At 51.0% G+C, this 284,833-nt stretch overlaps 5 protein-coding genes and 3 long non-coding RNA genes across 17 annotated transcripts; 3 read left to right on the top strand and 5 right to left on the bottom strand.

Annotated features, from left to right (window-relative positions):
- Positions 1-37,621: 37,621 nt before the first annotated feature.
- PLPP7 (phospholipid phosphatase 7 (inactive)) lies at positions 37,622-52,595 on the bottom strand. Its single transcript, XM_008535417.2, has 2 exons — positions 51,314-52,595; positions 37,622-38,949 (listed from the first exon to the last, which is right to left on the bottom strand). Exons 1-2 carry the CDS (start codon positions 51,762-51,764, stop codon positions 38,585-38,587), a joined length of 816 nt encoding a protein of 271 aa, XP_008533639.2. The 5' UTR covers positions 51,765-52,595; the 3' UTR covers positions 37,622-38,584.
- Positions 52,596-59,102: 6,507 nt separating this feature from the next.
- Positions 59,103-61,855, top strand: LOC139079607 (uncharacterized). The gene is made up of 3 exons (XR_011533354.1): positions 59,103-59,215; positions 59,301-60,172; positions 60,426-61,855. It is a non-coding gene; the product is annotated as an uncharacterized lncRNA (long non-coding RNA).
- A 728-nt stretch (positions 61,856-62,583) lies between these two features.
- On the top strand, positions 62,584-80,278 carry FAM78A (family with sequence similarity 78 member A). Its single transcript, XM_070595252.1, has 3 exons — positions 62,584-62,718; positions 63,310-64,372; positions 77,091-80,278. Exons 2-3 carry the CDS (start codon positions 64,050-64,052, stop codon positions 77,617-77,619), a joined length of 852 nt encoding a protein of 283 aa, XP_070451353.1. The 5' UTR covers positions 62,584-62,718; positions 63,310-64,049; the 3' UTR covers positions 77,620-80,278.
- A 20,884-nt stretch (positions 80,279-101,162) lies between these two features.
- On the bottom strand, positions 101,163-198,440 carry NUP214 (nucleoporin 214). 8 transcript variants are annotated; one of them, XM_008535421.2, is made up of 36 exons: positions 198,225-198,440; positions 195,770-195,965; positions 194,981-195,132; positions 193,944-194,142; positions 193,209-193,279; positions 191,898-191,961; positions 191,345-191,448; positions 190,478-190,584; positions 189,593-189,659; positions 187,172-187,298; positions 185,651-185,812; positions 181,092-181,566; positions 178,222-178,397; positions 175,566-175,660; positions 172,864-172,950; positions 172,515-172,664; positions 171,268-171,426; positions 168,728-168,831; positions 166,260-166,442; positions 165,445-165,530; positions 165,259-165,342; positions 156,302-156,562; positions 155,302-155,463; positions 153,092-153,191; positions 140,829-140,904; positions 138,902-138,980; positions 135,963-136,056; positions 134,074-134,135; positions 130,076-131,902; positions 127,994-128,064; positions 116,340-116,496; positions 109,828-109,980; positions 104,969-105,140; positions 102,814-102,953; positions 101,945-101,969; positions 101,163-101,427 (listed from the first exon to the last, which is right to left on the bottom strand). In XM_008535421.2, exons 1-36 carry the CDS (start codon positions 198,390-198,392, stop codon positions 101,394-101,396), a joined length of 6,429 nt encoding a protein of 2,142 aa, XP_008533643.2. In that variant the 5' UTR covers positions 198,393-198,440; the 3' UTR covers positions 101,163-101,393. The 8 variants fall into 8 exon arrangements, with proteins under 8 accessions (XP_008533643.2, XP_070451349.1, XP_070451350.1 ...); XM_070595248.1 differs by having other exon boundaries at positions 116,340-116,493; XM_070595249.1 differs by having other exon boundaries at positions 130,076-131,896.
- A 98-nt stretch (positions 198,441-198,538) lies between these two features.
- LOC139079598 (uncharacterized) lies at positions 198,539-206,720 on the top strand. The gene is made up of 3 exons (XR_011533341.1): positions 198,539-198,647; positions 204,409-204,680; positions 206,551-206,720. It is a non-coding gene; the product is annotated as an uncharacterized lncRNA (long non-coding RNA).
- Positions 199,408-221,055, bottom strand: AIF1L (allograft inflammatory factor 1 like). Of its 3 annotated transcripts, none has more exons than XM_070595254.1 (7): positions 220,778-220,988; positions 220,517-220,578; positions 216,496-216,609; positions 209,802-209,868; positions 207,346-207,387; positions 204,873-205,035; positions 199,408-202,296 (listed from the first exon to the last, which is right to left on the bottom strand). In XM_070595254.1, exons 1-7 carry the CDS (start codon positions 220,806-220,808, stop codon positions 202,209-202,211), a joined length of 567 nt encoding a protein of 188 aa, XP_070451355.1. In that variant the 5' UTR covers positions 220,809-220,988; the 3' UTR covers positions 199,408-202,208. The 3 variants fall into 3 exon arrangements, with proteins under 3 accessions (XP_070451355.1, XP_070451357.1, XP_070451356.1); XM_070595256.1 differs by having other exon boundaries at positions 210,597-216,609; positions 220,778-220,799; XM_070595255.1 differs by lacking the exon at positions 216,496-216,609 and having other exon boundaries at positions 220,778-221,055.
- A 3,039-nt stretch (positions 221,056-224,094) lies between these two features.
- On the bottom strand, positions 224,095-284,271 carry LAMC3 (laminin subunit gamma 3). The gene is made up of 28 exons (XM_070595246.1): positions 283,850-284,271; positions 270,253-270,557; positions 265,826-265,956; positions 262,016-262,182; positions 259,626-259,814; positions 259,432-259,549; positions 257,637-257,735; positions 254,999-255,135; positions 252,339-252,449; positions 250,197-250,389; positions 249,899-250,017; positions 246,853-247,071; positions 245,029-245,217; positions 241,982-242,227; positions 240,999-241,152; positions 240,190-240,332; positions 239,514-239,692; positions 238,070-238,211; positions 236,854-237,059; positions 236,396-236,472; positions 235,048-235,182; positions 233,655-233,802; positions 232,465-232,614; positions 232,193-232,295; positions 229,640-229,839; positions 228,904-229,050; positions 228,714-228,813; positions 224,095-225,605 (listed from the first exon to the last, which is right to left on the bottom strand). The coding sequence occupies exons 1-28, from the start codon at positions 284,226-284,228 to the stop codon at positions 225,355-225,357; spliced, it is 4,737 nt and encodes a 1,578-aa protein (XP_070451347.1). The 5' UTR covers positions 284,229-284,271; the 3' UTR covers positions 224,095-225,354.
- On the bottom strand, positions 278,199-281,313 carry LOC139079597 (uncharacterized). The gene is made up of 2 exons (XR_011533340.1): positions 281,179-281,313; positions 278,199-278,690 (listed from the first exon to the last, which is right to left on the bottom strand). It is a non-coding gene; the product is annotated as an uncharacterized lncRNA (long non-coding RNA).
- Positions 284,272-284,833: the final 562 nt, after the last annotated feature.

The following is a 284,833-nucleotide window of genomic DNA, read 5'->3' as shown; positions in this document are numbered from 1 at the left end:
AGATTGGTAACAGATGTTAGCTTAGGGTGAATCTTCCCCTAAAAAAAAAAAAAAAGAATGATCGACAGTGATCACAGCGAGCCCCTTCTCACAAGGGCTGGATGTCAAGTCTTCACCATCCCAGTGGAGGACCAGACACAAACGATAGCCAGAGGGGGAATGACGCACCAGTGGGGCCCAGGTGTAGAATCTAAAATGCAGCAAGAATAATGAGACAATTGAGCTTCCCTGAGCTGTGTCCCCACAGGTCATGGTCCACATCTGCAAAAGTTCTTCCAGAGCAGCAAGCAGCAGCTTTTCCCAAGTGCCCACCCCCTGCCTCAGCCCTGAGAGGCTGAGCTGAATCACTCCTGTGGTTATTCCTATTTTTTTCAGGGGAGAAATTAACCAGTGAAATACCAGCTTCCAGTCTTACCAGGTCTTCATTAATGCTCAGGCCAAGCTCCTTGGCATTGCAGAATATGATCTGGCCCCTACTGACCTCTCCAGCCTCATCTCTCACCTCCTCTCTTTCCAGAGTCATAGCTTTATCTCACCCCCAGACTTGGTACCAACTGTTTCTTTTGCGTGGAATAAACTCCCCCCATCCCCATACAACCTCCTGTCCCTGGAGGAATCCTACTCAACCCTCAGGACTCGGCTTGGACATCATCTCCTTTAATGACTCTTCCCTGTTGGTACCCACCTTCAAACTGGCTATAGCACCAGGCTGCTTCTTACCTCCATCACTTGTTCAGGACCAGGACCACGATGCCATGGCTTACAAGACAGATACGATGCTCATGGAGCTTACGGGCCAGTGTTTCACATTGAAAATACTGTTTGCTTGTCTTACTTGTCTACTAGGCTGAGAGCCTCTGGAGTGGGATGGTGTTTGCAAGTTCACCGCTATATCCCTGTGTCTCACACAGTAGCTGGCTCAGAGTAGGAGCTCGATAAACATTTGCCAAATCAATGAGTGAACGAATAAACAAAGGAATCCATAAAAAAGGAGAGGAGAGGAGAAAAACAGGTGGGATAAGAATGCAATCAAGCAGGAAACAAGCTTTGCACCCACCTATGGATACTTAACCCTCTTGTCATTCCACAGGCATTGCTGGAGGCCCTGGGCTCTGTGGATGTGGGGCACCGGGCTGTGGTGAGGGCACATAAAAGAAACAGCGCAAAGAGGAGTTTCCAATTCTGTTGAGGAGCAGTGTGCATACATTTAAAATGCTATCACAAAACAACACAGCCTCAAAATGTACAATTAATCTTGTGCCAACTGAGGCCAGAAGTGTTGAGGGATAAAAAAAAAATAATAGTACAATAATAATAGAAATGGCTGTCTATCAGGTTAGCTAATGGCTATGACAAAGAACTCCAGCATTTTAGTGGTGCATCACAATAAAAGTTTATTTTTTATTTTTCTCAAGTGGTTTTTCCTGATTGAGCCGCTCTGTTCCAAGTAGTGCTGCTGGGATTCCAGAACCTTCCATCGTCTGGTTCCACTATCACTTCCAGCTGTGCAGACAAGGAAACAGAGAGGAAGGCAGGCCTGGAAGCGTGCACATCACTTCTGCCCATATTTCATTGGCCAGAGCTCAGTCTTGTGGCCCCACCCAATTGCACAGGAGGCTGGAAACTGCAGTCTAGTGGTGTGCCCTGGAGCAAAAAGCAAGTGGGGATTGCTGACCACATGTTAGTCTCTGTCAGGGCTCTTACTTACTGAGAATCCACTAAAAGTCAGGCACTGGGCTGAATAAGTTACATATATGTTGTCAATTATCCTTACATCAGCTCTCATTTATAGAGGAGGAAACCGAGGCTAAGAAAAAGTACGTAAGTTTTATGAGTGGAAAGGCTCAAGCTTGGAGAATCAACGTGGAACCAGATCTTCCCGACTCCAAAGACTGTTAAGTGAAAAGAATTAAAGACAGATTAACGCCAGCCAGCCCCTACCTGCTCTGCAGCTGCACCCACTCGCTCAGCATCAGCACCATCTATTCAGAGCTTATTGTGAGTTGGTTAGGCATTGTTCTAAGCACTGTCATATTAACACACTTGATCCTCACAAATACCCTATGAGATGCGGTTAATACCCTTACTTTAAAGATAAGGAAACAGCACAGAGAGATTAAGTGACTTGCCTGAGATCATTTCAGGCAGTCTGTCTCCAGAGTCTACACACACCTTCGCCCCCTCCCGCCTCTACAGACAACAAAAGGAATTGTTGTAGGACAGAGCCTCCCAAGGGAGGCGGGAGTACCCTGGGGAGGATTCAAGCTGGTCCAGTGGGGTGCGAGGGGGAAATACGATCCTTCTATCTGTTTACCTGTATTATTTTTAAAAAATCAGAGCGATATTAAACTTGACTAATGTGTATTATACAGATTGACCCTGGCGCCCTCACTCAGCTGAGGATCAATCTGTGTAACACATATTAGTAAAATTTAACATCATGGATTCTTTTTAGAATAAACATAAAAAGGTGTCACCTGCGGTGCTTGGATAAATGGATCAGGGTGGTATGTTTAACTTTAATTAGCTATCTCCCACAGCGTGGACAGGCGGTTTTAACAGACACACGAAAAGAATAAACGATGACCGGACAGCCACGGCAGGCACCTCCTCCGCCTCCGCCCTAAATACCCCAGGCTCCCTCACGCATGCCCAGAACCTCTGCGTCGCAGAGTGGTAGGCGGGGCCTCATGGCCACACCCCTTCTTTTTTCCCCGCCTTCCTCGTCTCTTCCGGAGGCGTCATTGGCTGCTTCACTTTGCGATTGGGCGAGCCGCTGATCGTCGGAGGAATGCGATTGGGCAAGAGTCACCGCCTCTCACCCGGCGGCCAGCCTCGATTGGCCGAGGTGCTGCGCGGGGGTTGGTCAGACTGTTTGTCAACCAGGCTGCGAAGCGAGGAGCGGGCGTGCGCCGGGCCGGGCTCCGCCCGCGGAAGAACCGGCGAAATAGGGGCGGGGATTCTGGCGGAGGAGGTTGCAGACAGACGCCGTCGGGAGCGGTTACAAAGAAATTGAGTCTGACCCAGCAGGTGGAGCTTCTGCCGCAGAGGAATGACCGCGTGCAGAGGTTTATGAGCAAGGGATCTGGAAGAAAGAAATCCAAAAGCCGATTGCTGACAGCGAGGCTTCTCAGCCTACAAACCCATCTCCAGAGGCAGGTGGGGGAACTGAAGACATGGACCAAGGGAGAAGGATCCAGGGAAGATGTGATCGACAGAAATCTGTGCACAGCTTCTCCTGTCTGCAGCTCTGTGACATGGGGGCAAATACACCCTGTCCCGACATAATTCTCTTGCAGAAGAAGAAAGAACATCTGTGGGGATGAGCTTCTCTCTGCAAAGATCGTCAAGAAGTTGTGGGAGAAGTTGAAGCCTTGCAAGAAATCCATCGCTACAAAAAGCCAGAGGTTTTTCTGGATCAAGATTTTTATCTGTGAGATGCCTGAGGCCCGGGACAGATCCGATTCACTTTCTGAGAGAAGGTTTTCTGTCGGCTTACTCCAAGTTCTCAGTGACTCACGCTGAACTTGCCAGCGTGATCAAGACAGGCGGTGGCAAGGATGTCAACAGCAACAGCCTGAAAATTGGGCACAGTTTCCATGTTATCAGAGACAGAGCCGCAGAAAAGGACAATGGTAGATCCTACTCGTGGTGCCACTTAATTATATTTAATAAACTGAAGCTGGCTATCCTGTCTAGTGAAAATCCCAGCGAAGAGTGCACCCTGGCCTTGTTGAGCAGGGCACCATACTATCAAAAGGACATAATGATCCTGAAAGGTGGAGTCCACTAAACCAGTCACTTACGGATAGTTTCTCCCAGGGACTCATGGAAACAGTAAGGCTGATGCATATAGAGAGGCGCCATGTAAGATAGAAATAAGACAACTTGAACAGCATCCTCCCTTAGAGTTATTTTGAAAATACTCCCAAGTCAGGTCATTAAGAGCATTCCAGATCATCAAAATTATCTAGGGAGATAAAAACACATGAGATCATTCTATCAGTATAGGACTACCCGAATTTTTGCTTTTGTCAAGTAACCAAAGCTGGCAAATAGAAAGTTCATTGTGTTCTTCAGAACCAGCAGAGGGCACACATGCTGAAACGTTAATGACGGTAACTAATACTGCACAAACAGCCAATGCTCTCTGTTTGCGTCCAGGCAGGATGCACGTGGTTTACACGCATTAGCTCATTAGATCGCACAGCCACCACGTGAAGCAGGTACTGTTATTACGTCCACTTTAGAAACAAGGAAACTGAGGGCGAGAGAAGTTAAGCAATTTGCCCAGCTAGCAAATGAGAGAGGCAGGGTTTAAACCTGGGCAACTGACCGCAGATCTTCTACTTTCAATTATTATGCTACACCACCTCCCAAAGATGCCACGGGGGGACACGCTCTGGCGAAGAAGGATGGTACATTTATGCTGTGGCACGGTTTGTACAATTCCACTAGAATTTACTATTTGCCTTCTTAAAGTGGATCCAATAAGTAGGTTATTGACAGTAATAAATGAGAAATACTAAGTGTAAAGATTTTTAATACCATGAACTCTTTCCATCCTGACTAGTTAACTGGTAATAAGTTGCAATACAGTTTGTGAAGATGAGAAGTCTTTTCAAAACAATGTCTTGAGTAATGCTAATTACTCCCCATAAGTTAGCTTTCCAGATACCCAAAGCAAACCCTTTAGAATATTAAATTCTAAAGTTTTTGTGTGTTCTAAATAGGAATCTGATTTTATTTTTCCTGAGGAAGCTGCACCCTGAGCTAGCATCTGTGCCAATCTTCCTCTATGCTTCAGTGTGTGGGCTGCCAGCACAGCGTGGCCACTAACAGAATCGTGTAGCTCTGTGTCTGGGAGCCGAACCCAGGCTGCTGAAGCAGAGCATGCTGAACTTGACCACTAGGCCACCAGGGCTGGCCCAGCAATCTGATTTTTTAAAAACTATCTTTAAATAGAAGATCTTGGACAGGGTTAACCTTTTCTTGATAGCTTAGCACTATTATTAATATTTACTATCATCCTGTGCTTTAATAGAATTCTGTCTTATTCTTTGCATTACTATTGCCTTAATATCAGGCTGCCAGACCTGTGGCCATGGTCTGTCTCAAATAATACCTTCCTCCAATCCTGCTCTCCCCACCACCACCCGCAACATGTGGCTGATGAAATGCTTTGGGCTCAGAAACCAAATGAGTTTATTGTGAATTATATTTTTTAAAGATATTATAATTTAACATAATGTCTTTGTGACAGTAATTTCTTGTCCCCAGAGATCTTTTCCCCTTTGTTTCCAGTTTAAGAGTATAATCTGAAGGTTGATATGGCTGGAAGATTGACCAGCGTTTAAGTAGTTTACACGTGTACTTACCTACCGGTCACCTGGCAGGTATTCCTCACAATATAAGTTGCAGATTCCTTTCTACAAAAGGCTAAAAGCCTTTAGGGGTTAGCAAAAAAGGGCCAGATAGTAAAGATTTTAGACTTCGAGGGGCATATGGTCTCTGTTGCAACTACTAAGCTCTGCTATTACAGTGTGAAAAGAGCTATAGATAATAAATAATAAACAAATGAATGTTCCTATGTTCCAAAAAACTTCATTTGTGGAGAAAACAAGCAGTGGGCCAAATTTGGACCCAAGGTTGTAGTTTGCCCACTCCTGCTCTAGCATTTAATCATCTGAAATCTTTTGCAATCAGAGGTTTGCAAGTTACTTCACATAGTGTATAATAAACGCCTTTCCTAGTTTACTGAGAATTGTTTTTGTTTTTTTAAGTTACCAACTCGTGGCAAAGAACCAACTCGTGGGCAAATCTCGTTAATACTCTGCCAGGAGGAAGAAATAACTCTGTCCCAGGTCAGACAATGATAAGGCCCCATCTCACCTGGGCTTGGTGAAAGGTCATTTCTGAAATCCACTCGTGATGTAAAAAGCTTTAGTAGAAAGTAAAGTCGAAGGTCAGCATTTCAGCCCCTAATGTTGTCATAGAAAATGCCAAGGCACTGAGCTTGATTTTTCTTTTTCTTCTTCTCCCCAAAGCCCTACAGTACATAGTTGTATATTCTAGCTGTGGGTCCTTCTAGTTGTGGCATGTGGGACGCTGCCTTAGCATGGCTTGGTGAGCGGTGCCATGTCCGCGCCCAGGATCCGAACCGGTGAAACCCTGGGCTGCGGAAGCGGAGCGAGCGAACTCAACCACTCAGCCACGGGGCGGGCCCCTGAGGTTGATTCTTAAAAGTTTCATTTTCTATGCAGAGGAATTCTTCCTTTTGTTAAAAAAAGTAAAAAATTTAAAAAAATGCGCCCTTGGCATGCAATATAGCTGAGAAGTGGCAAAATTCCCCTGCGTATCTGTATGTTTATTTTGTTCGTTTATACATCGGGGCTTCATGTTTTGGGGTGCTGTTGTACACAGTACTTTTTAAAATGTCAGTGTCCATTGCTCAGTGCTAGTGTAGCAGCAAGCCTCTCTGATGGCCTTCAGTAACTCTCTCCTCCTCGTATTCCTTCGCTTTGCAGTTTCCTTACATATCGAATAGGACTGAACTGTGCAGCCAATAGGCTATTAGAGAAATGACAGATTGTGACTTCCGAGGTTAGATCAGAAAACATAAAACATTTCAGTTCCACCTTGCTCTCTCTTGGTTGTGAGGACACTCAAGCTGCCTCCTGGAGAGGTCCATATGGCAGAGCACTGAGGCCTCCTGCCAACGGCCGGCACCGGCTTGCCACCTACAGAGGTGTGCCATCTCAGAAGCAGGTCCTCCAGCCCCGTCAAGCTGTCAGGTGACTGCAGCCTCAGCCAACCTCTCGACTGCCATCTCTCCAGAGGACCTGAGCCCCACTTCAGCCACTTCCAAGTTCCTGACCCCTAGAAAGTGTGAGATAATAAAAGTTTGTTATTTTAGGAAGCTAAATTTTGGGGTAACCTGTGATGCGGCAGTAGATAACTAGTATAGCTAGGATATAGAAATGCAGTGGACTTTTGTGTTTTGACCTTATATTTTGTGACCTTGCTAAGCTCACTTATCAGTTCTAGTAACTTCGTTGTAGATTCTTTGGGATTTTTTTGTAGAAAATCATGCAGTCGGCCAAGAGAGAGCGTTTCATTTCTTCCTTTCCAGTCTGTAGGACTTTTATATATTTGTTTACATTATTGCATTGGTGAGAGCAGACATCCTTGCCTTGTTTTTGGCCTCAGGGGAAAAATGTTCATGTTTCAACATTAAGTATGATGTTAGCTGAAGGATATTTGTGGATGCTCTTTTTTTTTTTTTTTTTAAAGATTTTATTTTTCCTTTTTTCTCCCCAAAGCCCCCCAGTACACAGCTGTATATTTTTTAGTTGTGGGTCCTTCTAGTTGTGCTGTGTGGGACGCCGCCTCAGCATGGCTTGATGAGCGGTGTCATGTCTGCTCCCAGGATCCGAACCGGGGAAACCCTGGGCTGCTGAAACAGAGCGCGTGAACTCAACCACTCAGCCATGGGGCCGGCCCCTGTAGATGCTCTTTATCCAGGCTGAGGAGGTTCCCTTCTTTCCTAGTTTACTGAGAATTGTTTTTGTTTTTTTAAGTTGCGAATGGATGTCGAATTCTGTCAAATGAGAAAGCAAGCCACAGACTGAGTCATAGAAAATGCCAAGGCACTGAGCTTGATTTTTCTTTTTCTTCTTCTCAAAGTGTATATTTCTTCTTCTTCTGCAAAATGTATATCCAACAAAGAACTTGTACGTAGAATATATAAAGAACATCTACAATTCAATAATAAGATAATTCAATTTTTAAAAAGGGCAAAAGGTTTGGATAGACACTTCATCAAAAAAGATGTATGGCTGGCAAATAAGCCCCTGAACAGATGCTCAGCGTTATTAGTCACTAGGGAAATGCAAATTAAACCCCAGGGAGTTACTACTTCACACTCACTAAAATGGCTAAAATTATAAAATAAAACAAATAGGCCGTTCCAAGGACGCAGAGCACCTGGAAGTCTCGTTCACTGCTGGTGGGAAAGACTCAACCACTGTGGAAATGAGGTCAGCATTTCTGAAAATGTTAAACATACACTTACTTATGGCCCAACGATTGTACTCCTAGATAAATGCAAGCATATGTCCACACAGATACTTGTACACAGATGTTCATAGCAGCTGTGACAGACAGAATAATGGCCCCCTAAAGATGTCCGTGTCATAAAGCCCAGAATCTGTGAATATGTTAGCGTACAGGACAGAGGAGACTTCGCAGATGGGATTAAATTAAGGATCTAGAGGTGGGGGGGTCATCTTGGATTATCCCAGTGGGCCAAAGTGGTCACAAGGCTCCTTAGAAGATGGAGGTGGAAGGGCGTGGGGCAGAGAGCTGTGACAATGGAAGCAGAGGTTGGAGTGACACTCTTCGAAGATAGAGGAAGGGGCCTCAAGACAAGGAACTTCAGATACACTCAACATTTCTGAATCTCAGAGCAAGGAGGCTGGTGAAAGAAAGCAGACAGAGCACATACTGTATGATTCAATTGATACAAAGTTCTAGAAAATGCAAACTGATCGATAGCGACAGTTCCGTGGTTGCTTGGGGGGAGGGGAGGTGGGGAGGAGCGAAGGATGGATTACAAAGGGACACAAGGAAACTCGTGAGGGTGTTGGAAATATTCTATTGATGTGGTGATAGCTTCATGGATATACATATATATCAAAACTCATCAGGGGCCGGCCCAGTGGCATAGCGTTTAAGTGTACACGTTCGGCTTTGGTGGCTTCGGGTTCGCCGGTCAGGATCCCGGGTGGGGTGCAGACACGTCAGCGCTTGGCAAGTCATGCTGTTGCAGGCGTCCCACATATAAAGGAGAGGAAGATGGGCACGGATGTTAGCTCAGGGCCAGTCTTCCTCAGCAAAAAGAGGAGAATTGGCAGCAGATGTTAGCTCAGGGCTAATCTTCCTCAAAAAAACAAAAAAAACTCATCAAATTGTACACTTTAAATATATGCAGGTTATTGTACATCAGTTATGCTTCAGTAAAGCCATAAAAGAATTATGAAGCCATCTAGGAAAAAGAAAGGAATAGATGAGGGCAGTGATGACGGTGCGAGCAGGAGATACATGAGAGAATGTCAGAGCTGACGCTTCTCCCAGTCCCAAGGTTTGAATTAACCCAGAAGACTGTTTGAAATGTGCATTTACAGCCAGTCTCTTTAAATGAAGAAGCTTGCCCTGGGAGTAAATCTGCTTTGAGATATGAGCTTATATAATATGAAGCCGTCCCAACTTACGAAACATGTGAAAATCAAACTTTCAGACAGAACTCTACAGTTTCCCCAGTGATGTTCAAAGTTGCGTCATACTCAATCCAGTACTTTCCAAAATTTTCTTTAAACTTAATGAGAAATGTCGTGAAGCCTTTTTTGAGATTTCTTAATAGCAAAAGCAGAAACTTAAGTACCATTGGGGATCATGCGTTCTTCCTGCTCGGGGGAAAAATGTCCGGAGTAAAAACTAACAAAAATGAAAAACAATCTGGCAAAGAACTAATATGTATTTCTTCATCAGCAAATATTATTGGAAGGCCAGCAGAAAGTACGGTGGAAGGAACATGGATCGGGACAAAGTATGCAGTGTCCCTTAGAGTCGGATGGGTGCTACAAATGTGTTAGCGTGTCTCTGCTCATGGCATTTGCTGGCTTCTGCTTCAATAAGGAAACACCAAAGCACTGCTTCTTAATTTTTGTGAGTCCCCAAAGCAAAGATGAACTAGAGAAGATATAGCCTAGCAGCGACTCATGTAATAAAAACAATTCATGAGAAAAATAATAAAACAACTGTGTGAGTATAATTATTGCTGGAGCAGCTGCTTTGAACCGGAGTCAAACAAGGACGCTGGCGTGTGATTACTGAGAGAGGAGCAGTGTGAAAGTCACCCAGTAGAGCCTCCTGGGGTAGAAGTGGAGCTGGGAGCACACAGAGTACACGCAGAATCTTCCGATCCTTTTCAGTGACGAGGGGACTGACCATAAACATTTTTGCACCACAGAAGAGTTCATTGGTTATCTCCAGGCAAAGAATCTACAAGACTTTCTAATTTAAACATGAGTTTTACATTTTTGTTTTATGAAAAGTTGCATTTTCCCTAGCAGATTAATACAGGAGGGGGAGAGAGAGAGAGACAGACAGAGACATGAAGGGGGAGCATATTGACTAAGAGACACAACCATATCAATCATTTATGTATATTTTACCACAATAAAGAAACAGTAAAGGGTCAGCCCTGATGGTCTATTGGTTAAAGTTTGGCACGCTCTGCTTGGCGGCCTGGGTTCTGTTCCCAGGTGTGGAACCACACCACTCGTCTGTCAGTGGCCATGCTGTGGTGGTGTCTCACATAGAAGAACTAGAAGGACGTACAACTAGGATATACGACTATGTACTGGGGCTTTGGGGAGGGAAAAAAAAAGAAAGAGAGGAAGATTTGCAACAGATGTTAGTTCAGGGCAAATCTTTCCCAGCAAAAAAAAAAAAAAAAAAAGAGAGAGAAAAGAAAAGTAAAACAAAAATCATACCAAGCACATTGTGACTTTATTTAGATCCTGATTAATGATAATAATAATAATCTTGTACAATTATGGTATTTATGAGACAACAGAGAATTTGAACAGATTGGCTATTGGATGATACTAAGGAATTGTTATTTTTAGGTTTGATATTGGCAGTGGTGTGTTTTTTTTTTTTAAAGATTTTATTTTTCCTTTTTCTCCCCAAAGCCCCCCAGTACATAGTTGTGTATTTTAGTTGTGGGTCCTTCTAGTTGTGGCATGTGGGACGCCTCTTCAGCATGGCCTGATGAGTGGTGCTAGGTCGGCGCCCAGGATTTGAACTGGCAAAACCCTAGGCTGCTGAAGCAGAGTGCGCGAACTTAACCACTCACCCACCCCAGGGCTGGCCCCGGTGTTGGCCCTGGTGGTTTTTTTTAAAGCGTTCTTATCTTTGAGAGCTACATATAGAACTATTTGTGGATGAAATGATACAATGTTTGGGTGTGGGTTTGTTTTAAAACAATGTGACTGGGGCCAGCCCCATGGCCTAGTGGGTAAGTTCAGCACATTGAGGTTTGCGATTTTGGATCCTGGGCATGGATCAACACCACTTGTCAAGCCACGGGCAGGGACCCATGTATAAAGTAGAGGAAGGGTGGCACAGATGTTAGCTCGGGGCTACTCCTCCTCAGCAAAAAATGAGAATAATAATGTGAAGCCAGAAGTGGGTGGGACAGGCTTGGTTGGTGGTGGACGGGGCTGGATGTTGGGTTAGAGGGGATTCATTGCGCTGCTCTGTCTACTTTTGAAGGCACTCACAATTCCGCACAATGCAGAGTTCAAAAAAAAGAGTTAACAATCCAAACGTAACCAAGAACTTTTATGTAGTTGGAAGATGGAATTGAAAAAAATAGTGCATGATTTGCTGGCCATAGGAAAGATGCTCGTCTTCCTTTCAGACCCCTGTGTCTTTTTTTTTCAAATTTATTTTTTGTTTGTTCTTTTTCCTGAGGAAGACTGGCCCTGAGCTAACATCCATGCCCATCTTCCTCTACTTTATATGTGGGACACCTACCACAGCATAGCGTGCCCAGAGGTGCCATGTCTGCACCCAAGATCCAAACCGGCAAACCCCGGGCCACCGAGGCAGAACGTGCACACTTAACCGCTGCACCACCAGGCCGGCCCCTGACCCCTGCATCTTGATAAAGTGCTTTTCCCAGCTGTCGTGGACACTGGGCCAAGTGTTGAAATGAACTGAACTTTTTGGACTAGCTCTATGAAAGTATTACGCCAAAATTTTAAGAAAATGAAGTATATTATCATATTTGTCTTATTACAATATTATTAATACCATTTAAAAGTGAGAGCAAAAATGTTTTTTTATGAGCCATAAGGAAAAGAAAATGCAAATTATTTTTTAAAACTACTATTTCTTTTACCCCATCCTTTAAACTCAATTTTCTTGTGGGTTCAATATATTACATTAATATGGTAAAGGGGTTCCTCCAAGACATGCCCCAGGAAGGGCAGGAGCCCACGCTGCCACTGCTCCTTAATAGCTCCCCCGGGCTGGTCAGGCTGCCTGGCCATCCGCCATCAGGGACTCCAGGCTTTCAAGTGTGAAGGCTTTGGGGTGCTTGCCCAAAGTCCAGCTTCATCACAGCCAGGACTAATGCTGCCTCTCACCCCTCCATCGGGCAGCTGGGTGTGGACAAACATAACCACAAGCCCACATGGCTGGCCAACGGACTCGTTCCTCCTGCCCCGCCCCTTCCACCTCCTTGTTTGGCGTAGAAGCATGTGCCTCAATCTCCTGCCCTGAGCCGAGAATCAGGTTGAAGCAGCAGAGAGAGTCCAGAGCGGGTGAATGATCAGGCCAGCATGCACACGGCAAGGATGCTGCTTTAGCCGCTTCTCTTCAACATCCTACTGGAAGTTCGAGCCAGAGCAATCAGGCAAGAACGGGAAGTAAAAGGCTTCCCAACTGGAGGGGAAGAAGTAAAATTGTCTCCGTTTGCAGATGACGTGACCTTCTATGTAGAAAACTCTAAAGAATCCACAAAAAACCTTTTAGAACTAATAAATGAATTCAGCAAAGTTGTAGGATACAAAGTCAACATTCAGACGTCAGTTGTATTTCTATATGCTAGCAATTACCAATCCAAGAAGAGATAAAGAACGAATATTTACTTATAATAGCATAAAAAGGAACAAAACACTTAGGAATAAATTTAGCCAAGGCAGTGCGATACTTGCACACTGAAAATTCTAAAACATTGCTGAAAGAAATGACAGGAGACCTAAATAAGTGGAAAGACATATTGTGTTCATGGATTGAAGATTTACTATGGTCAAGATGACAATACTACCCAAAGCAGTATACAGATTCAATGCAGTCCCTATCAACACTTCAGTGGTGTTTTTGCAGAAATGGAAAAATCCATCCTCAAATTCATATTGAACTTCAAGGGTCTGAGAATAGCCAAAACAATCTTGAAAGAGAACAAAGTTGGAGGACTCACACTTCCTGATTTCAAAACTTACTACAAAGCTACGGAAATCAAAACAGGGAGGACTGGTATGAGACTAGACGCGCAGACCAATGAAACAGAACGGAAAGCCCAGAAATAAACTCACATCTATGGTCAACTTATTGTCGCCAAGCATGCCAAGACCATTTGATGGGGAAGGAACAGTCTCTTCAATAAATGGTGAGGGGAAAACCAGACATCCACATGCAAAAGAATGAAATTGGACCATTACTTCACACCATAGACAAAAATTAACTCAAAATGGATCAAAGACCTAAATTCAACAGCCAAAACTATGAAACTCAGAAGAAAACACAGGGAAAATCTGTATGACCTTAGGTTTGGCAATAATTTCTTAAGTGATGCCAAGAACACAGGCAACGAAAGAAAAAATAGATAAATCGGACTTCATTAAAATTAAAGTTTCATGCATCAAAGCATACGATCAAGAAAGTGAAAAGACAACCCGCAGAATATATTTGCAAATCATATGTCTGATGAGCGTTTTATACCCAAATATATAAAAAACTCTTACCACTCAGCAACAAAAAGACAAGCAATCCGAAGAAAAAGTGGGCAAAGGACTTGAACAGACATTTTTCCAAAGAAGATACGCAAATGGCCAGTAAGCACATGAAAAGATGCTAACATGTAGCCATCAGGGAAACACAAATCAGAGCCACAATGAGACACTACTTCACACCCACTAGGATGGCTATAATTTAAAAAATGGAAAATCACAAGTGTTGGTGAGGATGGAGAGAAATGAGAATTCTTGGTGCATTGCTGCTGGGAACGTAAAATGGCGCGGCTGCTGTGGAAAACAATTTGGCAGTTTCTCAAAAAGTTAAACTCACCATATGACCTATGACCAGTCCACTCCTAGGCATACACCCCAAGGAATTGAAAGCAGGGACTCAAACAGATACTTCTATGGCAATATTCATAGAAATATTATTTGCAGTAACCAGAAGTGGAAACAACCCAAGTGTCCATCAACAGATGAATGGATTTAAGATATGTGAGCTATATCATTCACACACACACAATGGAATATTATTCAGTCATAAAAAGAAATGGAGCTGTGATATGTGTTACAACATGGATGTGTCTTGAAAACATTATGCTGAGTGAAATAAGCCAGACACGAAAGGGCTGCTAACGTTGTCTGATTTCACTTACATGCAGTCTCGACAACAGGCAAATTCACGGAGCTAGAAAGTAGATTAGAGGCTATTAGGTGCTGAGGGTAAAGGGAATGAGGAGTGATTGCTTAATGGGTACAGAGTTTCTGTTTGGGGTGAAATAGTGGTGATGGTTGCACAACATGGGGAATATACTTAAAGTCATTGTACACTGAAAAATGGTGAAAATGGCAAATTTTATGTTTTGTATATTTTCATGCACACGCACATGCACACATGTGCACACACACAAGCCCAGGCTCTGAGGTCAGAAAGACTTGGGTCCTAATGATGGCTGTATGACCTTGGCCAAGTGACTTGCCTTCTCTGAGTCCCACAGTCTCATACATAAAATCAGGACATTGAGGGGCTGGCCTTGTGGCGTAGAGGTTAAGTCTGGCATGCTCCACTTTAGTGGCCCCAGTTTTGCAGGTTTGGATCCCAGATATGTGGGATGCCTACCACAGCATGGCTTGACAAGCGGTGCCATGTCCTCACCTAGGATCCGAACCGGCAAATCCCAGGCCACCGAAGCAGAACACGTGTACTTCACTGCTGCACCACCGGGCTGGCCCCCAAATTTCTCCTTTTTATGAGGACACCAGGCATATTGGATGAGGGCCCACCAGGACCTCATCTTAACTTGCTTACCTCTGTGAAGACCCTACCTCCAAATAAGGTCACATTCTCAGCTACTGGGGTTACTTCACTATCTTTTTTTAGGGGGGCACAGTTCATCCCATAACAGCTGTAAGCAAAGACCACCCAGTAGCAATGGCACACCAAGCCCTCAGATCCTGGGGCTCTGTCTTTGCTGCGTGTTTTCCTCGGGGCAAACGACCAGAGGCCACACCCAGTTAAACACCTGCGTGAGGCTGAGGTGGCTGCAAAAAGCCGGGCTGGAGGGTGTGAGAGCCTTTGCCTGAGCTCCTGGCCTGGGCTAGCTGAGGGTCTCTGTGCGTCATACATCAGGTGTCCGATAGAGAAAGATGGGCTGCAGGGAGACCAGCTGCCTCCCATTACAGATGGGGAAACTGAGGCCCAAGGGTTGTGGCTGGCCTCAGACCACAGAGGCATTAGGATCAGGGCTGGGCTAGGATCAGATCTTCTGACATCTGGGCCTGAGCTCTCCTACCCCTCTGCCCTCCTGAGGGCTTCACTCAAATGAGGCTTCCTTGGCAGCCTGGGCTAAACGTGCGTCCTCCTCTTGGCTGTTCTGAGCCCCTCTCCACAGCATTTACTGTCGCAGAGTGGGGGTCAGCTGCGAGGACGGAGGGCAGCGCAGGAACAGCGGGCTGGGGCGGGGGGTGGGGGTGGGGAGGTGTCCACGGGAGAAACGGACTGAGTGTGGAAATTCTCCCAAGAGACCTGTGACAGCGATGTCAGAGCACTGGGGACAGGCTCATGTCATCAGAGATATTTAGAACTAAAGAAAAAAAAGAGAATTAAGAAACTCAAGGCAAAGCCAAGTGAAATGTTAAACAGGATCGAACCCTCTTCATCTGCCCTCAAATAGTATCTGTCACTTTCCTAGCCTCTTAGCCTCCTTCACTTTTCTCCATGGAACTTATCACATAAAATGTCATGTATTTACTTGTTTACTTATTTACTGCCCGTCAGCCTCTCCCCACTTGTGATGGAAGCCCATGGAGGCAGGATCTTGGTTTTGCTCACTGCTGAGCCCCCAATGCTGAGAACATACGTGCTCCACAAAAGTCTGTGGACTGAAGATCAGATCTTAGTGAAATACCTGGTCCAGCGCGGAACGATATTTGCATAATCGTGATAAACTCTGGTTATTTTACCAAACTTATGATGTAACCATTTGGGGGAGGTGGGTGTAAGCATTTTGGGGGGATGCAGGGAAGGTCAGCCACGGGGGTAGCGGTGAGGCAAGAAAGTTATGTCGTTACGAACCGTGACAAAAGTTAATGGTGATGTTTGAAAGGGATAAATCGAGGCGAGCTGGATAGGGGCCTGCCCCAGGGCCGAGCGGTTAAGTTCGAGAGCTCTGCTTTGTCCGCCCAGGGTTTCCCTGGTTTGGATCCTGGGTGCGGACCTGGCACCGCTCATCAGGCCATGCTGAGAGGGCGTCCCACATGCCACAACCAGAAGGACCCACGACTAAAAATACACAACCATGTACCAAGCAGCTCTGGGGAGGAAAAAGGAAAAAAATAAAATCTTTAAAAAAAGAAGAGCTGGATAAACACCTTATTAGGAAAGACGAGGGAAATGCTCCGGGAAACAGCTGGAAGCCTGAGGGGTCTGCCTCTGGGCAATTGGGGAAGTAGAGAGAGGAGGGGCAGCTGGTTTCCATTATAAGGTTTTTATGCACTTTTTTCCTTTTAAAACTCTATACTTTTATTACTTTGGTAAAAATAAGTTAAATGGAAATTAGCTTTGAAGAAACAGGGACCATCCGGGTTGGAACAGGCCCTTGAGTTCAGTTAATACGGCTTTCCATCCAGTGGGCTCACCTCTCTGAGACGCTGGCCGAGTGGTTCGCTGCTCTGCAGACGTGTTCAGCCGTGGGGACTCCCTCCCTGCCCCGTGGGGTCCCCAGGACACGCTCTGCTGCACCAGCTCTGTTCCCTTGTTGCTGTGCTCACTGGTCCTGATCCTGCCTCCACAGCTCCAGAGGCGGGAAGGGTTTTCCTGCGTCGGGGGAATGGAAGAGGCGTAGAAGGCGGGTACTTTCCAGGAGAGGCAGGCCGAGAGGGTTCCCCTGGGGACCCCTCAGCAAATGGACATCTGTTTGAGGATGCAGGGTGCTCAAGCTGGGGGAGCAGGAGGCACTGGGAGGCAAGGGGAAGACACGCTGGGTCTGCCATTGGCAAACGTTCCGCTTTGGCTGCCTTGGAAAGGGCCCCCGGGGCCCAGGCCTCCGTCTCTCTGAATCCAGCACTGTCAGGGCATCTGGCTGGGGTGAATTAAGTGGCCCTGAAGTGGCAGTCTGCAGGCCCCTGGTCCCTGCTGCTTTCTGAGTGCTTGCCTCCTGGGCTTGGCCTTCAAGGCCTCGTGTTCCCATTTACAGATGAAGTCTCAGAAGATGGGGAGGTGGTGGCTTGTCCAGGCTGGAGGGGGCAGGAGCCAGGACAGACTTGACGTAGGTCATCGACGCCACACCAGGCTGCCCTGTCTTTTGAGCTTCAAAGGGAAGGGAGTGGCTTTCCCTCCTCGTCGTCTACCCTGCCAGGGCACAATAGGGGCTGTGAACTTAAGTCCATCAGAAAGGGCGCATCTTGGACCCTTTGGGGCTCAAAAGCAGTGAAGTCCCCACCGTCTGGGTAGGGAGCCCCTGCAATAACCCCTTTTGTCCACTAGAGAGCACTGTGGGACAGAAACCCAGTCCAGAAGGGACCAACCAGCCTGCCGGCCGAGGCCAGCGCCCCATGCCGTGATGACAGGTGAGAAGGAGCTCCCGAGACTTGCCCTTTGTGACAGCTTCCTGAGTGGTCCTCACAGCAAATCCCCGTCTAGGTACTGTTAGGACCCCTGCTTTATAGATTAAGAAACCAAGACTCCGCATTGTTAAATGATTTGTCCCATCACAGAGTTAGAAAGTGGGAGACTTAGAGCATGAATTCACTCTGACCCCAGAGCCCAAACTGTTGACCACATGACCCCCCTCCCCTCACCCATTACGTCTAGCTCTCCTCCTGGGTCCCTTCTGCAAGTTTCCCTTAGGCTCAGTGAGATTTGCCCAGGTTTGCTCAGTGGGGGGGGGGGGGGGGGTCTCCCCTCCATGAATTACTGCAAGGAGAGGCTGGGCTGTGGGGTCCCTGGGGAGCCTGGGGAAGGAGCTGGGCTGTTGGACCAGCCATGGACGTGCGGAGGGAGATCCTGGGCCACAGGGCCGGGAGTCCTTCTGCTCCGGCCCTTGGCAGAGCCGGCCCCCTGGGAGCCCGCCAGGCTTATTAATATCCTGCTGAGTCAGGGGGCTCTTGACTTTCAGCATCACAAGACTTGGAGGCTGAGCACGGCAGGAATATTCCTGACTCCTCAGTGCCCTCTCTCTCTCCCCTGCGCTGCCCACCTCGGGCTGGCGGCCCCCTGCAGGTCTGAGTTGCCATGTGGCCTGGGGGCAAGTCACTTCACCTGACTATGAAGTGGAGACAAGACCCCATTTAGAGGCTGGAGTGAGACAGTGCTCCTAAGTGGCCTGGCACACAGGAGGAGCTAAGAAGCAAGAGCTGTTCTTCCAGAAAATGCTTTTTCAAGGGTCTGCTGCCTCCCAGCCCTGCCTGGAGGCTGGGGTTCCTGTAGTGGGGGCAGTGCAGAGCACCCGGCTCTCACAGAGCTCACCATCTGCCCACACGGCTCCCACCACCCCCCCAGCAGCACAGCTGACTGGCCCGGCTGCCGAGCTCTCCTGGACATCTGGAATTGGGTTTCAGGGACCCTGGTTCCACGGAGTGGGCAGTGGCTAGAGGGAAGCCCACCAGGACGCAGGGAGGGAGTCGTGAGGGATCCATGTGGTGGCGGCTCTGACAGCAGAGGGGGCCAGACTGCAGAGGATGGAATGAGGCAGATGCGCCAAGACAAGAGCCCAGGGGAGAGGCTCCCGGATCCTGGCTCCCAGCCCTCTGCCTCGCTTCCTGCCCGGGCTCCAGGAGGCTGCCCTGCATGCCCCAGGCAACACCCTCATAGCTGCTGCAGGCCGCCAGGCAGCCCTGCAAAGGCAGGTGGAGGGACAGTCATTTCTTGACCGTCCAGCCCTCAAAATTCCCTCAGGGTTTAAAAAACATTTACCGAGGACTTCCCTGGTGCCAGGGCCCAGCCTGAGCAAGATACACACCTCCCCTCAGCAAAGCCTCACAGGATGCCTGCTTTCTCCATTTCAGAGATGTGGAAACTGAGGCCCACAAGGCAAAGGTGCCTGCCCCTGAGTGACAGAGCCAGGCCTCCAGCCTGCGTCTCGCTGATTCCAGAGCCCTGACTCGGAACGTAGAGTCTAAACTCATTCAATGAGCATGGCATCTAGCGTTTGTTGAACGAATTAATGACAGATGAAGAAAAGAATTTCCTCCCGAGCGAATTCCTCTTTTCACATCTCCATCCCTCCCCCCGCCCCCGCCCCCCGCTGCCCAGGGATGTGCTCCCTGTACAACCGACGGATGGCTGGAATCCCGCACACACCGGCCTCTCCTCGACCCTGCCCACAGCTTGTCCCAGGGGACTTTGGCTCTGAAGTCTCTCTAGAGCCCTTATCAGTCAGCCCCACACACCCCAGAGGGCCCATGATAGGCAGCAGGCCCCGGCCCCTCACGAGTGCCTTATCAGGGAGCCAGTCCAAGCCAGGCCTCTCCTCATAAGGAAGGGCAGATAACGCCTGCCACTTTCCGGCCCCTCCTCCAAGTTTTGCCAGGTGGGGAGGGGCGCTCCCAGGGCAGGAAGGGGCTCATGGCCACAGGAAGACCGAGAACTCTGCTTGAGAAAACACCAGGGCCGGCCTGTGGGCCCTGGGGCCTGGAGTGTGACCTTCTCAGGGGGTGTGACCTCCCTGTTGGGGTCGTGGTCTGGGGGGGGGGGACCATGGCTCCTTTGGAAGCCAGGAGGCCTAGTGCTTGCTCCCAGGAGCTGGGGTGTGGCTGGTGAAGAGGCCAGGGTTGCAGCCAGACCTTCCCCTGGGGACAGTCTCAAAGGGCCACCTTCCTCCTGTGGCCACCCAGCTGCCCAGCACCTGTCTGTGCGCCTCACAAAGGCTCAATTTTCTCAACCTTAAATTATAGATAACGGGAGTTCTGACCTCTCAGGGCTATGAGGTAAACTTATGGCAATGTGGGTAAAGGGCTTGGTGTGGAGCCGGGCGCCTGGTAGGTGCGCTGAAAGTCTCTCTCTGGGTCTCTCTCTCTCTCTCACGCACGCACACACACACGTATTCAGCACTAAGTGTCAGGCACACGCCAACCTCTGTACATGGACAAGCACACTTGATGCTCACCAGCATTCTAGGAAGAAGCCACGATTGTTATTCCCATTGTGTGGATGAAGAAATGGAGGCTTGGGCGGATGAGACCACGTGCCCTGGGCCAACCAGCTCTAAGTGGAGGCAGCATGGCCAGATCCTGGTCCGACTGACCTCTACGCGTAGGCTCTTCATTGCCACGGTCCCGAGCCCGCAAATGAACCCACTCATCACCTTGCCTTCGTAGCTGACGTTTCATCCTCCAGAGGTCTTTGCCTAACTGTGGCCAAGAAAATATGCAAAAATAAGTCTGTGCTGGGCACTGTCAAATCAGCGGCATGAGGTGTGTGCTTTGACACAGGAGAGGCTGCCAGACCCAGCCCAGACTTCACTTTCCTTTGCACAAACCCTAGTGAGCCTGGCCCTGCCTCCGTGGGGAGAGCAGAAGCAGCAGAGCCGAGGGGGAGCGGGTTCGGCCGCAGCGCCAAGTGCCCGCTGAGTGCCCGGCAGCAAGGTGGGGGCGGCAGAGCTTTCGAAAAGAGGCACAAGAACTCGAAAAGCAAAGCAGCCTGGCCATTTGGTGTGGGGGCAAATAGCTCGTGACACGTGGCCAGCCCTCGAGGGGATCACAGCAGAGTCACCAACAGCGAGAAGCCCGGGACACAGCGCCTGTCTGTGGGCTCAAACTGCAGCGCTGGAGGGGCCTCAGCTTTTGAATCCTGACCATGGAAGCTCAAAGGGACACCCCTGACCCATGACAACTCACCTTGGATGGAGAATGTTCTGTGAAGCATTGGAGTGCTCATAAAAAGGAAGAGAAGATTCCATGGAACCTCCCAAACAAAAGACACACAAGCAAATATGATCTGGGTCCTCAGCGGCTGGAGAATGACGCATGGGCAGCCAGTGCTGGGGCCACAGTGGAGCCGGGGATAGGCCAGGGGGCAGCTTCAGGTCCGGAGAGCTGGAAACCGGTCCAGCCCAGGAGGCGGCCAGGCAGGCAGGGGTGCCCGGAGGCCGGGATCCCACGGCAACACTGCTGTGGGGATACCTAAGCCAGGAGCAACCTCGAGGAATGTGGGCGGCAGGGGGCTAGCATGGGGCCCCAGCTCTGCGTCTGGAGTGGACATTCTGGCTACGAGCAGAAGCAAACCAAATCCTCTCTGAAGGAAAACACCACAGCCAAAGTAGGGCCCCGGGACCCTCACAGAGTACGATCAAGACGTGAGCTCACTAACGGAGATTAATGGCACATGAAGGTAAGACAACAGAAACAAGAACACTCAAGGACGTGGATGTTGGAATGGTCAGATCTAGAATGGAGGACGGCAGATGTGTTACTTAGGGAAAGAGATCGAGGGTGCAAAGTGATAAAGTGACACAAAGGAACTCTTGGGGATGGAGAGACATCTAGAAAACAAGCAGAAATGCTACTCTAGAAGTGAAAAATAGATTTGAAATAAAATACCTGTAAACTGACGAAATAGATTAGACATAATTGAAACCAAAGTGAAGCACGAGATATATCTGAATTTTTTCTCAGAATGCAATAAAAAATGGAGAAGGATAAGGAAACGATGAAAGAGAGACGGGAGACATGGAGGCCAGAGTGGGAAATAAGGGTCCTTTACGTCTGCAGATGAGCACAAACTGTGGACGTTTACTGCCACCTGCTCGAAAGGAACCGCTGCAGGATACCCTCAGGAAGAAGGCAAATGGGCCGGGGGAGCGGAGGCCTGAGGAGAAGGAGTAAATAAATGCAAAACGTGTAGGTGGAACAGACAGACATTGCGAGAAACTACGAGTGTTTCCTGTGGGTTTAGCAACAGGACACACCTGAACTATCCACAGTGCGTTTCTGTGTCTAGACCAGATGGAGTGGTTTGAAGCTGAAGACCTTGCATCGTTCTGGAGGGAGACTGACATCTGTAAGGTTTAGACTTTGTAAGCTGCATACACATGCTGGCATTCGACAGTGACAAGTAAGGCAATAGGGATAGTATGTATTCAAAGTCAGTAGAAAGAGAAAAGTGAAAAGAAAAAACAAACTAAAAGCTCCATTCATAAAAGGGCAAGAAAGGAGAAAAAAAGAAACAGGGAAGATAGAACAAATAGAAAATGAAAAAAATAAGATGGTAGAAATAGGTTCATAATATATATTCGTATCTATTCATAATATATTCATATATTCATAATATATTATATCATAATATATTCATCATCATAATAATAGATATAAATAGACTCAACTCACCGGTTAGAAACTTCTCAAGCTAGGTAGGAAAACAAACATCCAGACTGATGAAGTTTAGGAGCGATCCACCAAAAGCATAAGGATCCAGAAAGGTTAAAATAAAAGGATGGAGATACATACACATACACACGTACATATGGAAAGATATATTTTGATAATAAGCAAATTTACCTTATGCTTTCAATGTGTCAAGAATAGAGAGGGTCACTACATAACAAAAAAGTTCAAAATTATCCAAATTTGTAATAAATCTAAATATCTATATTTATATATAGATATATATAAATCTGAAATATATATATATAGCCTCAAAATACCTAAGGCAAAGAACACCAAGGAGAAACAGACAAGTCCAGCATCGTGGTCAGAGATCTCAACACACCTCTCTCATTTACAAGCTGGCCAAGCAGACCAAAAAAGCAAAATAAAAATAAAATAACTCAACAAGTCCATAGAGGATTTGAACAGCTCAAATAATAGGGTGGATCTAGTTGACATATATAGAATTCTGTATGTAAGTATTAGAGAAATTATTTCCTTTACATGTGGAACATTTACAAACATCAATCCAAATTAGGCCATAAACATGTAAAATAATATTCTTAAAAAGTTTTTTTTCACCAGAACATAATTCAGATACATGTTAAAAAAAGACGTCTTACAAAACCTGCTTATATTTGGAAATTGAATAGAAAACCTCTAAATAACTCATGGATAAAATAAGAAGTCATAATGAAAGTATAAAAATATGTAGAACTGAAAAAAAGGTGGAAAATATTTCCTATTGAAATGTGTGGGATGCGTGAAAATGATCCCTCAAGGAGACTTTAATGTTGAAATGCTTATATTACAAAGAAAGGCTGAAAAGTAAGAAAGCGCTAACTTAAGAGCTAAACAGAGAATAATAGATTAGTCCTGAGAAAGGAGAGGGAGGAAGATACTAAAGATAGAGTGGAATTTAAAAAAAACACTCTAGAGGGATCAGCAAGGGGGGAGGGGGAGACAACACGAGGACTTCAGGAGGCGCAACGACAAGGAGCAGAGAATAAAAAGAGGGTAAGAGAACACTACCAACAATTTTATGTTAATAAATTTGAAAACTTAGATGAAACGGTCGAAAACTTAGAAAAATAGAACTTACCAAAATGGACCCAGGAAGGAGAACATTTGAATAAAGCTATTAAAGAGTATTAGAGAATTACATATTCTTTTAAGAATCATGTTAAAGAAAACAACAATGAAATAAAACACCAGGATCAGATGATTTACAGGTGAAGTCTGTCAAATTTTTAAGGAACAGATCCTTCTAATATTGCACAACCTGTTCCAGAGAACAGATAGAAATTCACTCTATGAGGCTAATATCACCCAGAGAACTGGAGCGGACAAGAAGAGTACAAGAAAGGAAGATTCTAGACACATTTCACGCATGAAAATAAGGGTCAAAATACTAACTAAAACGTTAGCGAGCCGAATATAACAGTGTATAAAAAACTATAACATACGTGATAGAATTAGCTTTATCCCAAGATTGCTAGAAATGGTTTAATATTAGAAATATCTATCAATGTCATTTAATACACTGATTAAAGGAGGAAAAACTACAGGATTATCTTAATAGAAGTACTTTAAAAAGTGTCTATAAATTCATAATATAAACTTCTTTTTAAATTATTTTTATTTATTTTTTTGTTCTGGTAACATTGGTTTATGACATTATATAAGTTTCCGCAGTACATCATTACATATTTTTCGATTCCTGTGTAGATTACATCATGGTCACCACCCCAAGACTAATTACCATCCATCACCAGATGCACGTGCCCAGTCACCCCTTTCACTCTCCTCCCTCCCGCTCTGCTAACCACCAACCCAATCTCTGTCTCTATGTGTGTGTTTGTTGTTGTTCATGATATAAACTTCTCAGTAACTCAGAATAGAAGGGAACATCCTTGGCCTCATAAATGGGAAAATATTAGCAGTATTCTCTCTCAGATTAGAAATAAGAAATGTTATGTTTACTATTATTGCTTCTGTTTAACAGTGAGTACTGGAGATCACACCCTAGCAATAAGATTAGAAAAAATAAATTTAAAAGCAAAGGATTGGGAAAGAGAAAATCAAACACACTATTTTTTAAATATGATCAATTATATAGGAAAACAAAAAGGAGAGTTTAGCAAGATACCTAGATATAAGAACAATATACAAAGGTCAATTGCATCTCTATACACCAGGAACAAAAGATTGGAAAATCTACTTTAAAAAAAAGGATGGGACACCATTCACAAGAGCATGAAAATGTTAAGTATCTAGGATAAGTCTAATGAAATACAGGGGGCCAGCCCCGTGCCCTAGTGGGTAAGTTCAGCACACTCTGCTCTGGTGGCCCAGCTTTGGATTCCAGATGTGAACCTACACCACTCGCCAGCGGCCATGCTGTGGTGGGAACCCATATACAAAATATAGGAAGACCAGCACAGATGTTAGCTCAGGGAGAATCTTCCTTAGCGGAAAAAAAAAAAAAAAAGAGGAAGAAGAAAAGAAAGAAAAAAGTATAAGTCTAATGAAATATAGGTAAGAATTAGGCAGACAATTATACCATTTCATGAAAAGAAGTTAAAGATGAGGATATGATCATATCTAAAAAATAATGTGTTTGATTTTCTCTTTCCCAATCCTTATCCAATTCTGGGCCTCTGAGCTCCATTAACAAGAATTGAAGCTCAGCCACCTCATGATTCTGGAAACTTCCCTCTGGGAGCCCAGCAAATCAGGCAATAGCAGCCAGCTGAGGGGGTCTGGGTGGCGTCAGCAGGAGTGTGCTTGCTGGGCCGCTATCAGTGGAAGCTGTTGTTACGTTCGTCCCTGATAACCCAGACTTGGGACAGTGCAGAGGGAACCCGGCTCCCTGCTGTCCCGGGTGAGGGGTGAGGGGTGGGGGTTGGGAGGTGGGCAGCCGCCTGGCCTCCCGTGAGCCACTCAGCCCACCCCAGTTACAGCGCCCTTCAATCCCAGGTCTATTTCCTGACAGCATCCTGCCTGCTGGTGGCAGGTCACAGACGCCCAGCTCAGAGCAGCTCCGGCCGAAACGGGGCTCGATCCACTCACCCAGCTGCAACGTCCAAGGGCTGAGTCTGGGGATTGAGACTCCTGCACAGCTGATCCTCAAAACCACCCCGGTCCCCCCCTTTTAGAGATGCCGCAACGGAGGCTCAGAGCAGTCAAGAGACTCGCCCAAAGTCGCACAGGCTGCGATGGGACTTGGTGCGGCCGCCTGGTTCTGCTGCCTTCACAGCCTGTGTTTGGGGGTCGTTTGCGGGAGAAAACACGGCTGAATGTAAAGCCCAGTGACTTGGGCAGCCGCTCATCTTGCACCAACTAGTTCTGGGGGCGAGCCTTCCCTCCTCCTCACCTACAGCGGGAGAGTCGAGTTAGGCACCCAGACCTTCCGGACCTACCTGCACGGTGAATCCTGGGGGTCTTGCTAAGGGCTCAGAGGCTCGGGCCGGACCTCAGGGGGACCCCAGTGGCTCCTCCAGCCTCCTGGAGGTCAGGGTTGATGGTTCCCAACTGCGGCTACAGTTGAATCACCTGGGGCGCTGGAAACAAATCATCCTGTGCAGACCGCACCCCAGACCGATTACACCCAAACCTCGGCAGGTGGGACCCGGGCTGCCTTATTTTTAATAACTGGAAAGCCCTGCTCTGCCCTCTTCCCCACACCCTGAGGAAGGCCACTCGCTTCCAGGGACCGTTGACTTTCTTTCACCCTGCAGCAGGGTCTCGCTCTCAACGTGGCAGGCTGCTGACCCGCACAGGCGAGGGCCTCTCAGCACACCTCAGATTCCCTAACTAGGGAGGGGCAGGTGACGGGTAACCCACAAGGAAGAAGTACAAATGGTTGACGAGCTTACGAGAAAACGTTTAGTCTTCTATGAGTTTGCCAGGCCACCCCAAAATGCCACAGACTGAGCAGCTTGCACAACAGAAATTCTATTTTCTTGTAGTCCCGGAGGCCAGAAGTGCAAGATCGAGGTGCTGGCAGGTCTGTTTCTCCTGAGGCCTCTCTCCTCGGCTTGCACATGGCCTCTTCTCTGTGTGTCCAGATTTCCTCTTGACCAGTCCTGTCGGGTGAGCGCCCGCCCTGACGGCCTCGTTTGAACGGAATGGCCTCTCTAGAGGCCTGTCTCCAAGCGCAGGCGTCTTCGGAGCCCCTGGGGGTTAGGGCTTCACCACGTGAGTCTGAGTGGGGAACACGCTTCAGCCTGTAAGAATCTTCTTAGCTAAGTCTTCTGATCACTTAGCCTGCTTGTAAGAGGCAAAATCAAAGAAGGGGCTATAAATTTTTACAATCAGATTAACAACGGTTATAAAGGTGAAAAAATTGTTGTTTTTTAAGATCACTCTTATTCTGGAGAAAGGGTTAAGTTGGGGCAACTTCTCTGGGATCCGTTTGGTAATATTCACCAAAAACCTTTCTAAAAAATGTCTACATACACACTCACTCCTGGGTCTAACAATTCCACTGCCAGGAATTAACACGATAAAATAAGGCAACTGTGCAAAGAGGCAGAGACGAGGGTTATCATTTCATTACTGACATTTATAGAAAGACAGGGAGTCCAGTTCAACACTCATTAGGATGGCTATAAATTAAGACAGATAAATGTCGGTGAGGATGCGGAGAAATTCGAAGGCCACACGCCGCTGGCAGGAGTGTAAACTGGGGCAGCTGCTGGAGAAAACAGTTTGGTGCTTCCTTGAAAAGTTAAGCTAGGAGTTACCAATAATCCAGCAATTCCTCTCCTAGGTACGTACCCGAAAGGACCGAAAATGGAGACCCAACAAATACTTGAATACACACATTCATAACAGCACTATTCACAACAGCCAAAAGGTGCAGACAGCCCAAATGTCCATCAACGGATGATGGATAAACAAAATGTGGTCCATCCATACAACGGAATATTACTCAGCCATCGAAAGGAATGAAGCACTGACCCATGCTGCCACGTGGATGAACCTTGAAAACAGGATGCTACGTGAAAGAAGCCAGACACAAATACTCACATATTGTGTGATTCCATCTATATGAAAAGCCCAGAATAGGCAAATACGTAGAGACAGAAAGTAGATTAGGTTTCCAGGAGCTAGAGCAGGGCTGGGGAGAGAGACAGCGACTGACTGCTTAACGGGTACGGGGTTTTATTTTGGGGTGATGAAAATGTTTTGGAACTAGACAGACATGGTGGTTGTGTAATCTTGTGAATGTGCTAAACACCACTGAACTGCACAATTTAAATTGATTAATTTTGTTATGTGAATTTCACTGCAATTAAAAAAGCAAACAAACTGGTCCCTCCATACAAGGGATCACCATGAGGCTGCTGTCAGTCAGGATGTGGATGTTTAGTCATTGACGCAGCGATGCAGAAAGATGTTCACAATACGTTAGAAAATGAAAAAAGCAAGTCACAAACCTATGGCATATAATTGCTTTTTTGTCAAAATCCATCTACATGTATTTTTTTAACTTTTTATTAAGATTATGATAGTTTACAACCTTGTGAAATTTCAGTTGTACATTATTGTCTGTCAGTCGTGTTGTAGGTGCATCACTTCACCCTTTGTGCCCACCCCCCACACCCCCTTTTCCTGGTAGCCACTAATCTGTTCTCTTTGTCCACATATTTAACTTCCACCTGTGAGTGGAGTCACACAGAGATTGTCTTTCTCTATCTGGCTTATTTCACTTAGCATAATACCCTCAAGGTCCATCCATGTTGTTGTGAGTGGGATGATTTTATCCTTTTTTATGACTGAGTAGTATTCCATTGTATATATATACCACATCTTCTTTATCCAATCTTAACTTGATGGGCACTTAGGTTGCTTCCACGTCTTGGCTATTGTGAATAATGCTGCGATGAACATAGAGGTGCATGGGACTTTTGGAATTGCTGATTTCAAGTTCTTAGGATAGATACCCGGTATACGGCTGGGTCATATGGTATTTCTATTTTTAATTTTTTGAGAAATCTCCATGCTGTTTTCCATAGTGGCTGCAGCAGTTTGCATTCCCACCAGCAGTGGATGAGGGTTCCTTTTTCTCCACAACCGAAATCCATCTATATTTTTATGAATGTGTAGAATATCGTCTGAAAAGAACAACCAAAGATTTTGCTTTTGGCTTTCCTGCAGGTACTAAAATTTTAATAATGAAAATGCGCTTATGTAACCAAAAAACATGATAATCCGGGAAATGATACATCCTTGAAGAAATTCACGCTGTTCTTTGCGAGGCCCTCAGGAGACTCATCACACATCTGCTGGCCCACAGCTCAGGATTGGAATGTCTCTCTTCTAAGCGGGGCGGGAGGAGGTGGCCCAGGTCACATGGGGAGGGGCAGGTCTGTGTCTTCCCCGGGACCCCCTCTCTCTGAGTCAAGGTCCTCCTAGGACCCTGCTGGCCACTGTCCCTCTACAAACCCTTCTGGATGAAGGATTCAAGATGAGGAATCAGGATTTCAAGACACCCTTGTCCTGAATTGTCTCCCACCAGCAGAAACAGCACCGGATGCCGAAGAGGCCAAGCTGGCCTTGGGGGGCTCCCATCGCATCTCTGACCCAGCTGGACGTCCCTCCCCGAGGCCAGCTCATGGGTGGGGTTCCCAGGGCTCGGCCGCTGCTGCTGGACCTCGCAGCTGGGCTGTTGGCGAGAGGAGCCTTCTCAGCCTCCCAGCAAGCCCCGTGCTCCGGCTGGAAGCCCTTCCCTTTCCCACCAGAGAGCCGAGCCTGGGCCAGGCTAAGTGCCGTAACTGGGGGCCAGGAGCTGCCCCGTGGCCAGCAGTGCAGCTGTGGGTCCAATTACCAGGCAGAGACATGGTCTTGGGAATTCTCCCAGGGAGACGGTATGTCCTGGGCTGGGCCCTGGGAGCCTGATGGTTTCATGAGGGATGTGCGTGTGTGTGTGTGTGTGTGTGTGTGTGTGAGCACATGCATATGCATACACATTAGAGTTGCCAGAAAAAATCCATGACACACGTAAGTTTGAATTTCAGATAAATAAATAGTTTAGTGTAAGTATGTCCAAATATTGCATCCTGTATTTTTATTTGCTAAATCTGGCAAGCCTGATACATGTAAAATGTGCAATCAAAACAACACACAAGTATATGAGTGTGTACACTTGTGCAAGAGCACACAAATCTATGTGTGTGTCTAAACGTAGGCAAGGCCAGGTGTGTACACATACACGTGGGTGCGGGGGCACCAGAATGCAATGCTGTGGAGGTTTCACCGTGTGTGTGAGCCAGTGCGTGTTTGCGTGCCATTTTACATGTAGGTGTGTGAATAGACGTACCTGTGTGTGAATGCAACCGTGCATGTGTTTCCATGTCTGCCTCAACATGCTCATGTGCCAAAGCGCAGGAAGTGTTGGATGTGGAAGTGTGTGTGTGTGCATGTTACAGAAGATTAAAGTTGGAGGGAAGCTTGGCGATCTCCTGTGCATAATTTTACACATGAGAAAGCTGAGGCTGACCATCCAGGCGAGACTGCATGTGTGCACCCCCTGCGGGTGTGCACGAGCTCTTTGGGGGCAAGGGGAGGACTCTCGGAGCTCTTGCCTCATGCCAGGCCCTGTGGTCCAGGAGCATCGTGTCCCCACAACAGCCCTCTTACCATGAGGCCCACTTCACACATGGTGGGAGTCGGGCGGAGCACGGCCAGGGCACCAGCCTCGCAGGGTCTGCCCTCGCTGAGCCACGTGTGCCGACACGTGGGTTACATAAACGCTGTGGGCCGAAGCAGCCGCCAGATGTTCCATTTCTTCCTGGAGCCAGATGGTGGCTGATCCCGGAGTTCCTGCATTTTTCTAGCTCCTGCTGTCCACTGCTCTTGCCCCTTCCGGAGTTTCCCCAGGCCAGGAAGGGCTGGGGACATGGGGACTTTGCAGAGCACCAGTTGGCCCAGCTGGGAAGTCGCTCCCAGATGGTGTCTATGGAAGTGCCAGTGCCTCCCGGATGGCTCCTTGCACAGTGCTCTTCCCACACTGCCCAGAAGCAGCGTGGCTGGTCCAGCAGCGTGATGCAGGCCTGGTCCCAGCGCAGTGCCCTCCACTCCAGACCTGCCCCGAGACTCACCTGGCATGTGTCCCAATCTCCCCCAGCCTTGCTCTTCCTGTGGTGACAGGTGACAGCCAGCGGACCTGATAAACCCACGGCTGCCGTAACAAAGTCCCACAGACGGAGGAGCTTAAACAACAGAAACGTATTTTCTAACCTTTCCGGAGGCCAGAAGTCCGAGGTCAAGGCCTCGCTCCCTGCTTGCAGATGGCCGTCTCCTCCCTGTGTCCTCACATGGGCTTCCCTTTACGTGTGTCTCTGACCAGCTTCCTCTTCTTGTTAGGAGACCTGTCCTATTGGATTAGGGCCACCCTAATGACCTCATTCTAACTTAATCCCTCTTTAAAGGCTCTATCTTCCAGGCCATAGCTGTCGGGGGTCTTCAGAACCCCAACTTCCTGCTCTTTATTTTGACAAATGAGAAATCTACTGGAGGCCAAGTGGAGACATTGCAAAGATCCTGGTCAGGGGGGACCCCTCAGTCCCGGCCGCCTGCTCTGTTGGAAAGAGGGTTTGGACAGTGTGGAGGGGAAACATGACAGTTGAGGGCGCTCATGAGGAGAGGCATCGGTTCACGCCCCCTGCTGCTCTGCCCTTTGCCCACCCACGGCCTATAGCCAGGGAGCCTGTGTGGGGCAGGGGTGGTTCAGGGGCAGGCTCCATAGCGCCTGGGCACTTGGTGTGGCCCTGACACCCTCTCTGGGCCTCAGGGTCCCAGTTTGTGTAGAGAGGCTACTGGGCTGGATGGTTCCAGAGACCTCTGGCTTGCTGGTTGGCGTTGATTCTGGGCGGGGGCAGGGAGGCCAGTGGCCACAGCAGTGGGTGGGGTGGGGGTGGGGGTGGGGCTGAATGAGGCCCCTGTGTCAGTTTCTTGTCGCTGCTGGAACAAATCGCCATAAGCTTAATGGCTTAAAACAACACCAATTTATCATCCTACCGTCTGGGGGTCAGAAGTCCACAGCAGTCTCACGCGGCTAAGATCTAGGTGCAGCGGGGCTGGCTCCTTCTGGAGGCTCCGGGGACAATGCGGTTCCTTGCTTCTAGAGGCACCTATATTCCTCGGATCATGGCCCCTTCCTCTTCTTCAAAGCCGGCATCGCAGGCCGAGCCCTTCTCCCCTTGCCTCCCTCTGGCCTCTCCTCCCTATCCCTCTTCCACTTTTAAAGACCCTTGTGATTGCACAGTGCCCACCTGCATGATCCAGGTCATTCTCCCCAGTTTGAGGTCAGCTGCTTAGCAACCTCATTTCCCATTGTCACCTACCATAACACGTTCACAGGTTCTGTCGTGAGGATGCAGACATCTCCGGGGGGGGGTCATTATTCTGTCCACCACAGCACCCACGTCCGTCATCAGTTCCTCCCCAACCCTTGGGCAGTGGGGACTGTCATGGTCACGCTCGATTTACCTGCAGCTCTGCCAGGTTGATAGCACCTGGTCCCAGGGCTGTGCTAAAGACATCCTTGACCTTGGGACAGGCCGGATAAGACCATGAGTGAGACCCAAGATTCCCAGCTAGGATTCGGCCTCAGGAAACAGCAGCAGCTGGGGAAGGACTCCCCATCTGAATTCCCACGCTGGCAGAGGGGTGGGAAGCCAGCCCTCTCCTGCTCACTGGGGTGCCTCGGGGGCCCACCTTCCTGGAGGGCAGTTTGCAAACGGGCATAGAACACCTTAAAAACGTGCATCCCCTTTGACCTGCAATCCCACTCCTGGGAAGTTACCGTAGGGAAACAATCACAGATGTGCTCAAAGATAAAGCAAGTCTGCACCACGGTGTGGCCGTGGAAAACCGCGAGGAGCCTAAGTGTCCATTCGTAGGGGCCTGGCTAAGAAAGTGGACGAGTCCGTGTGCAACGGGCTGCGTGTGAGGCGATGAGACCACGACAGGGACACACGCCCAACGCAGAGATGTGCATGACCTCTCATGAAATCAAAGAGGGAGTTGTAAAACGATATGTGTAATTCCTCTGTGTTTAAAATGTGTGTGTCAGAGTCTGTGTCATGTGCGAGCACTGGAGGACCATGGGACACGTCCCCAGGGTCACCTCTTTCCATGGTGGGGTTGCAGCCTTTGGGGGCCTGAGTTGCTCCTTTGCCCAAGTCCTCATGTGACCGTGCTGAGGCGGGTGCTCTGGCCTTCCCCAGGGGTCCACCCCCCAGTATCTGTCCCCAGGAGGCCGACCCGCAGCAGCTTCCTTCACCCATGAGCTCGCACTTGGAGGTGCAGGCCCTCCCCCAGAGCCACCCCCACCCCCACCCCGGCTTCGCCCCCTGCAGTGCAGCAGGGCGGTAGCAGCATCACACTTTCCAGATGAGGGAAGAGCCCCAGAGCCATCAAGGTCTCAGCCACAGGCCCCTACCCTCATCCCGCCGCCTCCCAGCTCCTTTGGGGATGGGGAGGGTGGGTGAGCGCTCAGCCACAGGCCGGGGGCAGCCCTGGCCCTCCCAGCCAGAGCCAAGCCTCCGTCCCTCCTTCCCCTCCCGGAACGCTCCCCACGAGGAAGACCAGCTGTTTTGTCCCTTTTCCGGGCCTGGAGTGGGGACCAACCCCAAGGCCCTCCCTCTCATGGGACTTGAACCCCAGTGACCAGAGCAAAGGATCTGAAGCCCCGTGGTTCCTCACCTCCCTGAGAGGGGCTTCCTGCCCTGGACGTTCCTGTGAGGGTTTCCCAGAAAAGCTGGTCTCAGTGAGGGAGCCCTGCCCAGCCCCGCCCCCAACCAGGGTCCAGACAGACCCTGGCCAGAGGCCAGCCCACACTGGTCCCACCATGACGTCGCCAGGCCCGCCTCCAGGTTCCACTCCCCACTGACACTTGCCCACCAAAGCCCAGAAGCGTCCTGCCCTGTCCCCGAGCGCCTGGGGGAGACGCGTGGTCCTTTGGAGAGGGGGGAGGGGCGGTAGCACAGGCAGCTCATCTTCCTGTCACAGCCCCTCTGTGGCCTGGCTGGCTGGGCACTCCCCATGGCCTTGCTCTGATCCTCACCCCCAGACAAGGTGAGCATTATCTCTGTGTTATGGAGGGGAAACCGAGGCTCAGAGGGCTCAGCAACTTGCCAGGCCAGAATGTGAACCCAGGTCTGCCTGACTTCCGCTTGCACTCTTTCCTCCACGCCACCCTGCCCAGCCCACCGCCAGCCTGGCTCCCGCAGCCCCCGCAGCCCTCCCACCAAGCGGCCTTTACAAAGGAAACCCAGGTGGGTGGAGCTCTGTGGCCCACACCTTTGGGACCCTGCCACCTGGAGGGGACATGTCCTTTGGTCCCTGACTTGCCTTTCCCTGATGGCTGAGGTGGCCACCTGCTCCTTGAAAGAGACTCCACACAGATCCCTCCCAATCTGCTATGGCCCTGGTGTCCACACCAGGTGTCCTGGTGTCCCTTGGTCACAGCAGAATCAAGGACAAGCCACTCGTTCCTGCTTTTTGTCAGTGCAGCCTGGACCTTCATGAATCCTGCTTGGTGAAGTGGATGAAATGACACGTTGAAAAATCACCTTTTCGTTTCCACGGTCGGGATTCTTGGAGGTGGTCTCCGAGTTCCCGTTCTTCTGTATTCTGGAAAGCGGTCACATTGGCTGTGGCAGCTGAGGGTGGCGAGGGGGTGATGCAGAGTGGGTGGGATGGGCGAGGAGAAACCAGGAGACAGGAGGTCACTGGGCAAATTCAGGACCAGCTGCAGGCTCAGCGGGTGGGGAATCAGAGCCCATGGGGCCGGATCCAGCTGACGGTGGGTGAGGGCGTGGGTCAGAGCAATGAAGGGCAGAGGAGGGGTCGCATTGACAGGGAGCTCCTGAGGCTGCACAGGGACCAAGCGGGCCTTGTTCCTGCCAGACCCAGCATCCCGGCCAGGTGGAGCCCTCGGTGTGGCCCAGGCTGACCCTGGACAACACAGGCAGTCGTCTGCACAGTGGGATTTGGTGCTTTGCAAAAAAACCAAAAGGGCCCACCAGTCCCCTGTGCCTGCCTTTCACCAGGCCAGCCTCACCCCAAGCATGGCGGGTGTCCTGCGTTTCCATTTTCCAGAGGGCTTCTCTGCGCCAAGGTTGCTCAGGGTCTGAAGGATTTAGGAAGCCATAACCCCCCTCACCTCCCCTCACCCCAAGTTGTGAGGTGAATGTCAGCTCCATGGAGAGGCTGATTTCTCAGAGATTAGGAAGGAAAAAGAGATCTGAGATCCGAGGGATAAAAAAGGAAATAATACCATGTCTATACAAACTCTCTCAGAAAAACAGAAGAGGCCAGCATTACCCTGATAAGCGAAGCAGACATGACAAAGCCATAATGGCAGCATCTCTCACGTTGTAGACGCAGGAACCGGTAACCACATCTCCGTGCAGTCCCGTCCAGTGACATTTAGGGTGGGTACTGAATCTCGACCTCGTGGGGTCTATCCCAGGCATGTAGAGTCGGTTTGCCATTTTGAACCCAACTATTATAACTCACTATTCAGGAAAGTGGGTGCCGTGATTGGCTTTGAGCACCAAAGTGTATTCACTATGCCCGCGGGAGCAGACATGCACACTGCCTCTCTCACAGATGCCACACACCCTCCCGCCGCCCGCCACCTCCCCTCCCCGGCTCTCTCCAGGAACCCGTGAGGCCACGGCAGGTTCCTGAAGGAGTCACAGCCTCCGTCCCTCCCAGGCTCTGCTCTTGCAGGGTCTCCCAGACTGGTTCGTCTGAAATGCCAGGCTGGCACTGTTGAGCATGGACCCTGTACCAGGCGTCGCCCAGGCTCCCACATGGAGGGCACCCCTGCATCACACATGACCCCATGGAGACCATGGCCAGTGTTATGTGACAGATTAAGGCACCAGGGGTCAGCAGGGGCAAGTCATCGTCACCAGGAAGTGCTGGCATTGGCCTGAGCCCGGGTCTCCAGCACCCCATGTTCCTGACACCCCACAGGATGTGCCCAGATGCCCACTGCCTTCCCAGGAGACTTTCCTTTTCCTGTTTGTCAGCCCCCTAAGCTTTGGGCGTCTGCCGAGAGCCCTCCAGTCTTCAGAAGCCCCCTCCTCATCCTAAAGACTGCAGAGACCACCCCCCACCCCCTGCAGAGGCAGAGCCCCCGGAGGACCCGTGTCCTGCTGGCAATGCGGGTCTCCAAGGGCAGCAGCCCGTCCCCGGCCCAAAGCTGGAGCTGCATTCTCAGGGGATGACAGATTCCAGGGGATGACAGATTCCGGAGGGCGGGGGCAAGGAGAGAAGGAAACCCCCTCAGCCCTTCTGCTCAGCATCTCGTAAGTGCGGCGCCCGGGAGCATCTGCGGGAACGTGCAGAATGTATTTTAAAGACTCCAGAGGCAGCCAACGTCCGAGATTGGAAGTCGGGGGTTTTAACTGCAGTGGCCGGCTGGGCTCAGCACCCAAAGTCTCCTTCAGGGCACAGACGAGGCGCAGAATCCTGCACCCCCTGCGGAGCTGGGCGTGGGGGTCTCAGAGGGAAGCCTTGGGAGAGCAGGGGAGGGGCTTGGGTCCTGTGTGCAGGGGCATTGGCCCTGGGGGCACCACGGCCACTGAGGGTGTGCTATCTCTGCAGCAGGAGGGGAAGGTAGTCAAGCCTGAGGGCTGGGCCTGCAGAGAGCTCTGTGCCCGGGAGCCCCCGACACCCCTCCTGTCACAGCTGGGCCCTCAGACGGGAACGTGCGGCACCCTTGCCCTGTCCCAGAGGCGCCGGCCGGGAGAGGAGGTTGTTTTCCTCCCCAAAGGATCCCGTGTGTTATGGGTTGAATTGTGTTCCCCCAAAAGCCATGTTGAAATCCTAAGTCCCAGGACCTACAAATGTGACCTTATTTGGAAGCAGGGTCTTTGCAGATGTGACTAAGATGTACGTTAAGATGAGGTCATACTGGAGTGGGGTGGGCCCTGGTCCAATGGGCCTGCTGTCCTTATAAGAAGAGGAGAGACACAGACACAGGGAGAAGGCCCCGTGACGACAGGCAGAGACTGGAGTGACGCCCCGCAGCCGGGAAACGCCCAGATGCCAGCCACCTCCAGGAGCTGGACGAGGCGAGGCAGGGTTCCACCCAGGGTCTCGGTGGCAGCGAGGCCCTGCTGACGCCTTGATTTGGGACTTCTAACCTGCAGAACTGTGAGAGAATAAATTTGTTGTTTTAAACCATTGGGCTGCGGTTGCTCGTTAGGGGACGAATGCACTGTCGGCAGCAATGGCCAGCTCATCCCTGTCTCCCCTCCTGTGGGCCGCACAAAGCCCCATGCAGGAGGCTGGAGTTGGGGGACTACGGGCCGTGGGCTGTGACGGACAGACCGATTCCCACCCTGCGGGGCTGCCGCCTGGCTGGGCAACCTTGGGCAAGTCCCCTCCCCCCTCAGGCCTCAGTTTTCTCATCCATACGATGGGCACGTTCGTCACCCCACGTCATGAGGTTGTTAAGAGGCATCGGTGAGTCTACACACAAAGCACCTGCTCCAGGTATCTGGAGCCTCAGCCTCAGCCTCAGCCCGACACATCTTTACCCCGACCCTGCACTCTGGGTGCAGCCACTTGGAGCGTCCCACTCGTCTGTGACAGGCACGGCTCCTTTTGCCTCCTGGCCCTCGCCCGTCCATTCTCTCTGCCCAGAACACTCCTCCCCGCCTTCCTGGCTCACTCCACTCATCTCCACCATCTCGCCTGCCCCGGGGCCCGGGCCCTGGGACCTGATCGCAGCACTGAGGGCCCTGCATGTCCCTCATTGCAGCTCCCCTCCGGCTCGACTGTGTCTGCCTGGTCCCTTGTCCGCTTCCTCGGGGGCAGGGACGAGGCCAGCAGGGAGGGAACGAGCTTCCTCAGACTGGAGTGAGAGAGGGTCTTGGCCCCCAGGGGAGATCTCAGCGGGGCCTTCAACTGTCCACGACCCAGGCCCTGGGCAGAGCGACCCGTGTGGGGCCTAGGGGAATGGAGGGGCCCCTGACGGTGACCTCAGGGAGAGGACCAAGCAGCCTAGAAAAGTCTAGGAGTCCACTGCCCCTGACCACCTGACACCATGGCCCGACTGGGGCCGAAGAAATCAGCCGCCACGTTCACAGACTCCTGCTGGACACTCCCCCGAGGATAAAACCACGCGGGACAGGGTCTGATCGCATGTCATCTGTATTGTCACAGGAAACGCACATCCATAACGGTTGACTTGGAAACGACCTATTAGGTCACACGGAGTCCGGCCCCTGGGGGCCAAAGTGGCACCGATGCCCATGGCCATGGGCTTTCCGTAGGCGGTGACCTGGACACCTGGTCTCCCCAGGCTGAGGGCCTGGCACCGGGAGAGGCCAGCTCGCGCCTCAGGCCCTTCGGCTCCTGGGCAGCGTCTCCCAACACATGCTTGAGGACATGGTGGTTCCTTGGGGGGTTAATGGCTGTTCCATGAGAAAAGGGTTCTGTGGTCAAATCAGTTTAGGAAGCATGGGTTAAACAAGGTTCCACACAAAGCTTTTCTGCAGGACTTGTCAGAGCCTTTCTGACAATAACAGCCCTTGTGCATGTTCAATATGGGGCAGAGTTTGCAGCATTTCCCAAATTTATTTGACCACAAAACCCTTTTTCTTCCTAAAGCATCTTGCAGACTAGTGTCCGGTGGCTAGTGTCCATGGGGTGCCCTTTGGAAAGTGCTGCCCTAAGCTATCGATGACCGTTAATGGCAACGGCACCTGTGTTGGGTGGTGGGTGGGGGTATTTGGCCAAGCATCGTGCTGTGGCGTGGTGGGCATGGCCAGGAACTCAACAGTCATGACGAGGAAAGGACAAGACAGGCTCGGCCTCTGCCCGCCATCTTGGTTCTCGCCTTTTGTCTCCAGAGCAGAAGCTAAGCAGGGCTGTCCCCACGGCTGGGCCGAGGCCTGCCCAGGGCGACTGGGAGTCCGAGGAAAGCACCGGGTGCTACTGGATAAGCCAGTCCGCGGGTGGGCCCACCTGAGTTCACCAGCCTCCAACAAGATGAGGAAGATGAGCTGAGGGCGTCTGGTCCACCCCTCCCCTGTGGGCCCTGCCTCCTCCTGCCACCTCTCTCCAGCCACCCCAGCCCCGGAGCCGCAGGTGGCGGCTCACCAGGCGGAGATGAGCATCTGGCAGGTGTTGGAGGACATCCAGACCAGCTCCACCAGGCGGAACTGGAAGTAGCCGATGATGAAGCCCGAGATGACGTCCGTGATGTGATGGCGTCCGATCATCACGCGGGACAGGCCCACGCAGAAGGCCCAGAGCACCAGCAGGATGCGCAGGGGCACGGCCAGCACCAGGTGGCTGAGGAAGAACTTGGATACCATGGCCGCGCGGCTGGCGTGCCCGGCGGGGAAGGCGTAGACGTCCATGGTGAGGTAGTCCAGGAGGCTGGGGCTCGTCTCGAACGGGCCTCGCCGCTTGATGAGCTTCTGCACGCTGGCCACCGTCATGATGTCCAGGAGCAAGGCTGTGGGCAGGAGAGGGGCCCGAGGGACTGTCAGTAATGCCTCCCACCTCGTCTCCCCTCCCTCCTCCCTCGCTGTCTCCCCTCCAGCCGCACTGGCTTCAGGCACATTCCCACCTCAGGGCCTTTGCCCGTGCTGTTCCCTCTACTTGTCCTTCCCTGGGAACATTCACGCGCCCTCGCTCCCTTGGCAGAGAGGCCTTCCTGCCCACCTGTTCTCAAAAGCCCATCGCTCTCTACCCCTCCTCCTTGCTTTCTTCTCCTTTACAGCCTTTCTCACCACCTGCCACGTCACGCACTCTCTCCCCCACTGTGGCGTGCGCTCCATGAGGGCCAGGGCCCTGTCTGCTCACGGCTGGGAGGCGTTTGCTAAAGGCACTGAGAGAGAGAGAGTGGTGACCAGGGCTCTGGTGGGCCACTACGGGCCCCTTGGAGGATCTGTAGGGTCCCTGGGCCGGTGATCTTTCTCAAAGGACCTCACTGAGGACTCCGCCTGCCCTGAGAGCGAGATGTTACCACCCGCCATCTTTTTAAAGTTGACGTGACATTCATGTGACACACAGTGAACCGTTTTCAAGTGTACATTTCGGTAGTATTTAGCATACTCACAAGGTTGTGCAACCACCACCTCTATCTAGTTCCGAAACATTTTCATCACCCCAGAAAGAAACTCCATACTCGTTAAGCAGGCTGTCCCCGTCCTCCCCCGGCCACTGGCCATCACCGTCTACTGTCTGTCTCTATGGATTTGCCTCTTCTGGACGTTTCATATAAATGGAATCAGACAGTGTGTGGCCTTGCGTCTGGCTTCTTGCACGTGGCGTTGTGTTTTTGAGGGCCATCCTGTTGTAGCGTGTGTCAGTGCTCCTTTCCTTTTCAGGGCTGAGTAATATTCCACCGTCTGGACCTACCAGCATTTGCTTATCCATCATCCATTGATGGGCAGTTGGGTTGCTTAGGCCTTTTGCTTTTGTGAATGGTGCTGCGATGAACAAGCGTGTGTGAGTGTTTGCTGACGACCTGCTTTCCGTTCTTGTGGCTACAAACCCAGGAGCGGTCTGGCTGCATCAAATGGTGACTCTATGTGTAACTTCTCGGGGAACCACGAAACCATTTTCCACAGCAGCTGCGGCGTGTCGTCCCCATTTTACAGAGGACGCGACGGAGCCTTGGAGCTTGGAGACTTCATACCTGCTGCTCTTTCTTTCTGGAATGTTCCACCCTTTCCCTTGCTGCTGACTTATTCCCCCTCATCCTTCAGGCCTGAACCTAAATGTCACCTCCTCCAGGAGGCCTTCCCTGACCTCCAGGCAGGCCAGGCCCTGAATAGTACATTCCCAACACGTCACATTTCTCCTCCTGGCACTTACTCAGCTGCGACTAAGGAGGTCGCTGGGTGGAGAGGTGCTCAGTGTCAGCTTCTCGCCCCGCCCTCACCACTGCTTCTTGGAGGCCAGGGCTATCTCTTGGTTCATAGGTTTATCCCCAGGACCAGACAGAGTGGCAGACTCCAAGTATCACTTGAGTCACTGGCCTGGGGCACAGAGCCAGAGGGCGGGTCTCTTTCCCCGTTGTGGGAACATGAGGGAGACCTGGGTCTCCATCCATCCTGCCTCCACCATCACCCTGCTGTGTGGCCTTGGAAAGGCTGCTCTGCCTCTCTGTGCCATTAGATGAATACATGACGCCAAGGCCCCAGTTTCACCCAGCTGATCACGGTGGCACCGGGGACAGCCAATGTAGGGGTTCTGGGCAAGCCTCGCCCACCCTTAGAAAGGCCCTTGGAGGCTGCAATGAGGTCACAGCACGTGGAAACCCTTCTTCAGGGGACACATAAGGGGAAACCAGCATTGTGGTACAGTGGCGAAACTCACGAGTGTCAGTCAGAGCCCTGGGTTCAAGTCCCGGGCCTGGAGCCTCCCTGCGGTCTGACCTTGGACAAGTCACCCAACCTTCCTCATCTGTAAGATAAGATCATGGTACCTACCTCCTGGAGGGGACGTGGCATGGCGCCTGCAGGGTGACCAACCGTCCCAGGTTTGCCTGGGACAGAGGGGTTTCCAGGACACAAGACATTCAGTGCTAAAACAGTGATGTCCCAGCACGCAGGGACAAGTGGGTCCCCCCACGTGCCTGGCGCACAGGAAGAGCCGGAGAATTATTGGTGGAGGATTATCATCAAAAGAGCTCGCCCAGGAACTTTGCAGCCCATGTCAAAATTGTTGGCCTGCAACCGCTCTTGCTCAGAAACCAACACAAAAAACTTTGGGGAAAAATGACACCATAAATGCTCACTGCAGAAGATTTACAAAGCAGAAAACAAAAGTGAGATATTTTTTTTTTTGCAGAGAAAGATTCGCCCTGAGCTAACATCTGTTGCCAATCTTCCACTTTTTTTTCCTCCCCAAAGCCCCACTACATGGTCGTATATCCTAGTTGTAAGTAAAAGTGAGATTTTAAGTCACCTGTAATCCTGCCACCCAGAGTAGCCACTGTTCTGGAACCTTCTATCCATCTATAGAGCGTAGATTTAATAAAAGCTGTAACATGCTCTACACATGCTGCTCTGTAACCTGCTTTTGAAAGTCTTGGCCCACTCCCCGAGCTGTAAGCATGAGGCACCTGGTGTGTTCATTTAACAGCTACAGCCCTGGGCATTCAGACTGCTCCCAGATGGCACTGCGCTCCCCTGTTCATGCAGAACTTCCCGGCCTTCCTCATTTCCTGCCCTCCGCAGGCTTGCTCCTTGCAGTCTGGGCTCTTGGTTTGGGATTTGAACCCCTGGCCTCTCCTGGGCCTGCCCCTCTCATTAGCCACAGTCTGGCTGATGTCTGCCCACCCTGCGACGTGCCCGGCCAGCTAGGGAGGGGGCAGGAGAAGGAGGCGGTGGATGGAGAGGCTGCCCAGCCATGAGGGGAGGAGCCTGTGGGAGGGAGGGAGGGAATCTTGTCCTATATGCCCCCACAGACAGGCATTTCCATGGCAGCTTCTTCCCAGGAGCCCAGGCCTCCCAGGAGGCGGCTGGCCGGGGAGGTATGTGGCCAGCCAGCCTGCATGCTGCTGAGCCACAAGGAGGCCAAGCCCAGGCTGGGAGCCATCTGGAGCCTGCAGGAGGTCACAGTCCTGGGGGGAGAGAGGGACCAGGGACTGCCAGATCCCCAGGGTAGGTGGGTGCTGGAGACAGGCGGCTGCATCTGACTCCTGGGATTCTGGCCTAACCGAGGAGCTGAGGCAGGAGGCCAGGCCAAGGCTGCTCCCTCACCTGGCTGACAGGCTCTCTCTGCCTGGGGAGGGGACAACTCGAGGGGTGGGGGTTAAAAGTGCAGGTTCCAGAGTCACAGGTGGGGCTCGAGTCCCAGATGCTCTGCTAATGAAGAACCAGTCCCCTCACTTGTCAGAGCCTCGGTCTCCCCACCTGTAAGAGGGGCTGTGGCAGGACGAAAGGAGCTCGTTCACGCCTGGGAAGCATTCAGCGCAGCCAGGCGCGTGGTGTGGGGGGCACAGCTGGTGCTATGGGTCCTCAGCCCCAGCCTGGCCTGACCCCGGGAAGCACTTGAAGGTTTTCCGACCCCGCAGGCTGGGTGGCAGCGAGCAGGTGTGTCGGTGAAAGGGTGTCCTTCTCGGAGTTTCCGAGTCAAAGTTACCTGGCCCGGGTTCTGACACCTCCACCACCTGAAGGAAAGTCAGAGATTTGGGGCCCAGGGGCTGGTGGGCAGTGGCTGGCCAGGGTCTGGGTGCCAGGAGGGCTGCTGGGGTCTGGGGGCGGGGGGGGCGTCAATGAGGACCAGGACCACCCAAGGGAGATCAAAACGTGACCCTGAGATGTGGGTCATCTGTGCAATTGGTGACCAAGTTTCTCAGCCAAAACGCAAGGCTCAGCAACTCGGCGAGTCCCTGCGGGTTTAAATCTGCCTTCCCAGACAAGCGTCAATCCTCCTGCAGGCGCCCGGAGAGAGCTGGGGCTGCAAGGAGGAGGCAGGAGGGAGGGGCAGCAGCCGCACCTCTCTGGGCTGCCTGCTGGATGCAGCAGGCTCAGGGCTCACTCTGATGCGGTGGCTGAAGGCAGGAGGGCTGTGCCTCGACCTCCCCAGGTGCCCCAGCTCTCCTCATGGGCCGTCAGGATCCACAGGCCAAGAACACGTTTCCAATTTTTTAGCAGCAAACATTTTTCTCCCAATGAAAGCACACACAAAGACTCAGTATATGAAGCAGATGGAAGAGGCAGCCCTGTGGGGAAGCTGGGGGGGTGGGGGAAGCTCCCCTGGTCCCCAGGGAGGCCTCTGAGGCTGCCCGGTCCCATGATTAGAAAACCTCGTATCTGGGCCTCTGGGAATCTGCTGCTGTTTCTGTCTGCTTCTGCCTCTTGAGGCCATAATGAGGTGGATACTGCCCCTTTGCCCCGTGCCCTTTGGGGACCATCAGCTAGCCTGGCCCGTCCCATCCGTGCCTGGTTCGTTCATTCTCTTGACCTCCAGTTCTTGGGCATTGCCGGTTCTTGAGTACATCAGGCATGGGCCAGGCCAGGGGCTGCCATCTGGCCACGGGGGGAGACTGGCAGTAGGGAATGGCGACACAGATAATTCCTTTACACATATGATGGGCCCCTGCTCTTGTCCCCTCATCACACTGCAGCCGTCTGACCGTCTGTCCGTCTGTCTGGTGCTGAGGGTTGGAGGTAGAAGAGGCAGTGGGACCACACGCTGAAACCCAGGCTGGCTCTCCAGCAGAGCCGATGGCCTCTGCCAGGCCTCCCACCACCATGCCCCTTCCTGCTGCCATGCAGGCCGCTCTCCCCTCCTCCAGCGCCACAGCCGGCCCTTGGTGTGACTGTGCTCCTGACACCGTCAGCAAGTTATCTGGGGCCCAGAAATAGAAGCAAATGGCACCATCACTCAAGGCTCCGTCAATTCCACTCACATGGCCCTGTCGGGTTCCTTGACCTACATTCCTTCCCGGACCCCATGGGGAAGGTCCGTCCGTCAGGAAGATCGGGGGTTAGGAGAGTGGCCAAAGCTGTGTGCCGCCTGACTTGCTGTGTGACCGGGGCAGGTCACCTAACCTCCCCCAGCCTCCACTCACTGCAGTCAACTAGGGCGGCAGCCATACACCTGGGCTCCAGAATCAGAGACCAGCTTCAAGGTCGGCTGCTTGCAAATTGCATGCCCTTGGCGCGGCCACCCCTCCGAGCCTCCCTCCCCTCCTTGATGACGGGGGATCTTCCTGGAAGCTGCTCTGAGGGCCTCGTGCAGCAAGTGTTCCATCAATGGTGCCTGGGGGGCAGGGCTCGGCCCCAGCACCTCTCATGCCGTCCCCGCAGCAATCTCCACCCTCAGCCCCACTCACGAGGTGGCGTCTGAGATGACTGAGCCCCCCATGCAGCAAGCACAGTTATTCTGAAGCCCTGCTGTCCTGGCGGCCTCCCTGTCCTCAGAGGGTGCCCTCTCTCCTCCCCCATCCCAGACACCCTGGGGTCCAGTGCTGGCCAAGGAACCAGGGTGCTGGAGTTGGGGAGAGGGGTCACCAGGGAGAGACAGGAATCGGAGCTTTCTTAGAAAAGACCTGCTCTCGTGGGGGACTCGGAATCAGCTCCTCCTGAGGCTGCCTGTCTCTGCGTGGCTGTGTGTGGCGGGGTGGGGCTGCCCGGAGGCAGAGGGGTGCCTGGGATGACTCTCATGACCCTTTCAAGCTTGTGCTCCTTTCACTGTAGGACCAGCTGCTGAGATGGGGGTCGGAAGGAGGGGGCTGTGGGCTCAGCAAGGGGCCCCTTGCTGGCTGGTGAGGGACAGGTTTGTAGGCGGCGTCTCTCAGGGCCTGGAGGAGGGGTCCTAGCCCTTCTGCCCTGGGCAGCGATCCCGCCTCTATGCCCTCATTCCGGCTTTTCCAGGAGGTGGGGAACCAGCCTGCTAGTGTTGTCGGGGCAGTCTCAACCAGCCTAAACTTTCTGAAGGGTGTTTGGCTTCAGACTCAGCGTCTTTTCATGTGTCCCGTGCCTCAGCTCTCCCCTTTGTAGGAACATCTCGGTGGGAAATCGTTAGGGATGTCCACCACGATTCACGGTCAAGGATGTCCACTGCAGCATTCTTCATCACGCTGGAATACGCACACCAACCCAATGCCCTTGAGCAGGAGACAGAGGGGACAAACTGTGGCCAAGTCTAGACAATGGCGCGCGCCGGGGTTACTGCGAATGACGAGGCAGGTGTGTATTTATAGCTGCCGAAGGAGAGTTATGAGGTTTGTTAAGTGGAAAAGGCCAATTACCAAACAGGATTTACAGCAGGATGCCATTTTTGTAAAATAAGATGTAAATGCATTTTTATGCAGAGGAAAAAGTCTGGACGGCACCACAGTAAATGTTAACAGTGCTTCTCGCTGGGTGGGAGGATCAGGGTGACTTTCATTGTCTTTCTGAAATTCTGCACTTAAAATTTTTCTTAACCACAAACACGCATTACTTTTGTACATTTTTTTAAAAGTTATTTTTTACAAAAGGACAAATCTTGCATGACTGCACTTTTGTGAGGTCCCTGGAATGGACAGATTCATAGAGGCAGAGAGTGGAAAAGCGGTTACGGGGAGCCGAGGGCCGGAGGGACCCCGAAGACACTATGCCAAGTGAATTATGCGAATGGGGGCTTTCTGCTTAAAGGGGACAGCGTTCTAGTTTGGGAAGATGAAAAAGTTCTGGAAATGGATGGTGGTGATGGTTACACAACAGCATGAATATACTTAATGTCACTGAATTTTAACATTTAAAAATGGTTGAAATGGTAAATTTTACGTTACGTGTATTTTAGCACACACATGCAAAAGCTGTTTTAAAAACCAGTGCACTGGTCCAGAAGGACACAGCCCCTGGGGAGGCGGCAGTGAGCAGAGTGGTTGGGTTGAAGGAAATCCCGAGGGGAGGCAGGAACACTCCAGTCTTTTAGCATTGGGACCTCCGCTCTGTTGGTGTGAGCAGTGTGTGTGTGTTTGTGTGCGCGTGCACACGTACACATGTGCACAAGCCCAGCATCTCTCCTGACCAGGGCAGCCCCTGCCGCCAGCCAGAGCCAGTGCCCCACCCTCAGCACTCAGGGGGCTGACACAAGGGGCTTGGCTGGTCCCTGTCTCCCGTGGCCTGAGTGATTCCAAGCGAGGTCTGTAACGTGGCAGATTTCCATTTCCCACCTGAAGAATCTCGACACTAATGCCGCCTCTATCTATCTCCAAAGACTGTCAGGGTACAAGGAAATCAAGATAGTCAGCACAGAAGTCTGAGGACACCATGCCATCCCTCCGCTGACTGCCAGGCTCTGCTGGGACCGGGTCTGAGGCAGGGGCAGTGCAGAGCCAGACTCCTCGCTCTTTCATTTCTTGTGTTAGCTGCAAGGGCGGCTGCCATGACAGTGCATGAGGGGGCCCTGACCCGGGCGGGGGGCAGCCAAGGGCCCCCGGAGGGGCCGCTGGTAGCACTGAGCCCCACTGAGATGATGAGAAGTGAAGCTGGGAGAAGGGTACGGGGAAGGGGAGGGACGTTCTGCCTCTGCGGAGCGGGCGTCTGCAGCAGGAGGGTTCCTGACAGTGAAGGCTGGGGTCAGTCTAAATATCCATCAATTAGGGACAGGCTATGCCTGCCTAGTGGACGGATTGTCGCCTAGGCTGTCCCAGGGAACAGGAGCCAGTGGACCGGGGTGGGAGAGCTGACAGAATAGATTATATGCAGGGGTGGGGGGGGTGGGGGGGTGGGGGGGGAGGGGAAGCGAGCCATTGCAGGGAGGGTGGGTCGGTGGTTGTGGGGGGCGCGGCGTTGCCGCAAGATTGAGGAGGCTGGTTCTGGCGTCTGAACCCCTCACGCTTGATGTGAATGGACGTGTGGGGCCGAGACCAGGATTCCAACCGGAAGTGCACAGCCCAGCAGGTCCATCACGGCCTGTGAGAACCAGGTGGCGCTGGGTGAAACCCTGCAGGTCATTTTAGAAGCACGTGATAATGTAGTCTGTGCACAGAGAAAAATCCAGAGGCCAGTGACCCAGACTGCAACAGAGATTACTCCTTGGGAGGGGTCAAAGGGAGATGCTCACTTTTCCATGATCTGTCCTTGTAACGTTTGAGATTTTCTTTCCTATAAGAACGTAATGACAAGGTGCTCAACACCGCTGACCACTAGGGAAATGCAAATGAAAACCACAACAAGGTACCACTTTCACACCCATTAGAATAGCTATGATCAAAAACTCAGACAATAACAGGTGTTGGCGAGGATGTGGAGAAATGGGAACCCTTGTGCCCTGCTGGTGGAGATGTAAAATGGGGTGGCTGCTGTGGAAAACAGTACGGAGCTTCCTCAAACAGTTAAACATAAAGTTACCGTTTGACCCACTCATTCCACTTCTGGGTATATATCCAAAAGAAGTGAAAGCAGGGACTCCAACAGGTGTTTCTGCCCCCGTGTTCATAGCGGCATCATTCACAATAGCCAAACAGTGCAAGCAACCCAAGTGTCCACGGAGGGATGACGGATAAAAAAAAATGTGGTGTATCCACACCATAGAACATTATTCAGCCTTAAAAAGGAAGGACATTCTGACACCTGCTGCAACATGGATGAAGCTTGAGAACATTGTGCCACCAATTGAAATAAGCCAGACACGAAAGGACAAACGCTGGATGATTCCACTTATGTGAGGTCCCTAGAGTAGTCAGATTCATAGACACAGAAAGGAGGATGGCGGGGGCCAGGGGGGTGGGAGATGGGGAGTGAGTGTTTGATGGGGACAGAGATTCAGTCTGGGAAGATGGGAAAGTTCTGGAGACGCATGGTGGTGATGGCTGCACAACAATGTGAATGTGCTTAATGCCCCTGAACTGTGTGCTTAAAAACGGTTAAAATGATGTTTTATGTTACGTATAGTTTACCACAATAAACAAAGTGACATAGAAAAAGAAGAGTGTCTAGTTTTCATAAGCAGGAAAATCTCCATAAAGAGACTTTTATAGATCATGGCAAGAAGACCCGGAGGCCGTTTCCACCAAGGACATGCTCGTGAGGAAGCCAGGATGGGCTTGGTGAACAGGCATGGGCCTGCGTCACCTGCCACCTGGCTCCCTTTGGAATCATCCAGCCGGGGGCTGCAGGGGAGGGGCGGAGGAGGGGACCAGGTCATCTCACAGGTGTCTAAAGCTTGGAGGGGATCCGGAGGGAGGCTGGACCTGGCACTTCTTTCGATAATGGTGACGGCAGTGACGGTGACGATCACGGCCACACGAGCGCTACCTGGCATGAGTGTCTGTCCAGCAGTGTGTATAACTCTGCAATGAAGCATCCCAGCAACTCATTTGACAGATGAGGAAAATGAGGCTCAGAGAGGCACAGTCACTTGCCCGAGTTCCCACAGCAGGGCTGGGACTGCACCCAGGTCTGGCCCACTCTGGAGCCCAAGCTTTTGCCAGCTGCTTAGACCCCTCCTGGCATTAAGGTTTCCAGAGGCTGGGCAGCATGCCCTGGGGGAGGGGACCCAGGGAGCAGTGCAGACAGCTTCCTCCTGGCCCAGCTGGGACTCTTTCCAGGCTCAGGGGCTGGAGCTCCCATTGCCCAAGGCTCCTGATTTTGCCCCTTTTGGGCCAACGGGAGCCCTGGCCCCAACTGGACAGGTGGAGGCCTCTACTTCCGGCCCAGAGACTGCCCCCAGGAATTGCTGGGTGCCCTGGTGCTTGAAGTGGCTGGGCCGGGCAGGGCTCCCTCACCGCCCCCCTACCCAGGTCCTACAGTTCCCACCACAGTGGTGTCGGCCATCCCCCGGGGCATGTCCACATGCCACCCACTGTGCCATGTGCTTCCCCGGCTCCCTGTGAGTCCCCACCAGAGCCCTGAGGCCCCAGGTACAGATCAGGCAGCTGACTGAACCTCAGAGATGGGAAGTGTCTTGACTAAGCTCACACAGCAAGTAAGGGTCAGAGCAAGGATCTGGACAAAGCCCACTCGGACTGCAGAGCCTGCACTCTAGGGTTGCAAGGCCCCCAGGTCCCCCCAAGACTAAAGGACAGACAGGACCCTGCAGTTGGTGCTCAGCGGATGGTCTGTTTTCTGCAGGTGGAGAACGGCTCCGGGAGCCCGGCCTGGGGGGTCGGGCCGGAGCTGTGGGCTCAGAGCCCGCCTGGGCTATTGGCGCAGCTTTCTCCCATGAAGCGGAGGGGCTGGGGCCACATCCCCACGAAGTGACCACCCTGCCTGCTCTGAGCGGCCTCATGCCAGGCCCTCATCTCTCCGTGGTCTCTCTGTGAAATGGGCCGTCCACCTGGCCGGCAGATGGCGGCGAGCCGAAGGCGAGGGGTTTGCAGCCCGAGGACTTGGATTTGGCTCCTGGACTGGCCACCTACAGCTGTGTGGGACGGGCAAGTCCCTCTGCGCCTCAGTTAACTCATCTGTAAAATGGGTGTATTAATACTAACCTCATAGGGTCATTAAAAAGATTTTAAAATCATGCAATATGGGACATTCATGGCATCGTATCTGGTACATAATAAAGCCCAATAAATGATGTTTTTAGAAACATGCAGTGACTGTCATTCTCACTCAGGAAGGGAGGTACTTGAATCTGGTTCTTTGTCCCACGGAGCAAACACTTTGTGCCACAGCAGCTGGTGGCTGGAACGGGCCAGAAACCTCATCTCAACAAGGTACAATTCTCCCAGTTCTGATCCCAGCCCCACCGCCCAGTAGCTGGAGGACGGGGGCAAGTCATCTCTCCATGCCTCAGTTTCCCCTCTTTAAGTGGGGCAGGATAGCAGCTTCTCTCTTGTGGGGAGGCTTGAAGTGATGATGTGGTTTATACAGAACCGGTCACATCGTAAAGACTGGACGAGGGACGAGTCCCGCCTCACCACCTCCGTCACACAGGAGGGACGTGCAGACGGGGTCTAGGAAGCGGGACGAGAGGGACAACCTTTGACATCAGGCCACCTAACCTGCAGCAGGCTATTCTTGAGCCACTGCTGTGTGTGGAGCTACAGCGGGGAAACCTCAGATAATAGAGCAGGTTCTGCCCCCAGAAGCCGCTGGCCCAGGGCCTCAGCCACTTCGCTCTGTCTCCCTCCCAAGCCCACGGCACAGCCTCTGGAAAGAGCACAGGCCTGGATGTGAGGCGGACCTGGTACAAACCTCCAGCTCCGAAGCCCGGGCCAGGTGGCTTTATTTCCCGGAGCCTCAGTCTCCTAACCTGTAAAGTGGGAATGTCAACAGCCCTCGTCATGTGGGACCATTGATTTGGGCTAAATAACAAGTCACGTGATGTGAATAATTGAGTAGTAAGAACGAGAACACATCGACGGTGCCAGACCCCGCCGTCTCCTCCTCCCCCGGCCTACCCGCGGAGCGTCCAGCCCCACTCTCCCTGAGACCCGAGTGGGGAGACACATGTCCTCGTAACTTCCTCTGGGACCGCAGTTCTCAGTGGTCCCACCCACAGCCCTTGAGGAACCAGGACCCTTGCCAGTGTTTGCTGTGTCTGAGACCCCTGCCCACCTGCACCCCAAATGGTGGCCATGCCAGGAAGGGCGAGGGGATCAACGTGGGCCCAGCATGGAGGGTGAGGCAGAGGTTCCCTGAGCACCTGGGGGATCTGGAGGTGCTGGAGGGTGGACCGGCCGGGGGCCAGGGGGAGGTGAGGGCCCGCCTTCCACATGGGTCCCACGTGGCACCTGGCACAGGGCAGTGCTCAACTAAAAGACACTGGTGGCAAAGACTTTGGAAAAACAAACCAAAGGACCAGCTCACTGGGCCCTCTCCGCTGGAGACTCACCTGGGGAAACAGCAGATAAGTCCTCCAGGAGGCCACGAGTGGGTGGGAGCCCCAGATCGGACCCCCTGCACCCCCAGGCCCTATGGGAGAATCCTGGGCAGTTTGCAGGGTCCTTGAACTGAGCAGGAGGGCATGGGGGCAGCACACCTGCACTGCCTGCAAGTGGCCGATGACCTCGAGGACCCCAGACCATGGGGTGGGAGTTACACAGTGAGATACCCCGCTCCAGGAACCCCACCAGACCCCAGGCCATCTCCCTCCAGGCCACTGCCTCCAGCCCCCAGCCTTCCTCCAAGCTGCCTCTGGGGCCATGGTGCACTTTGCCAAGAGCAAGGCCCTTTCTCGGGGGTTCCCACAGCGTCTCCCCATTCTCAAGGCCCCCATTTTACAGGGGGCCCTTGTCTGTGCATCCCTGGTTCTCTCTTCCCCAAGCCAGAGGCTTGCCTATTTCTGGAGCACCCTTCCTGCCTAACCTCATTAGATCATTCCAGTCAGCTTCTGAGGGCCCCACTGGTCCTCGCCAGGGCGGGGCGGGCTCCCTCCCAGAGCCTGGCGGGTAGGTGGCGGGCGGCGGGCGCACTCACCCAGAAGCAGGTTCATGAGTACCTCCTGGCCAGCCAGCGTGCTGCTCTTCACCAGGCAGAGGATGGTGCCACCAATCCAGGGGATCCCATGGCCCGTGATGCCAATGAGCTTGACCATGGAGCGGGCGCTGGCCCAGGACGCGGCCCGGCCGGCGCACACCCCCAGCCGCTTGGACATGCAGATGTCGATGGCCAGCAGGGAGTTGAAGGCGATGCCCTTGAAGGAGGGGTTCAGCTGCATGCAGTCCTCCTCCGGCAGCTGCTGCGACTGGCGCCGCTCACGGGCCCCGTCCCCAGGGCCTGGGGGCTGTACCGAGGGGCCTGAGGCCTTCCTGCCCGAGCTGCGGGGCTCCGGGGCGCCCTTGGGGGGCTGGTTCAGGGACAGGAACTCGGCCCGGTTGAGGACGTTGTTGCGGTCCCGGGCGCGGGCCCGGCTCTGGGAGGCTGGCATGGTGACGCTCACAGTGTGAGGGCCGGTGCCAAGCCGGCAGCAGGGCCTTCTCCCCGAAGACGAGCTATCCCAGAGCTGCCACGGCTCCCTGCCTCCCTGTCTTCTCTGCGGCCGCTGTTAAATATAGAGCGGAGGATTGCACATGGCTGTTTACCTCCGGCTGCCACCAGGCTCCAAGGGGACGTCAGTGCCAGCTGGGCAGCCAATCGAGCCCACCAGTGTGGGCCAGCACCAATGGAGCCACCGGGGAGGCGGACGAGTCCACAGCTGCGGCCTGGCTGCCTCGGGCCTGGGCTATTTAAATCTTCCAATGGCTCACTCCCGGGCTTTGAAGGACTCTGGGAAATGTAGTCCAGCTGCTGCCCCGGCCTCACTGTGCCCCCAGCCAGAGCCCCAGACGTGGGCCCCAGACTGACTCCTGCTGTTACCAGCTTCCTCTGACCAGTCCAGACCCCTGAGAGCCAGGCCTGCCTGCCCCACTGGCCTGGGCAGCTTGGACCCGGCCCCACGGACTGGACAGTGGAGTGCAGGGCAAAGGCCTCTCCAGACAGCAGACGGAGTGAACGACGTCACTGACAGCATCATCTTGGGTCCGCTGGGGCCAGGCCCAGCTCCTCCCCTCTGTGACAGCATTTCATTAAGCTGGCAAGCTGGGTTTTTTCTTTTTTTTAATCAGTCCTGAATTTGTCTCCAAGGCACCACAGTCCCATCCCGCGGCCATCTGTAAGATTTGATTTCTGGGAGAGGGAGGGGTAATGAATCAGTGTCTGTGTATCTGTCCCCTGGAGGTTGCCTCCATCGCCCGGAGTTTGTGAAGGACAGGAGCACAACAGCAGCTTCAGGCAACCCAGAAATAGTTCCCGCGAGCCTGGCGCCGGGCTGGGTGCCTGTGCTACTGCAGCGAACGAGACACTCCCTCCCTGTCCCTGGAAACCCACAGTGCAGTGGGGAGTAAACAAATGACACACGTCAATGATTGCAAATGTGCAGGCGTGTGGCGGGATTGCAGAACCAGGGCCCTGGGGCCAGCCTGGGAGGCGTGGAGGGCTTCCCCCAGGAAGGAGGAACAGGTGGGAGGCCCCAGGTGGGGGAGAACCTGCTCCACGTGAGGCCTGAGAGGCCCGTGTGGCGGGTGCACGTAGTGAAGGGGGCCAGAGAGGCTGCAAACCCAGAGAGGGCAGACCAGGAGGGCCAGGTGAGGACTCGGGCTTTGAGTCCAGCCTCGCTGCACCCACCTGGGCGACTGCAGGCACCCTAAGTCCCTACGCTCCTTCTAGGGCTGCCTGGCCTGGGCTTGAGGATGAGGCCACTGGTTGATAGTGACCAGAAGAGTTAGGAGTGAATGCCCTGGTCTCACCATTCGGGTCAGCCGAGGCCGTCTGCCCAGCCGGGATGGAGGCAGGAGGACGCAGCTGCCCTACCAATCATGGAGCCCACCAGTGAAGACCCAGGCCCACGCCACAGCCTCCCAAGAACAGGAAGCTCCCTGTGGTGGGGGTTAGTGCTCTCTGGCCACAGGGGACCGGCCATGGGCTCCAGGGTCAGAGAGATGGGGGATGACCTGGGGCTCCACCAGCAACTAGCTGTGGGAGCTTAGGCAAGTCACTTGGCCTCTCTGGGCCTTGGTTTTTCCACCTGTAATATGAGAATAATAGGGTCCACTTTCCAAGCGTTGTGGTGAGGTCACCGAGATGATGTTTGTAAAGTGCTGAGCAGGGTTCCTGCCACATGGTGAGCCTTCCACCCTACTGGTTAGGAATTGATTCCATTTAACGAATGAGGGCCAGTCCTCTCTCCTTTCTGAGTGCCCCCTTCAGAAGGGCCCACCCCCATGGTTGACCCCCACCCCATACCTGGCTGGAGTGAAGCCAGACTCCAGGAGCCCTCAGTCCTATTTCCTTGCAGATCCCCTGGCATGCCTCTTCCAGAGTATTCCATTCAGACCACACAGCCACAGAGGAGGATGTCCCAGACTGTCACATGCACATCCTGCCTCTTGGGTGTAGCCATGATGGCCTGTGCTCCCTCATCCCGGACCCTGGACAGATGTGCGTGAAGATGTGCACAGAAGGCCCGGATAGCGGACAGTGTACTGAGCTCTCCATGGGCTTTAGCTCCTTGACCCCATAGAACCAACCTTCTTGTGAAGTCGTGCTGTCATCCTCATTGTACAGAGGAGGAAGCTAAGGCTCAGAGTATCAAAGGCTTCCAGCTGGGAGGCCCAAAGGAGGGGAGATCAAGCAGTCCCTGGGGTGGGACATGAGGGCCTCCAGACTTGTATTCCTTGGGTCACAGGGCCCTAGACATTCTTGCTCACCTCTCCACCAGGGTATCACCCCACTCTCCCTAGGTGGGGCCCATGACCCGGGATGACCTCAGGAGGGGCACAAGAGCCCAGCCTAGATAGGGGCTATTAATACCCAGACGGCTGTGTCAGCATCTTGGTCTGGCCAGAGCTGCCAGCATGTTCTGAGGGCCACAGTGGGCTCCACACTGGGGAAGGCCATGGAGTCGGATTGGCCTCTGGCCCAGGAGTGGTTAAGAATGGGCTCTGGAGTGGGACAGCCCCACGTTCAAACTCTGGCTCAGCCACCTCTAGCTGAGTGACTGCAGGCAAGTCCTGCCTGCCCTCTGACCTCTGTTTCCCCCCAGAGGGCTGGTGAGAAGACAGTGTGAAGGGCTCAGACCGAGACCTGCTCTTCCCCCTGTAAGGGGGGTTACCGTGTTCACATTCTCAGGCAGCGGAAAAGCAAGCCCCGTCCCTTTAGGAGCACCTACCACAGGCCACACGGTCTCCCTTCTCAAGAGCCTGAGAGTGCATTCATTCATTGAATCAATGCTTTCGTTGATCTCTTCCTGCAGCCTAGTTGGAGAGATAGGATACACACCCACGAAATAACTAGCCAGTTTATGAAACAGTATAATTTTACCAATAGCTTTATTTTTTCTTACTGCCAAAGTGTTACATGCTTACTGCAATAAATTCAATAAATATGGATGATATAGGTCTAATGCTACTGCCCAGAGACCACCACTGTCAACCCGCGAGCTGTCAGGGTGCAAAGGGATGCTCAGTTGTTTCAGTTCCACTTATCAAAATATTTTACAACAACCCAGTATTAAATAATCAGGAACAATATATATTAAACAAACTATATCTATATGTATTGTATAAATATACAAATATGCATTTAAAAATATGGTCACATTATACACGCTTTAAAAAAACAACCAATCCTGGGGTCCAGCCCCGTGGCCGAGTGGTTAAGTTCACGCACTCTGCTTCGGCAGCCCAGGGTTTCACTGGTTTGGATCCTGGGCGTGGACATGGCACCACTTGACAGGCCATGCTGAGGCGGCATCCCACATAGCAGAACTAGCAGGACCTACTATGTACTGGGGGGCTTTGGAGAGAAGAAGAAAAAAGAAAGATTGGCAACAGATATAAGCTCGGGGCCAACCTTAAAAAAAAAATAACCCATGCTTCTCACTTATTATAAACCTGGCCATGTTTCCATGACAACCCATCATTTTTTGATGGTTCCTTGGCACTTTGTCATGTGGATGGGCCATGCTTTATATAAGCCATTCCCCATTGCTGGATATGTAGATTGTTCCTCTTCTGTGACTATTCAAAACTATTCTGCCATGGCCATCCTTGCATATACACCCCATGCACTAAAGCACAATATAAATAAGTGGTTAAAGTGGCAAGTGCCGAATAAAACAGTGTGCTCGGGGGCACCCCCATGAGATCTGATGGGCCAACCTGAGCGGCTTACTGCAGCACCCAGGCCTGGGGGAGCCTGATGGGATCAAAGATACTTCAGGGCAAGTCCACCCACCCTTTTCCCACGTTAGAGATGAGGAAGAGCAGGCCCAGAGTGTGACATCACCTGTGAGGCCACGCAGCTGGTCAGGGCCAGATCTGGGACATGGGCCGGCTGGTCCCTGTAACTCTGAGCCTGTGGGCTGTCTTCCTGGCCATGTGTCCCACAGCTTCTCTGTTCCCTGCCTGGTTGGCCTCCTATGTCACTCACTCACTCACCTGCCCATTCCTGGAACACTTCTTGAGGCCTGCTGTGTGCTAGGCCCCATGCAAGGACCAGTGGGAAGGGCAAGGATGACTCTGAGGTGGCCCCATGCCCGCAGACCACCTGGCCGCCCCTGCACCATTGCCCCACCTGGCCTTATCCACGTAACCTTCCTGTTCCAGCTCTGTCCATCGCTGAGAGAGGGGCGGGGTGCCAAGTGAGGTCACTTGCCGGGACCCACAGCTGCTAAGAGGCAGACCAGGATTCAGATTGCAGTCTCAGCCAGAAGTCCTTGGCCCTAAACACTTGCGTACTCGGCCTCCCTCTTATTGAGATCAAGAGAGGTTTTCTGGCAGCTTCGTGGGATCTAGAGCAGTCTGTGCACGTAGACACTTGCTATTTGTTGTCTTTAAGTCTTTAAGATAGATTTACTACTAATATTAATAAGCATATTTCTCATTAACTTGTTCTTAACACTTGCTCTGCCAGACTCAGAGCAAAGCGCACGTCCCTACGTCTCCATGTTAACTGGTCACAGCAGCTTCATAGGCAGGCTTTCCGTCTACACACACATGAGAACACTGAAGTCAAGGTGAAGGAATTCCATCCGGGCCGTCGAGGGAGCCAGCGGGGCCCCTGGATTGAAACAACAGCCCGATACTCCTTTCCTCTTCTGCTCTTTTCCTTTTTTCCTTCAGCCTGTATCCTTTCTAACACGCCACACTGTGTATGTGTTCCTGGCCTGTGTCCTTCTAGCAGTGTCAGCCCACAGGGCCGGGACTCTTGTCTATTCGCTGGCTTATGGGACCAGGTGCCTCGGCCGTGCCTGGCACATAGAAGGCACTCAATAAATAGCTATTGAATGAATAAATGACTGATTCCTGAGCCTGGCCTCTAATCTACCGCAAACCTCGCTATCAAAGACCAGGCCAAGAGGAGGCCGGTTATTCGAGATAATGACCCCAGAAGGGAAGGGGAGGAGAGTGTGTGCGGAGCTCCGCTCTGGGGCGGCAGCTGCGGATACGCACAGCTGGAGGGGAGAGGAGGGAGGGGGAGGGGCGGGGTCCCCCGCCAGGAGTGGGAGGGAGCCCCGAGGAAAGTGTCTTCCATCCCCGCCTCCCCCCGCAGGCGCTCCCGCCCCTGACGGCTTTCTCGGTTCGCACGTCCAAGGCCGCTCCCGGGTTATTTAGGTCGGGAAACCTGATCCGCCGCCGGGTTTATTTTAGCACCTTGGAGAACTCCCAGTGCCGCACCCGATCCCCGGCCGCGCCCGGCCTGCGACGCCGCCTCGGTGCTCCCCGGGCGGCGGGCGGCGGGGCGCGGGCCTGGCCGGAGCAGCCTCCGGGGGCGGCGGCGCGTCCCCCCGCGTCGGAGGGATCCTCAGCCCCGCCGGTGCCCGGGCCGGGTCTGTGGGCGCTGCAGCTCCCGCCGCCTGGCCTCGGGGCGCCGCCGAGCTCAGCTCCTGCTCTGGGGGGACAGCTGTGCGTTGGAGAGGCCGTCCGGGGAGGAGAAGGCGTTTTGCGCTCAGAACTGGAGCTCTGGAGGCTCCGATGGGGCGGCCGGGCCAGGGGGGCAGAGAGAGCAGGCGGCGGGAGGCGACGGGGCCCAGTAGGGACCGCCCTTGTGGGAGGCTGGGAGAAGCAGCCCGTCCCCCGTCCTTAGGGACCTCGATTCCGCCATCGGAATCTGCATCCCGCGGGGACCTTAGATACCATACCCCGCCCCTCCCTGAAAGAACACCCAACACACCCACAGGCACAGACACAGACATGCACACACTCAAATATACCCACTCACACCCACAAATGTGTTCATGCACACTCACCACCACACATGCACCCTCAGATCCACATCCTCTCACCCTCACCCATAGACACACACGCTCATAGAGATCTTCACAGACATACATTCAGACACACACCATCACGCACACTCACACCGACACACACTCACAGTACCGGAACACGCTCTGACACATCCTTATGCATTCACACACTCTCACAGAGACCCTCACACAAAGCACACACTGTCATACACAATATGCACACACTCATCTACACCCACATCTCTTACGGTCACTCACACCATCACCCACCTCATACATGTACCCCCATGGACACATGTACACATGCCCTCACAGACACACAGCATACACTCATGGGCATATACACTTACTTTTGGACCGACCTCACACATAGTTACACACAACTGTCACATATACCCTCACACACAGAGACACACAAACTCACACCGTCGCACATTCACTCACACACTCTAACCTGTGATATGCTCACTCACACACACCATCACACTCCCCCCCGGAACACGCCTCCTCTGCCCTCTCCTCCCCAAGCTCGATACTGGACACGCACACACCAAAGGGACTTCCTTGTACGCGCCCTGATTTATAGCAATCGATACATACTCGTAACCGTTCTGAGTATGAATTGTACCTATTTATTATTTATATTAATTAATACCTCCACCGATCATTCCTGGAGTTATCCCCTGACATCGCTCTGGCGCACGGGGATGTAAGGGCTGCAGGGACCACACCTGTCTGTCGCAGCCCTGGCTGCATTCTCCAGTGTTTCCTGAGTACTCAGCCCAGCACAGCTGCCCAGTCAATACTGGGGAAGGAACACATGCATGTGTGGGTGATGGGGAGGCCAGCTGAGAAGTCCCAAGCCCTGCACAGCCTGGGAGAAACATGGTTCTGACCCTGTGGCCAGGGTCACAAGAAGACCTGAGCTTCCAGATTTGTGGCCGCCCCAGTGCCCTGAGCCACACAGCCATTCCCAACAACAGGCCACTACCCCTCAATGGAGAGTGACGTCGTCACTCATCTGGGGGTTATGAGACCTGGGTGCCAGTCCCAGAGTCCTCCTTGGATGACCTCGCTAGGCCTGTGTTCCCCATCTGCAGGGGAGGCTGTGGGGCCAGCCCTCTCCAAGGTCCCGTCTGCGCTAACCTGGCCGGGCTGAGCCTGCTCCCTGCAGAAGCGAGGCGCATCAGTGACGCCAGGGGGGCCCTGCAGCCTCCTTGCCTCTTGCTGCCCGCCCCCCGCCCCCACCCCCAAGCCACCGCCTAGCCCTCCGGCCCTGCCCACCCAACTCCCAGGTGGACATTCCAAGCCTCACCCATTGGCTTCCAGTCTGGTCCCAAACAGTTTCGGAGAGAACCCCGTCTCCCGGGGCAACAGAATTCCAGCATTAACATTTCCATCTGCAGAACAAGGCTTCTCCCTTCGGTGAAATGCCTTTGCGGTCTCATGATAAACACACCCGTGGAGGCCGAGAGCTCTTGGAGGACCAGCTGCAGCCTTGAGATGCAGGTTGGTCCATGAGGGGGAAGAAGCCTGAATACTGTCTCCACTGGCCTCTGAAAACAAGGTCCCTTCAACTGCAGGGAATGCTGGTGAGAGCACTTGCTGCCACAAACCACCAGCCTCCGGGGCTCAGAGCCAGGCTGCCGGGTTCAACCCACGCTCCCTCTTCCCCAGGCCTCAGTGTCATCTGTAGAATGGGGTCGTCATAGGATCCAGCACAGGGGTCACTGTGGAGGGCCGAGAAGATGACGTGTGCGAAGGCCCTGCCTCACAGGGATGCTCAGTGAGGAGAAGCTGCATCCGCTCTTTCCGCAGACCTGGGAGGGCTCTCGACTCGTTTGGGGCTGCGTGTTAAAACCCTGGTGCATGGGGTCATGTTGTTTCTACTCTGATTTGTTGTGTGTCTGTGTTTTCAGGACCTCTCTGGGCCATGTGCGGGGAGTTGAGGGACCTTGTTCTCCCACTGACAACACTTTGAGCTTCCAAGTTGTCATACTGAGGATTCACCGTCTCCAGGCGGGGGTTGGGGCTGACCCTTCCACTGTCCCCGTCACTGGTGACGTCACAGCAGAGGAGTCTGCGGAGACCGAGTTCTGGGGGAGGGGAGGGGTCTGGGGGGCAGTGTGTGTCCCTGTGGTGTTGGGCATGTCAAACAGCCGCCCCTTTCCTCTGTTTGGCAGATGCCAGCACTTCACACTCATGTGGACGCATCGTGGGCCTTCTACATATGCTGAGACAGCTGTGGGTCTGTGCCCAACACCCACAGGGCTCCAGAAAATGCTGAGCAGGAAGAAGGGCTGCGTGGGGAGGCAGGAGGACAGAGGGGCCTGAGAGCTGGGCAGGCAGCCAGAGCCCTGAAGACTCATCAGGAGCTGGGACGGAATGCACGCGTGAGCCGAGCCCAAGCAGACCCTCCATCGGTCAGGGCTGGCCCTGGGGGAGCCAGTTCCCAGCTCAGGGGCCGGCAAGCAGGCCCACGGACGCTGCCTGGGCCTCCTCCTGCAGACCAGCCCTCCAACTAGCCCGAGACAAAACACTGGAGAGGGGTGAGGCAGAAGGGGAGGCAGCTCTGGGGCTGAGGTTAGGGAGGGGCGTCTTCCCACCCTGCAGGCACCTGAGCACAGCTTCTGCTAGGACTTACCAGAGACAGGGCTTTCTAGTGTCAGGTCCGTCCCGGCTCTGAGGGGCTGGCCCAGCTAGCCAGGGTGGCGGCCTGGAGGAGGAGCCGAGTGTGGGCTTTGGGTTTGCCTGATCTCTCCCACCCCTCTCTCTCCCTGACCCCTGGGTCTCTCTGTACAGCCCACCTCCCGCGGTCAAGGTGAAGGGTAAAGGAGACAGCGTTCGCTCAGGCAGCGCCAGACACACAGCAGGTGCTTCAGCATTACTGTCACAAACCCAGGCAAAGCCCAGGGCTGAGGCGAGTAACATCACTTCCAACGGACACGGAGGCGATCCATCCCCAGCAACTTGGCCACTGAGTGAGGCAGGTTAGGGCCCTGGCTCCTGTTCTTTTCACATCAAATGAGAAAGATGTGCAGCTTGGCACATGTTTGTGGCACACCCACATCCTTGTTGCCAGGATGGCATCCCTGCCCTTCAGGAGCATCCTGGTCAATGGGGTCTGCTCTGTTCCAGGCAGTGGAGGTGACAGGGGTTGGGAGATGAGATGGATACCCTAAAAGTTAATATCTTACCTATATATAAACTGAATAGCCTAATAATTACCTGATGGCAAAGGAGGTGTGGAAGGCCATAGTGAATCCCAGGAGGGCACAATACTTTGGGGGGGCCATGAGTTCACGCCAGGGAGAGGCTACAGTGGGTTAAGAGGCCAGGGAAGCCTTCTTCCTGGAAATGGAAATTCACATGGGGTGGGTAGGAGACCTGTGCTGTCTAGGGTTGTACCATGGGGCAGTAAACAGGTCATGGGGGCCACCCCGCCTTGGTCTCAGTCAGTGGGACTAGAAATAAGCTGCCTACTAGCTGGACTCGAAAGGGACGAGTCCTTGCTAGGCTGGGTGCAGGGCCATGGCAGCGAGCGGGGTGAGGGCAGGGCTGTGGCTGGGGACAAGGCAGTGACCACTTCCTGCCTGTGGCCTGAGCTGATGCTGGTATGAGATGGCTCACTTGGCCAGGCTGATCATCGCTCAGAGACCTCCAAGTGGCCAGTCCCTCCCCCTCCAGCCCTTGTCCTCACTGGCTCACAGGATGCTCTGGCTTGGGGGTGGCCAGAACCACCTGTCCTGTGCGGGGCTGTGGGCACCTTTGGAAGTCAGAGTTAAGGAGGGAGGGCATGGCTGTCCTGTGGCTGCCAGGTTTTCTCATGTCACAAACCACTCAGGCTTTCCCTGGGGTGTAGTTGCAAGGTGGGGGTGGGGCCACTGGCTGCTTAGAGAGGTTCCCAGCCATCACCCTGCAGTCAGGGTCAAACCCCTTTTGAATCTCTGAACTCAGACCACCAGGGTCCCAGTCTCAGCTGCGACACCTGCCAGGCTGGGGCCTTGGGGCAAGTCTTTGAGTCTCCCAGCTTTGGATTCCTGCTCTGTGAAATACACATAACAGACCTCCTACACAAGGTGGCTGATGGTGGATGAAACGATGAGCTTGTATCTCGCTGGTCACATTCGGGGCCCAACAGGCCTGACCACTTATCGGGGTACCCAGAGGCCCAGTTCGGAGGGAGCAACACAGGGACCTGTCCCCCCAAACTTCTCTCCCCCACCCCCACCTTCCCAGTCCTGGTACCTCCCAGCGCCCCTGCCCTGTTTCCACCAAGCCACCACCCCACCGCGGACAGAAGTACCATGGCAGAGCGTGCTCTGAGCTCGGGAAAGCCTGCTGAGTTCAAAGGGCACGAGGAGCAGCCCACCTGGACCCGAGACAGAAGCCGAACTACACTACCCAGAATTCCCGAGGCTAGCTACAAAGGAAATGTCGTTTGTGCAAGGAGAGGCTCAGCTCCCCAGCAGCTGCAGAGAGAGGGGACAGAGAGGGGGGAGAGGGGGAGAGGATTACCAGGGGGAGGGCGGGCTGTGTGCGGGGAGCGAGGGTGGAGAGCAGGGCCGGCTGCGAGGAGGAGGCGGCGCCCGCCCGCCCGCCGCCGCCGCCTGCAGACCTGCAGCCCCGCGGGGCCGGCGAGCGGGCGGCGGTCCCTGCGCGCTGCGCTCCGGCTGGCGGCTGCGGGCGGACGCGGGGCCAGGCCGGCGCAGGGGCTGAGTTTCTGCAAAGTTTGACCTGGTTGCCTTTCCGATGCCGCAGCAGAGCGAGGAGGCGCGGGGCGCGCCAGGCGGCTGCGGCGCGGCGGCGGGGCTGAGGGCGACAGCACGATCACAATGATCATAAAATAAAGGAGACGCGCGGGGTGGGGGCGAGAGAGCCCCGAGCCTCACCCCTTCGCCCCCAGCCACCCCCCAGCAGTCCTGAGCTAGGAGGAGGTGGGGGCTGGGGGCGCCCGCGCCGGCCTCAGACCCTTGTAGAGCCAAAGGACACTACCCGGGGAAGGGAGTGGGGGCGCCCCGAGGACGTGCCCGCGGCAGGGTCAGGGACGTCCGGAGGGCGGCGGCCGGGGCACGCAGAGCGGCCCGAGGGGCAGGTGAGTCGGTGGCGCCGCCCGGGTGGGGGCGTGCGCGCCAAAGTTGCCCGGCCGCGGCGAGCGCGCCCGACGCGCGGGGACCTGGGGGCCGCTAGGGACTGGCGGAGGGGGGACCGAGGCGCCCGACGCGGCGGGGCTGGGGTCGGGGGATCCCGGCCCCGGAACGGGCGCGAGCCCGATCACACCGGCCTGCGGGGTGGCACTGCGCCCCCAGGGGGCCGGAGGGACCCGGCTGGGGAAGGGGCGCCGGCGCCGGCGGTGAGGCGGTGGGGGCAGTGCTAGGGCCGGCAAGTCCACGTGGCCCACTGCAGTGCCAGCCGGTCGCCCCCCCACCCCGCCCCAGGGCCGGGAGGGTGTCAGCGGAGATGTCACGGGCGGCGATTATTCGCTGGTGCGCGCGGTCGTGCGGCCGCCACTGACGGGGCGGGCGGGGGGACCCGCCGCCTCCGGGGAGACGGCCCAGAGCTGCGCCGTCAGCTCCGCAGCCCGCGCTGGGCGCACACGCGTCGCCGCCCCGCGCGCCCCCCGCAGCAAAGTTCGGCTCAACTTTGCGGCGGGCCTTGACGCTCTGTCTCTTCCACCTCCCACCAGGTCCTCGGCGGCCGCTCCGGGGCCCCGCGCGGCGGCGGGCGGCGACAGCGACAGCGGCGAGGGGACGCGGCGCGTCCACGTGGGGGCGTTAGCCCGCGCCCGCGAGTGGACGCCGACGGGGACCCGCGCTGCGCCGCGCGCCTCGGGGACACAGCGGGCGGCCCGAGCCCGGCGCTCGCCTCCTGGAAGCCGCGGGTCGGCGCTCGCCCCCCAGGGCGCCGGGACCTCCGCGCTCGAACAGAAACTGCTCTTCCATTGATTCGCCCGGACGGGCAGCGGCCGGTGCGCGTGTCCCGAGCGCGTGCGGAAGGCAGAGGGGCAGGAAGTCGGTCTTCTGCGGCGAGCGGGGCGGCACCGCGCAGGGGACGGAGCCTCCCTCACTTATGTGTCTGCCGCCCTGCGCCGCCGACACCCGAAGACTTCAGGGAGCGTCTCGGAACCGCGTTCCCCGCGTGTGAGGCACGGAGGGGCTGGATGTCCAGCAACATGATTATCCATTAACCTCCGAACTTTTCTTTTTAACCCAAAGAATATCGGTGATTTTTGTCCACTGCCAGCAGCAGAAGAGAGAACCCAGGGCTCTTGAAATGCAGCAAAATCCTTATTTATAAACAGGCCGAGGTCGTGATATGCACGGCCGCTCTGCTCGCTGAATTTTCTATCCTATGGATATCGGTCTTGAGCTTTGAGATTGCAGAGCGGTCCTGTCTGCACTGGGTCCCGCGGCCTCCATCCTTTCAATGCCCAGTTTTCTCTGGGACTGCTGGCCTTCTCTGGAGATCAGAGCGGTACTGTGTGCCATGGGCTGTATTCAGAGCATCGGGGGCAAAGGCAGAGTCTTCCGGGAAGGTATCACGGTGATGGACGTGAAGGCGTCCATTGACCCCATCCCCACCAGCATCGACGAGTCCTCCAGCGTGGTGCTGCGCTACCGGACACCCCACTTCCGCGCCTCGGCTCAGGTGGTCTTGCCCCCGATCCCCAAGAAGGAGACCTGGGTGGTCGGCTGGATCCAGGCGTGCAGTCATATGGAGTTCTACAACCAGTATGGGGACCAGGGCATGTGAGTACTGCTCCGGGGCAAGCTCTGGGGGGCTGCTGGAGGTGGGGAGCTTGGAGGCCTGGGGCTGGAGGTTGGGGGGGTTAGAGAGGGGCCTCCCCAGGGCCAGAGGGAAGCTTTATGGGTGTATGGAAGTGGCCTCTGAGTCTTCTTTGGCCGGGTAACCTCCTAGAGGGTTTGCCTATTGGTTCAGATTGGGGTCCCAGTTCTAGGGCCTTCCCTGCCACTCTCCCTGGCCCCTGGGCTTCCTGTGTCCTTCCCTGTAAGATGCCGAGAAAGCAGAGGAACTGTCCACTGGGTGCCTCTTTGTCAAAGCAAGTGTGCCATCCTGGGTCACCAGAGCGGCCCGGCTGGGCCCCCCAGGCCTGGGCCTCCGTGAGCACACGTGGTGGATCCTCAGGGAAGGGGAACACAGCCCCGGCAGCCTCCGGCGTAATTCGTATGGTGCTTTGCGTGGGGCCTGAGTGTGTCTCTCCTTGGGGGAACGCTTTGCTGTTCCGAACAGTGTTTTGTTTGGGAGCACGGCTAGGTTTGCTTTTCCGTGTACAGTTTTTTCTCTGGGGCAGAAGGCCACTCTATGTAGACAGCAAGTGTCAGTGTCCAGGAGGCTCCGGTGGGGCCCTAACAGCTGAGAGGAGCCCGCTGGCCTCTGCTCTCCAGCCTGGTCTCCAGAATGTTCCCAGGATAACGTAGGTCTCGGTAAGGGACACGGGGATCCTGGGTCTTCTTTTCCAGCGTGTTCCCTGATCCCTGAGATGGTCATCCCATGTGTGGAAAGCAGCGTGGACAGAAGGGAGAGGGCCTTCACTGGAAGGGCCACCCTGAGATGGGGCGATGAACATAACTGCGTCCGAGCATGAGACCCTTCTGAGAGAGCGAGGCAGGCCCTGAGAGCAGCACCCCCCGGGCCCCGTGACTGGCCGTGGACACTGTCCCCGAGGCCGTCTCTCAGTGTCCACCATGTGCAGCGTCACTTGCGGGGTCTACGAGTGTGGGACAGGGAGGGGAATGTCCCCAGAAGGAGGTGGGACTTTTCACCAATTTTAGAACATCCCAGGCCACCTGAAATTAGAGAAGTGGTGAGGAGATGGATGGTGGCGGGACACCAAATCTCGTGGCGTCTCCACTGAACGACTCTAAAGTCAGAAGGGAAACAGGAGGATCCTGGTAAAACTTACAGCTAACCCGGATGGGCCCAGAGAGGTGCACGTGGGGCCTGTCTGGACACTGGTCGGCTCCCTTCCGTCAACCTGATTTCTGTGCTCAAGCCCTTTAATTCTCAAACGTGGGGCTATTAATCCAGGCCGCAGGCTGAATTTCCATTCCAAGAAGGGAAACGTGATTCGTAGTTATTTGGTGTGGACCTTTCCTAAGAAGCCTTAAGCCCGAAACCTTCTCGAGCTTTGCAAGGCATCCGAGATGACTGGCAAGACACGTGGGTTTCTCTAGGGCTTTTAGGCTAAGCCTGTTTTCTTCCCTAGGTGGGTAGGAAACAGAAGGTCCTTCTGAACTTGGAAAGACACGAGCGCCAGGGGCAAGGAAGTTGGGGAGAATGAAAGGGACCGAGTTCTGATGCGGTGGTCGTGCTGTGCAGGCAGGAGGGAACAGGCCTGGCTCGGGGCCTCAGCTTCCCCATCTGTACACAGGGCTCTGCAGAGTCTTCAAGGCCTTGTGCTCCCTTAAGGCTCTGAGAACGTTCAGGCACTATTGTTGGAGGCGGGCCTGAGTCAGAGACCCCAGCTGACCTTTCTCTTTCTGTGCCAGTCCTTGGTTCCTGGTTCGAGGAACCCAGTGCACATCTAGACTGTGGTCAAGCAGACCTGGGCAGGAGTCCAGCCACTGCTGCTTTCCAGGGTGTGACCTTAGCCACTCTGACCGTCGGTCTCCTCATCTGCAAATTAGGGCCAGTCATAGTCCTTGCCCCATGGCTTACTGCAAGAATTACAGAGATGGCATTTGCCAGCAGTTGGCCCACGGTAAATGCTCAATGCAAGCAGCTATCACCTTAACGTTGTTTCCGTGACTGTGACCCTCAGATGGGGAGTGAGTGATGGTCTCTGTAATGAGTTGAGAATTGTGGCTGAAACTACAGAATTGGGACAGATGTAAATTACTCCTTGTATTGAATTTTCTCCCCAGCCCAGGTCTTCCTCTTTTACATGGGGCCCGCTCCTTGACTTTTAAAAATTTTAAATTGTGTAAGTCCTAAATGATTTGAGTTTTCAAGGGTTGAAGGCCGTTTTCCGTGCTGCTCATTCACTTCCCCCCTCCTGGGGAACCTCTTTCAGGGTGGGGCCCTCTGTGTCCCGCACGGCTCATTCTCCTGTGTCCACTGGGTCCGTAATCCCAGCTGGGACAGGACCCGCCCCAGACAAAGGGCAGAGTTTGAGGCCCCCTGGGAGGGGCAGTGTGGGGTCGTCGTCAATGGGCTCAGGTCCCGGGGTCAGAATGCCCAGCCAGCGGTGGCTCTGGGGCCTTGGCAAGTCACCCCTCGGAGGTTCGCTTTTGTCATCTGTCAACGGGGATAAGGATGGAACTCCCCGTAGGCTGCTGTGAGGATGCGGTGAGAGGACAGGTGGAGGTGACAGCCCTGTGGCTGAAACGTTGAGCTGGAAGCTGCTTGACTTCTTGTTAATCAACAAATCGTGTTGAGAAACTGACTTAGCGACTAGCACGGCTCCTCCGGCCTGCAGGGAGGGCTCTGTGCTCAGCCGTGCCCCTTGAGAGAAAGCCCGGACGGCTGCTCCTTCGTGAATGTAAATGGAAGCATTTAGATGTGAGGGAAAAGGCTCTTTCCATCCTCCCTACCCTAAACTCCCCTTTTTCATATTTTTAAGCCCCATGACATGAAAGAAGGTGGGGAGTGGGCTGGTGGGACTGACCAGAGACCTCAAGCTGCCCAGAACTGTCCCCCAGCTTCGCCCCGACGGGGGGGCTGTAGGCTCCTGTGCATTGTAGGATGTTGGCGGCATCCCTGGTCTCTCCTCGCTCAATGCAGTAGCCCCCACTCTGTTGTGACAACCACAAATGTCCCCAGTCCTTGCCCGATGTCCCTGCGAGGGGTGCCAAGTCACCCCTGGTTGAGAACCACTGGACTGGACCCAGACAATTCGAATCATTAAAAGGAAACCCACACACTGGGCTTTAGTGGCCAGGGGAGGGGGACAGCCAGGTGACAAAGTTAGGTCAGGGCTTCCTTTCTTTCCAAACGGGCTTGTATTAAAAATATTAATTCCAAATACTCAACTGAAACCCGTAATACCCCCAAACATTATCCCCGCTTGGAATTAATCTCTAATCCAGAACTTTCTAGAATGACATTCTGGCTTTGAAATATTTGAAGTGGAGCAATAACACGCCACTCCAGGAACCCCCGCCTTTCTCAGGCGAGAGCTGGAAAATGCCGAGCTTCTCGGTGCCAGCTCAAGAGGATTCTATATGGTTTTGGGCCCAACCCACATTGCCTTAAGAGCCATCCCCCCCGAAACTGTTGGAGACACCTGCCTCCACAGCCCCGTCCCCCGCAATCCCTCAACCGCCACCTGTCAGCTGGCACAGTCTGCTAAGTGACAAGTCCCAATTTCTCGCCTGTGTGGGAGCCGCTTCACATCGTCCCTGGGTTGCCCTTCTCTGGAGCCCCCAGGGAGCCTGGCCCACGGCCAAGGCCAGTTTCTGGCTCAGGGTTCCACCAAGGGGAGATTTGGGGGTCAGGAGGACAGCAGCCTGGGAGAGAGGGTCTCTGGGTGGATGGCGCCATCTCCCTGCACCCTGTCCAGCAGGGTGTGGACACCGGCTCCGCCACACCCTAGTGCTGCGACCTGGGGCCGATCCAGTCTCTTAGCCTTTCTGGGTCTCACTGTTCCCATCTCTGCAGTGGGGAGCACAGCCCTGCCCTCCCAGGGTGGTTGTGAGGATTAAATGAGATAATGCAGCGCCCGGTGCCTCCTGTGCCCTCGATATCGGGTAGCTGGCAATGTCGTAACTACTGCCCGTTCCGTTAGTAATTCCGCAAGGCCGGCAGCGGCCCCGCATGAAGACCGCTGTACTGGAGGTGTCCTCCTGGGTCGCCTTGCACTTGCCCGCCGACAGCACGAGAGCCATGGGCCGTGAGCCCAGGGAGGGTTCCAGCCAGAACGCGCGGTGACGTCTGTCGCAGGATTACGAGGCTGGCGGGAAGGGGCTGGCAGGGGTGGGGAAGCTGAGGCCCCGGCCAAGACACACTGGGGCTGTGCGGGTGCTCCTGAGCTCCCCGGCTCCCTGTCCGTTCTCCACTGCCCGTCTCCCTGGGACCTCACGAGGTCCTCACTTTATGAGGAGGAAACCTCCTCAGGGACTGAAGCCACCTGCCCAAGGAAGCTTGCTCTGCTTCAGCGGGTCTGGGGACGGGCAGGGAGGAGCGGCCCTGGGGACCACGTGGCCTCTTCCTGCAGCCGGGCCTGAGCCGAGGGCCCTACGCAGAACAATTGAGGACGATGCTTCCTCTCTGGACCGGAAGGCGTCCTCCCCCATCTGCTGGGCTCTGGCGGAGGGGAGGGCAGCGTGGGTGGGAGAGGGAAGTCCTTGTTTCCAGGCTTTGGGGTGGGAGGAAGTTGGCGGGGGGGCTGCCCGGCCCCAAAGAACTCCCCCTGGACCAGCCCCGGCCAAGTCATCGTCCCAACCCTCACCTTCCCAGTGCCAGAAACAAAAGCTGGCTGCTCGAGGAGACGTGCGAGGTGGCACCGACAGCTGTGGCCATCCGGGAAATAACGAGTTAAACGGAGATGCTTGTATTTTGGCTGATCGGCTCTGTGTAAAAATGAGAAAGATCAGTAATGCCCAGTGTTGGGGAGGGGGGACGTGGACAGCCTCACATGCTGTTGGCAGGGGTACGATTTAAGCAGCTTCTGGAAGGCGAGTTCGGCTCTGTTACAAATACAGGCGCCCTTCCCCTCCATCATTCTACCTGAGAGTCCCTCTTAGAGACTTGGCACCGGCCCGGGGCCTGGCACACAGTAGGCACACAAAAGGGAATCTGCTGAATCAGTGAGTTGACACGCACGTGCCCAGAAGCAGCAGGACGGGAGGGTACGTGCGTGAGGACAGTCACTCTGCCCCGCTCATAAGTGCGAAGAGCCAAGCACAGCTCAGGTGCCCGCCTGCTGGGGGCGGGGGAGCGGGGGTGAACCGCGGTCAACAGCGCAGAACACGTGCGGCTGCTCCAGCCCGTTTCTCGAGCCAGCCCGTGCCTCGAGCCGGAGATGCTCCCACCTGGTAACACGATCAGAGATGTTACTTTCAAAACAAGTTGTAAAATATGTAGGGTAGGAACCCATTTTTGTTGAAAACACTGAAAATGGGAACACGCCGTCTGTGTACGTGCAGAGAGAAAGGTCTAGAAGGATGTTTACCAAAGTGTAATGTGGTGAGTCCCTCGGCGAGGTAGGGGGAGGCACAGAAGAGACGGTTTTCGTTTCTCACTTTATACTTCTCCATGGCTTCCTTTTTTTGAAAAAAAAAAAAAAAAACAACAACAGAAAGCACAGCTTTTATAACTAAAAACTAAAATTAGCCAGGCACTGTCAGCCCCTTGCCCGGGTGTTAGGCCCCAGGGCTGTGGGCTGGGTGAGGAGGAAGCAGCAGTGGGGGGCACCACCGGCCCCGGAAGGAGTGGGTGTGTTGTCTGGGGGAACAGCGGCAGCAGCTGGCAGGGAGGGGCACCTCCAGCCTGTCCCTTGAGAGAGCGCACCTGCTGACCCATCTGATGGGCAGGGGCTGGCCTGGTGGGCGGCCGCACCGGGCGGGGTCAGGAAACCAGGATCCTAGTCTGGTTTGGGAGGGGGCACTTGGGCTTCAGTTTCTGTAAAATTGCAAAATTTTACAGAATTTAAACTTCTTGCAAATTGTACAAAACGGTAAAATCTGGGAGCTTGGGGCCCAGGTGAGAGAATTCCTTGGGACCTTGGGACCAGCGCCGGGCAGAGGAGCCCCGGCCCCAGCCCTCTTGCCCTCGAGCCTCAAATTCTGGTCTGTAAATGTGTTTCTCCGAGGGCCTGAGGGCGCCACTTGTGGGACACGAAATAATATTTAGGTGAATTCATTTCAGCTTAAGGGTAATTTTAATTTAAAGCAACATATTTATTCTAAAGCATATTAGAAAAAAGTTTGTATACCTAGTACTTCCAACTTGTTATTTCAAAGGTGTTTCTTAGGAAAAACTAAACACAGTAGAGGTTTGAAAAAAGTGATTAATTTTAAGGAATAAAATGAAGTGAATAATAATATAGCAGCTGTGTAGACAGGACCCAACGAAGACAGAGACTTCAGTTTAGGAACTTTGTTCTGAGACCAGGTGACGGGGGCCGTCGGCTCTGGGGTCCAGGACTCCAGTGCAGCCAGAGCGCCGACTCTCACCCCTCCGGGAGGGAGCCCGGGCCCAGCCTCGCCACCCCTGCCCAGCACGGACCAGGGCTCTTCCTGAAGTGGCGAGAAGGGTGTCTCCCGGGGGGTGTCCAGGTCACAGAAGGGGCAGGTCCCACCCCTCCCCTCCCGGGCACATTCCAGAGCTCTGAGCGTCCCTGGGTCCTTCACCCTCCACCGTGGGGCCTCCACGCTGGGCCAGCTCCTGGCTGGTGGCTGGGCCTGGAGCCACAGGGCGACCCTCCCCAACCCCCGTGGGTGCCCCTCAGGGCAGCCTCAACCCCTTCTCCGACCTCCAGGGGAGGCCTTCCTGGAACCCCATCCCACTCCCACTCTCTGTCAGTTGTGCTGCTTGGAGCCTGTGTGCATGTGTGTGTATATGGGGGTATGTGTGTATGTGTGCATGTGTGTGTGTTGTGTATGCGCATGTGTGTATACGTGTATGCGGGGGTATGTGTATATGCCTGTGTGTGTGTGTGTGGGTTGGGTGAGGGTTTGTTGGAGGCTGGTGGATAAGAACCTGTGTGTGTGCATATACATGTATATGTGTGTGTGTATGTGTATACGTGCGTGTGTGTGTTGGGTGAGGGTCTCTTGGGGGCCAGTATTAAGAGCTCACTTAGGCCACAGGTCCTGGCCCAGTGGCTTCCCGTCGTGTGACCTTGGGCCAGGCCTCTGTGGTCTCCAAGTGCCCTCTGTAACACGTGCCCCCGGGCCCCGGACCCCGGACCCCGGGTAGCTGAGGAGAGCCCTGGGCAGATGGACGGACCGATGGTGCCTGGCATGTCCAGTGTGCTCAGGGAACGTGACTGCTGTTGCCGGCGTTGCTGTGGGGACGACCCCAGCTGGGAGTGGCTGTTCCAGCTGCCGCTGCTCCAGGTGAGAGCGCACGTGAGCAGAGGTGGCTTTGGGCGCCTGGAACTCATTCCTCAGACCCCGTGTGAGGCTCAGGCCCCGAGGGGAGACTGGCAGTGCCCACAGTCGCTGATCCAGGCCACCACCGTTTATCGTGCCTGATTCTAGGCCAGGCACCGGGGTGAATCCTGCAGGTCTGGCCCCTGCCCTTTCGAGATCGTCAGCAAATGATGGCAGGATTATTTAATCACCCCTGGGCGTGTGCCAGGAAGCAGCAGGACAAGGACTGGGTGGCATCGAACACGGGGAGCACCTGGCCTTGTGTGACGGGTCAGGGCAGCTTCCCTGGGGGCTCCAGAGCTGAGCCGTGAGGACCACGGGCTAGGACAGGGGGAGGGGGACTGCTCCTGGCAGAAGGCCCTGAGACGGGAGGAGCACGGCCTGTTAGAGGAACTGAGAATGGCTGATGGGCCTGGAGCCTGGGGAGGGCGTGTGTGTGTGCAGGCAGGGTCCTGGCTTCATCTGCATCCGGCTTTAAGTGCCCTGGGGAGTCATGGCAGGTTTAACAGAATTGGAGGGAGGAACAGCATAATCAGATTTGTGTTTTTTAAAATACCACTCAGGCTTCTGGGAGGAGAACATTGCAGGAGGCAGGAGTGGAGGCTGGGAGACCTGGGAGAGGTGAGGGGTTCTGGCCAGGAGGAAAGCAAAGAAGGGGGGACAGTCTTGAGGTGAGAGGGGGAGTCAGGGATGGTGCTGGGTGCCTGGAGGACACAGGGCCCTCTGCCATCTCTGCTGACCAGGGCAGTACCTCTGTCCATCTCTTTCACAGCTTTGTGGCCAGTGTTAATGGCAGGTGCTCTGCAAACACCTGTTGAGTGGACGATGGATGGGGACTGCAGTAAGAACAGGGCCACTGAGGAAGGCTGAGGAGTCCATTTCAGACATGATGTGAGGGGGCCCAAGAAAGCATTCTGAGGTCCAGCTTCAAGCCTGGACTTTGCTGTCCTTTGGGTTCCCCCCACTAGAAGGACAAGGGCAGGGGTGTGACAGGTGGCCCATGGAAGTGGGGCGACTCCCTGGGCGTTTGGACTGTGCGGTCACACTGGGGCCTGCTCTCAGACAGGCCCCTCACGTGGTTCAAGGCTCTGCTGTCGCCACGTTGAAATTCTTAAGTCTTGAACGAGAGGCCTCAGGTTTCACTGCACTGGGTCCCACAGACTGCGTAGCTGGTCTTACCCTGAAGACCAGGGGGCAGACACAGGGCGAGGACACGAGGGAGACCAATGTGAGGATGGACACAGCGCACCCTGGGGTCTGGAGAGAAGGTGACTGGGGGCAGGCGGGATCAGGGTCTGTGAACTCAGGGTGCAAACAGGCGTGTTTGCACTTATTCACAAGATCCCGCACTCCGCATAGACCGGGCGGTTGAGCACTTGTGTGCAGGCATGGTGCTGGGCACCTTGCGGACACCTTTTGGTGGGCAGCACATCAGAGCCAGGATTGTCCCCGCCGTGCAAAGAGGGAGAAGGCTCAGTCCTGGCTCTCCCCTCGAGCCCCGAGCAGAGAGCTGAGGGACCGCCTGGGAGCCCCAGGTCACTGCGAGCAAACGGGAGATACTGGAGGAGGCGGCAAGTGGGGCGAGTCCGTCCCGTTCAGAGTGTGTATCGTGTGAAAGCTGCATGAGTCAAAAAGGCTCGGGTCAGATGGGGCTGGCAAATCCGTTAGCGTTCGAGGCGCACCTCACACTGCTGACACCTCCCTCGAATGGTGTCTGGAAGTTTCCACGTCCTGTGTACCAGGTCGGATACACAGATGGTCCCCAACTTATGACGGTTTGACTTACGATTTTCCGACTTTACGATGGTGCGAAAGCCGCACGCATAAGTGGAAACCCCACTTGGAATTCTGAATGGAGCTTGTCCCCGGCCGCGCGATGCGGCCCGACCCCCTCGTGATGCTGGGCAGCAGCGGCTGCAGCGCCAGGTCGGCCTGGCGATCCCGAGGGTGAACGGCCGACACACGCCCCCACACTCTGCACCCACACAGCCTTCTGCTCGTCACTTTCAGCACAGCATTCAGTAGTTACAAGAGACGGTCACCACTGTGGCACAAACAGGCTTCGTGCAGGTGATTTTGCCCAGCTGTGGGCTCATGTGAGTGTTCTGAGCACGTTTAAGGGAGGCGAGGCTGAGCGAGGATGTTTGGGAGGTGAGGCGGATTAAATGCATTTTCGATTTAGGATGTTTTCCACTTAGTATGGGTTTACCGGGACGTGACCCCATCAAAGTCGAGGAATAGCTGTATTGACGCATTTAATCGCCACAAAAACCCTGCTTAAAGGTGGGTAGGATTGGTCACAGTTAACTGATGAGAAGATGGAGGCACAGAGATTTGTAACCTAATTGGAGTTAGTGGCCAGACTGAGACGAGATTCAGGGCTGGGCTGTGTCCCCCAGAGGCTGTGCCCTCAGCCACTCGCCCTCCCACCTCCTCTTCTGGGAGAGGGACCGCGGGGGCCAGAGCCAGCCTGTGCTGGCCTGTGATGGTTTGAAAACAGACGCCCTTGGCCCTGGTTCTGAGTAATACCCTACATGAGACACGGCCGTCTGCCAGCTCATGAGGATCGTCACCTGTCTGTGACTGAGCCAGGGCTCGCGCGTTTGGGGGCTGGGGGAGGAAAGGGACGGAAGCTGGGGGTCAGAGGCCGAGAGAGAGAGGCCATTCAGGTGCCAAGCCCCCTCCCAGAACGAGCCAGCTCTCAGGAAGTGAGAGGGGGCCAAGGAGGAGCAAAGTTCCTCTTGCAAGTCTGCTTTCTGCCTTAAAAAAAAAACTTTTGCAAGCAAGTGTAACCAGTGCGAGAGGATGGGGGGTGGGGGGTGCCTCCTGAAACAGGCGGCTGAGGACAGGAGGGGCCAAGGCCCCGGCTTCTCAGAAATTCAGGACAGGGCCCCTGACCCCTTCTCCGGTCCGTGGCGCCCCCCATGCGGGGAGCCGAATCAGCAGGCTCAGACCGTTACCCACCCCGTGGCCGGGTGGGTCTGGAAGGGCCCCGCGGTCTCAGGGACTCCTGGGCACTTGAGAAACGCGAGGTCGTGGGGGCTGCTGCCCCAGTTCTCCCGGAATCTGACCAGCTCGGGGCCCCGGGGCAGGAGGTGGCCTGCTAGGCAGGTGTTGCCCTATTTTGTGACCTTTTCAATGCAATAAACAGAAAACAGAAACGCAATAAATAGAAAAATTAGCAACAGCACGTTCCGAAGCATTCCTCTTATAGTGGCCCCAATTTTGCTGACGGCTGACCTTAAACCATGCATTGCAGTAGAGGAATGCCTTTTTTTATTGTGATGAGATACACGTAAAATTTACCGTTTTAACCATTTTTAAGTTCAGTGGCATTAAGTACATTCACACTGCTGTGCATCTGTCCCCAGAACCTTCTCATCTTCCCCAACTGAGGTTTCATCCGCATTAAACACTCGCTCCCCCCCCAGCCCCTGGCCCCCACCATCCCACTTTCTGTCTCCATGAACTTGACTTCTCCAGGGACCCTCTAAGTGGAATCATCCAGTATTTCTCCTTGTGGATCTGGCTTATTTCACTTATCGTAGTGTCCTCGTGGTTCAGCCACGGTGTCTCGAGTGCCAGAATTTCCTTCCTTTTTAAGGCAATCATGCTCCATGCGGATGTACCACATTTTGTTTCTCCAGTCACTTGTCCACGGACTCTCGGGCTGCTTCCGCCTTTTGGCCATCGTGAATACCGCTGCTATGAACAGGAACGCATTTTGTAAAGCAGTATATCCTGGCCCCCCCCCCACCGCGGGCGTGCGCAGGTGTGCAGAATTCTGGGTGCCGAGTGTCCTGAGCTTCGGTATCAGGTGCCCAGGTGGAATCAGTGCTGGATAAAGTCAGGCCACCTGGGGCCCAGGCTCCGCTCCTTGGCCGAGTCACCTTGGGAAAAGCCCCCACCCCAGCTTCACTTGCTTTCTCCGTCCAGGCGGGTGGACATGATTGTCGATGAGCCTCTAAGGGCTGCCCAGGCGCTGCTGTGTCCCTCGCCACACGGGAGAGTGTGTCCTCAGAGTAACCTGGGACGGACTGTGTCCTCTTCTGTCTGAGAGTTATTATTACAGCATCAATAGTGATGGCACCGGTGATGGCAGCTAGTGGTTACTGGCATCTGCTTTGTGCCCTTCCTGGCTCTCACGTTCCTGCCTGCATCCTCCCGTAACCCCTCGAGAGAGGTATATGATGAGCCTGGGGTCCAGGGAGGGCTGGGACCTTGCCCAGGGTCTCATGCCAGTGAGGGGGTGGCTGAGACTCGCAGCACTGCCGGTGGGTCCCCGAGTCCGAGCTCTGGACAGCCTGGTCACCTGCTCCTGCCCCTGGAAGGCTGAGCCTGCTGGGCCTCCAGCAGGGGAAAGCGAAGTGCGGGCTCGCAGGACAGCCCTGCAGGCATTGCACAGCTGGCCCCGGGGCTGGGCCTGAACGTGGGGTTTTGAGATGGGGCTGGTTAGGCTTCTTGGTTCCACTGCTTCAAAGACAGGGGTCAGCCAGGCAGGAGTAATTCCGCCTGCTTCCTCTTCTAGGCGGGCACGAGCAGAAAGAATGGGGGAGGGTGGGCGGAGGGGAGGAAAGGGCATCTCATGCCTGGAAGCCCCCCTGGTCCTGGCTGTGGCCCCAGGTGGCCGTCTAGGGAGCCAGGCCCCCAGGTGGTGAAGGAGACATGGGGTGGTGAGGGGCCAGACCCGGGGCAGAGGACCCTGGCTCCTACTCCCCTTGCCCCAGGGCGGGGAGGGAGAGGCTGGAGCCCTGCCTTTCGTGGGCAAGGACACTGAAGCTCAGAGAGGGCAGGCATCTGCCCCAGGCCACATGCTGGTCAATGGAGGGGCTGGGAATCATTCTCAGATGTGCTGACCCCACACCCTCTGGGCCCTCAAGCCTCCCGTCAGCCCCTGAAGTGAGAGAAAGCAACTCATTGCCACCCGGTGGTGAGGGGGGCATGTGGGCCAGAGAGGCTGGGCTGACCTGAGTGCCCATCCAGACCCACCCTGATGAGCTGTGTGGCCCGGAAGAGTTGCCCCACCTCAGCCCCAAGGTCAGAGGGCTGCGTGTGGCTCTCCTGCCAGCTGCTGGGCCACACGGGGTAGGGGACGCAGCACATGTCAGGGCTCCCCATTACTGTTTACCACCACCAGCCCCCTCCATGTGACACATCTGCTCATGGGCACCCAGCTGGGATGCAGCCCCGTCTACCACGGTTTCAGGGGGGAGACTGAATTGAGATGAGGCGAGAAAACAGGATGTGGTTTCTGACGGGGGCTATGTCTGGGGGAGCCCCAGTTCACCTGACATGATGTTGGGTGTCTGTTTACTGTCTGGTCGCCCTGGAGGTTAAGTCTTATGGACACAAGGGACACAGAAAAGCCTTGTGGGTGGCTGACGGAGTAAACTATCCTTCCGGTCCTCAGGTCCAGCTGGGAGCTCCCCGACCTCCAGGAAGGCAAGATTGAGGCCATCAGCGACTCAGACGGGGTGAACTACCCCTGGTACGGCAACACCACGGAGACGTGCACCGTCATGGGCCCCACCAAGAGAGACTCCAAGTTCATCATCAGTATGAACGACAACTTTTACCCCAGCGTCACGTGGGCCGTGCCCGTCAGCGAAAGCAACGTGGCCAGACTGACCAACATCTACCGGAACCAGAGCTTCACCACGTGGCTGGTGGCCAGCAACACCACGACAAACGACATGATCGTTCTGCACACGCTGCACTGGCACATGCAGCTTAGCATCGAGGTGAACCCGACGCGGCCCCTGGGCCAGCGTGCCAGGCTGCGGGAGCCCGTCACCCAGGACCAGCCCAAAATCCTGAGCAAGAACGAGCCGATCCCGCCCAACGCCCTGGTCAAGCCCAACGCCAACGACGCTCAGGTCCTCATGTGGCGGCCCAAGTACGGGCTGCCGCTGGTGGTGATCCCGCCCAAGCACTGGTGACGGCCAGGGCGCCCCGCTAGGTTAGACTCAAATAATAATTCTGCTCCAACAAAACCCACGCGGACTCTCAGTCATTCAGCGAAACACAACCACTCTACCTGCTCCAGCGGGCAGCCCTCACTGTGCGAATGCCCCCCGGGAGGGCCTCCCCGCCCCTCCGAGGACCCTGCTTCTTGGCGGGGAGGGGGAGACCCAGCCGGGACAGACCAGCCCCACGTGCGCCCTTCAGTGTCACCTTGGGTCTCCCTCCCTCTCCTTTCTCACACTTTCAGCCATTCTCTTGCAACAGACTCCCCGAAACAACTGCTTTTTCAGTTCTTTTTTTTTAAACGCCTCTCTAGGAGGTTCAAGGGAGGGGGGAAGGAGGAGCTGACGCTGAGGCTGGTCCAAGCGCCGTCGTCGCTGGTTTGTGACAGTGTCGGGCTGCCCCGCGGCAGCTCCCTCTCGCCCTCTGTTATGCGGCCTTATGCAGACTTGCTTTGCCAAACTTTTGCCTTAAGCTGAATTTAAAGGAAAAAAACCCACAGCAGACAAAGAAAGCAGGATCTCTTTTCTACTGGACTTTTCATCTCCGCTGGAGGTGAGGGAGGGGGCTGGGTCAGGGGTGAGAGGAAGGTGCCTTGGAGCCCCTTCTCCCCGGTGTCTTGGGAGTGGGGCAGGGGTACAGATTTAGACCTAAAACCAGCTGCTTACTCCTTATTTCAGCAGAAACGGAACCACAGACTCTGCCTCAAGAGCCCCTTCTCTCAGCCCAGGCAGAATCCCCGCCCCTGCAGAGAAGGCAGGGCCGTGAGCTCTGTGGCCGCTTCTCTCCTCTCTCGCAGCCTTCACTTGCCTTGGGTGGGCCCAGGAGAGAGGGAGGGGCCTGTGAGGTGGAGGTTGAGCCCAGGGAACTTTCTGCCTCAGTCCTCAGCACCCATCCGCAGGTGGGTCTGCCCGCACAGCTCAGTGCGCGGCTTTTCCTTGTCCACCCACACTGGTCCCAGACACGCAGCCACCTTGACCCAGTTTTGGTTCAAAGGTAAGAAAGGCATGCACTTCCTTCCTGGCTCCTTCTCAGGGGACATGCTCCCAGGTGCTCTGGGGGCTTCAGATGGGCTCACAGTGCTGGAGGAGGGGGAGCTGTGAAGGGGGCCCCCACGGACAGGCGTTCCTGGATCTGGGGAGCCTGGGGGGGCAGAGGGCAGGCTCTCCCCTGCTGCTTATCCTCAAGTGAGTCAACCAGGGCCCAGGGCTGGGGCATCAGTGGGCCCATGGATGGCAGGCATCGGAGCCACCCTGGAGGCTGGTCTGGCAGCATGGCTGGTCCTCAAGGGCCACCCTCCCTCGGCTCCTGGAGCCCTCGAATTGGTCCCCAGCGTCGCCGAGCTTTCTTAGCAATGTCTGCCCTGAAGGCTGCTCGCCTGAGCTGTGGGGGGCACCCACTGGAGCCCCCTTCCTCCAGGCTTGCCAAACCCACAGCTATATCACCCAGGCCCCGCATTCAAACGAATCATCATCAAGCACAGAAAACTGTCAGAAAAGAAAAATAATCCATTTCTGCTGTAGATGAGCCACTGATAGGAGTCCCCGTGACAACGTGGGAGGGCTGGGGTCACCTAAGCCTCGCTCTAGTCCTTCATCCACATGACACTGTATTTATTCAGGGGTGCTTAACGTCCAGTGCCGCTCCGAGCCCGGCTCCCGACAGGAGGCGCGCAGCTGTCCTGGAATGACTGGACTGGAAGCAGCTTTGCCTTGCCGGCCGCTGGCGTGGTGCTTGGGGAACACCGCTGTCAGGCCCAGGAACCCCCTGGAAGCTGCCGGTTCCCCGTGGTGTGTACAGACACCCTGCCACCCAGAGAGGCCAAGTGAGGGGAGTGGTGTGTCCCTGCCCCAACCTCTGGGGGCGGGCCTGGGAGGGAGCAGGGTGACAGTGTCCAGCTTCCGGGGACAGGACCTGGCCTCCTGAGGAATGGTCCTTCTCTGCACTCAGGTCTTTCTTGCACTAAAAAGGAGAAAGGGCCCTGCACGAGGGGTCAGGAAGCCGGAGTTGTGGTTTGGGGCTGGGTCACTGCTCAGGGGTTCTTACTGGGGTAGGGGGTGGGCACAGGAAAGAACAGGGAGGGGTGAACTGAGCTGTCTTGGGGCAGAGTCCCCAAGACCCACACTTCCTGAGTGAGCGAGCCCGCATGGCAGGGGCACAGTGCCGTGCACTTGGAGGGGAGCGATGCTGCTCTGGCTGCCTTGCCCGGCCCACCGCATGCCTGGGCCCCAGCTCCCCGTGCTCCCTGGCTCCTCCTACCCGCCTACCTCCTTGCCCCTTTCTCTCTGTCCCGCCACCCCGGCCTTTCTGGAGACAGGGCTGGGGAGGCCCTGGAGAGGCTGCAGGCCCAGCCAAGGATGCTCGGCCTAGCTTGGGTCTGGTCCCTCGGCCTCCTCCCTTGTGTCAGGAGCACAGACCCCAGGCATCTCGCCTGGGACCCCGATCCCTCTGGTGTCCCCCTTCCCTGGCGTGGACACACTCCTCCAGCAATAAGGACCTTCGTGGTCGTGGAGAGTACTGTGAAAACAAACCAATGCATTTACCAGGAGGCACAAGACTCTTGAAGAAAATGTAAAATGAACCTTTTTTTAAAACAAATATTCACAAAGAGAAATAAAAAGTAATTTTAAAGTAGGCCTGGCTAGGATCTGGATGTTTCTGAAGTGGCACTTCATTTTGGGGTCGACAGCTCTGTATTTCTGGCCACAGGAGTGAACGTATTTGAGGGGTGGGTATTCGGCTGGAGCCTGGAGGTTCTGGGGCTAAGGGCCTAGGAAGAGCCCGGGAGGAGGCTGGCCACAGCCCTGGGACCTTAGTGCCCACTGCAAGGACCCTTGGCTGCTGCCGTGTGTGGAGGAGGAGCCCGGACATGGGGGGCAGCGTGGCTTTTTGGCAAACAGTCAAAACCCATATGACAAGGGGGATTAGTGTGTAGATTGGACCTGCATCCCTGTCTTCATGTGGAGACGCAGCTGCTAGGACAAGGTCAGTCTAGAACGTGGCCCTGCGCCCTGCCTGCGGTCAGAGCTGAGCAAAGGGGGCTGCAGGGGTCAGAGCACCAGAGTAAACACTTTCTTCTCAGAGCCTTGTTAGGAGAAGACGGGAGGTGGGGGAGCCCCGAGGTCCTGGAGTGGGTGGGGGCGTTGAAGGTGGACCATGGGTTCAAGGCCATATGCATGAGTTTGGGCAGGATGCCGAGCCCCTCTGAGCCCCCCTTACCTTGTATGGAAAATGCGGGTTCTCTGAGCAGCTGCCTCCTAGCTGAGGCGGTGAGGACACATGGGTCTACCCAGCTCCTGGGTGTTAACTCACTGAATCCTCACAACACCGGGTGTTCTCATGAGCCCATTTCACAGATGAGTACATTGAGGGGGAGCAGAGGTTGAGACGCCGCCCAAGGCCATGCACCTGGGGAGAGGCAGAGCCAGGATGCGAGCCGCAGGTCAAACCCTCAGCATGCGCGCTCGCCCTCGGCAAGTCACTGCGGAACGTCCGTTCGGTGCTCAGTAAGTGTCAGTTCTTATTCTGAAGAAGGCCCCACGCCTTCGCTCCCTCCATCCTGGGTTCCGGGGCAGGAAATGCCTTCCGCCCCCCACAGGAAGTTTTTGTGTGGTCACTTCTCCCACTGCCCACAGTGAGCCAGGCTCATTCCCTTGGAGGAGGGGCTGCTGGGTCAGCTGCAGGCCACAGGCTTGTCGCCGGGGTGGGTGGCAGCCCCTCGGCACTGTCACGGAGGACCAGAGGCCGCCATGCCCTTGGGGCCCTGGGGACTCAGTTTCTTCTCTGGGTTTTCCACATTGCAGCAACCCAACGGCATTCTGCATCCTGTCTCCCAGTCCGAGACACCAGAGCAGGAAATTGCATAACAGGCTCGGCCGGCCGCCCTCCACCCAGATGGCTTATGGGTGGTGCAGTTCACTGTCGTGGTTTGGCTTTCGGTTACAGAGTCGGCTCCTGAGCTCTGCCTGTGAGAGACCATGGTGTGTGTGTGTGTGTGAACAGAGAGCAGGGTGCAGGCCCAGCCCACGGCAGGAGAAGGCTGAACTGGATCCTCTGAGGATAAAGCTGAAGTTGCTCAGGTGCTGGAATCTGCACGCTGACACGCACAGAGTGAGGATGCTCAGACGGCAGCCTGCAGTTGGGGCTCACATTTGGGAGGGGAACATGCAGGGAGGCTGGTTATGAGTAAAGTGGATTCCAAGGGGCCTTTAGTCACATGATGGAAGCCCTCCAGCCTCTCGAGCTGATAGCAGGTTAAATTTAGAAGTCCCTGGCTGAGATGAGACACAGATGCCAGACTCGAGCCAGCTGTCAGGGGGTCCCCTCCAGGAGCTGAGACCTGGGAGAGGGGTCTCCGGGCTGGGCCAGGCCCACCTGCTCCAAGACATCTGGGGAAGCAGGCAGGTGCACTGTGACCCCACACACAGCCTGCCTTCCACCTCTGAAGTCGCGTCTTAGTAGAGCCCAGCCTTGCTTTGGGCTTTGACCCACTGTGGGCGAGGCCTCTAGGCCAGAGAGGAGACCCCAGTGGGGTCCAGGAGGGAGACAATTTGTTGGGAAGTGCAGAAAGGCAATGTCTGGGGGTGCTCTCAGGCCTCTCGACATTTCTGACAGCCCAGGGGCCCTCTCTCAACCTGGCTTGATTTGTCTCTTGGTCGTCATCTGTCCTGCCTGGGAGGCCCCACAGAAACTGTCTCCCTCCTGGCTGGGTCTGGGCAGGATGAAGGCAAATGCTGCAGGTGGCAATGGGCCACCACGCACACACACCATCCACAAAGGACCATCCACATCATTAGCACGCAGCTAAATCCTGCAGAAGCACAGCCGAAGAGTGAGCGCTGGCCCTTGCTGTCACCATCCATCACGTCGAGTGGTGTCCTTCCGTTTTCCTAGATGAGGAAACTGACCCTCAGAAAGGGCCGAGGGACTTGCTAAAGGTCACTCAGCTGGGAAGTCGCAGAGCTGGGCTGGTTTCAAACAGCCATCTTTCCAGCAGGCTCTGTCACTGCTTTTTTGGCTACACCACCCCGGCCTTCCACACCCCGATTCCACCAGACTGCCCTTCTCCATTCTTTTGCTAACTGCGGCACAGAAGGCCCCTCACACGACGCTGAATCCAAGTCGGCAGCAGCCCCCTGGCCCTGGACGGCGGAAATTATCAAACGCAAGGAAACTCGTCTGAGCGATGAGCTGCATCTCCGTGCCCGTGTCCGAGAGGCACACCCACGCAGCGGACATCGGTCCTGGCAGACGGCAGCCCAGCTCCAGTCCAGGCAGGGCCTTCCCGCTGGTCCCTCAGCCCAGAACTCGGGGACGAGATTAGTTCCTCCATCGGCCTGAGCCCAACTTCGGTCCAAGCGCGGCTGCCCCGGCTCATATTTTCTGGTCCCTTTTTAAATCGGACAGATGCAGGGTGGCGCGGCTGGGCGTTTACAGCAAGCGAGGTGCAGCTGGGAGCCCTGTGCTATTCTTGGCCGCCACCCGTCTTGCTGAGTGAGGTCGGGCTGGCCACCTGACCCCGCACGCCTGAGTTGTCCTAATCTGGGGCCGAGACACGCATGCCTCGCCTGCCCTCCCCCGTCCGGACCCGGCAAAGCGTAGCTGTCGCGCTCAGTGTCGAATGTGCCCATGGGCCACCTGAGGATGATCGTCCTGGACCAGGGTGTATATTAGAGACCAGAGACTCTTCTCTCCACCAGTGTGGCAAAAGTTATCCGCAACATCCGGGCACCAGGACTTGGTTATTCAGGATTCTTAGCATTCTCAACAAACACACACGGAGTGCCAGCCAGCCAGCCAGCCAAGTGTATTTAAAAATGTTTTACACAGTTTTACTGAGATATAGTTCAAGTACCATACAATTCACCCTCTGAGAGTGTGCAATTGATGGGTTTAGTATATTCACAGTTGTACGGCCGTCACCCAGTCAACTGTGGGATATTTTCATCATCTCAAAAAGAAGCCCTGTGCCCGTTAGCCATCACCTCCCGACACCACCCTAAGCCATCACTAGTCTACTTTCTGTCTCTATAGAAGTCCCCGTTCTGGCCACGGCGTGTGAATGGACCGTACGTGGTCTTTCATGCCTGGTGGCTTTCACTCAGCACGACGTCCCCAGGTTCATCCGGGCTGTCACGTGCATCAGCACTTTCTTCCTGACAAAAGCCTTTGATCACCCCCTGTGCACAGGCCCTTTGCCAGGTGTTGGAGATGCAGCAGCTCGGAGCACACAGGCTGGAGAAGCAGACAAATGAGCCGCTGCAAAGAGCTCAAGTGGTGAGGACGGTGTGTGAGTGCCGCAAGGGGGAGGGAATAGGGGCCTGGCCCGGCCTGAGGCCCGGAAGGCTTCCCTGAGGAGGTGGCGGCGTAGTGGAGACTTGGAGGATGGACCGGAGCGTCTCAGCCACATGAGAGAGGGGAGCGGAGGGCCTTCGAGGGAGAGGGTCTGGGAACTGAGGGACAGAGTGGTGACAGCACCTGGCACAGACACGAGGCTGCTGAAGGATTTCACGGGTTATCTTAGGAGCTGCGAGGGAACGGGGTGCTGGGTCCCATTGCAGGCTCCAGGGGTGCCACGAAGAGGAGCGAGACCCCCTCGGTGCCTGTGCGCAGGGCTCACCGCCCCTCCGGGAGAGCGGCACTGAGGCTCTGTCCAAGCCAGCTGGGTGGCGACAGCTCTCTAGAAGGCGCCATCGCTTGTGAATGGCCAGGAGGAGAGAGTGTGGAGCAGGACAGGGGGTCCCCGCACTGCAGCCTGGGCGTCAGGAGGGAGTCCTCTGGGCTTCCCCGATCACCTTTCCCGTGACTTCCCACATAACTGGCTGTGGAGGCCGGCCGGGGCCCCCGAGCCCACCTGGGTGGCGTGCCTGCTCAGCCCTCCCTGGCAGTGTGCCCTCTGCTCCCAGGTCGTGCTTTCCTCAGACGTGGAGCAGGGAGAGAAAGGGCTCCTGGCCTCATAGGGTTGTGGGGGCCATTCAAAGGTCAACGGATACAGAGCACTCGGAAGAGTACCAGGGATTTGAGCAATTAACACCAGGGAGCCCCTGAGCCTCAGTTTCCTCACCTGCAGGATGGCGCTGCGGCGCTCTCCTCACAGGAAGGAGTCATCAGTGGGACCAGCAAGCGCAGCCCTTGGCACCAGGCCTCGCCTGTAGCCAGGTGCCCAGTGTCAGCTGTTCCTGACCCTGTAACTGGACAGTGCAGTGGTTTTCTTTTCTGCCCCAATTTCAGCTGAGAAGCGGAAGGTAAACAACAGCACAAGTGGCATGCCCCTCCCCCTCAGTGCCGTCGCAGGCCACCCGCACTGGACATGCGGAGGGCCGAGGAGCACTTCGGGCAGCATCTGTCCCGTCCTCGCTCAGGGGTGCAGGGAGGCGAGGCGGACGAGGCCGAGAAGGCAAGGCCGCGCCAGGGAGGGCTGTTGGTGAACCACGTGGCCCTCAGGCGTGGCTACTGCACTCCAGCCCCCGGCCTACCTGCGGCCTCCCCAAGTCGGGGAGCCAGGCTCCCCCTGCAGTCCCTGTCTCTGTGGGAGCTTTGCCCTAGGCCCACGGGGGCTTTCACCAACCACCACTGCTGATGGAAACTACCCTGAAGAGCTCAGATGCGCCCGGCCCTGGAGTCAGAACGCTGGCTCCGCGGCCTGTCACTGCGGTCCCCGAGCGCTGTCAGCACCCTTGGCTGAGAATGTGGATATTATGATCATTGTGATAACATACACACAAAATTTACGATTTTTTAAGTGTGAAGCTCCGTGCCATTCAGTACATTCACATTGTTGTGCAATCAGCGCCACGGTCCAGCTCCGGAACTTGTTAAATCCCGCACAACTGAATCTCTAGACTCAGTCAACAACTTCCTGTTCCCCTCCCCCCGGCCCCCCGCCCTGGCCCCACCATCCTCCTTTCTGTCTCTATGAATTTGATGACTCTAGGGACCTCATATCAGCGGAATCATACACTATTTGTCTCTCTGTGACTGGCTTATGTCACTTAGCATCCTGTCCTCAAGGTCCATCCATGTTGCAGCACGTGTCAGAATTTCCGTCCTTTTTAGGGCTCACTATTCCTTTTAAGGCATTTCTGTCTGAGGCCGTGGGTCCTGACTGCCCAGCTGCAGCCCAGCCTCGGGATCTCGCAGTGCGCTGTCAGTGTGCGGGTAAGTTATGAGCTGTGCAGGAAGTCCACGTGTGGTCTATTTTGCAAGATGTCCCTCCCAACTGGTTAAAATAATAAAATTCCGAGAGCTTAAAGAGAGAAATTTTTCTCATCCGGAAAATTCACTTATCTGGAAAAGCTCTTTTTCATGAAATGAAGTTATTTTTATGCACGAAGCAGGTAAGAGGACAAGGAAGCATATTTCAAGGTGCTCTATTGAACCTGGATTCAGGGTGACCTTTGAGAAGGGTCCTTTACCACATCCTTGGGGGCAGGTGTTCACAGGCGTAACTCTGGGCTCCCTTGGGTCTTTTAATCTGGACATGGCCCATGACAAGACTTGCTGGGGACAGGAGGCGGACCTAGAGGCTGCAGCCAGGGTGCCCCCACTTGACTACCAGCTGACGTCCTCACCAAGGGTTAGTGACAGGGGCATATGCCCTGATCTTCAGTGATCACTTGGTTTTGGCTGCAGATCCGGCTGTCAGCAATGGAAAACGGACTCTGCATGCAGGGCCTCAGAGAACATGCCTGGCACCGGGTGAGGTGGACTTTGTTAACAAAGCACACGGGGTGTAGTTAGGAGCGGGCGAAGGGAGTTCCCTGTAGACAGCCTGCCACTTCCTGTAAAGTAAGCGAGGGGAGGCTGGCTCGGCTGCTGCAGCTGTCCTCTCGACAGACAGCACCGCGCCACAGTGATTCTGCCACGTGGACACATTCCATCTCCCTCTGACAGGGGTGGAGGAGAATCTACCCCCGCACCCTGCCCCCAGACATGAAGCTGAGGATCTTTCAGGAACTACAGGTGTGAGAAGCGGCAGCGAGTTGGCAGAATTGGTGGTTTGATGGCCAGGGAATCTGGAAAGGTCTGAATCCTGCCCATGATGCATCTTACCTCCCTGGGAGGTCTGAGGGAGACGGACACCCTAGGAAGAAGCACCACTTCCTTGTTAGCTGGACAGGGGTCCTGAGATCCAGCCTGAGAATCCGGAAACCTGGGTTCTGCAGAGAATCCCTTTGGGTCCCAGTTTCACCCCTTCTCACCCCCTCCACGGCCAAGCCCCAGCCATTTGGCACATCACTCTGGCTGCTTGAGGGCAGGCAGGAGAACAAGAGAAAGATGCCCACTCTTACCACTTCTATTCAACCTGTGCATAGAGCAAGGAGGCAAGAAGGAAAAATCAAATGCACGAAGAATGTTAAGGAAAAAGAAAACTATTTGCAGTGTAATGATAAAGACTGTGTGTGCAGAAAGCCCAAAGAAATCTACCTACACACACACTAATAGAATTCAGCAAATTGAGCAGTTACAGGGCACGTGGTCAGTGAATATAAACCAATGACATTTCTACACACCATCGACTGCTCGTGCATCACTTGGTGAAGACTATCCTTTCTCCACAGAATCGCCTCTTCACTTTTGTCGAAGATCGGCTGGTCACGTACGCGTGGATCTACTTCTGGACAATTGATCTATTAGTTCATCTTAACATGAGGATCACATGGTCTTAAATACTGTAGCTTTATAGTAAGTCTTGAAGTCAAATAAGACCCTAAGTCCTCCAACTTTGTTTTTCTTTTTAAAAGTTGTTTTGGCTACTATAGGTCCCTTGCATTCCCATATGAATTTTAGATTCAGCTACAAAAAAAAGTCTGCTGGATCTGTCATGGGATTGCATCTATAGGTCAATCTGGAGAGAAGTGGCGTCTTAACAGTACTGAGCCTTCCGGTTCATGAATATCTATCCCTCTGTTTATTGAGGAGTTCTTTAATCCCAGTTAGCAATATTTTGTAGTTTTCAGGGTACAGGTCTTGTACATCTTTTGTCAGATTTATTCCTAAGTAATTTGTATATTTGGTGCTATTGTAAATGGTATTGGCGTTTTAAATTTCAATTTTTGATTATTCATTGCTAGTACGTGGAAATACAATTGAATTTTGTATACCATATCCTACAACCTTGCTAAAGTCACTAATTTTTTTTTTTTATAGATTCCACATGATTTTCTATATAATCATGTTATTTGTGAACAACGCTTAACTTCTTCCTTGCTAATCCGCCTTTCTGTCTTTTTCTTGCCTGGGTGCCCTGGCGAGATCTGCTGGTACAGTGTTGAATAGCAGCAGTGAGAATGGACATTCTCACCTCGTTCCCAAAGCATTCTTTCTCACTGAGTACAGTGTTAACCGTAGCTTTCTCCTGGATGCCCTTTATCAGGTTGAGGAAGTTCCCTTCTGTTTCTATTTTGCTGAGAATTTTTGTCGGGAATGGACACTGGATTTTATCAAATATTTTTTCTGTATCTATTGAGATGATCATGTGTTTTTTCTTTTTTACTCACTTAATATGGTGAATTGTACTGACTGACTTTGAAATGTTAAACCAACCTTGAATTGCTAGAACAAATCCCACTTGGTCAATATGCTTTATCCTTTTTACATATTATTGGATTTGATGGCTAAACTTTTATTAAGAATTATTACATCTGTCTATGAGTGATATTTGTTTGCAGTTTTCATTTATTATTTTTCTTTGTTGGGTTTTGGTATCAGAGTAATGCTAACCTCATAGAATGAATTGGCAAGCATTCCCTTCTCTTCAATTTTCTGGAAGAGTTTGTGCTTACCTGGTATTATTTCTTCCTTAAATATTTGGTAGAACTCACCAGGGAAGCCATTTGGCTTAGAATTCTCTTTATGCAAAAGTTTGGGATGATCAATTCAATTTTTAAAAGAGCTACAGGGCTATTCAGGTTATCTATTTCTTCTTGAGTGAGCTCTGATAGTTTGTGTTTTTCCTTGAAAAACAAGGAATTTGTCTATTTCAGCTAAGTTGTTGAATTTATTGGCATAAAGATATTCATAATGTTCCCTGATTGTCCTTTTAATATCTGCACAATCTGAGTGATGTCACCTTTCTCATTCCTGATGTTGACAATTTGTGGGTTTTCTTCCCCCTGATCAGTCTGGCTAGATGTTTACCAACTTAACTTTCTCAGAGAACCAGTTTTTGGTTTCACTGATTTTTCTCCTTTTTGTCTTGTTTTCTGTTTCACTCATCTCTGCTCTGATTTTTATTATTTCCTTTCTTCTGCCTATCTTGGGTTTCATTTACTTTTATTTTTCTGGTTTCTTAAGTAGCTTTCTTCTTTTTAAAATATAAGCATTTAGTGCTATAAATTTCCCTCTAAGTACTACTTTAGCACCACAAATTTTGATCAGTTCTATTCCATTTTTCATTCAGTTAAAACTATTCTCTAATTTCTTCTTTGAATCATAGGCTATTTAGAAATGTGTTATTTAGCTTCCAGATATTTGGAGATTTTCCAGATATCCGTTATGGATTTCTAATTTAATTCCATTGTGGCCAGAGAACCTCTTTTGTATGACTTGATTCCTTTACGTTTGTTGAGACTTGTTTCACAACTCAGAACATGGTCTGTCTTGATATCTGTGTATACCTGAAAAGGACGTATACTCAACTCATGTTGGGAGGAGTGTTCTGTGAATGTCAATCAGGTCCAAGTTAGTTGACACTGTTGTTCCAGTCTTCCACAGCCTTACTGATTTTCTGTTTACTTCCATCAATTATTGAGAGGACTGTTGAAGCCTCTGACTATGACTGTGGATTTATCTATTTCTCTTTGCAGTTCTAATGCTTTCGCTTCATGTACTTCAAAGCTCTGTTATTAGGTGTAGTAATATTTAGGGCTCATGTTCTTTACATAAATTGACATATTATGAAATGACTGGGTTTATTCTTGATAATATTCTTTGCTCTGAAATCTACTTTATCTGATATAAATATAGCCACTCCAGCTTTTTAGAAAATTTTATGTTGGCATGATATCTTCTTTCATGCTTTTCTTTTAAACTTGTTTTTTTAAAAGATTACTTTATTTTTGAGGAAGATTAGCCCTGAGCTAACATCTGCAGCCAATCCTCCTCTTTTTTGCTGAGGAAGACTGGCCCTGAGCTATCATCCACGCCCATCTTCCTCTACTTTATATGTGGGACACCTACCACAGCATGGCTTGACAAGCGGTGCCATGTCCGCACCTGGGATCTGAACCGGTGAACCCCGGGCTGCTGAAGTGGAATGTGCACACTGTGCTGTGCCTCAGGGCTGGCCCTTACTTGTGTCTTATATTTAAAGTTGGTTCCTTACAGGCAGCATATATTTGGGTCTTGCTTTTTTATCCAATCTGACAATCATGGCATTTTAATTGGGGAATTAGAGCATATACATTTAAAGTGATTATTGATATGGTTGGGTTTAAATCAACCCTCTTGCTGTTTGTTTTCTATTTGTCTTATCTGTTCTTTGTTCCTCTTTTCCCCTTTTGTGCCTTCTTTTGGCTTGGTTTTTATGATTCCGTCATATCCCTCTGTTGGTTTCTTAGCTGTAGCTCTCTCTTGTGCTGCTTTGGCGGCTGCTTTAGGGTTTACATACACATCTTCAACCTTCCACAGCCTGTCTTCAACTGATGTTACACCACAGCTCAGGGGAGCAGGTGAACCCTAAAACATGACGCTTTAATTTCTTCTCTCCCAGCTCTTTTATGATTGTCATACATTTTTTCTACATGTTATAAAACCCATAACACACTGTTATTATTTCTGCTTTAAACAATTATCTTTTAAAGAGTCTTGAAAAATACCTCCCAAGATCTTTATGTTTACTCATGTAGTTACCATTTGTGACATCTTTCCTACTTTTTCCCCATTTCTCCTCTTTTCAGGGACTCTCATTACGCATACGTTAGGCTGTCTGCAGTTGTCTCACAGCTTACCATCATGCTCTATTCCAATTTCTTTCAGTCTTCTCTCTTCGTGTGATTCATTTTGGATTGTTTCGATTGCTCTGTCTTCAAGTTCACTAATGTTTTCCTCCGCAGTGTGTAATATCCTGTCAATCCCATCTAGGATATTCTCAGACACTATAGTTTTCATCTCTAGTTTGATCTGGGTCTTTTCCACGCCTCTATTTAACACGTTCAGTCTTCTGTCTAGCTTCTTAAACATAGAGAATATAGTTTTAACAATGGTCTCAAAGTTCTTGACTACCAATTTTATCATCTGCGTCACTTCTGAATCAGTTTCAACTGTTTGATTTTTCTCTTCATTACAGATATTTTTCTGCTTTTTGCATACTTGGTAATTTTGTGTGTGTGTGTATGTGAGGAAGATTGTCCCTAACATGTGTGGCAGTCTTCCTCTATTTTGTATGTGGGATGCCACCACAGCATGGCTGATGAGTGGTGTGTAGGTCCACACCTGGCATCCAAACCCACAAACCCTGGGCCACCAAAGCAGAGTATGTGAACTTAACCACTGTGCCACTGGGCTGGCCCCATGCATACTCGGCAATTTTTGATTGGATGTCAGAAATTGTGAAACTTATCTTGTGGTACTGGATATTCTTCTATTTCTGTAAGTTTCTGGTTACTTCCAGGACATTACTTGAAAATGGTCTGATTCGTTTGGGTTTTGCTCCTAAGCTTTGTTGGATGAGATCAGAAGGGCGTTTGTCTGGCACTGATCCCCCACTCCTGAGGCAAAGTTCTTCTGTGCATTCTCTCCAACGCTCAGTGACTTGTGAGGGGTCACTACATTCTGCCCTGGAGTTCCGCAGATGCTGCCTCTAATCCTTTCATGCTGCCTTTGCTCCAGACAGAGGGTTTCCTCATGAACACGCCGATCGGGACTTCCGAGCGTCCCTCTGCAGAGTGCCCAGTCCTCCCCGTGCAGCCTCTCTGCCTCGTGAACTCGGGGAGACCGCTGTGCTCTGCTTGGACTCTCCTCCCTAAGCTGTGGTCTGGGAGTGTTCTCCAGGCAGGAAACCGGGGCAACTGTACGGCTCACCTCATTTGTTTCTTGTGTCTCAAGGGTCACTGTCCTTTGCCGCTTGATGTTAACTGTCTTGAAAACTGTTTGACTGGATTTTCAGTTGTTTCAGAAAAGAGGGTAAATTTGGTACCTACTAATTCATCTTGCTGGAAACAGAAAAACTCATCTCAGCGTACTCGGGAATAAAAGAATCTGTGGGCCAGTGTCACCGATTTCCACATTTTCTAGAGGAAAAGGACTCAGAAACAACCAAGAATTAGAGGAATCAATTAACCTTTTTAAAAAAGGTATTACTGTAATTTCACAAAACATAATGATCTACTGAAGAGAGAAACAACTGTAATTCTACAGTTCATTAATTCATCTTAGGCAGCACTGAAAACCACGACTAACACACGGCGACACTGATGCTTGCTGAGGATATGTGGCCATCCCCAGGACTGCAGGAACCCGCCCGGCCCAGCCTGCTCTCGGGCAGCAGGAGCACCGCATGTGGCCGACAGCCGCAGCGCCACACACCTCGACAGGGACTCAGGGTCCTCCACAGCCTCTCCGCACGCTTATGACTAGTGAATACCTAACATGAACCACATTTTCTGACTCAGGATGTCACTTTCCTTGTGTGTGAAGGAAACCTAAGGAATTCTGCGTTGAACAGACTTTCCTTTTGAGGTCAGAAGACGCTGTTAGAGAGGGCTGCCCAGAGCCCTGGGCACTCGGCGCAGCAGCCGAGATTCCGAGGGCCAGGTCTTGCCTTCAGGATGAGCAGTTAAGCTTTGTCTTCCTCGCTAGTCCTCCGCCCTCTCCTACCTCTCAGATCTGCTATCAGCACCAGGAAGAAAAGAGGAGTCATTATTTGACAGCATGAATAAACTTCCAAACACTAACAGATGACCCTAACACCAGGCCCCGAGGGCCTGTCTCCTCTCACTGGGCCGCTAAGTACGTGTACTTCGATACTCTACTTGCTCTCGACAGAAACAAAAACCTCTGATTAAGAATCTACCTGGAAATTAGACTGACTTTTAGATTAGAATAACTGTCTACTCAGGCAAATTGCTCTCAGGCCCTGATCAGCATTAAATGACGAGCTGAGTAGAGCTGGGGCCTCTTTTCATTCCTGATTCCACAATCCAATCGCTTTGGAACAAAATACTCTTTATAAGCAAGATAAGCCATCGGAAAGAAAGACGTGTTGCAGAGAAGGCCAAGGTGCATCTGATTTTATATCCAAGAGGCAGTGGGTGGACACCAACACGAAAGGGCTCAGCTCTGCAACAAAAGTCAGACTAGAGGCTTCTTCAGAGGCAGGGTTTAATCTGTGTGTTGGCAGGTTCAATTTCAGGCCCAGGGTATTTCGAGAGACCTCACTGTAACACAGATCGCTGAAAAGGGAACTCAGCCTCACAGGTGCCACTCCATTGGGGGACATCGTGTGGTGAGGGCAGTGGGGACTCCTGAAGACAATGAGGGACAGAGCTGGGTGAACAGCCAGAAGTGGAGGCGGCGGGCCTGCCTGGTTTGCACCGTCTTCCTGAGGACGAGCCGGAGCCTCAGACGGACATGTGTTCCTGCCGCTCCTCAGTCCTTCGAGACTACAGGGACTGTGTGATAGCCAGAGCCCCCGAGGGGCTTCCAATAACCAATTTTTAAGGCACAGCTGAACACGGAAGATAAAATATTGACCACAAGTCTCACTGTGAGTATTTTTCTTTCCAGGGAACATTTGTTGCACAAGCTGACCCATTATGCACAACTTTTTAAGCTGTAGGGCTCTGAGAAAGATTTCACCTCCGGGCAGCCATCTCATTCGTTCTGGAGTACGAACAGCTCACAGAGCAAGCGACTCAGATCTTGCACAGACTCATTTCAGCTCTTTGATTATTGCCACGGACTAATGAGTGCGAGGGTCACTATGTGCAGTAGAGATGTGGGTCAGGAATGGGAACTTAGCATTCTGCTCTCACTCTAATAGTAAAACTACTACCAGCTTTAGATACAGTGTCTTATTTAATCCTCAACAAATCTAGATGAATGTATTATCATTCCTCCTTTTTATAGAGGATGAAACTGGGGCTCAGAGAGGTTAAGTGACTTGCCTGAAGTCACACAGCAAAGATGGGATTCGAGCCCAGACATTTCTGTGATCTTAATCAATAAATGCTACTTGCCGGAATGAGGCAGTTTCTTTCCCTCTTTGGGTGATGCCCTTCTGATTCAAGGAGGGAATCAAACAAGATAATCTTGAGCCCTAAAACGCTGGGCTTCTGTGATTCCCACAAGGGCTAGCTTTGCTGGGTGCCGTGCCAGGGCCACAGCAGGGACCGCCTCCTCCCTGAACACACATCTTACAGCCAACTACATCCGCAGTGAGAAAAGGGCCTGGCAGATGAGTGTGTGGCTGAACAGCCAGACCCGCCGCGTGTTAGGAGGAAGCACAGTGTGCGCGCAGTGCTGACGGTCGATGGGCAGGGGAGCCGCACACAGATGTACGGCACGTCAAGGAACGCTTTTGGATTACCACTGGTCCCAGCGTCTGTGACGCTGACAACCACACGGCAGAGTCTGAGCACCCCTTGGCTTGAAAGTCTCAGAGATGATGTTTATTCCTGTTTCCAGAACGGCTCAAAATGAAAAAAAAAAAAAAAAAAAAAAAGGCCGTACAGACATGAGTCAGGAGTCAGCCAGGTCAGATGCCCGAAGCCCCAGGTGAGGCTGAGAATCCAGGCCTGAATTCAGCTCAGAGCAACTGCTGCTCCTTGATAAGCAGAGGAGCTCGGCTCCCCCGGGCCCTGGGCGGGGGCGCTCAGGCTGCATGTCAAAGCACCGTATGTAGAACCTTGTGACATAATTACAGCAGTTTCACTTCCTTACACTGGGGTAAATCTTTGTTCCCTAAAACATAGAGAATGAAAGTGATTTGAAAGCAAACATCCTAAGACTTGAGAATTCTAAATGCTTCCAAAAATGTTGGCTGGTGACAATCAAGCTGATCCCTCAGCTCATACAGCCCCTTCTGTCGGCTGCAGCCAGTGACTCAAAATTCAGCATGCCAGCCCTTCCTGCCCTCGGCTCCCTCCGGCCAGCTGCAGGGCTCTGGGGTGGTAAGATCAGCAAGGAGTGGGGCCAGAGAGGTGCTCTGGGAGGGTGCGAGCCACGCACCTGGCTGTTGTCGCCCGCAGGCGCAGAACCCTGCAGACTGAAGGGGGGTGCAGGAGACCCCTTCCCTGGCGCTAGCCCTGCCCCCTTCTGGGCCAGGATGAGGCCCAGGGGGAACCGAGAGCAAGGCATCTCTCAGCTGAGGCCTCGTCCCTCCTGTGGGAGTCCTGGTCCTGACCTGAACGCTGCCCGTCAGCTCTGGGACTGGAGGCAAACCCTGGGTGTGTGCCTAGGGCGAGGGCACTAGGGCCCATCTACTTGGGCCAGGCTGCTGCAGCCCCCGGGTCTCTCATGAAGCCAGGGAAGCCACTTGTGAGATGCCCAGTGACTGCGCCAGGCCCTGTCCTAAGCCCTGTGCATACCCACCGTGAGGTATGTGTGATCTGCCCCATTTTAGCTTGGGCCAGATGACATGACTTGTTCTAGCCGCCAGGTCTCAGAAAGCCACGTACCCAGGTCTCTCTGTGGCCAGTTTGTGCTCTTCATCACCTGTGTGCCACAGACAGCTGCTCCGGCCCCAAGCTAGTGCCTTTCCGGGACAGTGAGAAAGAGGGCCACTGCAGTGATGGCTGGGGGGGCTATGGTTGGCCTGTGGGCCTGGCTCTGATACTGACCTTGCTGTGTGGCCCTGGTGTGATCTGCTGGCCCTGTGCCCTTGCACTATCTGTAACAGGGCTGCCGCCACCCCTTGTCACCTCTTGCTGGGGTCTGGTTTTTGAACAAGTCTTAGCTTCCTTCTGTGGTGGCATTTATCCTCCAGTTCCTGACTCTTGCTGTCCTCGTGCTGCCAGGGGCTGAGGACAGACAAGGCAGACACAGCCCTGTCCTCATCAAGCTGACTGTTTGGGGGTAGGAGAAGGGGACAGACTAGATAAATGTATCAACTGACCAATTACGCAGATAATCATGACTATAATGCATACCTCAAAACAGCAGTGCAGTATGGCAGGAGAACACCAGAGGGGGAGCCGCTCAACCCGAGCACGGCAGGCAGCCTGGGAAGGTGTTGGGGGAAAGTGGAATTTTTTAAACGGAGCCCTGCAGGATGAGCGAGAACTGTGGAGCCTGGAAGAGTCCCAAGGGGGCAAGGAGAGGCAGGGAGAAGGTGCAGAGGGCACTGGACAGTAAGGAGGAGAGTGAGGCAAGAAGAGAGGCAGGGGAGCAAGGAGGACCAGACATGCAACCTGCGGGCCACGGTCAGGATGCCCCTCTGGCCTTGCACGCGGAAGGGTGGCTGAGAGACCCAACCTCGGGAGGGTCAGGAAGCAATGCCTCGGCTGCGCGCTCAGAGCCCAAGGCCAGCCGGGAGAGCAGGGCAGGTCGCGCAGGAACAGTGCAGGCGCGACACTGAGAGATGAGTGACTCCCTGCCCCGCGCTGCTCTGGGCTCCTGCCTGCCGCCCCCTCCCGCACAAAGCCTCCTTCTCTGCAGCTGGCGGTCCAGGGCTGAAAACAATGTGGAGAATCTCCGGCCAGGGCTGTGCAACCGCCGGCTGGGATTCTATTTATAAGCAGAGAGGGGCTGAACAATGGAGCAACTGCTGCCTCAAGGGTCTGTGGCCTGACCTCCTGTGGGACTCTGGAAAGCCTCAAAGCCAGACCCCGGATAGACGGCAGAGGAGGAGATCAGACAGCTGAAGGGCCTGCAGCCAGCTGCTTCCTCCAGGGTCTGCTCACCTTCCTCAGAGAGCAGCTAGCAAGCCCCCATCCGCGTATGGCATGCACCAACACGGGCTAAACAGCCTCAGCCTCCGCCGCCCCCCACCCCCCGCGCCCCCCGCCGGTCGCAGTTTAGACAGCCAATGACTAAGTACAAGGCTGGAGCCAGCAGAAGGGGAGCGAGCAACCACACAATAGGCAGCACGTTCGCTGTGCTCCACGCCCAGGGCTGGCTCATTTCCACGGGCAGACGGCACAGGTTTGTGAGGAGGGGCTCAGCAGTGTTCCTGGCGTGAACAGGCAGGTATTTCTTCTAAATGAATGGCTATCGTGGGGAAGCAAAATCGTGAGAGCCAATGGTGGGCGGCCCGGGCCTCACAGAGGGCAGGGGAGCGTGCAGCGGGCAGGGCAGGAGGCACGACTCGGGCTCCTGCTGGCTCCCCACTCCCAGCCCGAGACTCAGCCAGCCCCTTCCTCGAGCGGCCCCGCGGTCTCATGCGGAAGGTGTGGGCTGCAGCATCTAGCTTGCAGATTAAACGCGGCGATGTCTGTGAAGCACTTAGGATAGACAGTACCTGGCACACAGCAGGCATTCAATAAATTATCACTACTTTTATAATCGAATACAAGAGAGGAATGCGTGTGAGAAACACAACTTGCAAGAAGTATGCTGTGCTTCTGTCCAGAGACACCAACAACGAAGCCGTTCCCAGGATGAGTTCCAAGGAATTTGGCTCCAGCAGCAAGGTTCCTTGGTCAAAAAGATTTGGGAAATGGCTATTTCATCTTACTGATTTACAAAGCAAATTTGCATACTAAAGGCTCAGAGTCCTTCAATAAAAAGATCTGTTAAATTTTGCTGTGTCCATTCTTTTCCCCAATGTATCTGACCACAGCACCCTTTCTCTTCTGGCTGAACACTGACTTTCCATAGGAAACATTCTGGCAACAGCAGCAGCTTGGGTGCTACAACAATATAAGTCCAACTGCTTTTTTCCACATGAGAGTGATGAAGGAACAGACAAATCAGAACAGGACGGGGGTGAGAAGAGCCGAGCCCAGGCAGCCCCGTGGGAGATCCACCCTCCCATGCTTTCCACCCGGCAGGCGGTGCCTAGAAGAACAAGGACTGTAAGAGCCAGTAAACGCTGAGAAGCACCGGTCAGGTGTTCCGAGAGAAACGGTGAATGAGAACCGAGAGTTGGTGAAACTGGAGAGAAAAAGACAAGACTGAGAGCGCCAAGCTCGGGAGGACACGGGGACACTGCTCTTCCTTCCATGTTACTTTGTCACGAAAGGACTACGTGGCGACCAGACACAGGAGGAATGAGGCGCGCCAGGAGGCCTGCTGAGGTCCAGGAAGGCATTTCCTCCCATCGGCTCAGCAGGAGACTTCGCACAGGAGGCGTGCAGAGCTGTCTGAACGGGAAGGAGGCGACAGCTGAAATGTAAACTTGACGTCTCTCATTGACAATTCCAGAAAGATCCCTGATCCTGGATTAATGGCCAAACAAACATGTCCATGGGAGTCACGTTCTCTTTCAGATCCTTCCGGAGAGGGAAAATAGTTAGTTATTGTGCTTAAAGCGTTTCTCAAAATGTGGTCCATGGACCATCTACATTGGAATCACCTATGAAGCTTGTCAAAAACTGATTCAAGGGCCCAACCCAGCTCTGCTGAATCAGAGTGTCAAATTAAAACTGAGCACTCCTTTCAGTGAGGGACGACCCCCCCATCCACCGTGGTCCTGTGTTTGAGAAGGGGCTGACAGCCAGATGGAAGGTGCCTCCAGCCCAAACCAGAGGAGGTAGAAGCGGGCATCTATTTAGAACTGTTTACCCTGGATGTGGGGCAAGACCCCGCATGGTAAGAAGAGCCACCATTTAGTGAGGACCAACTTTGCACCAGGTACTCAATGTGTGTGACCTCAGTGAATCCTCACAGCCACCTGCAGCACCGCTGTCCTCCCCTCCACTTTACCACTGAGGGAAAAGCCCTCAGGACATCAAGAGGCCAAGTGCCTCGTGCTGGCCACAGAGCTAGAGAGGGTCAGGGCTGGCATCAGCCTGCACGGTCCATGCCTTTTCTGTAGTGCCCAAGACCTGACCTAGAAACTTTGGAGGTTGGTGGAAACAGAGCAAAGCTGAAGGCAAGCACCAGGCTGCTCATGGGGACGGCAGGACAGCGTGAGGGGACCACCAGTCAGGTACCAGAGGGCTTCACAGCCACATCAGCATGCAAGCAGACTCGTACACTCGCTTGTTTTGTTACTTGGGTTCTTCCTGTCCCTGAGAAACCCGATTTGTGGCCTCTATCACTGTGTTGCCATCTGAAGCACCAATCATGAATATATAACAATTATGTCTGGAAAAGCCAAGCAAAACATGACCTAGCTCATTAAACCGCCTTCCCGCTTACTCCCCTGCCTTTCCTGAGCTACACAAGCAGAAACACAACTTAAGCCAATTGTGACTGCCAGCCTACCCACTACAGCTGACGGTGCCACAGGCACTGGGTGTGGCATCCCCTGGGCCTGTTCAGCAGTCATGGTCCCTTCTCACTGGCACAGGCTCCACACCCTTACCCCAGCTCTCTGCCGGCCCCTATTTGGGAAAAGCTTATTCCCCGCGTCTTCTTGCTGGGCAGGCTGGAGCCACTGCGCATTCCCAGCGCCACATCCTGGGAGCTTGGGTTTCAGGGGATGCTCGCTGGCTGTGCTCTGAGATGACCCCTGCCACCTACCAGTGAAATTGACCCCAAAAAAGGAACTCAGCGGGGCTCAGGCGCCAGCAGTGCATTCCCCCGGCAGCAAGTGGGGGGGCGTTATCTGGCCAACCACAGCTGATAGGGCCTTATGGAGAGATGTCACATGTCACCTCAACAGAGGATTAATGCAGAGAATTTGGGGTCAAGGGTTTAGGCTGAACCAGCTTCTATTTATAAAAAAGAGTCTCCAGGGAAGAGAGAAGAACAGGAGCCTGGCGTGGTCTGGGTGCCGGTCGGCAGGATGGCACGTCAAGGCAGAAGTTGCTCTTGTCCCTCGTCACAATGCTCCCTGTAAAGGAGGCCCTCTGCTGTGAGCTTTCCCATCAAAGTGCGAGGTCCTTTGTATCAAGACGACCCCTGAGTATGAAGAAAGGAGAGCACGTGTGGGAGGAACGAGCCTGGCTGTGTTCATGTCTTGAGGACTATCCTTGGCTCCAAGGCTCCAGGGGGCCACATGTGGGAACAGGTGGAGACAAGCTCTTCAATTCCACAAGGACCAAAAAGGGTACACACTAAATGACTGAAGTCCAAGCTCTTTGAAAGAGGCAGACGCCATAATGAATGAGAAGGACGAACAGACCCTCACTCTTCTCTCATAAACTGCACAGAGAGCAGAGTGAGTCACGCAGGGACGCCGCGGACCTGATTCTGGTCTGCGGGCCCTGAAACCCGCCAGTGCTGCTCTACGCGGCTCCTCTGCTGATGAGCGCAAGAAACCACTGAACTCCATGCCCTCGGGCGTCCAGGCCCAATTTCAGTGCCGCAGAATCAGAATCTGGGGGACCGGGTGAGTCTGTACTCCACACAGGACTCCCAGGTGAGGCTGAGGTGCTGGCAGAGTGGGGACCAGCAGAGCAGTGTGTGGCACAGGGGTACCTAACTGAGGTCTATCCTCCCCAACAAGTTAACAGAACCAGCAAAGCCACACCCTGGCTATAAGACGACAAGTTAAATCACACGGAAAACTCTTATTTAAATATTTCAAAATACAACTTTCCACTATGCCCAACTCTGAACAACCGTCCCTTTCCAACCCTCCCTGCTGCTGCCCAGGCCCAAGCCCTATCCTACTCCGGACCTGAAACAGAAGCAACTCTTACACCTGCTTCGATGCGAGCGGTCCTCGTTTGTCAGCAACTGTCTAGGATGTCACAGGCCTGAGAAATAAAATAGGCCCAGCCCTGAAAGACACTGCGTTACACGCACGTTAGTGAGACTGAACTTACGATCTCTAGGCCATCCCAGCAAATGCTCTGTGGTGGTACTGGGCAGTAGTCTGGGTCCACCCAAGGGTTATCTGCACTGCGGTTAACAGACAGTGGCCAGGCTTGGTTACCAATGTCACTGTCACCTACTGGAGACCAAGGCTGTCTTCTCAATCAACTGTCTACTTCCTCTCCAGAACAGAAGAAATTAGCTGGGGACACCAGCATCCGAGAGCCAAAACGAGAAGATGCACTGACAAGGATGTCCCGAGGGCAGCAGAGGCGTCGGGGCACTCACTGGTCTGCGCCATGCTCGCCTCACAGGTGCCTATACTTGAAATGCTGCGTCTTTTCTGAACTCAGCAAGGCCTGCATGAGTTTCCTTCCCTCTACCCAGCCATGAAGTTGGCACCCCAAGGCTCCTGATACCCAACAGAAAAAAGACACGAAGGGGAGAGAACACACTATGGCCTCCAGAAGGTGGCCGCCAGCATCCCCCCTCTTCTCTGGGTGGAGGGCCCTGGGTCGAGGAGACCAGGGGACCGTCGGGAGAAGCTGCTGCCTACTCCCTTTATTCCCTGATCTCCTATGCAGGTTACTTTTGCTGTCATCCTTGAAGACATACACTGCTGGCTGATGGAAGGCAGTGCAGGTTTCTCAAAGCCACAGAAATGAGGAAACCTCTCTCCTTGGCTGTGACCTGAAAAAACCTACATACGTTCTGTATGGAAACAGATCAAACAGTTTAATAGCAGGGGGTGGAAAAAAACAACCAACACGAAATACAAAACAAAACAAGCAAGCAAGCATCTCCAGAGTTTTGGTTTCTGCTGTTTCTTTCTGGTGTGTTTCAACGAGAACATCCACTTTAAGGGGCTGCTCCAGCGACTCTCAGCGAAGAGGAGCTGAGAGTGCAGTTGGTCACGGGAACCGAGAGACACACGGACACTCACTCAGCTTCTCCAGCCACCAAAGCCCTGGACAGACCTGGAAGGAAGCGCCGGGAGAGAGGCGGGTCAGCTCCTGCTCCGACCGAGGAAGGGCTTCGGGGCTCATGCAGCTGCCTGGGTTCCAAGTCCAGGACTGAATTCTTAGCGTCATGCAATTCTAGGCAGAAACTAGACTGAGGATGAAAACATCAGACTGGAGACGGGCCTGGAGCCCAGTGGCGAGCAGGAAGCTTCTGAGACACCAACAGGGCAATGAGGAGCAGCGCCTCTTGAGTCCTGTCCTCCAGCCTTTGCCCGTCGGATGGCACATTATTCTCTCTTACCACGGCCCTCAGAGGGCTAGGCCTGCCACCCCCTGCCATATTCCTGCTGAGACCAGCAAGTCACAAAACCCAAACCTGCCAGGGCACCCCCATGCTCCCAGGACAAGCTTTCAAAACAGGAAAAATGGATACAAAATGTACAAAGACAGGAAAAATAGTAGTCCATATTTTCACATATCATACACTCTCCCATCTGTATTTGATGACTCAAAATTGAAGACAGATACTTACGAGTTAGATGGTCCAAAGGAGAATCCTGAAAGAGATGAAAAGGGTCCAGTTATAACACACAGACAGTGGGAAGCCGAGGGTGGAGTCCAGGCCAAGCTCTTTCCCTCCTTTGCCTGCCTGCGGAAAGCTCTCCAGCCCCGCCTGCGGCCAGGCAGGGAGGTGGGCCGGCTTCTCGGTATTCTGGAATTCTTCCCTCTGCACCGCGCTGGGCGCAGGCAGAGGGTCTCGGGCACAGCCCCTCTCACGGAGCTGTACCCTGCCACACAGATCCATTTCATTAGGAAAACGTGCTTTTTCTACTTTTTCCATCCAGTTGCTTCCACTTCTTGAGGCCAGAGAAGCAAGATACATGCGTTCTAGGCCAGGCTCTGATACTCACCGTCTGGCTCTTTGGGCAAATTGGCCCCTTTGTGTTTCTGTGTCTTTATTTGTAATATAATAACTTGCCTAACTTCTGTGCCTCATAAGTGTGTTGCAAGGATGAAAACAGAACATATATATATTCCACTGTCTGAAGAGGCAGAGTGTTAACAAATGAACATTTTGTGAAGTCTTCACATCTTGTTTTGTTGAGCCTGCTGGTTTGGATTTTTAAACCAAGGTCTAGTAAGATGCTTATTATTTTGAGTTCTCAAATCGTGAGAGAAAATCAAGTCAGTCATTTCTTTATTTGGTAAGAAATGGCACAATGTTACAAGTCTAATTAAAATCTAAAAAGAACATTTTGTCTTTCAACCACTTTCAGCTTTTAAAATACTTAAACTGAATAACCAGGTGAAAAGCCCTCCTTTCTTTGGCATGGGTGTGAGGGGCATTTACTGAGGACAAGGCAGGAGAGAACCGAGAGGGGAGACTGGCTGGCTGCCTACCTCCTCCGCCTGATCCGAAGCCCGAGAATCCCCCGCTCGGGGTTCCAAACCCAGAAGTCTGCTGGGACAGTGATCCAAAAGTTGGAGCGTTTTGACTTGCAAGGGTGCCAAACGAGGTGGTGTTGCTGCTGCTCCCAAACCTGGGTTCCAGGGAGAAACGAGACCGGTTAGCGCGGATGTGCCGCCATGCTGCTGCCGAAAGCCTCAGTCCACCCTCATCAATCTGGGGATGCTCGACATCCATGAATCGAGGTGACGTGCCTGCTTTATCGGTTTAAAATAGCAGCCGCTCAGAAAGCACAGGCCAGAGCCCAGAGCAAACCTTCATCTCAGCTTTGGGAAGAAAAATAACAGGAATACAATATGAAAGCCAACTTGTCCAGTGTTTTAGTTTTCAACCACTGCCTGGAAATTCCAGGTCACTTGGAAATTAAGCAGCACTACGTTTTTTGCCTTTTCTGCCTCCAATAGTTCTTCAATTCTCGTCCATCATTTCAGCATTTCTTATTTGTCGACAATCCTCCCTCCCCCATTTTTTAATCTTCAGGTCCTCTCTGGATCTTGGTTCTACCTACCCGTCAAGATGAGGTAAGGTTTGCTCTGCATGCACAGCCAGCCAGGGGCCTGCTTTCACTGTACTCTGCCCCCAGAGTCCTGATCTCTTCCTACTCCTGCCTCAGGCCTCTCACAAACTGCAGTGGGAACTCCTCAGATGTCTGTGGGGTCAGAGACCAGGGACTTGAAAAAAGGTGAGGGGCTCTTCTGGAGATTTCATATGAGAGCTGGTACTCATTACCCTGTTCAACAAAATGGAACTACCCAGCCAGCCAGGATTTATGTGGGAGAGCCCCTCCAAGGCAGAATATGATACTCTTCTACCAGCAAAGAAAATAGCTGGTTTCAAATAAATAAATAAAACCTCAAGATTCCCAGTCAACCAAAACCCTTCTACCAACTCTGTAGTGCTTTGGGCCAGGTGGTCACTGGAGAGAACAGCGTCCACCAAAACCAGCCAAGAATACCGGTTCAAGTCAGTCCCAATTCTCCTTTAAAAGCTTTCCTTAAGTTTAATTCTTGGGGTTTCCTGGGGGAAACTTAAAAGAGCCATTAGTCTCTACATGAAATCTAAGAAGCAATACATCAACTTGCTCATTTTCTTTGAAATTTGCTAGTATTTCTGCACGAGCTCCTTTCATGGAGGGGAAAGGGTATGAATAAGAAGATATTTAAGTTTATTTTCAAGAGCAAGATGGTATCACTTCACCAAGACTCATCCCAGCTACCTTGACAATTCCCAAAAACAAAGCCTGCCTTCCCCAATCTTTAGCTTTCTGCCTCCCGAGCCAGTGCCGAGTGCCAGGGGTCTACCAGACGATAATTTCAGACACCAACACTGCCTTTGTCCAGACACTCTGTGCTCATCACCACATTATTTTACGGCCACTTTGTGGTGTGGTCAAGGTTATTTTCTCCTTGGAGTTTTTCTGGCAACCAGACTCAATTTCCGGGGCCATTAAAAGCAAATCCCTAACAGGGCAATCTCAAGTGACGATGTGCACAAGGCACTCAGAGCAGCTGTGAAAGCCGAGCAGTGATGGAGACTCTTGCAAGTGCAGGAGGTGGTTAGTGCCTAGGACAGAAGCTGAATAAAGCGGACTGAATACCCAATCTGGGGGTCTGGAGTGGAGCAGGGGACACAAGGAGTTGTCACTCAAGGACAATGGGTCTAGTGCACAACAATCCCAAGAGGAAAGAACCTGGTGAAAACTGTCCATTCAGAACTTCCTAACAGATGTTACCACACAAGGGACAAGCTTGGCTGTAAAGTAGCCATGGCAGGACTCTTTTCCTTCCTTTAACCAATCGCTCAGCTCCATCAGGAGAACGGGGGCTGCCAATCAGTACTCTACATATCAGGGCACAGCAACACAGCTCACGTCTCTTCATGCACTCCAAGGAGTCTGGCTTGGAAGAAATGGGCCCTCCCCTAGAGAGAACAGGAACCTGGAGTGACCTGTTTGCTGATCTCGAGGGAGGTGCCTTCAGGTGAGTCAAGAGCAGGGAACTTTCCCTTCACAACAAGAGTAGCAGGCTTCAGCACCTGTGGCTGGTGTGAGCTTGTGGGGTTCCTGAGGTCCCTCCCCGGGGAGCTTACCCGAATCCTCCTGCGCTGGCAGCCGCAGTGCCCTCTCCGAACACTTTGCCTCCCGTCGAGCCCAGAGGGCTTGTAAAGGCTGGGGCTGAACCGAATGCTGGCACCCCTCCAAACCCAGGGGATCCCCCAAAAGTAGGAGGGCTGCCAAACACTGGAGCAGCACCGAAGCCACCTGAGCAAAACAGAGGCAAACAAACAGAAATAGGGAGAAAGAAAGGAGACAGGAAGAGAAGACAATGAGCAGTGAGAAACCAAATCAAAAGAGGAAGGAAAAAAGAAAAATATGTTAGAAATTCAAATACAAAGAACTATAACAAAGGGCAACAACCCTTCCATCAGCACAATAATTATTAAAACCAAAGACCAAGTCGCCCCCCTCCATCTGTTTCCAGTAGAGGAGTCCGGGCTCCACTCGGGAGAGCTCCTTGGAATTTGAAGAACCCAGCAGCCCCCACGTTTGTCTGCGAGATGCCCAGTGCCTCCCAGAGGCACGCGGAACTCATCAGCTCTCAATCTCGTGAAATGAGACGGCCACCAAGAAGCAACGTGGTCGTTTCAGGTCCCTTCCCAGCCCCTCTGGCAGCTGTGAGACTCCTCATTGAAAAATGGTTCCCAAAAACTCCGATCCCTACTCAGCTGCCCAGATGACAGATCTGATTACTCATCACCACCAGGCAAGGCATCCAGCTTCATGGAAACCCACATGATCAAATTAGAGGCCCAAAGTCCCTCTCGGGGAGAACCTGTGACCTGGGTGACAGGAGGCACAGAGAGACGCCTGGCACTGGCACTCAGCCAGGGGCTTTTTATTTATTTAAAGCCTAATGGCTCTCACATCTCTCACAGGTCTCTCTCTCTTTGTACAGAAATTTTTTAAAAAAACGCTTTCTCTCCGCAGTCAGGAATTACTCCTCAATAAAGAAGCAGGCTGAATGTCTTCTCTGGAGGAAGGCTGCTGTGTAAGTGTGATAAAGCACCCACTCAGCTGTGAGGAGAGCCAGCGGAGTCTAGGAGCCCTCTGCAGGCCCCAGCACGGCTGCTCAGGCACACGGGCTGGCAGGGCTGCACGCGTGTGGGGGATGCACGGAAAAGGGTTACATGTGCCGGGGCAGCCTCCTCGGATTGGAGATGCCCCTCAGGCAGAAAAAGGGACCATCCTTCCCTGACTATCCCTTCTGCTCCTGAGGAGGGTTCCCAGCCCCCAAGATACTCCTTAAATCATCTAGGCCATCAGCAGAGACCCTCAGGGAGTGTCTGTTGAATGGAAGGGAATAAAATGGTACAAGAAATGTGCTCTAAAGGGGAGTATTTGTTAAAATGAGTATTGGCCTCCGAGCTACATGCTAAAGGGAATGATGGCGGCCTAGGGGCAAGCAAGGAGGCAATCAGCCTAAGGAGACAGGGATGTTATCCTCGCCCCTTTGAGAAAGTGAGTCCCGCTGTAGCAGGATCAATCAGGCCTCCTTATTACAGGCATAAGCCCACCATAAGCTTCTGCCACCTGAATCAGGAAAGATCAAATACTGGGTATGAAAAGCTGTCAGCTAAACTCGTTAGTTAACTGTTATTTTGTGATTCAATTATTTGCTTGTTTACCCTTAGTAGTGGTTGCACAAGTGAGAAGATACTTTTTGCTAAGGCTCACGTTTGGGTTAACATTCTGTATTTTAAAACCTTGAGTGAAATTCCAAGCCATGATAACGGAGACTGGTTACAAATATAACAGACTGGAAAAAAAAAAGCGCTAAAAAACCCTTGCAGCTGAATTATTCAAGACTGCTCACAGATCTAGTTACACTTTCTTCCTAGATACACGGGGCTTTATCTAGCACTCAATATTATTCAGACTTCTTGGTGGAAGGTGAGTGAAAAATGAGAAGTCACAACAATACAGAAGGTAAACTGGACAGAGGAGGGGAGCAGATTAAACACGCACACATACACTTACACACACACAATGCCACAAACAATACACCTGGGTCACAGCTAAATGAAATAGGAAGAGAATGGTCACTCTGGTCTTATTTTTGGAGATAGGCAACTTACTCCTGATGCTAGGAGGGGTTCGACTTTATCAGATGCCATCTTCTCATGATTTTCTTCTCCAGAAGAAACAGAAACTTACTAATAATGAATGATAATAAAATATCTCATTTACTGAGGGCCCTCTACATGCCAGGTGTGGTGCCAGGTGCCGCAGAGCAGTTTGCTTGAATCCCCCAATAAACCTGGGACCCCACTTCACAGGTGAGGAAACTGAGGCTTGGCGGATCCATTACTTGTCTGAGTTTAGCCAGCTGCTAAGTGGTTGAGCTGGGCCTGGAACAAAGTCTGAGCGACTCAAAAGAGCACCTGTCACCCAACCATCATGTGTCATGCTGCCTCCCTCCACTGCCACTAAGTCCAGCAATTCCACCAACGGGGCAGCGGGGTGAACACAATGGACTGGGGACAGCAGCAGGGTCATTTTTAGTCTGTCCCACCCCAAATCATCTGCAGCAGTATTATTTTCTAACGCAACTGTATTGAAGGGAGGATGGACACTTGAAGTTTTTCAGACTCATTCAAACCATCAATCTAAAATCCATCCCTCTTACAGCAAACAGTGCTACTCCTGACGCCACAGGCACTTGCACTGCCTCAGCAGGAAGGAAGCTCTCTGTGTAAAGCAGCTTTGCCTTGCGCTCCGCACTCGGGGCTCCTCCTTCTGCGGAAGGAGCTCTTCGAGAGCGGACACAAGCGCGGCAGCAGAGGAGAGCACGGGGAGAGCAGTCTTTCCTGCACCCTCACTTTCCCCTTTCTGGTTACTAGTTCATCCATCTCATGTATTTGACAGGCAGCTTTCTCTGTTAGAGTCATCAGTCTAGGTGGCTTCATGGGGCCAACAGGCAAATAGGAAAGATATTCTGAAAGGCGGGAGGATATATTTTCTCTAAGACAAAAATGAGAGCGTTGGATTCTCACATCAACTGGAGCCTGATCCCAGGAGAAGGAATAACACATAAGAAAACACACGAGTCAAAGAAGACATCATCAGGTTCCTTAAAAAATATATTGTCTTGGGACCAGCCCAGTGGCGCAGTGGTTAAGTTCACACGTTCCGCTTCTTGGAGGCCCAGGGTTCGCCAGTTCGGATCCCGGGTGCGGACATGGCACCACTTGGCAAAAAGCCATGCTGTGGTAGGCGTCCCACGTATAAAAGAGGAAGATGGGCACGGATGTTAGCTCAGGGCCAGTCTTCCTTAGCAAAAAGAGGAGGATTGGCAGTAGTTAGCTCAGGGCTAATCTTCCTCAAAAAAAAAAAAAGTCTTGATGATTAATGAACTAAAATTTCTTAGTAACATTTAACCAGGATCAAGAACCCTGTAGCCTTTTCCTTTTTAAATCAGTCACTGCAAGGAAGGGTGGAGCCAAAATAAAGCTGCAACGCTCATCTAGTCCATTTTAACTTCCAGGAAAAGAGTATCCAGAACTATCCGAAGACTAACCCAGCCGAGTCACAGGTCTGAGGGAAGGTGCACAGTGCTTTTGGAAACCACTGCAATTTAGGCTCCGAAAGGCAGAATTCTAGGTACTAACATGGGGCGGTCCCAAATCAGAGCCACGCCTGATCTGGTCCTCAGGTGGGCTCCTTCCGCTGGAAGCTGCCTAACTGCCAAGTCTGCCCTGACTCCACAGCAGGGAGAAGCATCCTGCCTGCTTACTCGTGGGACTTTGCTTCAAAAATCTGCTTGCTCAGCAAACACCCTCCTCCCTGCCCCCTGGCTTAAAAAAAAACTTTTCACACAATTTTCCACACAACAGGGGTAGCAGTGCAGACTCTCCGCACATCTCAGAGACAGAAATAGCACAGAGAGGCAGTTGACAGAAATGAAGTATGTTTTTCTACCTAAGCATATATTGTTCTTTAAAATTTTTAATTATAAATGTAATAGACAATTATAAAAAGTCACACAGGGGCCAGCCCCGTGGCCGAGTGGTTAAGTTTGTGCGTTCCGCTTTGGAGGCCCAGGGTTTCACTGGTTTGGATCCTGGGCGGGGACATAGCACTGCTCACCAAGGCGTGCTGAGGCAGTGCCCCACATACCACAACTAGAAGGACCCACAACTAAAAAAATATACAACTATGTACTTGGGGGAATTTGGGGAGAGAAAGCAATTAAAAAAAAAAGAAGATTGGCAACAGTTGTTAGCTCAGGTGCCAATCTTTAAAAAGAAAAAAAAAGTCACACAGCTTATAGATGTATACTTTAAAAGTAATGCTGGGATAAAAAATAGTGCTGGTAAGCTCTTTATTCTTGATTATATGGGTATATTCCAACTGTGAAAATTAACTGAGCAGTATACTTATGATATGTGGATACTGCATATGTACACGTAATATATTTATGTATGCTATACTCAAAATGTGATTTGTGAAAAAGGGCAAAATGATATAGACATAAAAAATTAAACAGATAATCTGTCTGCCTATGACAGTAATGGGTACCCAAGCAAGTCTGTGACTCAGGATGCTTTCTTGTTTACATTTCAGTTATCACTTTCTTTTGTATTCCCCTACTTTGGTTGTTCTGCAACTGATAAATATTTACAATGTTTTCTTCTCTAGGAAGACTCTAAGTTCTCTTAAAGGCTGCACTGCATGCATTCTGTGCTTTCCAACACGTCTCAGGAGATCTAGAACAGTGTTAGGGACACAGCAGATGCTCAGTGAATATACAAATAAATTGGGGGAAAAAGCACTTCACCCATACGCCATCCTACTCCCTTGGGAACCACCCTAGAGAGATCTCCTCTCAGATCTATGCAGATGTAAATACACGTATAAAAAGAACCACAGCTTGTAAGGATAGTGGTACCTGTTTTATTCTGAGTGGAAAACCCAAAGCCTTGGGATGCCACACTTCCTCCTCCAGAGCTGAAAGTGCCAGCAGGTTTCTGCTCTCCAAATGATGAGCTGGCAAATCCACCAAAGGTCTTGGCCCCACTGTTTCCGAATAGGTTAGAGGTATCTGAAGAGATGAAAAACAGGTGTGAGGGAGACCAGAGGGAGAAAGTGTCCTTATTTACCTCTTAGAACAGAGAAGGATGAAACCTCAGCGGGCTGTTTCAGGAGAAGGGAGTGACAAAGAAATCTAGGATCCAAGGGAAGAGAGCTGTAGAGAAATGGATACCTTCTCTGATGTGCATGCATCTTGATGACAAGCTCTTAATCATTTTGGTACCCAGGCTCAGGATTTCCTGGGACGATCCTACAGGCACAAAATCAAGAGGCAGCAACAGGCGCCAATGACAAGGCTCCTTTGCAGAAACTCATCTGTGCTCCCCCAGCAGACCTATCCACCGACAGAGGACTGATACGGCAGCTTCACAGGAGACAATTTTCTCCTGAAGACTAAGGCTTGTTTTCATCAATCTCCTCACATGCAGGTGCAGACCAACTTCAAATTTTGTCAAACCAGAGAAAATAAAGTTAGAGTAAATCCAAACTAAGCATAATGGCTTCCAGCATTCTGCTGTTATAGTCCAGTTGGGCATGCTTGCTGTTGCCTGGTCTGCTCAGAGAATGGCAGATGACACGAGAAAACCCATGCTGCTCCTACCTCTGATCTGATGGGAGCTAGGGATGTTCTCAAGAACATAAAGAGGCCAGCAAGATTTCCAGTCTTACTTCCTCTTTCTAAGAGGTGCAATTAAGCCCTTGACCTTCTAGATACTTATCTAACGGGTCACTCCCTCAACTACGCACTGAATCGGCTCCAGGAATTAAAGGAAACAAGGGAACTTCTACAAACCAAGACGGGTGAGAAGTTTTTTGTTTGTTACAAGAAATGCAAATCTGACAGGCAATATATAAATAGCCAAAGTCACATACACAGAGGCAATCCCTCGGATAACACCGATAGTATACTATGTATCAGCAATTTTTCTTTTACATTTTTTTTGGAGGGGGGGACCACTCACATTTCCCTACCACATACGGATGGGTATTTCAGTAAAATGAGTTTGCACCCACAATAAGGCAGGGAAAAGCTATCCTGAAATGGGGTCGATGCCCAAAGACACAGGCATTAATAGGAGGCTGAAATGATATGCTCTGGGTGGGTAATGGAGAGTTGACTCTGTGTCACCAAGTGAGAAGTACAGACATCGGTACAAGGCCGTACAAGCTAATCAGGTGCTCGTGTGAAGGTGACAGAAAGGAGAGCAGTGGAAAGGGGATGACTATCTCTCTCCAAGTGGAGCTGTTTCAAGAGGTGGTCCACCCCTAACCTGTCAATCCCAAAGTCTTTCATCTCCCTCTGCACCAATCCCACCCCAGCGTGAGACGCAACTGCTGCTATTTCTCACTGGAACGCTCTTGGTCTACAGTCTAGAAAGTAAGGAGCCTCATCTCAGGGGCACAATCACCTCGACTGTCTAGGCACAGGGCCTCGGACTACCATATGGTCACCTGCTCTGGAAAACTACTGCTGACAGTCTGAGAGCTTGGCTATGAGTGTGTCAGGCACTGACAGTGGGAGCGATTTAGAAGTTCCTTTCCATTATCCTCACGGACAGTACCATAGGATTATTTATCCCCTGCTGGAATCTACAAAATGTCCTCTTGAACAGTCTGATCTTTCCCTTCAAGAGCCAGCTGGAGGTTACATCTGGCTCCTCCAATAGCAGTGCATTTGCCACTGGAGACGAAAACAGGCTCCTTGGAATTTCAAGAACAGAGGACTGCAATTTTCGGACTTTGTTGGTGCTAACAATGCAAAATTCCAAATAGCACTCAAACCCAAGCACAAGATTAGGGATCAGATCTCCTCCTGGAGAAATTCAAAGTACCGAGGGGAAATGATTCTACTGGGACAATATTGGGAGACTTAAATTCCTGAGACGTCAGAGAACATTTAGAAGTCTTTGGGCTTCTTTATCCATTATCTTTAAGAATCTTCTGTCTTTAAGACGTTCATAGCATTATTATAGTGGAACAAGCATGAGTTTTACAGTCAGACCTGACTTAGAATACCTAATAACTATCAAGTTGGGCAAGAACTTCCTATGTTCCTACTTTCTCATCCTGAAATGGGGACAGCAGTTGTGACCACGTAAGGCTGCTGTGAAGATCAAATGAGATAACGTATATGGAGCACCCAGTCAGGCACAGGGCAGACCCTCAGGAAATATAACTGCCCCTCTCTGTCTTTAACTCTTCCTCCTGCCATACCCCAATCAGGTTCAATGTAACAAAACACAGAGTAGGTCAGCTGTAGAAATGAAATCCTTTTCACTCTGCAAAGATCACAAGAATTAAACCATTCAAGTTGTAAGAGCTGTCATTTGCAGTCTCAAAAGGAAGGCTGCATGTTGAAATATTTTAGGATTTATTTAAGCTGCTCTGAAACAAAGTGGCATGAAATGATGTCTGTTCTTTCCATTTCCATGGTCAACAGTGTGTTTCTCTGTTCTCTCCTAATGGTTCCAAAATAAGTCTCTAGCTCTTGAAAATATGGTAAATAAGAGAATATCTTTGTTGTTGGAGAATATTTCATTGTAGAAGATTCTTTTTCACTTGGGAACAAACCAGTGAGAATACTTTTCTCTGCAGAGCCACCAGATGACTTCCACTTTGGGGGGTGACAAGTACGGGGAAACTGGCATCCGCTTGGGGCTCCCATGCTGCTGGCACAACAAGGATCTTCGCTGATCTTTTATTCGGCAAAAATACTAGCGAAACCTAAGATCAAGGTCTGACTCAATTTAAATTAAATTATACTTGATATAAATTTGATATAAATAATATCACCAAGACCAGGTCCCATGTCATTCTGCAGGTCTAAAGTCACTAAACAAGAATTGAATATGCACTGAGAAGGGGGTTCTCAAGAAGCTCTCATCCAGGACACTTTCCAAGACATTTTCTTAAAGAACAGTTGCAGGCCCTTTGATCAAGTGGCTTTTTCATCCTCACACGAGTAAGTCTTTCAGACCTCTGAACAGAAAGAATGTGCTGAGAATGGTTCTAACCAGTGGCCTCAGAACAAGACTCAGGAGGCAGTAGGTCCTTGCAGGTAACAAGTCACAGGGGTGCTGAATTTTAAATGAGCCCAGGGGTTAAAAGTGTATCTTTGGTAGAGTCTCTGGGGAAGCCAGAGAGAAGAAGTCTTTACAAAGTGTGAGCTTGTGGACAGAGCGCAAGCCAACTCCAAGCAACAGTGCTCCTAGCTTGTCCGTCTCGGTCACTGCACAGTTCCAACTACTTCTCAGGGCTAAAGAGGGCAGCTTCCGGACCAGGCAGTCTGGGGCCTAAATGTCACAAAGGGAACTGCTGGTTGCTCAATATCTGCTCAGATACCTATCTGCAAGGGAGCGTGTTCAATGCCGCGTGGAACGAGCACAAGGGCAGTCAAACAAGGCACACCTGGGAGTTCCATTACGTGAGGCTAGAAGATCTCAGGAGGCAACACGGTGGCTCAGAGCCCAGGAAACATTCTCAGATCAAACTCTGGTGACGCCAGTCAACGGCTGCTACTTCCCTAAGTCCACATCCCTTCTCTGAACCTATTTCCTCATTGGTAAAACGGGGACGGCCACATCTAAAATCACCGTTGTAAGAAGTAATTGGACCACACACATGGGGCACCTGGCACACAAGAGGTGATCAATAAAGGCTGGGTCGCTTCTGCCTGATGTCCTGTGAAGGAATGGAATACAAGGGCTGCAGGATTCCAGAGAAGAGAGAGCACTGAGGGCCTGTGTGACCCTTCGTTCGCCCTTACAGGAAGGCTCAGTTCAGATGGGTGGAGTGGAGGGAGCTTGGGACCCTGGCACAGAAGCAGGGAGAAGTGAGAGGTGTGTGCTTGGTGTGAAGGACAGCAAGCAGACATACTGGCCAAAATAGAGGGAATGTGTTGGGGGTGTTGAGTCAAAGTCAAAAAAGGACGCTGGGGCCAGCTCACAGAGGGCCCTGAATTTCAGCCTAAGGAGTTGGTTTTGACTTTATCGTATAGTTACTAGGAAGCTGCCAAAGGGTTTTGCATAGGGACCGTGGCAAAATCAAAGTGGAGTCTTAGACACTGAATTTTATGGATTTTCAGCCCACAGTAGAGGAGACTGGAGGCAGGGAGGGGAGTTTGGAGACCACTGTGATAACCCAGGTGACGATGGGGAACACACCCCACAGTGACAGAGAAAAGAGAAGAAAGAGAGAAACGAACTGTTTGCGAGGCAGGAAGAGAACCAGGAGAGCTGACCCATACAATCCGGGAGAGAAGTGGCGCTGGCAAGTATCAAATGTTGCAGAGGCACCCACGGAGAAAGAGGCTGTCCCTGGTGGTTTGCAGAAAGCATTCTCAGTCCTGTGGCAAGGACAATGCCCTCCCCAGATGACTTCTGGCTCCTTCTCCATTGTTCCTTTCTCCTATCCGGCACTTAATCCCTGGGGATACAGAGAATCCTGTCTCTTTCACTATCAAATCATAATTTAGTTTTCAAAAACAAAATAATGTTAAGCCTTTCCTGTACCCTTTCAAATTCACTTAAACATCCCTTCAGCATAAAAGTAAACTGCTAGTTTCCAATAGCCAGCCTTTAGGAGATGAAGACCAGAAGGCGTCTGGTATCAAGATAGACACGTGTTTATTTTAAACCAGAAGTAAAGAATTAGAAACAATAGTGTGCCAGTGAACAAGAGGCTGGGGGGCGGGAGGGAGGGTTCTGATTTGTAGCACTGTCCAATCTCCATGGTGTGAATCAATACTTCCTGATGTCACTGACCGTGGAGCTGGGGAGAGATGTGCACAGCTAGCTCTTGTGAGCCAGTGCAAGCCAGCTCCAGCCCACCACTGAGAGAAGGCAATTCTTTGACAGGTGAGAGCCATGACACTAGAGAGGAAATTAGGCAGGAAAAAAGGAATTTTTACAAGGGTACACACCTAAGTTTTAACAATAGGCTAGTAACACAATCTTGCAGATGATAAGTTACCTATGGGATAAACCCATATTTCTAACTAGCAAGCGCCAGATGCTGTGTTTGGCACATTATGTATGATCTAGCTGAGTTCTAGATCTGCCACTTTCTGGTTTTGTGAATGAAACAAAACAAAAAAACAATCACCTAACCATCTTGGGCTTGTTTCCTTATTGGAAAATGGAGAGTGCTACACAAGGATCATGTTTTGAAAGTACGTGCTGTGCAGCCCTGCGGTTCTGTGTTGAGAGCTGGGGAAAAGATGGGGAAACCACCCAGGTGTAACTCTGGTTCCTGACCCTTGCTTCCAAGTGACCTATTTTTATCTGTTTTACATATCAAGATTCTGTTTGAGAGTTCATCTGCAGAAACAGTTTTTGAAAACTGCTAGACTCGATTTCTAAGATCCTTTCAGTCTAGGATCCTAAATTGCTCCTGGCACATTGAAAGCTAAAGAACACAAATGTCTGATTATAAAATTTCACAAGTTAAGAGGTATGTGTCTATTGACTATAATCTTTCCTTATATTTTACTAGAGGGACAGTGACATCAAAATACCTGCTGTGTGAACCCAGAAGGCAGGCTCAGCCCAGAGAGCTTTGCTTTTAACCCCATGGGCCTTAATATTAAGGAGATATCCGTCCTGTCCATAGAACGTTAGCTCTTGATTCATTGAGATCTTGTTAGGCACAATGGATGGGCAAAGCTGCATGGACAGCGTATCAAATGAGAAGCTAAGACGAAGATGACAAACAGCTTCCCAACTTTCCATCTCAGCCTCCATCAGCAGCAGGATATTTTTTAAAAAGATTTAAACAAACAATTTTCTTTCAAACCATGAATAACAGATCACACAAAGAATTTTAAAAATTAGCTGGAGAAGAAACTGCCTGCAGAAAGATACAGCTTCATTTGAAAATAAGACAAAAATGTAAAAGATGAGAAATAATGAAGGCTTCAACTTTTGGGTGACATTTCTCTATAGTAGCTGAATTTTAAAGCAAATTCAAAGAGAGTACTACACAAACGAAAGTCCAGATGCTCCTTCTCCAAGCACAGCTAGCTTGTTCTGCTGCTCTCATTTCTGCTTGTCTGCTTGCATTCATTTCAAGTCATTTCAATGCTAAGAAACAGAGCAATTTGGGCCTTGGGAGAGAAGGGAGCAGTTCATACTCAGATTCTCTCCCTGCAGCTCTGATGTCTTTTCATGATTATATAGGACATCTCATTAAAAACCCAAAAATAAAAAACAAAACCAAAACAGATCACACTGCTTTGGGGAAGATGTTTTAAGTGGGCCTTCCAGACCTTTTCTTTCCTTTCTTCATTTTTCACTGAAGCTTTGATAACACCAACAAGATGACAATTGCATCAGGGGACTGAGGGACTGGGAAAACTCTTTCTCAACTTACTTGAGGTGGCTGTAGGTCCAAAGCCTCCGCTGGCCGAGCTGAATGGGTTTTTGTTGGCCGCATCCTGGCTGGGTTTCCCTCCAAGGCCACTGAAGAAACCTCCCCCTCTTCCAGTGTTTCCAGGCCCAAACACGCTACCACTGGAAGGGGACGACTGCTAAAAACAAAAGGGGCAGGAAGTGAGATAGGATGAGAGGTCATCGGAAAAAGGCAGGCCACATCCGCGGAAAGGAGGCACTCACAGCTGGTACAAATGGGAAAACCAAGGGAACTCTGATTAGTTCTGGTACGAATGCTCTGATAACCACGAAAGAAGCTGGACTCTGGACAGGGACTTCCTACGAATCAGAAGTTCTCAAGCTATCCACGTTCACAGTTCTCTGAAAAGATGATTTATAGTAGGTGGGAATTTTAAAAAGTTTATCTGCCTTGCTGCCTGCAGTCTCTGCTTGACCCAATGCCAGGGACCGGAAAACCACCTCCTGAAGAGTTCTCCCTAACGCAAAACTTTAAAAACATTTCTGGGCTATTATGAGTGCCACTTATTTTGATTCCCCTAGTTGTGGCTGAACTCAGCAGCAACTGATGCTAAGTGATTTACATTGTCTTTTCTCCCAATATGTGAACTTTTATTTCATAATAACTTTCCCAGTACTGCAGAAATAAGCTTAAATTAGCTCCATTGTTGAAATGATGACCACAGCTGAATTCTGTCCAACTTTGCAAACTTACGCCCAGAGGATGCTGCTAAGTTAGGGAGCATGCTGACTCAAAGCTGCATCAGACGCCACACATTTTATTTCTGTTTGGAAACTAGTGCTTTCAGGAAGACCAGTGCTACATTTGGGGGATCATTAACTTTAGTTAAGGGCGTTAGCTCCTTGGCTGATAATGTAGAGTAAGATGGGCTTTTAGAAACGGGCCACTGTGCACTGGAACCTTACAGAAGCTCCCTTCCAAGGGAGGCGGAGTGGTGTCGGAGTCCCTCTTGTGTAAATGGGGGTAATAAACCACCCATCTCAAAATGATGAGTGAATTAAATGACCTAAGAAACACGGCACACTTCAGAATAGTTCATGAAATATAATTACATGCTCAAAAAATGGCTGCTTTCATGATTTTAACGACGATAACAGACCAATGATTGAGCACTTTCTATGTGCTAGGCACTTTACAAGTAATTATTTAATCCCCACAAAAGTCAAACCTCTAGTGGGCCCCCTGTGAAACATCCCGCAGCGTGTCCCTCCTCTGCAGGTGCACAGCTGCCACCTGGCCTGAGCCACGGAACCTGCCTCTTTGCCTGACTGTAGACAACTTAGCTGATGCTCTGCGTCCACGGCAACCTATGTTCACACGACAGCTAGAATAACACTTTAAAAGGGCAGTCAGGTCATTGCACTCCTGTTCAAGAATTCTAAAAGCCCTGACAGGACGTGGTCCGTCCACCTCTGGACAGCACCTTTGCTCATCCCTCTCCCCTCACTGGGTACGGTCACACCAGTCTTTACGCCTTGAATACAACAAGGGACAAAAAACCAAATTTGTACCTGAGGGGGATGGACTTAATGTACTTGCTTATCTCTTTCACTTTTTCTCTTTGTTTCTGAAACTTCTTTAAAAACAACAGTAACAGTTTACTACAACCATTTAATGATGAGTAACAGCTTTTTAAAACTTGGAATCCAATCCAAGCATAAAAGCATAGGTTCTGATAACTAGTAAACTTGACTTTGAAAGAAGACATGACAAGTAATGCACGCAGGTAGAAAAGACGAAATTTTTTAGCTGACTTCCCTGCATCAGGCTGAAACACAGGAAATTGCCAATATATGGATATTTTTACCAACAAAACCCCAGCAAGTTCAGATGGTTCAACTTAATTTTAAAAACATGATTTGAAAAATAATGGATATCTGTAGAAATTGTAGAAAGGAAGCGGCTAACACTTCACTGCAGTGAATGTGAACTGGCAGTTACTGAGAATGGTTTATAACCATTCCTCATAAATGGTTAGAGAAAGTCCCATTCATTTTAATTGCGATAATTAACAATAGTTTTAAAAACTTTATATTATGCAAAATCTCTAAAGTGTAAAAAAATAAACAGAAGAGCATAATGAAGCCCCCACACGTATCCATTTCCCAGCTGCAACGATTAACTCACAGCCAGTTGAGTTTCATCTATGCCCCTATTTACTTCCTCCATCCTTTACTAGTATGAAGCAAATCCCAGACGTCTGACCATTTCATCCACTGATTTTCCAGTATAAATCTCTCAAACGTAAACCATAATACCATCACCATGTCTAGAAAATTAACAATGATTCCTTAATATCATTAAAGCGTGAGTTAGTGTTCAAGACCCAGCCATACAATATTGCCAAAAAAACAAATCAAAGCTGAATCTCATCAAGCCTCCAGACTCAAGCACTACTTCACAGGAAGTAACAGAGGAACATGCTAACGTGGAAGTTACACCACCAGGATGCAGTCAGCAGCCAGAGCCCAGGGAATCGACAGGACAAATGACCTGCTTTGTTCAACAGCTTACGAGGATTATGAGGAAAAATAAAAGACGGAGAGACGTGGAAGGGTAACCTACAGATAAAGAGACTTAAGGGACCTATCAACCAATCTCAACATGTGGACCTAATTTGATTCTAATTCAAAGGAACAAACATAAAAAGAAAAGAGAGACACTTACGAGACTTCTTCAGAAAGGCACCTAAATCATCTTCCCTGACCACTATCACTCCATTCTCTTAACAGTGCTTAAAACTGTCTGAAACTGAACTGTTTCAATAGAGACTGACTCCCTCCAGGCAGTGTGAGCTCTGTGAACACACCCACTTTTGTCTGTCTTACTCATCACTGAATTCCTGCATGAGGGATTCAATTAATTTGGACAGCCCTGGTTCTACAGTTTACTAGCTATGCACTACCTATTTTTTTTCTGGTGATGAAGACTGGCCCTGGGCTAACATCCATTGCCCATCTTCCTCTATTTTGTGTCTGGGATGCTGACACACTACGGTTTGCTGAGCAGTGTGTAAGTCCACACCTGGGATCCAAACCTGCGAACCCCAGGCCACCAAAGCAGAGCACCCAAACCTAACCACTACACCACCTGGCTGGCCCCATGCACTGCCATTTTAACAACATTAAATCTTCTGGTCCATGAACATGGAATGTCCTTCCATTTATTTAGATCCCCTTTAATTTCCTTAAACAACGATTTACAGTATTCCGAGTAAATGTTTTGCACCTCTTTTGTTAAATTTATTCCTAAGTATTTTACTTTTTGATGCTATCAGAAATTGAATTTTCTTAATTTTCAGATGGTTCACTGCAAACGTATAAAAATCTAATTGATCTTTAATATTGATCTTGTGTCCCGCAAACTTGCGAATCCATTTCTTCTAATAATGTTCTAGCGGATCCCTTGCCATTTTCTATCTATGTGACATTACCCGCAGACACACAGCTTGACTTCCGTTCCAATCGGACGCCTTTTATTACTCTCTCGCCTAACTGGCCTGGCTAGAATCAAGACATGCTTTTGAGATGCATCCATACTGCTGCATACATTAGTCGTTCTTCCCTTTTTACTGCTGAGTGGTCTTCCACTGTACAACTATGCCAGGGCTTACTACTCTCCTGTTGATGAACACCTGTATTGTTCCCAGGTTTGGACTATCATAAACAGAGCTGTTAGGAACATTCTTAGAGAAGTCTTTTTGTGGACATGTATTTTCATTTCTTTTGGGTAAATACCTAACCTAGAATTGTAGAAACCATAAAATTAGTGTATATTTAACTTATTTAGAAATTGTCACATGGTTTTCCACAGTGGCCGCACCATTTGACACTCCCACCAGCAATGTGTTAAGAGATCGAGCTGCTCTCAATCTTTTCCACAATTGCTTGTTAGTGCTTAAACTGTAGCAATTCTGGTGGGTATGAAGTAGTATCTCACTGTGGTTTTAATTTGCATTTCTCTGATGACTAACAATGCTCAGCAAGTTTTCATGTGCTCATTGGCCCTTTGCATTTCCTCTTCTGTAAAGTATGTGTCTGAGTATTTTGATTATTTTAAACATTGGGTTGTCTTTTTATTTTTGATTCATAGGACTTCTTTGTATACTCTGGACAGAAGCCCTTTGATATATGTATTATAAATATTTTCTCCCAGTCTATGCCCTGCTTTTTCATTTTCATAACAAAGTCTTTTGGTGAGTATTAGTTTGCAATTGTGATGAAGTCTAGTTTTTTAATTTTCTTCTTTTACGGTTAGTGCTTTTTGTGTTCTAAGAAATGTTTGTCTACTTAATGGTTTCTTAACAGCGGCATTATTGACATTTTGGGCTGGGTAACTGTCTTGGAGGCTGTAGGGTGCTCTGCAGCATCTCCGGGCCGCTACCCACTAGATGCCAGTAGCATCTCCTACTTACGAGGACCAAACATGTCTCCAGACATTGTGATTGGGAAACTCCCCTGGAGGCAAAACTGATGCCAGTTGAGAGCCACTGGTCTACTCCAAAGTAAGCAAAGACATTCTTTTTGCCTTTTTGCTATGGCTGTCATATATCTAATATCTCGTTACAACCACACAAGACATTGCTTCCTTGTATGTCACGAGTCTTTCTTCTTTAGCTGCTTTGAATTTTTTCTTTTTCTATTTGGTTCTCAGAAGCTAAACTATGATGTGTCTAGGTGTAGTTTTCTGATTGTTTTTGGTTGGGGTTTGCAGTTTCTTGGACTTGTAGATTCCTGCTTTTCAACAAATTTGGAAAAGCTTGGCCCTTGTCTCTTCAAGTATTTTTTCCTACCCCATTCTGTCTCCTCTCCTTCTGGGACTCTGATTACACATACATTGGACTGTCTGATACTCTTGCACAGGTCACTAATGTCCTGTCCAATCTTTTTTCAGTCTCTCTGATCTTCATCTTAGATAACTTCTACTGACATTATCTTCAAGTTCACGTTCTTCTGCAGTGTTCACTGTTAAACCTGTCTAACCATTTTTTATTGCAGATGCTAGATTTAAACTTCAGATACAGATCCAGATTTTCCATTTGTTTTGTAATCCTCATTTCTCTGCTGAGATTCCTTACTCAACCATTCTTTTATTTTCCTGTAAATTCTTGAGCACAATAATTATTTTCAAGTTTTTGCCTGCTAGTTCTAATATGTGGATCTCTAAGGTGTTTTTAGCTGATTTCTAAAACAGGATTGTGGGTCCCCCTTTTATTTTTGCTTCTCAGTGGGCTACATAATTTTCTTTTGGTATGTTGGACTTTGCATACAGAACAGCGGTGTGGTGACTGAAGAACACTAATATTTTTCCTAGAGGGTGAGAGCCTCTCTTTCATCTGTATCCCAGAGTGAGGAGCTAATTACTCGGATTTCAGGACGTGTTGAGTTGACTGTGAACTGAGGCACAGATTCAAGAATGAACTCACCTCTGGTTAGCCCAACACTGTCTTTGCTAGGGTTTAGGTGATCTGTCTTATATGTGATGGAGCCTGGAGCCAGGAGGCAGCTCGGCTCCAGCATTACCTTTGGATTCAACAGGTCCAGGGAATAGGGGATTGCAAGACGGTGCAAATTCTTTCTGCTTTTCAGTCCTGCCTTTATTCCCTTTCTCTCAGCAAAAGTGGGAGAGGGATGGATAGGGAGGATTTTCATACCATACAAATTACTGTTGTACTTGCATGTCTTTAGATCCCAATTTTTTTTAAAAACAGCCTTACTGGGATATAATTCATATACCATACAACTTACTGATTTAAAGTATAAAATTCAATAGTTTCTGGTGTATCACATTATTAACCTTAAAAGAATTGTGGTAAAATAGATATAACATAAACTTGCAATTTTAACCATTTTTGACTATATAATTCAGTAGTATTAATTACATTCACAATGTTGCACAACCAACACCATCTATTTCCAAAATGTTTTCATCACTGCAACCGAAATTCTGTAAGCATTAAGCAATAACTCTCCATTCCCTCCTCTCCCCAGCCCCTGGGAATCTCTAATCCACTTTCCACCTCTATGAATTTACCTACTTAAATATTTCATTTAAGCAGAATCATACAATATTTGTCTCTTTTTGTCTGGCTTATTTTACTTAGCATGATGTATTCAAGGTTCATCCACGTGTAGTATGAATCAGAACTTTGAAGGCTGAACAATATTCCATTGTATGTATATACCATTTCGCTTATCCAGTGACCCACCGATGGACACTTGGGTTGTTTCTACCTTTTGGCCATTGTGAATAACACTGTAATGAACACCGGCAAACAAGTGTCTGTCTGAGGCTCTGGTTTCAACGCCTTTGGGTATATGCCTAAAAGTGGAATTGCTGGGTCAGATGATAATTCCATATCTGGCTTTCTGAGGAGCGATCAAACTGTTTTCCATAGCAGCTGCACCATTTTATATTCCAACCAGCAATGTATGAGGGTTCCAATTTCTCCAAATCCTTGTCAATACTTGTTATTTTTTATTTTTTAAAATTATAGCCATGCTAATGAGTGTGGAGTGGTATCTCACTGTGGTTTTGATTTTCATTTTCCTAATGTTTAATGCTATTGATCACCTTTTCATGTGTTTACTGGTCATTTGTTTTGCTTGTCCCCATTGTTGCCAATAACTTTTTCTGTCTTTTCCAGGTAAATTTCCTGTCTTCAGCAAGGCCCCTCTTGCACCTTCCCAAACCCAGACCTGACATTTGTCTCCAGAAGCTGCTGTATCACAGTGCTCACTTATGATGGACTCCCTTCTCTGGAAATGAGTTCAACAAGGCTTTCTTGTTGTCACTCTTTGAGAGTCCCATTGGGACAGATTGTATTTTCCAAAGATGGTCAGAGCAATATTTCTAGACTCACAGGCTCTTCTAGAGCAGAAGGTGAAGTCCACTCCTCTCCCCTTGAGCCTGGGTGGGACCCTGTGGCTGCCCTGAACAAGAGGATGCACCAGGAATGATGCTCTGAGACTTCCGAGCATCATAAAAGATTCTATAGCTCCTGCCGTGCTCTGTCTCTTTCTTGGAATATTCCTCCTTAAAATCCAGCCACCACGTGTGAGGAAGCCCAGGCCACACAGAGAAGCCACATTTAGATGTTCTAGCCAAGAGCTCCAGTTAGGGTCTGAACCAACAACCAAGCCAATCACTGGAGATAGATGGATACACAGACGAAAACAAGTAAGTAAATGGTCCTAGGTTTTGGGGTAATTCGTTACACAGCACTGGCTAATTCCAATACCCATAGAATGACTGTGATTTTCACACTATCTGCAGTTTTCTTCATGTTATAATGGGAGCAAAGGTCTTCTATATCCTAGATTTTTCTGAGGGTGCCCCTACTATCTGAAAACTCCTTCATTTTCACAATGTCTGTCATGTGCTAGCCACAGTCCTAAGCACCGGGGATACAGCAATGAATACAAGAGAAAAAGCCCCTGCCATCATAGACAAAATACTGATTTGCATTTCTGGCCCCTCTAATTGCAAACATAATTTCTATGAGGAAGAATATGGAGGGGTGTTACGAGGCAATAAGGAGTTAATCACAGTAAAGTTTTCTATCTCTTGGCTCAACAGTATTCTGGGAGAGTGACCCAGGTAGCTCTCTACTTCGTTCATTTTCACAGCTAGGTAACCTTCGACTACAGAATAATACCAGTTCATCTAGTTGATAAACATTGGGGTTGCTTCTGGTTTTGGGTTATTATAACAATGTTGCTATTAACACTCTCCTATCCTGGCACACATGTGCATGAGTTTCTCTAAAGAACAAACCTAGGAGTGAAACTGCTGGTCCTACTAGATAATGCCAAACTATTTTCCCACGTGGTTGTACCAACTTAGACCCCGACTCAGAACGTGTGTGTGTTTCCGTTGCTCTGTATATTTGCTGGCATTTGGTACCATCGGGCTTTTAATTTTTGTTCTTATAGGTGCATATCTCTTTGTGGTTTTAATTTGTATTACTAATTAAGTTGAATATGTTCATTGGTTCTCTGGCTGTGCTTTACTTTTTTATGTTTTGTTCCTTCTTGTTTTAAAAATTGTGGTAAAATATAAAGAAAACATTATTTAAAGCATTTTCAAGTATACAATTCAATGGCATTAAGTACATTCACAATGTTGAACAACCAATATTATCCTTTTTATGAAGTCTTTCACCGATTTTCTTTCCATTGTATTTTTTCCCCCCCGAGGAAGATTAGCCCTGAGCTAACTGCTGCCAATTCTCCTTTTTTTGCTGAGGAAGACTGGCCCTGAGCTAACATCCATGCCCATCTTCCTCTACTTTATTTGTGGGACGCCTACCACAGCATGGTGTGCCAAGCGGTGCCATGTCCGCACCGGGATCCAAACCAGTGAACCCCAGGCCACAGAAGCGGAACGTGCGAATTTAACCGCTGCGCCACCAGGCCGGCCCCTCCGTTGTATTTTCAGTTAAGCTCACAAATCTAATGTGTAGAGAACTCAGTGAATTTTGACATATAACTGTTTATAATGTTCAACATGTCAATCACTGTTAGTACTCTAGAAGGCTCCTCTCTACCCCATCTTTAACGCCCTCACAGTAACCAAGGTGCTGACCTCTCTCATGACAGCAGAGTTCGGCCTGCACTTGACTCCAGGTAAATGCAACCCAGCAGCGTGCACTCTTGCGCCTGGCTTTCACTCAACACCGTCTGCGGGATTCCTCTGTTTGTTTGTGTAGGAGCAGCACATTCTATTTCACCGCTTTGCAGTATTCCACTGTGTAAACACACCACCATTTATCTATTCTCCAGCTGACGAGCATTCGGGCTGCTTTCTGGTTTTGGCTCTTACGAATATACTGCTACGAACATGCCCATCCCCATCATCGGTGAACAAAGGCACTCCTTCCTGTTGACTGCAGATCTAGAGGGAGACCTGCGGGGTCAGTGAGGATTTTGTGCATCTAGTTTCCATACTACCAGGTGGGTTTCCAAGGCAATTACATGACTCTGCTTCCCCACAGCAATGAGTGAGTGTCTCCTTGCTCTGCTCCCTCCCCAGTACTGGGGGTTGCCAGCCCTTTCCATTTTAGCCATCTTGGCAGGGGTGTAGTTGTCTTTTTCCTTTTTGATTTGTATTTATATATTCTGAATACAACTACTCTGTTGGTTACACAGGCTGCAATTTTCCTATTTCATGGCTTGTTTTACCCTAAAATTAAGAAAGCTATAATTTTAGTGAGGTCAAATTTTCCTTCTGCCTGAAGAATATCCTTTAGATTTCCCTCAGGTCTGGCAGGCATGAACTCTCTCAGTATCTCTCTGAAAAACGTCTTGTTCCACCTCAGTCCTTAAAGATACATTTTGCTGGTAGATAGGCTGCTTCTGGCTTTCAGTGTCATTGCTGGGATGGCAGCTGTCAGTTCAACTACTGCTCCTTTGAAAGGAGCCTGTCCTTTTCCTCTGAGTACTCTGAATATTTTATCTTTGTACTTCTGCAGTTTCACCACGATAGGTCTTGGATCACTTTCCTTTTACACGTTCTGCTTGGCATTTTGAATCTGTGGGTTACTATTTCTATTTGTTTTGGAAATTGATGTCTTTTTCTCTTCTAATACTGCCATAATTCTTTCTCTCTCCTCTTTCTGATTAACTGTATGTTAGATTTTCTTCTAGGATTTTTGCCCTCTCTGTTGTATTTTCCATCATTTTTGCTCTCCATAACGCATTCCAGATAATTTAATCTTACCTACCTTCCAGTTCAAGGGTGAGCAAACTATAGCCCATGGGCCAAATACAGGCTGCTGTCTGTTTTGTAACTAAAGCTTTCTGGGAACACAGTCATGCTGCCTCATTTACGTATTGTCTATGGCTGCTTTTGTGCTACACTGGCAGAGTTGACTAGTTGTGCCAGAAACGGTACGTAGCCCTCCAAGTCTAAAATACCATTTGGCCCTTTACAGATAAAGTTGGCTGATCCCTGGTCTAGTATATTGCTGTTCTCTTCAGCTGGGTCTGATCTGCTGATTTTAAATCTTAATTATATTTTTCTATAAGTTCTATTTGGTTCTTTTTCAAAGGTGCTGTGACCCGTCTTATAATTTCTTCTTCTTTACTGGTATTTTCAAGTTTGTGTTTTCTTTCTTTTAAACATGTAAAACAGCTGTTTTACAGTCTCGAAGTCTTCGCAAATACAAAGCTGATGTTTATTCTGGCTCTTGCTCAAAGCTCGCTGTTTCCTTGTGTGACTAATTTCGGTGTGGGAATCGGTGTGCTTTAAAATGATCTGAGGCCTAGAGTAAAGTTACTCCTCTTCAGAGTGGTCTGTGCTGCTTTTGCCAGAGACCAGGAGACACTACCATCCTAGGATCACGTCAGGTCACATTCGCAGGCTGAGACTGATGAATCTGAAGTCCCAGCTCACTGTGGGGAGGGTGTCCTTTAGACTCCTCACTTTGCACACATCTTGGTTAGCGATTTCTGCCCCTTTGCCCTTTGGGGTTATTAAAATAGCAAATTTACATCTTCTCAGAGAAATAAATGCTCTCAGGGCAAAACTGGCTTCTGCGATCCCCTCACTTCTACAGGTTCCCATTTTACTTTTAATTTGGCTTGGTAAATACTTTGTTAGCTTCTCAGTGCTTTTAAAACTATGGTTTTCATGTTTTATCTAGCATCTTTAGCTATCTTCAACAGGGAACTTGGTTTGAATGACCTAACCCGCCATTACCAGAACTAGAATCAGAAGTTTCATTTCTCTTTGTCAAGGGTCACTGACTAGGGCAGAGCCTAACTTCAAAGGAAAAAGATGATAATGAGAATCTCTTACTGAAGATGTGTAAGAGACATATAATACGCCTACCACTTTATTAGCTACTGGATGAACACCAATGCTACCTTCAGAAAGTCACAATCATTTCCAATATGTCAGAGTACCCTCCTTCAGAAGGACTCCTCAAGAGGCTACTGTCATCTACCACTGGCATGCGATGTTAACAGTAAATTCAACCTCTCTGGGTCCTCAGTGTCTGCATCTGTCAAATGGGGATGGTAACAGCACCTACCTTGTGGAAGTACTAATGATTACACGTGTCAATTTGTAGAAAGCACTTAACACGGTGCCTGGCACACAGATAACCACAGCTATACACACTGAAACAGCTCAGGTCACTAAAAGGAGTCCCTGGACGACACATAGCTTAGCACAGGGGCCATATACGGTTTCTGTTGCATATTCTTCCTCTTCTTTTTGTTTAAACAACCATTTACAAAGGTAAAAACCATTCTTAGCTCAAGGACCTTAAAAAAAAAAACAAGGCCAAGGAGGGGATTCTGCCTATGGGTTGTCGTTTGTCAACCCCTGGCCTAACAGAACAGGCAGAAGACTGATGGAAATCAGGCAATGTGCTTTTAAAGTGCTTTCCTAGAGGACTGTCAAACAAGGATCAAAATTGTAGTGATTCTCTCAAATGAGAGGCTGAGACTTCTGCAGCCCCCAGGGAGCTAAAGAAGGCGGAGCCTGAGAACCCCACCCGGCTGTCTGCTGGGGGTGGGTGTATAACATGAACTGACTATATTACACAGGAACAACATGGATGCGTTTGATATATGTTGACACAAACAGGGGCAAACATAAGTATATACCTGGCCAAAGACTGTTCCACCAGTACTGGCTGCTTGACCAAACAAAGAACCAGTATTACCAGACCCAAAACCTGTAAAATAAAAAGAAAACAAAAGTTTAATTCGGATGAGTCTTTTACAACATCAAAGCGGTTTGTTGTTTTTTTCTTAAATAGCATTCAGGTGTGTAAGGTACCCCACAATACATCAACTCACGAATAAAATTTGTTTTCCTATCTAGGAATGGAGTAAATAATTTAAAGACCTTTCTTCATTGCTAACATTTTATAATAGTATAAATTCCAAAGTCCCAAGAACTGAATCCTTGTCTCCTACCAAACCCCAGCCAGGTGGGGACCAATACAACGGTATACTCTCAGAGTAGCTCTTCCCAGATGTTTAGCTGCCAAGAAGTCTTTCCAATGACTGACTGAATATCATAAATAGCTCCACTCCCCCATTTCCGCTCCTCTCAATTTCCAGATTCTTTCTGGGTTGTTTATCTTTCTTCTAGGTGGCATTACATGGTTGAGGTGCTGGGTTGAACAGGGCCTGGGAAAACCAGCAGAACTATACATTACAACAAAAGGGCCCTAGACGAGGAGGTGGAGGGCACGAGTTCCATTCTTGTCTGTCACTGATCTAGGAGGTAAGCTCAGGCAACTCTTAAGTCCTCAAGCAGGGCTGGAGCAGACTGCTTAGGTGGCTTTCCACCGAGTTACTATGTGAAACAAGAATTCCTCAGAGGTTCCCACTTGTGCTGACATAGCTTGATTACACCTGACTGTAGAACAAAGGAGGCACTGGAGATAGTGTTAAATATCCTGCTCTCTTTAGACACACCTGGCCTTTTCCCTGCGCCTTCTCTAGACCAAGTGATCACACTGCCCATCACTTAGACAGGCTACCCAGCCCGTCACAGGGCATCAGGTGAGTCGCAAAACTGCCTTTCACCACTTGGCCTCGTAGCTAAACTGAGCGAGAACTTAACAAACATCTGTCAAAGAAAGAAGGAAAAGATTTCCTTTCTAATAAATTATGAACCATATTCAAATAAATTACACCAAAGGAATCAATTAGCAGTTACCTATAATCCTGCAAAACTAAGGAATCATTGATCCTCGTTTCTCCCCCAGAGCTCAACTGCTGAAGAAATGCCTTTCATAAGACAACCATCATAAAGTAAAACTCAGAAAGGATTTTCGAATTGTCCTGTCTATTGCTAACTTTTAGAAGTAAAATTGAACACACAATAGAGAGGATTATGTTTTACTTTAAAAAACAGTGAAATTTAGGGGGCCGACTGCACGGCCGAGTGGTTAAAGTTCTGTGTGCTCTGCTTCGGTGGCCCGGGTTCATGGGTTTGGATCTGGGTGTGGACCTGCTCCACCTGTCAGCCATGCTGTGGAGGCGTCCCACATACAAAGGGGAGGAAGACTGGTACTGATGTTAGCTCAGGGCTAATCCTCCTCAATCAAAAAAAGAGGAAGACTGGCAACAGATGTTAGCTCAGGGCGGATCTTCCTCACACACACACACAAAAAAGTGAAATTTAAAGTTTTTTTTTTTAATTACAACATTGAAAACAGAAAAAATCCCAACTTTTCAAATGTCAGCATCTGCCCTTCTAGCAAGCAAGATGGTGTCAGAGGACAGATCAAACAGCAGCAGGGCAGCGAACGAGGCTGAGGAGTTCGGCAGGCTAGCTGCGGCTTCACCACGGGCACTAAAGGACATCGGATCAGTCGTCGTGAGGCTTGACGGGTGCGGACATAATGACCTGTAACGTGCCTTCCACATTTAAAATTTCACATTTATGAGTCATTCATTACTTGCCATGACCTTAAACTTGTTTTTTCCCCCATGAAACTGGCACTCTGGTGGCTAGGAGAGTGGAGAACTTGCTGAGAAGCAAAACCGGAGCTACAGTGATTAGGCCAAAGACAATCCGGAGACGGCCAGTGCTCCGAGCTCCCTCCTTGATTTCACGGTCTGTTTTGTTGGTTTTCCCTTTCTTTCAATTACAAAAGTAATACAGGTATGCTGCAAATGTTCCAAATAATACAGAGGGCAACAAAGTAAAAATCTTCCATAAATTCTTACCTGAAGCTTGACAAAAGCTAAACCCAGAGGACGATGCTGTCGTGGTGCTCGCCGAGGTGGCACCAAACACAGAGCCACCCTGCCCGAAGCTAGGGCTCTGGCCGAAAGCGATGGGTGTGCTTTGGCCAAACAGCCCTCCTCCTGTGTTGGCAGAAGACTGTCCGAACGAGAAGGAACTGGAGCTACTGGTGCCTGAAGAGGCACCGAAGACATTCCCACTGGTAGACGTGGGGGCAGAGGACACCGGCTGACCAAAGGCGGGCACTGAGCTGAACCCAGGCTGACTGAAGGGAAAGCTGCTTGCGGGGCTGCTGCTCGACTGTCCAAAGGCTGGGGCCTGCCCAAACGTCGTCTGTCCAAAGACCCCTGTGGCAGAGGTGCCAAAAGCCGGACTGCCAAACCCTGAGCTGCTGACCTGGGGCGGGGCAGTTGCCGTGCTGGCGATGCTGCCTGTCTGCTGCCCAAACAGGCTAGGTGCAGTGCTGGCTGCCACCTGCCCAAACATGGGGGTGGCTGAGGGGGCAGTGGCTGTATTGCTGGTGAGCTGGCTGAAAGCTGAGCTAGAACTGGCAGCAGGTGGCTGAGTGAAGACAGATGAGCCAGAAGTGACAGTCCCAAACACAGCTGGCTCCGTAGCTGGGCTTGGAGCAACACTGGAAACGGCACTGGAGGCTGCGGGGGGGCTTGATGTCTCTACAGCCAGAGGGGCCGCATTTGGGACTGTAGCTGCTGTGACGGCAGTCTGCCCGGGCACCGGAAGGCTGGAAGCAGGAGATGCCAGTTCCACCTTGACGTCAGGGAGCCTGGTGGCTGCGGGAGCGGCCTCAGTGGAAGGGGCTATGAGACTGGTGGCAGACGCTGCAGCACTGGGGCTGCCGACAGCAGGCTGGGCAAGAGCAGGTTCTTTTTTAACAGAGTCAGAAGGTTGCAGAGGAGCCTGGGGAGGCACGGCCGACTGTTGTTGCCCTAGGAGCGAGGCTGATGATGCTGAGACCTCACTGTTGCCTGGCTTCTCAGGCGAAGCTGATGACGGGGCCTCCTCTGTGCTTTTACCAGAGGACACAGACAGGGTGGAAGCAGATGTTGAATTCAGGAAGCTATCAAATGGCAATATGGCGAATGATGGAGGAAGGGGAGTGGCAGTGGTAGCTGATGGTGGGGCAGATGGGGGCAAGCTACTACTCGTCTGTTGGCCTCCAAAAGAAAAAACAGGCTTGCTGCCACCTACAGACATCCCACCAAAACTGACTACGCCAGAGGCTATCGCACTGGGGAGTGACAGACCGCCAAAGACGCCAGTGGAGGAAGTGCTCGTGCTCGTGCTCGCTACAGCTGCTGGTGCTACTGTGGTGGCGGTCACAGAGGAGGTCACAGGGGGCTCCACAAGCTTCCCTAACACTGGAGGGCCAGTGAAACTAAATCCCGAGGGCACAGTTGAAGCCTTGGTTGGCTGTGCACTAGTTAGGCTTGTGGATGAAGCCTTACTGGTTGGCTTTGTAGAATCATCTGCTTGGCCAACCCGCAGTCCTGAGAAACTACCCAGAGTCTCTCCAGCCAAGGGACTCGGAAACAGAAGCTCTTCCACCTTGGACGGCGGGCTTTCCAGCTTGCCAGAGGGCGTGGAAAGAGCACTTCCAGGAGGTGCGACAGGTCTGCTGCCCGATGGAGCAGACTCTCCTGGAGAAGCAACGGCAGCGCCAGTGGTGTGCGGTGCTGTCACTCCTGAGGGAGGTGAGCTTTCAGGAATGGTCTCGTAAAAAGGTTTGCCTCCCCCGCCAAAGGAGAATGCGTCGAGCTGGTTTGACTCTTTAGTGGGGGGTGCTGCCCCTAGCAAGAAAAAGAAATTAGGAATGGGTTGGATTGAGCAAAATACGACCTATCACACTTCCTGACGAGCTCTCAGCCAAAGTCTCTCTCCTGCCCTGACACAGTCAGGGAGAGCTGGCTCCAGAGCAGTCCTCCTCGGGGAGGACGGGACAAACGCTTCTCCCTGGGAACGTCAGTGAGCTCTGAGTCACCTCACTGAGGCGAAGAGCACAAGTGCTGCTTTTACAACCATTAAATCACAACAAACACACCATAGCCAGAATACATAGCATGTATTCTCCCAGAACAGAATCAAAAGGCATCCTCCCTTCTTTTCTCCTGTGTGTCCTCTCCTCAATGACATTCTTGGCACAGTACTAGCCTATGGACCTCCAGATACACCAGGAAATGATCCAAAATGGAAGTTTTTCCAAGCAAATAAAGTGCCAATCTACAATCATTTTTCCGCACAATTAAGAGCTACTTCCTAGAGCTCTCTTCAGTAAGTGGTCTTACGGAGGCAGCATGGACTACTGGTCAAGGACAAGGGCTCTGGAGCTGGGCACTCTGCCACCTGCTGGCTGTGCAACTCTGGAACAGTTACTTTACCTCTCTGGGCTTCACTTTCCCCATTTGGAAAATAGAGATAGTAACAGTACCTACCTCACAGAGTTGTTACAAAGATTAAATGAAATAAAGGTAAAGTACACAGAATAAGGTCTGGCCAAACAATAACTTGTCAGTAAATAAAAGTAATTAAAATTTTGTATTTACAAACTAAAATTAGCCTACTGCAAGGGTTTACTGGTGTTCCTAACTGCATATTATTTTAAGAAGTCTGGCTGTCACGAATTCCCAGGAACACAGCAAAGCCCCTACCAGCTGTGCGTAACTCCAGAAGACCTCCCTGTATCACTGGTGTTGTATGGAATTGTTTATGGTTTTGGATTGTTGTCTATCCGTGTATTAATGAAAATGTCTATAATTACCATTGTATTTTACTACTTTTTTATTTTACTTAGGATTTTGACAATCGTCTGTTCCTCTCCAATCTTTTTACATCGCTGAGTTGTTTTCCCCTAGAAAGTGAGGCTGGGGAGGAGGTGGCTCTTGAGCGTACTCTGCCGCATCTAAGTGGCCAGAGGTTAGAAAAGCATTCCAAGAATCACTGTCGCAGAGAGAAAGGAATGAAATCAACAACGCTTTAAGTGCCACATATGGATCAGGTTTAGGAAGTCTGCTATGTTTTCAGCTCCCTAATCTCTCTTTAGGAGATCCCTTTTTCACTAAAAAACTTCTACCACTTGGGTTGGCACATAGAAAACACTCAAAAAATATTTGTCGAATGAATAGATGAAAGATGGTCATTGTGTTATTTATTACAGGGAAAACTTGGAAACAACCTACATGTTCAACAGGTGAATAGTTAAATAAATTATGGCATATCCACAAGATAAAAATTATGTAGCCATTAAAAATGACATTTATACAAGATTTTCAATAATATTGGAAAATTCACAAGAGATTCTGTTAAACAAAGTAAAATGAAAGACCAAAATCCCAGAAGGAAATAGAACTGCAATGGTATGAGTCAGGGGTCCACTGTGTGATTCCAGAACATATCACTTCCATAAGAAAAGGTTTCTTTTTAAAATAAAAGAAAATAAACTTAATTACTTAAACTGAGAGCTGGAAGACACTTAAAAAATGCACTTGGTTCTTTATAGGTCCTCAAATTCTTTTAAATGTTAAAAATATGCTAGTTGATGGACTTGTAACAACACATATGGGACCGATGTGTTTGCTGATAGGTTATCAAGGAAAAAAGATGAGTTTGGTCTTTTATTTCTGTAATACTATGTCTATCTCACTCTATAAATTGAAGAAATTTTAAATTGCAAACAAAAAAAGATGAAGAAAATAATTTTAATTCACATGTTAACCTTCACATTTAAAGCACAGCTTTGCTTTTCTTGAAGCAAATCTTTTGCCTGTTCTTAATAATGAAGATAGACAGAGGTCCTCCCCAATAGTTTCTTAATCCCGCCCATTTCTAACACATAATATCAACAGCAATTTATTGCAGATACTTGAAGCAAGGCTAAGCAAGCAAAATGTCGAGATATCTGTAGGAAAAGCAGCTGCACTTGCGTGGGGGAAACGGACGTAACACTGTGCTACGCAGACTGTACCTTGCGTGGCAGTGAAGTTAGAAGACGGTGCTGGCGTCACTATCCCGAAATTAAAGCCAGTCCTAGGAAGTGGAAGAAGAGAAGTTAAGAAGGAACAAACCGCAGGCACAATGTTGCCTTTTAATATCACACTTTATAATTCATTCACAAAATCTGCTCTCAAGGAATTTACAATCTAGAAGAGAAACAATAGAGTAAAAGCACAACTCTCTGCAGCAGTAAAGCCACGCCAAGATCTCCAAGCAGGGAGAGGCACTTTGTGGCTAAGAAGGGAGCAGCAGTTGCGAAGGCCGTGGAGGGAGGGCTGCGCTTTCCACGGCAAAGGTTTGGGCGGGGACCTATTCCAAGGAAAGCAACGTAGTAGTAGTAGAAATGCACTAGGAATGTGCCCTCGGGAAAGGTGGCAGAGCAAGTGGCCCTGCCCGTCCCAGGGAAGGAGACAAGCTGGGCCGGATCAGGGAGAGACTCTTATAACCCACCCCAAGGTCAAAGAGCACGTCAGGAACGCTCCAGACCACTAGGGGGGGACGATGGAGAGCATGGAACAGAAGCTAGTGTCTCTGCTGTTTTGACAGAACTCTTAGTTCTACACTGGGAAAACTGACTTCAAAACCTTTTGACTCCTTTTATCATCTCCTCTCCCCTCCTGCACATTTTCCTTACGTTGTGAGCAAAGACACCATAGCCAAAGAGGAAAATTCGGCTCAAGTATGAACCAGAATAGACTATCCACTGTGATAAAAGCTAAGAATTAAATATCTTATCATATTTAAAAAAAACTCTCTTTGTCTCAACTTTGGTGAAGAAATTTTATCTACTGGAGGTAAGCCATTGACCCAATGACCCAAACCTTTTCAGCTTATTTTTAAAATGGGAAGAAGAGTACCAGTTCACAGAAGTAAAGATTATCAGCATTTGTGAAAGATGCAGTAACGCCTGGCACTGACGTACTCTTTAAAATTTGCTCCAAACTATCTTTACAGCTAAAAAAAATATATATATACATAAAAATGTAATTTCCCCCCTCAAATTCTAACACTCTCTTCTCTCTCTGTGTTACGTTGCAGATGCTTAAGAAACAAATTAATTCAGGAAAAAGAGATTGTGATTAATATGATTCCAGTTACAAAATAATAAACTGAAAGAGGTTTTTCTAATGGAACTGAATGTGCAACCCTTCCATGGCAAAAAATCTTTGGAGAGGTTTTTATCTCAGCCACACAGAGCCCAACTCCACCCGCCAAAGGAGAGGAGCTTCGGCCACTTTCACAGATTGCAACATGAGTGCTTGTAGTACAGAGAACAGGCTCTCTCCCCAAGCTTAAGAAATGTTTCCCTTGGAATGAAGGTTAAAAGATTCGTTTTTAAAAATGACTCCACTTTACAAGTACAGCCATCATCACTTTGTAAAAAATGAATCAGGAACAGACTTCCCCACATCTTTCTAAAACCCAAATTTTCAAACAACTACTGTCTTTCATGACCTTCTCTCAGAGTCTGGTATATTGACCTCTCAGTGTAGTAATGCCAATCCAAATGTCATCTAGCCCCCAACGACGCCAGAGGGAAAACATCTCTGTGTGACAAACTACATCAACCACAGACTCTGACACAGACCCGCTGCCCAAGGAAAATGAAGCTCATCCTAAACAACAAAACAAACAAACACGTAATAACATGGGTATAAACTAGGATTGAAAAGGGGAAACAGATTGACTTTAGGACATTAAGCTACCGCCACTATCATCAGGTGTATTATTGCAGTGATAAGAACTCTGGGTTCATGTACAGTTAATAAGCATATAAATACACCTACTGATTGTAAGATTTGGGAAAGCCACCTATAAGGGCACTGACGATTTGCCACAAAACTTAAGTTCATTACTGACCCTGATGGAGAAAATGAGAAAGGCTTGCTGAACTGCCCAACAGCAGACGATGGTGTAGAAGTCACAGAGGTTTCAATCTTGGCTGTCCCCGGCCCTGAAATTATGGAGAAAAATAAGAACATTACAAAAAGTCAGTTAGAAACACTGTTCCAGTCTGTGATGCTCTGCAGCACTGTCTGTGTGGTGCCTCTCAGAGCGCAGCTCCAGGTCTGGGGGCCTCACATGTGCCCTGTGACAGTCAGCGGCCAAGCGGGAGAGCGTGTTGCCTAACTTATGCTCCAGGTCTCTGAACTTGTTCTTTGGCTCTGTCAGTGTTAATTCCAAAAGAAGACATGTCACAGTCTCCTTTCCAGAAAAGATATCAAAATAATTCTAGAGGAGTTTAAATTTAAAACTTTAAAAAAGTAGATTTATAATTACTGAAATATACTAAAGGAAAAAAACCCCAAGAGAAACAGGTTAATAAGTTAAATACCTCTGAGTAGTGACTTTAAGGCTATTTGCTTTCTTCCTACGTTCTGAATTTTCCATAGATTATTTTGTATTTGACAAATAACAGTTTTCTTTTAAATGAGAAAGGTAATACACGATTACTGTGATGCAGAGAAGTGCAGAAAGTTAAAAGTGCAGCCCATCACCCTCCCCACACTCGAGTTCACTGTAATTACTCACAGTGTGGGGTATTATCTTCAGTCTTTCCCCTACTGCTCTACTTTTAAAAGGGGGAGGAGAATGGGAAAACTGCATTTAAAAAGCTCAAATCAACCCAAACCAAACAATAAGAAAAAGTATCTTCTCCTTAAATGAGTATGGGGCAAATACTAGCAAAATTATTTTTAAAACTACTATAATACATATGGTGTGTACAAGGATGTTTAATGCAGCCTTGCTCATAATCTTGAAAAGTGAGAAACAATCGAAACTCTCAGCAGAGTGCTGGTAAAACTTAACAGGATGCCACGAGACAACCAAGTCCTGGGGTGCCGTTAAAATGAGTGAGGGAGAGCCGTACCAGATCTGGAGAGAAGAACGGGATAGTCACTGGAAGGGGCTGAGGGGAGAGGGGCAAACAGATTACAAACCATACATACAGGATATGCCTATTTATTTTAAAAAGCAACAATGAAGTAACCTCAAGAGATACACACCAAGTCGTTAAGGGCTGTCACCTCCGGAATACAGAGCTCACAGGGCAGCTTTCACTCTCTACACTGTGCATCTCTACCCCATGGACTTTCCTGTGGACCTGGAACAGTTTTTTTTTGTTTTTTTTTTTTTAATTGAGTTAATGATAGGTTACAATCTTGTGAAATTTCAGTTGTACATTAATGTTTGTCAGTCATGTTGTAGGTGCACCACTTCACCCTTCGTGGCCACCCCACCTTTCCCCTGGTATCCAGTAAACTGTGGAACAGTTTTATAATCAGAAAAACAACGAAGATATTTCCAGTGTTAATCAATAAGACAACTATTCTATAGAGGTTTCAGAAATGCTTTTTTCCTCCCTAAAGAAATTTTTTGCAAACTTTTAAATAGTGTGTTTTCAGGGAAATTTTCCTACCCAAAAAAAGTTCTTTTCTTTTGATTATCCAGCAAGTGAAAAGAGAAGCTAATACCTAGTAATGAGAGAGAATATTTCAAAATCATCACTGAAGGATGAACCTGAGAAACTTCTCTGCAAGCAAGTCATGCTAATAGCATAAGACATGCATTCCCTTAGATTTCCTTGACTCTTCACTTCAGGAGTGACAAAAAGCTCGCCGATGAAGTCTTTGAAAGAAATTAGGATATGTGATCTCCCAAAAACTTTTTCTAAAATATTAGCCAGAAATGGAAACAAATTTCTTAATCTAATAAACAATTCAAAACTCTCTGACAATTCCACTACATTTTTCCTTTCAATATAAAGCTTTAGATCCCAGTCAAGGAGTGCTATGATCTCCTTCTCATGTAAGGCTTACATAACAACCGTAGTTCTGCATTAATCCAAATTCCAGAACACAACTTTAGCTTATGCAGTGGTTTTCTTCTGAGTGCAAGGAATATTTACGGAAGATAAATCCAATATCCAATCAGAAAGCTTCTGATTACAGAGGAAGTGACAGTGATTGTCTGACTGAGTAGAGATTATGGAAAGCAGGCTGCTAATGTGTGAAGCTCAGCATCTCTAACAGACTGAACTTGGAGACCCACTTGAGAGCATGAATCAAAATAAAGGCCAGAGTCCAAGAGTGTGGTGAAAACACAGGACTGCAGGCAGCACAAGACCCTTGAAGCAGAAAGCAACACGCGACAAATAAGAGTGGGTTATAAAAAAGAAGCCACCAAAAGGGGATGCTGACGAAGACTCCACACGAAAATTAGGTTACACATACAGGCGTGTTTCTGCTTCAGGTGGGCTTGGGCACCGGGGACGCCTGGTCACAGCACTCACTAATTTTAATTAAGAATATTATGCTTGAGTAACTGCTGGAAGTATGTGAAGCCATAAAATCTTTTAATATTGACCTTACATCCACTCTGAGATCTTACAATGTAACAGATTCGTTTTACTTTCCGTGTTTTACCGGCTTTTGAATTGTTGTTGTGAGCCAAGAGAATTTTTCATTCCTTTTACTAGAAGAAATAGAGTGTTCAATGTTCCAATCCACTTCTCTCTAAACCCTGCTCATCCAGCAAGGCAGGTAAAGACAATACTTTTGCTCCTTTTTAGGAAAAACATTTAAAGGAAGGTCTTCTCCTATTGCTTTCAAATTTCAGAAGTCTGCAGCGCTGCTGAAGGGCTCACTGACTTCCTGGAGATTCTTCATCAACTGAGGCTTCTGGATATCTCTTTACTTATTTCCCATGTTAACTGCCTTTGTGATCTAGAACAATAAACTCTATTGTGGACCATTTCTTTCACCTTTATTTACACTAAAACAAAAATGCAAACTGACCTGAAGCTTTATCACCAGATGACAAGTGACTGGCCGCTGGTGTGGGCCCAGATAGCTTTAGGGAATTGATTAGCGACCCCTATAACAGAACATAAACAACGTGTTTATATGAAACCACTAACCATTCCCTGGAATAAAGGAACATGTAAAATGACAACATAGTTTAAAATAAGCAAGCATAACCACTTTTTTAGGTTAATTTTTTTAAGTTTCTATTTAAGTCGATATTTTTAAGTGCTTACCATATGTAAGAGATCCTATCAGAGGATGGAAGCGGTAATATTCTGCAAGCTCCAAGAAAGCAGTCATGCCTGTCTAGCTTGTGGCTCTTTTCTCAGTGCCTGGCACATAAGCTGCACTGGAGTATTTGGCAGACGAATGAAGAAGTAAATGGATAGAATGGGTTCCGGCTCTCAATAAACGTATGCTAAGGTTAAAAAGCAAAGCAGTTTGACTGATCCCTCTCCAGGCACTGTTCTTTTACTCTTGTTTGTCGTGACTCATACCTTACCATGTGTTCTCCAAGGTGAACATAGAAATCTCCAGAAGAGTGACCAAACACTAAATGCTTAAATGCCATTTAAGTCACAGCAAACTGAGGAATAGAGAGCCATGTTTGAAAAGGCGCAACAGGCAAGTTCTGATGTTCAGTCTCCAACACAATCTAAAATTACTTTTCTCAGAGACAGACAGAAGAGTTGCAGAGAAACCAGGTTTTCTCAAGGAAGCTTCAGAGACAGCTTGATCAAGCTTTCAGGCATCTCCTAGTTTTCTTCTGGATTGTTTAACTGTTTACAATATTGTGGGGGACTGGAATTGGCCACCCCAAGATACGTCTCTTTGGCGTGAGGATTATTTCAGACTAGTTACTTTTACAAAACTGCAGACAGGAAAGCAACTCTGAAAAGTAGAATTTAGTTACCCCTTGTTAAGAGACATTTACATTGTAAAGGAAATCTCCACCTGTAAAGGAAGGAATCTCCCTCTCTGTACCAGGAAGAAGGGGGATGAACTTATCTCTAGAAACTCTTATCAATGTGGAAGGCAAGGACTTAAATCTGCATCTTGTTTACTGTACTTGTCTGGTAACCTCCTGTAACTGATTCCCCCCACCCCCAACATCATCCTTTGTCTTTAGCTGAGGAGGATATTTAAGGTGGTGGCTTCAGCCATTTTGGTGAGTTGCTCAGGTTGCCTGAGCCTCTCCCATGTATACATGTTATAAAGCTTTGTTTAATTTTCTCCTGTTATTCTGTCTCGTGAATTTAGTTTGTTCTCTGGCCAGAAGAACCCACAGCGGGTACAGGAAATGTCTTCCTCCTCTACAGTTATATACCCTATTTTTGTAAGAGACAGTGTTTATCAGGCAAAAGCCTGAAAGTAGACATAACAAACATCACTGACTAAGCAAGCTCTGAAAAACAGATTGCAGGAGAAAGCAAGAGAACCTCTCTCCAAATGCTGCTCCTGAAAGGTATGTGAAAGAAGCAAAAGAGAGGAAGAAGGGAGAAGACCTGGTTCCAGCTCTGCTTCCACCACTTACTAACCGTGTGAGCTTGCAGTAGTCACCTGAGCCTCAGCCTCTGCATTAGTGAAACGTAGCTAAATACCTGTCTATTGCACTTGGTTGTTGTATCGGTTAACTAAGATAATGTTAAGTGCGAGTAAATTGCAAACCCAGATACTCCATACAAATGCAAGGTACTGGAATTATGACTCAAGATTACTACACGCAGAATGTCAAATGGCCAAATGAGGCCCTGACTGACACACTATGTCAAGACTGGCATAAACTGCAGGGCAAGGATCACAGGTCTTCGTTAGACTCATAGTTTATTTAAACAAAATGAGAAGTTAACACAGTATTGTCTTCAGTTGCAAAGACAGTCACTGCATGACTGTTACAAAGCAAAAATCCATGAGTTACCTGCTTAGCTTGGTTAGCAGCCACCGGGGTCAACACGGGGTGAGGTGTTTTGGCTGCAGAGTACGGCACTGAAGAACTGAAAAATACAAAGCAGACACTCCAGAGAAAGGCATGACTGGGTGAAAATCACATTCGCCCTTGAGCCAACCTTCTGTCCAAGAAATAATACCAATTTTAGGTAGACTATATATGTCTGGGACCCTAACCACAGTCACTTGACATTTTTCTGACAGAAGAATAAACTGTTTAAATCAAATTTGGGTCTTTAGCATAAAAGTCACGGCAGTGGCTTTAAAACTTACTGTGTTCCTGCAATCCTAAGAAAAAAAGTCTTAGCTATTCAGAAGTAGATCTTTCTCTATCTGGAGAGTACCCCTCTCCACCCCCGCCTCCTCTACACTCCATCTCTAGTTCTGGACCACGTGAGGAATTCCTGATCCTCTTTTCCAAGCCTGAGAAAACGTTCATCAGGATCTATGGGATGCACACAATGTGCTGCATATATGGCTCAGAGGTGTTACTCAAGGAAGAGGTCTCAGCTTCTCACAGCAACCGTGCCCAAGAGCCTGGTGCTCAGCAGGTGGGCACATGAGAGTCAATGTGCCACGTTCCGTTTCCAGCCTGCACCTTCGCTACAGTGTGAAAAGTGCATCCATTCTCTGTAGAAAGAGCTCTCACTGTCTTCTGTCAACCCCGAACACACAATGCAGGGACCTGCTGTTTCAATACTTAGTGTTGATAGGCGAGGAAAAAAAACCCCACCTCTTTAATGTAATCACAGCTGAAAGCTCTATTCGTGGTCCTGGGAACAATTTTTTCAATGGGTTTACCTGTGCTCAGACCAGAGCTACTCTGACCGCTATGTATAGCAGCAGGAGCTGTAGGATGTGTTTTTATTTTTCAGAACTCCCCCAAGATTTATAGAGGATTAATATTTCTCCATCAAAAAATTAACTTGAAAGAGGAAAGAAAAAATAGGCTCATGCCTCATAGAACAAAATCACCCAACAAGCGAGCAATCTTACAAGCACCCCGGGATTCTCTGCTGGAATAACACAGGAGCCCTCCCACACAAACACTACCAATTGAGAGAAGAAAAAACGACGTTATTTCCAAGAAACAAAAGCCCCTTTATTTTTAACTGAAGATAGAAGAAGCTATAAGCGTGCGGCTCTCTGAAGCAACACATCCCCGCCCCCCGAGCCGTCCCACCAAGCAGGTACTCAGGGGCAGCGGCCCCTCCCCTCCACTGAATCTCCGACAGAAGACAGGCCTGTGCGAGAGAGGCTGCTGGGGCCGAGGAATCCCTGGGCAGACAGCGCACTGGGACAGAGAAAGGGTTTGCATGCAAGAGAATCACAAGGGAAATGAAAACCTTCCATGCTTTCTCAAAGACCAGCAAAAAAAAATTAGAAATAAAAATAAAAGCGGCAACTTACCGAATTTTAGAACATTTTTTACACCCAAAATTTAGTTATGACATGATGGTAAATTAAATCACGCACGAGGCAGATTGAGTATAATTACTGTTTGATTTACTTGTGATAATGCTACAAATCTCTTGAGTATCCTAAATCCCCAAACTATCAAATTAGGATTCACAGTACCCATACACCGGGCCACGTGACAACCCTGCAGAGAAATGCTGCTCAGCGCAATCAGCATCAGACCAACTGACTAGATCGGATCCACCATGATGGAAGAGTGCAAACGGGATGGTTGGTGGCAAAACAGTTAAGTTCATGTGCTCCGCTTTGGCGGCCTGGGGTTTGCTGCGTCAGATGCTGGGTGCAGACGTATGCACCGCTTGGCAAGCCATGCTGTGGCAGGTGTCCCACACATAAAGTAGAGGAAGAGGGCAAGGAAGTTCGCTCAGGGCCAATCTTCCTCAGCAAAAAGAGAAGGAGTGGTGGTGGATGTTAGCTCAGGGCTAATCTTCCTCAAAAAAAGAAAAAAAAGACTGCAAACAGAAGAGAAGAGAATACTACCAAATAAACACGTTCACAGATTTGCGCATGATCATGAACCAAAACAATGGAAATCAACAGCTAGAAATGTTCAACAGAAGATGGAAAAGCCAAATTCAAAACTATCATATTTTGGATGACTTTCGAGCAATACAAACCTGAAAGAGATCATCAGAAATTCATTTGACATGCTCTGTTCCACAAGTGAAAACAAAAATCAAAGGACCACAAGCAGAAAATGGCACTGTAACACTGCTCCAAAGAGACACACACTGCATGTGTCTACGAATGACATTTACATTACTGGCGGCACTCGAGGGCTGCTTAGAAATGAGTAAGGCAGTCACACAGCTTTGCTGGGAAAGATGATTCCAACAGAACCAAGGTCCTCCGACTCTCCACCACCCAGGCCACTCGGACAGAAATTAAATATTAAATACGATGAACACGGAAAAATGTCACAAAAAACCTGTTTCAAACATCATCTTGAATTATACAAGAGTCATTTTTTCCTCTGTTTTTTGCCACACCCTATCAGCACTACTTGCTGACATAGGCAGACAAATGACACACGTTCTAGGCATGTGTACTCTACACACAATTATAAAATTGAGTTACGACTGTGAAGCATTACAATGTCACCCAGGCCCTTTCTTAGTGGCACCTTAAACTGTAATCAACTCTAACGAGGTAAATATTCATACTACTGCTGTGAAGGAGCCAACTATTCATCCTTTCACTTATGTCAACATTTTAAAGGGCTTAAAAAACAAGAGACTTGGTTACGTTCTATTTTGGTAAATCCTAACCATTATCATGCATATCTTTTTATACATTCATATTTGACACAGCGAATCTAAACTGTGAAAGCTACTAAAGTTAACCATTTAACGAACTACGAAGTTTTTGGTAATAAAGGTGACGCAAGTAAGCAGACAGGACTATTTATCAACAGCAATTAAAGAAACAAAAAAATCAGGAGAGAAAAAGAAAGAAAATAATAGAGGCTACTGAAAACAAATGCTCTCAGTTCATTTTTTTCACCTGTCAGGTTGGCAGTAACCCTGAAGTTTGATGATCAGGCGAAGACAAGGGGAAGCGGAGAGTCATAGATTGCTTGTGGGAGACAACTGATACAAGCACTACTGAGAGAAGTCTGGGAATAATTGTCAAGATTATATGTACACGTACATGTATATTTACACACACATATGGACAGCTCCTTCAGTTCAGCAGTCCTGTATTTGAGAATTTGTCCAACAGATACAGCTTCAAGTGTGCAAAATGATCTATGTACCCAATTATTTACTTTAGCATTTGTGGTAGCAGCACAGCAAACAGGTGCCCCCCAATGTCAGTCAGTAGGAAAGAGAAGCTCTCAGTTCATCTGCAGGAGTTTCTCACGTCCATCACTGCAGACTGTAACTGCCAACTACTGTGCCCTACTGGCAAATTTTATTCTTTGAAGATTCAAATATTTTCCAAAATATCACCTAAAAGTCTGCTAAATCAAACTGCAGTTCCTGCATGAATATGTAGGTGCTAAATACCTTCATTGGAACTGCGCTAGAGCTTTGAAAAAGACTTATATTATACAGGAAAACAGGAGATTCTGTTAAGAAGAATTTATAATGACATGGAAAATGTTAACAATTAAGTTTCATGATTAAGCTGAAAAAAGAGGTTACACAGCAGCATGCATTCAAATTTTACTTTAAAAAACTAATCTTTAACACAATAAAGATGAATAAACATGCACACAGTGATTAAACATTTGTGGTGAGAATAAAGCTGATTTTAATTTTGTTCTTTTACCTGTGTTTTTTATAATGTCTACAATGAACATTTGCAGTAAGAAAAATAAAAGGATGAAGGTTTTTTAAGGTTATGGTCAGTACTGAGGTTATTTTTAAAGTGGGGCAACATCTTTAAGTCATTGGGGGAAAAAACTATCAACCTAGAATTCTCTACTCAGTGAAAATATCTTTCAAAAACAAAGGTGAAATAAAGGCTTTGGTAGACACACAAAAGCTGAAATAATTCAGATCTCCACCTGAAGAAAATGTTAAAGAAGTCCTTCAAGCAGAAGGAAAGTCATACCAGATGGAAAGCTGGGACTAAACAAAGGAATGAAAAACACCAGAAACAATAACTACACAGATAGGCAAAAGATGTTTTCTTCTTTTTAATCTGTTTAAAGGATAATCAGCTCTTTACAACAACATATCATGCGGTTTATAACATAAGGAGAAGTAAAATGTACAACAATAGCACAAAGGCAGAGAGAGAAGAATAGAATACTCTTATAAAATTCTTATACTATATTTTTCTCTTTTTTGAGGATGATTAGCCCTGAGCTAACTACTGCCAATCCTCCTCTTTTTGCTGAGGAAGACTGGCCCTGAGCTAACATCTGCGCCCATCTTCCTCTACTTTATATGTGGGGCGCCTACCACAGTATGGCTTGCCAAGTGGTGCCATGTCCACACCCGGGATCCGAACCGGTGAACCCCGGGCCCCCGAAGCAGAACGTGCAAACTTAACTGCTGCGCCACCGGGCCGGCCCCTCTTATACTATATTTTAGTTGTCTATCATTACTTGAAGACAGACTGTACTTAAGTTAAAGATGTATACTATCAACTCTAATGCAACCACTTAAATAACACACAGAGTTACAGCTAACAAGCCAACAAGAAAGATAAAACAGACTCATAAAAAAGAAGCCAAAAGAAGGCAGAAAAAGGAAAAATGGAATCAACAACAAATGGGATAAAGAGGAACAAATGGGATAAATTTAACCTACCATATGCAATATAGTAGGTTAAAAGCCAAACATGTCAATAATCACATTAAATGTAAACAATCCTAGCACTCCAATTTAAAGTCATAGATTGTCAGATTGCATAAAAAAGTAAAGACCCAACTAAATGCTATTTATAAGAAATCCATTTTAAATATAATGACACAAACTAGGTTCAAAATAAAGGGTGGAAAAAAGATACCACACTAGCACTCAACAAAGAAAGCTGGATTAGTTACATTAATATAGGAGAAAGTAGATTTCAGAGCAATTAATCTCAGCAAGGATAAAGAGGGTCATTTTGTAAAGATAACTGGGTCATTTCATTAAAAGAACAGAACAATCCTAAACATTCATGCAACTAATAACAGAACTTCAACATGAAGCAAAAACTGATAAAACTGCAAGGAAAATAAGCAAATCCACAACTGCAGTTGAAAATAGCAACCACACTCTCAATAACTGATGGAACAAGTAGACAGAAAACCACTGAGAACACAGAAGACTTGAACAACACTATTGACCACCTTCATTTAATTGACATTTATAGAACGCTCTAATCAACAAGAGCAGAATACATGTTCTTTTGAAGAGCACACAGAACATTTACCAAGACGATTGACATTCTAGGTCAGGAGCTGGCAAACTACAGACTAAGGGTCAGCTGCCTGTTTTTGTAAAGTTTTACGGTAACACAGCCATTCCCATTTACTTACATATTGTCTATGGCTGCATTCAGGCTACAAAGGCAGAATGGAGTAGTGGAGACAGAGACCACATGTCCTGCAAGCCTAAAATATTTCCTATCTGGCCCTTTAAGAATAATCTTGCTGATCTCAGTTCTCGGTCATAAAGTCTCAACGAATCTAAAGAAATAAGGTCATACAAAGCATGTTCTCTGACCACAATGGAATTAAATTAAAAATCACTAACAAAAAGATATCTAGAAAATGTTCAATTATTTCTAAATAATACTTTAAAATAAACCCACAGGTATATAAAAAAAGAGAAAGATAAATTGAAAAGTATTTTGTTTTGTTTTGTTTTTGTTTTTTGAGGAAGATCAGCCCTGAGCTAACCACTGCCAATCCTCCTCTTTTTACTGAGGAAGACCAGCCCTGAGCTAACATCCCAGGCCGTCTTCCTCTACTTTATACATGGGATGCCTACCACAGCATGGCTTTTTGCCAAGCGGTGCCATGTCCCTACCTGGGATCTGAACTGGTGAACCCCGGGCCGCCGAGAAGCAGAACGTGTGAACTTAACCCCTGCACCACCGGGCCGGCCCCCAAAAGTATTCTGAAGTGGATGAAAATGAAAACACAACAATATTCAATATCTGTGGGATGTAGCCAAAGCAATTCTTAGAGGGAAATTTATAGCTTCAGATGCCTATATAGAAAAGAAGGGTCTCAAATCAATGACCTTAGCTTCTACCTTAAAATGATCTTAGCTTTCTATGGTAGAAAGAGTAAATAAACCCAAAGAAAACAGCAAAATACAATAATAAATATCAAGTAGAAAAATATTAGGGAAAAAAAAATATCAATGAAACCAAAGCTGGTTCTTTGAGATTAATAAAATTGATAAACCTCTAGCTAGATGGATCAAGAAAAAAAAAAAAAGACAAATTACCACTAACAGGAAAGAAGGAAGTGAAATCATTATGAATTCTACACATGTTAAAAGGATAATAATCAGGGACTATTACAAAAAACTTTGTGCCAGTAAATTTGACAACTCAAATGAAATGGACAAATTTTTTGAAAGACACAAACTACCAAAGTTCACTCAAGAAGTAGATAAACTGAACAATCCTATATCTTCTAAAGAAACTGAAAATTCCAAGCCCAGATGGCTTCATCAGTGAATTCTACCAAACATTTAAGGATGAAATAATAACAAATCTATATAAACTCTTCTGGGAAATTGAAGAGGAAGGAACACTTCCCATCTCATTCTATAAGGCCAGCATTATTCTGATACCAAAATCAAACAGACATCACAAGAAAAGAAAATCTACAGACCAATATCCCTCATTAAGATAGACTCAAAAATTCTTAAAAATTTTAGTGAATTGAATCCAACCATGTATAAAAAACGGCAATGCACCATTACCAAGGATTGATTTAACATTAAAAAACCAATCAATGTGACAAGCGTACCGAGACAATTCAGTGGGGGAAAAGAACCTTTTCAACAAATGGTGCTGAGACAACCGGATATCCACATGGAAAAGAATGAAGTTGGACCACAATATCACACTAGCTACAAAAATTAACTCAAAATGGATCAAAGACCTAAATGTAAGAGCTAAAACTATAAAACCTGGAAAAAACATAAGTGCAAGTCTTTACGACCTTGGACTAAGGCAATGGTTTCTTAAATACGACATCTAAAGCACAAGCAACAAAAAGAAAAAATAAACTGAATTCCACCAAAATTGAAAACTTTTCTGTTTTGGGGCCGGCCCTGTGGCTGAGTGGTTAAGTTCGCGCATTCCACTTCGGTGGCCCAGGGTTTCACCAGTTCGGATCCTGGGCATAGACATGGCACCACTCATCAGGCCATGCTGAGGCGGCATCACACATAACACAATCAAAGGCACTCGCAACTAGAATATAGAACTATGTCCTGGGGGGCTTGGAGGGGAAGAAGAAGGAGTGATGAAAAAAAAAGATTGGCAACAGATGTTTGCTCAGGTGCCAATCTTTAAAAAAAAAACCAACACTTTTTAAAACTTATTTTAAAGATTTTTATTTTTCCTTTTTCTTCCCAAAGCCCTCCCAGTACATACTTGTTTATTTTTAGTTGTGGATCTTTCTAATTGTGGCACGCGGGATGCCACCTCAGCATGGCCTGATGAGCAGTGCCATATCCACGCCCAGGATCTGAACCGCTGAACCCCTGGGCTGCTGAAACGAAGTGTGCGAACTTAACCACTCGGCCATGGGGTGGCCCCCTAACAAAAACTTTTGGGTTTCAGAGGACACTATCAAGAAAGTGAAAACTAACCAAACGATGGAAGGACATATTTGCAAATCAAATATCTGGTAAGAGATTTGAATCTAGATTATATACATAATCTTACACCTCAACAATTAAGATAAATAACTCAATTAAAAAACGGGAAGAGGATCTAAACAGACATTTCCCCAAAGAAGACAGAAATGATCAATAAGCACATGAAAGGACACCCAACATCATTAGTCATTAGGGAAATGCATATCAAAACCACAATAAGATACCACTTAACACCCACTAGGATGGCTGTAATCAAAAGGATGGACGAGAGGAAATGCTGCTGAGGATGTGGAGAAACTAGAACCCTCATACTTTACTGATGGGAGAGTAAAAAGGTGTAGCTGCTTTGGAAAATCGTGTAAACTATGTTTAGCTCAAAAAGCTAAACACAGAATTACCATATGATCTAGCAATTCCACTCCTAAAACATTACCCAAAATACTGAAAGTAGGGTCTCAAACAGATCCTTGTACCCCAATGTTTCCTGTAGCATTATTCACAATAGCCAAGAGGGGGAAACACCCAAGTGTCCATCAACAGATGAATGGGTAAGTAAAATAGCGCATATATATATATACAGTGGAGTATTATTCAGCCATAAAAGGAATGAAATTCTGACACATGCCACAACATGGATGAACCTTAAAAACTCCAGTGAAATAAGCCAGATGCAAAGGGAGGGAAGTGGGGAGTGGTGACTTATTGTTTAATGGGCACAGTTTCTGTTTGGGACAACGAAAAAGCTCTGGAAACGGATAGTTGTGAGAGTTACACAATACTGTAAGTGTACTTAATGTCACTGTATTGTACACTTAAAAATGGCTAAAATGGCAAATTTTGTTTTATATATATATATATATTTTACCACAATAAAAAATAAGCAAAAGCTTCCTGTTCTACCTGTTTCTACCATTCCTAACTCTAGCCTTTTTGATCAACTCTGATTATAAGAACCAGAAGCTTCCTGCTAAAACCATAGGTTTACATAACTATTTGCATTTATCAAAGGACACAGAATTTTATAGCAAAAAATGTAAATTTTACTATACGTAAATTATGCCTCAATTTTTAAAAAATTGCTTTAGTTAAAAAAAACAAACTAAATCAGATCAGGTTACTTAACTGCTCAAAAAATCCAATGGTCAGCCAAGTCCTGCCAAGGCTTAGGAGATGCTACATGCCACACCTGCCCCGGTCCTACTCCCTGACCGCATCTCTGGGTGCTCTCCCTCTTGCTCCAGCCACCAGGGGCTGCTTGGCTCTTTCTTGAATCTGCCAGACACGCCCCCACTACAGGCCCCGGGCTTGGGGCTTTCTTCCTTAGGATATTCCTGAGACCTGCTCTCTTTACTCAAATGTCAAGTGTCAGAAGCCACTGAGGGGCCAGCCCCAGTGACCTAGTGGTTAAGTTCGGCACACTCCGCTTTGGTGGCCTGGGTTTAGCTCCCAGTCTCAGACCTACACCACTCATCTGTCAGTGACCATGCTGACAGATGGCCACATACAAAAAGAGGAAGACTGGCAGTGGATGTTAGCTCAGGGCAAATCTTCCTCAGGAAAAAAAAAAAGCCACTGAAAGGCAGAATATTACATAAGACAGGAAAATCCAGCTTAATGGTAAAAGAAACATGGTCTGGTGTTTCTGAGGTATTTCAGCCATTAACCATGTGTGAGAAGAGCCTTCCTTGGCCACTCTATTTAAAATTGTAACCCACACCCAGACAACTGTCCCTAAACCCTTCCCTACTTTAGTTTTCTCCATCATACCTATGACCATCTAAAAAGTTATATTTTACTTATTTACTCCACTTATCGTTGTCTCTCTGTGACTAACAAGGACAGGGCTTTTTTGGGGGTGTGGGGAGTCTGTTTTGCTAACTGCTCTATCCCCAGCACCTACAACAGTGTGTGGCACACAGAAAGTGCTCACTGAGTATTTGCTGAAAGAATAGACGAATGCCAAAATTTCTGAAAGGAATGCTGTGTCTGGCGTATTCTGGTAAAAACAAACAAGATAAACCAAAAATCCCACCTCATTTCTAACCTCATTCGGCCCCACTTCTTCACACTCCACTTCCTGCCAGGTCTCTAGCCATTCGGGCCTTCTTTCAACTTCACCTCGAACATGCTCTGCTCTCTCCCAGGTGTGGGCTTTCACACATCCTGCACCCTCTGTCCAGAACACTCTCCTCTCCGCTCCGCCTCGCAACTTCTGCTCACTGTTCACCTTTCAGCTAAACCATCTTTTCCTTACTAACCTTCTTGTCACCCCCGGACTCCATCGGATTGCCTCACTATGTGCTTTCTCAGCACCTTGTACTTCTCCCTCGCTGAACTTACCATACTGCACTCAAATAATTGCTGGTGCAACTGGCAGTTTAGCAGCTGTCTCCTCGCTAAAGTAGAAGTGCCCCAAAAGCAGGCACATGGGATGTCTTATTCACTGCTGTACCCTAACACCCAGGGCAGTGTCGTGCTCACAGCAGAGGCTCCGTAAGAATCTGCTGAATCAAGTGACTAGGCACACTGGAGAGGAGTCTCAATAGCCATGGTTTGCCTATAAATCTTCTTCTTTAAAACAGGACAGTTAGTCAATGAATATGATGGATGAGCCAATGAACATCCGATATATCAACGGCAGAAATATGTAAGCTCATCTTATAATAAATTTTCTATAAGATAGTACTCAGAGAAAGTTAAACACAAAATTAAATACTTAAAACACACTCAGAAAACTACTGTTTAACAGAATCTGAAAGTAATTTTATAATGAACACATATATATAACATATATATAATGAACAGATTTCCCTCTCAAGCTTTCTTACTGGGGGAGGTGGTAAATACCAATTTCCATTTATCAATTATGCTTAGCATTTACCTATTATTCAGTAAGCAGTTATTAAAAAAAGACATTCCAGGCACCAGACTGGGCATACAAGTTAAACAACTCTGCCAGAGTCCAACTCTGTGGGGAAAGGAAAAGAAAATTTCTTCAAGATTCCTTTTTAACTTTTGTGTCTATTTTTCTTAAGTCAGAAAAAAGGGCAAACTCAGAATTGCTCCTCTAACAAAGCCCTCATCGCAGCTCAGCTCAGATGAGGCCTCTGACGGAAACAAAGCTGGAAGAAAGGCGAAGTGCAATCCCCAAGAGGCGCTTCTCACGCACGGTTAATGGCTAAAACATCTCAGACATACCAGACCAAGTTTCTCTCACCATTAAGCTGCACTTTCCTGTCTTGTGTAATATTCTGCCTTTCAGCGGCTTTTCTTTGCCTTCCCCACACTCGGAATCTGGCCACCATCCCCAAACTTTAATACATGGTTCTTTCCCTTGAGAAGTTTGCGACAACCACAAATGCCATCTTGGTCTAAACAGCATACCAAAGCTTCAAGGTCACTACAAGATAGGAAAGTGGGTAGGCTTGGTTTTGGCTGTTAGAGTGGCCCTGAGATAACTGAGAAATTCCTGGAACAGGCAGTGTTGATAAATGGACCAATGTGGGAAAAAGAGAAGGCCAGCAGACTAGTGAAGCAGGGCCACTCGATAAAGCCAAAACAGACGAGTGAGCAGGCCCGCTCCGTGGGGGTGGCAGAGGGTGGGCATGATATGGAAAAACCACGAGGTCTCTGGCTGCTCGTCTTGTGGCTGAACTAATCACGGACACTAGACACTCATTCCCTGCGCGACACTGGCTCTCGTGCTCCCTCCATTCAGACTGAGGACCGGCCCTCAACTCCTTCCTGTGCCACAGGGGAGGTGGGGTTGGACTAAAGAGATCACGGCCACAGAACACACAGAACAGAGCCCAGGCACAGTCTCTGGACTGTGCCGTCCAGGACAGTGGGAGGGAGGCAGTGCCTTGAATTCTAAACACACATTCCGACTAAAGAAAAGGAAGCTCCGGCAGCAATGATCCAGCTTTCAAATAAGGCATGGAAGGGAAGCTCGAAGTCCCCAAACAGAGCCCTGCCTTTTAAAAGACTGTTTTTTCATACAAAAGGCAAAAGAAATTTGAAAGAACAGAAATGCCTGGAGAGAGGAAGTGAGGGAAGAAACTGTCAGTCTCAAGATCACCACTGAGTTTTAAGACTCCACAGTCTTCATTAGAACTGAAGCATCATCTCTGGAACCCAAAGAGTACTAAAAAAAAAAAAATCACCCCCTACATGCAACTTAATAACCCTAATGTGTACCACATGCAGACTTACTCACGGCAGACGCACACTGAGTATGCATCACCAAGACAGACTTTAATGGTTTATGAGGCAACAGTTACTGGCAAGTTGAAGAAGACAATCTCCCAAAAATCCACTTACATACCTAAGATTAGCTGTGTCTACCCCTCTTGTAACCTAAAGCTCTGCAGGCAGTCACACTGTGACAGCAGCAATGCTGCTCCCTGCAGGCAGGGCCTCGCTATTGCAGAATCATTCAGTGGCTGAAACTGAAAAGTAGCACCATTCATACCTCATCACCGCAGAAGGGGGTGTAGGATTATTCTTCAATTCCTGCACATTGACCACTTGAGGGACATTCTTCAAAGTTGATTCAGTCAAAGTACTCACAGCTATTTAAATAGACAAGAGAGAGGCATATTAATTGCCGTTAAGGATCAAAACTTCTGGCCAACTAGATGGCAATAACCAGGACACAAACTCACGCAGAACACAATCTTACTACATAAAGGAAACCTACGCTAGGCAGTTCTGCTGTACTGTGTTGAATGGACACCTGGCATACTCCATTCGTAAAGATTATGGGATAAGGCTTCATGCAATTTAATAAAATATACTAGTTTAGGGATAAAGAACTCCCTGCCAGCTTTCACAGAGCAGAGCTAAGATATCCTGTCACGTTGTAGGCTCATCCTGGAAAACAGCAGACAGACTAGAGGAGTAGCAGCATTCAGACTAAGCATTTCTGCCGTCCGTCCGTCCGTCCATTCTTTCATATGAGCCTATTACTGCCAGACTCTGTTAGGCGCTGGGAACACAAAAAATGTCTAACATATAGCTTCTTCTCTAAAGGAGCTCATGGCTTGGTAAGACAAACACAAGGAGGAAAATGTGGAAACTGGAGCTTGGACAAGGGAGGAAGAGGCCAAGCGGCCTGAACTACGGAGTGGCAACAGGGGCTGACTGACGCCTGTCTATCTATCTTAGGCTCGTCAGCTTTCACATCTCTTTTTCTGTGTCCTACAATTTAAAACTGCATTCCGAGCCTTACCAACATTTTATAATTAACTATTAAGAAGGTGTGAGCAAAGCTCTTAGATCTCTCTAGCATGCTTCTGGCAAAGGTGAAAGCTGTAGCCCAGGTGGAACGCTTTCACTCCCTCCTGCAGAGACACCGTGCCATGACCACACATATCTCATCTTTCACATTCAAAGGGGCCTGCGCCTTCGAAAATCTTGCCTCCAAAATGACAGCAGAGCTCACACTGCCTCCTGCTGAGAGTGGAACAATCCTAAGTCCTGGCAGACTTTCAGTTTATAAATAACCGACTCAATCAGCTTGATCTGGGCCTGTTCAGCACAATGCCAAGACTGCTCGGTCCAAGTAATACTTAAAGAAAACATCAAAGGATTCTATTTCTTCAGAAGGCTCAAAGGTACTTAAAAAAGTTATCTTGTTTATGCTCTTTTATATCTATTCTAGATGCCTTAATAAGCATTCTAATACTTGAACTTTTCTTAGAAATCATTTATTGCTGTATATAACAGTAATTCTTTTTTGTCTAAAACCAACCACCATGTCTTTTTATTTAGTCTTTTAAAAAGAACTGTCTAAATTGATAGTGTTCTAAGCAGTGATAAGACTAAAAAGTTTTATTCACTAAAACAAAAATATTTACAGCAGAGTTTCTAAACCTTGGTACTACTGACGCTCGGGGGCTGGATAATCCTTGGTTGTGGGGGTGTCTGGTGCATTTTAAGATTTTTTTTGTAGCATTCCTGGCCTCTACCAACTAAATGCTGACAGCATTACCAACTGTTGGGGGGACGGGATAAAACAGCCTCTGGCTGAGAGCCACTGGCTTGAACAAACTGATAACTAGTGATAACTGCAGGCCTTGAGGCCAACCACCTAGAATCCTGCTGGAGAGAATTTTGGATAGCCACAAACATCGACAAATGCAAGTGCTGATCAGCTCATTCGAGCCTCTGTCCGGAAAGGCTAAGTTTGCAATCTTAACAAAGAGCTGTGACGCAAGAGAAAGAGCACAGGCTGGAGCGTGGGTTCTGCTACTTACTGCTCGCATAACCTTCACCTCTCTGCACCTTACACAATGCAAAAGCAAAACAGGCAAACTGCCAGCACCACCTCACAGGGTGGCTGGGATCCGTAAGAGACTATGAGACAATTCTCATGTTATTAGGTGATCTAATTGCAAAGATTAATTTTGGGCTTAAAGCCTATCAATTTTATCAAAAAAAACCCCCACTGATTTCCTACTTAACCAAATGTGGCAGATCTAATACCTCCCTTTGAAAGGAAAAAGTTTCAGCTTCTGCTTTCTTGGAACTCTCTCCCAAAACAGAGGAGAGTGCTGCCACATCAGTCCTCTCTTCTGAAGGGCAGCAGAGAGAGTCCGCTGTTTCACGGCACCTGTAGTCCTGGCCTGTGACTCGCCCCCTCACAGTCAGTCCTGCCTAGGTGCGGGGTGCAGTTTTTACCTGGCACCTGGCTGGCCATCTGCCGTCTCAAAGCTGCAGCGGCGGCTGCCTGGGGTGCTGGGATGGTGTGGGAAGGACCAGGTGCACCATGCTTCACGGTTTTTGTTGCAAGCATTGTGCTGTCAGCCCCTTGAGGAATAATTTTATTACCAGACGTAGACACTGAGGGAAAAAGAAAAACTAAGTAAGAGAGTGGGTCAGACAAGGGGAATACACAAAAGTTAAAATGGTAAATTCTCCAGGTTAAGTTGCAGGGAAAATGCTAAGATTAAAAATCCTTAAGCATTAACGCACATAGAAAAGTACCGGTAAACTGACAGGCTGGCACCTATATATTTTCAAAGAGGCCAGATGAAATTTGCCTGCCCACCTCTATCAGCCAAAATACTTTACACAATCATTTCCTCTGATACTGATCAAGATACACCTTTTATACCAATATAGATCAATTCCCTGCTCTCCTCTTATAAAATCTCTCCATTCCAGGACCTCACGCTCATGTTTGTTCTGTTAGAAGTCACGTCAGTGCAAAGTCCTGACACTCTGAACTGAAAGTGTGACAGCAAAATACAGGTCACTTTAGTGAGCCAATAACTGCAAATGAGCATTGCAGCTGCTGAGCTTCAAGGCAGAATATGGCTACAAATTGAGCTGAAATGAGCTAGGATTTGAAAGGCTCAGTGTGGCTGTTGCTTTATATGGAGACAAACAGCCTCCTCCTTTTACCCTTAAAAAGACCTGTTTAAAAAGACACAGGCTGGACTCAACAGGAAAGCTGTGACAGTGTGAACCTGGAAGAGCCTCTTCTTCCTCACAATGTTCTACCAAATGCTTTCAAGGGGAACACCTCTTTTGAATTAGTCTTCTAACTTCTAGAATAATAGTAGAAATGAGCTGGAACCAACAACTTATTGGTGTGATAGTATAAAACTCAGTTGTAATTCCTTCATGAGTAGAAACCTAATAGGGGAAAAAGTTTCCTGTTTCATAGTTTACTTACTCGAAGCTCCCATCCCACCAGGTGAACCGTGAATCAGCTGAGATTTAGCAAAAGGAGCCGCCTGGGGCAAGAGACTGGGCTGGATGGAAGGAGTGCGAACCACGGGGGCGTGCCGAGGGACCTGGACCACTGCCTCATCGTCTTTACAGGATGTCCGTGTGTCTTCACTCTCCAAAGACTGGGAAATGGATGACGTGGAGCTGACTTCATCCAAGTCTTCATAATATCTCTGAGACAGGAAGGCTGACCGAGACAGGCTCGCTACAAAGCCCAAAACACAAGTTAGACAACTCAAAGCAAGTCCAAAAGCTGTGTCATTTTCACTGTCAATAGAGAATATCCAATTTGTAAAACGATTTAATTATTACTTATTTTAAGTGGAAGCAGCTGCTGTGCAATATCAACAAAGATGGTTTTGGGTCTTTGCTCCAATGGGGCTTTGAAAAACTGAGCTGTGTAGGACAAGAACATTTTGACTGTCAAACAAAAAAACGTGACATGTGAGATGGAATGAACACTGGTGTAAAAGCAGGAGGCCTCGAGACCTCACCCGAGGTCTCACAGACAGAATAATAACCTATCAGCAAAGTAAGAGACAAGCTCCCACAGCAGAGTCAACCGTCACGCCACTGCTGTCACTTTCCAACAATAAACTTCCAAGAACAGGCCTAACGCAAACCGGAAAAAGCAGAGTCCTCAGGCCTGTCTCAGACATTTCCAGATAAATCTAATGATTCTTCTGATTCAGACAATTAGGTTAAAAAAATCACTGAAATTAATGCTGACCTTACCTGTTTTTTCCCTTCTATAAACTATGAAATAAGGCTTTCTGCCATTTTACTTTCTACCATGAATTTTCGAACGTACGCTACTGCTGGTATACTGGAAAAACGCAAAACCAAACAAAAAAAACCTAGCCCTTTCTCCTCAAGTTATTTAAAAGCATTGCTAATAGTTGTCTCTCCTACAGGCAGATCACCCTGCAAGATTTTATGTCACATGTAAGTGTGATATAAGCAAATGCAAACCACGCCACGTGCGAGGGCTGCCACTGGGGCGGCACTGCTCACTTTGGTCGCCATTAGCCACTTGCGGCTACTGAAGTTAAAAATAATTGAAATAAATGAAAACTTCAAATCCTCAGTAGCACCAGCCACATTTCAAGTGCTCAACAGGCACCTGACTACGACATTAGCACAGATACAAAACATTTCTGCCACTGCAGAAAGTTCTATGGGACAGCACTGTACCAGATTATTTTGATGTAAGTAAATATGGTGCAATGTCACTTACAAATTCCATTCATAAAACACCAACACCCCTGGTAAAACCGCAGTTAACATTTATTGAGAATTTACCTGGTGCCAGGTGTTGCACAAAGCGTCTATAGACGTTATCCCATTTAATCCTCACAATTATCCTATAAATTAGAAACTGCTACGATCTGATTCTATGGTTAATGCCTAGAAAGGCTAAGTAATTTGCCCAAGGTCACGAAGCTGGTAAGTGGTGGAGCCAGAATTCAAACCTGGTTGTATCTGACGTGAAAGACCATGTTCCTAACAACACTCTGTTACATAAGACTGAACCCTGTGCTAGGCAGAATTTTGGCCCCATGACCTTTGCTTGTGGTGCCACACCCAAGGTTCTATTATGTTAGAAGGTCACATTAGATGGCAAGAGATTTTGTAGACATAACTAAGGTTACTAATCAGTTGACCTTAACAAAGCGGTTACCCTGGATTACCCAGAATGGCCCAACATACAGTCTCATGAGCCCTTAAAGGCAGCGAAATGAAGCAACAAGAGGAAGTCACAGATCTTCAGCACAAGAAGGACTCAAGGTGCTGTTGCTGACGTGTGGATGAAGGCGGCTGGGAGTACAGAGCAAGGGAACGAGGACCTCAGCCCTGCAGCTGCAAGGAACTTAATTCTGCCAACACCTCCCATGAGCTTAGAAGTGAAATCTTCCCCAGAGCCTTCAGATGAGAGCTCAGCCCAGCCAACACTTTGACTTCAGCCTGTGAGCCCTGAGCAAAGACCCAGCTGAGCCACGCTGCACCTGGACTTCTGAGCCACACAACTTTGAGATTATAAATAGGCAGTGTTTTAAGCCACTAAGTTTGTGATAATTTGTTATAGCATCCACAGAAAACAAATTCAAATCCCACATTCGCTCAGGGCCACACTGCTCTCAATAATTTCTCTAACATCCTACTTTCTGAGAGTTAGTAGCAACAAAAGATGACTCAGACTCATTACCTCCACGAACTGAACAGAGAGAGAAACTGACATCTAACTATGTAACTTCCAAACGGTGATATAAGCTGAGGTTTTCTCAGTTTCCTTTCTTATCTTTCTGATACAATTCACTGGCTTTGGGTGGAAGGAAATCCATCAACTTAAAGTTGTAAAGACCATGCTCACCCGCAGAGGCCAGGAGCCCGGACGGCTTACTCTCCCAATGGTGCTGCCTCCACAGCTAACATGTGCTGCTGTCTGCTGCAACCAAGGATGCAGCTACCTTCCTGGCATTAGAAAGGGGGCCCTACTGAAACCCAAAGAATCTTATTCTGCTTAAATGCTAGCTCAGATTAGGAAAGGCAGAAAGCCACATTAATAGGGAGCCAAAAAAAGACAGAAATCACGATCACCTCCATAGATGCAGCAAACCTTGCAGCTTACGGTGAACTGAAAGTGTTCTCTTTGAGATCAAGGAAACGTTGCCCAATCACCACTTTTACTGGGCTCTGCCTTGGAGGTCCTAGCCAGTGAAATAAGGTAAGAAAAATAAATAAAAGGACTGAAAAGGCAGAAACAAAAGCATTAGTAGCCATAGAGGATATAATTGCAAGAAATAGCTACAGACATATTACTTGAGTAAATGAGTTTAGCCCAGGATGCTGGATTTGTCAACATGCAAAAGATCTAATATATTTCTACATACCACATCTAACATAAAGCAAAACAGGAAATGAAATTTAAGAAAAAAACCCCACCATTCTAAGGGCATCAAAAATATTAAACTCTTAGGAATAAATCTAACAAAAGATGTGCATGTCTTCCATGCAGAAAACATCAAGAAAAATTAAAGACCTAAATAAACATATACCATGTTTAGGAGTTGAAAGATCAACACTGTACAAGTGTCAATTCTCTCAAGGCCATTTAGAGAGCCAAGATAATCCCAATCAAACTCTCAACTATTCTTTGAGGGGTAGAATTTAGTAAGATAATTCTAATATCAATATGGAAATGGAAAATACCAAGAAGAGCCAAAACCCTCTAGACCACAGGTGAGCAAACTACAACATGCCTATGTGCCTACAGACCATCTGTGGCTGCTCTTCTACTGCAAGGGCAGAGGGTGAGCAGGTAAAATGGAACCCACAGGGCCGAAAAGCCTAAAATATTTACTATCCTGCCCTTTAAGAAAAAAAAGGTTGCCAACCCCTCCTCTAGACTGTAGAACCGTTTGCAATGATGACGTGTTCAATATCCGCGCTTGCCATTACAGCAGCCGCTAGTCACATGTGCCTGCTGCACGCCTAAAATGTGACTACTGCAACTGCCTGAGTTTTTAACTTTATTTAATTTTTATTAATTTAAATTTAAATAGGCAACCGTATTGGACAGCATAACTTTAGGATCTAGAAAAAGAACAGTATTCAGACTTATTTTAGCACCAGTTAATTAAGGCAGCGTGGTAGCAGTGGTTTCTAACCAGTGTATGGGACCAACAGATCTAAACACATAAGGAGAACTGATTTATTACAAAGGTGGCTGCTTAACAGGGAGGAAAACTGTCTTTTCAATAAACAGTGTTGGGACAATCAGATACCTAAATACAAAAAAATGACACGAGTCACACTTTATATCATATGCAAAAGTCAATTCAAAACAGTATAAACAAATTATGGTCTATCTATACAATGGAATACTATTCAGCAATAAAAAGAGGAATGAACTACTGATACATATTATGCATCATGAGTGAACCTCAAAAATATTACATTAAGTGAAAGAAGCCAAACCAAAGACTACATCTGATTCAATTTATATGCAATTTCTTAAAAAGGCAGAGCCACAGAGAAAGAAAACAGATCAGTGGTTGCTGGGGAGCAGAATAAGGACCAACTACAAACAAGCATGAAGAAACTTTTTTTTTTTTTGAGGAAGACTAGCCCTGAGCTAACATCTGCTGCCAGTCCTCCTCTTTCTGCTGAGGAAGACTGGCCCTGAGCTAACATCCGAGCCCATCTTCCCCTACTTTATATGTGGGACGCCTACCACAGCATGGCTTGACAAGCGGTGTGTAGGTCCGCACCCGGGATCTGAACTAGTGAACCCTGGGCCATAGAAGCGGAACATACGCACTTAACCGCTGTGCTGCCAGGCCAGCCCCGAGGAAACTTTTTAAGTGATGGAAATGTTCTAAAACTGGAATGTGGAGCTGGTTATAAAATTCTGTAAATTTACCAAAAGTCAAATGGTACACTTACAACAGGTGAATTTTATAATATGTAAATTATACCTCAATAAAGTTGTTAAAAGAAATCAATTCCAGGTAGACAGTATAACTAAATTTGAAAGGCAAAACATTACCATTTCTAGACAATAACAAAGGTGCACACACACTTTTGTGACCTAGAGATAGAGAAGGATTTCTTAAACAGAACACAGCAAGTACTAACTGTAAAAGAAAAGGCTGATAAATCTGTTTTAAAATTAAGAACTTCCACTGGCTAAAAGATATCATAAAGAGGATAAGAAGGCAACAAAGCGACTATCTATAACCCATATAACCAACCAAGGGCTGGTATCAAGAATTTATAAAAACTTTTACAAATCAGTAAGATAGATTTTCCAACAGATAAATGAGCAAAACATTTAATGAGGCACTTCACAAAAGAAGACATCCAAACGGTTAATAAACATATAAAAGGATTATACCAGAATAGTTACAAGGAAAAAGACTGACAGTATCAAGCTTGGCAAGGACGTGGAACAGCTGGAATATTCATACTCTGACGATAAAAGTAGAAAACGGTACAACCACTTTGAAAAACTGTATGGCAGAATCTACTGAAGCTGGGCATACGGACAGAATAGCAGCCAATAATTCCACTCTGAGCCATGTGACCAAATAAAAGGGATACACATACGCCCCAAGGGACATGCACAAGAATGTTGACAACAACATCCTATTCCATTATAGCTAAAAACTGGCACAGCAAATGTCCACCAAGAGGCAAATGGATAAACAAACGCAGTATACTCACACAACAGAATAATACACAGCAACAAAATAACAGGTACATGCAATGACATGGATGACCCTCACAAACCCAATGTGGAACAAGGGAAATCCACCCAAAGAATAAATGAATGGACTTAACACAGTATGCAAAGCCCAAAAAGCTGAAAAAACCCAATTACAGTGTTTGGAGAGGCACAATTAAATAGTACAACTGTCAAGAAAAGCACAGATAAAGGAGACTAAAGAGAATGACTCAATGCAGTGTACCATCCTGGATTGGATCCCAGATTTTTTAAAAGGAGTGGTTATGCAGGACTTAGAGGGACAGAGGGCAAACGATGAGCAGGGACTGCATATTAGACAACAGCATTCTATCCAAGTTAAGGTGCATAAACCTGATCATCATATGATGGCTGCATAAGACAACGATCTTGTTCTTAAAGGACACGTTGAAATATTCAGGAGTAATGGGCCCTGTCTGCACCTTATTTTCAATAGTTCATCAAAAAATAATATACTGTGTGCACGTGTGGGAGAGAGGAGATAAATAAAGCAACTGTGGCAAATGTTACTGGGAAATATACTGGGTGAGGGGTTAAGTGGGTGGCTCAATGTATTATTCGTGCAGCTGGGGGGTTGAAATTTTTTGAAATATAAATAAAAACTTAAAATGCCAAAAGAAAAAAAACAAACAAATAAAAGCAAAGGTATACTACCACTACCACATACGTCCAGAGAGTGGTAGCTGTGGGGAGCAGGACGAGGAGGTGCACAAGAGGGGTCTAGGGAGGTGGCAATGGAAGGTCCTATTTCTCAACTTGGGTACAGAGAGGTTACACAGATGGATATTTTTGTTTTGTGTACTTTTGTGTGTGTGTTAGTTTCACAATTTTGAATGTTAAAAACGTTTATATGCTCTGAGTTATTCTTTATAGCATGTATGCTAACGTTAAATGAGTATAACATGCAGTTATCTGCTTAATGTCTGTATTCCCGTCTTAATCAAAAGTTTAATGTGATCAGAGACTATGTTCATCTCACCTACCGCTGTGGAACAAAGTAGGCGGTCGTATTTGTTGAACGTAAATGAGTTAAACAAACCTCACTTCTAAGGAATCTATGATAAAGATAGAATCAAAGATGTAGTTAAAGAATTGTGAACAGGGATGTTCTGAGGAAAATCTTGGCAAAAAGATTAACACTTAACAGGGATTAGATAAGTAAATTATGGCCTTCTAATACAAAGAAATACTGTGCAGCCATTATAAGGCATATGTCCAAAGAATATTTAAAAACAGAAGGCAGAAGAAAGGTTCATGAAAGTTTTTTCTTTTTGAGGAAGATTAGCCCTGAGCTAACACCTGCTGCCAATCCTCCTCTTTTTGCTGAGCAAGACTGGCCCTGAGCTAACATCCATGCCCATCTTCCTCTACTTTACATGTGGGACGCCTGCCACAGCATGGCTTGACAAGTGGTACCATGTCTGCACCCAGGATCTGAACTGATGAACCCTGGGCTGCCGAAGTCGAACGTGTGAACTTAACTGCTGTGTCACTGGGCCAGCCCCATGAAATTTCTTTTAATTTTTAAAATTTTCTGGGGGCCTGCCCCATGGCCAAGTGGTTAAGTTCGCATGCTCTGCTTCAGCAGCCCAGGGTTTCGCCGGTTCAAATCCTGGGAGTTGACATGGCACCACTCATCAAGCCATAGTGAGGCAGCATCCCACATGCCACAACTAGAAAAACGCACAACTAAAAATACACAACTATGTACCGGGGGGCTTTGGGAGAAAAAGGAAAAATAAAAATTAAAAAAAAAAAATCCTCTCCCCAATTTTTTACTGTGGTAAAATATACACACCATAAAATTTATCATCTTACCCATTTTTAAGTGTCCACTCACTGGTATTAAGTACATTCACACTGCTGTGCAACCATGACCACTGTCCATCTCCAGACGGAAACCCTGTCCCCAGGAAGACGCACTCCCCGTTCTTCTCCCCTCCCCGGCCCCCAGTCCCCAGCATTCTCCTTTCTGTCTCTACGCATTTGACGACTCTAGGCGCCTCATACGAGTAGAATCATCCAGTATTTGTCTTTTTGTGACTGGCTTATCTCCCTTAGCATAATGTGTTCAGGGTTCGTCCACAGTACAGCACATACAGAATTTCCTTCCCTTTTAAGGTAGCACAAGTTCCATTTTCCCTATCCACTCAGCTATCTTTCAGCTATTGAGCAAAATGTTGCTATGAACATGAGTGTACAAATATCTGTTTGAGTCTCTGTTTCCAGTTCTGTTGGGTATATACCCAGAAATGGATCGCCGGATGATATGGTAACTCTATTTTGAATTTTTTGAGGAACCATGAAACTATTTTCCACAGCAGGTGCACCAGTTTACATTCCTATCGATAGTGCACAAGGGTCCCAATGTGTCCACATCCTCACCAACGTTTATTTTCTATTTCACAGCAAGGGCTCATGAATTTTTAATTAATAAAAAATTAGGACACAAACCTGTAACCCAATCTTATTTTCAAAAAATCAAACTTACATCTGCAAAGAAAAAAGTTTGGGAGTAAACCAAAATGATATAAGTGATGCCCTGTCTGGGTTGAAGGATAAAAATAATTTTTATGCTTCTTTACACTTTTCCATATTTTTCCAATTATCTACCAAGAAAATGTATTCTTTAGATAAGGAAAAAGGTTATTAAATAATTCACTTGTCTGTGACTATTACCTACCTTATATGATGAAAGTAAAATTAATAAATCACGGTACAGTGATTAAATTAAATTTCCTCCTACTATTTTAATTACCACAAGGCATTTGTTGCTGGTATTAAAAAAACAATTTCAACTCAGAATTTCAAAGAAAAAAGCAGATGTGGCCAGTAAAGCATGGTTACGTCTGAAGTTGTATATAACAAATATTTTTTAAAAACAAAATTGAAGTGGGGCTGGCCCCGTGGCCGAGTGGTTAAGTTCGCGCGCTCCGCTGCAGGCGGCCCAGTGTTTCGTTAGTTCGAATCCTGGGCGTGGACATGGCACTGCTCATCAGACCACGCTGAAGCAGCGTCCCACATGCCACAACTAGAAGAACCCACAACGAAGAATACACAACTATGTACCGGGGGGCTTTGGGGAGAAAAAGGAAAAAATAAAATCTTTAAAAAAAAAAAAAATTGAAGTAATTATATAGGTAATTTAATTGAAAAATAACTTTTTTCAGCAGCTATATGGCTTCTTTTCACCAAGCAATTTCAGCCATCATTCCCTAATCAGTTTTTTTCTTCTTTCTTAAGAAGCCTTTTTTTCAAATGCAATCTCACGCAAAACCCCACAGGAATCAGAAAAGTACAACTTCTCCAGCTAAAGCAGAGGCCAGGACCCCTAGAGCCAGCTGGCCTCCTCGAAGCCTTGGGAATCACTGCCACGTAATCTGAGGATGGCAGAAAACACAGGGCAAAGGCCAAAACTACTACCTGGGCTGCTTCGTCAGGTATGTGTGCACTGTTTCCTACTCTAATATTCAGACAGACGACAGATTCTGGGGACATTTTCTCTATCCTCTATTAAAAACCAAAAGGGAAACACACACACACACACACACACACACACCCACCCACACACACCCTCCTCCCACGCCATGCACTGCAGGGTTTATGCTAAAGAGTCCAGGACCAGTTCCCGCTACCTGGAGCAGTAGATCTCACGGGCGGCGTCTTCCTCTTGGACAAGAAGTTTCTCAGTTGGGCCTGTTTCACGGGGGACAGTTTAGCTGCAAGAAATTCATGAACCCATAAACGCTTAAGACTTGGTTTTCAAGATGTTAGTAAATGGAAGAGAACAGAGTTAAAAAACTGGGAGGAACGCAATTTACCTGGTACTTTGGTCAAGGGTTTGGTGTTAGACTCTATGGTCGTTTTCAACAAAGCATTGCGCAGGCTTTCAAGGTCACTGTCAAAACTGAAATAAGATAGTGTCACATACAAACCAACTATGACTAGAGAAATCAGGGAAGGCGGGTACACTATCCTCCTAAGTATAAATGCAAGAGACGAGAGCATCCCCAACAGGAAATCTTCAGAAACAGGAAATCCAACCAATCAACATAATCAGTTCAAAGAGATCAGAATCTCAGTATTACATACCATCCCCACTGCAAACACAGCACCACCGGTGCTTCAGCACAAAGGGCAATTAACATCTACACGTTTGGCCTAAAGGCAGAAACACAAAACCACCTTGGTAACTTCAGAGTTACCTGTCTAACTGGCAGGGTCTGTTAAGTTTCCACCTTCAACCAAAACGACAAACCTGAATTTTGAGACAAGTCAGTCAACCTAATCCTATCAGTTAATTTACAGTAAAACAACAATCCTATTACCATAGTATCTGCTATCATCCACTGAGCAACTGTTTCATCAGGCACACTACCAGCTGCTCTACAGACTTAATTAAACTCTTCAGCAATCCCACGAAGCAGGTGTTGTTACCCTCATTTTTAAGGCAAAAGAACAAAGGATTGGAATGGGTGAGGAACTTGACCAGGATCACATGGGTGACAGCGGAGTCACTTTCAAACCCACATCTGAACCACTCTAAGAATACTCCACTTTACTCCCAAATATTCATTCTTTCATTCAGCCACGTTGTTGAGTAGAGGAGCTGTAACAGGCCCCTGCTCCCGCACACCTGTGCGCGCTGCTCTGGGAGGAAACATCCGAGGGAAGGCTCCACTGGGAGGTTTGGTTATAAAGACGGAGCTGCTGGAGACTGTCTACCAGGTGATTCAACCTCTTCCTCTGCTGGTTGATGATTTCCCGGTTGTTGGCCAGGGTGTTAAACAGTGTCTCTCGCTCTGGCACCAGCAGGCGCCTGTTGACAGCAATGAGAAAAGAATTAAAGGTGAATGGTTCAAGTAAAAGAACCTCCCACAAGAAGGAAAAAGACTACAAGTATAACAGTTAAAAGAATAAAATGGAGAGCCACTAGTGGGCAAGAAGCATCAAGAAATTACTAGAACATGAAAAGGGGATGAAAGCCTAATGAGGATAAACTGGAACGAGGAAAGAGCAGCTTAAGAGATGCAGGCCAGGCCTGTGGCAAAGGACAGCATAATCAGGACAAAGTCCAAGGAGGTTTGCAGGAAGAAAAGGGTGGGAGATCGAGTCAAAAATGGGGAAAAATTCGTTCAGCTACATACTTAGGAAATACGTATTTTTCTGTATATAAATTATAGTCGGTAAAAAGAAAACACCCAGGAGTTCACTGGAATTCTATGGGAATCAGTCATTGCTTCAGAGAGCTGTCAACAAACACTGGAATAGCACACAACTTAGCAGCAAAGAAGTAACCTTCCAGAAAGAACTACAAGAAGAAGGGGACCACAGGCTCTATCTTTCTAGTGACAAAGTAGTTCAACATAAATTTTTAAAAATGCATTTCAGTAGGGTACAAGGTAACATTTAAAGAAGGACCTAAAACAGAGACGTGCTAGAAAATTGTACAGATTTAAGAATTTGAACCCTGCAGAAAGGGAACTTAAAAAGAAAACCATGTGAAATAATAAATCTATGGGGTCGTTTTAAAGGAGAAGAAAGCCTGGCTTCCCAAAGAACATCATGCACTTTTTAGAAAAAGCCAACTTATTAATTAGCAAAGAGAAATCCAACTGTCATGCACAGCAGAATGTGTGCACCATCAGGGCAAGCCGTTTGCCAACACGTGGTTGAACGTGAATTCAGAACCAGGGGAGTAAGCTGTGAAATCTCTAAGGGGGCCCAACTGCCCAAAGGTACATGTGCTCCAGGCCACAGGCCACTGAATCCTCCCCCAACCAGTGTCTGAGTGATCAACGCCCACCTCCGTCTGCCCACATCTATGCTCCAGGCTGAGGCTCCGCAAGTCAGGCACAAAGCCTTTCTCCATGTGGTACAATACAATGCATCAAATTCTGCCCTCTAAAGTTTAAGCACATTCTAGCCCTGCCCCTGACATCTCACACAGGTTGCTCCATTGAAAAGTTCCGCCATCCCACAGCTTTGTAAACAAGTAAACAGATCGTTTCTTGGTTTCTTTCCTCATAGGGCTAATCACTAATCAAGCACAGGTGTTTCAGAAATCTGGCATTGTGAGGGCTGATCCGTCTTTTGCGTTTCTTGTGGAAACTTGACTGCTCTTAGAATGTACTGCATTTTATTCCTCCCAGAAAACATACGGCATAAAAGCAAATATCCAGAGATAGAGGATGAGGCAAAAGGATTTCTCCATCTTTGCCATCACTCCTCTCATCCTTTGAATTATCCACACCAATTAGGAACGTTTCCTCAAAAAGAAAACTTAGAATATGCAGAATAGCATAAAGGACAGTTCCTCCTAATCCCATCTCACAGATACAGCTGTGAATATTTCTTTTTTTTAAGATTGGCACCTGAGCTAACATCTGTGGCCAATCTTTTTTTTTTTCTCGCCTTCTTCTCCCCGAAGGCCCCGAGTACATGGTTGTATATCCTAGTTGTAGGTCCTTCTGGTTGTGGCGTGTGGGACGCTGCCTCAGCATGGCGTGATAAGCAGTGCCATGTCCGCGCCCAGGATCCGAACCAACGAGACCCCAGGCCACTGAAGCAGAGTGCGCAAACTTAACCACTGAGACACGAGGCCAGCCCCTGTGAATATTTTGACAGATTTATTTCCAGTATCTTTTCTATATTCAGACCTCCACACTGAAATGATCCAGTGTGATTTTGTCTTACCTTTTCTGTCTTTCACGTATTTTATCTAATAATTATATATTTTGTACATTTCACATAACATAAAAAATATATTTAATCAGATTTTTTCAGAACCTGCTAGTCAATGGTTACACTATTCTGTATTAAGAAAAAAAACATGACCAGATTTATTTAGCCACTCCTCTAACTTTTGGATAATCAGGTTGAATCCAATTTTTCACTATCATAAACTATGCTGCAATATAAATTCTTTTATGTAAATTGTTGTGAGCCTTGCTATTATTTCTGTAGAACAAATTTCTAGAAGTAGAATGACTGGGTCAAAGAGAACGAACATTTGTATGTTTTTTTATAAATGTCCCTAAGTCATCTTTTAAAAAGGCTACAGCAGCATCTCCTGTAGCCCGTGGGGGATGAGACATGGCTCACTTTTGTTTTTTCTTTTGTTCCAGATGCCGATCCCACTCCAAGTCTAGGACATCATTCACATCTTGGACAGCAAATTTCACATATTGATGAAGGCGCCGAATTTCCTACAAGAGGAAAATGAAAAGGCAAATGGCTGCATTTTCCAGGAGCTTGGAGGAAGGTGTATCACAACAGTCAAAATGATTGTGAAACATTTTTATGTTGAGGACCACAATGAACACAGAAAACCTAACAGTCTTTAACATATTCATTAGAACATTATAGTTAAAATGAAAAAGAGAAGCTCCACCTTTTTAACTGTGTGTCAGACAGGTGGTGCCAGGAAAAGGGACAGAGAAGGAGCTGTTGCCCAGGGCCTCTAGGGAACAAATGTTCTTGTTGAGTCTCCTGTTTCAGCTCCTGTAAAGCATCTCACATGGTCTAGGAATTTTCCACTGCACTCTGGCACTCCAGCCATGCAGCCATTTAGTTTTTGCTCTCCCACCCATGAAATTAACTGGAATATCGACAAAATTATCCTACAAAACAGCACTGAAAATAATTCTAAACCTATCTATTCATAGCATAGAACACATAAGTCATCTCGCCAGTTGAGAAAAATTCATTTCTTCTCAAAAACAATGAATAGTATCAGCACTAGAAATTGAATTTACTATTATTAAAATTCCTACTTATTAACTTATTTTGGGCCTGCAATAATTTTCTTTAAATTTTGGGTCCAGTGTTAACTTTCACGGCTATATAATTTGACTCTCAAAAATTAAAGATGAAGTTTTCCATCAAATATGTATACAAATGAAGACAATGTGCTATACACTGGGAAAAGCTCTTTACATCTGTACAAAGATCTTATTGTGCTTAACTATATTTTCAAAATTATTCTTGGATAAGGGTATATGCCTCAGCTGAAAAAGAGAAAATGTCATTTAAAAAGAGGCAGGATGATTTCAGGAAGTAGCAGTAACCTTAGCATCAAACATAAATTTCAACACAATATTCAATGATTACAAGGAGGCCCTTTTCTTTGAACACTTCAAATGTGATCACACCTGTGTGTATTAGCTGATGCTGAGTCTTCTGAATGCCCTCCCAACTTGGTCTACCACAAAGAAAACAACTTTTCTTTTAGGGCCCATCACAAATACTTCTTTCCTGTGGCTTAGCTGCTCCGTCATCTGTAATCCCACAGCAATACAGCCCACATTACATTTATATGTTCATCTTTCCCACTGCCACTTACCTAGCTGGAGGGATTGTACATTGTAGCACACTGGTTAAGAGCACTGGCTCTGAGCTAGACTGCCCAGGGTCAAGGGCCCCGCATTTATTTGTGGTGAGAATGGGTAGTTTCAATATTTCTTGTTTCCTTATCATCCTTTTGTACATAGTGTGCATTCAATAAATGCTAGCTATTATCTACTAAGCATTGTGAAAAAAAGAAAGTGATTTACTTTTGAATGGGGAAGGTGTCCCCCAAAAGCTGTATGCTTTTCTTTCAACTTAGACACAGAACAAGAACTGAAAAAGGCATGTAGGAAGAACGTGTAATTGATGCAACATGGTGGACTTTCTGGGCAGGAGGGGATTCTGCGCACTCACAGACCCTCATGTCTCAGGTGAGGAAGACCAGCACTACCACCTGTGCACCCTTTGCTACTAGGACTCTAGGCAAATGTGAGGAGGTGGGAGATGATCGCCACCACAGCTTGTGATACATCAGTTTTGAATAAATGGAAAGACGAAAACAAACCCAGATTAAAACAAAGAATAAGGATAACTAAGAGTTAATGAGAGAAGTAACTTTGCTAAAGTATGGCTTACAGGTGGATGTTTCGATTCTGATTCCACCCTTAGTGGCAACATCACTCTAGACAAGCTCCCTAGCCTATGAGGCTCAATTTCCTTAGCTGCACAATGGAATCAATAACTCTCATCTTTCAGAGCAATTAGTTTTGAAGACTAGAAATAATGTGTAAAAAACACTTAGCAGAGTACCTGGCACTCAAAGAATAGTAATTTAATAATTGTTATTTATGATTTGATGTCTAAATATAACTTTTTCAATAGCGCACCCTCTACCAAGCTTAAGGTTTAATTAAGAATTATATTTTTGAGCCAGCCCTGATGGCCTAGTGGTTAAAGCCCTGTGCACGCTGCTTTGGCGGCCTGGGTTCAGTTCCCGGGTGCGGAAGCACACCACTCGTCTGTCAGTAGCCATGCTGTGGTGGCAGCTCACAAAGAACGAGGGTGACTTACAACTAGAATACACAACTATGTACTGGGGCTTTAGGGAGGGTAAAAAAAGCTAAATATAATTTAGGGGAAGAAAAAGAATTCTGTTTTTTGTTTAATCCAAAAATCACTAAGTAGAAACGTGCCATTGTCTATGTTATAGTTAAGGAAGTCTATGGGTCATAGTAAATTATTCACAAGAAATTAACAACTTCATAAGGGCAGTCATCCAAACCCATACTTCAAAAAGGAGAGTGGTTGCTATAGGAGTTTGCTTGAAACAGCACACTTCGGCTGGACTCTCCTACCTGGAGCTGAGCTTCACTCTTGGGATCCAGCGGTCTCTTATAGAGCAGATGTAGATATCCAGAGTCACGATTTCTCTCATTTTGTTCTCTGGCTTCTTCAACACCAGCAAAACCCTCAAGTAAAGTTGTTTTCAGGGTACTGATATCTCCATGAAGAGACTAAAAAAGGTACAAGGATGTATTGATACAGAAAGTGGTATTTCTGAGACATAAACCTTTCTTGGGTCAAGGAAGGTGGTGTTTCTCAAATATTTAACACGATGAACATCTGAATATAGTTAGTTACAGAAAAAAAGAATTTCATTGCTTAGAAAGAAAAATACTAATGTTCATTTTTTTTTAAATTACTTTTTTCCCTCAATAAAAAAATACATATTTTAATAATCAGGAACTCAGAAAATCAGAAAAGTACTGACAGTACCAATAATCCTACTACCTGAAGACAATCACTGCTAACACCCTGGAGAACCTTCCTCTGTCCAGTATGTTCCCCAAGACCAGAGCTCTGGAGTCACACAGCCCGAACTGGGATCCTGGCACTAACACTCGGGAACCGGGTGGCTCTGGGAAAACGGCTTCACCTCTCTAAGCCTCAGTTTCCTGACTTGCAAAATCGAAGGGAGAACAGTACCCATTATACAGGCACGTTGTGAGGATTCAATGAGATAATACAGGTAAAGTAGTTCACACAGCGCCTGGCACACAGTAAGGAGCACTGATAGTAACACAGTAAATCATACTATTAACAACAAACGTCTGATATTTTTACACTATGGATACTCTTGAGTATTCTGCTTTTTTTTAAACCTAACACCTTATAATCTAACAATTTACTATAAAAGACAGTAAATTTGTTCCTGTAAATGAGCCACAATATCTTCATTAAAATCTGTTTTTACACTAAGGAAAAAAAAAAAGATAGTAAATTTTTTAAATATACCTAAATTAACAACTATAATAAACTTTTATGGAGTAGCTTGCATGTGTCAGTGGGGTAGAAACTATTATTATTCCTTTTTCTATCTAACAACCCTAAAACCCAGAGTAGCTAGACTGACTTGACCAAAGGCACACAGTTTCTGGTCAAGTGCTGCAGGCGGGCTCTGCAGTCAGGCATTCCTAAGTGACCCACTCAGCTACACAAAAACAACAGTGGTGGTCCCTGAAGAGAGAAAGCATGGACATCCAGTACTGTGAGAACAAGTTTTTAAATTGCAATCCAATTTAGGAAGAATACAAACACAAACCTCTGTGGTCTCTTTAATCTCTAAGAGAAAGGTGTGCAAGTCATCTGCTTCTGTCCGCAGCATCTTCATCTCCTCGGACGTGCCCACTTGGAAACAGGCTTTGGAAGTTCGGGCTTTCAACTCTTCCAACTCCTTCTGAAAGTGAGCGATCTGCAGAAGCCACAAATGAGCAGACTCCTCAGTCTGAATGGCACGGCAGTAAGGGCACTGCTACTGGGCTCGCGAAAGCACAGACTCTGGGACACACCAAGGTCGCAAGCCAGAGTAAAGAGTCCCGGAGGAGTCTGCACCCAGAGCCAGCAAGCCTCTCACAGCTACTTCGGGAAACAACGTGCAGGAAGAAGTTTACCTCCTCCCCAATGCCAGCCATCACAGGATCAGACTCTTTCCATTGATGTCCCTGCTTTTCTGTGACAGGAGGCTGAAGTGATTTTGCCTGAAATGGAAGGCAAAAGGTTTAAAAATGCATCTGATACCACCAGTCACGGCTTCATGAAGCAGCTGGGTCAGTTCCCATCACAGAGAGTGGCACACTCTTCACAGTCATTGTTCCATCATTCACTCTTTTGAATCCACATTTACTGGGTATGGGCTTGGTACAAGGCATGTTCTAGACAGTGGAGACAGAGGTGAAGGAGGTAGATGAGGTCCCTCCTCTAGTGTAATTTACCTTCTGTTGGGACAAGATGGATAAGAAGTAAACAAACCAGCTAATTTCAGCTGGTGATAAACAATACGAAAAAGTAAAGAGGAACACGGAGAGAATAAAAGGGGCGCGACTTGAGATGAGACGGCAGGGAAAGCCCTCATCCGGTGCCGCCTCTGAACTGAGACCTGAAGTAAGGGGGAAGCTACAGAAAGGGCTGGGGGAAGCACCTTCTGGGCAACAAGAGCCAAGTGCAAGGAATCTGAGGCAGGAAAGACGTTCGCATGTTCTAGGCAAAGAGATAAACTAACGGTGAAGTCAGGGAGGCCGGCAGGAATGGAGCTGGAGGCAGGCAGGGGCAAGTTGTGTAAGGTTATACCGAGGAGGGTGGATTTTATTCCAAGTGTGTTGTAAAGCTACCAGCGGAGTTTTAAGAGAGTTTAAACTACTCTTTGACTCACGGTTTTAAAAGATCCCTCTTACTGCTAAATAGAGCCCAGATGACAGTGAGAGGCAGAAGAAACAGTCAGGAGGCTAACAAGGTAAGAAATGATAATGGCCTGAAACAGGACCTTAGCAGGGAAAACAGACATGGATTTATGACATAAACCACATGAGAGGAGAGCTGACAAGACTTTCTGCTAGCACGGACTGGGGGGAGGTTCTGCTAAAGAGAGAAATCCAGGATGACTTCTGGGTTTGAGGCTTGAGCAAACCTTGACCTACTTACTGAGATGGGAACACTGGAAAAGGAACAGGTTCTAGGGGACACAGAAACCAAGAATTCTGCTTTAGAGGTGTTAGAATTTGAGATGGCTTTTAAATTATTTGATATCTACAGCAATTAACATGTAGAGAGTTTTTAGACTGTATAAGCATTCACTAAAACAGCAAACATTTACTTAATAAACGCCATGTGTCATGTATTATGCCAAAAGCTAGACCTGTAGAGTGGGCATTTACTGTGTGCCCCATACGGTGTGTGCTGGGGCCAGGAGGAGGCTTGGCTGGGGGACAGAAGGAAAAGACATGACTCCTGCTCTGAAGGCACTCAAATAAGCGGGAAATTGACATAAAATTCTCTTTAAGTTAAACCATAAAAATAAACTGAGATGACAGCCTGTAGATCTAAATATGAAAAGTGAAATAACAAAGCTTTTAGAAACACAATTCATAGTGAGAAAGTATTTACGTTACGTGAGTGCGTGTGCGTGTGTATCCAAAAGGAAGTAACTCTTACAAATCAATAAGAAAAAGACAGACAACCCAATAGAAAAAGGGGTAAAAGACTTGAACAGATGCCCCATAAAAGAAGATATTCAAATGGACAATAATCATGAAAAAAAGCTCAATTTTACTGTTCATGAGGGAAATATTAATTAAAACCACAAAATACAACTACAATAAAAAGTGAACAATATCAAGATTGGTGAGGACGTGGAGCAGCGGGGCTCTCACATACTCCTGGAGGAATTTACAAAAGAGGAACACATGCGTATTCCATGACCCAGCAATTCCACTCCTAGGTACATGCCCAACAGATATGCATGCACACGTTCACCCAAAGACATCAACTAGCAAGGTCAGAGCAACACTACTCTCAATAACTTAAATCCGGAAACGACTCAAATGTCCCTCAAGGTGGAAAGAATACTTGTAGTATAGTCACTCAATGAATTCCATACAGCAAAAATGATACGGATAAATCGCACAAGCACAATGTTGAGCAAGACAGCCAGATACAAGGAAACATACGATGTGATTCCATTTTATAGGAGGTACAGACAGGCTAAACTAAGCTATGCGGTCAGCAAGCACGACAGTGAGTCCCCTCTGGCAAGAGTAGTGACTAGAAGGGTGCACATGAACAGGAATTCTGAGGTCCTGGTAATGTTCTATTTCATGATCTGGGTACTGGTTATCAAGGTGTATTCAGCTGGTGACAATTCACTGAGGGGTACATGTATCACACATGTACTTCTTTCCTATGTGTATTGTATGTCAATAAAAAACTAAATAAGTAAAATATATTGAGATGTTAAGGAAAAGCAGAGAAAAAGAAGGCAGTGGATAAGATTTCTTGGTTACTTTCGGAATGAGAGAAAAAAATCAGGTGCTACAGTCTTTCCAGATATAAAGAGAATACAACAAACTGAGCAGCATAGCATGGATAAGCTCAGGAACCAGCGGAGAAAACAACTCTAAGACTCTAGGGTGGAGACAAATGGCTTTTATGAGCACACATTACAAATATGCAAAGCTCATACTTTGGTATTTCCTATCACATGGTCCTAAATACTATTTCGAAGGTGTGAATTCTAAAACACGAAAACCCATTTTACACACATGTACGTTTGGGGAAGTAAATTAACACACACAGCACTGGAAGTGGAGTTTAAACATACCTGGGGAGAGCCCGACTTGGCCACTGGGGGGGTTATCCTAGGCGATTTCTGCACCGTTGAGGGCACTGGACTTGGACTGCCCTGAGCAGATCGCCCTGCTGGAACAAAGAGTCAGTTAAAACAGACAGTATTTATTCCCATTATTTCTTCCATCATAAATGTCCTTTCCTCAAATCTAAAAAAACATGTTTCTCATTGTCCCTGGCCCCCCTTTTAGGATCTTTGTTAGCAAAAGTGATGTCCACAGTTGTGTTAGCCTCTGTTCCAAGATAACTAAAAAACATACATTACATTTTCAGATGCGAAACTCTTTTATAAAGCAGGTAAAAGCGCAGTGTCTCTGCTAACAGCTATGTGTTTCTGTGTGCAGGCCCAGGACACTGGCCATTTGGCCCATCCTTACTCCTCACAGAGGCTCCTAAGGCATCTCTGGGAACTGGGGACAAAGTTTAAAACCACCAGACAAGAATGATAACCCCCAGAACCTTGTAAGAACTCACAGGGTCTTCAGGACCCTTCTAAAAGCCTCTAAGACAAGTTTTGCCCTGTTATGCATTAAAATCACCTAGGAAGCTTTTAAAAAACAAATACACAGGGCCGGCCCCGTGGCCGAGTGGTTAAGTTTGTGCGCTCTGCTTCAGCAGCCCAGGGTTTTGCCGGTTTGGATCCTGGGTGCAGACATGGCACCGCTCATCAGGCCATATTGAGGCGGCGTTCCACATGGCACAACCAGAAGCACTCACGATTAGAATCTACAACCATGTACCAGGGGAGCGTGGGGGTGTTGTGGGGAGAAGAAGAAGGAGGGGAAAAAAAAAGATTGGCAACAAATGTTAGCACAGGTGCCAATCTTAAAAAAAAATACCACCAAAAACTCCCACTCAACCCTCATCTCCAGAGAGCTCATTAAACTCTTAGGGAGGTGACGCCCCAATGAGTCTAGTGTGCAACTAGGATTGCAATCCAATAATCAGGACCCACCAAACTTGAAGAATTAAGTAACGGTAATGGGCGGTAGGGAGAGTTGAGTGGTGAGCAGTGGAAACGGAGAAAGTATATGCGCACTATGGTTCAAGTTTTCTCTCCCAAACTGTAAACAGATGTGAAAAGACTAAGGCAAGGCTCCTTAATTCTTTGGGTCATGGACAAATCCCTTTCAGAATCTGATGAAAAGACCTGGAATGAAGTGACTCTGGTAACTCCACACGGCAACGCTTTCTCCTGAGCAATAGGTAAGAGCTCAATGCTTGTTCAATATTCACCAAGATAAAATGACTCCTGACATTCAAACACCAAAGGGCTACCCAAATGCGTCTCGCTAGGCATTATCGCCAGCATTCATGAAAATAACCAAGTTAAAAACTGAGACGGGGCCGGCCCGGTGGTGCAGCGGTTAAGTGTGCATGTTCCGCTTTGGCAGCCCGGGGTTCGCCAGTTTGGATCCCAGGTGTGGACATGGCAAGCCGTGCTGTGGGAGGCGTCCCACATATAAAGTAGAGGAAGATGGGCATGGATGTTAGCTCAGGGCCAGTCTTCCTCAGCGAAAAGAGGAGGATTGGCAGTAGTTAGCTCAGGGCTAATCTTCCTCAAAAAAATAAAACAAAAACAAAAAACTGAGATGGATGTGGCAAACACCGCCCTAACATATGAGCAAATTAACATCACTCACGTCAGGACAAAATGAGATCATGGATGTGATACACGCCACCTACGTGTGTCACTGCCCAAAACGTTCACAATCAAATCCAAAGCGAGGCACACTCCACAAAACTACTGGCCTGACCTCTTCACAAATGTCACCGTTGAGAAAAACAAAAAAGGAGAAGATCTGTTTGAGACTGAGACCAATGAGACAAAATTGGAATATAATGTGCAGTCCTTGAGTGGAGGGGGAAAAACCATAAAGAACATTATTGGGACAACCATGGAAATGTGAATATGGGCTATCGATTACTGTTAAATTTCCCAAATGTAATAATACGTCGTGTGCCTTGTTTTTAGGAGATAGACACTGAAGAATTTAGAGGTGAACTGCTTCACATCTGCAATTAACTCTCAAATGTTTTAGGAAAAAAAATGCAGAAAAAAAGAAAGAGATGAAGTAAATGGTGCAAAATGTTAGCAAATGTCGCCATCTCGGTGAAGAGCACAGCATTCATTACTGCAAGTTTGAAAGGAAAATAAAAGATAAACTAGATACAGTTGCTCATTTAATTCAACTTGGCTATAATAATGATTTCCATATATGATCTTCATTTAAGAAGCTTGTTTACAGTAGTTCTGAACGTGAAAATCCAGCCAGTCCCCAGCAGCAGTCAGCAGAGCAGCCTCTGCAGGCCCGCTCTCTCCTATGCAGCTTGAACAATCGTTCTATCACTGCCCTTCATGCAGGGCAGGCTCCACAGGAAGATACTGCCTTGGAATCATCAAGTACTCTCAGCTGCGCGAGAAACGTCAGAGAGACAAGTGTGGCAGCACTGAGGTCATTCTGAACGCTCCCAACTCAGAGTATGAAAATCACAGCACATTAGTGTGAGATACAGAAAGCAAGAAAAAACAATCTAGTCCAGCTATGTGAGCTGGGATTCTCAACAATTGAAAATGTTCATCTGAGGATTCAAGACTGAGCTCTGAAGGTGTTTGCTTAAAGTCATACCTGCTGCTGAGGGAGAGACTGACGACTTTGACGACATGGAAGTGGACGATGCTGAGGGAGGTGCAGGGTGGCCAGGAGGTCCAGAAGGAGCCGGCTTGGAGGCAGAGGAGAAGGGCACCATGGATGGTGTGCTCTGCGAGCTATTAACGGGAGCGGAGGTGGCCACAGCAGTAAACCTGAAAACAGCGGCCCGAAGGGGACAGAGGAGCCCGTGAGAGTTGCTCACACTGGTCAGGAGCCATGGCATCAAACGACAACTTGCTATCCATGCTTTTCGGCCTTTGTGAAACATAAACGTTTAGCCATTTCTTATAAAAGGTGTAAGGAAACATTTATCTTACCGTCTGCTTATTTAGGAACGAGTTATTCAACAAAAATTATAAATAAGTACTTAATATGAAGATAAACTAAGTTTACCATGATATGAAATGCTTATTTCCTATTCTATCAAGCTAAGTAGGAAAAAAGAGGGTGGGACTCAATTATGCTTAGGAGCGTTTAGGACCCTCTTTTCACCAAGAAAACTGCTGAGAATTCATTTTCGGGTGACCACCTCCTCTAAGGGTGAGAAAGGAAAAGGAAAGCAGGTCACCATCTTGGGGATGCTTACAGCCTAGTGGGAATGAAAGGTAAGTTTCACCTAATAAGCAAAAAATCTGTACACAATCTAGAAATCCAGCATTAGACAGCTGGTCAAATAAATTACAGTGCAGCCACAAAATGGAATACCAGGCAACTGTTAGAATCAAGTGACTGTGTGACAATTTAATATTAAGTGACAACGGCAGTGGCGGAGCAACAATCAGCACACGTCCACAGCAAGAAGAGACAGTAGAGATGAATCAGGGAGAAAGCTGGTAGTGTTTACACTCAATGGTTACCTTGGGAAGGCTTACAAGATACAAGGGATTATGTCCCTCAAGAAACTACATTTTACGGGGCCTGCCTGGTGGCGCAGCGGTTAAGTACACATGTTCCACTTCAGCGGCCCGGGGTTCGCCAGTTTGGATCCCAGGTGTGGACACGGCACCACCTGGCAAGCCATGCTGTGGCAGGCGTCCCACATATAAAGTAGAGGAAGATGGGCATGGATGTTAGCTCAGGGCCAGTCTTCCTCAGCAAAAAAAAAAAAAAAAAAAAGAGGATTGGCAGCAGATGTTAGCTCAGGGCTAATTTTCCTCAAAAAAAAAAAGAAAGAAAGAAAGAAAAAAACTACATTCTAGGGCCAGCCCCATGGCTGAGTGGTTAAGTTCACATGCTCTGCTTTGGTGGCCCAGGGTTTCGCAGGTTCAGATCCTGGGCACAGACCTAGCACTGCTCATCAAGCCATGCTGAGGTGGTGTCCCACATGCCACAACTAGAAGGACCCACAACAACAATAAAATATACAATAAAAATATATACAACTGTGTACCAGGGGGCTTTGGGGAGAAGAAGGAAAAATAAAATCTTAAAAAAAAACAAAGAAACTATATTATAGTGGGAGAACATGACAAGCAGATAAAGAAGTAAAAAATAAAATCTGAGCTGGCAGGACCCAGATCTAGAGGAGACTGGAAGACTGCTGAAGAGTTTGGATTGTACTCAAAGAGCAAAGAGAAGCTGGGGACTGCCAAGCAAGACAGTCACCTGGTGTGCCTGCAATTTCACGAGACCATTTTGGTGGCTGAGTAGAAATGGTTCAGAGAAGAGTCAAGGGTGGACACCAAAGGAAAAAGGACTACAGGAGATTCACTTCCCTTACGGGACACATACTCGGTATTGTTTCATTTTTAAAAATAAAGAATATCTCCTACATTTGAAATCTGAAAAAAATAAAACAAGCACTTGAATATAAACTTCTAGGGAGGAGGACAGAAGGGGAAATAGGGCACACGTACGGTCACGAACGGTAACTAGTCTTGGGGTGGTGAACACGATGTCTACAGAGAAAATATGATGATGCACACTTGAAATTTACATAATGTTATAAACCAACGTTCCATCAATAAAAAAGCAAAACAAATAATAATAATAATTACATATCTATGTTTCTTCAATAACTGTACAAATGTACCATAGTGATGTAAGATGTTAGGGGAAATTAAGTGTGAGCGGGAACTCTCTGTAATATCTTCCCAATTTTTCTGCAAATCTAAAACCATTCTAAAAGATAATGTCGTGTTTTAAAAGGCAAAAAAATAAAGAGGGCTGGCCCAGTGGTGTAGTGGTCAAGTTTGTGTGCTCTGCTTCAGCAGCCCAGGGCTCACAGGTTCGGATCCCAGGGGCAAACCTAGCAACGCTCATCAAGCCATGCTGTGGTGGCATCCCATGTAAAGTAGAGGAAGACTGGCACAGATGTTAGCTCAGGGCCAATCTTCTTGACCAAATAAATAAACAAAAAGAACAAATAAACTTTTTTTTTTTTTAAAGATTGGCACCTGAGCCAACAACTGTTACCAATCTTTTTTTTTGCTTTTTCTCCCCAAATTCCCCCAGTACACAGTTGTATATTTTAGTTGTGGGTCCTTCTAGTTGTGGCATGTGGGATGCCACCTCAGGGTGGCCTGACGAGTGGTGCCATGTCCATGTCCGGGATCCGAACCAGCGAAACCCTGGGCAGCCGAAGCAGAGCATGCAAACTTAACCACTCAGCCACGGGGCCAGTCCCTAAACTTCTAATAGTGAAAAAAAAAAATTCTAAGAGACTCTTGTGGACTCTGTCCACTGAAGAAAGGCAAACCTTTTACATTGTTTGAATTTTTGCCATTTACAAATATTACTAAGAATAAAAGAGAAAATCTATTAACTCCCCTCACAGTGACTCCTTCCAGTGAAACACGTGCTCTCTACCCACCCTGCAGAAGCAGCAAACATTATGTGTCACTTACTTTTCGCTAAGGTTGACCTTGACTGTAGAGGGCGGTGGTGGGAAGGAGGGCTTCATGCCTATGTTTGGAGCTGACACATTTGGCAGTGGCGTGCTTTCCAGGGTAGGCTTAAAACTCGATGATCCAAAGGAGAATGACGCAGCTGATGATGCCAAGGGAGAGGCTGCAGGGGTCGGGGCTAGGGAGGCTTGAGAAGGAGGAGCAAAAGAGAAGATGGATGCACCAGAGCCCAGGGCTGCTTTGGAATTGTCAGAGCCACTGGAATATGGAGGGGGCTCCCCAGTGACGGAGCCAGATGATTTCAAGGACGAAGAACCAAAGGAGAACACGGCAGGGGCTCCAACAGCAGAAGGCAAAGAGAAGGTGGAGGTGGGAGCAGCCAGCGATGAAGGTGCAACAGAGACAGGAGCTGCAGCTGCTGAAGCATCGAGCTTCTGCGGGGCCTGAGAGGAGGTTGGGGTAGAAGGAGTACTTCCTGCAATGGAAAACATGGAGAAAAAGGAAGAGAGAAGTTAGCATTGTAACAGCGGCGATCCATATAACAGAAAGCAAATGGAAAAGGGTTTGTGGTAGAATGACGTCAGAAATAATGGTCCTTACTGACAGACAATAATATACAAATGAAGTTTCACAAGATTGTAACCTATCATTGACTCAATAAAAAATTTAAAAAAAAAAAAGATGATCGGCAAAAAAAAAAAAAGAAATAATGGTCCTTAGTCCAAGAACAAAAGAAATAAAAGCAGAGTTGACATTGGACTTGGGATATAAGATGTATAAAACTTTGAAGGAAAAAGGCAATGGAGAAAAACATTACACAGAACTTCATGGACACCCAGTGGAGTAATACAGAAAAAATACACTTCTCAATGTTACAGTGAAAAATAAGTCATTCTGCAACATTTCAGTAACAATCAGGGAAAGAATTTTAATTCTGACCTCCACCTCCTAAGAGTCACTAAAAGCAATTCCAGATGAATTAAAGATATACACATAAACAAAAGCACAGATATACACACACCTCAAAACAAAGGTGGCAAAAAGTGAGGTCAGTCTCTGAGAGTCAAACAACTTGATAAACTCAGAAGTGAACAAAAGAAAAAGATTAAGATGTGACTGTGTGCAAAAACTGTTACATAACTAAAAGGTAAATGAAATTTTAAAAATCTGCAGCAGGCGGCCGGCCCCGTGGCCGAGTGGTTAAGTTCGAGTGCTCGGCTTCAAATCCTGGGCGCAGATGTAGTACCACTCATCAAGCCATGCTGAGGTGGCGTCCCACATGCCACAACTAGAAGGACCCACAACTAAAAAATACACAACTATGTACCAGGGAGCTTTGGGGAGAAAAGGGAAAAAAAATAAAGAAAAATAAAAATCTCGAGAAAATAATAAGTAATATTTTATTTTTTTAAAAAGCTCACACAAATTAAGATTAAAAAATTTCAAGGGGCTGGTCCAGTGGTGCAGTGGTTAAGTTCACACACTCCGCTTCAGTGGCCCAGGCTTTGCTGGCTCAGATCCTGGGTGCAGACCCACACACTGCTTATCAAGCCATGCTATGGCAGGCATCCCACATAGAAAGTAGAGGCAGATGGGCATGGATGTTAGCTCAGGGCCAATCTTTCTCAGCAAACCAAAAGGAGAATTGGTGGTGGATGTTAGTTAGCTCAGGGCTAATCTTCATAAAGAAAAAAAATTAATAAAAACAAACAAAAATTACAAGACTTTAATGGACATAAACTGGGAACCTAATTCACAAAAAGAAAACTGATTCAATCTCTCTACTGAAAGAAATGTAAATTTAAATGAGGCATAGTTTTTACTGTCCTCTAAAATATCAAAATTTAAATATGTATAATCCCCTATGTTTGAAAGGATAAAATGAACCTGAAATAGTTTTTTTGATGAGGAAGACTGGCCCTGAGCTAAAATCCATTGCCAATCCTCCCCTTTTTGCTTGAGAAAAACTGTTAGTGAGCTAACATCTGTGCCAATCTTCCTCTATTTTGTATGTGGGATGCTGCCACAGCATGGCTTGATGAATGGCATGCAGGTCCGTGCCCGGGATCCAAACCTGCAAACCCCAGGCCACAGAAGTGGAGCACATGGACTTGACCACTACACCACTGGGCCAGCCCCAGAACCTGAAACTTTTTATCACTAGTAGGTACCTAATTTAGCACAGTCTTTCAGAAAATATTTTAGCATTATGTCTCAAAGATCATAAAAAATGGACCCAGTAATCCCAATTCTAAGAATAAAGCCTATGAAAATAACCTAAAAAATGAAAAAGAGATTTAATACAACCCAAATGGTAAAAAAAATATTCAATGGAGTATTAAGCAGTCACTCTTTTAAACGAATCATGAAGATTATGCAAGAACCTGGAAAACGCTTACAATTTAAATTAAAACTTGCATACCAATTATGTATACAATATGATTACAAGTATGAAGAAAGCTGTTTAGGAAAAAAAACACTGGCAGAGAATACCCCAAAAGGCAGGTTTAAAATTTTTTCTATTTTCCAAATACTCTATAAAGTAAAAATGACAATTCTTAAATAACTAAATATATAAGAAAGCAGTATTTTTATCAATACATTTCATTAATGGGTTTTGTTTCTTCCAAATTGTCTGAGATGACAGTTTATCTTCACTATGTCTAAAGCAATGAAATACTTAGGATACAAGTATGAAAATACCACCTTCTGAAAAGAAAGACCCAAGTAAATTGTTGCTTCTATGGAAGTATAATAATGCAAGCAAATCTATTCTGTTAATATTTCTTTCATAGAATATGGAACCACGAACAGCTAACTTCTGTAAAGACACAAAGATGCACACGTTAATCACTTTCACGCACATTTAGCAGACCAAGAGGAAAAATACACGCCAGAGCTGAAAGAAACCAGAGGCATTTTCCACTGAAAACAGAACTAATTAAAAAGCCATGGTGCTATTTCTGATCTTTCAACCCAGCACCCTTAGAGCTGTAGGGTGGAAATGGGCAGAACAATTAATGTCTTCTGAACCCACGACCCAGGCTTTAGCTAGAGCTAGGAACTGGTGGAACACTTTCTCCCCCACTCAGTGGCTTTCTTCCACTCATCTCAACATGGCCATTACCTCCGGACCAAGAGTGAGGGAAGAGGGGGCTTCTCCAGGAAAAGCAAACAGTAACACTGGCCTCTGTGCTCGGGGGTTTAACGAGCTGGTAGCAAAGTCTCTCACATGAACTGCGCTCTGAAACAAACATCACTCCACAGCCTCCTGACTTCACTGTTTGTTACCGACAGACCAGGCAACTGGATGTAGGTAGTTCATGGTACTCAGGACCATATAAGGAGAAAAAAAAACACCATTCAAAGAGGACACACCCTGTAGATAATGAGATATCCCAACACAACAACAGTGCCACAGTCTATGCAAGGCACCTGATCTATTACTTGGGGTCACACTGCCAGCTGGCAGGGGCCCAAGTATCCAAGTGGCTCTATTTATGATATGATATGCACAGTGACAATTCACTCTGCATCAAGAAGCAGCGGGAAAAGATACCCTAAGTAGTGTCAACCTTATCCAACTCAACTGGTCAACATATTTTTCCTTAGATATGGAATTGGTTACACTGTGACCTTTTTTAGCCATTTCAGAAGAAGAAAATCTTACTAGTTTTATCCCAACAGAATTCAAAAAGAGACATATTAGTGAAATTCCAAAATATGAAACAATGCCCTTTTAAAAAGTTTTATATTTTGTTCTCACAAGTGACACACTGTCACTGTGAAAATTTTGAAACTACAAATTGGCATGTATATGTGTGCGTTTATGAGCATGAAGAACATGTACCAAAATGTTGACTGGCCATTGCTTGATGACTGATGGGCTCTTACACGATTTTGTTCTTGCGTTTTCTAATTTTCCTCCAATAAACATATATTACTTAAGTAATATTTTCAAAGAGGGGGTAAAAAACCTAAAGAAAATTAAATACAGATAAACAAAAAGAAAATCCCCACGTCCCCACCACCCAGCAATAACCACTATTTATATTATAATATTCATCTTCCAAATATTTTTTCTATATATATATTTTTTCTCATAAAAAAGGAATCACACAGTATACAGTGCTTTTTCATGATATATCATACTCTTTCCTTGTCAATAAACATAACATTTTTAAGAATTCCATGGCATTTCACTATATGAATCTATAATCATTTATTTAATCCCTCATGATTAAACACGTCTCTATGTCTTTAGGATTCAGACCATACAATATAAGGTCTTCTAATAGGACACTGTTGATAAATTACCTGATGGGAGCCATCTGGCTGAGCCGTCTTTTTCTCTCAAGTAAAGGTCAGAGAAGAACGTGTGGGGGTGAAGGAAGGCCAGCGTGCGTATGTGCGCTCGAGGACAAGATTAGCCCTGCCTCATGAAGAGAGACTGGCCAGATACGGATGACCACGTGTCCTTACACAGTTCTCATCCTTGGGGAGACCCCTGAACAAGCCCCTGGTATTCCCTCTCTGCCAAAGCGAGAACAGGCACGTACCTGATGACTTGGGTTGTCGCTCTCCTTCCAAGGACAGCCGCTCTGGTGTCTTCATGAGGGACCTAACCCCAGGATTTTGATTGATCATATAAAATGGACAAAGCACACCATCTGTTGAAAGCAACATAAGAACTGGAGCAGGAGGAAGAGTCTTGTCATCATCTGTTAAAAAAGAAAAAGTGACAAAAGAGCCAAGTCAACTGAAGGGTCTGGGCCCGGAAGGGAAAGACTGCCCCGAGCGGGAAGGGGCGTACTGGACTCACTCCAGCAGAAGTGACGCCAGTGTGCTCTGATTCAGATATCAACAGCCCTCCGGGAAACGGCTCTTTAAACGGAGCTCCGGCCATTATCAGATGGCCGCCACCCTGCGAGTGCTGCATGGAAGCTCCAGCAGTCCTGCACGGCTTGACTCTCTCAACGCTCCCTCAATTTGTACACGTGTCTCGGTGTTCAGGAGGTAGTTTCAGTGTTCCCCTGACCAAGACCGGAGTCTCAAGGAAGTGGCTGGTTTAGTAAAAAATGAGACTAGACTCTAGAAAATACACAGTAGGACACAGAAAAGTGAGTCAAACTGCTTCACTCACAGTTGAATCATAAGCATATATTTTGTTAATTAACACTTCAAGAGAATCAGAGTAAATGAGCTGATCAGACCAAATAACCTGACCAGAGAAAGGACAGGGAGTTTAAGGGTGCCTGACAGGGACACCCCTCTAAACTGAAGCATCAAAGAGTAAAGAATATGTCTTCCGTTGCAGTTGCACATTTCAGACTGCAGCTCTGCCAAGGTTTAGCAGGGAGAAGAAATACTTAGAGCACACACTTGGGCCCAACTGGGAAGACATGCGTTTGAGTCTCCATTTTCTAATCTATGCCTTCAAACCAAGTATTGGTATGCAGTATCTGATTAGGATGTTATTCCCTTGGGAGGTCATTGGGGAAGTGGAATGGGCAAGGAAGCAAAGCTATGAAATTCTGATGTTGTATATTTCAGTCATATTCTAAAGCACACACAAAGACACAGACACAGACAGACAGACAGACACACACACACAAACACACGGGGTTGTATGGCCTTGGTCTAATCAATGAGTATTCATTCAAGTACGATTAGTGTCGTCACAACGCACTTTATATCAGTCTTCAAGCAGAAATGTGCTACTGGAAGTTAAAAGTACCCAGCAAAGGGGCTGGCCCCGTGGCCGAGTGGTTAAGTTCGCGCGCTCAGCTGCAGGTGGCCCAGTGTTTCATTGGTTCGAATCCTGGGCGTGGACATGGCACTGCTCATCAGACCATGCTGAGGCAGCGTCCCACATGCCACAACTAGAAGGACCCACAACAAAATATACAACTACGTACCGGGGGGCTTTGGGGAGAAAAAGAAGAAAAATAAAATCTTAAAAAAAAAAAAAAAGTACCCAGCAAAGTAGATTGTCATGACAATGCAGAAGTGGATTTAAATATTAACAATGATCGGGAGGAAGACCATTTCGGCACTAAGCTACACCAGGCTACACTTACTGATGGTGATTTCCACTTGGTTAGTGTAATCTATGGCAACTCCCATGGGCAAGGAATCATCACTCTTGTCTGTCACAGGCAGTTCAGCTCGACTAGAATCCTCCAGGAGCCAAGATTCCCAATTAATCTGGAAAAAATAACAAGCAGTAGAAGAAGAAAATGCCATATTGATTAGAGCTCTGCACTGATTCTTCCGAGCACTGTTCAAATAGGAGAGAAGAAAAAAGTCAACTCACTTGCTTTAGAGCTATGTTTTGACTGAGACTCTGAAGTCTAGGAAGACAGTCTAAAAGCCATGAGTATCCCAGCAAGGGAGGGGTTAAATTTCCAAATCAACCTATCTATCCCCAGTACACCAAGTCCCCGCCCTGTAAAAACACAACCACTATCGTGAACACCTTCTGAGGTGCTGTCCACCACGACCTGGGAGATTCCTGAACATGCTAAGTAAATCCAACAGCGGCCCTAGGTCAGGGAATCTCTGCTCCTAGAAAGCTGGGACTGGGACCAGGAAGTCCAGTTGATCTCTCCCACGGTCTTGAGCAGAGCCGCTTATAAAGCTGGCCAGATGCCCAGTGCTTGCTTGTCCACGGGGACAGAAGGTAACCTTAGGTCTTAGTTCCTGGTGTCAGTTCCTCACATTGGTCATCCTCCTACTCCTGGATTCCTTGAGACACCACTAACTCTTTTCAAAAGCTCCCCTTTGGCTTAAGTTTGCTTAAGTGGGCTCTGTTCCTTCTAAGAGATGATCATCGATTTTTAAAAAATCACTAACATTTGTCTAGTTTTCAGTGTTAACCAAAACTGGGCAGCACAAATCAAAGGGGAATAGTACTCAGTGAGTAACAAAGAGAAAAACAAAAACCTGCTCAGAAAAGGGAACACCATCAAACTCCCCAACTGAGCTATGGAGTGAAGAATAATAGTGAAGTTCATAACAACGCAAACAAAAGTGATTTCAACTTTGAAAACAGTCTGTAGACAAGATGAAGACTCGATCATCACTACAGAACAGAACACACACAGTGCTGGTTTCAATTTTATAAAAGACAAGACAGATGACAACAGCTGGAAGGCGGCAGTGGGGCAGGTGTGCTACAGGCAGGGGTGGGGGTGCGAAGACACTCCTTTCACAAAGTGGAAGATCAGAGATAGTGTATACGGTGACACCATGAGAAAGGAAGGTAAGAAATATTAAAGTAGAAGGGTAACCAATAGAAGAAACCACCACAATGTAGAACCCTACTGGGAGGAAGGAGGGGGATCTGAAGGCACATGGGAGCTAAATCCTCCAACAGCCAAGAAAGTCTAAAATTAATAATGATAAGTAAAACGAATAATTATTTAGGGATAAGGAGGTAACCATTAAAAGAAAAAGTTTACAAGTTAAAATGGTCCCCTTTAGAGAACAGGACTCGATCAGGACAGGGCAGAGGGGATTTTTCCATTTATAAACCCTTCTCTACTATTGGATTTTTTAACTATATAAATTACCTTGATAAAAAGCAAAAATAAAGGTATATTTTTAATGTGTGATACATAAAATATTTGTGCAATTAGGAAACTGTTACTGAAATCAATCCAAGAGCAGCAAATCGGACTGACCTCTGGCCTTTAACCCCAAAATGGCCCACTCTAGACACTGCCAGAGCCATGCACTTCTGGCAGGCCACCTTGCCGCCCAGAGAATGATGGACAAATGTGCAACGGTTCAAGAGGCCTAAGTATCTGTGCAGTGCACAGAACATTTTTAAACTCAAGGCAGACTCTTAAAAACAAGAGTTTCCCTTTCAGCCTGTCTCCTCTGCAGTCACTCTGCATAATCCACCGTGCTTCAGGATGGCTTACCCGACCACCCCAGCCCACCCACTGCCTGCAAGGAGGACAAAGTGACAGAAGGAAAGCAGGTGTTTATATGCAGGTGCTTTTAGCCTTCTGGCAATTTCTCAAAGTCAAACAGAAAGTATTTCTCATGAGTCACAATTTGGTTTGATATGCATGTTTCTCTTCCATAATCAAGGATGGGTTATAGTTGATTGAATAGAAGGGGCAGGTTCAAGTAACAGGAAGAAAATAAAGATGGTAAAACAGAACAAGGCAACAAAAAGTCTCCTGCACATCCAGGTATACTCCTGTCAGAGGCTGATTACATAGTATGTTTCCACAGACCGTGGATGGACCGTAACAGAACAGAAGGGCTTTTCACCACACTGAGGGAACTGCTAAATCTGACACGTGTGTTTGTCCCATGCAACATCCAAGCCATTTGGCCCAAGGCTCTTTGTCATTTAAGCTTTGCTCTCATCCAGGAGCTCATTAAAAGGGATGTGACCTCATTTAAACCTTAACCACAGAGTTAACTCCATCCAAAGTCTTTCTCAGGAAAGTATCACATAAACAAAACAGAAGAGAAAAATGTACCTGGTCACTTTGTCGAGCAAGGATACTAACTTCTGTTGAAGCCGCCGAGGCTGCCAGCACTAAATCCCTTCAAAGAATAAAACCAGAAGATTCATTAAATTCCAACAACAACAGTTCTAACTTGACTTGAGTCTGTGCTAAGATCTCTGAGGATTTTCTCAAGATGTCAAAGAGGAAGGTAAAGTTTTCTATCTGGCCAAACAAAGCTGAGAAGATTTTAGATACAAAGCTTAACTTCTCAGTTCATAGGATAAAGCCCTGGAGACTCGGCCAACTGTCTACCTTCTTAAGACAGAGGAGAGACACAACAGAACCAAGGCGGAATTTCCGGCAAGCACACCACCCTGTAAGCAGAATAATCTGGTCAGAAGAACAGGAGCTTGACTTCAGGTCACTAGCTTCCAAAGGGAAACTTCTGCTCTCAGAGGGAAAAGTTTTAACACGTTCCTTAAACATCAGTATTTTCCTGTCATTGCTCGGGTTATTGAGAAAATGGGTACATATTCAATCTAAATAATTCAAAATTGGGAAAATAGTAGTAGTAGTCAGCAGAGAACAGATTGGTGGTTACCAGAGGAGAAGGAGGTGGGAGGAGGGCGAGAAGGGTAAAGGGGCGCACATGCACGGTTACAGACAGCAACTAGACTTCTGGTGGTGAACACGATGCAAACTATACAGAAGATGAAATATAATGATGTACATCTGAAATTTATATAATGTTTAACCAAAGGGACCTCAATTAAAAGAAAAAAAGAAGTATTAGTTATAAAAGCATCATCTAGCCTCAGCTGAAAGTATGTTTAGGCCGGCTATTCTCCTTACAGAAAAAATTTCAAAGTGGGAACAAAGTGACTCAGGCGTCCCCGCCCTGGGCCCCCAGCTCACCACTCTTCAACATAGCTGAGGTAGTAATGGTGCTGCCTCTCCGCGCAGCTGCCGTAGCAGGGCTCCATGAAGTTCACGAACACCTCTGGGTGCTTGTCTTCTTTTTTCTACAAGGAATAGAATGAGAAAAAAAGTCTTGTGTTATTAACTAGCACGTTCATTAGAACGTAAGATCCACAAAAGCAGGGACTTCGCGTTGGTCACCTCTATAGTCACAGCTTTAAAGCAGTGCCTATCACACTGCAGGCGTTTGATAAATATCTGATGGAGAAACAAGTGGAAGAACTTTAAAAATCAAGATATGAAGGGGTACATTTATATGGTGACTGACAAATAATAATGTACAACTGAAAAAAAAAAATCAAGATGTGTTCTTGCTTTTCTATAATTTCTTTCTCAGGTTAACATGTACCAAGACACACTTTACAGCTTAAGCAAAAACAAGTTTTGTAATTTTTTTCACCTCATAACTAAACAGTAGAACATGTTTTCAGTGGACACAATAATTTCAGTCCTTAGGCCCATGATGCAACATTAAAACCTGACATCTGAAGTTGTACCATCACTGCCAGTAAGAAAAGGAAACTGATGCCTAAGCTTCAAACTTTATCAAAAGAATTTTATAAGGGGCTGGCTCAGTGGCATAGTGGTTAAATTTGCGCGCTCTGCTTCTGCAGCCTGGGGTTTGCAGGTTCAGATCCTGGGCACAGACCTACACACTGCTCACCAAGCCATGCTGTGGCAGTATCCAACACACAAAACAGAGGAAGACTGGCAGAGATGTTAGCTCAGGGCCAATCTTCCTCACACACACACAAAAAACTTCTATAATCTCAAAGAACAAAAATGTCCCTTTCATATACATACCGGAAGTAAAGCCATCACCACGTCTGGAGAAGTCTCCAAGGTCCCATCTGCAGCGGCATACACTATCGTGAAGACATATGTACCAATCCACAGCACATCCAGAACTGAAAGACACACACTCCAATAAAGCATTTTGTGTTTGGAATAGCCCCTGTAGTTATAAATTAATACCCTATGCACAAAAAACTCAGAGCACTACAGCTTTTACAAAGGTCCAGATCTCACTGACTAAATATAATTCACAGACACAGAGACTCGAGAAGCCCAAACTCATCCCAAAGTGGTATTTTTTTCTGGTGGATTATAATCAGGGAAATGATGAAGAATCCTAATACCAGGATTCATTTAATGTCCTTTACCATGAGACACAGGCATCTCCCAGAGGATTAGTGTTACAACAACTTAATTAGCTAACTCAAGTAATGAGAGTATTCACACAGAAGGCACAACACCTCCCTGAGCAGGTACGTAGGTACGTCACGTGACAGAAAAACCTGTAATATAGACGGGGCCTCAATAGAGGTCAGCCCAGCAAGAAAAGCAGATGTATTACCTCGGACGGGATGATCTGATTCATAAAACGGAGGACAAGGAATGACTTTTTTTTCCTGTAAAGTCTGAAAGAGATTTGAAAGAAAAAGTGTCAAATGAAATAATTCCTAAAGCAATGAAACTGTCAAATCCAATACGTTCCCCTAGAAGCCACCTCTCTCTCATCTCCAGCCACAAGAGACAGAACAGAGGAGAGTGAATGAGTACTTCTAGGACCCTTTCCTACAGAAATACTCACATGAACGTGTTCGGATGTAGGTAACGAGGATGCTCAATGCAATACCATTTACAGTGACAAAACTACTCACACTGATACAGATAACCATCAACAAGAGAAAAGGAAATTACGGCTCATTCACACAGCGGACTACTAGGCAGCCATTCAAAAGAACAAAGCGGCTCTATATGCAATGAGTTGGAAAAAGAACTCCAATATACTATTAAGTTAAAAAAAAAAAGGGCAAACATCAAACCAATAAAATTAAACCAACCGTATTACTGGTTTACAGGCTAATGCCCTAAAAGAATATGTACCAAATTTCACATAAGACCTTTTTGCAATGACAGACAAGAAAACCTTAACCTCAAAGCTCCACCCCCACAGTGAGCCTGTGGCCCCACGGGGAGCAGTCTCTGGAGGAGGAAAGCACAACACCGGCCTTGGCAGTGCCTGTGAACCCCCGCTTCCCACCAGGCTTGACTGGATACGGACCGACTCTTCGTCAACTTACATCACAGAACATCTGTGACCCTTATCCCAGGAAGACCTGAGGGAGAGGCCGACAGAGCGGACGTGCAACAACAGGAGCAGTCACTTCCTCTTTTGCCTATAGAGAAACTGAACCTTTAAGGCGGACTCAGCCAGAGGATGAATAACACTGGGCTTTACCCCGGAGTGATTCCACATTAAAGTACTAGCCTTTTCACTAACTCCTTTCCCCCTGAAGCTCTGTCTTTATGGAATGGATTGGGAGTATCAAGTCGGGGAGCCGTGTGTAGAATATGATCACATTTTATTTAAAAAGCAAAACAAAAATAATGCATCCACATGTAGACTATTTGCATAAGCATCCAGAAAAGTCTGGAAGGCTACCACTAAACAGAACACAGAGGGTGCATCTGCAAGGAGGACTACGGGGCAGAAGGGAAGAGCTCTGCTCTTTCCTGCATTTGCCTGTGTTCTGATGGATTTGTTGCAATCAGCAGAAACTACAATTTAATAGAAAAAAACACCAAAGGTACTTCCAAACCACCCCAAAAAATAGTGGGTAACTTAAGTAAGAAAAGTTCTAAAGTCCGAGGCAAGACTTACAGGAAGATACTGGACCACAGTTCCATTCTGCTTTCCCACAGCCAGCTGCTTTCCCTTGGGGCTCCAGCACACTGAGCAAAGAAGAGAATGCTGCCAATTAAAAACTGAAGAACACGGAGCTAAGCAATGAGATCTGCACCACAACAGCTACATAATCACCACTTCTTGTCCCTGTGTCAGTCCAAGGAAAGCTGTAGGATCACCCCTACTCGGCAAAGTAAAAAAAGAAAAATCATTTTGACAATACAATCCAATAATGGTGCATCACTGGGCCACTGAATCAACGGCTAAAAACGTTCCTGCAACGGAGTATTGCCCTCAAAGCTGGAAAGTACAGAAAACTCCAGTCTTCAGACAAGATGACAACAGAGAAGGTTTTCAAGTATCAAGAGATCATTCTCTTGCTCCCATTTGAGATTTCTAATGCTTTTCCCCCAAGGAACAAATGTCTTTCAGAGTATGACCCTTTAGATGCAGAAACAAGTATTCTTAAAAACATAGTTCTAAATCAGCTATACCAAAATATTTCTCTCTCTAGAAAATCCAAGCACGTTCAAGTTAAAGCATGTACGCTATCTGGCTTCAAAGACATTAACTACAGAAATAAATAATACGCTCCCCTTCTACTAAACAACAAATACAACAAAAAACCCCATTTGCTTTTATTTCCAGAAATTAATTTTTAAATAGATTACCATTACCATATGTTATAGAGTGAAAGCTTTTATTACCCACCAGACGTTACTGCCACTGTGGAAGGAAGAGTCGCACACACTTTCACTGTTTCTGTGACTTGCAGGACAGCGATGCTGCCATCGGCCAGACAAACTGCCACCATAGAGGGAACAGTGGGGTTCCACTTCATATCGATTACCATGCCTCCTGCATCTTTCAAAAGCTTATGATAGGCAAATGGGCGTTTCTGCTGTTTAGCCTTTTAAGACAAATGCCAAGAAGCAAATATAAATTAATAAATACACAGATACATTAATAGTCAAAGAAAATTACTGAATATGCAAGTTTTCTCAAATTACAGTTCACTTTTCCCCATAACCATGAAAATAAAATTTAGCTCTACACAACCACCTATTTCTTACAGACAATTTCAGCACAATTTTGAAAATGGCAATTACTCTAGCACACTCGAAGGGCTCTCAGCAGGAAATACACAAATGTAAAATAATCAATAAAGAATAGACACTAGATTAAAATCTTGGCTCTGCTTCTTAATAGTGTTGGGCCCTTGGACTGTTACTTAAACTCTTTGGGCCTGTTTCTCCACCTGTAAAGTGAAGACAACAGTACCTGCTGCGAAAGGCTGTGGTAGGCACGCACAAGGGCAAGGCGCGGAAAGCACCAGCATATGGCCTGGCCCAGAGTCAGCAAAAGACACGATAATATTGCTGCTCTCACTATTAAACTGCTCGGCATGGAAGAACACTGCCTCAGGAGGCCAGAGACCCAGGACTAGAACTCCTGACATTATCTACCACTCCATGGCCCTGGGCAAGTCCCCTAAGGCTCCCTGGGCTTTGGCTGTCTCACATGTAACTGAGAAATGATAACACCTCGGTCAGGTGGCACTGTGCAAGAATTTCTCAAAGTCCCTTCTATCTCAGAGATCTATGATTGTATACTTAAGGACTTTTTTAAAACCCAAATTTTAATCTAGAAAAAGACTTGAGGGTCCACCAAGAACTCCTAGGTTATGATTCAACACTAGGAAATCTTCTTAGGACCCATACTGACACTACAGTTTGCCAGTAGCTTACCTCATTGGAGAATGTGCGAACATCAAAAAAAGCGATAATGGAACCATATTCACTGGACATCATACACACGGAGAGGGTGAGGTTATCACAGCTCAGGGCCAGGTGATGTATCGGGAATTTCATAGGCACTAGCAAGCTTTGAACTTTATCAACTATGAGAACATAAAAAAAGACAAAGCAGAAAATGGGATTTTCAAAGCATAAGCCACAACCCCTCTATTCAGATCTACGTGAGACAATTTTTGCATCTACATAAACATCCGCACACATGCTGATACCTGGTTAGGCCGATAAATCTTAGCTTCCTGACCGACGTATAAGGCGTCAAGTATCCCAGGGACTCTTCCTCATACGACCTGGGGAAACTAACTATGGCTGTTGCCCTTGTTGAAAATAGCGTCCTGTACCCAGATTTTTGCAACAATGGCCTAAACAGTACATACTCCCATTTGTTTGGATGGTACTGGTCTGTCAACTAAAAGCCATGCAACAAAACCCTTCTCCCAGAGAGCCAGAACTCGAGTTCAAGTGAGCAAAAATAAAAGCATGGCAGGATGGTAAATTCTTCCCTGAGCTCACAGGAACAACTCATCGAAAGAGAACTACGAAGCACCAAAGACAACACCCAGAAAGCCCTCCAGCATCCTACCTACAACTTCTTCTCCTAGGGAGGCAACCTGAGGACTAACAGCAGTTTTAATTTCAATATTAGAACGATTTTCTTGGGAAGGCAAACTACATTAGCACTTCACTACACTCCTCTATTACAACACGAAGCAAGTAACTTACCTATCTTATTGGGATCGTCTCCAGGTTTATTTTGAATAAGGAGATTTTTAGTAGGAAAAATCTGCAACCCACTGGCTCCACCAGCGAAGACCAGACCGTATTTGTTGGACACGGCAAGTAGACTCGAGCGTTCCTTGGGCAACTCCTCAGGAGAGTCAAAGATTCTCACCTTCTTGAGAGCTCTAAACTGAAAATCCTGTTGTGAGGGATCAAAACAAGATCAATTCAGGGAAAACAGGAAATTTAATGTCTGTCATTAGATTCCAGTAGACCCAATTCCAGCGCAACAAAAATATGTACTACCCTGAGGCCAAGAACTGTGCAGCTCAATCATTTTTAAGCTTCCTGGGCCTACTGTGGTGCTTGGCACAGTGCTTGTTACTATTTATTGAATGAAACAAAATTTTCAAAATTCCTTCATTAAGCCTGCCTTGACTAATCCAGCTCACACTGATCTTTTCCTTTTATGAATTCCTAATTTATTGCCTTAAACCACCACACAAGTTGCACTTTATTATCTATAATCTTGTCCTATTTTATGGTATGTATTGTCTCGTGATCCAGAGTGATGCTTAATAAATCGTTGTTCAATATTGAAGCATCAGCCAACCACGCTATAAGCTGGACGTTTCCGCGCAGCACTCAACAAACATGGATACGGAAAAAACGACCACAGAAAGAACCAAACCCAAGAACAGGCTTGCCTGCATCAAGTGCTCAACAAAATTCCATCACACAAAAGGATACGTATGGTCAATCTCTCGGTGGTCAAGTCCTATAAACACACCTAGATACTCAAGGACATCTAAACACAAGGTCAGCACCCTTAACACAGGCTCTAAGGCCAGGAATGCCTCGACCCACCTGCCTCTGGAGCCTCGCTTCACAACATTCTGCGTCCCTCCCACAAGGGCGCCATCACCTCTGCCCCGCCTCCACCCCCACCCACTTCCAGTTTCCATTTCCTTCCATTTTTAAGCTTCTTAACATCTCGGGGTCTGGGAGCCTTCCCAGACCTGTCAGTGCCTGACTCAGCTAGTCTTCCATGAATTTATCTGTACGCTTTCAAAGACAACTTTCAGTGCGTACCCCCTCTTGGTAAAAGAGTTCCATAAGTTTACCAGTCACTACGTTAAGTTGTACTATATACAGCGTTTCTTCTCTTCAATTCCAAATCTATCTTCAAGTCAAGGTTTTGGTGAGAAGAATGTGAACCCACTTTTGCTTACATTCCAAAAGTGTAAAAGCCAAAGGCAGCCTTTCTCAGCCTGCCTTTTTGTATTTATGGTGCTTCATACAGGATCCCTAATGTACCCCATAAACTAATTTCCTTGGATTTGATGTTGAATACATATTTGCTAAAAAATTAAATGAAAAGCTCTTCTTAATTCCAACTGAGAATGGTGACCAGAAATTCACAGCTTTCTGGCTGAGACCATACTAGGTTTCATACAGTAGAATAAAATTTTCAGTCTCTGTCATTCTCATCCTGATAATCCCAAATATCCATCCTGTTAGGGTCCCAGTCACAGGTGTATGGAGAGCCAGTGGGAGGAAGAGGCAGAGGAGAGCTCTCCTTTCTGTTATAATCAGTAACTCAAACGGAGACTATCATCTTCTAAGTCTGTGGTTCTAAAATCTTTTTTTCCTTCTGCCCCAGCACATGTGGGGAAATTCCACACTCACACTGGGTGGCTCACCCCAGCACTGATTCTCAGAAGGAACAGAGAATCACCACTCTAAATACGGTATGGATTACTACTCTCAACGCATTTCAGTGATTTGTTGTTCAAACGCGACTCTTCCTGCAACTTACTCCCTTTCAGGTGTTGATAACCGTCATTTGGATCACCTGCCCTGCCCCTCTTTTTGGTTTCCTGACTTTAGGCTGATTCCCAGTACCAACAGTCCTCTTATTCCAGTTAACTAAAGGTTTTGTAGGACTGGTGACGAACCCTGGCTCTGCGTTATGCAAGCCTGGACCACCTTACAGTAGTACCGTGGGAGTGAAGAAGACAGAGTCTTTGAAAAAAAAAAACAAACCCTAGATTTCAGCCCCTTTGTCACGTGACTTTGAGTAAGTTCTCTTCCGAGCCTCGCTTTGCTTCTCTATATCAACAACTACTTCGTGGAGCTGCTGGATGATCACCACAGTGCCCCGCACACAGTAAACGCTCCATAAACAGCAGTCACCACCACTCCTCCGACCAACACGCGAGAGGAACTGGGCAACTCCAGGGGCGCGCACAAGACCAGCAAGGGGCGGGGAAACGGCGCCCGCGGCGCTGCCACGCCGGCGGCACGGCAGAGTGCTGCGGGCCGCGCTGGTGACAACCCTGAACGCAGCAAACTGTTCAAGCGGGAGGCGGGGCAGAACCCGCGCTTCGCCATTCAGCGGGGCTCCAAGGCGACGCCGCGGCTAAGGAAGAAAGGGAGGCCCTGGCCAGTCTCTGACCTTCATCTCCCGCTCGGGGATCATGGCATCCATCTCGTCGCCCATCGTGCCGCCCTCAGGTGGTCGAAGCAGCCCCCGATGCCGCCCGCGGCCTTGCCCACACAGCCCAGGCCGCCCGGAGGCCAACTTCCTTCCCTCAGCTTTAGCGGCGCGCGGCGAACCCCACATTTCCGGCGCGCTTCGTTGACATCACGCGTTTCCGTCCGCGGTTTGGCGGGGGCGGGTCGTTGTGCGCTCTCCCGGCTCGGCCGATAAGGGGGCGTGGCCCTGGAGCCCGGGCGCCTGCGCCGGGAGCGTCCACGTGCCGCCCCTGCGTTCACGCTGAGAGCCGGCTCGCTCGGTGTCGGTTTCATTCATTGGGCGGCGCCCGCCCGAGCGTTGCACGCTCGTGGTTCGGTTGAGCCTTCACAGCAACCCCAGGATGTAGGTAGTTATTAATAGTTCCCGGTTCAGAGAAGTTAGGAACTTGACAAATATTTACAGGGGCAGCTCTTGAGAGAGGGTGGAGGAAAAGAGGTTCAGAAAGGGCTTGGGGTGGGGCTTGTCCCGATGTCGGAGCAGGGAGGCTGAGAGGGGAGGTTAAAGGGCACCAAAGATCAGCTTTGCTTGCTCCTTTCAAGGTTGTGATTTACAGAGCAAGACCCTGGAAACTGCGCAAAACACTTTAGATGTGATATTTAATCTTCAAGACATCCTAGTCATCTAGGAGTATTGTTGCCATTTAATTGATGAAGTAACTGGAAGCATAGAGAAGTTAAGAAAATTCCCCAGTGCCCGTCAGTCAGAAACTGGTGGAGATAGGCTTAGAATTCAGCTTTTCTGGATATGCTGATTACTATTTTTTTTACACAGTCCTACGTGGAGGTTTTTGTAGTGGAATTATATTATAAATGCTCTAGAACACATTCTTAACTTGGACCCCCTGGGTCAGCTCCATATTCTGCCACTTACTGTTCAGTTTTCAGCAAATTGCTCCTTTGCTCCAAGCCTGCTTCTCATTTCTAAGACAAGGATTGGTGTACTAGGACCTGGCTCATGGGGTTGTGAGGAGCAAATGAAGTTCAGTATTTAACAGAGCCTGGGACACAGGACACGTTCATTCAGTCTATTACTATATTAGCTAGCTCTTCTGAATTTGCTGAGCCCTGGAACCATCCCCAAAATACACCAGTGAAGACACTGATAAGTTTGTCTGTTTTATTTCCAGTCTGTAGAGATGATATCCAGCACCACACACACACACACACACACACACACACACACACACGCATACTGCATCCACCTCAACTTGCCCAACACACTTCCTTTTGAGTTGCAGGGACAAAGCCATACCTGGCAGTCCCCAAGTTGCTGGTTACATCAGTTAGATTTGGTGTTTCAGAAAGAAGACAGCTGAAGTTCTAAAAAGCTGAGCCCTTAGCCAGAGAAGTAAGAGTCCTAGAGCCAATAGCCACAACCTGAAATACACGCAGACCCCCCTTTCCAGGGACCACTCTTGAGATCCTCTCCCTCCAGGGGCTGAGTTCTAAGAAATGGTGAAGGAAATGGTAAGGGTTCCCAGGACACCCCTGTCCAATGAGAGAACTCTCTTTCCTGCTGTTTCCAGAAGCTGGAGACACACTCACTTGCTCTCCTCCCTTAAGGAGTCTTCCTGCAGTCTTGTCAACTGTGGAACCCACTGAAATAAGCCCTCCTTTCTGAGCGGTGGACAGGTACAGACTAGAATGGGTAGTCAAGGAAGGCTTTACCTTGCTTAAAGGTCTCAGAGAGGTGAGGTGGTGGGAAGGGGCGGGGACAGGCAGTTGCTCATGTAAGGATCTCAGGAGAAAAAAACAACCAAGGCAGGGGACGGGGTGGGGTGCAATTTTACATTTAGAGAAAGGAATGTTTTGCTGGGGTTTAAACTTCAATGGAAGCAGCTCCTTAGGCTGAAGATCAGCCAGTCATAGCCAAATAATCTTGCTCCTGAACTGGTTGAGACCAGCAGATTAACCCAACCTGGCCATTTCTCCATCCCCTACCGGCTCCACACCTTCAAGCTGGGCTCTTGATTATGGGTCACTAAGGAGCTTCAGGGAACCCACACTGGTTCCAACAGCCCTTTGCACTTAAGGTTTTGCGAAGGCTTTCCCAAGACTCTAGCCCAGTGCAGGGCCCAGCTGGGCCCCCTAGAATTGCAGTGCAGTCAGCCCATATCCCCCTCTTTCCTAACGTTCATCTCACTCATCATCGTCTAGGTCTGACTTCGCCACGGGACGCTAAATTCCATGAGTCTGTCCATTTCATTACTGGGTTCTTAGCTCTTGGCCCATAGCAGGCACTTAGTAAATATGGTCAATGGATGAGTGCATCTATGTCCTGAGCGGGCAGGATAAGGGACTCCAAAACACAGGTGGGGTCAAGGCTGGGGTCTCTGCTCAGCCAAGATGGGGCTGAGTGTGACACCTTCCTGTGTGAGTTCTGAGACGTAGCTTGGCCGAGAAGCTCTAGGGAAGGCAAAATTGCAAAGGCAGGCCTGGCCCTTTCCCAAACCCTGATGCTGACTCAGAGGCACTGGGAAGGGTGAGTCCTGGCCTGGGCCTTCCCCAGGTATTGACCTGGGAGTGTGCCCCTCCCTGCCCCTTCCCTTGTTTTCCTCCCTGACTGAGGCAGCCGAGAGCAGAGATGAAGCATGGGCAGGGCATCTTCCATGCCAGATTGACCCCTGAGCTTGGGCAAGGCACTTAATCCCTGTGGACCACCAGTTTTCTCAGCTGTGAAATGAGAGGACTGGCTCAGATAACGTACAGGGTGGATCTGGGCTCTAAAACCCTGTGAGTCTATAATAAAGGACACAGTGACCCCAATCCAATCCTCAAGATCAAGGTTTTAGGCAATTTGGAAACAGAGAGATGAGTAAGAGACAGTGGACACAGCACATGTCAGGACAAAGTGGGGGGACTTAAAGCTTATAATAGATGGTCAATAAATATCTGTTGAATGACTGAGTGAATGAAGGAATGAATGAAGGGTGTGAGTACGATGGGAAGGCAAATGAGGGAAGTGCAGTCAGGTTTCAAGCAGATTGGGATCAGAAAGGCAACCTCCTATTTCTGAGCTCTTGGTTTAACAGTGGTGCTAACTCTTTTTGCCATGAGCATTTTAATCCCCATTCTCCTATCCTGTTGCCCCCAGCATCCTTCCTAAAATGTGGGACTAGACTGAGCTGACGCCCTCAAGGCCCCTGACCTCCCCTCTACCTCCGAAGCCCTTTGCTGCCCCAGCAAGGGCTGGCAGGCTGCCCCTCCCTCTGAGTTGCCTGTAAAGGTGTGGCCAGGGGGCAAGCCAGAGGATTCCTTCCTGAACCTTCTTGAAGGGCTCAAGTTGCCAAGCCCCTCTCCTTCTCTCCTCTCACCTCATTGAGGACGAGAAAAAGCGTGGACTGAGGGGGAATCGGCTGGGGAGGGGGCCACCGAGTGGCCACGTTCTGGACAACCCAAGAGGGCTGGAACCACAGAGCTGTCCAAGGAAAGCCTAACGGGGCCCTGCAGCCTTGTCCCTACTCCAGGGTCTCCTCAAAGTGGGCTGAGGTCCTCACCAGGGCCAGGCCAGCAAGCCTGGACTTGGCTCAGAGACCTCCTGGAAGGATGGACAGTGCCGGCTTGCAGCGTGGGGATCACAGGCTTCCAGTCTCCCTGTCCCGGCCCTGCCCCTCTGGTTTTTGGTTTGATATCAGCCCCTCTGCACAGGGAGAGGGGAAGGAGGAGAGAAGAGAGGGAGGGGACCCAAGGCTCAGGATTCCCCAACCCAGAGCTCCTTAAGGCAGATAATTTGTGCTTTACAAAGAGATCACTGATTCTGCCAATGGCCGGCGGGGGAGGGGGGGGGGGGGGGGCGGAGCACAAGGACCAAACAAATAAGACAAATCACAATGAGTCGGGAGGGCAGCGAGGTCAGAAGGAGGAACAGGGATGGGAAGGGTGGGGCAGGTCCAGACAGGGATCCTCAGGGCAGGCTGGCAATGTCTCTCTCTGGAGGGGGGCCGACTGGCTTGGGACTGCTCTCATTGGCTTTTCCTTCAAACATCATGACTCTGGTTTGGAGATGGAGAAAAAACAAAACAAAACAGGATTAAGACCCTTCCCTCATCCAAGAAAAGATCATCCCAGCCCTCCCGTCACAGGCTTCTCAACAGAATGCCCTTGCATCCACCCTCTAGTGGAATCTTCTTGGAATCCCATGAAGGCAGCTATGTGGAAGGAGCTGCTAGTCCCACTTTACAGAGGAGGAAACTGAGGCACAGAGCAGCCGTGTGACTCCTCAGAGCCACACAGGCAGTCCGAGGCAGGAGGGGACTCCAGATCTTTGACTTGTAGGCCACACACCTTCCCCTAACCGCGCTGCCTGGGCCACGGCTCTGCTCAAAGCCCCTTCGGATCTTCACAAACTCCCACTACTCTGAGAGTAGAGTCGAGGGAGTAGAAGATTGGGGCTCAGAGTGTGGCCTCTGGAGGGAAACAGCCTGGATTGGAGTCCCAGCCCCATTACTTCTGAGCTGGGCGACTCAGGCAAGACACCCAACCCCACGGACGCTCAGTGCTTCCATCTGGAAGTGAGGGCACCGGAAGTGCCACATCCTGGAGCTGCTCCAGGCATCAGTGCCCCCCTCCATCTGTAGTCCCTCCTTGGGTGGGCTCTTCCAGTCCCCTGGCTTTAAATCCCATCCAAAGGGTGACAGTCCACCAGCAGCTTGCCTCTGAGCTCCAGATTTGCACATCCAGCTCCCTCCTGGACCTCCCTGTGGATGTCCACATCAACACATCAAAAACTGAGCTCTTAATTCTCACCTTCCCTGCCTGCTCTTCCCGCAAAGCAAACAGCGTCATGACTCACTCAGTTCCTCAGACCCCAGACCTCCTGGTTTTCCTTCACACCCCACGTCTGGGCATTTAGACAAGCCTTCCAGCTCTACCTCCAAAATCACTCCCAATTCCAGTAGCGCCTGCCCCTCCACTGCAGCCTCTCCAGGCCCAGCGGTCTCAGCTCTTACCTGTGCGAGCGCACGAGCCTCCTACAGGCCTCCCTGCTGCCACTGTCACCCCTGACCCAGCCACAGGGAGCCTTTTACAAGTCAGCCCCTGGCTCTGAGTACTCCAATCGCATCCCTCCACATTCATACAAAATGCTAAATCCAACCGTGGCCTACACAGCCCCACGTCACCTGGCCTCTGCCCATCTCTGCAGACTCATCCTTCACTCACTGTGCTCCAGACACACTGGCCCCTGTGCTGGTCCTTGAGCACACAAGCACGATTCTGCCTCAGGGCCTTTGCATTTGCTGTTTCCTCTGCCTGGAATGCTTTTCCCGAGATCTTCACATGGCTCATCTCTTCACATCTCCCTCGCTCAGGGCTCTGATCAAATGTGCCTCCTCAGTGAGATCTTCCCTGCCGGCTATCCCATCCCTCTCTGCTCCTCTTGCCCTTTATTTTTCTTTGTACTACACCAGTGCAATCTAGTGCTTTGGGGTTTTTTGGGTTTTTTGTCTGTTTTCTGCCATTAGGCCGTAAGCTCCATGAGGCCAGCAATTCATGTGTCCCCAAGCACCTAGAATAATTCCTGGAACATGGGTGGTGCTCGGTAAATATTTGCTGAATTAATGAATGACAAATCTAAGAAGTCAATGGGTGAACCAGTGCCTGACACGTGGTAAAAGTCCCCACATCTTAGGTGTCGTTTGAATAGTTTCATCGCTCTCATTGCTGCCACCTGGCCTCTCGGGCGCAGTGTGATCTGATGTTGATGGTTTTCCCACCACATCTCCTGTCCCATCCCACCCTACACTCAAAGCTCTGACCGGCCTGGACTGTGGGCTCATGAGCAAGTTACTCAGCTTCCTTCGGCCTCAACTTCTCCCCTCTTTAAAATGCGACAGGTATATTTTACATTTGTACATTTAGAAAAAAGTTACTCTTCTTTCATAAAAGCCAAGCCAGTGTCCTTCTCGGCTTGGACAGACACCACAAGGCTCTCCACAGAGTTGCTCTGCAGCTCCTCATGGAGAAGGACCTACGGAGTGTGATTTTGGCCACCATACACTAGGAGCCATCAGCCAGTCCTGGGCTAGACTCTTCACGTGTGTTACCTCATTAAGCCTCAGGGCACCACTTCACACGAGATACTTATTGTCCTCTCTATCTTACAGGTGAAGAAACTGAGGCTCAGGGACCTAAGGTCATTTGCCCAGAGTCATTTTGGTAGCAAGTGAGCACATCAAGATTTGAACTCTCCGTCCCTTTAGAGCCAGTTTTTAACTCTGTGTTAGGCTCAAAACAACCCCGCGGGGCAGAAGAGTCACTTTACAAATGAGGAAACTGAAGCTCAGCAAGTTTCGACAGTAGATTTATCATCGTAGTTGTCATCCTCATCGCCACCTACTGAGGGCTGATTCTGACACAGGCTACTTTCACCTGCAAGGTGCGTATTAACGTGGCCATTTGAGAGATAAGGAAATCAGGGTCAGAGAAATTAAGAACCTTGCCCAGCAGGTCGCACAGTGAATGACCTCCTGGCTGGGGACCGGCTGAGGTGCCCGAGCCGGGGGCCTCTCCACACCCAGTGACTGTGCCTTCGGAGGCCCTGGGGGTAGCGGGGAGGGGATGAACTCACAGCTTGAGGACAGCTGACCGCTTCCCCAGCATCATGTTCACAAAGTCTCGGTAGGAGATGGTGTCGCTGACCCCGCCTGTCACCTCTGAGATCATCTTCTTCATCTCCAGGTGGGTCTTGGGGACCCCAAGCTTCTCCATCATCCTTTTTAAAGACATCAGGTCTGCCAGAGGAAACGCAGATCCGTTAAGTGGCGACAAGGCTGAGCGAGGAAGCTGGCAAAGCTCCCCTCTGGCACCCCACCCAGAAGAAGTCCAGCAGGATAGCCCCTCCCTGGAGACCGCAGTCAAAGGCCTTTCTCCTCTAGGGAGAATGAGCCCATCACACCCTCCCTGCTCTTTCCAGAGGCAGTATGGACTAGTGGTTAGGGACATGGGCTTCTACAGAGGGACAGACATGGCTTGGAATCCAGCTCTGCTATGCCTGGCTGTGGGACTTGGGGCAAACTGCTTAACCTCTCTGAAGCCCTATTCTCATCAGTGGTAAAACGGGTTGATGGGATCATCTAGGGGTATGATACATGAGAAGAACCTGCCACAAAGCAGGTGCTTAGTAACGGAGCCGCTATTCTTCACTCCACTGTTGTCATCTCTGCTGCTCCCCCGGGGTTAGGGGTTAGGGGGAGCTGTGTGCCCACTGCTCCAGCGACCCAAGAAGTCACTGCCCAGGGAGGCCGGGTCAGGGAGTCTGCCTGACCCTAGCCTTCGAAAGTCGCTCTCCAGGTGCTGGGGGGCAGCTCTCCCCACCTGCCACTCCCCCGCTGCAGTCCTAAGGCTCCACCTCGCTGGAAGGAAGAGAGTACCAAAAATATCCCGCAGAGCAGGAAGACCAACAAAAGAACAAAATTCAAGAAAAACAAGGGAGGCACCAAAAAGGCACTACACCCTAAGGAGCTGCTGCCTCTGACCTCCCAGCTCCCAAGACCTGAGGCAATTTCCTTCAGATTGTTCCGTGAACAATGGGTCAGCAAAGGATGGCGGAGCGGGGGTAAAGCGGGGGGGGCTGATTTCTGGGGGAGAGGTGCGCCAGCTCACCCGAGAGGCAGGGCAGGGAGGACTGCTGCCAGACCCCTGGGTGCCAGGATGTCCAGGGCATTTCAAAGAAAGCTGGGCAGCATTCTACAGGAAGAAGTGAAAGGTCTTGCCACACGGCTGGCCAGACTCTAAATTGGACTCTAAATCTGGAAGGCAGTTTGGCAAGATGCTTCAAAAGCCTCTGACCCAGAATGTCTCATTCCTGAGATTTACTCTAAAGAAATAATCAGCGACGTGGACAAAGATTCATGCACAGAGATGTTCTTCACAGGATTATCAATAATAGCTAAAACTGGACATCTCTAAATGGGCGATACTAAGGCGTTGGCTGAGTAAATTACAGTCCATCCCACAATGGAATATTATGCAGCCATTAATTACATTTCAAAAGAAAAGTTATTCATATATCAAAATACTCACAAAGTTAAGTTACATATAAAAAGAAAGAAAGTTCTAGAATTGTATAAAGCAGGCTTAGTGATTAGAACGGAGTGGAAGGCTATAACCCAAGACAGTACAGCGGTTATTTCCAGGAGGTGGGGTGCTGGATGAGGTATTTTTGTCTTGTGCTTTGCTGTGTTTTCCAAATACTTTTATGATGAAAATGCATTCATTTGATAATCCAAAAAATGTTTTTCCTACAGAAGACAAGGATCAAAAGATTCAAAAGAGAGAAGAAGGAGAGAGGACGGGGAGGAATGGAAACACTGGTGGCAGTGACAACACTGCAAGTTCAGGGTGAAACGGAGGAGGGAAAACCCATCCCGAAACAAAAGGCTGGGCTCTGGGCCCTGGACCTGCCACTAACCCCCAGGTGCACCAAGCAAGTCGTTTCACCTTTCCGAGCCTCTGTTTCCCCATCTGTAAAATGGGGATAATTCAACAGGCCCTGACTATATCATAGCATTACCGGTAAAGGTCAAGATATGGTCTTAAACATAAGTGCCAGGGGACAGGCGCTTGTCACCCCCAGCACCTGGAGAGCAGGACACAGGCAGGGTCTGTTGGAGGAGGGAATCAACGTTTGAAAGCACCCTGTCAACTGCAGGACAGCATACAAAGCGAAGGACAGGCTTGGGGACAAAGGAAACGCCAGCCCCTAGGCCAGGGCGTCAGCAGCCTGAGCATCTCCAGCCCGGGCAGGGGTGGCGCCCTCTGTCCTGAGTCCCCCGAGCATCTGGGGTGGGAGGCTGAGGAGTGGCAGGGAGGTGGGTGGGGAGGGAAGAAGTGGGGAGAGGAGTTTGGGGGTAGTGGGTCCAGGGGAGAAGGCAGACGGGCTCAAGGCTAGCCCACTGGGGTGGCTGCAGTGTCCTTGTCGCACTCCTGAGAGCGACTCATGTCCCTCACCCACGCAGGTGGGTCGGTGGGGCTCTCTGGACCCTCGAACCCTCTACCCACCGAATACCCTCCTCTCCCAGCCCACTGGAGGCCTCACTCACCAATCTCGCCCTCATTGTTCAGGTCAAACTCCATGTACTTCTCTGCAAATCACAGAGCAAAAACCGGCATTAGCTTGGAAGCAGGGACCCAGTGACCACCTTCCTCACCCTGCTCGGGGATCTTGACATGAGTTCAGTCATCTCAGCCATCGTCTCTGGAGAAAGAGCTCACCCTGCCTGCACCCCTCTCCCACAGGCGCTGTGGAGAAAGGCGCCCAGGGGGCCACTCTGACCCTCTGCCCAAGAGGGCAGCTGCTTGCTCCCAGGTCTCCACCAGCAGGCTGGCTGCATCCAAACTGGCTGCAAAGTGACTAGAATAGATTCCCAGCCGTGGGAAGGGTGGGGTGGGGGCAGGAACTGGTGTGTTTCAGAGTCTCCGGCGATTCCGATGGGCAGCCAGGCGTGGAAACCACTGCTTTAAAGAGTCCTTGTGGTTCTGTACCTTTTGGGGGGTCGTGGGCACCACCGAGAATCTGATGCTCTCCCAGGAGAAACACCTGTGGACCTGCCCTTAACCACAAAGTGGCACATACAGTGTCCAGGGATACACAGAGCCTCCCCCCAAACCTCACCTATAGGCTTTGAGTTAGACTTCCCCGATCAAGGGGTCCAGGGCACGTCCAGCAGTGAGGGAGGACAACACAGAGCAACGCGTTCAGCATCTTCTGACACAGGCAGTGTGTGCAAATAAGGCCTGTGGTCTTGGGCAGGTGGCCCCAGCCACAGAAGAGCAGGGCCCTCAGGGCAGGGTCTATTCTGCACAGAGTGGCCAGCGTGAGAAGGCCAAGGTCCTCCCGGCAGTCTGGGAGCCACCATCGCCTCCGCCCGCTTCGTGAGCGTCTGCGGGAGAGGGGGGCTGCTGGACTGGTCCTCTAGGGATTCTCAGGGCCCCTCCTCATGCCTTCAGGACCCCCAGCCTCTCTAACTGGGCACTGCCACCCCCACAAAGCACCTACTGCCATCTGGCAGGCTCGGCATTTCCTGCACTCTCTTCCCCATCCCCTCCCCACTGGAACACAAGCTGCCCGGGGCAGGGCCCTCTGGTCTGTGTGTTCTCTGCCGTCCCCAGGCCTGGAGCGGGGCCTGGCGCAGTAAACATTCCTGGAGATCAGATGAGTGAATAATCTGAAGACCTCCTCAGTCCCTTGGCTTCCAAGCCAACTTACTATGGTCCTAGCCAGCCCCAAGGAACCCAACCCTACATCCCAAAGAAGACAAGGAGAGTGGACATTAGACCCCGAGACCTCTGCCCCTCCTCCCAGAGCCACCTCTGAAGAGTGACCCCGCCGGTATCCAGAAAGAAGGGAATGGACTGCTCCGAGGCACGGCTCTCTTATGAGCGGCTGGGACAGGGTGCGGGGGACAGGGCTGGGATAGGGTGTCTTGGTTCTGGTTCTTTTTTTTTTTTTTTTAATGTAAAAAGCACCATTGCATAATGGTAAAGAGCAGGGGCTTTGGAGCAAGACTAACATGGGTTCAGGTCCCAACTCTGCCCTAGATGAGCTGTGCAACCTCAAGCAAATGACTCCACCCCTCTGAGCCTGAGTTTCTTCATCTATAAATTAAGATCACACCATCTCCCTCCCGGCTGGATAGGGACGATCCGGGGAGCTCACAAGACAGCATTCAAAGTGCTACCCCCAAGGTCACTGCCAAGAAATGCTTAGCCATCGATGTCCTGTCTAAGGACCACGAAGGCGTAAACCATCTGAGGAGCACCGGGCAGCTCTTTGCCTTGGAGCAGGGAGGAGCCCACGCCGCCAAGACTTGAGTGGGGGCTGTGGCCTAGAGGATGTTCGCTGGGCTCCTCCGGCGTGCCCAGGGCCCCCACATGCTAAGCGTGCCTCTCCCCTCCCGGGTGGGAAAGGTGGGTCTGTCCTGCTCCTCTGTGCACGGCTCCTCTCCTTTTGAGCTGCTGGCTGGGAACCAAGCGCCAGGGCCCGGAACAGAGGGACCTTTATGCCACCCCCTCCCCGCGCGGGCTCCTGGGCCCTGTTTTCTTTTCATCCCGTGCTGCCGGCATTCAATGGGCAGAAACTCTGCCCCCTGCCCCACTGTGGCGACACAAACGTCCATTCTCCGCAGGGGCTCCCGAGGCGCTCCACCGCGGAGGGGGCGAGGCCAGGGCCGCCACAAAGAGTGGATTGTGTGCTGGGGCCCCGGGAGCGAGCAGGGCCTGGGCCGCAGCAGACAGGAGCCAACCTGAGCCCTGCCAGGCGGCCAGGGGGAGGGAGGGCAGGCCGGGGCCTGCAGGCCAGGGCTGAGGGGCCTGGGATGGTGCGGAGAAAGGTGGAAGGGCCTGTGCCCCTGGCCGGGTCCCCCACCTCGCAGCCCGCGGGGAAGAGGGGCATGCTGGATGAACCAGGACGGCAGCCTGGGCCTGTGGGGCAAGGAATCCTGCCTGTGAGGAGCCAGCCCGGCTCTCCGGGGTGGCAGGGCCACCAGCCCTAGCTTACCTTTGAAGGCTGCCAGCTTCTCCGGCAGGTTCTCTTCATCACTGTACTTCTGGTCACAGAGAAACTCCTACAGAGGCGAGAGGACAGTGTTGAGCAAGGGGTCAGCTGGCCACACTCACTGACATGGGGGCCCACTGCCCCGGTGCCTTCTCTACCGCCAGGTGGCCGGGCTCGGCCGGGCAGGGCAGGAGGCACCAGTGTTTGTCCTGGCCCCCCGACAACCCTCAAAGGCAGAGCCGCAGAGTCCACCCTGTGGGGAGGAAGTGTGCTCAGCAGCTCAGGGCAGGGCCCGGAGGGTGTGCTCCAGGAGACTGACCACTTCGGTCAGCCTCTGAATAACCAGTCCAGGCACCCGGGCCTCCTCCCAGGGACCCTGGCTCGGAGGCCGTGAAGCCGTGAGTCCCAAAGACAAGCCTCCTGGTTCCAGCATTACCTTCTTAGGTCTGGGGCCCACCGTATGAATTCCTCTCTGTATCCCTCTCGCTTTATCTGCAAATGGGGATAATTACGGTGGCTGCTTCCCGAGCTTGTGTGAGAAGCCAAGGAGCCTGTACGTATGGCTCCTGGCGTTCAGCACGAGCCCAGTGAACAGCAGCGGTCCTATTAGGAATCTCTGCTCCAGCCAGAAAATGCCCTGCACACTGCTGCAGAGGCCGCTTGCCCTCCCCCTGCGTCCTCTCATCTGAAGGGCCCACTTCCCCTCAGATACTTAGAGAGACTCAAACAGTCCTTTCAGAACCGACTGGGGGGAGGGTCGGAAGGAGATGCCAACAGGCTCCAGAAGGAAGCACTCACCCACAGGCGCTCTTCAGATCTCCCAGGGGCCCAGGAGGCAGCGACTCTTATGCCTCCCATTGTACAGATGCGGAAGCTGAGGCTCACACAGCCAGAGCTTCAACTCAGCTCCGTCTCATTTAGAGCCTGCATCCTTCACCCCGACACTCAAAGAGGAGCAGACGGCAGGCACTCATCCAGCTTTAAAACAAAAAGCTGCCAATTAGGAAGCGCCTGCTACGCCGGGCACAGGGCCAGGTGTCCTCCGTGCCTTGTTGCCAATCTTCAGGCAGCCCTGGAACCTGCATTCAGATGGGGACGCAGAGGGTGCCTTCCCATCCTGGCACCGGGGCCACAAACCCCTTTCCTACTCTGGACCTCGCTTCCCTCATTACTGAACCGACCAGACACGGGTGTCGCTCCTCCGTTCGTTATTCATTCAACAGCTATTGAGGGCCCACAGTGTACAGCGCTCTGTTCTAGGCATCAAGGGAGCACATAAAACCAAGGCCAATAAGATAAGGTCCTTCTTCTAAAATTACAGGAAGTTCACGTTCAAAACTATATTAAACGTTATTTAGGTCAATTACTCAACCTGTTTCTAAATTCTTGCTGTTATTTCCTACTAAGTGATGACCAAGTCTGTACTTACACATCTCCAAGGACAGGGAACTCACTACCTTTCCAGACTGTCATGAAGACCCACAAGAGACTTAAAGGAGAATAGGCGGATGACAAGAACCGAAATGACTACAGAGCACTCAGGGTTTGGGTCTCAGTCACCTCCTTACCAGCTATGAAATGGGCACAAGGGTACCCATTGCTTGGGTACCAGCCCCTCAACGGGGATAACCCACTGAGAGCCTTAGCGGTGGGCCGTCCATCAGGGCTCAGCAGCGAATGGTGCGATGGGGTGTGAGGCAGAATACCGTCCCTTCCAGGGCTCTAGGGCCTCCATGTTGACTCAGGCCCCCGACAAAGAAGGAGAAACCCACCTGCCAAAGTGGCCCCACCTGCTGGGTTGGGGTGCTCCGATTACCCCCTTGCTTTCGGCAGGCATGGTGCTTTCCCATTAAATCTTCACAGCCACTGTTATTCCCATTTCATAGGTGAGAACACAAGGACCAGAGAGGTTAAGTAACGTGTCTGACGTCCCCAGGCACTGAGGACGCACACAGTTGGTTTGGAACCTGAGTCTATCGGACTCCAAGGCCCGTGCCTCCAGCAGCCAGGCTGGGGCAGCCCCAGAGCCCCTGGGGTCCAGCTTGGCCACAGCCTCATGGGGGCCTCATTCCCATGCACTGCGCATGGCCCCGCCTCCACTTAGCTCCCGTAGCCTGGGTGGCCGCCCTCTTCCCGGCCGGCTCTGCCCAGAACTTCCCTTCCTCTTGGCTCCCTCTCAGCTCTTCTCTACTGCTGCCCCCACTCCATTCGCTGACCAAAAGCAGGACAATTAACTCTTGTCCGTGGCCCTGAGCAGACCAGGCACTTCCTGGGGTCACAGATCCCATATCTGTCCAGCTGAGGGACAAACAGGTCAGTGGTTCCCAGACTTTGGGGTAATGCAGAAACATTTCCCCCAAAAAATGGGGAGAGGCACTCATATTGGGCTTGTTATTTTGCCAAGCAAAGACTTTAGACAATTGCCATTGACTGCTGCCATGAGTTTAGAAGAGGATATTTCGTAAAAGTGGGAAGTTCACAGTCTCAGAATTTTTAAACAGAATCCATCTAGCCTACGTTCAACTCACCACATTCTCCCTCCCCCTCACTTCGCCACTTTAGGAACTGGAAAGGCTTCGTGGGGAGTCAGGGAGCACAGGCTGAGCCCAACATCTGGGAACCTCTGGGGAGAAACCTGGGGGCCCTCTCAGCTCCTCTGTCTGCTTGACCAGAAATCCTGCACCAGCCCCAAGCCAGCCTGTAATATGTACCGACCCCTCTGGGTTCCAGACAGACTGGGTTCAAGGCGTAGCACATGGTCCCTGGTCTTGGAGACAAATAGCACACACAGGAACACAGAACAACCAGCCAGCAATTCAGAGCAAGGACAACAGCAGGTACCAGGAATGGTTAATGCCGATGCCCTTTCCCTGGACCCGGCCCTGGGCCAGGCTCTCAGCAGGTGCAGTGGCCCTTGGGGGCCAGGATTGCTGACTCGTCACTGATGAAGCCAGTTTCTCCTTAGTATTCATCACCATCTAACATGCTATTTTACATGTGTCCCCCCTACCCACCCCTGCCACCAGAGGGGGCGCCTCGGCCACCCTGGCCTCCGTCCCATGCCTCCCCCAGGCCAGGCTTGCTCCCACCTGGGAACCTTTGCTCTTGCTGTGCCCGCTGCCTGGAGTGCACATATCTGCACGTCCCCCCTCACCTCCTTCAAGCCTTTGCTCCACTGTCACCTTCTCATGAGGCCAAGCCCGCCGCAGCCCCCTGCTTCCATTTCCAGTGCACCTCTCTTCCCGTGCATCTCCTTTCATCAGGGGAGGATCACCTCCTAACACAATTCACAGCGTAAGAGCTTACGGAGGGTGTTGTCCACTGTGCGTCTCCCCCTGTCAGAACGCAGGTGCACAGAGTAGGTGCTCCATAAACAGCTGCAGGAGGAGTGAATGGACTGAGACTCAGAGAGGATGAACGACTTGCTCAAGTCAGCACAGTGGCCGAGCTGGGATTAAGCCCCGCAACGGAGGCCGCTCGGGTTCCCCGCCGGCACAGAGCTGAGGAGCAGAAGTGCCCCAAGGAAGTGGGGTTGGAAGGATGCCAGCAGGAGGCAGGCCCTTGGCCACAGGTTCTGGGACGATGTGTTTGCTGTCTTGTGCCCCACGGATGCCTGGCACCCAGCAGTGCCCAGCATATAGTAGACGCTCAATAAAAATCTGCTGAACCAATGGAGAAGCCCACCATTCAGCCCAGAATGACTTTCTCCACCCACCCCTGAAACGGTCAGGCAGCTTTACAAAAGTCTGCACGTGTGTGGCAGAGACTGGAGAGGATTTAGAGATTGGAATCATATTTTTTCCTTAGAGCCAAAAATGACAAATGCTTGAGCCACAGAGTGACCAGGGGTGGGAGAAGCAGCTGACCCGTCCATGCGTGGGTCGGCAGCCCTCTGTGACCCTGGGCTTAGGGCAGCTGTGTGGACGCTGCCTTAGGCAGGGGGCCACAGAGGCAGGCGGGCAGGCGGCAGGAACAGGAGCTCCACCGGCTGGGCTGCCAGCTCCCACCCCACCTCCGGGCTTTGGATTCGGTTCCCGCTCAGGCACAGCCCACAGCTTCCTCCCTCCGGGCGTCCTTCCCCCACAGCCTTGCCCAGTCTCGGGGCACAGTCATGGCCAGTGGGCAGGTACCCTGTCTGTCCAGACTCTAAGACACCCGGCTGTCCTGACTCTGGGTCTCCAGGAGGAGATGGAGATAGAAGCCACCCCAGATGTTTGGGAAAAAGCAGAACAAAAAGAGGGCGAGCTGGAGCCAGAAAGCCTGGGTTTGAACCACTTAGTTGCTGTGTGAAAATTACTTCATTTCTCTGTGCCTCGTTTTCCTCATCTACAGGAAGGATAAAAAGACCTTGTCTGCCTCGTAGGTTTGTCCTGAGCGTTACAGTATGTAAGCAAATACATGTAAAGTGCTTACCCAGTGCCTGGCACTCAGTAAATGTTAACGTTAGCTGTTGTTATCTGCTAACATTTACATCTGTACAATCCACTCCTAACCCCCACGGCTCATCATCCAGACCATGACTGAGTGTTAAATAGATTAGGAAGGAGATCCGTTCCCCCTGGGCTTAGGCTGCTTATGATTTCTTTTTCCCCTTTCTGGGTATCCCCATTCAACAGATGGGACAACTGAGGCCCAGCGAGGTTGCTCAACTTGCTCGAGATCACGAAGTTTTCACAATTCAAGGTCTGCCTCCCTTCACCATCCCAGCTCCTTCCCTGCCCCCATCAAGGAGAAGGTGGCCTGGCCACAGGTTTCTGGGCAAAGAAAGTCAATACTGGGAGTTACCTTTCTTCTTGGGCAGCTACAGAAGGAGGTTATTCCAGAGGCCAGGGAACCACTCTATAGCCCTCTAGGTGGATAGGGGTGGGGTGGATGGTTTCCTCTAGCCCCATCCCCCTCTCCCCCTCCAACCCACTGTCCCAAAAGACAAGTTTTTCCAGCTGCAGAAACTGTTGCGGTGCCTCCAGGTATGAGGGGCCAGGGGGCCCCTGGGCTCTGAGAGTGACTACTGATCTGTGAGGGGCAAGTCTGCAGGCCTCGGCGGCCTGGTCAGTCCCTGGCAAAGCGCCAGGAATACAAGCGGGTAGGAGCCTGGGATCCAAAACAGAGTGTGAGCCAGGTGGTCACTCCGAAAGGCAGAGCGTCCGGGGGCAAGGCTGGGACAGTGGCAGAGTTGTTCAAGCGGTCGCCCAGCCACGGAACCCAGAAAGGGCTCCTCAGAGCATCCAGCTCGTCCTCTTCGTGCAAAAGCGGGAGAAACTGAGGCCCCAGAAGGAAAAGGTCTTGCCTAGAGCCACAGTGATCAGAAGCCCCACATAAACTTCCTGAGTGCGCATGTGCCGGGCCGAGGGGTGGGGAGGCAGGTTAAACTGAGTTGCCTGGGTTCAAATCCCAGCTCCAGAGCTTATTGGCTCTGTGGCCCTGGACAACTTGCTTTACCACTCTGGCCTCAGTTTCCTCATCTGCAAAATGGGGTCATCATGATAGATCCTCCTCATTGGGTTGGTGTAAGTGTTAAATGAGCTGACAGCATCGAAAGAGCCTGGCTCCTCGTATAGTTATGAAGTCTTATCAGTTACCGGGATGAGTTTGGATCACCCAAACTCAAGCCACACCAAGAGACAACTGTGAGCAGGGGAAGGGCAGAGAAGAGACTTTCCTTGTCCCACATTGCGCCACAAAGTCCTCCTGGGGAGCCATGACCCTCTGGCCATCCCTCCTCAAGGGCAAGCTTTGCTTTGTCCTTGGACACCTGGCTGACCTCGCAGTGACGGGCCATCCACACGGAACAGAGGGCTCCCATCTCAGGCCCCGGGGACAGCGCCCGCATGCAGCCGCACCTGCTCACTACTGTCTCTCTGGGTCACCTACAACCTTGGATGCACATCAGAGAGGCAGAACCGCACCCCTGCCCCCAACCCCTGGGAGCCCCGTCCAAATGCTCATGCCTGGAAGGGGGCATTTCCAAAACCAGCAGAGCTTGGCAGCACCTGCTGTGTCCGGGCCTCCGGAACCCTGCCACCTGCCTGCCCACACCACCCCCGACTTAACTCTCTTTCTGGGCTGGTACCTCTAGCACCTGCTCCCGGATGCTTGCTCCTGGCCCTCCAGGCTCGTCTTTATGTATTAGCTGCAGCAGAATTTTGGGGCGGGCGGATATCACCATCTTGGAGGCCATCCAAGGGGCTGGCAGCCGAAGCCCTGGGCGAAAACCCCAAGGACAGGAGGCGCCATGCCTGGCTGTGAGGCCCCTGACGCAGCCCACAGGCTCTTAAAGGGCCAGGACCAGGCCACAGATGCCCAGTCTGGTGCCTGGCGTGTAGCAGGAGCCTGTAATGTGCACCCAGAAGGACAGCAGGCTCACATTCCCCACGGTAGCTCTGGGGCCTCATCTGGACACCGCGTCCTCGCCAATAGACGGGGCAGCTGAAGAAAAACACCCTCCCAACTACACGAATGAAGCAGACCCTGCAGAAATTCCATCTCCAGCTTCCTGTGACATGGCCACTCTGAGGTCGTGACCAGCTGGACCTGTGGGGACACTGAATCCTCAGAGGCTCACGTGGCTGCTTATCACCATCTCCCTTATAATATATTAAGAAAGAGCAAGAGAGACGGGTGCCCAGCAATGCTAGCTGGGCACATTCACCTAGCAAGGACATGGTGGCACTGCCAGTACACAGGAAAAGAGACGTACCTGCAAAGTGCCTGGGTCAGGTCTCAGAGGTCCTCCATTGCCAGCAGAGGGGCCTGGGCAGAGATGCCCAGCCAGCCAAGTCCAGCTCTTTCCACTAGGGATGGCACGTGGGTTCTGAAATAACCATTAGGCATCTAAATGCTACAGGGAATCCTGAGTGCCCTTCATTCGACCCAGGAAGGCTGGGGGTGGCGGGACAGAAGCCAGAGATCCTTATCCACATAAGCAAGAGAGGCCTGTGTCACAGCTAGGCTGCAGCTGCCTGGTGGACAGAGGCCAGGGCAGGCCACAGCCAGTGTCTGGAGTCGGAATTCCGGCCCTGCCACTTCCTGGCCGGGTGACCTTGGGCAGGTGACTTCACCCGGCTGAGCCTCTATTTCCTCATCTCTAAAATGGGAGGTCTAGTGACCTTGTCCCATGGGTGTGTTTATAGATTCTCCTTGCACGTCTAGAGTCTATCTCGTTGAGCATTCCACCGAGTGGAGTCAGGGAGATGACGCACGTCAGGCGCTGGGCACCAAGCAGAGGCGAGACTCATGTTATTTTGTTAAAGATCCCGGCCTCTGGCTGGCTCTCGCCGTCCTCTGGGCTCCTCCTGCTCCGTCCCTAAGGGTGCTGTGGGGGCACCCACCCAACCCCTCTGCTTCTCTCTGTCCCTGTGGGAAACTGGAGAGAATCTGTCCCGTTGCCATATAAGGCTGGGCATGGCTGGTCTGGGGTCACCTTCCATGCCATCAGGGCTCAGGGAATGTCAGCTATGTGGGGGGAGTAGGAGGCGCCCGCTGGTATTGCCCGCTCCAGTAGCGCAGAGAACGCACCACGCAGGCACATACGTGCACGCAGGCACACAGCATGGAGGCGGGGGCAGGCACCCATGGAGGAGACCCAGTCGAGCTCAGGGTTGAGAGAACAGGCTGGGCTCAGGTTGTGGCTGTTTAAACCCAGGCAACTTACTCAACCCCTCGGAGTCTCATTTTCTGTAAAATAGGAACAGACGCTCACAGGATTAGAGGGAGCATACAATGAGATGATGCCCGAAGCATGCCTGGCATGCTGCCCGGCACATGCCAAGTGCTCAGAAAACGATAGGAGAACTAGAGAGAAACCCCAAAAAAGTGCATTTCCATACAGCTCCCCCAGGACCTCCAGGTCCACCCAAGTCTCCTATTTTTACTCGTAAATCCCTTATCATAATAATCGCTGAGACTGAGCTCCCTGCTACCCTCTGGAAGCCGGCCCGCCCCAGGGCGGGAGAAAGGCCCCAAACAGAATTGGGGTGTTGGCCCAGAGAAGCTCCCAGAGCTGCCAGCCAGGCTGGGCTCTGCCCCGGGCAGCAGCCCCAGCGGGACCCAAGCACACACGGTGAGCGAGTCATGAAGCCCCGTCCTTCAGGCCTTCTGCTTTCACAGGGCCACCAGGAGCTGCACAGTCCACTCCCCAAGGAGCCCTGCTCCAGTGGGGCAGTGAAGCTGCCCGCCAAAAGAAAGCAGTCTGGGCTGCCAACACGGTTCTCTCTAGAATCCGCCCACCCCAGGGAACTTCCACTGCAGCCATGACCATGGTCACGGGGGAAACAGAGTCAGACCCTCAAACAGAGCGACTCCCTCAGAGTCTGCAAGGAGCGCCTATCTGCTCATCTCCACTGATTGTTGTTGGGACTCCGAGCAGACCACGGGTCACTGCTCCCATTTCACGCAGGGGGAGACGAAGGCCTGCCAGATGAAGGGGTCCGGCCCAGGCTGAGCAGCCAGCATGGGCCACGCCTATCTCAGACCTTGCCCCTGGGTTTCCACTCCCTGAACCTTTAAGCCACAAACAAGGCAACGATAACAATCATGACAGCAGCTCTCTGCGCTTTCCGTATAGAATAGATTATCTCTCTGAAAAACCACAACAGCCCCACCATCATTATCTCAAGTGGCTTGCCCAACCAAGGTCACAGAGTCTAATGACTCTAAACTACGGTGGGGCCACTTCGATCTGCTGCTTTGGGAAGCAGCTCAAGCTTCTGGTTTGATCCTGGAGCCTGCTTCCTCCAGGGGCCCAGAGCCTGGGTCCCAGCAGGCCCTACAGTAGCCTGGGCTGTCATGGTGGGTCTCAGAATAGCATCTGGGCAGGGAAAGGACGCTAGACTGCAAGCTCGGCCACTGGCTTCTGTGTGGCCTTGGCCAGCTGCGCTGGGCGCTGGGGTCCCTACGTGGTTAGACACTCTCTCTCCTTGCTCCCCTTCCCCTGTCCCAGCGCTGTCCAGATCAGCCCGAGAGCCACAGCCCAGTCCCAGTCTGAGCAAGCCAATCTGCCTCCCCAAACAACCCTGTAGCCTCCCCCGCCCGCATCCCAAGGGCGGGGTTGGCGTGGAAAGTCCCACACACTCTCAGCTCCTCTGGCTCGTCCAACTAAAGTCCCCTCTCCCCCATCTCCAGCTGTCTCTGGCTCCGGGTCCTCCAGGCTATGGGTGGATTCAGCCAGCTTGGGACCTGCCTGGCCCAGAGGGCTGTGTGAGGTCAGGGATCCAGGCTCCTGTCCAGAGGCAGGACTGCCAAGACCAAGGTGGGGCTGGTTGCAGAGCGAGCTGGGAGGGAGCCCCGCAGCCTGGACCCCTGAGAGCCCCAGCCTGACATCCAGGCTCCCTTTCAGCTGTGCTCAAGATGGCACCAAGAGGCAGGGTGAGGATGGCAATGAGGGGGCCAGAGTTTACCTGGAGGGACCCTGGGTTCCCCAGAGCCCTCCATGGGATTCCTGCAGCTGGTGGAATGAAAGCTGACGGGCTGCCTAGTTCTAGTCAGTCCAAATCAAGGAACATCAAGACTGCATGCCTCTGGAGAGAGGAAACACTACAACCGAGTCGCAGCCTCTGGACTCACCTCCATACGGCCTGCACCGGGACCCTGCTGACCCCCTCCAGTTTCCTACTCCAGGACTCTGAGCTGGGTTCAGACCTCTGGTGCCCAGCGGCCCGAGGGAACTGGCAGGGGGAACGCCCAGCCTCGTTTCAGGTGGCCTGCCTCTGCAAGCAGGTAGGAAGACACCTGGGAGAAGTCTTTCTCAGGAAACAATTCCAGTACCATCCATGGAGGCCTTCCCTGGTGCCAGGAGCCGGGCCAAACACACTACAGGCCTTCCCTCATTGGGCCCTGGCGGCGACCCTGGCTCCATGTGAGACGAGGTACCTGCTGAAGACCACAGAGCCCGCACACGATGGAGGCCAGATCTGAGCCGGTGTCTGGCAAAACCGTAAAGCCACTGGCTGCCTCTGAGCTTTGGCCAATCCAGGCAGGCCCTGACACTTTTCCTTATCTTCGAGAATCTACATGGTCATTAAGCTAAGTTCGTGGAGCTCCCACTGCTTGCCTGGCAGCAGCGGGAAGGATTTCTTTATAGAAATCCACTAGGACCAGGAAGAAAAGCACCCAGTCTCCAAGAAACCGTTCATAAAGTTAGAGGGAAAAATAAATGTGCGAGTGGGGGTGGGGCAGGCAAGAGGGCAGCATGTTCTCTGGTAGAGAGAGCACTGGCCTGCGAGTCTGAAGCCTGTGACTCTAACAGCAGCCCGACCCGTTCCTGCTGTGCCATCTCGGGGCAGCCACCTCGCCTCTCTGCGCCTCCCTTTCCTCCCCACGCTGTAAAAACAGGGACTGCTTGGAGACCTCGGGGGTCCCTCCCAGCGCCAACTCCCTTCGCCTGGTCCCAAGAGAGCTTCCGGGGAGTCCGGGCCCGGCTGGCATCGGAGCTCCTGGGCGGGCTCTACCTCCGTAGTCTAAGAGTAACAACTTGCAACCCGAGACGCCGGGACCAGGGGGGTGGAAGGGGTGGAGGCGGACCTACCTGGAGTTGGAGGCACAGGGACAGGGGCAGAGGGAGGAAATTGGGGGAAGCCCGGGAGAAGGAGAGGAAGAGGAGTTGATTTTGCAGCAGGCACAGCCTCGCAGACTGTGGGTCTTTGAGGACTTCGAGGGCGAGCGACTCGCAGGCTGCCCTCGGCGGCGAGGCTGGCAAAGCGAAGGTGGCGGCGCGCGCTTACCCGGTTGATCTCGGCCAGCCTCCTCTCCTGCCGGGCTTTGAGCATGCCGAACGCCTTCCCTCCTGCAGGAGACAAAGAGGAGGCCCGGGAAGCGGGGGTCTCCTCGGGCCGTGCGTCCCCGAGCGCGCGCCCGCCTCCCGCGCGGCGCAAACCCCGCCGTCCGCCCCGTGCGCACAGGTGGCGGGCGGGGGACAGCCGGCGAGGGCGGAGGGCGGGGGGCGGGACAAGGGCGCGGGACAGCGGGGGCACAGCGGCGCCTACCTTGGAACCTGTTGCTGAGCGCGACCGACATGGTGAGCGCGGGGTTCCCGCCGGGTCCGGGCTTCGCGGCCGCAGAGAGGGATGAGGAAGACGGGCAGGCGTCTGGTCCGAGCTCCGGCGGCGTGTGGCGGCGGGACCGCGGGGTGGAGGGAAGGCGCGGGCCGCAGGACACACCCCTCCCTCCCTCCACCTCCCGGCCCGCCTCCCCACCCCTCCCCTCCCCGCCGCCCTGCCGCGAGCGTCAAAGCCGCTATTATGCGGGCCTCCGGGCCGCCCCGGCCCCTCTGCTGGAGGATGCGGAAAATGCACTCGGCGCGGGGGCCGCCCCAGCACCTCCCTGCGTGCTCCTCCCGGGACCTCGACAAGTCCCTGCCCCGCTCCGGGCCGCGGTTTCCCCATAAATCAAACCGGGACGGCCTTAGTTCGCACTTCATGGGGTGGCTGTAAGGATCACGCGTGGGGCGGAGCGACAGGAGTAAGCGCTCACCCAGCCGAGGCTGCTGCGCTCCTACCGCCCTTTGCCGAGCGCGCACTCTTACAAGGGAGGCTGCCTTTCCAACCTTTATTTTGAACTCTCGAAAAGAAAATGCAAAAACTTAGAAGATGCATAATGACAAAGTGCCGCTAGGACATGGGTGACGCTTTAAATCAATTCGAATGAATCAGTGTTTTGTTAATGAAGTCTATTTCTAGAGCGCTCCCAGCGGGCCAGGCAGGCACTTTGCCAGACCGGTTCAGGATAGTTTGTAAAGTCATTTAATTCTCAAAACTCTCGGAAATAGGACTCAGCATTCTCATTTTACAGAAAACTCAGGAAGGTGAAGTCTGGAGTACAAGTCTGCTGTGGGGCTCAGGGTGCAGGAGCTGAGGACTTGTAACAGTCTCGTGTCCAAATTAGGACATTTCTGAGCGAAAGGTGACAATCCTAATAATTATGCTGGAGCAACAGGCATGGATGGGGACTGTCCTGGGCAAACAGCAAACCTGGTCACCAGTAATGTCCCCCCTCCCCCCCGCCCCCACACACGCAGAATATGTCCTTGGGAATTGGAGCCAGAAAGTCTGCTTCCCACAGCCTTGCCTCCATCTTGACCCCTACAATTGGGACTCTGGTACCAGCTGGTCATCTTTTTTTCTGTAATTGCCCTGGGGAGGGAAGTGGCCAGGTGTCCCAAGGGAGGGGGCTGGACAGAATGAGACAGCTCAAGGTGGGCTAATGCCAGCGCAGCAGTTAGGGGGACAGGCCCACCTCCTCAGCACAGCCGGTGCCTGCTTCCCCTAGGTTACATTCATATGCTCTTCCACCCCTAGAGTTCGGATCTAGCCAAGCTGTGTGACCTCAGGCAAGGCACTTGACCCGTCTGAGCCTCAGTCTCCTGATCTGCAGAATGGAGGAAACGAGCACCTCTCACCCAGCAGGGGCTGTTAGAACTTTATTACTTGCAGGGAGTTTAAGCCGGTAGGAAAAGCTTGGAGGGGAGAAGGGTTTAGCAGTTACAATCCTTGGTTGATGGAAGATGTTCCCCCTGGGAAGGGAGCTGACTTAGAACAGGGCCCTCATAGTGCACCTCCTGGTCCAGGTTCTGTTGGCCTGTGGCCCTGGCCAGCTGGGCTGGGTGGCCCCGGTCAGCCGTTCCACAGGGCAGGGCCACCGCACCTTCCACTGCTCAGCAGCTGGGCTGCATTGCCAGCCAGATGTTCACCAGCTGCTGCATTCCACCCAGCCTCAGCCCCACCTCTGGGCCACAGTGGCTCTGCACACCCCAGGCATGAGCGGACTGCATGAGTCACGGGACGTCGGGCCTGAAGTACGTCACCGTGGGATGGAGATGAAGCCTGTCCTCCACCCGTCGGGGATGCAGGGACTGGGCTTTGCTGAGCCCCACAGCTCGAGCAGACAACGTTTGCATGCCAAGAGCAGGCATCAGAATGGCTGTGTGCGCTGTGCGCTCTGGTCAGCAGAGAAACTAGGCGGAGGGGAGTGGGGGAGGGCAGCCTGGGGGCATCAGACCCGTCCCAGAGCCCAGAGGTCTTCCAAGGACCCCGCCTCCTTGGCACCACTTACACCAGACACCAATCATCAAGCTCACTGGAGAGCCCCAGCCTGCAGTTCTGGCCTCCCCACCCTATGTCCTCCCCTCCAAATCTACCAGGGCCATTGACTTGCACCACGTCTCTCTGTCTCTCTCTCTCCCACACACACACACACACACACACACAAACACACACGCCACCTTAGTTTTCAGGTTCTCTGCGGAGAAATGCACCTCCTCTCCAGATGCTCTCCTCCAGCAGGTTTGCAGGAGGCACAGCCCAGCCCTCATTATATGGCCTTGAACCCAGAGACCCTCATTACTCTTAACAGTAGGGGACCTGGCCTGAGCTGGGTCTACCTCTCCTGGGAAGATGGGGCCAGGACAGTTTCCAGCTTGTCTCCGCCAAGCGTTTGACCTGATGACAGGTAAACTCAGGGCCATGGTGGGGCAGTGGATGCAGGCTGGGCATCCTCTTCCATAAAGCACAGGAAAAGCAAAGAAAGCTATTTTGCAGAGAGAAAAGACTGAAGCAAACAGGCAGGGAGAAGCAGAGGCTGAGGCCAAGAGGAGAGGCAGGAGGGAGAGGGAAGAGGAGCCCCCGGCCCCGGGCTCTCCGAGCTGGGTAGCCCTTCCCACCCAGGGTTCCAGGAGACCCTCCCAGGGCCTCCCTTTTCTGTTTAAACCAACTTGGGAGAGATTCGGGCCTTGGGGCCATGGGCCCTGACTGAGCACGCTCCATAACCCCACCCCTGCAACCTGGGTTCCCGGAGTGACCCGTGCTGGCCAGGCCCCCACCCTGCAAACCCTGGGCTGTTGCCTACTCTTTTGCCTGGAATGTTCCCCTGTCTCCCCACCCTTCCAGGCCTGGCCTGAAGCCCTCCCCCTCCTCTCCTCTCTGGCGTCCCACCCTGAGGTTTTCTGCAGCTCGATGCTTGATTTGGAGTTGACTGTTTCCTGCCTCAGTGTCTCCAGCCCAAGCCAGAAGTCAGCTGAGGGCCTCTCTGTACCCCACCCTCAAACCCCCCTAGACTTTGCCTGATAAGCCTCCTGGAGCAGAGGGGAGAGGGCAGGTGCCCGTGGTCACAGGACCCCAGCAAAGCCCCCTGTGCCCCTGGCAAAGCCAGTGAGCTCAGCTTCCGCCACCTTCTTGTGACTGCACGTTCTTCCACTCACTCCCCGGGCGCCGGGTGTGTGCACCCACACGCCAGGGTGGTGAGTCTGTGCCCACAGCCAGGGCGCCTGCTGCCAACCAGCACGGGAGGACCAGAGGCACAGCACCCGGCGAGTAAAGGGATCCTTTATTTCCACGTTAAACAGAATTGGTCCATGCTGCTGCCTGTCCCTGCTGCCTGGGGCAGGAAGAGCCACAGGAGGGGGGTGGGTCCCTGGAGGCCCCCAGCACCCCAGCGCCAAGGCCCTGCGGTCTGCTGGCAGGGAAAGGGGTGGAGCTGCAGGAGGAAATGCCATGGAATCCTGGGCAGAGGCCAGCAGGGGGCCTGGCCACAGGGGGACTCCCCCACAGGACAGACTGGAATGGCAGCCAGGCCTCCACGCCCAGCAGGTGGCAGGTGGGGCCACAGGACCGCAGGGCCAGTTTGGGAAGTGTCAATAAGTCAAAGGCCAAACCCAGGTGAGCAGGGTCACAAAGGAGAGCTCCCAGCAGCCTATCTGAGCCCCCCGGACCTGGGCTCCCCCAGGCCCTTGAGGCCCCCGTCTTTGGATAGGCCACCATTTGAAAGGGGCACTGGGCCCAGGGCAGGCGATTCCTTCGAGTCTGGCCCAGTCTCAGGATCCTGAGAATGAAGTCTTCTATGTGGCCAATGATACCCCTGCAGGGGCAGGCCATGCCCCTGGCCAGCCTAGCAGGCTGCACCGTGGTCCCAGGAGCCCCCGGCTGCAGGCTCCTCTGCGGAGAGCTCCCTAGGATCTTGTGCTTCTTGGCCTGCCCTGTCCCTCATTTGTGCCGAGTTGCTGGGTGTGTGGTGGGTGACAGGTGGGGGGGCTGCAGTAGGACAGAGGGCCGCTCTGGGACTGGGGGCTCTGGCTCTTGTTGAACCCACCCCTGTGGGTTGTCCCCCTCAGCCTTTCAAGTACCAACCCTGCCTGGGTCCCCACTTTCATGAGGAAGAGTGAGTATATTAGTGCCACGGGGCATCTGCCATAGCTCCCCCATCATCCAGGGGAGGCGCACACACAGCTGGCACTCCATAAACGGGCGTGGACTGACTGTAACTTGTGTGCACGCACAGATGGTCTTGTACACATGTATGCATCACACACAGAGGCATGTGTCTGCAAGGTGTCCATTGCGCACGTGCACTTATTACTGCCCTGGGGTGTGCATGTTTGCACGTGCACGGTGGCAGTGCACACTTACTCCTGCTGGTATGGAGGGGGACATGGGCATCAACTCGGAAGGGTGGGTGAGTAGTCACCAGGGAGGGGACACAGCAGCAGGCTCTGGGGGTGTGCCTGCGTGGGCGCACCTGCCGGGGGTGTGCATGTCCCAGGCCCAGGGCACAGCACGGGTCTGGGTGGCCCTCACTGCTGGTTGGCACAGCTCTCAGGCAGGCTGTGCAGAATGGCCTCCAAGTTCTGCTTGTCGGCGCGGATCTCGGCGAGGTTGCTCTCAAAACTCTGGATCTGCAGCTCCTGCTGCTCCGACTCCTGCTCCAAGAGCCTCAGTTTCCCCTGCAGGGCCCCGGGTGGGCCCAGCTGCAGCCTCAGGCGCTCCAGTGCCCGCTGGGTCTCGTTCAGGGCCTGGGCTGGGGTTTGATGGGTGTCCAGCAACCCTGCAGAGGGACACAGACAGCCTCAGTGTGGGCCAGCTCCCCTGCAGGGCCCAGAGCCTGTTCAGCCCCCCATCCCCGAGACCCTCCCCAGCCCGAACCTTCCAGAAATCCGAGTGCCTGCCATCTACCAGAGAAACTGAGGGACCAAGAAGGCAGTGGGGTGAGGCAGGGGAGAGTGTGGTCTGGGCACCCCACCGGGCTCATGTGCAGACGTTAGAACTTTCCTCCTGGGTGGCACGGGGCAACTGTTGATTTTTGTTGTTGGTATTACTATTACTGTGAAAAAAGTGGCTTTGGGTGAGTGCTGAGCGCCAGCTTCCTCATCTACAAAGCAGTGTGTGTGCATGAGGTCCTCATGATGCCTGCTGGCTCCCACATGCCGCCTCCATTCACCAAGAGCACACATTTACAGGTACCACTTGTGCTGGGATGCAGGAGGAGCTGGGGCTATAGAAGGTTTCTGGCTTCAGAATGAGGATGAGGAGGTGAACGGGGCAGGAAGGGCTGCAGGGGAAGCGGACAGGGGGGTCTGGTCCTGGCCCTGCACAGATTAGCTCTATTTCTTGGGATCAAGAAATTCCTGATGGGCTGGCCCCATGGCCAAGTGGTTAAAGTTCCACGTGCTCCCCTTTGGTGGCCCAGGTTCACGGGTTCAGATCCCAGGCGCAGACCTACACCACTCGTCAGCCATGCTGTGGAGGCATCCGACATACAAAGTAGAGGAAGACTGGCACAGATGTTAGCTCAGGGCTAATCTTCCTCAACAAGAAAAAAAAAAAAGAGGAAGATTGGCAAGGGATATTAGCACAGGGTGAGTCTTCCTCCTCAAAAACAGAAAAAAAAAAAAAGAGAGAGAACTTCCTGAGGCTCCCCAAGTGTAAAACGAGGGGGTGGGGCCGGGACTCACATTTGAACTTGGTGGAGGTGATGGTGGCATGGAATCCACAGGCTGCCTCCCCAACCTGGCCCTTGTCATTAGGGTGACATTCGACAGGAAGACAGGGCTCAGCCAGCGGGGACGGGAAGTAAGCCCTAAATGGCTTCTAACCCCACAGGATCCCACTGGGCCCCAGGGCTCCTCCAGGCCCTGACTTTCCTGGGCGATGCAGGCTGGGTCGGAGGGCAGGCAGCTGCAGGAGGGGAGCCGGGGGCAGGCAGAGGCAGAGGGGGGCCAGCCCTGCCTCTGGGCAGGTCCCGCTCTCAGCAAGGACCTCGAGAGGCCCCATCATCCACAGCAAGGTCCAAACAGCCTGGCCTTTGAGGAGACTCAGAATCAAGTTACAGCCTCCACTCTACCTGCCCAGCTGGGGTTCCGGGGTGGGGGTTGCGGGGGAGAGGAAGGGCCAGGTGTTATGTTCACTCCTGCATCCCCAGGTCAAGCCCAGTGCCAGCATGAATGAAGGAATGCCAGTGACAACAGCCAGAGTGGTTTCCCCCTGTAGAGAGTTTGTTCTGTGCCGGGCACGGTGTCCAGTGCTCTGAGTCCTTGGCATTGTGTACAGACTAGTGGCTACGGGCGGGCACTCTGACTCAGTTAGACCCAAGTGTGAACCAGAGCTTCCCCTAGTGACGGGCTGTGGGACCCTGGGCATATCATTGAAACTCTCTGTGCCTCACTTTCTTTGTCTGCAAAATGGCAAGAGGGTAAGTGTCCTCGCCTCAGAAGGTTAGTCTGAGAATTCTATCAGAGCACGTGTATGAACAGCTCGGTGTGGGCCTGGTGTCCAGCCGAAACGCGCAACACGCTGACTCTTCCCCTCCTTCTTAAGAATGAAAATTGAAAATGCCTGCTGTTGCGTGGAGGAACCTCACAGACCTTACGCTAAGTGAAATAAACCAGTCACGAAACGACAACTACCGTCTGATTCTGCTTGTATGAGGGTCCTGGAGTGCCAAGTTCATAGCGACAGAAAGGAGAATGCTGGTCGCCAGGGGCTGGCGGCTGGGGACCAGGGGATTCATGTTTACTGGGTACAGAGTTTCTGTTTAGGATGGTTTAAAATGTTCTGGAAGTGGATGGTGGTGATGGTGGCACAAGGAGGTGAATGCACTTAATGCCACTGAACTGTACACTCAAACGTGGTTAAAATGGGGGCTGGCCTGGTGGCGTAGTGGTTCAGTTTGTGCACTCCACTTCAGCGGCCTGGGGTTCATGGGTTTGGATCCTGGGTGCAGACCTACACACTACTCATCGAGCCATGCTCTGGTGGCGTCCCACATACAAAATAGAGGAAGACTGGTACAGATGTTAGCTCAGGGACAATCTTCCTCAAGCAAAAAGAGGAAGATTGGCAACAAATGTTAGCTCAGGGCCGATCTTCTTCACCAAAAAAAAAAAAAAAAAAAAGGTTAAAATGGCAAATTTTATGTATATTTTACCACAATTTAAAAAATGCATGTTGTTCATTTCAGCCCAACTGCTCTGGTACCGGTCTCCCCATCCCCGCTCTGAGGCCTTCACGTCTTGGTGAGCTCTGTCCCCTTCATTGGAAATGCATCCTTGCTAAAGCTCATCTTGAATTCTGCCTCCTCCCTAAGATCCACTACTCACTGATTCTCACCACATGACTGGTATCACAGGGTGGCAAGTCCTTCCTAAGTTACCCGCCTGTTACTCCCATTTTACAGATGGGTGAACTGAGGCTCAGAGAGGTAGAGTGATCTTCCCAAGGTCTCACAGCCAAGGAAGGGAATGCCAGACTGGAGTGTTGGTTTATCTGATTCCAAACCAGCAGCTGACCCTCGATGTCACCCTTGCTTCTGGGATATTCTCTCTCCCTCTCTCTGCGATGTCTCTTCTCCATCACGGAGGGCTGACCAGCGCCTCTGGTACCTACAGGTGTCCTGTCCGTGGTTAGTTTTCCCCCTGCCCCACCAGACTAGAGGCCCCTGGAGACACAAAGTGAACTCACTTCTGGACACAAGCCCACCCCGCACGGGGGCCTGCAGCAACTACAAATGCTTGTCACTGACCACAAGGCCAGGGATGGGGGAGGCCGCGCAGACAAGGGCAAGGAGGAGATCTCCCCAGGACTGGGCCCTGCAGGAGGATCGCAGAGGTGCCCCAGAGACCCGGGGCGCCAGGGCCCAGCCTCGGGCCCTCCTTACCCAGCCTGTCCAGCAGCTCCGTCAAGGCCTCGATGTCCTTCTCCAGGGAGAGGCGCGATTCCCGGATCTGCCGCTCCACCTTGCTCAGCCCGGCACCCACCTTGGGGCGAGGGAAGGAGGAAAAGCTTGAGGGGTCCCTGCTGCCTCCCGGGGCTGGGAGCAAGTGGGGCGGGGGCCTCGGCACACGTACCTGCTCGGCCTCCTCCAGCTCCCGTCCACGCGCTCCCAGGGCCAGCGCCTGGCGGGAGGCCTGTCGCAGCGTCGCCTGGGTCTGGCTGGACAGCCGGCCGGCTCGGCGGTATTCCTGCTTCCCCTCCCGCAGCAAGGCCTTGGCGAGCTATGGCGTGGGCAGCAGTGGCAGGGAGAGGAGGGTGAGCGGAGTGAGTCCTTCCAGAGGTAGAGAGGGCTTATGGCAAAAATGCCAAGCAGTCATCGCTTTGTGCACCAGATCACTCATTCATTCACTCATTCATTCATTCATTCAACAGATAGGTGTCGGAGGTTGGCTAGGCACAACAAAACCGTGAGAGCTGGGGAGATGCATATTGATTAGGATTTGGCCCCAATTCAAAACAAAACGCTCAGAGGTTTAGGAAGTAAGGCCAAGCAGACGTAGGTGTGGGCCTTGGTCATACGATTCCAGTTACTGAACCGGGCTGGGCCTCAGGGTCCTCACCTGTCCCATGGGGACAGCAGTGACACCTATTTCTTGAGGAATCAACAGGGTCACCCAAGTGAAGCTCCAGAGCTCAGAGCCCGGGACCCACTCAGTCCTCAGCAAGTGCCCAGTGTCCAGCCCTGCACACAAGGAAGGGGCGGGTCTGCAGGGGCAACGTTCACCCCACGGAAGGGCAGCTCTTATGGGACAGTCCTCCCATGGGCCCCGAAGGCAGGGATGCTGCCATCATCACAGCTGTGGCCCTGACCTTGGCACTGTCCTTGGCCAACAGCTCGGCTTCCCTGCCCTTCTTCCTGGCGCTGGAGGAGACAGACGCCGTGTTTCCCAGCATCCTCTCCGCCTGCTTGGTCTTCTTTCGCGCGTCCGCGAGGATCCTGTCCTGGACGAGACCCGCCTTCCTCATCAACGCGGCCTGGTCCTCGGGCAGAGGAAACCGCAGCTTCATTCCTGCAAACCCGGCAGACGCTGTGTCAGGGGGTCGGGGCTTGATCATCCAGAGCCTGCCGGGTGGTCGCTGACAGATACCTGACCAGCCCCAGACCCTCAGACAACAGTAGCGGGGGTTTGAGATGCGTGAGATCCATGCGTAACCTTCCCAGGCTTATCGGGGGGCGGGCGGTGTGGGACATACTGTCAGAAATTACGACAATTATTAAACTCACAAATTACTTGGTGGTCAATCCCTGGGCCAGGGGTAGGGATGGGGAGCAACAGTACAGTACTCGGCCAAATCTACTCAACTCTTTGTTTTAAGGTACCACTTATTTCTGAAAAGGCCCTGAGGCAGCTTATTATAGTGACGGATAAAACAACAGCTGGACCAGTAAAATGAAAAACAAGAGCCATATGTAACTGGGGGGTTGAGGAAGGAAAGAGAAGTGCCAGAAAATTAGGACAATGATACTGCAGGTACCAAATGCTCTATTTACCTCTGAGCTTCCCAGCAGCCAAGACAAAAAGTGAAGTACTACAATTCACATAGATTTTATTACCTAAGAAGTAGTAGTTTTCCTCTTTAAAGAAGAGAGAGACTTCTTCCTTTCCTTTCAGATAAAATTCTAAGGGAAATTTGTCATAAAGAGTACTAATTACAGTAGACAAAGTCAAGTTTTAAAAAGAACCAAGCCTTCTAATCTTTGGGGGTGACAACACAATTGTTCTATGAAGATAATCCAGAAATGAGATCACCTTTGCTTCTTGTACACAAAATTGGTGCTTCTTAAAGTGTACCCTATGGAGTCCTAATTCTACAGGGTGTTCGTAGATGTCAGGGGGAAATGTCAATGAGGTTTAAACAAAGTGAACCAGGTTTCTTTATTGCAGGCCTTCTCAGGGCCTTTAATATTCTAAAGTATTCACCCTAAGGCCTCAGACGGGCTGCAGCACGTGACATTTCCTAGACTCGTTTGAACACAAACCCTCTCTTGGCAGAGCACATCACAGGCTAGGGGCCCCCGGGCCACATCTTGGGGAAGGCTGCTCCACGTTTCATTCAGTGAATTTTCCTTTCATTCCGAATACCAACTGAACACAGGCCAACTGCTGGTAAGAGAGGGGTGTCTCTGAAAAGGGGTGGGGATGGGGAAAAGAGGCTGGGGTCAGAGGTTTGAGGCGGGGTCCTCGTGTGGATGATGGCCCAGCACCAGGGAGGCAAGTCTCTGCCCAGTACACACAAGAGCATTCTCATTCTCAGAACCATCCAACGAGGAGAAGGGGGTACCCGGTGACGTAGTGAGCAAGCCATCCCTGGAAGCAGGCAAGCTGAGGGTGGATGAGCACCCCGCCCACTGAGGGGGTGGCAGCAGATGACTCTAAGACCCCTTATAATTCTAATGTTCCAAAATCCTAATATTCCATCATTATATATCATTTACATTTTCCTAAACACGGACCAGAGACAAGCACACGCAGCCACACCTTTCCCATTGGAAGCCCCCTAGCCAATGGGTGACCAGGACTTCAGGCCTCAGGAACCTAGAGAACAGGAGGTAGGGACCGCCCCCCACCCCGCCCGGAGGGTTAGGATCCAGGGCTGGAGCCGCATCTCCTACGGGCAGCGGGCAGGGCTGGGAGAGAAGCTACAGAACCAACCAAGATGACGGCAGAGCCTGACCTCCGGCCTTGGCCCCGAGAGCATCTGCTCCTGCCTTAGCCAGCTCATTGGAACCGAGCCACAGAAAAGGGCTAGGGCGCTTCTCTCTGGAGCAAAGAGGACGCCACAGAAGCCCATACACAGGGGGACACCGAGGTGGAGAATCGTAAAACGGCTGGTTTCTGTTCTGCTCAGCCCTGATCCAGGGGTAGGTATCAATTCCTTTCCTCAGTCTACCCATCTGTAAAATGGGAGCTCTTAGCCTCATTTTCCTAAAGCTCAAAAGAGACCTGGAACCCATGCCCCCTCCTAAAGGGAAACTCTGTGTGCCTCCCCATAGCCCCAGCTGAACACTGGACCATGGCTCCCACATTTGTACCAGGTAACCGGACGCGCAGCCAGAGTGGACTAGACCAGGGGTGGACAGCCGATGGCCTCAGACTCTCTTCCCATCTGGCCGTGAGGGGCTCTGCATGTGGTCTGATGATGGGTGGCCATATGGCATGTACCCGGTGAGCAGTATATGACACAGGGAGAGGCCAGCAGCCACAGGAGAGGAGCTGACTGGAGGGACAGTCTGCTTGGCTTATGCCCACAGACTGGACTCTGTCCCCTGCAGCCAAGCCTGTCCTAGCTGAGGAGAGGGTCCAGCGGCTGCCATGGGCCTCTGTGCATCGATGAGCCTAGGGCTCAGCAGAGCAGGCACACCTTCCAGGTCAGCCAGCAGGGTCCTGGCTCCCACGACGGTCACTGTGGCAGCCTGGACGGACGAGGAAGCCCGGGTCAGGGCGGCTCTGGCCTCCTGGTGCAGCTGGAGAGAGGAGAAGAGAGAGGCTGGCGGTTGGCGCCGGGGGTGGGAGGCTCTGGAGGGATGGAGAGAACCACTTCCAGTCTTGGTCACTCCCTCCTGCAACCCCCGAGCCCAGACGGGGGCAGCCCCAACCTCCCCCAGGTACCTGCCTCAAAGCACAAGAGCCCACCTGCGTGAGGGGCTCGGCCTTGTGCAGTGCGGCCCGGGCGGTGGCCTGGAGGGCCCGCGCAGCCTCGGTGACCACGCGCTCTCTCGATGCGACTGTCTTCTCCAGAGCCTGCAGCCTCGGGTCCAGGTCCCCAGCCCGAGCCGCCTGAGGCTGCGGGGAGATGGAGGCTCAGGCAGGGGCTGGCAGGAAGGTTCGAGGGGCAGACCCTCTGCTGGATGAGAGACGCCAGGGCCAGGGACAGCGGTGGGGCGGGGGCTGCCTGTGGACCCTGGGCAGCAGCGGGGCCAGGGCAAGAGACCCAGGCTGGGGACTGTCTCTCGGGGGCTCAGATTCCAGCCCCACCCATCCCTGGGAGCTCAGCCTCGGGCAACTCAGCGGACCTGCCCGACCTGCACTCCTCCCCAGGTCCCTCAGCTGAAACCTCTGGCCTGACTAACAGCCAGACCTTAGAGAAGCAGCGCAGGAACCGACAGCATCTAACTCCCCGGCGGTACTGGGGCAGCTCGCAAGGCCGCACGCGTTACCGCCCGCACATTCCTCCCACACGCAGGGGGAGAAACGAAGACCCAGAGCAGCAGTCTGGGGCCGCTCAGGTTTTGCCCCAAATGCATTTGTTTAAGCTTAGTCTTTTTTTTATGTTTTTAATTCAGTTTCTGAGTTTTGGGATTTCAGGATTATCGACAGGACGTGATGGAGCTATTTACCCAGAGGTGACAGGCACAGGGCGGCAGGCACAGAGGGGATGAGGATGACCAGCAGGGACGCCACCTTGTGCCTTTCTCACAAATCAGCCCCCCGCCCCCCATGGACGCAGCCCTCTAATAACCCAATGGGCGAGCTCCGCCTGACCAAGGAAGTGACTGAGGCACAGCGGACGGAAAGTCCTCGGCCAAGGTCACAGCTGGAGCCACGGAGCTGGGATTTGATCCCATGTCTGTCTCATCCCATTGCTAATACCCCGGCCCTGACATTATCATTATAATCAACAGCAAAGATCGGCTGAGCTCTAACTCTGTGCCGGGCAGGCGCTCAGCCAAGCCCTGGAGGTAGGTTATCTTGTTTTAATCAACCATTATATAGTTAAAAGTAAGCCACGTCCTCTGCCCCTGCCTGGGCCATGCTGGTCCCCCAGCTGCCCCATTCTCCCCCTCCCCCAGCCCTTGCAGAACTCCGAGGATGGCCGAGCTGACCAGTGCCACAGGGACAGGCAGCGAGGCCGGCCGCAGGGCCGCGTCTGTGACAACTTGCTGCACTGCGGCCAGTACTCTCTCGGCTTCGGGCAGCGCCTCTGCCACAGCCGCGCCCAGCTCCTTCTGGGCCTCCTGCACCGCCTGGTACCTGGGAGGAGACAGAGACAGGATGGTGCATGCAGCAGGGCACAGGCCATCCCTCCCCATTGCTGTCCTGGCCCCCAGCTGGAGCCCCCAGTTTTTGAAGCCTTCGCCTAGCGTCCCAGGCAGAGCCGCCCTCTGTGGGTGTCGGGACCCAGCGGCCGGCCTCAGAAAGTGGCCGCCACTCTGCAGCTTCCACGTGAATGGGAAAGGCAGCCGAGGGACTACGTTCTTGCTTCTTTGTTCACTCGGTTCAACCACGCTTTTCTGAAGGGTCTCGTGCTTGGTTTCACTCGACAATCTCACATTTTGCAAAAGTTTGGGCTCCTCTGGGTGAACCATGAAGAGGAAAATGCCTGGTGCTGGGGAAGCGCCAGTGGCCTAGGCTCGGTCTTGGGCTCAGCTGTGCCCTTGGCTGACCTTGGGCATGTTGTTCTCCAGGGAAATGGAGCCCCCTGGGCTGCACAAGGCTCTGGGGTGCTTTCGCCCTGAGGGGCTATGATCAAGCAACTAGAGCAGCTTTACTGTGGTCTGAGACACAGAGAGGCCGGCAGCCACGGACAGGCGCTGGCTGCAGGGGACGGTCTGCTTGGCTTCCACCCACTTCCCAGGCGGAGCTGCCCACACCCGCCCCACCCAGCTTCGCCCACCGTGGGCACCGGCTGGGGTGGAAACCATAGCCCGGCTCTCTCCTATCCCTCATCCCTACTCAGCAAGCTAGTGCCCCTACCCCTAGGAGTGGGTCATGTGACCTCACCCCACCCATGTCAACTGGCTCAGGGCTGGCTGCCTGATCTGAGCTGGGCCAATCAGATTCTCTCATTTAGGAAGACAACTTGGGGTTCAGTAAGGTGTTGGGGGGTCTCCACTGATCCTTTGACCAAGAGGGATATATAGGGGCCACCCAGAGCAGAGAAGCAGAAGCCAAGAGGGCAGCTGGTAGCCCAGAGGAGCTGCCCCGGGAAGCTGGGGTGAGCTGGGAGACACTGCGGGGGACATGGAGATGCTGCCCTGACCCCTACTTGTTCAGGTTCTTGTCCCTTCTCTCGAGAGGCTGAGCTGCACCCCAGGCATGAGTGGGTTCCTGTAACTCACCACCGAGCAGGCCCAAGACCCCAGACATCTCATGCCGCCCCAAAGACCGTCAGGACTCAGGGGAACGAAGCAGGTTCTGGAACCAGCAGCCTCTGGTCAGGCGCCTTTGGCTCCAGAAGGCCAACCCAAGCTCCTCCCCACACCTGGGAGGTCTCACCTGTCCTCCAGCTCCTGCTGGGCCTCCAGGGCCACTTTGCCCTCCAGCAGACTCCAGAGAAGCACATAACTGGTGTTGGAGGCGAGCAGGGCCCTCTGAGCAGTGGCCTTGATCTTGGTGGCGGTGGCCCTGTGGCTGCATGAAAATACAACCCAACCAAGAGCTCACACAGAGGGAGGCCTGGGCACCCCCCGCCACTGTGTGGGCCTCCTGCCATCCCAAACAGAGAACAGCCACGAGGGCCGAGCTCTCTGCCAGATACACAGTGAAGACTGATGAAAGGAAACCAAGCCCCCATTCCTGTTATATATAGTTTATGCCTGTGGTCGTGGCATAATGATTAATAGGGCCTTTTATCACACATAAAATCTCAGTTTGGACAATAAATTATATGGTCACCCTAATAAAGACAGTATAGAAGAGAAACAGTTAAAACAACCGGAGTTTGAATCCTGGCTCTATCACTTCTAAGCTGTGTGTCCTTAAGCAAATCACTTAACTTCTCTGAGTTTTTCTTCTCATCTGTAAAATGGGTCTAAAGTCCCTGGAGTACAGCTAAAAGAAAAAACTTCTGCAGACCCTGTGTTTTTAGGATCTTAAGCTGCTTCTTAAAGGCAGTGGGTGAAACAACCCAAATGTCCATCAACGGATGACCGGATAAACAAAATGTGGCATATCCATACAATGGAACATTATTTGGTTATAAAGAGGAATGAAGTACAGATACATGCTGTAACGTGAATGAACCTTGAAGACATCATGCTAAGTGAAAGAAGCCAGACACAAAAGACCACATGGCATATGATTCCATTCGGATGAAATGTCCAGAACAGGCAAATAAATCCACAGAGACAGGAAGTAGATAAGTGATTCCCAGGGGCCAGGGAGGTTGAAGAGAAATAGGGAGTGATGCCTAATGGGTCCAAGGTTTGTTTCAGGGGTGATAAAATGTTCTAAAACTGACTGTGGAGACAGTTGCACAACTCTGTGAATACAGTGAAAACCGCTGAATTGTACACTTACATGAGTGACTTGCATGGTATGTGAGTTATATCTCAACAAAGCTATCATAAAAAGAGCCAGTGGCTGCTCTCAGATGCCTGCAGTTGACCAAGCTCTGTGGTCCCCCCACCTCCCGGCATCTCCAGGCTCAGGCTGTCCTTCACATCTCTCCTTCCCACGGTGGTGACATTTCCCCCCACCAGGCAGCTCTCGTACTCATCTGATGCTAACTCCGGGCGTGGGGACACCTGTGGGGCTCACTCTGACTCTGGAACCCCCCAAGAGAAGGGCTGGGCTTCCGTCATGATTGTGTGGGCAGGACCTCACCATGCTCTCGGGGGCTCACCTCCTGGCAAGGACACGGGCTTCTGAGGCCAGGTGGCTCCAGTTGGTGGGCAGGCCAAGCCCCTCCTGAGGAATCACCTTTAGAGGAAAGAGGAGAAAACTGATGGCCCATCCCCGACGGGCAAGGGCCACATCTGGCTAAATCATTGGGCAGAGCTGGACAGGGCCAGTTATTTCATAAATGCTCAAGGCTAACTACAAAGTCAGCATCTGGTAAGCGGACTCCTCCAACGTGGAAATCACAGTAATGACGCCTACCACTTGCTGGGCAGTCACTGTACACTTGGAACATGCCTCGTTCTTTGCAAACGTTATCCCACCGAATCAGCAGAGGAGGTACTGTGTGACCCCCATTTTACCAATGTGGAAACGGAGCCTCCCAGAGGAGGCACGCCCAAGGTCACCAGGTCAAGAGCACTGAGCCCAGGCTCAGCGGAGGGAAGGGGCCCCCTGCGGTACCAGAGACGCCAGGACGGTGGCTGCATGCAAAATCTCCTCTTCTGAAGACTCCAGCGCTGCCTCTAGGTCTGCCAGCTGGATGCAGGTCTTCCCGGCTCTGGCCTGGGCACAGCGTGCCTTCCTGCTCAGCGCCCGGAGCTGCTCCCTGGCAGCCTTCACAGCACCCTCGAGGCCTGTCACCTGCTCCAGGAAGGCTTCCCGGGCCCCTGCAGAAAGCCCGCAGTCCAGAGGGTCACAGAGCGGTCAAGACTTCACACCAAAGCCCCCACCCTCGGAGGTCCCTATCGGTGCCCTCCACTTTTCCTGGGCACAGCTGAACTCCATCAGCAGGCCTGAGCACCACCAGTGAGTTCCAAAGGAAGAGCCTCCCCAAAGGCCGAGGCCTGGAGAGGACAAATCATGACCAAGGTGCCACACACAGGAAGTCAGCCACAGACGAGGGACTGGAAGGAACCCAGGCCTTCCAGAGCCACAATAAACAACTCCTTCTGAATCTGAGACGGCAGGAACACTCCAGCTCCAGCCAGCTCTGTAATTGGCAGTGTGGCTCATTACGGGTGCTTTAACAGGCAGCATCCGAGAGCTCTCTACTTCGATAATTAGTCCTGCCAACAGGTGCTCAGCTCACCTACATCTGGCTGCTATAGGCATACTCGTGCTTATAAACATGAAATTTCACAAAACTGTCAATTTGCTTTCAGTGATCCCTAAATTTCAGTGTTCCATGGCCCAGTTCCACCTGGCTTCACTAACCGTGTGCTTTTTTCTTATTTACTCATTTATTTTCTATGTCGGGGATATGGCAGTGAGCCAAATGGCCAACAGTCAAGAGAGCAGGAACTCTACCTGTTCAGCACCTAGGACAGCGCCGCCATGATAATCAGTTGAGTGAGTAAATGAATGAACCCAGCCCCATCCTCCCCGAGTTTAGTCTGGGTGGGGCAGGGGCATAGGTACAGACACTACAGTCAGAGACCAATATTAATAAGGTTACAAAGCACAACCAGGCGAGGAACATTGGAGGAGAGGTCCATGGGGCGACAGGACTCCATCATGGGAGGAACCCACCTCGTCAGGAAGGTCTGACAGGCTCTCCCAGCAAGCAAGTTCCTCAGGGGCTGAGCCCAGAGCCCTCAAGGTGGACACCAGACTGAAGGGCCCCAAAGGGGGCGTTGGAGCAGCCAGTCCTTCCCTTGCCTCCTGTCTCCCGCTGTACCTTGCAGCAGGTGGTGGCCCTGGTAGACGTCCCCCCGTGGGGCTTCTCCCTGCAGAATGTCCAGCGGTCCCCAGGTTATGCCACAGTCAGACCCCTGCAGCCACCCCTCCATCAGGGTCAGCCTGGCCTTCAGCTTGGCAACCTGGAGGGGACAGAGACGGAAGGGTGTGTGAGACTGGCAGCCTGGAAGCTGTGCCAGGACACCTCCCCCTGGCTTCTGCCTGGCCTGCCCTCCCCAACGGTCCCTTTCTCCAAATCCTACCCTAGGCCCCAAGCTAAGGACACATCACACCTCTGAGAACCAGTCCTGCCCACTCCATCATCATATCTGTCCCTTCGCTTCTCACAGCCAAGGCACCTGCTGGCATTCAGCCGACCACACCTCTGTCCTACTGAGGGAGGGAGGGGTGGGAGGGGAAGCCCCAGGAGGATCTATCTGTCCTGTTCACAGTCTTTCCAGGATTTGGCACAGAGCAGGCGCGACATGGAGACCCGCTGGCTGAGCGAGTGTGCTATGCAACATGTCCTTTCATCATATTGTTCTTTTCATCATATGGACAGTAACCGCATTTCTACAGCACTTGCCACGAGCAACCTCCAGCCACGCACCAGCTCATGCTCACCCTGTAACCACCCTAAGGGGCAGGGGCCGTGGGTCCCGAGCCCGCGCCTTGAATCCAAAGTCCGAAATGCTCTGAAAAACCACAAGGTTTTCCATTCCTTATTTGATGGCAAACTCAGGTTCAAAAAACCCTGAACTCACTTGGGAGCAAAACTGATCTGAACAAGGCTTCCCGCGGTCTTTATTTACCACCTCGGTGTGAGTATTCATGTTTTCCTATAGAGGTATCAATGGGTTTGATTACAGGGGCCGGTCTAGGCACCAAGGGGGTGGTCCCTGATATTCAGCATACACCAGCTTATCTTTCTATAGAACCATCATTCTGGAAGCTGGCCTTGCTGGTTTCAGGTAAGGGGCTGCAGGCTTGAATTATCTCCATTTTGGAGTAGGAGAGATGCTTACCCAGGCTGTCACCTGCCTGGGCGCACGACAACTAATGGGACGGGGGGAGGGGAACCCCAGAGTTCATGCTCCTGACTCCTGCACCCACCGCCTCCTTGCTCAAAATAGTACTTGTGCCCCAGAACGGGCATCACCCTCCTCCTGACCCTCCCCATGAAGGGCTGTCTATGGTCCCATCCTCATTGAACTTGAGAAAGTGTGAGGCCTCGGCCCGGGTGGTGGGGAAGGACACGCAGTGATAGCCACTTTTCTCCTGTCCACTCAGGAGCGGGAGAATGGCGGAGGTGAGGGTTGAGCCAGGTTGACAGGGGATGAGCTGTGAATGAGCAGACATTTCCTGGCGCCCAGCACAGAGCTGGCGCTCACTGGGAGCGTGGAATGAAGGGGAAAGTGGAACGAGCCTGGATGGGGTGGGCTCACCTCCTCCTTCACCAGAGAGTAGCACGACGGGCACTCCTGGCAGTGCGTGCCGCTGGCCGTGAGGAAGAAGTTGTCCTGGCAGCGGTCACACTTGTAGCCCACGAAGCCGGGCCTGCACACGCAGGTGCTGTTCTCGTGGCATTGGGCCGAGGCGGCGCCCAACGGGGAGCACCTGCAGGCTGGAGGGGCCAGGACAGATCTGGGTGTCCTGATGGCCACCCCACAGCAGAACCCCCAGGTCCTCTGCTTCCCCACACCTGGCTGCTCTGGACCCCCCTGGGCAGCTCAACTACACCCCTCTGTCCTTCCCAGGAGATTCTGATTGAGGTCAGAGGTGAGGATGGAGAGCCTGACTTATTTCAGTGTCCCCATGATCTGAGGACCAGCCAGTCCAACCTTACAAATGAGGAAACTGAGGCCCAGAGGGGTGACAGGACAGCCCCAGGCACACAGGAATTTAGCAATGGGGTCTGCCACTAGGTTCTTGGCCATTCTTCCAAGGCCTCAGGCCCCTGCGCCATCCTCTGCTCACTCACTCCACGTTTGCATGGCTGCTCTTCAAAGACCTGCCCTGCGCCTGCCTTTTCTCTCTCCTGCTGCAGGACCATCTTCTTCTTTGCCCAGAAACCTCAGGCCCTCCCCTTTGGGCAGCCCAGGAAGAACGCCGCTTCCTCACCCCGGCAGCCCTTGACAGAGAAGCCAAAGAAACCCAGCTGGCATCTGTCGCAGGCCTGGCCCTCGACACCCGGGCGACAGGGGCACTGCCCGGTCTTAGGGTGACACTGGTCCTCCTGGGAGCCCAGCGGGTGGCATTTGCAGCTGCGAAAAGAGAAGCAACTGGGTCTGAGACAAGCTCTGGTCCCTCCCAGCCTGGCCTCAGCTGGCCGCAGCTGGTGAGGGGCTTTCTGATCCCATCCTTGCTGACAAGGCCCCAGTTCCATGTCAGTGCATGCCAAACAGCCTCCCTGAAGCCGTGCCTGGGAAACACAGCCTCACAAAATGGTGCCCCCAAGAAAAAGGCTATGAGGACATATACATCTTGGAGACTATACCTCTCTGTTGGAAAGTCACAGTGCAGTTAGCATATTAAAGACTCTGAGCAGTCTTGCAAGGGAGAAACCTGTTGCTGCACTGGGCATTTCCCAGGGGTCCTCCACTGTTCCCTAGACGCTAAGGTGCTGCTGTGGCCAAAAAGGTCATTGAGTGACAGCGTCACTGAGAAGGGAATCAGAGACCAAAGCAGCACCCCGCCCAGCTGGCCATCCCTTAGGGCTGCTCTTGGCCTGCATCCTGGGCTGGCAGGGCCATGAGTCTGACCCCCAAGGGACCATCCCTTTGTTCTCCTTTGGTGTAGGGCACGGTGTACCTGGCAGTGGGCCTGGGACAACACATTCCAAGCCAGGCCCCTCTCTGAGGCTCCCTGGTGCCTCCTTCCATCCCAGAGAGATACCCAGGGGAAGGGCACCCCCACCTCGCCCCACCCACCTCTGGCAGCCCCTCCCAGGCTGGAGGTCGTAGAAGCCAGGGCTGCAGAGGCCACAGTCCCGTCCAGTCACATGAGGCAGGCAGGAGCACTGGCCGGTCACTGGGTCGCAGGGTCTCTGCTCACTGACTGAGCCCCCCGGGTTGCAGCTGCAGGCTGGGGGTGGGAGTAGGAAAGAGTGTTGAGGAACCCTGCGGATCAAGCTTTGGGGGTCCAGGAGACACAGAGAAGATGGGGGGGGCCACAGAGATGACTCACATTCAGCCCAGACTCCTAAGGTGTTTCTGGAAAAGGCTCTAGGGCTGGGTTCAAATCTCAGCCCATTTTCTAGGTCCTGGGAGAGACAGCCTAGAATAGTCGTGGTGGCAGATGGCCCTTCTGAGCCTGCCCTGCACCCTCACAGGCTGGAGAAAAGGCCAGAGACGCGGCCAGGGGGTCACAGGCAGACCCCTGCACCACTGTTTTGGGTCACTTGACCCTGCTGTCTCGGGACCCACAGAACAAGAGGCTGGCAGAGGGCTGGCAGGTGTTACATGGAAAAAGGTGCTCAGGAGTGAGCGAGTTTTGGGCAAATGCTGAGCTTCCCCCTGCAGCACTCCTGGAAGCCTTCCACGGGCTGATCATGCTGCGGCCCTCGGGGACGGGACACAGGGCCGAGTGTCCACCCAGGCCCTGGGGAGGCACCGCCTGATCGGAAGCCCAGGACTTGAGGAGGCCGCAGGCATCTCTGACAGTCTATGTGCTAACTGTGGAGGGAGAGCGAAGCGCTCAGTTATCAAGGCAGAAAAAACATCCCAGGATGAGAGTTGATAAGATCCCCAGGCTGAAGGAGACCTTGGAGCAAACCCTTACACTTTATGGACAAGGGACAGAGAAGGTGAGGGACCTGCCTAAAGTTGCACAGCCTTGCAGAGTGGCCAGCTGGGTCTGGTAGAGAAGGGGCCCACCATGCCCCACCCCATGGGTCCAGGAGGTGGGTACTCACGCATGCATTTGTCTGCGGGCCGAGGGGCCAGGGCGCTCCCATAGTAGCCATCCTGACAGTGCTCACAGTGAGCACCTGTTGTGTTGTGCAGGCAATGCAGGCAGTGGCCAGACAGGGGGTCACAGTTGCCCATGGCGTTGGGGTCTATATTCCCGCTGCACTGGCACTGCTGGCAGGGCTGGGGGGCTCCAGAGAGCCCCAGTGGGTCCCCAAAAAAGCCATCATCACAGGTCTCACAGCGCCGCCCTGGGGAAAGGAGAAGGCTGTGTATGGAGGAGCAGGCATGAGGGATGTGCTGGGTCCACAGGGGTGAGGGTGGGTGTGAACAAAAGCAAATGTCCCTCAGGTCTCCTTGTGGAGCAGAGCATGGGCTCCAGGGTCAGGCTGACTTGGGGCCAGGGCCCGTCTAGGCCATCAGCTGGCTGTGTGGTCTTGGGCAAGCCACTGCACCTCTCTGAACTTGGGCTCCTTGTCTGCAAAGTGAGGACAATAATGGCAGCTACCATAGGTGGCTGTCACCACCTATTCATCATCACTCTCATCGTCATGTTGTCATCACCTTTCTCTTCACCATCACCATTCTCTGCCTCAGCACCTCCATCATCATCATCTTCATCAGCATCCATCATCTTGATCATTATCATCATCGTCGTCATCTGTCATCCTCTTGACCATCTCTCTATCATCATCATCTTGACCAGCTCTGTCTTCATCATCCTCATCTTCAAAGTCATCGTCACCTTCCTCCTCCTCCTCATCTCCCTCTTAGCTGTGGTTGCTCTTTCACTCGTGGTTCATGGTCCCTTTGCCTTTTCCGCTTCGCATGGTTTCTAAACTTCCTTTGGACTGTTCATTTTTGACGTCCACCAGCTTCCTGGGTTTGAACTGGGGTTGCCACCTCATTTCCCAGCCCTCAGGGTCACTGTGAGTCTCAGAAAAGATGATGTGTGAAGAGGCTTTGGACAGTCGTGGCCTGGGAGGTCGACTCTGGACACAGGTGGGGCAGAAGAGAACATACACGGACCACGTGCTTCAAGCAGCGTCAGCCCGTTCTTGGTACACACCCATCTCTCTGTGTATATCTGTGTGAAAGAGACCACCAGGGGCTCCACAGACCTAAAGAGCGCCATGGTCTCCTGGGGGTGAGGGGGTGACGGGCACGTCGTCTTCCTGCTTGCGTGCATTTTCATGTTCCTCTTTACACTTCTACAGATGGTTTTGATTGTTATAATGAGTATGTACTCGTTTTACAATTTAACAAATAGCTACTGTCATTGTGAACAATAGTTGTGGGCTCCCTGTGTCCTCAAAGCTCATTGGTCCAGTTAAAATCAACTTAATATTACTAAAGGCAGGCAACCTTGAAAATGGAGAATAGGAACACTAAAGAAAAAGAGGGAAGAAAGGAGAAGACAAGTGTGCACAGAGTCCAAGGTAGGGGCTCTCAGAGAGAAACGCAGTCAGACAGGCAAGGAGGAGGCGGAAGCTGGGGGTGAAGAAGGTTGCCCCGCGGTTAACCAGCCATTCGCTTGGAACTAAGTGAGGACAGCTCCCAGGGCAGGAGGCAGCTGTGAGGTCCCAGGAGGGCTGCTGAGGGGTCGGGATGGTAGGCAGGTGGGGATCAGGACTTGACCCCAACCAGTCTCAACTAGATTGTCCAGGTAGGCCCTCTGTGTGCTGGGCTCTCATGGGGCCTGAAGGATGCCGGTGTGATAAAGACGGGGCTGGTACAAGGCGCCAGGCCTAATGTCCACCCAGGCATCCCTCCCGGGGTGGTCCCTCTGTGCACTCTGTTGCACTCTGCTCCCCCGACATCCTCCCTCAGGTCTCTCCCAGCCTGAGGCCAGCTGAACTTCTCCAACTGTCCACACTCTCATTGAGCAAGCTCCCTTGCGTCTGCAGACCAGAGGAAGCCACAGTTGGGGAGCCAGAAATGTGCGGAAGGTCATGGAAATGTAGGGCAGCACGATGGCAGGGTGGGGTATGGGGTCCTGAGGTGGGACCTTGCTCCCTCGGTTCTTGGGATCCCCACTCTGGGGTGTCCCCCGAGACCTGCTGGCTGCTGGCCGTCAGGGAGCTGCTGCTGTCAGAGCAGACCCAGCCAAGCAGACATTCGACAGGACCAACATAATGGGCTGTCCTGATGCAGCCACAGGTACCAAATATAGAAGCAGATGTCTGGGACCCTTGGGAACATGATGCCAAGTGAAACAAGCCAGACACAAAAGGACAAATACGGTACGATTCCACTTACACGAGGGACCTGGAGCAGTGAAATTCAGAGACAGAAACTAGGATGGTGGGTGCCAGGGGCTGGGGAGGGGACTATTAATCATTTAATGGGGACAGAGTTTCTATTTGGGACGACAAAAGAGTTCTGTGGCTGGATGGCGGTGATGGCTGCAGAACACTGTGAATGCACCTAACGCCACTGAACTGTGCACCTAAAAATAGTTAAAATGGCAAATTTTATGTTATGCATGTTTTGCCACAATTAAAAAAATTAATAATGGAATATACCCCCCCAAACCATTGAATTATATACTTTAAATGGGTGAATCGTAGAGTATGTGAATAATATCCCAATAAAGTTGTTTTAAAAAAGTCAGATGTGTAAGATGGGCTGGAGTCCTGGAGCGGAGACGAGGAGCAGGAGAGGGCTGGGGGCGGGGGCATTTCTGCTCCACACACTATCTGGTGACGTTTTTTTAAAGCTGCAAGTTCAAGCAGAGGTTTCCCAACTTAACCGCGTCAGCCAGGGACTTAGGAATACAGATTCCTGGGCCATCTCCAGCTTCTAAGTCAGGCTCTAGAGAGCCAGGGCCTGGACATGGGGATTTTCAAAATCTCACCTGGATATGCTCAATGGCCCAAGTTCTGCCCGGAAACCACAGCAGCCCAGGGCCCCGGCTATGGGGCTCTTGGACTCAGTGTCCCCCGAGGTCAGGCCTGCCACTCCCAAGCTGGGCCCTCCCTCATCCGCCACACTCTAAACCCAGGGCCCCACTCCCGGAGCCCAGGCAGGGCCCCAGGCACAAGTCACTCACCTCTCTGGCCCGGGGGGCAGTGGGTACACACCACCTCCCTGCTCTCTGGGATGGTCGTGCAGGCCGACTGTCCCGGGCACGGACAGGGCTGGCAGTCGTCGGCTCGGCCTGTGAAGGGGTTGCCATAGAAACCCGGCAAGCAGCGCTCGCAGGACGGGCCCTCGGTGTGGTGGCCACACAGGCAGATCCCTGAGGGCAAGACAAGCACCTAGTTACCGCTGCCTGTGCCCAGAACACTCCAGACACAGCAGGCATCCTGGTGGTGGGGATCATGGAGCAGAACCAGGGTGGGAACCCTTCGAAGGCGGAGGCAGAACAGCCTGGGGACAGAGTCCAGCCTGGGTTCACGTCTACCACCTACTGACCTCGTGAACCCAGGCAGACGGATTAACACCCCGCGTCTCAGTGTCCTCACTGGCAAAAGAGGCACAACAACGGCTCTGACCTCCAAGGGTTCTCGCCAGGATTCAATGAGAACTTGCAGTCAAAGTGCCCTGTGTGGTCCCTGGCACAGATTATTATTATTACTGTTGTCATCACTATTTTGTGTTCCAGAACCTGTAACTGAACCACCAGACAGCACAGCTGGCGTTTTCTCTTTTCCTTTTTCTCTTCCTGTGTGTCCCCCTAACTTCAGGGACGAAAGCGAAAATGACAAGAGATGCAGGATCCATGTGGCTCCCCGTTTATGGGGTCTGTGGGTTCCCAGAGACTGCCTGGCCTCATAGAATGGAGGCCCCCCTCCCCTGCCCACTGGTCCCTCATGATGGGGGATTCTGTAGACCCCCTTCGCCAGCCCGACGGCACCTGGAGTCTGCTCAGAGCCTGGGGCGCGGGGGAAGGGAGGCCCCACTGCCAGGGACGGAGCCAGGAGCCTGGCTGAGAAGGAGTTAAGGAAGACCACTGCTTCCGGGAGCTGGGCTGAGGTGAAAAGGAGGGAAGAGAGGGACGGGGGTACCCTGCTGTCCACTGGTGCCTGCCTCGGCCCGGCACCCGCATGCTCATCCCTCCTCCTTTCAACCAGTGTGGGTGGCAGTGGCTGCTGCACCCATTTGACAGACAAGGATTTGCCCAAACTGAGCAGGAAGTCTTGACACGGCCAAGGATGACAAATTGGTCCCATCTCATGAGACGACTCTGCTCCCTCAGTAGGGGCTGCCTGGAGCACTGCATGGAAGGATGAGGAGGCCTCCTCTGGGCTCCATTAGTGATGCCTGCCCTGGGCACAAGAAGGGAGGAGGCCCCTGTGGCGCACACTTGCCCTCCCTGGCTAGTCTGCTGGTTCCCGGGCTACTGTCCCTTAGCTCCAGCATCGAGCCTGAGACAAGCTGAGCAGGCGTCTCCCCTCTCAGAGACCCCACCTGCTCCAGGAGAGCAGCAGGGCACAGACCCTCCCACTTCCTGTGTGGGGCCCACAGTGCGGGGTGGCCAGTGTCCAGGCCCCTTCTGGTACCTGCTGGTGGCACAAGGTCTCTCTCTGGGTTTCCTCCCTAAGACTCGGGATGAGCAGCCAGCAGTGAACTTGTGGGAGGAGCAGCTCTGCCACCTACCGGCCACGTGGCCTCCCTGCACTTAGGTCCCTCACGTGTGAGATGGGACAGGGATGGTCCAGTACCCTGGGGCAGGGGAGGGGCGGTTTGCAGGATCTGATGCTGCACTCTATATAAAGGTGACTCGCATGGGAGGAACTCGATGATGCCATTTTATGAACTTTGTTTTTAGTGGTCACTCACACATGCACTAGGCTGACCCTGTTGGGGTCAGTTCTCATCTTGCTGGTCCGGGTGGAGCCCAGGCCTTCGGATGGGGTGCTGGGAGACTCACCCGTGTTGGGGTCACAGGTGCCATGCTGGTTACAGGTGCAGGGAACACAGTTGGCATAGGGACCCCCCAGTGGTGTCTCCCTCTTATATCCTGGGGCACAAGATTCACAGAACTGGCCCGTGTACCCCTTGGGACACGAGCAGGTCTCCACCCAGGAGGCTGGGGGGGACAGCCCCCGCTGGGCCGACGTGAGCCGGACCTCCATCAGGAACATCTGGCCTGCAGAGCGAGAAGACACAGTTACACACACACGTTTCTCCCCAAACCTTCCAGTTCGCAGATGTAACAGGCAAAGGGTATTGGCCCAGGTAGATAAAGGCAGCCCACGGATCAACTACCATTTTTAAAAAAGAGTCATAGAAAGGGAAAAGGAGAAATGAGCAATTTTCAGGACAAGTAGTAAATATGGCTGGAAAGTTTACAGAAAGACATCCCCTCTCAGGAGTTATTAAAGATATGTAAATTTAAACAACAATGATACCATTCACGCCCCTCAGATTGGTAAGCATTTTAAAGATCAATATCAGTGGAGGATGGGGTGTGGACGACTCCACACCTAGATGTATAAATACAAACCAGGAGGTTCTGCTTCTAGTAACAGGGGAGCTCCCAGCAGACCAATAATCCCTCAGGAAACAACTGGAAACTCCGGGCAAAATGTAAAAACCAACCACAGTCTGCAAACCCCGGAGAACCACCACGGCAGGGAGAGCGGACGAGGTGGGCTCTCGTCACCAGGAGATAGACTGGTCCAGCCTTTCTGAAGGAAAATTGGGCAGCACCCAGCAAAATTTAACACGCGCCCTCTTTGACCTCACGTTTCCAGTCTGAGGACTCTGCCCTTCAATGCTTGCACAAGGAACAGAGACCTTTCTGCGAAGCTACGCCCCGTGGCTCTGCTTGCAATGGTGAAACCCTGGAAACCACTTTAATGTCTACGAACGGGGCATGGTTAAAACTTTATGGAGCAGCTGTACCACGAGATGGTAAGTGGTGGACATAGACAGCCAGCCTTTTCAATGAGCAATGACACGTAACAACTTCCAAGACACATTGTTGGCTGATGTTGGCGTGGGCCTGATGTAAGCGGTGCCTTGTGAATATCTGTCAACAGGTTGAGTGATTGACAGAAAGCAGCGCTGGAAGCTGCTGGGAAGAGGGGAAATGAATTCCTGTGAGGAGCCTCAGCAAGGGGCTTCGGAGAGACCTGGAGAGTGGGGGCCTTCTGGGAGCACGGAGGAGGACGGTGGGGATTAAGGCAATTCAACCACAGCTCCAAAGAGGAAGAAAGAACTGGGGCAGGAGGGGGACTGGGGACAATCCCCAAGCCTTGCACTTAAAGGAGCCCCAGGAAAGCTGGCCATCTAAGCCAGACGTTCTCAGGAGCAAAATCACCCCTGAGAAGCACATCTGTGGGCGCTCTGGTTGTCACAACGATGGGGAGGCAGGGCCAGCGATGCTAGACGCCCTGACACGCACAGAAACTCCCAGGGGACTTTCAAATGTCCTGCTGGATGCTGAAAGGGCAGACAACCCCCTGTGTAAACACCTGAGCCCAGAGCCCAACTCCACTGCACACTGACACAGGCGTCTGGAACGCGTGAGTGCACACGGGCCGTCTAGGAATGCGGGCGCCGTGCGCGCAGAGGGACGCCGTGCTTTGTTTCGTTCAGCATTTTCACTCACCATTTGGGAAAAGCATGCCACCATCACACACCCTGCCCCCTCCGTGGCCCCCTCTGTGACTGCCCCACTCACGACGAGCCAGCAAACAGTCCCATTTAGTTGTGATTTCAAAACGACAAATATAAAGGATTTAAAGGATAAAGTCAATCATTTTGAAACCTGGCCTTACAGCTTCACCCACAAACGACGCTCTACCAAGCCTTTGTCCTCTAATGAAGCGAGGAAGCCATCGAGGCTGAGAAACCTTTTAAAAAGAACCACACTGACGAAGGCGGAGAGCTGTGCCGCCTGTGACGGGGTGACCCAGCCGGCTTCTGTCCCCAACACCTCCCTCCCTGAGTGCCCACTCGACACTCCTGAGTCCGCCCGGTGACCGCGGTCCTAAGCTTGGTCTGTATTCTGGCATCTGCCGTCCACGCCTCTGCGTCCACATTTCCCTGCTCTCCATGTGTGTATAGCACTTCTGAGCTGCTTGTTTCTCCCAAACCCGAACCCCTCCTTACAGCGGGGGCAGCTCTGACCTCATTGTGTCGTCCAGCGTGGGCACGCCTGAGGACTGACCGTTTGGAATTCATAGGATTATATTTTATATCATTTCCTTTTATTTATTCAGTACGGTACACGATTTTTAAAAATTGTGTCTAGGGAGGTTATAATATCTATGAATTCCATTTCCACATAGTACAAGGGGTGTTACAGATGAAACAGCTGTTCTAAAAAGGGGCCCCGAGGATGCTGCTCTAGGCACATACGGGTACGGAGGGGAGGAGAGAGGGGTAAGACCACAAGGTGGAGAAGGTAGTTTCAGGAAAGAGGGCGGGACCAGGGACAGTCAGGAGCACCAGGCCAAGCACCACAGGACGGGGCGAGAGTGGTGAGCAGTCCCGGTCCAAGCCGTGCGTTGACTTAGCCCCCCCAGCTGAGACGGCTTAGAAACCAGACCTGCTTTCTGGGTGGCTTAGGGGCAACACCGCTGGCGACCAGCAGGAGAGCCCACCCCAGGGAATGCTGGCTGCCCCCCGAGGCCGGATGGACAGAGGGTCCTCAAGGGTCAGGCCTGGGGGCAGCGGTGGACTCTGCCGTGGAGTGGCGGCACCCATCACTGCCTGGCTGCTTCACCGGCCTTAGAGCTGTCCATCCTCAGGCCCCTCACCTGTCCAGCTGCCGCCTCTGTCCTCAGCATCCACTCCCTCTGCCTATACTTACATGACCTTGGGCAAGGGTCCCGACCTCTCTGAGCCTCAGATTCCTTCTTGGTAAAATGAGGACACAGCCGCCCTGTTGTGAGGACCCGACGAGGCTCCGCAGGAAGGGCCCAGCAGGTTTGGGGGGAGGGGTGGTTGTTCTCATCGTCACTGACCGGGAGGGCTTCGGCCTCGGCTGCTGGCTTGGATGCGAAGGGCGGTCAGATTGGTGAGCAGCCGCTGGAAGTGGAAGGGGGGCAGCGGAGGGTCCACGTCCTCGGAGGTCTCCTGCAGCCTGGCAGGGGGAGGGGGTCAAAGAGGAACCTGAGGCTGAGCGCAGGTGGTGCCAAGAAGCCTCCAGCAGGGGTGGGGAGGATGAGAGCCCCCGACCACAGGGGGATCCAAGCATGCCCGCACCTCAGGGACCACCCTGACCGCCCGACCTCAGCCCTGGGGACACAGCAGGACACTCACTGGAAGTGCAGCTGTACCTCCCCAGGCTGCCCGGCGTCCCGGGGGCCGGACGGGCTGGAATGCCGCAGAGACAGGGCCAGGCCCGCCCCTTCGAGCCTCAGCTGCATGGGGAGCGGGGAGCCCCCAGGGGGGCCCCGGAAGGTGAGCGTAAGGGGCTGCCCATAGCTGAACCGCTGGTCTCCCAGGAACTTCTCTGAGGACAAGAGAAGAAGGCTCTCACAGTCTTCAGTTAATTAGCTTGATTTTTAACGTCTACACTGATTTTATTAGCACTTAAACATTCAAACAAGATAAAACTACAGCAAGTGGAAAATCAAAGGCCATCTGCACGCAGATGCTGGGGGTGGCCCACCCTCCCCTCCGCGCCAGGCCCTGCAGCTGGGGCTGGCTTCACGGGCGTGCGACCCCTGCAGACACACAGGGCCCCACGCCTCGTCTAATGCCATGCTGTCGCCGTCCTGACATTCTTAACACTTTAAGAATACTTAAAACTTGGGTTTTGTAGGTGAAGTCTGATGACACTAAGGAGTCTGTATGGAACAGGGATACGCCCAGCATGCCCAGCAGCGGCGCCCGGCCGCCAGTTCACACACAGCAGTCACGAGGCCTCAGGAGCGCAGAAGTGTGGTGGACCCACACGCACGGGAGCTTAGCAAGACTCAAAGCAAGAACAAGGTAAGCGTGCGACACGTGTGGCAAAGCAGGGGCGCTGATGGCCCCAGAGGCCACGCTTTCCATTGGAGGCAGAACTTGCTTCCAGCAGAAAGCAGCACGGAGGCCCAGGAGCCCTATCAGAGAATCTGTCACCCATGTTATTTCCCTGCCTGAGCCGACCGCTTGTGCCGAAAGTCACGACCCAGCAGGAGGCAGCAATGGGATGCCCCTCCTTCCTTTCCTCCCAGTCCTTCTGTACTCGCGAGTCCGCCGAGGCAGACAGTGTCGGCAGAACATGTGCAGACCAGGAAGTGAAATAGGACTGGCTGAGTCCGCCCACCCGCCTCGCCCACCGCAGCGCGCCCAGCACCCAGCACAGAACCCCGCCAACACTTCCTGAGCGAGTGGCTCCTTTCTCTGAAGTGTATCGACAAAGCGGCCAGGGAACAGAGCGTGTTTTCTGCTCACGGGCCTTTGAGCTGAGAGCACCTGCCCCACGAGAGGGTCCTGGGACCCCTGTGTCCTTTGTTTCCTGGCCGCAGGGCACATAGGAACTGCGTTGACACAGCTCCCGGGTCATCTGTGTGTCATCTCCTCGGCCCCTCTTGGATAGGGAGGAAAAGGGTAGGACTGGCTCAGGGGAGCCAGCAGACCCCGACTCTGGCCAGAGTAGAGCAAAGAATGGAGCCCAGGCTCCCGGTTCTCGGTCTGATACAGTTTCCAGGAGACCAAAATTGCCCTAATTGATGGGGGTGGGGTTCAGAATAATCTAGAACTTCTTGCTTCTGCAGGAATCCCACAGCCCTGGGCAAGGGATGCAGCGGGCTGGTGGGTGGGGGCTGATGGGAAATGCACAGGGACTGTCTGGGGTGTGACAGCGGCCTGAAGGAGCCCTGGGTGGCAAGGCAGTGATCAGGGAGCAGGGGGTTGGGGCATGTGGTCGGCAGAAAAATGGCCCCTAAAGGTGTCCACATCCTGATGCCTGAAATCTGTGAATATGTCCCGTTGCCTGGCAGGGGCAGGGAGGCTGCAGGTGGAATTCAGGTTGTTAATGAGCTGATCCCACAGGAGAGAGATTAATATGGATTATCCAGCTGCGCCCAATGGGATCACAACGGTCCTTAAAAGATGGAACAGGAAACAGAACAGTTGGGGTCAGAGTAGGGCAACGTGAGAGACTCAGCCAGCCCTGCAAATGGAGGAAGGGGCCACGAGCCACGGAATGCAGGCGCCTCTAGAAGCTGCAGAGGCCAGGGAACGGATTTCTCGGCCCCCTGAGCCTCCAGGAGGAACCAGCCCTGCCGACACCTGGCTTCTAACCCGGGAGACTCGTTCCTGGCTTCTGACCTCCAGACACTCAAAGAATAAATCTGTCTTGTTTTTAGCCACTAAGTTGGTGTTAACTTGTCACAGCAGCGAGAAGAAAGGGGAAGAAAGGGACACAGGGAGTTTACCCACCACCCGCCCCCACCCCCCGTGGGCAGGTACCTGGCGCTGCGAGCTCCTCCTCATCTCCCAGGTTCAGGGGGAGCCCCCCTGGCCTCCATCGTGCCGGATGCTCTGGGCCCCCCATGCTTCCAGCCTGCCAGCCTTCAGCTCCTGGGCAACAAACACACACCCGCTCTGTGAGGTCCTGGAGGGTGGCCTCTGGCCCTTGCACTCCATACCCTTCTCTGGGTCCCAAGGACAGCCCCCAGAGGCCTGAGCCCAGTCTGAAAGGACAGTGCCCGGGGAAGGGAAAGACAGGCAATATGCAAACGCCCCGAGCCCACGGCCAGGCAGCTTGGATCCCCAGCCCAGAGCTGGGGGACCTCGGGGTGGGAGGCAGCCCCGGAGAAGCTGGAGAGCTCAGGCCCAGCTCCAGGTGGGTACGCTCAGAGCGCTGGGCCTGCCCCGGCCCTTCAGCGGGCTTTGAGCCACTGGAGGACACAGCCCAGACACCACTGTGGGGCGCTGGGATGTCGGAGCCGGCTCCAGCAATACTGGACTTGACCTCGTCTTCAGGTCTTCAGAGAGCTGCCTCAGCTGGGACGTCACTGCTCCTGTCCTTCGATGGGGGTGCGTCCTTAGCCCGCTGCACCCAGAAGGCCAGCTGGCTAGGGAATGGTCAAGCCAGGACGAGAACCCAGGTCTCTGTCCTCCCTGTGCCAGTCCAGTCCACCCCCCTTCTGGCGATAGCCGTACACCAAGCACAGCCCGGCACAGAGCAGAGGACCTAAGAGGGTGCTCTCTAGGGGCACCTGGGGAATGGGGCGGAGGCCCAGCACCTGGGGCACCTGGGGGGAGGACAGAGGGATGAAGAAAGGGAAAGAGGTCGCAAAGGGGAGGCTGGGGCTCCTCAACACTAGACTAGGCTCTGCCCCTCACTGGCTGTGTGACCCTGGGCAAGTTACTTAACCTCTCTGAACCTGGTTCCTCATCTGGCAAATGGGGGCAATGAAGTACTTATGACCCCGGTAGCAGTTTTCCAGGTTGGTCTGAATGCCCCAGGAGATCCCTGAGACCCTTTCAGGGGATCAATGAGGTCAAACCATCTTCTTAAGAACACTAAGATGTTATCTGCATTTTTCATTCTGTCTCTCTCACAAGCATACAGTGGAGTTTTCCAGAAACTACACAACATGTGATATCACAAGAGACTAAATAACAGAAGCCATGGTGAGAGTCGGCTGACTTCTATCAATCCAGACCGTAAGAGATGCATGAAAATGCAAAACAAGGGCCAGCCCCCTTAGGGGTTAAGTTTGGCATGCTCTGCTTCAGTGGCCCGGATCAGTGGGTTCAGATCCCGGATGTGGATCTACACACCACTTGTGAGCCACGCTGTGGCAGTGACCCACATACAAAATAGAGGAGGATTGGCACAGATGCTAGCTCAGGACTAATCTTCCTCAGAAAAAAAAAAAAAAGAAGAAGAAGAAGAAGTGAAATGAGTAGCACTCTTCTCACAAAATGTTTTATCTTTTAAAAAGATAATTATGTTTCACAGGTAGATGTTATTTTTTGTTATAAGTTTCCCAAGGTCATTTAAAAATGAATACATAGAAATTTTCAAATTACTGTTTTGATTTCTAACACAGAAAATATCCATATAAACAACCCACAATAATGAAAGTGCTCTGAGGGCCTCCCTCATTTTCAAGAGCATAAAGAGGATCCAGAGACGGAAAAGTCTAAGACCTGCCAGCCAAGAGTGATTGTGAGATAACGTGAGACACCAGGGCTGAAGTGCCTGACCCGGGGCCTGGCTCAAAGTGAGAAGAGACAGTAAGGACCGCGTCCTCAGCATCTGTAAACTGAGTCCTGTCTGATGCTGATGTCCTAGACCCGGGGTCCCTATTCCAAGCCCCCGTGAGGCCTGCTGTCTGTGCGGTGTCCAGCAGAGGGCGCATTGCCCCTGCGTCTGGGGCGCCCGGGAGCCAGCGCAGGTGGTGTGATCCCAGGCTGACAGCGGGCTCCTCCCTGGGGGGCACGCAGGGGTCCACGCAGGCTATGATTAATGCAGAGTTCAGAGCTCCAACACTTTCCTGCTCCAAAGAGGCAACTGTGCCGCCTGGAGATGGGGACCCAGGACACCAGGGCAGCCCTGGATCCTGGGCCCAGAGAGAAACCCTGCTCGGTGGTGAAGGACAGAACTCAGGAGCTGAGAAACCTGGGTGCCAGCAGCTCAGTTACGGGACCTCCCTTTCCTGGGCCTCAGCTGCCTCACCTGTAAAATGGGCATGAGAGCGCCTACCTGCTGGGGATGTCGTGAGGTTCCACGCACGTAAAGAGCTCAGCACAGTGCCTGCGTGCAGCAGGTGCTCAATAAATGGAGGCCAGGGGACTGGGCCTGCGTCCTCGGCACTAGGATATGCTCAAGGAGGCCAATCTTGACAGAGTAATCAGAAATTCCCCCACAGGATCCAAAGGCTGCTGTCTGTCCAGCCCCCCAACCCTGCTGGAGGCTGGGGAGGGAACTGAGGGGTGCGGGCCCGTCCTGGGGAGCGCTGAGCGGCACAGAGGGGCACATCTGGCACAGCTAGCCATGTGGACCTGTGGGAGACGCACCCACACCACCATGGCAGGATCGCCCCTAAGCAGCACCGCCTGCCCCCACCGGGCTGGGGGCAGACCCCTGGGAGGCTGCTGCAGGGGGCACTTCTTACCCTGGCGGAAGTCGGAGAGGATGTGGTGCTCCCGGAACCCGGCGGCGGCCGCACACACCTTGGAGTGGCCATAGCAGAAGCAGCTGCTGCAGCCGGCCGGGTTGTGGGGCTGCAGGTTGAATGTCCCCGGGCGGCATCTGAAACAGAGGAGGGACATGCCCATGGGGGCCTAACAAATCCACGAGGGTCGGGGGATCCCAGCCGGACTGATGTGAGTCCAGAATCACTGGGGAAAACTTAAAAAATATTTTTCAGATTTACAGAAGACTTGAAAAGATAGTACAGAGTTCCCACTGCCTCCCCACCCAGCTCTCCCTAACGTCAACATCCACTAGGCGAATTTATCAAAACCGAGAAATCGACAGCGGTCAACGTTGTTTACTGAACTGCAGACTTTAGGATTAGGGTTTCTCCCATTCCACAAACATCTGTTTTCTGCTCCAGGATCCCATCCAGGACATGGCGTGGCATTTAATTATTTCCTAATCTCCTCCAGTCTGTAACAGCATCTTGGTCTTTTGTCGTCTTTCACGACCTTGACATTTTGAAGAGTACTGGTCAGACATTTTGCAGAATGTCCCTCAATTTGGGTTTCTCTGACTTTTTTCTCATGATTAGACTGGGGCTATGGGTTTTGGGAAGAAATAGTGGTGAAGTGCCCTTCTCGTCACATCACATCGGGGTAAATGACACCCAGGTGACATCACCGGTAATGGTAACCTTCGCCATCTGGTTAAGGTGCCGCCCGCCAGGTTCCTTCACCACAAAACTGCTACATTCTCATTGTTAGAAGCAAGTCACTGAGTCCAGGGCACAGGCAATTGGAGGGGAACTAAGCTCCCCCTCCTGGAGAAGGGGTATCAAAGAACTGTGGACACAGGTGGAAACCAGCACAGGAATTAACAAATACTTTAAGGGGGCTATTTTGGGGCTCTGCAAAGACCCTGCTTCTCCTTAAAGTTCCGCCCACTAATTGCAGTATTCATCGGCGGCTCTTGCCTACAGCGACTGTTACTATGCTAGTCCAACAGAGTTTCTATTTCCCTCATTCCTTCTACAGTTATTATTGGGAATTCTTCTGGAAGGAAGATTTGTCCCTTCATCTCTGTGTATTTATTTATTCACTCATCTATTTATATCAGTGTGGACTCGTGGATATTTATTTTATTCTTTGGGTTATAATCCAATACTATCGCTATTTATTTTGTTGTTCAAATTGTTCCAGCTTTGGGAGCTCTTTCACACTGGCGTCCTTTTGACACGGGCCCCCATCCTGGTTTGGGGTTTTTTGTTTGTTTTTGTCTGGTTTTGTTTTTAATTAAGGACTTCCTTGCTTTCTGGCACTACAAGATGCTCTGGGCTCATCCTGCATTTTCCCCACCCCAGCCCCAGAATCAGCCCTTTCTACGGGGAGCCTTGGAGAGATGTGTTACAAACACACACGCCTGGTTTGCACCCTGGGGCCTCCATTTCGGCCGGCCCGGTGCCGGAATATGATTCATAAGAAGCTGCCAACGACCAGGACGCCCAGCCAGCTCCGACGAGCACAGCTCATCAATGATTTCACAAACGAGCTAAGTGGGGCTCCAAGGGAGGACCTCCTCGGGGTGCGAGGCGGTGGGGGGCAGAGCCGCCCGAGAGCCCAGGTGGGACCTCGTGCCCCAGTTCCATGCTGCCTCCTTACTCGAGGGGTCTCCAGGGAGAAAGCCCCAGCAGGAGTCCACCTCCCACCCCGGGGCCCACAGGCCATGTGTGGACAGCCTGGGAGAGCCCAGGCCAGGCCCAGCCATGTGGCTTTGTCACCAACTTCTTCCTGAACCACTGCGGGCCCAGCACGGACTGACGAGAGCAGACAGTCCACAGTATGATGCTGTGTTCGGCACTTCACACACAGGGCCTGTGGCCAGAGGACCAGAGCCCCGGGCAGACCCCGTGCTGGCTGCAAAGGGCTTCAGAGGGTCAGCAACAAAGCCAGGAAGAGGAGACGGTATCCAAGGAGGGAACCCTCATTCATCCTCCAGCCCCACTGCCTGCGGTTAGGATGTGCCCTGAACGCACGCGAGAGCAAGTTCAAGGACTGTGCGGCTTTGCAAAAGGCATTTTGCCTCGTTGAGCTTCAGACGCTCCACGTGTACCAGGACAGGATGGCAAGGATGGCAAAGAGGCTCAAATCTCAGCTCAACTGGCAGGAGCTTCATGGAGCAAGGCATAGAGCAGGATTCTGAGGTTACAGCAGGCCCCATGATAAAGACTGCTGTGCTCCGCTAGTGATGTCTGCCTGGGTGTGAGATGGGAGGGTTGTGGTAGTGCTCTGCTAGTGATGTCTGCCTGGGTATGAGATGGGAGGGTTGAGGTACAAGGGCCATGTATTTACTGGATTAAAGGATCTCTCTTATCCTTTCCAGCTCTTTCTTTTTAAGATGTAAAAGAAAAAAAGACGCATTTTCTCAGAGTTTAGGAATTTCAGTGGTGGTGGGTCAAAACCTTGAGACCACTTCCTGGACGGCAGAGTCGTGGGGCTCCAGGAAGAGCGCCAGGTGGTGAGGTCGCCCAAGTCGACGAGACCTGCCCCCGCCTCCTCCCACCACCACCCCTGAGGTCACTTCCAGCAGGCTCACTATTGGACGGGCTCGCTCACCTGTCACACAGGTTGCCTTCCACATTCTCTTTGCAGGGGCAGCGCCCACTGCGGGGGTCACAGGTGCCCAGGCTGCCAGCAGGATTGCAGGTGCAGGGTCTGCCAAAGAGACAGGACAAGGGGAGAGGAGTCAACAAGCAACTCCAGAATGGGATCAGCCTGCCCTCCTCGGAAGGACCCTCTCTGCTCCTCCCCGTTCCCGAGAGGACCAGGAGGAGGGCTGACCTAAGAGCCTGCCCCGACATGTTACTGTTCCTACCATGCCAAGGAAGTGACCCACCTATCTGCTCACCCACCATCCATCCATCCATCCATCCATCCATTCACCTGTGCATCCTTCCATCCACCCATCCATCCATCCACCCACCTGTGCATCCTTCCATCCATCGTCCCACCCATCCACCCACTCACTCTCTACCCATGCATCTACCCATCCCTTCCTCCCTCCCTCCATCCATCCTTCCATCCACCCACCATCTGACAAGACATGGTTCCTGCCTTTATGGAATCTACAGTCCAGTGAGGGTGGACAGGGACACAGGCAGACCTGAACTTTGCTGTGTGCTGTGGGAGGGGATGTACAAGGAGGCACTCAGGATGGGGCAAGGGGACAGGAAGAAGGGAAGACTTCCTGGGGGAGCTGTGCCCTGGCTGAGAACTGAAGAGCGAGCAGGAATTTGCCAGACACAGGCCAGAAAGAGGCAGGGTCAGGGAGAGAAGAATGCTCAGGGGTAGGAGGAATGGCATGTGCAAAGGCCCAGAGGCCAGAGACCCTCAGGAAGCATCCAGGCCCCCGTCTGAGGGCCAGTTTTGTGTCCAGAACCACGGACTACCTTATGAGGAATCTGAGACTCCTCACACACACATTGGGGGCCAGTGCGTTTCCGCTGCCTTTCAAACACACGAGGAGACTGTTGCAATTAGCCAAAGCCAAGTTCATTTACAGGTGCTTCTGAATTTATAACAGCTTCATTTTTTTGCTCTTTGTGTATTTTCTCAATCAAATGTTGTTAACCGTGTTAGACCCTCCTCCAGCGGTCCAGACCCCAGTAGCCCGTGCCCATCTCTCTCCCCTTGGACGCCCTGCCAGCACTGTGGACTCAGCCTCTCCCCTCGCTGTGCTCCCCTCGCCGTGCTCCCCTCGCCATGAACGGCCTCCCTCCCCAGGGGCACGAAGCAGAACCCAGGGGTCAGCCTTCATCCCCTCTTCCTCTTCCACTCCCTGTGACCACCTCCTGCCAACTCTGCCTTCCGAGGGGCCCTGGAACCTGTCTGGTTCTGTCCCTCCATGGCCAAACCCTAGCGCGGGCTGCCCCAGCTCCCAGCTGTTCCCAGCTCCTCCCACTCCCGTTCCTGCTTGGACACAGCGCCCCCGGGCCCCCGAGGGCCCGCCAGACCCTCCTCCCCGATCCCCAGAGCCCCCCCGCCCCTCCCTCGGAGCCCCGCCGCTCCCCCTGACAGCCCTCACTTCTCAGGCCTCACACTGGAACTCAGCGCCTCTTACAGGAAGCCAGCCCTCGAGCCCCCAGACCGGCTGGGCTTCCGCAGGACTCGCACCCGGTCTCATCTGTTTATCTGTCTGCCTCCCTGGGGACTGGCTGTCTGTAGTGCTTGCTTGGGTTTGGGGCCTGGAAGCTGCAGAATCAGAAAAGGCTGAATAGAGGAAGGAATAAAGGAACGAAGTGGGGGGGGGGGGGCGAGCTGATATCCTGTCCCCCTGCTTCCTGCCATTCACTCCAAACCCCCTACCGCGCCCCCAGGCTGGGCCACCCCACCCCCCAACCCCCGCCCTCACCTGCAGCCGCCCTCACTGAGCGAGTGGAACCCGGGCAGGCATCGGTCACACTTCCAGCCCGTCACAGTGGGCTTGCAGACGCAGGTGCCCGCATCATCGCACTGGAGGCGCAGGGAGCCTGGGGAGGAAGGGCACAGGGCAGCGGGGGGCCAGAACGGCGAGGGACGGGGCGCTGGGCAGGGGGGCCCACTCACCTGCTGGGTGGCAGTCGCAGGGCTGGCACGGTGTTCGCCGGTCCCAGCGATAGAAGTTCTCCTGGCAGCGCTCGCAGTGCGGCCCAGCCGTGTGGTCACGGCAGCGGAGGCAGCGCCCACCGTGGCCCGTGCTGCGGAAGAGCTCCCGGTCAAAGGTGCACTCCTCAGAGTGGCCACTGCAGTTGCAGGCTGTGGGCAGGAGGCAGGGGAGGGGGTGTGTGGGTGGCTGTGGCATGCGGTAGGCAGCAAGTCTGTGCCAATCAGCCTCCTTGTGCTGAATGAGCAGGCAGTTCAAGAACAGCCAAGGATGGAGTTCAGGCCCAGCGTGATGAAGGATATGGAGACCAATTGATTAATCTTCCAAAACAGGACACTCTTAAGAGCAAAGGGGGCACCATTAAGAAATACACCAAACACAGGACCCTCCCCAGCAAGCCTGGATGGATAGCTGCCTGGTCATGGATCACAGATTGACCACCTTCGAGAGGGGCAGTGTGGTTCACTCAAAGATCTCTTGTGGATCCTCCAAGCCATAATAATTGTATGAATCTGGTCCCAGTGACCATGAGGTCACTTAGATGCATGGAAAATACAAGCCACCCTTCCTTCACTCATTAATTCATTTTTAAAAAGTATGTACTAAGGATCAGCTCCATCTTGACTCCTGTGGTGAGCCCAGCGGGGGGTGGACCAGGGGACAGTACGGACACATGTTGTCCACTGTGTGACGGAGGCCAGATGCAGCAAGCACAGGAAGTCCTGTGAGTGAGGAAGGGCTGTGATGGGAAAAGGAGGGGGGCTCTGGAGCTGAAGGAGGCCCTGCAGCCATCCTGGGGGGAGGAGGCGAGGATCCCCGCAGAAAGTCGAGGCTACGCTGAACCTAAAGGGTGAGCAGGAAGGAGCTGGCCAGTGAAGGAGGCGAGGGAGAGCCCCAGGCAGGAGGGGAGGGCTGGAGGAAGAAGTGGACGGCCAGGGAAGAAAGACCGGCCCAGTGGGGGGTGGGCAGGCTGGCATGTCGAGGGATGGGCAGGGAAGAAGGGAAGAGGGTGGGGTCGCCGTGCAGTGTGACGAGACATGGAGGGATGCAGGGGCAGCTGTGAGGTCAAGAGGTCAGGGGAGCTTGATCCAGGGGGCCGGGCAGCCTCGGGCAGTGGACTCCACCTCGGGGTGGGGGGTTAAGCAGAGGATGGATGGAATCGCAGCGGCGCTTAAGAAGGCACGGCAGGCTGCAGGTGGAGGGGGCTGGGGGCTGGCAGAACAGGGAAGAGGGAGCTCCAGGGGCCCCAAGGAGGGATGACGGGGCGGGGCCAAGGCACTGGCTGCATAGGACACACTTAGACAGGCTGGACAGATGTGGACGAGGCCGAATTCAGGGCTCAGGGGCTGCCTGGACTAGGGGGCGGCGAAGGGGTCAGGCATGAAGCCCCGGTTTCCAGGCCGGTGACTGGGAGGACAGAGACGTGACCAGAGAGGTGAGGATGTGGCAGAAGCAGTCTGGCCTTTTGTGTCCCCACCACGGAGACAGCCCCTGACTCAAGAACAGACGAGCCAGCCAGCACAGCTTCCTCGGCCCAGGAGGACTTCCTGGTGGAGGCAGGCCAACGAGGGCAGCAGGAACCCATCAGCTGCCTGAGGCAGCTCCTGCAGACAGCACCCTGTCCCATGGAACAACCTGTCCCCTCCCTGTCCCACCGCCAGCTGCCGGCAGCCCAGGCCCAAGAGGATGGTGGGCCCAGAGGCCCAGCCGTCAGGGGTGCCTGCACACGAAGACGCTCCTCCTGCCAGGAGCCACAGAGCCGGGATCCCGTGCCCGGCGGCAGCCGGCTCCACATGGAGAGCCTGAAGCAAGCCAGATGACTCTCTGGGGAGCCAGAGCAGGGCTTGGGGACAATGTGAAGCTGGGGTGGGCTGGCACAGCAGGCTGGGATGGAAGGCAGTGGATCCTCCGCCCCCGCCCCCTCATGCACAGCCCACATCCCCGGAGAAGGAACGCGGGCACCATCCTCTTCAGTGTGTCTCTGAGGTTAGGCTGTCAAAGCCACATCACACGGGGGCTGGGGCATCAAAGGCTGCCTGGGGGCCTGTGGGGGAGGCTGGGTGGGCAGGTCAGCACCCCCAGGACCTGGGGCAGCCTGGCTCTCATTAGCAGCCACAGTCGGAGCAGTGAAAACAAAGGAACAAGTTGGGGGGCCGTCCCAGCCCTCCCACCACGGACGCCTCCACTGGGGGGCACTCAGTCTGCGGGAGCCGTTGGGCGGGAGGATGGAGGATCAGACGCCCCCTCCAGCTCCCCCAGCTCCCCCTGAGCCCTGCAGCAGCACAGGGGCTCAGAGCCCCCTGGGAGCAGCCCCACAGCCAGGCCTCGGGTCCCCAGAGCCCAGGACACTCACGCAGACACTCGTTGGCGGCCTCGGCCGTGCCGCGGGCCCACGGGCGGTCCTGGAAGAAGGGCCGGCAGCGCTCGCAGTCTGTGCCCGTGGTGTTGTGCTGGCAGAGGCACACCAGCCGGCCCGCCGCATCAGGGCCGCACGCACTCGCGTGCCCATGACACTTGCACCTGGGAGAGAACATGGAGGAGGTGGTCGAGGAGCCGGGCCAGCGCCGGCAGAGGGGACTTAGTCACCCGGCGGCCCCCGCATTCATGTGAGCCCCTGATTCAATTATGGGGCTTTACTGGACACCGACTATGTGACCGGGGACAACAGAGAAGTGACCATGCGAGGCTGTTCTGAGCTCTGTACGCGTACGACCCATTTTATCCTCATGAGCCCGCCACCATCCCCCTAACAGAGGCAGGAGCCAAGGTCACCAGATAGTAATGGCAGAGTCCTCGAGGCCGCCACTGAAGGCTTCTGCCTGAGAGGAGCGCCACCCTGGGCCGAGAGGGACGCGGGAAGTCATCTCAGTCTCGGGTAGAGGGTGGGCCAGCCCACAGAGAGACGGGTAGGAGGCGGGGGCCCCTGCACGCAGTTCTCCTCCGTGTCTGAAGGGATGAGAAAGGCTGCTCCTTACAGGGGTCGCCCCAGCTATCGCAAGTCCCTACCGAGCCTGTCTCTGCGGGGCAGCCCCGGACCCGGGTCCCACCCCGAGCAGGGTCGGGAGACAGGCGGAACTGGGCGGGAACAAAGAAGCGCTCTGGGGCCACAGGGCACCCTCGCTGAGCCTGATCCATGGGGCCGCCACCCCTGCGCGCCGAGGGGCCAGACCAGCCACGCTCCCAGGCCGCGCCTCCGCCTGCGCCTGCCCCACCGAGCAACCAACGAGCTCCCATCTCACCGGAGCCCCAGCCCTGCGGCAGGAGGGACAGGAACCACTCCCTCGTCACAGCGGAGGGCCAGGCGCAGGCCACGAGGGACAGCACTAGGTGGCAGAGCTGGAAGCTGCACCCTGTTCCCTCCCCCTCCACGCTGACCCCGAGCTCCGAGCTCCGGGACATGCACGGCCACTTGGGGGCTCCCCACAAACTGCGCGCCATGCTCCGCTCTCAGCGGGTGTTGAAGACCCGCTGGCCACCGCCAGCACCCACGGTGCTGCCTCCACTTTGGGGACACAGGGCTTGGGAAGGGCACAGGGCACTGCTTGCTCGCCAGGCCTCCCGGGGAGCCCGCGGCAGGCAGGTACCACCCAGCACTTCTGGCAGGGGGAGCCGGGCACCAGGCAGCCTCGGGAGACAGCAGGCACCAGTCTCGAGACAAGGACCACTCGTGTCCCCGGGGGGGTGCTGCAAACACCTCCCCCTCACCCCCGTGAAGCCCTTTGACCCCATGGGAAGGAGTGAAATGCCTGTGGGCCACTGCAGGACACAGGCTGCTGGGCCACCTGCTCCCAGCCAGCTGCCGGCCCCAGGGTGGTCGGGCTCTGGCAGCTGGGACCCAGATGTTCTCTGGCCGGAAGCCCCCTGACAGCAGGCGCTGGAGCTCACTACCACCCTTGGCTAGTCCCTCCTCCCGGGCACTCTGACCTGAGTCAAGCGTGGGGGTGGCAGGGGAGGAGGCGCAGAGGGACCCGCACAGACATCCCCTTGCCCTTCGTCCCCAAGCCCAGCCTTCCCTGGAGGGTGCAGACCTCCCAGTGTCGGCCGCTGGGCCCACAGCCCCTCCCAGGCTTCTCCACCTCCCTGGATGCCACCCCAGTGTCCCCAACTACGGAGCCCCTTGCTTCCTACCCCACAGGCCGTCACTCCCACACCGAGCCGTTTTCCTCCTAAACAACTTTTGGACCCACCAACTTCTCCCTTCCCTCCCGCCATCTCCCACGGCCGCCGCCTACCGTTTCCAGCATCTTCTCCCTCTCATTCTTCCCCACGCGGACACCAGGGGGTTGGGGTGTTTCAAAGATTTGACCCTGCTACCACCCTGGCCAAACCCTTCAACACAGTCTGTGGGACGGGAATTGACTCAGGCCGTGGCCCTGACAACCTCCCAGCCGGCCCCACGGCCTCTGCTCCACCACAGGCCTCCTGGCCCCTGGAGCCCTGAGTCTCGCACGCACTGGCCCTTCGGCCTGGGATGCTTGCCCCTCTCCTCGTCCAGCCTCCGCTGGTCCCCTCTGCAGAGCAGTCTCCCTGCCCACAGCACACCCTGCCCTGCCTCCCGGCCCTGTCCCTCTGGGGGGCACTGGCATGTTTACTAGGGACAGATCTGACTACTGTCTGCTACCCCTCGAGACCGGGCCCGGAACATGTGTCTTCCTCTCTCCTCTCCAAGAGAGAACCTGAAAAGCCTTCACACTGAGGACACCATCTGTGCCCACTCTGGTTCCACAGCTGCCTCGAGGGCCCAGGACTGGGCGGCCGCGGGTGACACAGGCCTGGGATGTCACGGCCCGACATCCTGGAGCGGGGAGATGCTTAAACAAACCACAACGAGCACCAACCAATGCTGGAGGAGAACGTGGGGCCAGGACCGGGGTGCCCAGGGCGCCACAGGAGAAAGGGGGCGGGGCGGGCACCTGCCCTCTCAGCGACCTTTCCGAGTCGTTGGCCCTGGGCCTTCAGAGCAGCCTGAGCAGTTTGTCCTGTGCCAAGATGCCTCAAAGCCTTATTAAAAGTGTTTGGGTCAGGGCTGGCCCCATGGCCCAGTGGTTAAAGTGCTGAACGCTCTGCTTTGGCAGCCAGGGTTCACGGGTTTGGATCCCAGGTGTGAACCTACTCCACTCATCAGCCATGCTGTGGCGGCGTACCAGATACAAAATAGAGGAAGACTGGCATAGATGTTAGCTCAGGGCCAATCCTCCTCAAGCAAAAAAAAAAACCAACGATAACAAAAAAAAAAGGATTGGCAAAGGATGTTAGCTCAGGGTGAATCTTCCTCAGAAAAAAAAAAAAAGCTTGGGTCCTGGGGCTGGCCCCATGGCTTAGGGGTTAAGCCTGGCACACTCCCGCTTCTGTAGCCCAGGGTTCGCAGGTTCGGTTCCCAGGCACAGACCCACATCATTCATCAGCCACACTGTGGCAGCGACCCTCATACAAAATAGAGGAAGACTGGCACCAATGTTAGCTTAGGCCAATTTTCCTCAGCAAAAAAAAAAAAAACAACAAAAACCCCAAAACCCCACAAAGTTTGGGTCCCCATGAAGCCCTACTATACCCAAGTCTACCAGGAGATTTGGGAAGGAATGGGGCTGATGGCCTTCACTGTTTATAACATCAGGAGTGCTGGTAAAGGAAGTAAAGCTTTGGAAGCTTCGAGGCCTGTGCCGCTCAAGGTCATCACTGACCAGCTCTGCTTGGAGCGCACATCCGATGGAGCAGCAGCCTGGCTGTAATGTGAGCGCACTATGCTAGGCAGGAACGTGGACCAGCACTGTACGCTGGCACAAGTGCTACTTCCTCTGTGGCATGAATAAGTGTACCTGTAAGATGCAAAAAGGAAAAAGAAAAAAAGGGGGAAGGGACCTCCAGGCAGAGGGAACAGCAGGTGCTAAAGTCTGGTGTGTCCCGCAAACGGTGGTGGAAACATGGCTGATGTAGGAAAAGCAGCAGGAGTTAGGCTGGCAGGCAGGACGCAGCCGGGCCACAAAGGCCTCGAATGCCAAGCCCAGGGGACCAGGATCCTGCTCCCTCTTTCTCCTCTGGGGCGCCGGAAGTGGCTTATTCACCCCTCCACGGCAGACACCAGGTGACTCCCACGTGGCAGCCACCTGCTGCCCCAGCACCAGGGTCTGGGGTCCTGGGCCCCACCACCCCGCCTTCAGCTTACCTGCCACCCACGGAGAAGTCAGACACGGCATAGTAGTAGGACTGCAGCACCCTGGGGTCCTTGAAGATGTCGTCCCCAAAAGTGTTGAGCCGGTCCAGGGAGATGAGCAGCTCCGTGCTGGTGACCCACTCCTGGGGGAGACAGAGGGGAGGGGACAAGATGCCATCAGCAGGTTCTCGAGTATTTTCTCCCACCTGCTCTGCTGGAGGCTCCCGCTGGCCGCCCTGGGGTTTCCTGGACACAGGGACAGACCAAGCTCAGGCACATTCCAAGAACACTGCAGAGATAAGGAGCCTGCGCTTTGGGGTCACGCCAAGCTGGAAGCCCAGCCACTTCCTGGCTGTGCAACTTGAGGGAAGTTGCTCAACGTCTCGGAGCCTCCATTGCCCTATCTGTGAAATGGGACAAGGAATAGCGTGGACCCCACGAGGGTGTTGGGAGGAGGATGGTCGATGTCAGCAGTGGGGTCTGGCACATGCTCAGTAAGTGGTCGAGGTGCTGAGGCCAGGGCTGAAGCAGCTGATCTAAAACTCCGTCATGCAGGTCACCCGCCTTCTCCCAGCAGCCCCTGCACCCCTATTCTAGAGGTCAGCTGAGGGAGGATGCATCCCAGTGCCCCCTACCTGGCTCAGCTAGGCCTGGCGTGGGGCAGGCCCTAGGTTTCTAGGCTTCTCAAGTGTTCAGGCTCCCAACAGACAAGTCACCTGCCCCAGGTGACAGCTGTCCTACCAGAACGTAAGCCCCACTAGAGCAGGGAGTGGGGGCCTGTTCTGCTCGCTGCCTCCCCTGGGGTCTGCCTGGCACACATCAGGCCCTCGATAAATACTTGCTGATGGCTGAATGAGTGGCTTGCTGGTGGGGACGTGGGGAGAAGCCACGTGAAGGCTGACATTTTCATCTGCCTGCTGTTATAATCAAAGGTGGCTCTGCTGAATTTTAATCAGCATTTTAATTCGGCCCAGGAGCTCCTGGTTCAGCAATCAGGCCCATTAGGACAGAAAAGGAACTCCTGGCAAAGTCTCTCTTCTCGCCCAGCATGATCAGGCCAGCGGGCCTCTCCTGCACCCCGAGCCCAGCAACCACCAGCCCACTGCCCGGGCCCCGGGGCCTCTGCCTGAGGATGCTTCAGCTGGGGAGGAGGGGTCCAGCCCCAGCAAACTTCAGGGGAATCTCAGCACTCAGCCATGTAAGTCCCTGTTACTCCCTGACTAGCCTCCCAAAGGTCAGTGTGCATTCTGGGATCTGGTTAAAACGCAGCTTCTGACTCCGAGGTCGGGGGCAGGGCCTGAGACTCTGCATTTCAAACAAGTGCTCAGGTGGTGCTGATGCTGCTGAGGAGCAAGGAGCCAAGGCCCAGGCCGGGAGACCCAGCAGCGCACAGCAGAAGGCCTTGAGACTTTTCTTTTTCCAGAAAAAGTGCCACCCAAAGAACTCAAACCAGCTGATGCTGGAGCTGGAAGGCACAGCAGCCGACACCGTGTGCTTAGGGCTCGGGTCCTCGTGATAACGCCACGGCGGGTACTGTCGTTCCCCCGGTTTACAGATGAGTAGACTGAGGCTCCAAGTTGCACACGTGGTGCACGGCAGAGCTGGCATTCGGGTCTATCTGACCCCGAGGTCCCAGCTGTAAGCCACTCGTTAGCCTGCGTCCCTGCGTGTACCCCAAAGCCCTCACCACACCAGTGGGGCCCGGAGGGCCGCGACCTGCCCAAGGGCCGGCCAGCAGTGACCCTCGTCTGGGTTCCTGCCTCTGCTGCGCGGCCTATGACCTGCTCCATCAGTCTGTGAGGACAACAGGGACAGCGTCACAGTCTCGCTGAGACAGAAGGATGGCAGCTGGGAGAGAGAAGGGGCACTGGCTCCCTTAGCCAAATTGTATGGGGCACCCCCAAAGCCCTAAAGGTCATCTTAGGGCAAACCGAGCCCCGATGTACACAGGCAGTGGGCTTTTGCGACTTGTAGTGGCCCCAGCTAAAAACTACGAGGGGGCTCTCAGCTGATTTCGGACAGACCCGGGGTCCAGAATGCAGCCTTAAGGAGAGTGGCAGCCACCCCAGAGAGTGGAGCCGCTCAGGCAGCCACTCAGCTCTTGTGGCCAATTCTGCCTTCTCCAAGGTCCTGGGCCCCTCATGGGGGACAGAGGGACCCAAGACCCAGCAGCCACACAGACTCATCCTTCATTACCTCCCAATGCCCCACATCCCAGAGGAGGCGCCACCCCGGATGTGCCCCCGAGGGAAGGACAGGCGACAAGGGTGGGGGCGCTTGCCTTTCTTTGTCCTTCTCTGACCTTGGCTTCTGCCTGGGAGCAGCAGGGAGCATTTCTCAAAAGGCTGTTTCTCCATCAGGGACAACGTCCAGGACACACAAGGCAACAAGTCAGGGAACCCAGTGCCGGGGGTCCCAGGGCGACGGTGGCACAGACACAGGAGGAGCGGGCCCCCCCCTCTGCTTGTCTTCAAAGGACCCTGGCTGACATTTTCTAATCCACAGAGCTTGGAGCCCCGGGGAGGAGGAATGGTCATTTTGAACAGAATCATGACGATCACACAGGAGCATTTTTAATGGGACAGCAGGGCCTGGGCATCTGGAGATGTGATTCCGCGCACAGAGGATCAGCCTTGCCCAAAGCGAGCCCTGCCCTTTGACCCCCGCTCACGGAGCTCACCTCTAAGCCCTCTGAGTGTCCTGCTTGGTAACAGTGCCTTTGTTCACCTGGGGTCTTGGGCCCCCCCAGACAGTCTATGGGGGGGCCTTGGCCACACGCGATCAGCTTGACCCCTGGGGGGCTGGAGATTAGGGTCAGCCAGGCAGGCAGCCATGTCTCTGTGGCTGACCCCAACAGCAAGCCTGGACTCCCAGGCACAGGGGGTCTTTTGGTTGACAGTACTCTGTGTGGGTTGCCACACATTGTCGCTGGGAGACGTAAGGGCCGTCCCTATGATGCCACAGGGAGAGGACATGGGAAGCTCAGGCCTGGTCTCTCCTGGACCTGCCCCAGGCGCCTCTTGCCTTCGCTGGTTTCAGCCTGTATCCTTTCACTGTAATAAACTGTCACCGTGAGTATAGCGGCTTTTCTGAGTTCTGTGACTCCTTCAAGTGAACCACTGAAGCTGAGGGTGGTCTTGGGGACCCTGAACCAGCTGGCCCCATGTCTGCTCGTGCTGGGCAGCCCGGGCAAGACATAACTTCTTTCTGGGCCTCAGGGTCCCCGCTGGACACAAACAGGGTTCCCACCCTGGCCCCCCAGTTATCCCAGATAGGCCTAGGGGATTCTCTGAACACGTCAGGCCCCCCGTTATCCCAGACAGGCAGAGGGAACACTCAGAACACGTTGTGGGAAGGAGACGGCAGTTTCTCTCGGCAGAGCCCGTGTAAACCCAGGCAAGTGGACTGGAGGGCCACCCCATGCCCAGAAACACCAAGGAGGCCACTGCGTCTGCAGATGAACCATCGCTGACATAGAGGAATGTGGACATGCCTGGGTGCCGTGACCGGTAGGGCCACAAACCTGAGCAGAGCCAGCTGGGCTGGACAGGGGGACCCGTACGGATGGACACAGCCACATGGAGCACACGGCCTGCTGCTCTCTCTGCCACGAGGACGAGAATGTGAGCCCCTGTGAACTCTTCTCTTCAAAGCATGAACGAGCACCTGTCATATGCCCAGCCTTGTGCGGGTCACTTTTGAGTTGACTGTCCAATGTGGCAGCTACCAGCCACAGGGGGCTATTTAAATAAAAATTCATTAAAATGAAATGAAACTTAAAATTCAGTTCCCCAGTTACGCGAGTCACACTTGAAGCATTCTATAGCCAAACGTGGCTGGTGGCTGCCCTACTGGGCAGTGCAGCTGGAGGCCATCTCTGTCCTGCAGAAAGGTCTGTCGGGTGGCGCTGCCTCACAGCACAGAACCCAGGACTCCGTGATTCCAAAAATCACATTCTTTTCACATTTTCCATTTTATCCTCATCAAAGCCCCTGGGGACACCCAGGCCGGACAACATTACAGAGGGAGGAAGTGAGGCCCACAGCGGGGGTTCTAGAAGGAGTACCAGCTAGGAATCAGGACCCTCAAGTTCTGGTCTGGGTCCTTCCACGACCAATGCGAGCCCCTGGAAAATTCTTTCCCGCTCCAGGCCTCAGTTTGCCCCCCCCACATAAGGAAGGGGTCAGGTGAGCTGGCGGTGGTCACAGGGCTCATGGGAGCCACAGGAAGCCAAGGGAATGGACAACTCTGCTCGACTGAGCCCTGCTTCCATCTATTTCACTATTGGGGTCCACAAAAGATTTAGACACAACAAAGGCTTCTGTTGTTCAAAATCCGAACACCATGGGATCTCGTAGGGCCCCAGTGTCCCGCCACTTCAACTTCCCTGTGGTTCCCCCGACCCGGGGGGCCCGCCCGCACCCCCGCTCCTCTCTGACCTGCAGCACGGGGCTCTCCTCAAAGTTGTAGGCGCTGGGCCGGCCCTCCAGAGTGGAGAAGGCCACGTTGCCCCCACTGAGCGGGGAGATGTCACTGAACTCCGAGGTGCAGAAGGCCACGCGCTCGTCCTCGCCGGGCCGCAGGTACTGGCCCTCGGGCCGGCCGTAGGTCTTCTGGCAAGAGGCGCTGTAGTACTGGTAGGGCTCCCACGGGCCGCCCGCCCGGCTGCGCTTGTAGATGGCGAAGCTCTCGGGGCGACTGGTGTGGAACTTCAGCCTCACGTAGGTGATCTCGTAAGCTTTCCCTGCAGCGGGAAGACGGGGACCCGTTTTACAGAAGGGAAGGGAGAGTCAGAATCCTGGTCCAGGGAGAGCAGGCTGTCTGGAGCGCTGTGCTGGGAGTGTCATGATCGACAAGTGATGTCCGTCAGGGGCACCGGACAGGACAACACTAGCACACTCGCGAGGTATTTGCCGCTCCTTATCTAGGCCAATCTGCCTCTCTGCACAGGAATGTGCATCGTAACACCACTGACAGGCAGCCGTCACTTTTTGCTCAGATATCTCCAGCAATGAGATGTTGCCACATCCTGAAGGAGACGGCTCTACTGTTAGAAAGTTATTTCTTTTACTACCCCCCAACAAAGCCGACCTTTCCACCCGTGCCTCTGGCCTCACTCCCTCCCAGGGACTTCAGACCCCTGGAGTCTGCAGACATGCCTGTTCTAAGCCCCCCCAATCCTAATGCAATCCTCCCTGGACCCCTCTATTCCTCTCACTTCCATCTAACTTCCCCCCTGACCCAAAGTTCTCAAGAGAAGTCTGTATCCGCTGGCCCCACCGCCTCATCTCCCAACTTAACCCTCAGTCCATTGCCGTCCAGCTTCTCTGGGCCACTCGACAGAGACCGCTCTTGCAAAGCCCCCTCCCCAACAGCCCCTCATGGCCACAGCCAGGGCACCCACCTCGCCTATTTCCTGGGCCCCTGGTCATTCCCGTTACCTTGGAACCCCTCTCCCTGAGGCCACTGTGCAGCCCTCCCTCTGGGGTCTTGCTCCTGTATACCTCCTCCCTACCCCTGCCTCGGGGGTCCCATTCTCGGCACCCCCTGCTCAACCCCCCTCCCCCAGTGGCCTCTCCTCTCCATGGGCTTTAGCCCCACTCCCCTTCCCATGCCGTCAACACCAAGATGGAGGGTCTTCAAGCTTCAGGCACCCACCCCACCCTCCTCTCGGCCCAGCTGCCACCATCACGCCCGGGAGTGCCCACAGCAATGAACCCAGATCCACCACAGCTACTCAGAGCTGTCCCGGGAGGCGGCAGAGGACGGGGGCTGTGGGAGGGGAGCAGGGCTGGGCGACGGAGGGACCACTATGTCCTCACCTGCCCTCGTGGGGTGTCAGCAAGCAAGGCTTAGGAACAGAAAGACCAGGAGAGGCAGTGCAGGCTCACGGCTGGGAGATCGAAGGCCACGGAACAGCAACGCCCCAGAGTGGAGAGCGGCTGTGCTGGGGAGGGGGCGCTGGGGAGGGAGGCTGGGGTAGGGGTGGGCGCTGCACCTTCGCCAGGCCGAGGTGAGGAAGCACTGGGCTTCTAGACCAAGGGCACAAATTATTTCAGCAACAAGAAGGCAGAAATGGGTTCCTTTAGAAAGGCGATTCCCCCTGCCTGAGATGCCACCATCCACTCCCCGTCACTCACCTCCTGACTCCACTCAGGTGCCCCCTCCTCACAGAAGCTTTCCTTTAGCTGACCCCCACCCCCAAGTCCTCCCCCCGCTGGGGTGGGGGCCCTCCTCAGTACAACAAACACCTGAGCATCACACTGAGCGTCCTATGCTCACCTCTCCCCGCTCACCCCATCACCGGGGAATTACTGCTCATCGACCTGCATCCCGCACTGGAGGGAGCTCCTCAGGCAGGCACTTGGCTTTTCATTTTTAAACTTTGCCCCTCCTAGTGCCTAGCGGAGTGTCTGACACCCCGCAGCCATTCACTCATGTTCATGCACATGAGTGAATGAATGAATGAATGAATGACCAATGGACGGAGCCCTTCCAGTTCTACCACTAGCAGGAGACTCCCATTCCCCAGGGCAGCACAGAACACACCTGCTCCCCTTCCCAGGTCTGCTCCTGGTCCTTCTCCCCGGCCCCTCCACCCGTGGTCCCAGACACCCCAGGAGGCCTGCCCGCTGCTGCCACCTCCATCACGGTCCATAGTCTTCCTTACGTGCTGAAACGAAACCACTTTAACCCTCTGTTTAAACATCTTGGCTCTATGGAAGAGCCAAAATTATAAAACTTTTAGAAGAAAATACCAAAGTAAATCTTCGTGACCCGGGTGAGGCAAAGCCTTCTTAGATATGACACCAAAAGCACAAGTGACAAAAGAAAAAATAGATGAACTGGACTTGATCAAAACCAAAAACTTTTGGGGGCCGGCCCAGTGGCACAGCAGTTAAGTTCACACATTCCGCTTCGGCAGCCAGGGGTCCACAGGTTCAGATCCCAGGCGTGCACCTATGCACCGCTCATCAAGCCATGCTGTGGCAGCGTCCCACATACAAAATAGAGGAAGATGGGCACGGATATTAGCTCAGGACCAGTCTTCCTCAAAAAAAAAATCAAAAACTTTCATGCTTCTAAAGACACCATGGAGAAAATGAAAAGCCAACCCACAGAATGGGAGGAAATATTTGCAAATCATCTATCTGATAAGGGATTTATCTAGACTGTATAGAGAATTCTTACAGCTCAATAATAAAAAGACAAATAACCCAAGTATTTATTATTTATTTATAGAAATACATTTTAAAATTATTTATACAAAGAATGGGCAAAGGCTCTAAATAGACATTTCTCCAGAGAAGATACACGAATGGCCAATAAGCACATAAGAAGTTGCTCGGGGCCGGCCCGGTGGCACAGGGGTTAAGTGCACATGTTCTGCTTCTCGGCGGCCCGGGGTTCACCCGTTTGGATCCCGGGTGTGGACATGGCACCGCTTGGCATGCCATGCTGTGGCAGGCATCCCACATATAAAGTGGAGGAAGATGGGCACGGATGTTAGCTCAGGGCCAGTCTTCCTCAGCAAAAAGAGGAGGATTGGCAGCAGTTAGATCAAGGCTAATCTTTCTCAAGGAAAAAAAGGAAAGATGTTCAACGTCATTAGCCATGAGGGAAATGCAAATCGAAACCCCAACGAGATACCACTTCTCTCCCCTAAGGTGGATCCAATCAAAACCACAGATAATAACAAGTGTTCATGTGGATGTGGAGAATTTGGAGCCTCATACACTGCTGGTGGGAATGTAAAATGGCGCAGCTGTTCTGGAAAACGGTCTGGCGGTTCCTCAAAACGTGACACATCGAGTCATCATATGACTCAGCCATCCGGCTCCTAGGATATACCCAAGTGAAATGAAAACACATGTCCACACAAAACTCGTCCACGAATGTTCACAGCAGCGTGACTCAACAGCCGAGGAGCGGAAACAACTCGAAGGCTCATCAACTGACAAACGAATAAATAAAATGTGGTGGATCACCCCATGGAACATTATTGGGCAATGTAAAGGAATGAAGAACTGACCCACACTACAACGCGGATGGACCTTGAAGACATTATGATAAGTGAAAGCAGCTAATCAGGAAAGACCACTCATTGCATGATTCCACTTATAGGAAGCGTCCCAAAGACCAGAGTCCATAAGGGCAGAAAGGAGATCAGCGCTGTCAGGGTCTGGAAGGGGCGGGGCGTGGAGATGGGGGTGACTGCTAATGGGACCAGGGTTTCTTTTGGGGGTGACGCAAATGCTCCAAAACCGATTGTGGTGATCGGCATATAACTATGAATGTCCCCAAAACCAGTGGATTGCACACTTTAAATGGGTGAATGGTGTGGTGAATTACATCTCCACAAGGCAGTTACATAGATTTTTAAAAACTGGACCTCATATCCATTAGGATGGCTGCTATTTAAAAGAAAAAACAAGTAATAACAAGTGTTGGCAAGGATGGGGAGAAATCGCAGCCTTGTTCCAATTACGTGGTGGGAACGTAAAATGGTGCATTTGCTATGAAAAACGGCTTGGAGATTCCTCAAAAAATTAAAAACAGAATTACCGTATGATCCAGCAATTCCGCTTTTGAATATACACCCAAAAGAACTGAAAGCCAGGTCTCGAAGAGGCGTGTGTGCACACACTGTTCAGAGCTGCATTATTCACAACAGCCAAAAGGTAGAAGCAACCCAACTGTCCATCAACAGGTGATGGGTAAGTAAAATGTGGTCCACACACACAATGGAATATTATCCAGCCTTTAAAAGGAAGGAAATTTTGCTATGTGCTACACCATGGTTGAACTTTGAGGACGTTATCCTAAAAGAAATAAGCCAGGCACAAAAAGACAAACACTGTGTGATTCCACTGACATGCGGTCCCTGGAGGGGTCAAACTCAGAGAGACAGAAAGGAGGACGGGGGCGACCAGGGGCTGGGGAGGGGCTGGGGAGCGAGTGTGCAATGGGACAGAGTTCCAGTTTAAGAAGACGGAAAAGTTCTGGGGACAGATGGTGGTGACGGTGGCACAGCGATGGGAATGTGCTTAATGCCCCTGAACTGGATACTTAAAAATGGTTAAGACAGTAAATTTTGCTATGTGTATTTTTCCACAATAAAAGGAAAATCTGGGGAAAATATACATATATTGGCCCTTTGGGAAGGCCCTTTTGTGATGAAAAGCCATGAAAGCATCCTTGCCTTTGGCACGAGAATCCCACTGCTGGGCACTCGAACAAGGAAAGGAGCCTAAACGCGTGACAATGTCCATGTAGGCCTTTTTTCTACTGGGGGAAAAACTGGAGCCAGAAACACTTAATAAACGGTAGGAGAAAAACTCAGCAGATGATTAAAGCCGCTGAAACAAGCTGACAAGGAGTTTACAATACACGGGGAAAGCTTAGGTCCAAATGTTGAATAAAAAGAAGACACAAGAGCACAAGTTCAGCATCAGCAGATTACATTAAAAATCCCTAAAAAGGGGCCAGCCTGGTGGCGCAGTGGTTAAGGTCGCATGTTTGGCTTTGGCGGCCGGGGGTTCGCCAGTTCGGATCCCAGGTGCGGACATGGCACCGCTTGTCAAGCCATGCAGTGGCAGGCGTCCCACGTATAAAATAGAGGAAGATGGGCATGGATGTTAGCTCAGGGCCAGTCTTCCTCAGCAAAAAGAGGAGGATTGGCAGTAGTTAGCTCAGGGCTAATCCTCCTCAAAAAAAAAAAGAAAGTCCCTAAAGAAGGGGCAGAAAAGAAAGACGTCAAACGGACCAGCGCGGTTGTCCCCAGGGCAGAGGACCCAGAGTGACTCTTCTTCCCTTTTCAATTGTGCTACTTCTTCCCAGTTTTCTCCCACGAAGATTGTTCTAATTTAAAAACTGAAGAAAAAACATATTAAAAAAATTTTTTTTTCCAAAGCAACTGCCTTGCCATGTTCTGTTTTAAGCTGTTTTTCAAAGTTACATGGCAGCACAGCTTGGCACTGTCTTCAATCCCTTAAAAGAAAGCATGCGCAGCCACCGGAGTCGGTGTTGGGGGTGGCCTGGTGGCTGCTGCCATGCCAAGCAGACTCCGGGCCTCGGAACCAGGCAGGGACGCGCCCCTGATGTGCGTTCACGAAAGGATGCTGTGCGGAGGCTGCCACGGGTCCCCAGGCCCAGCCTCCTCTGTAAACATCTAGCAGCCAGACGCCTTGCGGGAGGGGAGCTTGGAGCCACTTAAAAGGTAGCTGGCAGCTCGAAGCGTGATGGGAAAAAGGCAGTCACTGGGATTTCATGCAAAGGAGCAAGCTCAAGGGCTGGGCTTTTCCTCTTCCTTGCCAAGCCAGGAGGGAAGCGAAGACACGGGAACATCACAGAGATGTGGCAGAGACTTCGTGTTACAAGAGTTAATTAGAAGGGCCAAGAAAGCAACTTAATCCTCGCTTTGTGATGAAAAGGTTTCTGCCAAAGGCAACCCGAGGGCTGGGGAAGGAAACAGCCCCAATATCCTCTAAACAGCAACAATAATTAAATTTGCAGCTCCACCCCAGACCCTTGCAAGCTCCGGGGGCCGACATAGGCATGTTCCCGTCAGGAAGGCTGGGCCCAAAGGTCATCCCCAACTGTTAACAGGGGCTGACCCTGCTTGGGAGCACATGGCTCCCTCACCTCCCACTCGCCCAATATGCTGTTCCCTCTGCCTGGAATGCTGTTCCCTGGCTGGCTCACATGCATCCCTGCTCATCCACTGGCTTAGCAGATTGACCACATGCCCCAGACTCAGCCTGGCATGGACCACCCTTCTTCTCGCCTTCTCTGGCTGATGGCTGCCCGTCCCTGGAGCCATGGTTTGGGCGCCTTGCCGGTGCTCCCCCGGCCTCCCTGGGCTTCTTACTCTGCTTTGTAACCGCCCGCCCATCTCACTACTCTGTGACGCCCGTGGGACAGGGGTTGGGAATCCTTAGAGCTGAGCACAGCACTGGCATACAGCAGGCGCTCACTAAATGCTCACTGAATGAGGGGGTGAAGATGAAGAATAATTTGCACCTTCAAGGAGTTTATAATCCAGCGAGTGGGTTGAGACAGGCAGGCCCAACACGGCTGACCCTGTCACGGTGCGTCTGCATCCGTGACCCCCAAGAGTCTTTCTAACAACAGCCAGCACTTAGCAAGCACCTGCGTGCCAGGCACTTTGCTCCGGGCTTTCCGCACACTGTATGCCTGAGATCCCAAATGTTCCATCCATCACTAACGAGGAGCCTGAGGCTGGGGCAGGAGAAGAGGACCCGCCCAAGGTCACGCAGAAGACAGCTGAGTGTCTACTCGACTGCAGGCTCGTCTGCCCCCAGAGGCACTGCCCTGAACCAGGCCACCCTCCGTCCAGGGCTGTGTGGGTGCCCGAGGGAGGGGGCAGCCCAAGAAGGCGGTGCTGGCGCCCAGGGAGACTGCGGAGGCTGCCAGAGAGCGCCAGGCCGTGTCCTCTGCAACCAGCTGGGACATAAAGCCCGTCAGGAATGACACCAGGGCAGTCATAAAACCCGGCCGCCCACATCCGGCACCGATGGCGCAGAAGGAGTTCGGAACAGAGCCTTATTTTGGGAAATGGAAAGAAAACAAAGCCCTTTAATTGGAGCCATCTGGGAGCAGTGGGCTGGGGGGGCTGGGAGGGATGGGGGGGGCGCTGAGCTGAGAATGCCCGGGAGAGGCCGCCCTGCCCACTGCGAGCATTAGAACCAGGTCAGGAGGGAGAGCGGCTCCCAGCCTGCGGGGTTCCACAGCAGGCAGGGCCCCCAGCCCTATCACCTGGCCATCCACCCTTCCCGTCTCCCTCTCCCACCCTAGCTCTTGGCAATCTGGGGCACGGTGAATCCCTCTGAGGAGCCAGGGAATCCCCGTGACCACGATCCCAGACACCAGGCAAGCCTCGGTGAATCTAGGCTGGGCCCATCACGGTGCTGTCATCTTTGGACCAAGCGTCTAAACCCCAAATATGGATCAAGATTGTCAAGCCTACTGTCTAACCTGGGCAGAGTGCACAGGTTTTGTCTAGTTGATTATTGCTTAGAACTTTGTGTTAAGAAGGATTCTGAGGTCCAATCTGAACTGAGACATACAAGACTGAAATGTGCAAATTACAAGTTTGCGAGGAGGATGGCAGGGCATTCAAGACCATTGCAATAGCTCAGGGGACAGATGAGGGGATGAGTGGGAATCATGGAGTGCAGGGCAAACACAAAGAATATTCCAGAGAACCATCTAGTGATCTGGTGAAGGCTGATGTCAAAGGGCTGAGGAGGGAAGATGCAGTTGACTCCTGAGCTTCTTGCTTCGGTGCATGGACAGACAGCAGGGGGACGCCTTTACTTTTTAATTTTAAATACATATAACATAAAATGTACCATCTTAACCATTTTTAGGTGTACAGTTCACTGCATTAAGCACATTCGCATTGTTGTACAACCATCACCACCTCCCATCTCCAGAACTTTATCATCTTCCCAGACTGAAAGTCTGTCCCCCTTAAACAGCAACTCCCCAATCCTTCTCCCCCCAGCCCCTGGCCCCCACCATTCTGTCTCTCTATAAATGACACTGTTCTAGGGGCCCCATATCAGGGGAATGACACGGCAATTGTCCTTTTGTGCCTGGCCTGTTTCGCATAGCATCGTGTTCCCAAAGTTCATCCGTGTTGGAGCCGGTGTCAGAATCTCCTTCCTTGTTGAGCTGGATAAGATTCCAATGTGCAGATCCACCGCGTCTTGCTTATCCATCCTCTGTCAATGGACGCGGGTTCCTTCCACCCCGCTGCTGCTGTGAATAACGGTGCCTTTCCCTGCGGACCCTAAGTTTTAGGGCTTCGTGTGACATCCAAGGGCTGACGTCCAGGAGGATGCTCGGATTCCTAGGTCAAGGGCACAGGTGGGAGACTGGGCGAGAGGCGCAGGCGGAGCCCCGAATGTCGACCACAGTCCCAATAGGCAAAGCCAGGGGCACAGATGGGGAGGGGTGCACCTGGTGCAGGGCGGGCACGGAGAGGAGGGGGAGGAGGGGATGGGAGGCCAGTGCAGCAGCCAGAGCCTGGCCTGGACTGCAGGGCCAGGGCCGGGAGGAAGCCTGGGGGCCACAGCCTAGGAGCTCAGGATGCATCTGGAAAGCTGGGGAGGCATTCATTCACTCATTCCCTCGTCCCATGAGGAATGTGGCGCAGCCGTGATGCACTTGGCTTCACGAAATATCCCCGCTCCACCACTTCCCGGCTCTGCGGCATTACGCAAAACACCTAACCTCCCTCAAGTAAACTGGGCAAGTGACTTGGATGGAGAGCCTCAGTTTCCCCATTTGCAAAAGGGGCATAACAATAACAGATTTAATGAGAAAATGCCTGCAAAGCATCTACAACAGTCCCGGGCATGTAGCACGCGCACGACCCGACGTTAGCTGCTCTTCCATGCATTTACCGGGAGGGGGCTGGCGCTGGCACCAGGGGACAGCTGTGAAAATAGGCCTTCCCTCTGCAGCCAGGGGCTGGGATCGACGACGCAGACAAACCCGACCCTCCACTCGGCCTCAACCAGACTGTTGGGGGAAGGGTGAGAAGCTGTAAGAACCCATGCGCAGGCATGGGGGGCTTCCCGGAGGAGGGCACCGCTCCACTGAGTGCAGGACACGGCATGTGGCAGAATTTTGTCCGCTGCTGCGTGCCCAGGGCCTGGCACGGGGACTGGCAGACAGCAGGTGCTCGGTTGTTTTTTCACAAATGAGATAGGGTTATCCAGAAGGCGGGAAGGGAAAGCATGCCGGCTGGCGGTGAGGCGGACACAGCGGCATACACAAAGCCCAGGAGGAAAGAGAGCAGTCAGGGCGCACCCATGGCTGCTGAAGGGCAGCCGGCTGCGCCAGAGTGGGGGTGGGTAGGGACCATCGGAGGTCGGGAGGCCGACAGGAGGCTGCCTGCATGCCTCCAGGGCTGGGGACTCCCCACTCCGGCCACTCCTGGCTCAGTCCCGGGAAGCCAGGGAGGGCCGGCTGGGCCCCAGGGCCGTGCGGGGGCTGCTTCTGTGGGCGGAGGCTCACCAGGGCGGCTGCCTTGACCCCCTGGCCTGCCTGGGGCCCAGCGTTCCAGCCAGAACCCCCAGGGAGAAAGGGGGAGGACTTGGCCCCCAGCGCTGGCCCCAGCCAACGCAAACACAGCCACCCACCCGACAGGAAGACGCGCTGGAGCCAAAGCTCAGGAGACCCAGCTGGCTTCAGGCTCGTTGGGGCCGCCAGGGTCCTGCTCACATCCAGCCCCCAACCCTGGGCCGCACCCCACTGTCTTCTCGTCCCCTCCACTCCGCCATCTGGGCCGTCCACTCCGCCATCCCAGCCGTGCGGCTCCAAGAACATGCCGCCTCCCCTGTGCCGTCCCCTTGACCTGGAGGGTCCTTCGCTCTTTGATCAACTCCTGCCACCCTTCAGGCCTCAGCGAGGCCCTTTACCCTGTGTGTGTCCCCAGAGCATCAGTCCTCCTTCACCTGGGTCCTGGGCCCAGACCGTCTCTGGTGGCCTGACCCCGCCCAGCACGGCCGAGGCGCACGGTGGAAGGAATGCACGGACAGCCAGCCTGCACACGGGCGGTGGGGACCTGAGGCTGAGCAGGGCAGGCAGGAGCCCACCCACCTCACTCCTGCAACTTCCCCCTCACTCCGGGGCTCAAACTCATCTGCTCGGGACTCAAGGGTCTTTCTGTGGTTCCAGAAGATTCTCAGGAATCCAAGAAAGCATACAAGCAAAAAAAGGGAGACCCCCCCCAACTCTGGCCAAAAGTCAAGGCTCGGACTGGCCTAATCTGGACGCTTCGCATTCCCAAGTGCAGCGCAGTTGGGGAGGGGCCCCGGGTCTACCATCCATCGGCCACGTGACGCTGGGCAACTGATTTCATCGTCAGAACCTCAGTTTCCCTGTCTGTAAAACAGCCAAGCCTGCTGGGTTGGGGTGCGGGCTCAGTGGGGTTCTTAGCACGTAGTCAGAGCTCCCTGCAGAGTGTCTGTTACCCCTAATGACCATCCACCTCCCCCGACACCCCCACTCTCCCCCAGGCCCCAGCCCCAGCGGAGGGCTCAGAGCTGGCGGCCCCTGCTGCTCCTTTCATCCCAGACAGGAAGGCTCGGCTTAGCGACTCCGGGATTTGGAACAGATGTCTGCGAGCTCGCAGGGGGCTGGGAAAGCGGCGACCTCCATCCCGGGGCTGACCGGCTGCCTCTCCCTCCTCTGCCCCTCACCCCACTCCCTCAGGGACTCCGCGGGCCAGAGCTGGCCACCCACTCTCCCCTCCCATGAGCCGTCAAGGAGAGGGGGACAGAGCCAGCAGAGGTGGCCTGAGGACCAGGAGGAGGGGCTCCCCATCCTACCTCGGCTGACGACCGGAGCCCTCACTGGGAACACCCTGGCAACCCCAGACCTCTTCCTCCCCTAAGACCAGGCAATCCACGGCCTAGCGTGGAGCAAAGTGAAGTTGAATGGAACCCACAAGGGGCCAAGTCTGGGGCGGCCGTGGGTCTCCAGTGTGGGCCCGGAGACAGGACGTCTCCTTCCGGCCAGCGCGGCCAGCATTTCTCAGTCCTTCCATAGAGGCCACCCCCAGGGGGGACCTCAGCCCAGAGCTGCTCTCAGTGGAGTGATGCTGGTCACACACAAGGACTGTCATAGCTCTGTAAGCACCTGGCAGACCTGAGCCCACGGAACCTGTACAGCCACCCGGAGGGGGCAGCTCTCGTGCCTATTTTACAGGAGAGGAAACCGAGGCACGGCCAGGGCATGGCCTTTGCCCACCCAGTGGCTGAGCTGGGCCTGAGTCTGAAGCTCCATTTCTGGACTTCTACCTTTTCTGTTTCCCAGAGCAGGCAGAAGAGGACCCTGAGCTGGGCCCAGAGCACAGGACGGAGGAGGTGGCATTGTCATTGTCATTCACTCATTCCTTCATTCATTCACTGTACAAACACTTCTGGAGCCCCTATATGCCTGGTGCTGCACAGCACAATGGAGAGAACTCGGGTGAGGGTCAGACACACCGCGGGGGGGATGTATGTGAGTGTGCGAATGTGTGTGTGAGCATGAGCATGTGAATGTATGTGCATATGAGTGTGAGAGCGTGAGTTGTGAATGTGTGTGAATGTAAGTGTGTGTAAACATGTGTGTGTGAACGTGAGTGTGAGAGAGCATGTGTATGTGACTGCGTGTGGGGTCTTGGCTCCACACTCCCAGTGCCGAGTCTCTGAGCCTCAGTTTCCCTGCTTACAGAGGGTCCGCAGGGCCCTGCAGTTCTCGGCAGAGGTCCAGAGGCCGCAGTGCACACGGCGCCCCGGAACCAGGAGCTGCCCCCCTCCCCATGCTCGGCCGCCTGCCACCTCCCCCCACCTTCTCTGTGCCTGGGCTGAGCCCCTGGCCTGTGTCCGGGGCTCTGCTGACACATGTGACACACCGGCCAAGCCCGCACCCGGTCCCGGAACAGCACGTCTCCCCACAGCCCCCACCCTGTCCCAGATCTCTTCCCCTGTGGCCTTGGGGTCCTGCCAGGCCGTCTAGCCAGCTCCCCCAGCCTCCCCCACACAACTGGTTTCCTGTCGCCTGCCTGGATAGAGACCTTGCCCCATCCAGAAGTCCCACCTAGTGGTCCCGACAGGCCAATGGAAGGGGGCAAGACCCTGGGAAACTTAGTTTCTTGGCTGGCAGCTGGTACATGCCTGCTCTGCTGAGGGCACTCGGTGTCCCCCATCTCGCTTAAATGTCATTTCCCAGCCCTCCCCAGGGCGCTGTCACCCAGGGCTGGGAAGAGCCAACTCTATTGACGGGAGGAGCTCATGTTAAGGAGTTTATCCTCTGACCTTGGATATACAAAGATGTTCATGTCCAGACTGTGATTTAGCAGCTCTGTGTCTTTGGGCAAAACACTTAACGTCTCTGAGCCTCAATTTTCTCATCTGAAAAATGGGGACACGGTCTCATATTCCCTTATCCAAACTGCTTGGCTCCAGATGTGTTTCAGAATTCAGAACTTTCCAGAGTTTAGGGAGATGATGCAGTCCTTACACCATGAACCGTGTTAACACCCCCAGCCAGGTCTGGGGCCACCAGCTGTACGCAAATGAGATTTCAGCAGCAAAACGTATGAATTTCACTCTGACTAGGATAAACAAGGTCTATAAGTAGCCTCACTCAGGTTTAGCAGCCAAAATGACTTCTAAAAATACTCTGAGTTTTCAAAGCTTTGAGAGATTTTGAGCCACAGATACTGGAGTGTGGACTGAAACACGCGCTCCCTGAAGGGCTGTGTGGGCAGCGACAGGGGAGATGCCTGGCTCAGGGCCCGCACAGGTGGGGGCCCCAGGAGGACCAGGACGGGGCTGGACTCGGAGGGGAAGCGGGCATTCCCATCCCCCGAATGGGGGTGGGGCGGGAGGGAAGGGCCCGGTCCAGACTTGGGACTCTGGTTCCGGGATCGAAGGGCTTCTGTGCCTCGGTGTGGGGGTGGGTGGGGGCAGGCATGGGCAGAGCAGAGAGGCCACGCCATCCGGCCCAGCTGCCGGACATCAGAATGAAGTCTGGCTGCTGCCCAGGGGGCTAAACCCTCCGGTGATGAGCGCCCTGGCTCCCATCCCCGCGAAGACACCCAGGGATGGCGCACAGCCTTGGGGATTCATGCGCCCCGAAGGCGCCCAGAGGACCCGGGATCAGGAGCTCCTGCCCTAGGGGGCGGACTAGCTCACCCCCGGTGGGTCACCTCCCCGCCTTCCCCACCACCGCTCTGGGTCTAGCATGGACAACTAATCCAGGGCGCTGTCGTTGAACCCAGATCCACTGCCGGCAAAAGGCTCCGAGGAGGCTTCGCGCCCCTCCCAGCCCCAAGGGGCACCATCAGTCTACCCTTCCAGCTACCGGAGGGCATGGGTCCCGTCCCCGAGGCCTCCCATCCCTGGGTCCTACAGCCAATCCAGGGCACGCGGTGGCTGCCCCTCTCGCCTCTGGCCCGCGGTGGGGAGGGGCCAAGGCCCGAGGTGGCGGCGGCGCCCGGGGCGCGCTTACCCAGGCGGAGGGTGATGTTGACCGAGGTGGGGTACTGCACGCCGAAGGCCATGGACGGGCTCTGCCACCAGGTGCTGTCGTCGTGGCTGTGGAAGTCGGTGAGGTAGGAGGCGTTGTGGTGGCGCTCGGGGTCGGCGGCGTCGCAGCGCTGGCACTGCGCCCCCGCGGCCGGCGCGCCCACGTGCGGGCAGAAGTCCTCGGGCGGCCGGCCGCACGTGTGCGAGGCCTCGGCGCGCCGGCCGAACGCCGCGTTCTCGAACTCGGGCAGGCAGCGCTGAGGGCGCCCCGCGCCGTCGTAGCACGCGCCCATGCCCGCGCGCGCCCCGCGCCCCGCCAGCGCGGCCAGCGCCAGGCCCAGCAGCAGCGTGCCCGCCGCCATGCTCGCCGGCCCGACGGCCCCACGCTGCCGCCCGGCTCGGCCCGTGGGCGCGGACCGCGCGGGCGCCAGGACCCGCCTTCCCCGGCGGGCGGGACCCGGGCAGGGCTGGGAGGGTGCGAGGGAGGGACCGATGGCGGCCAGCACAACCCCCTACCCCCCCGCCCCGCCCCGAACCCCCGCCGCCCCGACCGCTCAGTCCCTTGGCGCTGACCCCCACCTGGTGGACGTGCCCGGGAGTGCCCGAGCTGCCTGATCCCAGCCCTGCTGGGGGACCCTCGCCTCTTGGAGCTTCAGTGTCCTCGTCTGTAAAATGGGATCGGCAATAATCCGGGTTCATTACCGCTGTCGTGAGGTTTCAGAGGCTGCTCATTAAATGGAAACCGCTCACCAGTGCCTTTCAAGTCCTGAGAAAGGGGGACAGAGGGTCTTTCCCGTTGCACATCTCTTTCTAGCAGTAAAGTCACCCCAGGCGGGTTGGCCGGATGGTTCCTCGCGTTCCCGCGTTTCCCTTAACTCTGCAGAGAGCTGCTGCTGCTGTGGTTTCTCTCTGCTCTCAAAGCAGAGATTCTAACCCGATATTTGTGACCAAGGGGACCTGGTCTCAT

Source organism: Equus przewalskii, chromosome 26 (assembly GCF_037783145.1).
Source record: "Equus przewalskii isolate Varuska chromosome 26, EquPr2, whole genome shotgun sequence".
In the NCBI taxonomy this organism is placed as follows: domain Eukaryota; kingdom Metazoa; phylum Chordata; class Mammalia; order Perissodactyla; family Equidae; genus Equus; species Equus przewalskii.
The sequence above is the reverse complement of the archived record's forward strand: the minus strand, read 5'-3'. Positions and strand labels throughout refer to the sequence as shown.

Coding starts and splice junctions, on each gene's coding strand:
- FAM78A (XM_070595252.1), top strand. CDS start 64,050: ATGCCCAGTTTTCTCTGGGACTGCTGGCCTTCTCTGGAGATCAGAGCG. Junction 64,373..77,090: donor CAGTATGGGGACCAGGGCAT/GTGAGTACTGCT, acceptor TCCGGTCCTCAG/GTCCAGCTGGGAGCTCCCCG.
- LAMC3 (XM_070595246.1), bottom strand. CDS start 284,228: ATGGCGGCGGGCACGCTGCTGCTGGGCCTGGCGCTGGCCGCGCTGGCG. Junction 240,333..240,998: donor CCTGGGAGGGGCTGCCAGAG/GTGGGTGGGGCG, acceptor CTCTTTTCGCAG/CTGCAAATGCCACCCGCTGG. Junction 232,615..233,654: donor TGCCTGTCCCTGTGGCACTG/GTCAGCTCGGCC, acceptor ATCTCCCCGCAG/CCTCAGGCGGCTCGGGCTGG.
- AIF1L (XM_070595254.1), bottom strand. CDS start 220,808: ATGTCGGTCGCGCTCAGCAACAGGTTCCAAG. Junction 207,388..209,801: donor GAAGCTGGCAGCCTTCAAAG/GTAAGCTAGGGC, acceptor TGTGATTTGCAG/AGAAGTACATGGAGTTTGAC. Junction 205,036..207,345: donor GAACAATGAGGGCGAGATTG/GTGAGTGAGGCC, acceptor TTCCTCTGGCAG/ACCTGATGTCTTTAAAAAGG.
- PLPP7 (XM_008535417.2), bottom strand. CDS start 51,764: ATGCCAGCCTCCCAGAGCCGGGCCCGCGCCCGGGACCGCAACAACGTC. Junction 38,950..51,313: donor ACTCATGAACCTGCTTCTGG/GTGAGTGCGCCC, acceptor TCCTGCCCACAG/CCTTGCTCCTGGACATCATG.
- NUP214 (XM_008535420.2), bottom strand. CDS start 198,392: ATGTGGGGTTCGCCGCGCGCCGCTAAAGCTGAGGGAAGGAAGTTGGCC. Junction 190,585..191,344: donor TGGTGATGGCTTTACTTCCG/GTATGTATATGA, acceptor TATTCCTTGTAG/AAAAAAGAAGACAAGCACCC. Junction 175,664..178,221: donor AGTCTCTCCCTCAGCAGCAG/GTATGACTTTAA, acceptor TCTTTGTTCCAG/CAGGGCGATCTGCTCAGGGC.